Genomic DNA, 280,169 nt, shown 5'->3' with positions numbered 1-280,169 from the left:
AAAGATATTAAAGGCATTCAAATTGACAAAGAAGAAATTAAACTCTCCCTCTTCACAGATGACATGATACTCTACATAGAAAACCCAAAAGACACCACCCAAAGATTGGTAGAACTCATACAGCAATTTGGCAGTGTGGTAGGATACAAAATTAATGCCCAGAAGTCAGTGTCATTCCTATAAACTAACAATGAGAGTGAAGAAAGAGAAATTAAGGAGTCAGGCCCATTTACAATTGCACCCAAAAGCATAAGATACCTAGGAATAAACCTAACCAAAGATGTAAAGTATCTATACCCTAAAGCTACAGAAAACTTCTGAAAGAAATTGAGGAAGACACAAAGAGATGGAAAAATATTCCATGCTCATGGATTGGCAGAATAAATATTGTGAAAATGTCAATGTTACCCAGAGCAATTTACACGTTTAATGCAATCCCTATCAAAAAATCATGGACTTTCTTTGGAGAGATAGCAAATTATTTTAAGATTTGTGTGGAATCAGGAAAGACCCCGAATATCCAGGGGAATTTTAAGAAAATAAAACCATGCTGGGGGCATCACAATGCCAGATTTCAGGTTGTACTACAAAGCTGCGGTCATCAAGACAGTGTGGTACTGTAACAAAAACAGACACATAGATCAATGGAACAGAATAGAGAATCCAGAAGTGGACCTTCAGGTTTATGATCAACTAATATTCGATAAAGGAGGAAACAATATCCACAGGAAGAAAGACAGTCTCTTCAGTAAATGGTGCTGGGAAAATTGGACATCCACATGCAGAAGAATGAAACTAGACCACTCTCTTGCACCATACTCAAAGATAAACTCAAAAATGGATGGAAGATCTAAATGTGAGACAAGATTCCATCTAAATCCTAGAGGAGAACACAGGCAACACAGTTTTTTAACTCGGCCATAGGAACTTCTGATAAGATCCATCCATGAAGGCAAAAGAAACAAAAGCAAAAATGAACTATTGGGACTTCAAGAAGATAAGAAGCTTTTGCACGCAAAGGATACAGTCAACAAAACTAAAAGACAACCTACAGAATGGGAGAAAATATTTGCAAATGACGTATAGATAAAGGGCTAGTTACCAAGATCTATAATGAGCTTATTAAACTCAACACCAAAGAAACAAACAGTCCAGTCATGAAATGGGCAAAAGATATGAACAGAAATCTCACAGAGGAAGACATAGACATGGCCAACATGCACATGAGAAAATGCTCTGCATCACTTGCCATCAGGGAAATGCAAATCAAAACCACAATGAGATACCACCACACACCAGTGAGAATGGGGAAAATTAACAAGACAGGAAGCCACAAATGTTGGAGAGGATGCGGAGAAAAGGGAAACCTCTTGTACTGTTGGTGGGAATGTGAACTGGTGCAGCCACTCTGGAAAACTGTGTGGAGGCTCCTCAAAGAGTTAAAAATAGACCTGTACTATGACCCAGCAATTGCACTGCTGGGCATTTATCCCAAAGATGCAGATGCAATGAATCCCTGGGACACCTGCACCCCGATGTTTATAGCAGCAATGTCCACAATAGCCAAACTGTGGAAGGAGCCTCGGTGTCCATCGAAAGATGAATGGATAAAGACGATGTGGTTTATGTATACAATGGAATATTAGTCATAAGTAATGACAAATACCATTTGCTTCAATATGGATGGAACTGGAGGGTATTATGCTGAGTGAAATAAGTCAATCGGAGAAGGACAAAAATTATATGGTCTCCTTCATTTAGGGAATAGAAATAATAGTGAAAGGGAATAGAAGGGAAGGGAGAAGAACTGGGTAGGAAATATCAGAAAGGGAGACAGAACATAAAGACTCCTAACTCTGGCAAACGAACTAGGGGTGGTGGAAGGGGAGGTTGGTGGGGGGTGAATGTGTGATGGGCATTGAGGCAGTCACTTGATGGGATGAGCACTGGGTGTTATTCTATATGTTGGCAAATTGAACATCAATAAAAAATAAATTTATTATTTAAAAAAATCTTCCCATGTGTTGGCATCCACTTCACGGACTCAGATCGAGTGACTTTTCTCTCCCTAGAGACTTGATTATTACCTTCTGTAGCTTCCCGTTAGAAGTTTCACCACTTCTTCAGTAAATGAAGAATCCTACCCACTCACATGGGTATATACCAGGAATCCTACACAGGATGCCAGTAGATGCCCATCCTTACATGTGCACCAGAAGACATATCAGTGGAATTACCATGGCTCCCCTTTTGCAGATGTGAACCCAAGGCATGGATTTAGGCTAGGAAGGCTTTTCAGAGGGCCATGACTACAGAACAGAAATGAGGAGCACATCAGGAAGGACACCTGGGCTCATACGGATCCCCTAGAAGAAATGTTTTTCTCACTCATCCTCTACTTAAGCACACACCTGGAGCTCTGGACTCATGCCTTGAGACTTCCCTCCGTCATTACTGGGAACAGCAATGGTCACAGAAGCACGTAACTTCTGCCCTCTGGCTGCAGGTCTTTGGAGCAGATGTGGTCATGTGACCCAGGGTAGCCTAAACTCATTGGCTGTGCTAGGGCATTTGAAATTGTGAGTTCTGCAACCTAGAGGCTCTTATTTTTGGAACATTTTCTAAGTTTTGGGAATGACGCCAAGTAACTAATTGTCCATCTCCTCCTTACAGCACCTTATATTGATCATTCTTGTCCCCATCTTATAGGTGATCAACAAGGCCAGGAAGGTTAAAGGTCAAGATGTATACAGTGAGGAAGTAGCAGGGATGAGGTTCAGTTATTTGTATGTTATACTAGAGACTGTGGTCTTAACTGCCACATGGTGCTGCCTTTCTTAGTGGACCCCACATCTCCATAGGCCACCCAGTACTCACACGTCAAAATTCAAGTCTTTTCTCAATAACATGCAGTTCCCCAAATGCATCATGCTGGTGGTCGCCTCTGAGCTCCTCGTGTGTTCTTCCCCCTGCTTTTGTGTCCTCCCTGGCTTTGCGACCCCAGAGTGGTCTGTCCTTACTCCATATCATGGACCTCAGTTTCCTTCTTTGCAGAATGGGAAATATGCTGATTGTCATGCTTACCTCACAAGGTCCATGTTAGGCACAAGTGATTACTGTGAGAGCAGTTTGTAGACTTTCAAGTCTTGTAGCACATCAGAAAGTACAATATGAAAGTGGACAACTGAGTACCCATACAGGAAAGATAGAGAGGGATATTGTGTGGGGCGGTACTAATCTATAGTGTAGCTTCAGAACAAAGCTATACAGAGCAAGAGATGCCTGCATTGCTCACAGTTTGAGTGTCTGACTCAGGGTGTGATCCTGGAGTCCAGGTATTGCCCACATCAGGCAATTGTTATCTTCTGTTCCATTTACTCTATTACTCTATTGTATTTAGTCTCTAATCTGTTGTTACAAAATCATCCAGTATGGGAGATATTTAAAAATGGAATATATACAATTTACAAATAGCTATGGTTGTAAGAAGAGCAGAGGGGATAGGCTTCTACATATCCATTATAAATGTCAGAGGGTGAAAGGTAAAGCATAGAGAATATGATCAATAAAATGGTAATAGTGCTCTATGGGGACACATGATATCTAGGTTTTGGGTGAGTGCAGTTTCAATAAGCATAAGTGACAATCATAGGTGGTACACCTGAAACTAATGCAACCTTGTGGTTCATCTTGACCTGAATTAAAATCAGTAAAATGTGGTCACTAGTGTGGATCCTTTGGATCAGCAACTCCCTTTGACTCAGGTTATGTTCCCAGATCCTGAGTTACATACTATTATGCATATGTCAAAACAATCCCTAAAGGAGATCAGTCCTTACTATGGTCAACGTCAATATTGATAAAATCTTTACGCCATTTTGTTCTTTGTGATAAATGTTCCACACTGATGTAGGTGTGAATAATTGTGGAGATTGTATGTCAAGGGATACGGGGAAAGGAGAATTTTTATATTATGTGCTGCATTATGACATCAACCTAACTCCAATGTCAGTAACATGATCTATTTTTAAAAACATAGTAGGAGTTTTATTTGCTAATATTAACATGGACTAATATGTCCAAATGTTAGCTTCACAATGCCTACCATTAAGTTTGACCAACATAGAGATCTGAATGCTATTTTACTCTTTTGGGTATAAACTAATGCCTGACTATGTAAATTAAGATTTTCAAACATCAAATATAAAGGATATGGCTTAGTATATTTGACTTTGGAATGGAACCCTGAGAAAAATTGAATGGTTCTTTTTTTGTAGAGAGAGCAAAAGAGAAAGTGTAAGGAGAAGAGGGGCAGAGGGAAAGGAAGAGAGAATACTAAGCTGGCTCCACGCTGAATACAAGTGAATCTGATGACCTTGAGATCATGACCAGAGCTGAAATCCAGGTAGTAGAAACAGCTGACAGAAACACGCAGGTGCCCCTACAACATTATTTCTTGAGTCAATTTAAAGAATGAATTTTCATGTTACAGTCCATTGACTCCTTTGATAGGTGACTTTTTATGTTTCTGAAAAGTTAAAATATTTTCGCTCAATTTTCAGTCCAGGTGTACTCAGCTGGTTTCATAATTAGTTTTTGTTTTGAGATTTTGATTGAATATCCTGGGAAATGGATGACCATAGAAAGACGTGTTGACATCTTTATGTTAGAAGACCATCCAAAGGGATCCCTGGGTGGCGCAGTGGTTTGGCGCCTGCCTTTGGCCCAGGGCGCGATCCTGGAGTCCCGGGATCGAATCCCACATCGGGCTCCCGGTGCATGGAGCCTGCTTCTCCCTCTGCCTGTGTCTCTGCCTCTCTCTCTCTCTCTCTCTGTGTGACTATCATAAATAAATAAAAATTTTTAAAAAAATTAAAAAAAAGAAGACCATCCAAAATGAGTGATAAGATTATTAGAGTTCAAAATTTGATCCCATTAATGGTCATTTGCTTTGTAGAGAAACCTGAGCCAGAGTGTGGTGCAGAAAGGCGTTCGAGAAGCCATATTCATAAAGTACTCAACTGAAAATCTAAACTGATAAACATGGAATGGAAAACAACCTGCAGAGCCCCACCCTTAATATTTGAAAAGGTCTGTCATAAAATCTAGCAATCAGATTTTGGGCAAATAGGGCACAAGGAGTTGAAATCTGAATTTCACAGAGATATCTGCATGATCTGCAGCACCACTCTCAACACTCAAGAAAAAAAGAAAGGACTTCACATCCATTGATGAACAAAAGGATAAAAACTTAGTCTATTTTACAATGAAATATCCCACGTAGAGGAAGGAAATCACAATAACAGTGATGACATGCATGGGCCTAGAGGCCCTTATGTTAAGAGAAATAGGCAGGCAGTGTAAGACAAATACTGCATGATGATACTTATGTGTGGAACGGAGAAAAATCAATACACAGCATCAGAGAATAGAATAGGAGAAGGAGGGACAAAGCAGGAAATGTTGCAGGTAGGGTACACAGTTTCTATGATACAATTCAATCTGTTCTGGAATTCTTTGTGCAGCCAAGGGCCTGTGATAAGCAACACTGCATTATATGTTTGAAAATCATGAAGAGATTATATAATATCAAATTTATTTACTGTCAGAGAACAAGAGAATAGCTAGCAGACACTTTGTGGGGACATACCTTTATTTAGGTGAGACAATATAGAAAGACAGAACAGGACATTGTGTTGATGACTTGCCAAGAGTTACAAAACTTATGAGGAAGGGGGGAAGAGGACTGAGACACAATCTGAGTTGGATCCCAGTGGTGAGAGGTCTGTGAACACCTGTGAATTGCATACTGTTCCAGAGATCATGCTCTGCACCCCTGAACCAAGGGATACCTCATGTCTTTCTTAAATTCTCCTGCCCTGTGTTCCCTGTGCATGACATTTCATAACCTGGAGACTGCCTGTACACATCTTATGTAAACCATCCAATCCTGGTTTCAATCCCTGACCCAAAACACAAAGCAGTTGCCCCCAAGTAAAGCGATGGTATGGCAATGGGAACCCCAACTGTGGTCAACGCTCCCCAGGGTTCACACTGCCATCTGTCTCAAGTGGAGCCTTCCTGGGCACTGGACCAGCCTCAAATACAAGTGGACTGCTCCCAAGGTGATTCAAAACCCAGGATCTTCCAAGCATACTGTCCCATGAGTGCCCTGCCAAGAAGTTGCTTCCCTTAAACTGACCAACCATGATGTACAGTTAATGTGAATTCATGACATTCAAGCATGTTTTAGGCCTCAGGATGAATGTGTATTCAGACATATCACCACATATGTCCAATACTATTTTTTTTTCTTAAGAAGTCTCTATGCCCAACATAGACTAGGGCACATGACTCTAGATCAAGAGTCGCATTCTCCATCAATAAGCCATCTGGGTACCAGCTGCTCTGCTTCCAATTAGTACTTTTGTGCCATGTCCTGAAGTCAGACCATGTTATGACACTGATTGGTCAGGCATTGATCACGTCTGTATCTCAGCTGTACAAGTGAATAGCAGTGGGGCATGGATACCAAGCTAATCATAAACTGGCCACGGTTTCTGATCTTTCATTGTCCCAGGGGTAGGTCACAGGATTTCAGCATTACTATCGCTCACTGTAGAGACAAAGCCATCATGAAAGAAATGTCTCAAGTATGAACAGATTGAGGTCACATGCTGAGGAACTGAACACTGACAGACTTCAATAAGATTAGCCAATGGTGCCACTAAACCCTTAAAATATACAAACCGACCACAACCATGGCTTGAACTGACCACTATCATAACTTTAAGCTGACCATACTTTGAATTAACCAGATCTAAGACTTAGGACTCCTCAGGCTTTTTGTCTGTTCCTATTAGTGACTATGACAAGATCCCTCCCACTAAGGCTCAAGAGCATCCCTGGTAATGTAACCACTTAGGTGACCTCATAGTGGTAGAAAATGTTGGGACTTCCCTAGGCACAGGTCATTCCTGACACACAGAGAAGCTAAAGCTCCTTTATACAATAACCAATGATCCAATGCCTGAGTAATTACAGCAGCATAATTCAATAATAAGAGTATGAGATTTCAGACTCCAAGCTTGGATTCATATCAGAGCTCCTGAATTCAGAGTTCATGAGCCTCTTCACTGTGCCTCTATTTCTCCACCTGAGGAGGATGGAGAGTCAATGAGCATTAAATGAATAAATGTATGAATAGTGATCAGGGAGTTTAAGTAGAAGCAAAATATCGCGTCTGAGATCTCACATTTCACAAGTTCTAGAGCTTGATTGAAACCTAGGAATATAGGGGACTGCATGGTCCCAGGAGCATCTCAGAAGTGGCTATGGTAGGGGCCCAACCCAGAAGGGGCTGTGCCCCCAGCAACGTGATTCCAACAGCACAGGCCTGGGAGCACAGGGCGCTGGGGACACAGCCCAAGATCTGGTGCTCACCCTGGGACAGGCATAGGCTGGGAGGGCACAAGACAGCAAGGACACTCCTGAGGATGGGTGGCCCCAAGCTGAGCATACCAGCAGCCAAGCACCTGGAGTATCCAGGCCCCTGAAGACAGAGAATCCATAATTACTGTGGGAGCTGAATCCAGGGCTCCAGAGGTGGCCACCACCACTGTTGTTGTTCCTCCTGGGGCCTCACAGGATAAACAACCCCCAAAGAGAATCACAGTGGCCTCACAGGATAAACAGCTTAAACATCTTTCACTGAGCCCTGCACCAGGCACGGGGCTGAGCAGCTCCTCCAAGTCCTAACACCAGAAATTCAGCACAACAGGCCCCTCATACAGAAGATGTGCTAGACAGACAGGGGAAAAACAAATTATTAACCAAGCAGCACTGGAAAGTTCCAGAGGAAGTCAAGGGATTTACAGTATACAGAATCACAGGATACTTCCCCTTGTTCTTTGATTTCTGTTTGCTTCCCTCATTTCTTCTTTTTTCTTTTCCTCTCTTTCTTTCCTATTTTTTCCTTTTTTCCTTTATTATTTTTCTTTTCTTCTTTCTCTTCTCTCTTTTTCCTCTTTTCCCATTACAACTTGTTTTGGCCACTCTGCATTGACCAAATTGAGTAAAAGAAAAACTCACAGAGGGAGGGGCAAGATGGTGGAGGAGTAGGGTCCCCAAATCACCTGTCCCCACCAAATTACCTAGATAACCTTCAAATCATCTTCAAAATCTATGAATTCGGCCTGAGATTTAAAGAGAGAACAGCTGGAATGCTACAGTGAGAAGAGTTCACGCTTCTATCAAGGTAGGAAGATGGGGGGAAAAGAAATAAAGAAACAAAAGGCATACAAGGGGGAGGGGCCCCACGAGGAACCGGGCTAAAGCCAGGGCGAGTGATCCCAGGACAGGAAAGCTCCGTCATGGAGAAGCAGGAGCTTCACCAATCTTCCTGGGCAGAAAGGCCTTGCAGGGAGTTAGAGCAGGATCCCAGGAGGGTGGGGATGCTCTCAGGCTCCCTGGGACACTAACAGACACCTGCATGCCCAGGAGAGCATGCCGAGCTCCCTAAACAGCTGCAGAGTGCAAGGCTGGACCAGGAACAGCTGGGAGGGGCTCAGGCAGCGGCTTTGCATGGAGGGGGCTGCGAGGCCCCGGAAGCAGCTCGGAGGCGGCTCCTGCAGAGGAAGAGGCTCGGTACGGAGGGGGCTACGCGGCTCTAGGAGCAGCTCGGAGGGGCTCCTGCAGTAGCTCCACGGAGGGGGCTGCCGGCCGGAACGCGAATCCAACAGCACAGGCCTGGGAGCCCAGGGTGCAGGGGACACAGCCCAGGATCCAGCCTCCCCCTGAGGCAGAGGGCTGGGAGGGCACAGGACAGCAAGTACGCTCTTGCCCTGAGCTAAGCAGAGCAGTGGTCCCACCCCCAGAACATCCAGGCCCCTCGGATGGAGATCTCTGTAGTTACTGCGGGGGCTGAAGCCAGGGCTCTAAAGCTGGCCTGCCACTGCGGTTGTTCCTCCTGGGGCCTCAAGGGGTAAACCCCCACTGAGCCCTGCACCAGGCAGGGGGCACAGCATCTCCCCCAAGTGATAACACCTGAAAATCAGCACAACAGGCCCCTCCCCCAGAAGACCAGCAAGACGGACAAGTTGCAAGGGAAGACAAGGGACTTAAAGTATACAGAATCAGAAGATACATCCGGGTGTTTTTTTGTTTGTTTGTTTGTTTGTTTGTTTGTTTTTGCTTTTAGATTTCTGTTTGCTTCCCCCACCGTTTTGACATTTCTTTCTTTTTCTCTCTCTTTTTCTTCTCTTTTTGCTTTTTTTCTTCCTTTTTTCTTTTTTCTTTTTCTCTTTCTTTCCTTCTTTCTCTCATTTCTTTTTCTCCTTTTCCCAATACAACTTGTTTTTGATGACTCTGCACTAAGAGAATGACTAGAAGGAAAACCTCACCTCAAAAGAAAGAATCAGAAACAGTCCCCTCTCCCACAGAGTTACAAAATCTGGATTACAATTCAATGTCAGAAAGCCAATTCAGAAGCACTACTATAAAGCTACTGGTAGCTGTAGAAAAAAGCATAAAGGACTCAAGAGACTTCATGACTGCAGAATTTAGATCTAATCAGGCAGAAATTAAAAATCAATTGAATGAGATACAATCCAAACTAGAAGTCCTAAAGACGAGGGTTAAGAGGTGGAAGAATGAGTGAGTGACATAGAAGACAAGTAGATGGCAAAGGGGGAAACTGAGGAAAAAAGAGACAAACAATTAAAAGACCATGAGGATAGATTAAGGGGAATAAACGACAGCCTGAGACAGAAATACCTACGTTTAATAGGGGATCCTGAGGGCGCTGAAAGGGACAAAGGGCCAGAATAATTATTTGAACAAATCATAGCTGAAAACTATCCTAATCTGGGAAGGGAAACAGGTATTCAGATCCAGGAAATAGAGAGATCCCCCCCTAAAATCAATAAAAGCCATTCAACACCTCGACATTTAATAGTGAAGCTTGTAAATTCCAAAGATAAAGAGAAGATCCTTAAAGCAGCAAGAGACAAGGAATCCCTGACTTTTATGGGGAGGAGTATGAGGGTAACAGCAGACCTCTCCACAGAGACCTGGCAGGTCAGAAAGGGATGGCAGGATATATTAAGGGTCCTAAATGAGAAAAAAATGCAACCAAGATACTTTATCCAGCAAGGTTCTCATTCAAAATGGAAGGAGAGATAAAGAGCTTCCAAGACAGGCAGGAACTGAAAGAATATGTGACCTCAAAACCAGCTCTGCAAGAAATTTTAAGGGGGACTCTTAATATTCCCCTTTAAGAAGTTCAGTGGAACAATCCACAAAAACAAGGACTGAAGAGATATCATGATGACACTAAAGTCATATCTTTCAATAGTAACTCTGAACATGAACGGGCTTAATGACCCCATCAAAAGGCGCAGGGTTTCAGACTGGACAAAAAAGCAGGACCCATCTATTTGCTGTCTACAAGAGACTGATTTGAGACAGAAGGACACCTCCAGCCTGAAAATAAAAGGTTGGAGAAAAATTTACCACTCAAAGGGACCTCAAAAGAAAGAGGGGTAGCCATCCTTATATCACATAAACTAAAATTTACCCCAAAGACTGTAGTGAGAGATGAAGAGGGACACTATATCACACTTAAAGGATCTATCCAAAAAGAGGACTTCACAATCCTCAATATATATGCCCCAAATGTGGGAGCTCACAAATATTTAAATCAATTAATAACCAAAGTGAAGAAGTACTTAGATGATAATAAACTTATACTTGGTGACTTCAATATAGCTCTTTCTATACTAGAGAGGTCTTCTAAGCAAAACATATCCAAAGAAACGAGAGCTTTAAATGATACACTAGACCAGATGGATTTCACAGATATCTACAGAACTTTACCTCCAAACTCAACTGAATACACATTCTTCTCAAGTGTACATGGAACTTTTTCCAGAATAGACAACATACTGGGCCACAATTCAGGTCTGAACTGATGCCAAAAGATTGGGAACATCCCCTGCATATTCTTAGACCATAATGCCTTGAAATTAGAACTGAATCACAAGAAGTTTGGAAGGACCTCAAACAGGTGGAGGTTAAGGACCATCCTGCTAAAAGATGAAAGCATCAACCAGGAAATTAAGGAAGAATTAAAAAGATTCATGGAAACTAATGAGAATGAAGATACAACCGTTCAAAATCTTTGGGATGCAGCAAAAGCAGTCCTAAGGGGGAAATACATTGCAATACAAGCATCCATTCAAAAACTGGAAAGAACTCAAATACAAAAGCATACCTTACACATAAAGGAGCTAGAGACAAAACAGCAAAAAGATACTCCACCCAGCAGAAGAAGAGAGTTAATAAAGATTCGAGCAGAACTCAATGAAATCAAGACCAGAAGAACTGTGGAACAGATCACCAAAACCAGGAGTTGGTTCTTTGAAAGAATTAATACGATAGATAAACCATTAGCCAGCCTTATTAAAAAGAAGAAAGAGAAGACTCAAATTTATAAAATAATGAATGAGAAAGGAGAGATCACTACCAACACCAAGGAAATACAAACGATTTTAAAAACATATTATTAACAGCTATATGCCAATAAATTAGGCAATCTAGAAGAAATGGACACATTCATTGAAAGCCACAAACTACCAAAACTGGAACAAGAAGAAATAGAAAACCTGAACAGGCCAATAACCAGGGAGGATATTGAAGCAGTCATCAAAAACCTCCCAAGACACAAAAGTCCAGGGCCAGATGGCTTCCCAGGGGTATTCTATCAAACGTTTAAAGAAGAAACCATACCTATTCTACTAAAGCTGTTTGGTAAGATAGAAAGAGATGGAGTACTTCCAAATTCGTTCTATGAGGCCAGCATCACCTTAATTCTGAAACCAGACAAAGACCCCACCATAAAGGAGAATTAGAGACCAATATCCCTGATGAACCTGGATGCAGAGATTCTCAACAAGATACTAGCCAATAGGATCCAACAATACATTAAAAAAATTATTCACTATGACCAAGTAGGTTTTATCCCCAGGACACAAGGCTGGTTCAGCACTTGTAAAATAATCAATGTGATTCATCATATCAGCAAGAGAAAATCCAAGAACCATATGATCCTCTCGTTAGATGCAGAGAAAGTATTTGACAAAATACAGCATCCATTCCTGATCAAAACTCTTCAGAGTGTAGGGATAGAGGGAACTTTCCTCAACATCTTAAAAGCCATCTACCAAAAGCCCACAGCAAATATCATTCTCAATGGGGAAGCACTGGGAGCCTTTCCCCTAAGATCAGGAACAAGACAGGGATGTTCACTCTCACCACTGCTATTCAACATAGTACTGGAAGTCCTAGCCTCAGCAATCAGACAACAAAAATACATTAAAGGCATTCAACTTGGCAAAGAAGTCAAACTTTCCCTCTTTGCCGATGACATGATACTCTACATAGAAAACCCAAAACCCTCCACCCCAAGATTGTTAGAACTCATACAGCAATTTGGTCATTTGGCAGGATACAAAAATCAATGCCCAGAAATCAATGGCATTTCTATACACTAACAATGAGACTGAAATAACAGAATTAAGGAGTCAATCCCATTTACAATTGCACCCAAAAGCATAAGGTACCTAGGAATCAACCTAATCAAAGAGATAAAAGATCTATACCCTAAAAACTATAGAACACTTCTGAATGAAATTGAAGAAGACAAAAAGAGATTCAAAAATATTCCATGCTCATGGATTGGCAGAATTAATATTGTGAAAATGTCAATGTTGCCCAGGGCAATTTACATGTTTAATGCAATTCCTATCAAAATTCCATGGACTTTTTTAGAGAGTTAGAACAAATTATTTTAACATTTGTGTGGTATCAGAAAAGACCCCGAATAGCCAGGGGAATTTTAAAAATGAAAACCATAGCTGAGGGCATCACAATGCCAGATTTCAGGTTGTACTACAAAGCTGTGGTCATCAAGACAGTGTGGTACTGGCACAAAAACAGACACATAGATCAATGGAACAGAATAAAGAACCCAGAAGTGGGCCCTGAACTTATGGTCAACTAATATTCGATAGAGGAAAGACTATCCACTGGAAGAAAGACAGTCTCCTCAATAAATGGTGCTGGTAAAATTGGACATCCACATGCTGAAGAATGAAACTAGACCACTCTCTTGCACCATACTCAAAGATAAACTCAAAATGGATGAAAGATCTAAATGTGAGACAAGATTCTATCAAAATCCTAGAGGAGAACACTGTCAACACCCTTTTTGAATTCAGCCACAGTAACTTCTTGCAAGATACTAAGGCAAAAGAAACAAAAGAAAAATGAACTATTGGGACTTCAAGAAGATAAGAAGTTTTTGCACAGCAAAGGATACAGTCAACAAAACTAAAAGACAACCTACAGAATGGGAGATGATATTTACAAATGACGTATCAGATAAAGGTCTAGTTTCCAATATCTATAAAGAACTTATTAAACTCAACAGCAAAGAAACAAACAATCCAATCATGAAATGGGCAAAAGACATGAACAGAAATCTCATAGACGAACACGTAGACATGGCCAACGTGCACATGAGAAAATTTTCTGCATCACTTGCCATCAGGGAAATACAAATCCAAACCACAATGAGATACCACCTCACACCGGTGAGAATGGGGCAAATTAACAAGTCAGGAAACCACAAATGTTGGAGAGGATGCGGAGAAAAGGGAACCCTCTTACACTATTGGTGGAATGTGAACTGGTGCAGCCACTCTGGAAAACTGTGTAGAGGTTCCTCAAAGAGTTAAAAATAGACCTGCCCTACGACCCAGCAATTGCACCATTGGGGATTTATCTCAAAGATTCAGATGCAATGGAATGCCGGGACACCTGCCCCCTGATGTTTATAGCAGTAATGTCCACAATAGCCAAACTGTGGAAGGAGCCTCGGTGTCCATCAAAAGATGAATGGATACAGAAGATGTGGTTTATGTATACAATGGAATATTACTCAGCCATTAGAAATGACAAATACCCACCATTTGCTTCAACATGGATGAAACTGGAAGGTATTTTGCTGAGTGAAGTAAGTCAATCGGAGAAGGACAAACATTGTATGTTCTCCTGTTTTGGGGGAATATAAATAATATTGAAAGGGAATATAAGGGAAGGGAGAAGAAATGTGTGGGAAATATCAGAAAGGTAGACAGAACATAAAGACTCCTAACTCTGGGAAATGAACTAGGGGTGATGGAATGGTAGGAGGGTGGGGTGGTGGTGAATGGGTGGCAGGCACTGACTGGGGCACTTGATGGGATGAGCACTGAGTATTACTTTGTATGTTGGTAAATTGAACACCAATAAAAAATAAATTTATTATTAAAAAACTCACAAAAAGAAAGTATCAGAAACAGTCCTCTCTCCCTCAGAGTTACAAAATTTGAATTACAATTCAATGTCAAAAAGCCAAATCAGAAGGATGATTATAAAGCTACCCGTGACGCTACAAAAAAGCATAAAGGACTCAAAAGACTTCAGGACTGCAGAATTTACATCTAATCAGGCAGAAATTAAAAATCAATTGAATGAGATGCAATCCAAACTAGAAGTCCTAATAATGAGGGTTAATGAGGTGGAAGAACAAGTGAGTGACATAGAAGACTAGTTGATTGCAAAGAAATAAACAGAGGGAAAAAAAGACAAACAAATAAAAGATCATGAGGCTAGATTAAGAGAAATAAATGACAGTGAGGAAGAAAAAAATCTAATTGCGGATCCTCAGGGTGCTGAAAGGGACGGATTTCCAGAATATGTATTTGAACAAATCTGTGCCAGGGAATAGGAATATAGGGAAACTGTTTATACTACATGTTCAATTATTCTGAGGTATTCTAAATAATAAATTGTGTTCACAAGAAAGTAATGAGCTTCATTTTTGCTAAGATTTAAAAACAAACTAATACCCAAGTAGTGGCTGCAAATTATCTACTATGGAATTAGATCAAATTTGACTTAGAAATTAAATTTTACTATTGTGGTTCAAACTAATGTCTCATCAGAAAATTAAAATCTACACACATGAAACAAAAATAATATGCCTTTAGTATGTTGTCCTTAGGTATGTCATACTGAGTAAACTATAATAATGATTCATTATATTATGTTTATGATAGGAAAAGAGAGCAGGAAGAGAGGAAGGGCAGAGGGAAAAAGTACATCTTGAGCATCCATAGCCAATGTGGAGCTCAACATGGTACTAGATTTCAGGACCCAGAAATCATGACCTAAGTAAAAATCAAGAGTTAGACACTTAACTGACAAAGCCACCCAAGTGCCGCTAGAATAATTATCTTCAGTCAAATCAGTGAATGAATCTCTATGGTATCTTCAATTGAATCATGTGTATTGTGTGTCCTTTGTTATCTTCAAGATACAGGGTTTGATGACCCACATCCCAAAGGAGATAACAGATCTATTTGAACTTCAGGAATGTTGTTGTCCCCAAAAGTGGAGTTTCACTTACAATCTGTCCAATATCCTGGAGGGTTTTAAGTAGCTAATCTGTGAACAGAGCATGGTGCATGCCAAGTGTTTATTTTTTACCTTTTGGACTTTGTCACCATATTTCAAACATCTCTGGTAAATATTCTATTCTACATAAGTGGTCTGGAAAATTTGGGACTGAACAGATCACTTCTCTGTCTCATCCACACTAGTAGTCTAAATAGCAAAAATGGTGGTTGACCTTCTTATCCTTCATCTCTTGCTCTCCCTCCCTTTTCTTCCACCATGCTCTCCAATTCCAACTCATCTATCTTATTAATGCCTTATCTTTTCAGGCCCTCTCCCCTGTATCATGGGAGGAAGGTGTCATCTCTCAGTTCCCTAGTGTAAAAATTCTTGTCCACCCTTCCTTCAGGGCATCCTCTATCATAGTTTGAGCTCTTTTAACTGGTAGAAGTTTGTTGCCAAGGTAGAACAATCAAGGAATGTTGCAGTGACAAATCATGCCCCGACTAGGACAATCATGAGAGGAGTAATTGGTTGCCTCTCTGGGATGCTTGCTCAAGATACTGTTCTGAATTTCTATAAATAGGAAACTCTAGAGTATCTATTGGTATGCTTGGTGGGTTACTTCACACTAGAGTCCAAGTTTATCTGTCATCAGTCCACTGCCAATTTATATCTTCCATTCACACTCCCCGAATTTGGTCATTTTCTCACTTGTGAGGGAGTGACGCATTCAGAGAAAACTGGAGATCTCACGCTTTGCTGCTGCACATGTTCTAGTCATCTTCATATTCACCTGAAGTATAAGATCTTCTTGACCATTCACATCTTGAGAGAACATCTCTGTAGAAGCTGCTCTAGATAGAAGGCAAAGTACCAGGACTATGACCACAATGAAAGCAAGCAAACAAACAATGAACAAGTTATGATTCAAGAAATTGTACCTCAAACTGAAGGAACCGCATTTGGCAAGCCCAGACCAAAACATTAATTCCTGGAAGTCATGAGATTCAACCTAAAAGCCAGACAAGTTCTTCCAAACAGCACCTCACATCCTGTTCTGCCCTTTGATTTTATTGGTCCCAGCACAGAAGGTGTTAACAATGATAGACGTGACACTACACCCACCCATTGAGAAATCTAGGGCAATGTGACAGTCGCTCACTGTTCATGACAATATGATTTGATGGATCCATATTCCATGTTGGACATACATTGTATCATCAGGAACATGTGACCAATTACCAAAATTGGAGGTCACTGTTATACCGGCTTCCTGATGTGCAATCTCCACTGAAGGGAACATTTTTCTAATCTTTGGCATAAAGTGTAATTCCTCCAAGTACTGTGCCTGAACAAATTAAAGCGGTCCTATTTGGGAACTCACATATAAGTTAGAAATTCCAGCCTTGGTGATTCATTTCATTGGATGAAATCCACTTTTCCCTGAGGGTTTCCTACGAGCTTCATTAATGAATGGCCATATCCAAAAATCAGAAAGACAGGGAGCCATGGCACCTGTTTGGCTATGTTATGACCTAACAATGACTATAATTACTATAAAAAGCATAATAAGAAGAAAAGGGGTTAAAGGGGTCATTCTGGGTGAAGGGCAACAAGGGTTCTGTGGAAAGTAAAAATAATTATTTTTACTGACAGAAAATGGAGAAAGATTTCAATGAGAATCTTGGTCCATTATCTTGGGTGGAAGCTGCCCACTATCTATTATCATTTAACTATTTTATAACTTTTGTATCACCTACGTTTTCCTAAGACTGACTGCTTCCCAAAGACCTCTGAGGAGCCTGTCTGAGAGCCTTCTTATTTGTCAAATTCTGAATTTTTTAGAAAATGTAATTAAATGTTGTATTTCCTAGAATTTAATTGCGTTTTTTAAATAGGCATAAGTTCCCTTTCAGTGATGTGTCAGGGTAGTTTTTCATATTTGTCTCTTCCTTCAGAAACATCTCCTGTTGAAAGGCAGGAATAGGCTACTAGGACTATTTGCAGAACATTTGCCTTAACTTAGTGGTGAAAAACATGGGTAATATCCTAAGAGTTCTTTAAGATTATAACATCTACATGTAGTAAAGTAGTGCCGTCTAATCTGGGTGCTGAAATTACTAAACTTATGTATCTTCCACCTCCTAATTTACAGTGAAAGAACCAGTATGTGGCAGCCCAGGTGGCTCAGCAGTTGAGCGCCGCCTTCATCCCAGGACATAATCCTGGAGACCTGGGATCGACTCTCGCATTGGGCTCCATGAATGGAGCCTGCGTCTTTCACTGCCTGTGTCTCTGCCTCTCTCTCTTTCACTCTTCGACTCTCATAAATAAAAAAAAAATAAATCTTAAAAAAAAAAATACGTACCGAAGGGAATTTAATGAATAGCTATTCTTGCTAGTGTCTATTTGCACCAAGATAACTCTCAGTTATCTGAAAGTTTTGCCTATTTTAATGGGCCAATGAAAATAATTTCCCCTCCTAAATAATATCATGAATAATGAATTATTTAGCAAAATTGTAATTTCTTTTGAATGCCTATATTTCTTTCTGTGATGTTTGGGAGCAAATATGTGGATTCTTTTTACTTTTTTTTCTTATTCTCTGTACAAAACTGTTGATCATCCACTTATTATATATGAGAATTACAGGAACATCTGGGTGGTTCAATAGCTCAGTGGTTGATCATCTCCCCTTGGCTCAGTTCATGATCACAGGATCCTACATCAGGCTCCCTACAGAGACCCAGCCTCTGCTTTTGCCTATGTTTATGTCTCTGTCTCTCTCATGGATAAATAAACAAAGCCTTTAGAAAATGAAAAGAACTGAATTACAAGGGAGCCTTAGATTATTTAAGCTTTGATTAGGCGGGGAAAGTCAAAGGACAATTTGGTGAACTCCTATGGATGATTGTCCAGGAATACCAATGTACTCTTCTGGAGAGAGGGAAATGTATTAACCCTCTGATCTATAGGCACACTGAGAAAGGAGACCAAATACTCAGTACAGCACAGGAAGTACCTTTGAAGAATTGACAACTTTTCAGCATCCGGGCGAGGTCCTACCTACCAGGAGGAAGAAAAAAAAATTTTTTTGTTTTTTTGAGGTCTTGAACAAATCAGTATCTTTATTCATTTGGAGCTTTTCCTGGCAGTACAAGGATGGTACTACCACAAGTGGAAGGTATATGAAGACTTATTTAAAGGCTTTTATTTTATTTATTTTTATTTATTTGTGATAGTCACAGAGAGAGAGAGAGAATGAGGCAGAGACACAGGCAGAGGGAGAAGCAGGCTCCATGCACCGGGAGCCCGACGTGGGATTCGATCCCGGGTCTCCAGGATCGCGCCCTGGGCCAAAGGCAGGCGCCAAACTGCTGCGCCACCCAGGGATCCTAAAGGCTTTTAATTACAGGTTTGATCCTTACTTTCCACCTCATGTTATTGGGAAGTTTAGGTAATGGTTTTGTTGGCTCCTCTAATCATTCCTAGGTTGTGCTTTGAGCTCTGATTCTTTTACCTATGTCCAGGTGATTTGTATCCTGGGAATGTCATGTACACAACCAAATCCTTGTAAAGGTATGTGTTCCATACAACAGAGGAGCCAAAATCCTATCCAGAGCAGATGCATATGTTATGAATAGAACCATGGGACCTCAAGTCATGTCCTTGTGGTGTACATTCAATACTACAATTAAATTTGCAAAGTCTCTCCCAAGTAATTCTGCAGGGCTGGAATCACACAGAAGCATAGAATAGTGGTTTCATTTAAGGGGTCACGGGTTATGGTGATCCTTCGGTGGGGATTCAAGGAAAATCTGTGTGCCAATCTACTCCAAAGATAAGCAGGAGCAACACAGGTAGCATTAAGAAACAACTAGGAGCACCAGGGTTCACCAATAATTGATGAGAATGACTTTGTATATTTTTAGATAATTCATCTTAAATCCATAAGCCAACAGAAAGATCTGAGTGCTTCCTCTTTCGTTGCAACACCTTTATTCCTTTGAACTGGAGGAATTTTCTACATCTTGTTCTTTTGCCAGGAAAACATATCTTTTCTTCAGTGTTGATTTTGTTTACAATGTTTACATATGTCCTGGGTGCTTCCATTAAGTTGTGGTACACCAAGGTATGTCAACTGTTTGTCCTCCCACTGCTCCTCTTGTCTCCTCTTTGTATGAAAGCCCCTTGCAAATGTTCTATGAGTGTGTTTTTGTCCACGTAAGGGCTTCATTTCTGTTTTCATGTATATTTATGAGTAAGGTCTGCAGTTTTCAGTTTAGCTCAGTTGACTACAGGAGATGAAAGAATTACTATTTCAAAAGCAACTCCCTTTCCTCAGGAATGAAAGGGAAAGTCATTTCCTCGTATACCTAGAACTTTTATGCCTGGTGATTTAGTTAGTTTGCTTTGTAATTATTTCATTTTGCATGACTGTATTATGATACTGCCTTTCTGTAAGGAGTGCATTTTCAGGATATCTCCACGTGTAAGTAAAAAGGTGGTTTTATAGTTTAATGGTGGAGTTTATAACCAATTCTTACCCCTTCCTCTATATCTTTTTCTTCCTTCATATGAGATCCTAATTTTGTTTTAGGAAAGCAATGTGGTTACCTAAAATACCGACCAACACATGAGTACATTTACTAAGTGCCATGTTAGTTTAGTTTTTAGATGATGTAAATAGTGAATACTTTGTTTGGGTTTGCCCTCTGCTTAAACATGTCCCAATATGAGTGGGCAGTTCTATTCCTTTTTTTAAAGATTTTATTTATTTTTTCATCAGAGACACAGAGGGGGGAGAGAGAGAGAAAGAGAGAGAGAGAGAGAGAAAGAGAGAGGCAGAGATACAGGCAGAGGGAGTAGCAGGCTCCATGCAGGGTGCCCAACATGGGATTTGATCCCAGGTCTTTAGAATCAGGTCCTGGGCTGAAGGCGGCGCTAAATTGCTGTGCCACCGGGACTGCCTAGTACTTCTATTCCTAATTTTGTGTGACTCCAATACAGGCCTGGATCACAGAACCTGAGTTGACGTATGAGACAGTGTTGGATTTTTTTTTTTTTGGATGTTTAATTTACTGATACAACCAGGCCTCCAGGATGGGTCCTGTGCAAAGGAATGGGACTTAGTACCCTGCCACAGTAGGGTATACAGAAGGAGGGGAAGTCTGTAGAGACTGGAATTGGGGAAACAAGGAAGGAGCAGGAAAGGGTCCCACTCAGAGCAAGGGCAGCCAATGCCCACTGCCTAGCAGACCTTATTCTCAGCTGCTCACACAGATACTGAGACCCGCAGTCTCAGTGTGCAGAACCTTTTTTGCTTAGATTTCATCCAATATGCTACCCGATATACAGCCCAAATAATCACTTTCCTAGTTAATTTATAATCAGTGCTCATCAAAGTTTGTCAGTTGAAAGGAAGCCAACTGCAGGCAGAGCTGCCATGTGACAGACGGTTTGAAATGTCATGGATTCTGAGTCAGGCTGGGAGATGGGCAGACCACTCATGGGTCACTGAGAATGGTCAGCTGGTCCCTGTGAGAGCTGTAAGGGAGACAGCTGGTAGTGAGAAACCTGGGGAGTCTGGCCACATTTGGGCTTCTCTGGCCATTCTAACAGGCTTTACCTGGGGAAGTGCATTGTTGTTGGGGTCAGCATGGGACGTGGGAGCCTGAGTTAGATTTGCCCTTCATTTTTGCTCAGGGACCTCCCCCAGGGTATTGAATTTGTCCCGCAGTGAACCTAGTGCAGGAAGATTTGAGGGAGAGACTGACAGAGCTCAAGGCTCAGGGGTAGTTGGTGTGAACTCAGGTGCCTTAGAAACATCTGAGGTGTTAAGAATAACTTTAAAACCGATACACCTCCATTCTTCCTCTGGACCCACCACTCATCAGTTTGTTAACTCTTGGTAAGTCACCAACATCATGCTCTTAATGAATGTGTTGTTCCAGCATTCTCTATTGTGTCACCTAATAGAAGGATTTTCCCACACAGTATCTGCTATAGCTCCACTTCTTCTTCAATTTAGGCACCACACCTTTGGAAATATTTTTTTATTTTTTTATTTTTTTTAAATTTTTTATTTATCTATGATAGTCATACAGAGAGAGAGAGAGAGAGAGAGGCAGAGACACAGGCAGAGGGAGAAGCAGGCTCCATGCACTGGGAGCCCGATGTGGGATTCGATCCCGGGTCTCCAGGATCGCGCCCTGGGCCAAAGGCAGGCGCCAAACCGCTGCGCCACCCAGGGATCCCACCTTTGGAAATATTATCCCAATGACTTTCAGAAATAGTGTGAGCCCTTGTTTAATCAAGGGCTGAACATATTTAATATCCTATCACCAAATGTTTCTTTCCCTAAGGGATTATTTGACTTTCTCCTTCTTTGTCTTTGGCTATTTGAGATTCCAGGTGTATGTGACATCATGCAGTATTTGTCATAAAACTCCTGGTTTATTACACTTTACATAAAGGCTTCCAGGGCTACCCATTTGTCAACGTTAAGATTTTCTTCTGGGACAGAATAATATCTCATGGATAGACTCCATTTTCTTTTTTTCTTTTTTATTAGAATGTAAGTAAAAAATTTTAATCGAAGATACCTTTCTGCAAGATAAAATAGGAAAAATTCAACGTAGAGTTAATGTAGAGCTTTAAAGTGTTGTTAGATTATTACTAAAGAAATGTTAATTTTCCTTTAATCAATAATTGTATGGCACTTTAACATTTAACAATTGAGCATTTTAGCTTTTGTTTGGCAATTATTATTATTTATTTTATAAACGGGGATCCCTGGGTGGCTCAGCGGTTTGGCACCTGCCTTTGGCCCAGGGCAGGATCCTGGAGACCCGGGATCAAATCCCACCTCGGGCTCCCTGCATGGAGCCTGCTTCCCCTCTGCCTGTGTCTCTGCCTCTCTCTCTCTCTCTCTCTCTCTCTCTTTCACTCTCTGTGTGTGTGTGACTATCATGAATAAATAAAATCTTAAAAAAATATTTTGTATTGGTGTTCAATTTGCCAACCTATACAATAACTCCCAGTGTTCATCCCATCAAGTGACTCCCTCAGGGCCTGCAAAAAAGTCATGCCACCACCCACCGACCTCCCTTTCCAACACCCCTAATTCAATTCCCAGAGTTAGGAGTCTCTCATGTTCTGACTCCCTTTCTGATATTTCCCACTCATTTTTCTCCTTTCCCCTTTAATTCCTTTCACATTTTTATATTTCCTAAAGGAGTGAGACCATTTAATATTTGTCCTTCTCTGATTGACTTATTTCACTCAGCATAATAGCCAACAGTTCCATCTAAGTGGAAGGAAATGGTGGGTATTTGTCGTTTCTAATGGCTAAGTAATAGTCCATTGTACACATCTACCACAGCTTCTTAATCCATTCATGTTTCAATAGACAACAAGGCTCCTTCCACAGTTTGGCTATTTTGGACATTGCGACTATAAACTTTGGGGTGCAGGTGTCCCAGTGTTTCACTGTATCTGTAAGTTTGGGATAAATTCCCAGCAGTGTAATTGCTGGGTCTTAGGGCAGATCTATTTTTAAATCTTTGAGGAACCTCCACAGTTTTCCAGAGTGGCTGCACCAGTTCACATTATGACCAACAGAGCAAGAAGGTTTCACTTTCTCCACATCCTCTCCAACATTTGTTGTTTCCTGCCTTGATAATTTTCCTCATTCTCCCTGGTGTGAAGTGATATCTCATTGTGGTTTTGATTTGTATTTCCCTGATGGCAAGGGATGTGGGGCATTTTCTCATGTGCTTTTTGGCCATGTCTATGTCTTCCTCTGTGAGATTTCTGTTCATGTGTTTTGCACATTTCATACCTAGATTGTTTATTTCTTTGCTGTTGAGTTTAATAGTACTTTATAGATCTTGGATACTACACCTTTATGTGATACGTCATTTGCAAATATCTTCTCCCATTCTATAGGTAGTCTTTAGTTTGTTTACTGTTTCTTTTGCTGTGCAAAAGCTTCTTATCTTGACGAAGTCCCAATAGTTCATTTTTGCTTTTGTTTTCTTGCCTTCATGGATGTATCTTGCAAGAAGTTACTGTGGCCAAGTTCAAAAAGGGTGTTGCCTGTGTTTTCCTCTAGGATTTTGATGGAATCTTGTCACACATTTAGATCTTTCATCCATTTTGAGTTTATCTTCGTGTATGGTGCAAGAGAGTGGTCTAGTTTCATTCTTCTGCATGTGGATGTTCAATTTTCCCAGCACCATTTTTTCAAGAGATTGTCTTTTTTCCAGTGGATTGTCTTTCCTGGTTGTCAAATATTAGTTGACCATAAAGTTGAGAGTTCACTTCTGGGTTCTCTATTCTGTTCCATTGATCTATGTGTCTGTTTTTGTGCCAGTACCACACTGTCTTGATGACCACAGCTTTGTAGTACAACCTAAAATCTGGCATTGTGATGCCCCCAGCTATGGTTTTCTTTTCTAAAATTCCCCTGGCTATTCGGGGTCTTTTCTGATTCCACACAAATCTTAAAATAATTAGGTCCAGCTATCTGAAGAAAGTCCCTGGTATTTTGATAGGGATTGCATTAAACGTGTAAATTGCCCTGGGTAACATTGACATTTTCACAATAATCACAATAATCATTCTTCCAATCCATGAGCATGGAATATTTTTCCATCTCTTTCTTTCTTCCTCAATTTCTTTCAGAAGTGTTTTCTGTAGTTTTTAGGGTATAGATCCTTTACCTCTTTGCTGAGGTTTATTCCTAGGTATCTTAGGCTTTGGGATGCAGTTGTAAATGGGACTGACTCTAATTTCTCTTTCTTTAGACTCCTTGTTAGTGTATAGAAATACCAATGACTTCTGGGCATTGAATTTGTATCCTGCCACACCAATGAATTACTGTGTGAGTTCTAGCAATCTTGGGTTGGAGGCTTTTGGGTTTTCTATGTAGAGTATCATGTCATCTGTGAAAAGGGAGATTTTGACTTCTTTGCCAATTTGAATGCCTTTTATTTATTTTTGTTACCTGATTCTTGAGGCTAGGATTTCTAATACTATGTTGTATACCAGTGGTGAGAGTGAACATCCCTGTCTTGTTCCTGATCTTAGGAGAAAGGCTCCCAGTTCTTCCCCATTGAGAATTATATTGGTTGTGGGCTTTTCATAGATGGCTTTTAAGATGTTGAAGAATGTTCCCTCTATCCCTACACTCTGAAGTGTTTTGATCAGGAATGGATGCTGTATTTTTTTTTCAAATGGTTTCTCTGCATCTATTGAGAGGATCATATAGTTCATGTTTTTTCTATTACTGATATGATGAATCACATTGATTTTTTTTATGAGTGTTGAACAATTCTTCAATCCTGGACAAAATCTCACTTGGTCATGGTGAATAATCTTTTTTTAAGATTTTATTTATTTATGATAGACATAGAGAGAGGCAAAGACACAGGCAGAGGGAGAGGGAGAAGCAGGCTCCATGCCGGGAGTCCAACGTGAGACTCGATCCTGGGACTCCAGGATCGTGCCCTGGGCCAAAGGCAGGCACCAAACCACTGAGCCACCCAGGGATCCCTGTGAATAATCTTTTTAATTTGTTGTTGTATCCTATTGTCTAGTAGTCTGTGGAGAACTTTTACATCCATGTTCATCAGGGATATGGTGTATATTCCTTTTTGGTGGGGTCTTTGTCTGGTTTTGGAATTAAGGTAATGCTGGCCTCATTGAACAAGTTTGGAAGTACTCCATCTCTTTCTATCTTCTGAAAAGATTTCATAGAATAGGTATGGTTTCTTCTTTGAACGTTTGATAGAATTCCCCAGGGAAGCCATCTGGCCCTGGACTTTTGTGTCTTGGGAGTTTTTTGATGACTGCTTCAATTGCCTCCCTGGTTATTGGCCATGTTCTGGTTTTCGATTTCTTCCAAGTCCAGGTTTGGTAGTTTGTGGTTCTCCAGAAATGTGTCGATTTCTTCTAGATTGCCTAAATTATTGGCGTGCAATTGCTCATAATATGTTTTTAAAATTGTTTGTATTTCCTTGGTGTTGGTAGTGATATCTCCTTTGTCATTCATGATTTTATTAATTTCAGTTTTTCTCTCATTTTTTTTTAATTTTTTTATTTATTTATGATAGTCACAGAGAGAGAGAGAGAGAGAGAGGCAGAGACATAGGCAGAGGGAGAAGCAGGCTCCATGCACTGGGAGCCCCATGTGGGATTCGATCCGGGGTCTCCAGGATCGCACCCTGGGCCAAAGGCAGGCGCCAAACCACTGCGCCACCCAGGGATCCCTCTCTCTTCATTTCAATAAGGCTGGCTATTGGTTTATCTTATTAATTCTTTCAAAGAACCAACTCCTGGTTTTGTTGATCTGTTCCACAGTTCTTCTGTTCTCTATTTCATTGAGTTCTACTCGAATTTTTATTAACTCTCTTCTTCTGCTGAGTGTAGGATCTATTTGATGTTTATTTCTCCACCTCTTTTAGGTTCAAAGTTAGCTTTTGTATTTGAGTTCTTTCCAGTTTTTGAATGGATGCTTGTATTGTGATGTATTTCCCCCTCAGGACTGCTTTTGCTGTATCCCACAGATTTTGAATGGTTGTATCTTCATTCTCCTTAGTTTCCATAAATCTATTTAATACTTCCTTAATTTCCTGATTGACCCTTTCATCTTTTAGCAGGATGGTCCTTAACCTCCACGTGTTTGAAATCCTTCCAAACTTCTTGTTGTGATTTAGTTCTAATTTCAAAGCATTATGGTCTGAGAATATGCAGGAGACCATCCCAATCTTTTGCTATCAGTTCAGACCTGATTTTTGACTCAGCATGTGGTCTATTCCTGAAGTAGTTCAATGTGCACTTGAGAAGAATGTCTATTCAGTTGCATTTGGATGTAAAGTTCTGTTGATATCTGTGAAATCTATCTGGTCCTTTGTATCATTTAAAGCTTTTGTTTCTTTGGAGATGTTGTGCTTAAAAGACCTATCAGTTGTAGAAACACTACATCAAAATCGCCAAGGATTAGTGTATTATTATCTAAGTAAATATTAAATTTGGTTATTAATTATTTGTTATACTTAGGAGCTCCCACATTCGTGGTATATATATTAATGACTGTTAAGTCCTCTTGCTGGATAGATTTTTAAGTATGTTTTAGGATCCCTCTTCATCTCTCACTACAGGCTTTGAGTTTAACATTAGTTTATCTAATCTACCTCTCTCTCTCTCTCTCTGTGTGTGACTATCATAAATAAATAAAAATTAAAAAAATAAAGCTCTCGTTTCTTTGGAGATGTTGTGCTTAGAAGACCTATCTAGTGTAGAAATGCTAGATTGAAGTCACCAAGTATAAGTGTATTATTATCTAAGTATTTCTTCACTTTGGTTATTAATTGATTTAAATATTTGGGAGCTCCCACATTCGGGGCATATATATTGAGGACTGTTAAATCCTCTTGTTGGATAGATCCTTTAAGTATGAGATAGTGTCCCTCTTCATCCCTCACTACAGTCTTCGGGGTAAATTTTAGTTGATCTGATATAAGGATGGCTACCCCTGCTTTCATTTGCAGACCATTTGAAGGGTACATGGTTCTCCAACATTTTATTTTCAGGCTGTAGGTGTCCTTGTGTTGAAAACGATTCTTGTATATAGCAAATAGATGGGTCCTGCTTTTTATCCAATCTGAACCTCTGTGCCTTTCAATGGGTCATTAAGCCCATTCACATTCAGAGTTACTATTGAAATATATGAGTTTAGTGTCATCATGATACCTATTAAGTCCCTGTTTTTGTGGATTGTTTCCTTGGACTTCCTCTTTCTTGTACAGGGTCCCCTTTAATATTTCTTGCAGAGCCGTTTTGGTGGTCGTATATTCTTTCAGTTTCTGCCTATATTGGAAGATATTTATCTCTCCTTCTGTTCTGAATGAGAGCCTTGCTAGATAAAGTATTTGTGGTTGCATGTTTAGGACCCTGAATATATCCTGCCAGCCCTTTCTGGCCTGTCAGGTCTCTGTGGAGAGGTATGGTGCTAATCTAATATTTCTCCCCATAAATTTAGAGACTTCTTGTCTCTTGCTGCTTTAAGGATCCTCTTTACCTTTGGAATTTGCAAGCTTCACTATTAAATGTCAAGTTGTTGAGTGGGTTTTATTGATTTTAAGGTGGGAGGAATCTCTCTATTTCCTGGATCTGAATGCCTGTTTCCCTTCCCAGATGAGGAAAGCTTTTAGGTATGATTTGTTGAAATACATATTCTGGACCTCTGTCCCTTTTGGTGTCCTCAGGAACCCCAATTAAATGTAGACTTTTCTTCCTCACGCTGTCATTTATTTCCCTTAATCTATCCTCATGATCTTTTAATTGTTCTTCTCTTTTTCCTTTGGTTTCCCTCTTTGCCATCAACTTGCCTTCTATGTCACTCACTCCTTCTTTTACTACATTAACCCTCTTCATTAGGATCTCCAGCTTGGATTGTATCTCATTTAATTGATTTTTAATATTTCCTGATTCAATCTAAATTCTGCAGTCATGAAGTCTCTTGAGTCCTTTACGTTTTTTTTCTAGATCCAGCAGTAGCTTTATAATAGTGTTTCTGCATTGGCTTTCTGACATTGAATTGTAATCCAAATTTTGTGACTCTGTGGGAGAGAGGACAATTTCTGATTCTTTCTTTTAAGGTGAGTTTTTCCTTCTAGTCATTTTGCTCAGTGCAGAGTGGCCAAAAACAAATTGTTTTGGGAAAATCGGAAAAGATAGAAGAGAAAGAAGAAAAGGAAAAGGAAAAAGGAAAAAAGACAAGTAAAGAAAAAAGGGGGAAGCAAACAGAAAAAAAAACAAGGGGGAATATCCTCTAATTCTGTATACTGTAAATCCCTCACCTTCCCCTGGAACTTTCCAGTGCTGCTTGGTCAATAATTTGTTTTTCCTCTATCCCTCTAGCTGGTCTTCTGGGGGAGGGCCCTGCTCTGCTGATTCTCAGGTGTCAGCACTTGGGGGAGCTGCTCATTCCCCTGTCTGGTGCTCAGCCAGTGAAAGTTGTTAAACCTGAGGCCACTGTGAAGCTCAGTGGGGGTTGTTTATCTTGTGAGGCCCCAGGAGGAACAACAACAGTGGTAGCGACCAGCTCTCCAGCCCTGGTGTCAGCTACTGCAGTAACTACTGGAGCTCTCAATCTGCAGGGACCTGGATGCTCTGGGGGTGGGGGCTGTTTATCTGTACAGCATGGGGCTGCCCCCCCCAGCAGGAGTGTCCTTTCTGTCCTCTGCCCTCTTGGCTTCTGCCTGTCCCAAGGGGAGTACCGCATCTTGGGTTGTGACCCCAGCATCCTGTGCTCCCAGGCTTGTGCTGTTGGCATCACGCTTCCCACCATGCAGCTCCCCAGCATGGAGCCTCTGCCAGAGCTGGCTCCAAGCTGCTCCTGGGTCCAGCCAGACACATGCTGCGGCCCTATAAGGAGCTCGGCCGTGGGGTGTGGTACACTCTACCTGGGACACAGGTGCTCTGCTAGTGTCCCAGGTAGCATGAGGGCATCCCCTCCCCTCCTGGGATCCTGCTCCAACTCCCTGTGAGTGCCTTTCCATCTGGAAAGATGGGTGATGGTCCTGCTTCTCCTGGATGGGGCTTTCCTGTCCTGGGGGCACTCGTCCCAGTCTTATCCTGGCTCCTCACGGGGCCCTCCCCCTTGGATGCGTTTTGTTTCTTTATTTCTTTTTTCCCCATCTTCCTACCTTGATAGAAGCATGAGATCTTCTCACTGTACCATTCCAGCTATTCTCTCTTCAAATCCCAAGGTGAATCTGTAGGTTTTCAGGATGATTTGAAAGTTATCTATGTGATTTGGTGGGGACAGGTGACTTGTGGACCCTATTTTTCCACCATCTTGTCCCACCCTCCGTGTCTAGGCTCCATTTTCTTTATCCATTTTATTTGGATAGACCTTAGTTTGTTTCTATAATCTTGACTTTTGTGATTAGTGCAGAAGAACATGCACAGATATCTGTCTGAAGTTCAGATTTCAAACTTTGAAATGTGTTTACCAAAAGTTATATTGATGTATATTGAAGTTCATTTTTTTTTTATTTTTTGAGGTAATCCCATATTGTTTGTCTTAGTGACTGCATCATTTTAAATTCTCTCCTGGGTCTTTTAAGTATAGAGCAATTCCATAATCTATGTAAAGCCGTAGTGAATCAAATTCCCTGAATCAGGTGGCTCTGCTAGGCAAACAATTAGGAATTGGATCAAAATTTTGAGCTCTGGAAAGTTACCAGTCATTCTTTTTGGGTTCTGTCAGTAAGATATCAACATATAATTGTATTTCAGTGCATTTCAAAATCTCTATATTCAAGAGCCTCCAAAAGAAACACATAGCATGGGCTATAAATCTGTGTACTTGCTCGAATGACCTAGACCATTTTATCTGGAGAAAGTACAAAGACATCATATAAATGGCCCAATTGAAGTTAGTATGGAAAATCATTCATGGATATAAATATCACTATTCTATTCTAGGGACACCTGGTTGACTGTGTCATGTAAGTGTTCAACTCTTTATTTTGCCCTAGGTCATATTCTAATGTTCATGAGAGTAGCTTTGGGTGTAGCTCTGTGTTACGTATGGAATCTCTTAAGATCTCTTCCCCTTCTCTCCTTCTCCAGTTCTCACTCACTCTCTCTCTCTCTGTCACTCAGAAAAAAAAGAAGCATTATTTTATTATAGGCAGTGTCTCTTTCTTAGGAGAAAAGTAGTACATCATACTCTTTTTGTTTTACATGTAAATAATTCAAATTACCTGGTGAGAGATTTTTCTATAACCAGAATAGTCAACTTGTTATCAAAGCTTAAATAAGGGGCAGCCTGGGAGGCTCAGCAGTTTAGCACCTCCTTCAACCAGGGCCTGATCCTGGGGACCCTGGATCAAATCCCACATAAGGCTCTCTGCATGGAGCCTGATTCTCCTCTGCCTGTATCTCTGCTTCTCTCTGTGTGTGTCTCCATGAATAAATAAATAAAATGTTTAAGAAAAGTTTAACTAGTCACTTTCTTTTTTTTAATAATAAATTTAGGGATCCCTGGGTGGTGCAGCAGTTTAGTGCCTGCCTTTGGCCCAGGGCACGATCCTGGAGACCCGGGATCGATCCCACGTCAGACTCCCAGTGCATGGAGCCTGCTTCTCCCTCTGCCTGTATCTCTGCCTCTCTCTCTCTCTCTCTCTCTCGCTCTGACTATCATAAATAAATAATAATAATAATAATTAATAATAATGACTGATTGATTGATTGATTGATTGATTTTGGTGTTCAATTTGTCCACATACAGAATAACACCCAGTGTTCATCCCATCAAGTGCCCCACTCAGTGCATGTCACCCAGTCACCCCCACCCCAGGCCTCCCTCCTCTTCCAACATCCCTAGTTCATTTCCCAGAGTTAGGAGTCTTCCATGTTCTGTCTCCCTTTCTGATATTTCCTACCCATTTTTCTCCTTTCCCCTCTATTCCCTTTCATTATTATTTCTATTCCCCAAATGAATGAGAACATACACTGTTTGTCCTTCTCTGATTGACTTATTTCACTCAGCATAATACCCTCCAGTTCCATCCACATTGAAGCAAATGGTGGGTATTTGTCATTTCTAATAGCTGAATAATATTACATTGTATACATAAACCACATCTTCTTTATCCATTCATCTTTCAATGGACACCGAGGCTCCTACCAGAGTTTGGCTATAGTGGACATTGTTGTTATAAACATCGGGGTGCAGGTGTCCCGGCGTTTCACTGCATTTGTATCTTATGGGTAAATCACCAGCAGTGAAATTGCTGGGTCGTAGGGCAGATCTATTTTGAACTCTTTGAGGAACCTCCACAGTTTTCCAGAGTGGCTGCACCATTTCACATTCCCACCAATTGTATGAGAGGGTTCCCCTTTCTCCACATCCTCTCCAAAATTTGTAGTTTCCTGCCTTGTATTTTCCCCATTCTCACTGGTGTGAGGTGGTATCTCATTATGGTTTTGATTTGTATTTCCCTGATGGCAAGTGATGCAGCACATTTTCTCATGTGCATGTTGGCCATGTCTATATCTTCCTCTGTGAGATTTCTGTTCATGTCTTTTGCCCATTTCATGATTGGATTGTTTGTTTCTTTGCTGTAGAGTTTAATAAGTTCTTTATAGATCTTGGAAACTAACCCTTTATCTGATATGTCATTTGCAAATATCTTCTCCCATTCTGTAGGTTGTCTTTGAGTTTTGTTGACTGTATCCTTTGCTGTGCAAAAACTTCTTATCTTGATGAAGTCCCAATACTTCATTTTTGCTTTTGTTTCTCTTGCCTTCATGGATGTATTTTGCAAGAAGTTAGTGTGGCCGAGTTCAAAAAGGGTGTTACCTTTGATGTCCTCTAGGATTTTGATGGAATCTTGTCTCACATTAAGATCTTTCATCCATTTAGAGTTTATCTTTGTGTATGGTGTAAGAGAATGGTCCAGTTTCATTCTTCTGCATGTGAATGTCTAATTTTCCCTAAACCACTTATTGAACTGTCTTTTTTCCAGTGGATAGTCTTTCCTGGTTTATTTTTAGTTGCCCATAAAGTTGAGGGTCCACTTCTGGATCCTCTATTCTGTTCCATTGATCTACGTGTTTGTTTTTGTGCCAGTACCACACTGTCCTGATGAGCACAGCTTTGTAGTATAACCTGAAATCTGGCATGGTGATGCCTCCAGCTATGGTTTTCTTTTTTAATATTCCCCCAGGTCTTCAGGGTCTTTTTTGATTCCACACAAATTTAAGATGATTTGCTCTAACTCTCTGAAGAAAGTTCATGGAATTTTGTAGGGATTTTATTACATGTGTAAATTTCCCTATTGTGACATTTTCACAATACTAATTCTTCAATCCATGAGCATGGAATATTTCCTATCTCTTTGTGTCTTCCTCAATTTCTTTTAGAAATTTTCCATAGTTTCTATTTTTTATTTTTAAAAAATTTTAAAAATTATTTATTTATTTATTTATTTATTTATTTATTTATTTATGATAGAGAGAGAGAGAGAGAGAGAGAGGCAGAGACACAGTAGGAAAAAGAAGCAGGCTCCATGTCAGGAGCCCGATGTGGGACTCGATCCCGGGTCTCCAGTATTGTGCCCTGGGCCAAAGGCAGGCACTAAACCACTGAGCCACCCAGGGATCCCCTATTTCATAGTTTTTAGAGTACATGTCCTTTACATCTTTGGTTTGATTTATTTATAGGTGTCTTATGTTTTTGGGTGCAATTGAAAATGGGATTGACTCCTTTATTTCTCTTTCTTCAGTCTCATTGTTATTGTATAGATATGTCACTGATTTCTGGGCATTTATTTTGTATCCTTCCACACTGCTGAAATGCGGTATGAGTTCTAGCAATCTTATGGTGGAGTCTTTTTGGTTTTTGATGTACTGTATCATGTCATCTGCGAAGGGAGAGAGTCTGAATTCTTCTTTGCCAATTTTAATACTTTTTATTTCTTATTGTTGTCTGATTGCTGAGGCTAGGACGTCTATTTCTATGTTGAATACCAGTGGTAGTAGTGGACATCCTTGTCTTGTTCCTGATCTTAGGGGGAAGGCTCCTAGTGTTTCTCCATTGAGAATGATATTTGCTGTGGGCTTTTGGAATATGGCTTTTAAGATGCTGAGGAATGTTCCCTCTATCCCTACACTCTGAAGAGTTTTGATCAGGAATGGATGCTGTATTTTGTCAAATGCTTTCTCTGCATCTATTGAGGATCATATGATTCTTGTTTTTTCTCTTGCCGACATGATCAATCATATATTCCTGATATATGATGGTATTCTATTCCTTGGATTTCTGGGGTGGACTTGGTAGACAGTATAGTACACTTAATTGTTGCATAACTTGATGAAATTTGACGTATATGCCTGTAGTATAATGGGGATTCTTTTTTGCCTCTCCCTTTAGTTACTTACATACTGATTCAAAGCCTATTGGTCTCTTAAGTGATCAATCTGCTCATTTCATGCCAGTGAGGTGTCTGTTCCTGGGCCCCTACTAAGGCAAAAACCAAGTGTAGGAAGATGTGCTTGTAACATGAGCCCAAATGACCTGTAGAGAGAAGAGGGGCTAGAAACCCTCTCAAGGCACACCTGCGTGTGTCTTTGTAATACAATTGACAATGTAAATAGAGCACGTTCCTTATTTCTGGGCAATACTGAAATGGAGGACCTCGTGATTATATAGCCAACATGTCGGAGACTGGGGTGGCATCCCCACAACACATCTGGTGCTGGTTATAAGGACCATCTTTGGGGGCATTTGCCCTTCTCTTCTGGGGTCTCATTCTAACACAGTGTTCAGCATCAGAATATACTGGAGTATGCCAAGATGGGGAGAAACAACAGAATACTTCATGTCAGAAATTGGGGATGCTCGAGGACTGGTTCACTGACACATGTGGATTAGGAGAAGTAGGGATGAGACTATCGGTAGAAGATACCTTTGATTTCTGTGTGGTCTGAATGTCTTAAATGGTACTGTCAAGAGGCGGTGTCTCAGTCATTTGCATACATCCAAAGTTAAAATGAAAACTAGAGTAAAAGAATTTGTAAATGATGAGTCTAACTCATAGATAGGTGGGATAAGGGAAAGATGTAAGAAAGATTGAATAATAAGGAAATAATAAGTATGCAATCTGTTGCTCCTGATTATCACTAGTAGCTAAAATGACCCAGAGTGCTTAGATCTCAAGGTCAGATGAAGCTCAGACTTCCCTCATTCTCAAACCTTCCCCTCAAGGAAATAATGAACTTGGACAACAGGGATCAACTCTCAGACCCTTGGGCTGCAAAAGGAATTCCAGTTTGGGGGATGACCAAATTAAGAAATCACTGAAAGTAGGAGGTAGGGTGTGATGAAGATGTTGCATTTTAAACATGAGAATCATCAGGTCCCTGGAAACATTTATTAAAATGGATGTGAGAGTAAGTCATTTGGGGGCTGTGTCCTTAGCTTGGAAGGCTACAGAGTGGAAGGGAATGTTTGGGTCTATATATTACACACATCTCATTGCAGAACAATCATAGGTGGCTGTACAAGATCCATACACAGGTTACTCCTAAGTAAGCCATCCAGATTGGAGACAGGACAAAAGGTACTGTTGGTTTTGTGTACTCTGAGGAGATGGGTGCTGCTCTCAGGGCACCAGAGCAGAAAAATTGATCTATTTTCCCTTCCCTCTGGGAAAGGTGGAAGCTGGAAGGGCTCAAAGCAGTGAAAGTTCTCCTGCTGCTAGGCACCTTTCAGTTTGAAAAATCATAGCCTCCACACTGGACACCAGAATATCTAAACCAGTATGCACTTGGAACCTACAGTTCAGTACACATGCAGTGCACCTGGCTTGAGGGTTGGAAATGTGGCCACAGCTATTTTTTGCTCTTCTACTCACATCTGGGAGAGTACAAAGGTGTCACAGAACAAACACCTAGGAACAAAGGTGTCACAGAACAAACACCTCTATGTGGAACCTGCCACCTGGGAAAAGACTGGACATCTCCCCCCAGGCACGGACACATGAGAATCACTGCAACAGACCCCACCCTAAATAGACAGCTGGAAGAACAGGGGAACTGCAAGATTAGTGAGCAGCACTGGAAAACTCCAGGGCTGAGAGAAAATAGTATAGAGACCTCAAAAATTTCTGCTTACAATTCAATTACCTGTCAGATTAAATCTTTCTAATATTGTTTATCTTTTACAACCTTAACTATAATATAATAACAAATATTTGTTTTAATATTTTCCTTTTTGTGTTTCATATTTCTACAAGTACCTCTCTTAGTTTTATTCTTCAGTTTCTAATTCATTTCAATGTACCTAATTGATTTTTGTAGATATATGAGTAATGGGTTTGGGTGGGTTACCTTGTTTCATTTCATAATTGTGGAAGTTAGTAACTTCTACCATACATATTAAAATACACTCAGAGCCATGTGGAGCCCCGTGTTTGTTATTCTTCTGGTTTATCTTCTCTCTTCCTTTCGATTCCACCCTTCTTTTTTATCTTGGTTCTGCCTTTGTAGTTGCTGTTGTGTCTCTATGTACGTTTTGCTGATTAATATGTTTGCATTTAGCACCTACTGTAATACAGAACGACATACACTAAAAATGGAAAATATGGGAATACCAGCAGTCCTCTTGGCTTTTCTGAAGAGCCACCATTAGGTTTAACATTGTATACCTGAATTTTACCTCTAACATGTTACTGAAATAGATATTCATTAGGTTGTGGCAGAGAATTTTACTTCTGGTTCTTTCTGGTTTGGTCTATTATTTTTCTCTTCCTTTAGTGTAGTGCAGAATGGCTATATGAGTGATAAGGTCAAAAATATCAACCAGGACCTAAATAAAATACACCCAGATAATTCCAAAGTGTCTAGGACTGGAAAATAATGGAAAAAGAGAAACAAAACCAAATAAAACAGAAAGACCACAAAAGGGAAAAACAAATTTCAAGGATAGTATAAATTAAAAAAAAAAAGTGGGGAGGCTGTTCTATATTATAGCAGGTGCTAAATCCAAATTTAACACCTACTATAATACAGAAGAACATACACTGAAAATGGAAAAGATCAACCTCTAGGCCCACTCTGTGAGATTATTTTCTCTCCCACGCACCACAGACTCCCCACCCTTCCTTTTTTAATTTATACTAGTCTTGAAATTTGTTTTTCCCTTTTGTGGTTTTTCCATTTTCTTTGGTTTTGTTTCTCTTTTTCCATTATTTTCCAGTCCTAAATATCCTTGGAATTATCTGTGTATATTTTACTTAGGTCCTGGTTGATATTTTTGACTCTGCTCACTCCTATAGCCATTCTGCACTACACAAAAGGAGGAGAAGAATTGACAAAAACAGAAGGAACCAGAAGTAAAACTCTGTGCCACAAACCTAAGGAATATGTATTTCAGTAATATGTCACTGGTAAAATTCAGAGATACTATGTTAAATCTAATGGTGGCTCTAGTAAAAAGCAGAGGACTCATGGTATTCCCATACTGCATAATTGGGAAAATCAGGCTGAAATTAAAAGTACATCTATGACTTACAGTTTAAACTGGATGCTACCACTTAGGCATAAAGAGGTAGCAGGGCCACTGAGTGATGTGGAAGACAACTTCGTGGAAACAAAGGAAGCTGGAAGAAAGAGAAAGAAAATTCAGAATTAACAATGGCATATATCAGGATCTAAGTCATATTTGGAGAAGGAATAATATTCATCTTAGTAAGATTCCAGAAGTTTTAGAGCGAGAGATAGAGAAGAACATAAACCATATTGGAACAAACCATAGCTGAAAACTTTTCTGAACAGGTATTCATATCTAAGAGACAAAGAAGAATCCCCCCAAATTACACAAATGTGATCAACACCTGACATATAATATTGGAGCTTGAAATTTCAAAGATCAATAGAAAGCTCTAAAAAAAGGTGGAGGGATCCCTGGGTGGCACAGCGGTTTGGCGCCTGCCTTTGGCCCAGGGTGTGATCCTGGAGACCCGGGATAGAATCCCATATTGGGCTCCCAGTGCATGGAGCCTGCTTCTCCCTCTGCCTATGTCTCTGCCTCTCTCTCTCTCTCTATCATTAAAAAAAAATTAAAAAATAATAAATAAATAAATAAATAAGGAGACAAGTGATTATAAACTTCTATGGATAGAAATGTTGATTAAAAGCACACCTAATCAAAGAGATCTGGCTTCCCAGAAAAGGCCAGTGAGTTATATTTGGGTAGTAAATGAGAAAAACATGCAACCAGGAATCCTTTATCTCACAAGTCCGGAATTGGGCAGAAGACATGAACAGACGTTTCAGTGAACAAGACTTACTGTTAGCTGACAAACAAATGACAAAATTCTCCACAACCATTGCCATTAAGTAGATACAAATATAAACCACAAGGACATACCAGCTCTCACCCCTGAGAATGGTATCATTCACAAGACAGGAAACCATGCTGGCGAGGATGCAGAGAAAGGGGACCGCTTTTGCACTTCTGGTGGGAATGTAGGCAGGTGCAATATCATATATATATCTTCTATCCTATTTCAGTAACATGTTAGAGGTAAAATTCAGAGACGCAATGTTAAATCTAATGGTGGCTCTTCAAAAAAGGAAAGAGGACTGCTGGTATTCCCATCTTTTCCACTTTCAGTGTATGTCATTCTGTATTATAATAGGTGCTAAATGCAAAGTTATATTAATCAGCAAAATGTACATAGAGACACAACAGCAACCACAAAGGCAGAACCAATATATATGCCACACACACATATGGGGCTGAGATTGTGCATCGCTGAATGTAGGAGCTTCACTCCTAAAATGGAGAAAGCAGTGCCTTGTCCTTTCACCCAACACACCCTGTATGATCCAGCCTTCATTGTTTCTCAATAGATAGATAGATAGATAGATAGATAGATAGATAGATAGATGATATAGATATAGATATAGATACAGATATAGATATAGATTAGATATAGATATAGATATAGAAGATATAGATATAGATGATATATAGATATATAGATATATAAATAGATAGATAGATGATAGATTAGATAGATAGATAGATAGATAGATAGATAGATGATAGATAGATGATAGATAGATATAGATATAGGTATAGGTATAGGTATATAGATATAGATGATATAGATATAGATATAGAAATAGATATAGATAGATATATATCTATCTAGATATAGATAGATATATAGATAGATATAGATATAGATGATAGATATAGATGATATATATAGATGATATAGATATAGATATAGATATAGATGATATAGATATAGATATAGATATAGATAGATATAGATATGCCATACACACACTAACATCTTATTATTACTCAGGCCTCAGAAACTATGTATACCTGTCATATGCTTGACATTAAAGATGAGGAGAGTATTCTGCTGAGTGAAATAAGTCAATCAGAAAAAAGACAATCATTGTGGGGAGCCTGGCCTAGGACTCAATCCCCAGACATACAATCATGCCCTGTGGTGAGAAAATTCCTCAACTGCTGAGCCACCCAGATGTCCCAAAAAAGACAGAACATAAGTACTCTTTTATTCAGTTATGTCAGATTAGGGATTGGTGAAAATGACAGATAGAAATGGAAGGTACATCTGATATATTTATCCAGCTCAGACAGACAAAGAAATGGAATATGTAAATAAAGTAGTTAAACAACATGAAGCCTGAATTAGAAGGTTGAAAGATTTAACTTTGCTCCAAAAAGAAAACATGGAGAATGAAACAATTAAAGCATATCAAGACAGAAGAGTGGAATATTTCCTTTTTTTCACAACCATGTATGTTTTCTCAGGATTATGGGACATTTTTTGGATGAACATTTTGAAAAATTATACTAGGAAAAGCCTAGTGAATAAGAAAACACGATCAAGGCATTTAAATATGTAGTAAGCCAGATATACATGGAGTCATAGGCCGTCTTCTGTCTTTAGAATTTCAATACCCTATAATAGTTTGTCTGCATAAAGGGAAGAATTCTAATTCTCACTTCCAAGAACAACTGGTTGCCTGGACTCAGACAAATCACTTGCCTTCTCTGGACGTTATTTTCTACATCTCTCACTGGGAATAATAACACCACCTATCACTTGGTATGGTGAAGCCCAAAGAGATTCAATATATGAAGTCCCCTAGCAATTCCACCATAATGATGGGCCATGTGAATTGACATGAGATCTTCTGGGATACTGGTCACCAGCACTTTACTCTGTGCCAGGAGGAAGTAGGTCCTCAGATTGCTGAAGGCAACAAATCCATTCCTATTGGGGTCTGGGTCCAGGGAGCTGAAGCGTCTACCAGAAATCCAGCCCTATCTGGGCCAGCTATGGGGTGTTTATCCATTCCACTTCCTGAATAGGTGAAAATGGTGCCATGACCCTGTCATAGCCTCTGTACTGAGCCTCAAGGAGGTGGGCTAGTTACTGCTCCTCCTCCTCTCCAGGGAGACTAAAAAGGAAGTAGGGAAATTTGAGTAGGAGTGGAAGTACCTCAAGTGTGAGGACTGTTATTCAATGGAAGGAATCTACAGAGGGGAGATTGAGCTCAGGATAGCATCAGTATACCTTGGTTTGTGTTTGTGAACATGTCACTCCAACTCTCTGAGCAGTGGTTCCAGGACCAGGGGCTCTCTATTGTACTGGTGCCCATGAAATGGTTGAGAAGCAATGAAGGCTGGATCATACAGTGTGTTGGATGAATAGGCAAGGCACTGCTTTCTCCATTTTAGGAGTGAAGCTCCTACATTCAGCGATGCACAATCTCAGCCTCAAAGAGGTCATTGACATGTCCAAATTCTCACAGGATGTATCTTGCTGGATCCATGTGTGGCCTTAGCTATTCATGCTGCTCTGCACTGAAACAACCAGCAGGGCTGGGCTTCTGGGAAGACCAGGCAGGAGTCTCCTAGGCCTGAGGTGCAGCTTGGGAGGGGTGAGGATGAGCAATAGTTATAGGCCTTTACCCTGCCTTGTTTTCTTATTAAATCCTAAGAACACCAAGTGAGTGCTATTATCCCCCATTTAACAGCAGAGGGACCCTGGGCTCAGAAAGGTGACTCTCACTTACCAAGAATACAGTGGAGAAGGGAAATTCATATCCTCATCTCCAGCGGGCACTTTCCCACAGCCCCACATAAGTTTTTGGAAGCATGTAATGAGGGTACAATACAGAGACATACAGTGAGTTTTTGGCCTCAAGAGATCAGCGGGCCTTCCTCCATCTGGAGATGATAAGAGGTTAAAATGCCCACATCTCTTGGCCTGGGGAGTCCTTACAAGACTCAAAGCTCCAGAGGGAAAAGCCTCATGCCACCCACCCAACCAAGAACACTCTTGTTGACAGAAGCCTTCCGTGCCTTCATTCAGGTGGAGCACATTGGCTTCAGGATACCACAGGAGTTCCAGAGGCAGGTTTGTGTTGCACAGCCTTTCTTACATCTGCTCTACAAGGCAGCACATACAACACCTGTCTTTTTCCAGGGGCCTACCAGGTGGGCTCCTGCAATCCAAAGAGGGACCTAGAGCTTTAGAAGTCCATGTGGTCTTGGAGGGTCCTCTCCTCCCTTCCTGGAGGAGAGTGTGTCTCTCACTGGTGTCTCACAGTGGTGAGAGTGGACATCTATGTCTTGTTCCTGATCTTAGGGAAAGGCTCCCAGTGTTCCCCCATTGAGAATGATATTTACTGTGGGCTTTTTGGAGATGGCGTTTAAGATGCTGAGGAATGTTCCCTCTATCCCTACACTCTGAAGAGTTTTGATCAGGGATTGTGATACTGTATTTTGTCAAATGTTTTCTCTGCATCTATTGAAATGATCATACGGTTCTTTTTTTTTTTTCTCTTGTTGTTATGATCTATCACATTGTTTGCTTTATAGTGTTGAACCAGCCTTGCATCCCGGGGATAAATCCCACTTGGTCATTGTGAATAATCTTCTTAATGTTCTGTTGGATCCTATTGGCTAGTATCTTGTTGAGTATATTTGCATCTGTGTTCAGCAGATAGATTGGTATATAATTTTTTTTTTGTTGGGGTCTTTGTCTGGTTTTGGAATTAAGGTGACACTGGCCTCATAAAACGAGTTTGGAAGTACTCCATTTCTTTCTATCTTCTGAAAAGATTTAGTAGAATAGGTATTGTTTCTTTAAACATTTGATAGAATTCCCCTGGAAAGCCATCTGACTTGGACTTTTGTATCTTGGAAGGTTTTTGATGATTCCTTCGATATCCACCCTGCTTATTGTTGTGTTCAGATTTTCTATTTCTTCCTGTTCCTGTTTTGGTGTTTTTGGTTTTCCAGAAATGGGTCCATTTCTTCTAGATTTCCTACTTTTTTTTGGTGTATACCTGCTTATAATATGTTTTTAAGATCATTTGTTTTTCCTTGATTGTTATCTCTCATTTGCCATTTGTGATTTAATAATTAAAATCTTTTGTTTTTAATAAGGGTGGCTAATGGTGTATCAATCTTATTAATTCTTTCAAAGAACCAACTCCTGGTTTTGTTGATATGTTCAACAGTACTTCTGGTCTTTATTTCATAGAGTTATGCTTGAAAATTTATTAACTCTCTCTTTCTGCTGGGAGTAGGTTTTATTTGCTATTCTTTCTCCAGCTCCCTTAGTTGCAATTTTATCTTTGTGTGTCTGAGTTTCTTCCAATTTTTTGAGGGATACTTGTATTGCAGGGTATTTCCATCTCAGGACTGCTTTTGCTGTACTCCAAAGATTTTGAATGATTGTATTTTCATTCTCACCATAATTCTCATTCATTTTCATTCTCATTTCATTCTAATTTGTTTTTATGAATATTTTAATTCTTCTTGAATTCCCTGGTTGACCCTTTCATCTTTTTGCAGGATAGTCTTTAACCTCCAGATTTCTGAATTTCTTCCAAAATTTTTTTTTGTGATTTTTCAGACATTGTCTGAAAATAGACAGGGACCATCCTAAACTTTTGGTATTGTTTAAGACCTGATTTGTGACCCAGTATGTGTTTTATTCTGGGGAAAGTTCCATGTGCAATTGACAATATATGTATTCAGTTGCATTTGGATGTAAACTTCTGCAAATATCTGAGAAATCCATGTGGTCTAGTGTATCATTTAAAACTGTTGTTTCATGGAGTTTTACTCAGCCATTGGAAACGGCAAATACCCAACATTGGCTTTGACAGGGATGGATTTGGAGGGTATTATGCTGAGTGAAATAAATTAATCGAAGAAGGACAAACATTATATGAACATTATATGGTCTCATTAATTTGGAGAACATAAGAAATAGTGAAAGGGAATAAAGGAAAAGGAGATAAAATAAGTTAAAATATCAGTGAGGGTGACATAACATGAGTGATACCTAACTCTGAGAAATGAAAAGGGGTTAATGGAAGGGGAGGTGGGCTGGGGGTTTGGGTGACTGGATGATGGGCACTGAGGGGGCACTTGGCGTGATGGGCACTGGGTGCTATACTATGTGTTGGCAAATTGAACTCAAAGAAAAAATAAAAGAAATAAAAATCTTGATTCTTGGAAACTGTGTACTTAGAATATCTGTCATTTGCAGTAAGCATCATGTTGATGTCTCCCAGTATTAGTGTATTATTATCAAAGTATGTCTTTGGTTGCTAATTGATTTATATACTTTGCAGCTCCCACATTAGGAGCATAAATATTCATGATTAAGTCCTCTTGTTGGATAGACCCTTTCAGTATGATATAGTGTCCCTCTTCATCACTTACTATAGTCTTTAGGATAAAATTTAATTTATCTGATGTGAGGATTGCTACCCTTCTTTGTTATTAGGATCATTTTAGGGCAACCCTGGTGGCACAGCGGTTTCATGCCACCTGCAGTTCAGGGTGAGATCCTGGAGACCTGGAATCGATTCCCACATCAGACTCCCTGCATGGGTCCTGCTTCTCCCTCAGCCTGTGTCTCTGCCTCTCTCTCTCGCTCTGTATTTCTCATGAATAACTAAAAAAATTTAAAAAATCTAAAACAAACAAACAAACAAACAAAAAACCAGGACCATTTTAATGGTAAGTGGTTCTGCAACATTTTATTTTCAGGCTGTAGATGTCCCTGGGCCTCAAATGAGTCACTTTTAGACAGAAAATAGATGGGTCTTGCTTTTTTATCCAGTCTGAAGCCCTGAGCCTTTTGATGGGGTCATTAAGCCCATTCATGTTAAGCGTTACTTTTGAAAGATATGAATTTAGTGTCATCATAATATGTATTCAATCGCTGTTTTTGTAAATAGTTTCCTTGGCCTTCCTATGTCTTTTACAGAGTCCCCCTTAATATTTCTTACAGAGCTGGTTTGGTGTCGCATATTCTTTCAGTTTCTACCTATCTTGGAAGCTCTTGTTCTCTCCTTCTATTCTGAATAGAGCCTTGCTGTATAAGGTATTCTTGGCTGCATGTTCTTCTCATTAAGCACCCTGAATATATCCTGCCAGCAATTTCTGGCCTGCCAGGGCTCTATAGAGAGGACTGCTGTTACTATAATATTTCCCCCCATATAAGTTAGGGATCAATTGTCTACCCCTGCATTAAGAATTTTCTCTTTATTTTTGGAATTTGCAAGTTTCACTATGAAATGTAGAGGTGTTGAATAGTTATTTTTTATTTTTTTTTTATTTAGGGGAACCTCTCTATCTTCTGGATCTGAATGCCTGTTGCCCTCCCCAAATTAGGGAAATTCTCAGCTATGATTTGTTTAAGTATGCTTCCGGTTCTCTGTCCCCCTTGGTGCCCTCTAGAACCCTAAATAAACATAGATTTTTCCTTCTAAGGTTATTTACTTACCTCAACCTTTTGTCATGGTCTTTAAATTTTTCCTCTTTTGCCTCAGTTTTTTTTTTTGCCATCAACTTGTCTTCTATGTCACTCATTCTTCTTCTACATTTTTAACCCTCATTGATAGGATTGCATCTCATTCAATTGATTTTTAATTTTGGCCTGATTAGATCTAAATCCTGCAGTCATGAAGTCTCTTGACTCCTTTATGCTTTTTTCCAGAGCCACCAGTAATTTTATAATTGTGCTTTTGAATTGGCTTTCTGACATCGAATTGTGATCCAAATTCTGTAATTCTGTGCTAGAGATTACTGTTTCCAACTCACTTTTTGTGGTTAGTTGTTCTTTCTGCTCATTTTTCTCAGTGTAGAGTGGCTGTTTGAGCAGGGTGAATCAAGAATGTCAACCACGACTTAAGTAAATTACACCTCTAGGCGACTCTGACATTGTCAGAGCCCAGAAAATGAAAACAGTGATCAGAACAAAATAAAACAAAAAGAACAGTAAAGTGGAAAACTAATTTTAATACAAAGCACTGAAATAATACAAGGCCAAGGATCCCAAAGCATATGAAAGGAAAGTAAGAAGAAAAAGGAAGAGAAAAAAAGCAAAAGTAAAGAGGAAAATAGAGAAAAGAAAAAAAGGGAGAAAAAGGTAAAAGGGGGAGGGTGACAGGGAAAAGGTGGTGGTGAAGAATTTGTAGTGGAGGTAGAACCTAGTCCACCTAGGTTGTCCTAGATGGTGATCCTTTTGGTTCTGAGTGCTTTAAATTCCGTATGTAGGAAGATGCTCAGTCCCAAATTTATATAAACCAGAAACCCCAAACATTGACCATCATTTATCTCAAACATAAATGAGATAAGTGATGGGGGGCAGAATGAAAATGAAGAGAGAATATAATCCTACAGAATTATTCAGCATGGTATACCACTTGCTTGTGGGTGCATGGTGGTCATGTTTTAAAAAGTATTAACTTCCACCATTGTATAACAAAATGGAAAGGAAAGAAAAATCACAATGGTCTTCCCCATAAAATCTCATTTATCTCCCCAAATTAAATTGAGTGTGTTGAAGGAAATCTAGATTTGGATAATATATCTAGGACATGTGATTGTAGAAATATGAGAGTCAAAAAGGAAGAAACTTAAAAATGAAAAGGTGGCAAAATATTGTGGTTAAGGTGAGAAAGAGAAAAAATTGGAAAATTTGAGTCTGATATAAAAAAGAGTTGCATGGCAAAAAAGGGAAGAAAAAGGGGATACCCTCTTGTTCTATATACTGTAAATACCTCAACTTGCCCTGGAGTTTTCCAGCACTGCTTGATCCATAACTTGATCTTCCCCTGTCCTTCCAGCTGGTCTTCTGGAGGAGAGGCTGCTGCGCTGATTTGCAAGTGTGTGTACCTGGGGAAGATGGCTCACTGCCACCAGGTGCAGGGCTCAGTGGGATCTGTTTGTCCTGTGAGGCTTATGTTCGTTGGTGGCTCTGCCTCTTCCAGGAACAGGGTGACAGTAGGAAGGACAACAACACTGGTGGTGGCCAGCCCTCCAGGTCTGAAGTTAGCTCCCTGCAGTAACTACCACAGTCTCCCAGTCCACACTGGCCTGGATGCTCTGGGGGCCATGGGCCCTGATTGGCACAGCCTGGGGACATCCAGCAGCAGGAATGCCCTCACTGACCTGTTTCCTCTCGCCTCTGCCTATCCTGGGGCAAATGGGTGATCCTGGGCTGTGTCACACAGTGTCATGGGATCCAGGGCCTGAGCTGCTCAAATTGTGCTCTTGGGGCTGTGACTTCAAAGGCAGTATGGTGCAGACCCATCTATCCTGACCCCATGCCTGACTGACCAGCTTCTCCCTGTGGCCCCCAGGGTGCACACTCCAGCCCTTTACCAAGATCAGCCCGCAGTGTGCGTTTCACTCTCCCCTGGGCACACCTCCTCTGTTAGTGATTCTAGGGCCCTGGAGGCTCCACTGCCCCTCCTGCCATACTGACCAAGTTCACTGCTCAGTGCCATTGTGTCTGGGAAGAATCCAGAGTGGATTTATAAATTTCCATCTTCTCTGGGCTGAGCTTCATCTCCCTGAGGATTTACCACCAGGCTTTAGCACTGCTCTGGCTGTGTCTCTCCCCCTACTTGATTCCTTTTCTTCCTGCCTTCCTACCCTGTTAGAAGCAAAAAATCTTCTCTGTAGCATTCCAGCTGATCTCCCTTTAAATCTCAGGTGGTATTCCAGTATCAGTAATACTTTTAATTCTTGTTCCTGATCCTCCACATGTGAGACCTGCAGATGGGTGACCACATTGATCTCAGAATCCTTTCTACATCATTTTCATCATATTGAAAGGGATATTTCTCCATTGATGCTCCCCTCCTGCATCTCCTCTGTTCACAAACCCTTTTGATTATAGGTGCTTGAGAACGAATCTTCTCCCTTAGCCAGAGGGCTGTGGCAGGTACATCCCCAGGTGCAGCTATATGCCATGCCCAAGGGTGCTTTATGGGGACCCAGGCTGCATGTGATTGCTAAAATAAGTGATACCAAAGGTGAGGGCTCTAGGGTCCCGAGACAGGTCCCCGTGGATTCCATGGGTGACCAAGGAGTTCAGGGTCATGGGCTGAACCTTAAGAAATAGAGAGGCAAAAGGATGCCAAAGAGAGCAAGCAGGCCACATGAGGGTAGAGGGTGAACAATTCAAGGGTTTTAAGGTCAGACCAAGTGTATAATATCTTCAATCAAGACCATCCATGGTCATCTGTATTATGATACAGGCACGTGTCTGAGAGTGTGTAGGTTCTGTTGAGACTAACATAATAAACCAAATGTCCCCATACAGTGGGTCAAATGAGTTTTGGGGTTTTTCCAGTGCATAGAAGATTTACATTTGTACTACACTGTATCCTGTTGAGTATGAAGTAGGTTAATATCCTGATTTCTAGACATACCTATGTATAGCCTCTCAAGATCCTCCCTGGGCTGGGAATTCTAGAGGCCTGTGTGACCCTGCTCATGTAGTCAGTAGCTCTCCATATCATGTTACCACAGAGCTGGTTTCCTAAATCCCACATTGAGGACTGAAACTCTGGGATGAAGGGCCAGGTTCTCTACTCCTGTGTGATTTTTCCATACTAGCTACTGAGTGATAGGTCTGTTCTAAACATCAGGGTCATGGACTCATGTTGGGGTCTTTCTTCCACCTGTGAGGGTTATCTCCAATTCTTTCGATGCTGGGATCAAAGGCTGGAAGCCCTTAAGTGTAGGAAAAAGCCTCTGCATTTCTCTCATTTCACCTATAGACTGGGGACTTTGAACAAGATAGATTATTTCTAATGTCATAATCAACTCTTTACATGGCTAGAGTTGTCATAAGAAGGAAGTGGTGGGTTAAGCTCCTAGTCTCCCAGGACACTCAGGTGAGAGAATGGACAAGCTAGTTACAGATTGTGAAGAGTTGTTTTCATTCTCCAAGGAATCTTGCAAACCATGAATTTGCCTCTGCTTTGGGAAGAATTCCTTCATTAATTGATAGGTAAGAGACTGTGGTAACATACCCAGGACATGATATTGGAGAAAAACACTAATGTATAGGCCAACTCGAGGGATTTACAGTATACAGAATCAGAGGATAATCCCCCTTGTTCTTTTTTATTTCTGGTTGCTCCCCCCCCTTTTTTCTTCTCTCTCTTTTTTCCTTTTTTTCTTTTTATTCTTTTTTCTTTTTTTAAAATCTTTCTCTTATCTCTTTTTCTCCTTTTCCCAATACAACCTGTTTTTGACCACTCTGCACTGGTAAAATGACTAAAACTAAAACCTCACCTCAAAAGAAAGAATCAGAAACGGTCCTCTCTCTCACAGAGTTACAAAATTGGGATTACAATTCAATGTCACAAAACCAATTCAGAAGCTACTGGTGGCTCTAGAAAAAAGCATAAAAAGACTCAAGAGACTTCATGATGGCAGAATTTAGATCTAATTTGGCAGAAATTAAAAATCAATTAAATGAGATGTAATCCAAACTAGAGGTCCTAACGACAATGTTTAATGAGGTAGAAGAATGAGTGTGTGGAATAGAAGACAAGTTGATGGCAAAGAGGGAAATTGAGGAAAAAAGAGACAAACAATTAAAAGATCATGAGGATAGATTAAGGGAAATAAATGACAGCATGAGGAAGAAAAATCTATGCTTAATTGGGGTTCCAAAGGGCACTGAAATGGACAGAGGCCAGAATACAAATTTGAAAAAATCATAGCTGAAAACTTTCCTAATCTGAGTAGGGAAACAGGCATTCAGATCCAAGAAGTAGAGAGAACCCCCCTAAAATCAATAAAAACCTCTCAACACCTCGATATTTAATAGTGAAGCTTGGCAATTCCAAAGATAAAGAGAAGATCTTTAAAGCAGCAAGAAACAAGAAATCTCTAACTTTTATCGGGAGAAATATTAGATTAACAGCAGACCTCTCCACAGAGACCTGTCAGGCCAGAAAAGGCTGGCAGGATATATCCAGGGTCCTAAATGAGAAGAACATGCAGCCAAAAATACTTTATCCAGGAAGGCTCTCATTCAGAATAGGAGAGATAAAGAGCTTCCAAGATAGGCAGAAACTCAAAGAATATGAGACCTCCAAAATGACTCTGCAAGAAATATTAAAGGGGATACTGTAAGAGAAAGAAGAAGTCCAAGAAAACAATGTACAAAAACAGGGACTAAATAGGTATCATGATGACACTAAATTCATATCTTCCAATTGCAGGTCTGAAAGTGAATGGGCTTAATCACCCCATCAAGAGGTGCAGGGTTTCAGACTGGATAAAAAAGCAGGACCTATCCATTTGCTGTCTACAAGAGACTCATTTTAGACATAAGGATACCTACAGCCTGAAAATAAAAGGTTGCAGAACTATGGACCATGCAAATAGTCCTTAAAAGAAAGCAGGGATTGCCACCCTAAATATCAACTTAACTAAAGTTTATCCCAAAGTCTGTAATGAGAGATGAAGAGGGACACTATATCATACTTAAGGGATCTATCCAACAAGAGGACTTAACAATCCTCAATATATATGCCCCGAATGTGGGAGCTGCCAAATATATCAATCAATGAATAACCAAAGTTAAGACATACTTAGATAATAAAAAACTTATACTAGGTGACTTCAAAGTAGCGCTTTCTACACTCGATAGGTCTTCTAAGCACAACATCTCCAAACAAAGAAGAGCTTTAAATGATACACTGGACCAGATGGATTTCATAGATATTTACAGAACTATACATCCAACCTTAATGGAAAACACATTCTTCTCAAGCGTACCTGGAATTTGCTCCAGAATAGACCACATACTTGTCACAAATCAGGTCTTAACCAATACCAAAAGATTGGGATGATCCCTTACATATTTTTAGACCATAATGTCTTGAAATTAGAACTAAATCATAATAAGTTTGGAATGATTTCGAACACATTTAGAAAGGGTCAAACAGAAAATTAGGGAAGAATTAAAAAGATTTGTGGAAACTACTAAGAATGAAGGTACAACTATTCAAAATCTTTGGGATACAACGAAGGCAGTCATGATGGGGAAAAACTGCAATACAAGCATCCATCCAAAAACTGGAAAGAATTCAAATACAAAAGCTCAACTTGCACCTAAGGAGCTGGAGAAAAAACAGCAAAAATAACAAACACCCAGCAGAAGAAGAAAGTTAATAAAGATTCAAGCAGAACTCCATGAAATAGAGACAAGAAGAACTGTAGAACAGATCAATCAAAACAGGGTTTGTTTCTTTGATACAATTAATAAGATAGATAAACCATTAGCCAGCCTTATTAAAAAGAAGAGTGAAAAGACACAAATTAATAAAATCATGAATGAGAAAGGAGAGATCGCTACCAACACGAAGGAAATAAAAACGATTTTAACAACATTTTATGAGCAGCTATATGCCAATGAATTAGGACATCTAGAATAAATGGATGCATTTCTGGAAAACCAAAAAATACAAAACCTGGAACAGGATGAAATAGAAAACCTTAACAGGGCAATAACCAGGGAGGAAATTGAAGTAGTCATCAAAAATTCCCAAGATACAAAAGTCCAGGGACAGATGGCTTCCCTGGGGAATTCTATCAAATATTTAAAGAAGAAAACAAACGTTTTCTACTAAAGCTGTTCAGAAAGATAGAAAGAGATGGATACTTCCAAACTCATCCTATGAGGCCAGCATCACCTTAATTCCAAAACCAGACAAAGACCCCACCAAAAAGAGGAATTATAGACCAATATCCCTGGTGAACATCGATGCAAAAATTCTCAACATGATACTAGCCAATAGGATACTACACTACATTAAAAAAGATTATTCCATGACCAACAGGGATTTATCCTCGGGATGCAAGGCTGGTTTAACACTCATAAAACAGTCAATGTGATTGATCATATAAACAAGAGTAAAAGAAGAACCATATGATCCTCTCAAAAGATGCATAGAAAACATTTGACAAAATACAGCATCCATTCATGATTAAAACTCTTCAGAATGTAGGGAGAGAGGGAACATTCCTCAGCATCTTAAAAGCCACCTATGAGAAGCATACAGCAAATATCATTCTTAATGGGAAAACACTGGGAGACTTTCCTTTAAGATCAGGAACAAGACAGGGATGTCCACTCTCACCACTGCTATTCAACATAGTACCAGGATTCCTAGCCTCAGCAATCAGACAACAAAAAGAAATTAAAGGCATTCAAGTGGAAAATAAGGTGACACTATATATAGAAAACCAAAACCACTCCACCCCAGTATTGCTAGAAGTCACACAGCAATTCGGCAGTGTAGCAGGATACAAAATAAATGTCCAGATATCAGTGGAATTTCTATACACTAAGACTGAATAAAGGGAAATTAAGGAGTCAATCCAATTTACAATTGCACCCAAAAGCATAAGATACCAAGGAAGAAATGTAACCAAAGAGGTAAAGGATCTAGACCCTAAAAACTACAGAAAATTTTTGAAAGAAATTGAAGAAGACACAGAGATGGAAAAATGTCCCATGCTCATAGATTGGAAGAAATAATATTGAGAAAATGTCAATGTTACCCAGGGCAATTTACACGTTTAATGCAATCCCTATCAAAATACCATGGACTTTCTTCAGAAAGTTAGAACAAATAATTTTAAGATTTGTGTGGAATCAGAAAAGACCCCGAATAGCCAGGAAAATTTTAAAAAAGAAAACCATAGCTGGGGGCATCACAATGCCAGATTTCAGGTTGGACTATAAAGCTGTGGTCATCAAGACAGTGTGGTACTGGAATAAAAAAAGAGACACATAGATCAAGGGAACAGAATAGAGAATCCATAATTGGACCCTCAATTTTATGGTCAACTAATATTCAACAATGGAGGAAAGACTATCCATTGGAAAAAAGACAGTCTCTTCAATAAATGGTACTGGGAAAATTAGACATCCACATGCCGAAGAATGAAACTAAACCATTCTCTTACACCACACACAAAGAAACTCAAAATGGATGAAAGATATTAATGTGAGGCAAGATTCCATCAAAACCAGGCAGCCCTGGTGGTGCAGCGGTTTAGTGCCGCCTGCAGCCCAGGGTGTGATCCTGGAGACCCTGGATCGAGTCCTCATCAGGCTCTCTGTATGATGCCTGCTTCTTCCTCTGCCTGTGTCTCTATCTCTGTCTCTCTCTCTCTCCCTCTGTCTCTCCTTCTCTCTGAATAAGTAAATAAAATCTTTAAAAAAAAGATTCCCTCAATACCTAGAGGGAAACACAGGCAACACCTTTTTAGAATTGGCCATAGTAACTTCTTGCAAGATATATCCATGAAGGCAAGAGAAACAAATGCAAAAAAAAAATTATTGGGACTTTCTCAAGATAAAAAGCCTTTGCACAGCAAAGAAACAGTCAACAAAACTAAAAGACAACGTACAGAATGGTAGAAAATATTTGCAAATGACGTATCAGATAAAGGACAAGTATCCAAGATCTATAAAAACGTATTAAGCTCAGCAGCAAAGAGACAAACAATCCAATCATGAAATGGGCAAAAAACATGAACAGAAATATCACAGAAGACATAGTCATGGCCAACAAGCATGTGAGAAAATGCTCCTCATCACTGGCCTTCAGGAAAATACAAATCAAAACCACAATGAGATACCACCTCACACGAGTGAGGATGAGGAAAATTAAAAAGGCAGGAAACCACAAATGTTGAACAGGATGTGTAGAAATGGGAACCCTCTTGCACTTTTGGTGGAATGTGAACTAGTGCAGCCACTCTGGAAAACTGTGTGGAGCTTCTTCAAAGAGTTAAAAATACATCTGCCCTATGACCAGCAATTGGCAGGAGTTAGAAGGGGGGGTCGGTGGGGTGTTGGGGTGACTGGGTGATGGGCACTGAGGGGTGCACTTGATGCAATGAGCAGTGAGTGTTATTCTATATGTTGGCAAATTGAATACCTGTAAAAATAAATTAAAAAAAGAAAGATGAATGGATAAAGAAGATGTGGTATATGTATACAATGGAATATTACTCAGCCATTAGAAATGATGAATATCGACCCTTTGTTTCAACATGGATGGAACTGGAAGTTATTATGCTAAGTGAAATAAGTCAATTGGAGAAAGACATACATTATATGGTTGAATTAATTTGGGGATTATAAAAATATTGAAAGGCAATAAAATGGAAAGGAGAGAAAATGAGTGGAAAATATAAGTGAGGTTGACAAAACAAGAGAGATACCTAACTCTGGGAATTGAAGAAGGGTTAGTGGTAAGGGGAGGTGGGCTAGGGCTTGGGGTCACTGGGTGATGGGCACTAAGGAGGGCACTTGGTGGTATGAGCACTGGGTGTGATGCGATATTTTGGCAAATCGAACTTCAATTAAATATGTACAAAAAATAAACAATTTAAAAAAGAAAAAAAACAAACCTAATACATGGTTTATTCTATGGAATGCCAATTTCTCAGACACTGCTTTTGTGGTACGTATATGTGCATGAGGAATAAATAATGCACAATGACATTGATTCACACATTTTAACACAAGATTTGATTCTAGTGATTCTACTTTCCTGCACATTACTATTCATCTCATTTGATGTGCTGATCATGAGTCGGGAATTGGAAGGTTGTACAGGACAGTCATGTATGTTTTTGATAAAAGGTCCCAAGAAAAATTTCAGGAAGTAAGCAATAGCTTTCTTTTCTTTCTCTCTCTCTAGGCTCTTAAATCTGTCAATACTAAATTGTCTTAACATAAAATACTTGTATTTAAGCAAACCTCTTTCATGTTAGAGTAAGGATCTGGGATTTCAGACTGCAACATTTCAATCCAGCTCTGGAACTTGTGAAATTGTGAGATCTCAGAAAAGATATTAGCTTTTTCTTAAGCTTCCTGATCACTATCCATACATTTATTCATTCAATGCCCATCAAGCACATATTTGATGTTTTGTTGACTCTACCTCTTCCTCAGGTGAAGAAACAGAAGCAGGTAAATGAGGTTCAAGAATTCTGAATTAAGGATCTAAGATATGAATTGAAGCTTGTAGTTCCAAAGCTCATACTCTATTTAATTAAGTAAACTGCAGTGATTACTCAGGCATGGGATCATTGGTTACTGTGCAAAGGAGGTTTAGCGTCTGATTCTATATCAGAAACCACCTGTGCCAAGGGAAATCCCAATATTGTCTACCATTATGAGATCATCTCACTGGTTACATAGTACACGGAAGCTCATAGTGGTACAGATCCTGCCATAGTCACTAAAAGGAAAAGAACATAGAAACATGGTCAATCCAGAGTCATACTTCTGGCCAGTTTAAACCATGATTATGTTCAGCTTAAAGCTGTAACAGTGGCCAATTCAAAGTCATGGTTGTGGTATATTTGCAGATTCTGAGGGTTTGGTGTCACCATTAGATAACCTGATCAAAGTCTGTCAGTGCTGAGCTGTTCCTCAGCACATTACCTCAATCTGCTCAGAATCAAGGAGTTTCTTTCATGGTATTTGATAGCTTTTTATGTATGATGAGTGCTAGTAATGCTGAAATCCTGTGATCCTACCCCTGGGACAAGGAAAGATCAGACTCAAGGGCCAGTTTATGGTTAGCTTGGTATCCACTACCCACATTGATTTCTCTTGTACAGTTGAGATGCACAGCTGATCAAAGCCTGGTCTATCAGCATCATGGTGTCGTCTGACTTCAGGACATAGCACAGATATAATAAGAATTGGAAGCAGAGTTGAATGTCCAGCTGGCTCATTAGTGGAGAATGCGACTCTTGATCTAGTCATGTGTATAGTGTCCATGTATGACATGGAGCCTTCATAAGGAAAAAAAAATTATGAAACACATGTGGTAGTATGTCTGATAACAGCATCACCCTGAGGCCTAAAATATGCTTGAATGTCATGAATTCACAATATATGTTCATCATTGTCAGGCAGTTAAAGGGAAGCTACTTATTGAAAGAGCTGTCATGAGACAGTATTCTTGGAAGGTCCTGGGTTCTGAGTCAGCTTGGGAGCAGTACACTTGTAATTGAAGGTGGTCCACTGTTGCCAGGAAGACTCCATCTGAGGCACCTGGCTGTGTGAACCTTGGGGGAGGATAATCACCATTGGGTGACAGTCGCTATACTTGGGGGCAACTGCTTTGTGTTTTGGGTCAGGGATTGAAACCAGGAGGTGGATGATTGAGCTAGCATGCAAACTTTACTCTTTGCTCAGGCTGTCCTCCAAGTTGTGAAATGTCTTGCACAGGGATCAGGGCAGCATGATTTGAGAAAGAGTATGAGGCAGCCCAAGGTTCTGGAGTGCAGAGCATGAACTCTAGGAGTCTAGACAGGTCTCAGATATTCAGGGATTTATCTCCACAGGGAACTAACTCCAGTCCTCTCCTGAAACCCTTCCTCATGATTTTGTAACTCTTGGCAATTCATCAACATCATGCTTTCAGCTTGTAAAGACATTGTTCTGTATTTCTATATTGCCTCACCTAAAGAAAGGCATGTCTCCACACAGTGTCAGCTAGCGATTTTCTTGTTGTTCTTTGACAGTAAGTGCATTTGGCATCATGTAACTTATTCCTGATTTTCCAACGTATAATAAAGGGTTGTTTATCATAGGTCCTGGATGCAGATAGAATTTCAGAAAACACTGAGTTTGTGTCATTGAAGTTTGTACCATACCTGAACTCTGATAATGTTATCACTCATTTGGATTATCTCCTAACATAAAGACGTCAACATTTCTTTCTATAATCATCCATTTCCCAGTATGTACAATGAAAAACCCAAAACAAATCTATTTATTAAACCAACTTTGTACTCCTGGCTAAAAATTTGTGTGAAAATATTTCAGGTTACCAAAACAGAAAAATTCACCCATCAAAGGAGTCAATGGTAGGTACAATAAAAATTCATTAATTAAATTGACTCCAGAAATATTGTTCTCGTGGCTACTGGATGTTTCTGTCAGCTAAGATTCTGCCTCCTGGTTTCAGGTCTGTTAGTGACCTCAAGGCCCTCAGATTCATCAATTTTCAGCATGGAGCCTGCTTAGTATTCTCACATCCTTTCCATCTGTCACTCTCCTCCTTTCACTTTGTCTTTTCCTCTCTCTGAAAAAAAATCATTATTCAGTGAAAATATCAGGAAGGTGACAAAACTTGAGAGACACCTAACACTGGGAAATGAACAAGGGGTAGTGGAAAAAGAGGTGGGCGGGGGTTGGAGTGACTGGGTAACAAGCACTGAGGGGGGCACTTGACAGGATGAGCACTGTGTATTGTGCTATATGTTGGCAAATTGAACTCCAATAAAAAATTTTTTAATATTTTAAAAATCATTATTCAATTTTGTTCAGGGTACCATTCTAAAGACAAATATATTAAGCCATATATACAAAGCCATATTATGTTCCATGTGTGAAAATCTTAATTTAAATGGCCAGGCATTAGTTTATATCCATTTTTAAAATAGTAAAATGCACTGAGAAATCTAATATGGTCAAATTAAAAGGTTGCTGTTGAGAAGCTAACATCTGGATATATTAGTTCATCTTAAATATTAGCAAATAAAACTCCTATTATGATTTAATAAATAGACCTTATTACTGATATTAGAGTTAGGCTGATGTAACAATGCAACATATAATATAAAATTTTCCCTATCACCCTATCCTTTGGCACACAATTTCCACAAATACTCACACCCACATCAGTTTGGAATATTCATCACAAAGAACCACCCGGTGTAGACATATTATTATCATTGTCATCAAACACTGCTATTAAGGACTGTTCTATGTTATGCATTAGTGTGTGTTTTGATGTATGCATAATATTATGTATCCCAGGACCCTGGGACCATGACCTGAGCCAAACGGAGATGCTCAACCAAATGAACCACTAAGGTGCCCATGTTATTACTGTTTTACATTTGGGTCAAGATGACCCCAGTTTACATTAATTTAAGTGTACCACACATGTTTGACACTTAAATTTATTGAAACTGCTCTTACCCCAAGCATATATATCATGTGTCCCCATAGAGCACTATTACCATTCCATTCATCATATTCCTTATGCTGTACCTTTCACCCTGTGACTCAATGAATATGTGGAAGCCTCTCCCCTCCACTCCTTTTCACAACTATGGCTATTTGTAAATGATATGCATTCAGTATTAAATCTTTCCCATACTGGATGATTTTAATAACAACAGATTCACGAATAAATACAATAGAGTAAAAGACTCAAAGGAAGGAACAGAAGATAAAAATTGACTAACATTGTAAAGGCCCACCAAAGCTGTTTGAAATCAAGTGCAAAACTGACCAAAAGAGATGACAGCATATGTGGATCTACAGAAGTAGAAATGGTTTTGGAAGACATTAGAAACATTCAACTAGGTTTCACAAAAATCTCTATGAGCAAAGGAAACCTATCTTTGGATTCGATGTGCACAACAGTTCTATTTTACATTGATTATTTCATGTTACTTAAGTTGCCATTACCTTTTATAAAGTTTTTGTTTATTTGAGATGAGAGAGAGAGACAGAGTGAAAGCAAGAGAGAGTATATGCTAGGTGAGGTAGAGAAAAGGTAGAAGCACAAACCTGCTGAGCTGAGTTCCCAAAGAGGAGAGGGATCACAGGTCCATGGACCTTGGCCTGAGCTGAAGGTTTTTCCTCATCCACCAATGACGATGGCCTAGCAGTGCTTCCATTATGCTTATTACCCAGTCATTACCATTCAGTCTTCTCCTGGATCCATATAAAGAGTGATCTCACAAATACCTGAGCACCACCAACAATGAACTGATAGTTATTCTGTGCCCTCCTAGATGTTGCCAATGCTGTGGTGCTGGATATTTTCATAAAATCTAAGTGAATGATTCTCCATCCACTTGTATTATAAGCCTGCCCCATTTGCCAGAATAAGAAAGGCTCCTCTCTTAGTTCTTCTCTTTATGAAGTGAATAAACCTATGATAAGGAACAATATAGTTTTCAGAGTAAGGACCATTTTGGTGGGTTGTTGGAAGGGGAGCATATTAACTGTGCAGTAAGGGACATTTGCTCAGAAGCACTTTCTCCCCCCCTTGAATTCTGTATTTGGAATTGCTGCTTCAGTTACCTTGAGACATCTATCCCCCAGGAAAAGCTCATGCTTTCTCCATGGGTGCAATCTGTCTGCCTTTGGGGGCCTTTGGCACTACTACTGTTGCTCATTTCATGTCAATACTTCCCAGAGGAACCAATGACAAAGTACTCACATGAACTGACACCCATTTATCCGACTTTTGTAACTGCAGGTCATGTCCAAAATCATCCAAACTGATATGTATTCTGGAATCAGTCTGTTGCTTGGGAAAATAGTAAGGCAGATGATGCATCCTTGCTATACTGAGTCTGGACAGACACCCAGATTCCATCTTGCTGAAGCCTCAGAGTGTGTGAGATAGGGAGCATTCCCTTTTGAGAAAATAGGTCCATGGTTCTACACTCCTAGGAAACCAATGTATTCTCTTTCAGTGGAGTGGGTATGAGTGCAAAGGTTTGGGGAAGGTGACTTGTTGACTCTATGCTGTGTGTAAGAGTGTGATTGTGAGTGTGTATGTGTGTGTGAGAAAGAGAGAGAGAGAGAGAAGGAGATTGAGGCATAGAGAGAAAATAAACGCAGATAGAGACACAGAGAAATACAGGAAAGGGAGAATGATAAAGAAAGACAGAGGTACTGACACCACACGATAGCCTCAGTACACATTCTCAAAAAAACAAAACAAAACAAAAAACCTCATTAACAGCACATTTCAGAGTCCTGAGACCATGGGTGGCCCAACAGTGCAGATCCGTTTTCTCTGGCCCTCCATGAAAATGAGCAAAAGTCCCAAAATTTGTCCCTAATTTTCTTCAAGATCTAATTTATTATATGAGAGAAAGATATCAGAAGAGGTTGAGAAGGGCAGAAGGAGAGAGAAAAACACATCCTTTGCTGAGCAGGGAACCCAACACTAGGCTTGATTCCAGGTCACAGAAAGCCTGACCTTCGCTGACAGCAGACTGTTAAATGCCTGAGCAACTCAGGCACCGGTACCTGAGTTATTTTTGAGTGGCATGAAAATGTACTGATAGGTACTCTGTGTCCTTCTAGATGCACCCTATGAACTTTTGGTCATTACACTGTTCCAGATGATCAGAGTGGAAGTGAAAATTAATGTTTTCAAGGAGATCTTGAGTATCTTTTTTAAAATGATTTTTTAACTTTATTTATTCGTGTGTGTGTGTGTGTGAGAGAGAGAGAGAGAGAGAGAGAGAGATAGAGATAGAGAGAGAGAGGCAGAGAGAGAAGCAGGCTCCACACTGGGAGCCCGATACAGGACTCGATCCCAGGAATCCACAATCATGCCCTGGACCAAAGGCAGGAGGCAAACCGCTGAGCCACCCAGGGATCCCCAACTTTGAGTATCTTTAACTGATGAATGAATGTTGCTTTCTTGGTTGCTTTCCACACCACTTCCGATGGAAATCACATAGTGTTCATTTGAGGTAAAATACAAAATCTTCCTTTTGAGAAGTGTGCTGAGTGGTTGCCTCTAGCCAAGCATTACATTTTTTTAGAGGATTTTTACGGTTGGCGATACCAAAGCTGGAAATAAACTGCATGATGGGGCACTTTCCCTCAAAAACAGTTTCTCCTGCTTGCTTCAGATTTGTTGTAGTCACCATTTTGAATGGGCTGGAGAAACACATCCTTCAGGAAGCAACTTCCTCCAGTCATCCTGTGATTTTTTGGGGTACCAGAATCTCAAAAATGATGTTCCATCTGGCTTCCTCAAGTCATTGAGAGCTTTTTTTTTTTCATTGAGAGCTTTAAAATGAATGCAGACCGACAGGATAATGGGAGCTGAGCCAAATGTCCTCTTTTCTGTACCTGCAAGTGTCATAAGAAACTAGTGATAGTGGTACATATTCTGGAACCAGGCTCTTCCTATCTAAAGTCAGGAGAAGCAACCTGAATCTGGGTTCTCACTGGAATTAGAATCAAAGCTGTAGAGGAAAAATTGAGTAGGAAAAGTCACAGAGAGTGACAAAATAAGAGACTCCTGTCATAGGAAACAAACAGAGGGTACTGAAGGGGAGGTTGGTGGTAGGATACGGTGTCTATGTGAAAGGCACTGAGGTTGGCACTTGATGGGATATGCACTGAGTGTTATACTATATGTTGGCAAATCAAACACCAATGAAAAATATACAAAAATTAACCACCAGAAAACAGGTCTTCGAGGCGAAGAGCCATGGTCATGCTTTCACAAGCAAACACACAGAATTCAGGTAAGGAGTTTGTGTCCATGGAGATAGGAGGAAGTGGACAGACATAGACTCTAGTGCTCAGTGAGTTCAGCTAAGGGATGGAGGCTGATTCCAGAGGTAACGTGCTCTGCGCAGCTCCATTTTATGGTCCACAGGACATCAATTTGAGGTTTTCCCTGATTATCTTAGGTTCCTCAGTCCCAAACTGTATCTGTGTATTCATAATAAAGGTCACAGGAGGACTGACCCCTGGTGGTCACTGCGAAGTCATCAGCATAACCTCTCTCATTCCTTTTCCCCAAAGTATTTAGCCCTGAGAAGCCCCTGTTCTAAAACCCCTGGGTAGGGATCAAGCTCCAGGTTGGAAAGGATCCTGATCATCTTGTCTGGGGTCTTGGTCCCCAAACTCATCTACATACACACCCAGGCTCTAGCTTGCATCAGAAAGGAAAGAATGAGCTCCTGGAATGTGAGGTGTCCCCCCTCTGCCTCATTCAACTGACTATGAAACAACACATGTGTCTGTGGTCCTAGTCTCCTCTTCTGCCTACAAGAGGCCTCTGCTGGGATTCCTGTAGGACCTGAATGTGGACCTTCCTGTCTGAGCATTGCCAGGACCTCATGTAGTGCCTGCCTCATGGATAGGAGCACAGAGACCAACAGAAGTGTCAGGCCAACAGTCATGTCAGACCAGCAAATTCCACTGCAAGAATACCCAGGGCATGGAGGTCACAGCTTCCTCCTTTTTGGATCCTAGATCTGAGCTATCCAAGAAGGAAGCTGATACCCAGACATGCCTGCATATGTTGAAGTTACATAAAGTCAGTGAAGTTCCATTCTTCATCATACAACCACATTTCTGGTGCCCAGTAGAGTATTTTTAGAAAACAGATTTTTTCCATTTTCACGAATGGCTCTCCTGGGCAGCTGCTCTCTGTCTGACACAGTGGCTCTCATGGACGCCCTCTAACCCGGTATGTGGGCATCATCCATCACAGGTGGATCTCAGGTGGATCCATGTCAAAATGAGAGCTATGGTGATCTTGTGGAAATGGGGAAATGCCAGGTGAAGGGTGCCCTTTCTCTCAAGAAAAGTTTGCATCTGTGGCCAATGTCTTATTGAAGAGCTCTAACTCCCATAGCCCACAGAAGGTCTGAGGATCTCGAGGAAGAACAAATGTTCAGATGGCTTCCTGAAGAGGCCTTAGCTGGAGTAGCAGGAATATGGGGCTCCACTCTCTAATCACATCATCCTCATGCTTGTGTCTCTAAAGATTGGGCAGTGGAGAATACTGAGGGTGCATTTACTGAAGATGAAGAATCCTTAGGTATGGTACCAGAGTGAGGCGTGAATCAAAGGATAGGGTCCCTGGGAGCAGTGGGATTATATCTGTTATTTGTAGAATGAGGGTGGGCAGGGTGATATCAAGAAGATGAAGTGTAGGAATACAATTGTTTCTCCCTTTGTTCTTTTATTACAATTAATTATGAGAGAGAGACAAAGAGAGTGAGAGAGACAGAAAGTGCTGAGGGATAGGGAGAGGGATATTCACAATCCACACTGAACAGGGAGCCTGACACAGGCCTACACTTAGGATCTTGTGATAAGGGTTCCCTGGGTGGCGTAGCGGTTTGGCACCTGCCTTTGGCCCAGGGCACGATCCTGGAGATCCGGGATCGAATCCCACATCGGGCTCCCTGCATGGAGCCTGCTTCTCCCTCTGCCTATGTCTCTGCCTCTCTCTCTCTCACTGTGTGCCTATCATAAATAAATTTAAAAAAAATTTAAAAAAAAAAGGATCTTGTGATAATGATTCAAGCTGCAGTCAGATAGTCAGAAGATGTTCTTCTTTGGTCTATTCTATCATAAATATTTGGGGTACTTGGATTAATAGTAATAAACATTCAGACCTGGGATTGTGTTATGCAGTTGGTCATTTTTCTTTTTCATTATTATATATCATTCCTGAAGACCAGTTCCTGCTCCCTTTGCCACTGGGAAACACTAACATCCTTCCTTATATTTGGATAGAATCTCTTGATAAGAGAGCAGGAGAGGTTCTGTTTCAGGTTATTGCCTTTGCTCATGGATGGAGCCAATCTCATGAAATATAGGTCTGCCACGCACATCTGAACTTGCACAAAGAGTGCATATGTTGAAGTCAGGTGCTGGCACAGCCAGGGACCCACTTTCTCTGCACCTATATATCACACAGTACTAGTACTGGGCTACCCTTGTTCTCTCCGGGCGTGTAAGGGTGCTCTAGGATGGGCATCACAGAAATGGACCCTTGCAACACGTGCTTCTTGTTCCAGCAGAAGTGAGGCTGGAGGGATGGCCAGAAGCACAGTTCCCTCCTCCTCTTCTTGCATAATCTTCAGGTCTGGGAAAAGAATAAAACCTGTACTTCCCTGCCTGTGAGAGAGGCTCAAGTGCAGCCACCCTAGGCCTTGGCTGAATGCAGGGAATCTAGAGGAACAGTGTGAAAGCTGCAGGGCTGGTGGCACACACTTGTGCTAAAGGTCCTGTAGAGCTAGTCTCATGGTCTGACCAGGCCCAGGACACAGACCCTAAACAGGGTGGCCAGCGTGTTCCTGTCTTATGTCACTACTATAACTACAGAGTACAGGGTCTGCTCCCCATACCAGGGTCTGGGCCCAGCCTCAGACTTTCCCGCATGCTTACCTGGAGCCAATGGCCTAACCCTTCTTGGGACCAGACAAATTCTGGCTCGTGGTGATAATGATGATGCCTCACTGGCTTTATTAAACCTATCACTCCAGATTTAGACTAAAGGAAATTGGGCAAGATTCCTTACCTCTAGCATCACATTCATCTCCTCCATGAGCTATGATATATATGGGATGTTCTAAAGATTCATTGTGTCCCAGATTTAGGAGTCTCTCATGGTTTGTGTCACTCTCTAATTTTTCCCACTCAATTCCACTCCTTTCCCTCATAATCCCATTCACTATTTCTCATATTACAGGATAAGGGCATTTGATGGGAGGAACACTGGTTGGTACACTATATGTTGGCAAATTGAAATTACATAACACTGAATAAATAAACATTTAAAAAATAAATAAAGGTTAAGTTTGTGTCAAAAACCTAAGAGAACCCCAAGCACAAAGCACTCATGATAACTCAGGAGGATGTCACCCTCATAGGCACATGCAGCCCCATCCCCTAAGCCTGCAGGCCCATTGCAACTATTCCAGCACTGCCTGGTTTGGCTCTTTGATCAACTGATTAAGAAGGGTCACATAATAAGCTGATCATTCCCTGAGCATTCCCATGCCATAGAATATAATGGTTGGGCAATTTTGAGCAAGTAATGTTTGGGAAATAGGAGAGTGAAGCAGGAGTGAGCAGAAAGAGGGAGCAAACCATGGGAAGAGAAAGGCATAGGCAATTTTGCAGCTTCTTTATTCAAAACATTTTATTTTTATATTAATGAGAGATACAAACACAGAGAGAGAGAGAGAGAGAGAGAGGCAGAGACACAGGCAGAGGGGAAGCAGGCTCCATGCAGGGAGCCTGATGTGAGACTAGACCTGTGTCTTCCATATCAGGCCCCAGGCTGAAGGCGGCACTAAACCGCTGAGCCATCCTGGATGCCCATGGTCACTTCTTTGAAGGATGGAATGACAAGCCTTCTTTCCTGGTTGAAGATATGGAATCTGAGACTCTGGAGGCCATTCCTCACATAAAGTTGAAAGGATCATTGAATTCAGGGTTGTATACCTGAGGATACTAGAGCAGAAGGCAAAATTTAGTTCGGGGGGAGGGATATCAATCCTAGAAACTGTGACTAATATCCTCTCCCCTTAACTGTCCCCTCTTTTTTCCCCAGGCCACCCCAACCCCATTCCTATGCTGCTGCACAAGGAAGATGGTGACTGTGAAGACTCAGATCCTTAAATCAACATCATATGTAATTTATTTTCTCTCATGCGTTTTACACTATTTTGTTATTTATGTAGTTATTTATTATATTTTGAGAGAGAGAGAGAGACTCTGTTTGTGGGTGGAGGGACAGAAGGTGAGAGAGAATCCCATGAAGATTTCCTGCATATCCTGCTATTGAGCTCAAACCAGCACCCTGAGTTCAGGACCTGTGCCAAAATCTTTAATAAGACACCCAACCTACTGAGTCACCAGGCACCACTATACTCTCCCTTAATGATATGCTCCTTGGTAGTATCTTCATCGTGAAGCGTTTGTTCTCATCCAGCACTTGAAAACGTTGGATCTTCAAATGTATAATCTCTTTTCAGCTATGCTCAACTTCCCTAGCCTTCTCCAGGTAGGTGGTCCCAAGTATACTAGGAAAATTGAAAGTATAAATCATAGTCACTTCATTCAGAGAGATTTATGACCCAAAGCCAATCAAGGAACCAGCCCATTATCTTACAATCAGCCAAGGGAGAAGGAATTGTCTATAAAAGTTAGAGGGTAGGAGTTTTGGTGGCTGTACCCTGCACCTGTGCATGGTTTACACCAGAACCTTCAGTCCAACTGGTTCAAGCTTCTACCGAATAACACTTAGACCACTGTTGCCATAGGCTCAGGATTCTACATCATAACCATTGTCCCACTAGGACCTATGTATAACTGAGAGCTTTCCTAACACTTGTCCCAATTTCTTACCTAGGGCCCATCTATCAGAAAGAATCACCATTCACAATCGTATAGGGTACCTCACTTCTGGACAGCTCACTCTAGTCTCTCCATACAATAGCTTTCGTCAAGGCATAAATTAAGCCTTCCTTTTACCCCCTTGAGTGAGTTTGCAACCTTCTTTCTGATGCTGGGGCTCTGCTCAACACAAATAATACTGAATGACTCCCTGCTCTAACAAGAGCTGAGTAAATATTCTTTGCTTATTTTCATTTGATTAGCCATTGTTCATTGTACAGGCAATCACAAAGGATCCACAGGATTTCTTCAGAGCCTCCTGTTGCTTTGAGCAAGGGTAGTGCTCAGAGAGGCTCCCTATGTCTTTCTCCCAGCAGCTATGGAGTCCCTGATGACATGAAGAGGGAGCCCTGGATCTGAAATGTGTTCACTGAGGCAGTTCCTAGTCAGATTGTAATGAGTCTGGCACCTGGGACTTATTTTTGTTCCCATTTCTTTGGACTCTTTAGTGGAATAGACTATTACTATAGGTCTCTTTCTGTTGTGTTGCTTTGTTACCACTTTGTCCTGTGCTGTGTAAAACTGGTTTCTGTCATAAGAAGTATAATCTGAGCATAGAAGCAGGAATCCTGCCCTGTGAGTTTTCTCTGAGCCAGCCTCACAGAGCAATGAGTGTGAGGATCTCACAGGACTGGCACCCACCCTGAAGAAGAGCTTTGCTGAGGGTCCAGAATCCTATCAGTTGAGGTTGTCTATCTGAATTTTGTGTCCTGAGAGTATTCACTGTGAGGTTGTGACTGCTGGGGTGGACAACAGCATTGGCTATTTGTTCTTTGGTGTCCAGTTGGCATTTTGGGTAATGGCCTGAGGTACACAAATGTGATATTTCCATCAAATGTCACCAGCTATATTGAGATCATCTAAACCTGAACCCTCCCCTCTACCTGAAAAATTGTATGTTCCTCCAATGTCTGCTTCTCACGTCTTAATTCTTGATCCTCACCACATCACCAATGATGTTTTGTGTTTTCAAGACCAACTATAGATCACCGGAATGGAATGGAATCTCTCTAGAGAAATCTCTTAGAAAAGAAGTAAGATGAATGGGCAGCATGGTTGGTTAATACACTGAGGTCTCACAAATGATATCAGCATCAAAAGTTTTCATTAACCATTTGTTGGCCAAAGCTAAAGAACAATTTGACAAGGTGAGGCAACAATAAACTAGACCCACCTCTTTAATAAATGCTCCCTCTCCCCTTCTTCCTGTTGTTATTCTATCTCCACTTCTGTTCTTGATGTACGGGTCACTCTCCCCCCTGAATCTCCAAAATGGGGGACTGCAAAATGAAAACACAAACAGGCAGTTGCATGACCAAAGATAATATTGAACTCTGGCTTGAACTCATCAGCAAGCCGCCAAGAAAACCAACTGATTCTCTAGGCTTTCCTACTTAGAGGAAGTCAGAACAGTACTTGGGTTAGTAGCCCAGGGAGCTAACAAATAACCCTTGTCATAATTGGTTTCACAATATATTAAATAATGGCATACAAGATCCCTTATGCCAAAAAAATCCATTTTCAAATCACCCAGAAAGCACGACTGGCTTACTAGCTTGGTGATAGCAGGCAGCCTTTCCTCAAGGGAAGCTATTTCTGACTTTTTGCAGCATTTTCTGAGGAAAAATATTAGACTGTAGGGGTGAAATGTGGACAAAATTACTCCAAATCTGTCTAGATAGCCCTCTGCCTCTTCAGATCCCTCTAGGGATGGGCTTGGAACGAAGCTGCAACTGTGCCTGCACAGCAGCCCTCTGGGTAAGGGAGAGGATTCTTTCTCAGAATCCTTTAATCAAATGAGTTTGGGAACAACAGGAAGCAGGAGGGAACTATCAGTGGAGAAATATCACTTTCATTATGAAGGAACTGATGAAGCAAGGATCCTAGGATCAGAGTAGTTTCCAGTTCAGAATCCCACATGTGGAGGATCAGGAACAAGGTTTAAATGGATTACTACTGTTACTAAACATAAAGAATAAATTTAGAGTTTTCCCACACACATAGAGATGTGGATAAGGTGCATTGGATTGTGTTTAAATGGCCTTGTCCCAGAGACTGAATCCCCATTTGCTGAAACATAGTTGTTAAGTTTTCAGCAATTTTGCCCCCATGCCTTCTTTTACACCAACTGTTTGTTCCTATAAGAACTCCATGCTGTGGGGGGGGGGGGGGGAGGAGCAAGATGGCGGAAGAGTAGGGTCTCCAAATCACCTGTCTCCACCAAATTACCTAGAAAACCTTCCAATCATCCTGAAAATCTATGAATTCGGCCTGAGAATTAAAGAGAGACCAGCTGGAATGCTACAGTGAGAAGAGTTCGCGCTTCTATCAAGGTAGGAAGACGGGGAAAAAGAAGTAAAGAAACAAAGGCCTCCAAGGGGGAGGGGCCCAGGAGGAGCCGGGCTGAGGCCGGGGCGAGTGTCCCCAGGACAGGAGAGCCCCGTCCCGGAGACGCAGGAGCTGCACCGACCTTCCCGGGCGGAAAGGGGGTCCAGGGAGGTGGAGCAGGACCCAGGAGGGCGGGGATGCCCTCGGGCTCCCGGGGACAGTAACAGCAACTGCGCGCCCAGGAGAGTGCGCCGAGCTCCCTAAGGGCTGCAGCGCGCACGGCGGGACCCGGCGGGACCCGGAGCAGCTCGGAGGGGCTCGGGCGGCGGCTCCGCGGAGGGGGTTGCGCGGCCCGGGAGCGCGAATCCACCAGCGCAGGCTCCGGAGCACAGGGCGCCGGGACACAGCCCAGGATCCCGCCTCCCCCGGGACAGGCAGAGGCCGGGAGGGCCCAGGACAGCAAGGATGCTCCTGCCCCAGCTGAGCAGATCAGCGGCCCCGCCCCGGAGCCTCCAGGCCCTGCAGACGGAGAGCTCTGGAGTTCCTGCCGGAGCTGAACCCAGGTTTCCAGAGCTGGCCCCGCCACTGGGGCTGTTCCTCCTGCGGCCTCAAGGGGTAAACAACACCCACTGAGCCCTGCACCAGGCAGGGGCACAGCAGCTCCCCCAACTGCTAACACCTGAAAATCAGCACAACAGGCCCCTCCCCCAGAACACCAGCTAGACTGACAACTTCCAGGAGAAGCCAAGGGACTTAAAAGTACACAGAATCAGAAGATACTGCCCCGTGGTTCTTTTTTGTTTGTTTGTTTTTGTTTTGCTTTTTGATTTGTTTGCTTCCTCCACCCCCTTTTTTTCTCCTTTCTTTTTCTTTCTCTTTTTCTTCTTTTTTTTTCTTTTTTTTTCCGTTTTTTTTTCTTCCCTTTTTATTCTCTTTCTCTTTTCTTTCCTTCTTTCTCTCCTATCTTTTTCTCTTTTTCCCAATACAACTTGCTTTTGGCCATTCTGCACTGAGCAAAATGACTAGAAGGAAAACCTCACCTCAAAAGAAAGAATCAGAAACAGTCCTCTCTCCCACAGAGTTACAAAATCTGGATTACAATTCAATGTCAGAAAGCCAATTCAGAAGCACTATTATACAGCTACTGGTGGCTCTAGAAAAAAGTATAAAGGACTCAAGAGACTTCATGACTGCAGAATTTAGAGCTAATCAGGCAGAAATTAAAAATCAATTGAATGAGATGCAATCCAAACTAGAAGTCCTAACGACGAGGGTTAACGAGGTGGAAGAACGAGTGAGTGACATAGAAGACAAGTTGATAGCAAAGAGGGAAACTGAGGAAAAAAGAGACAAACAATTAAAAGACCATGAGGATAGATTAAGGGAAATAAACGACAGCCTGAGAAAGAAAAACCTACGTTTAATTGGGGTTCCCGAGGGTGCCGAAAGGGACAGAGGGCCAGAATATGTATTTGAACAAATTCTAGCTGAAAACTTTCCTAATCTGGGAAAGGAAACAGGCATTCAGAACCAGGAAATAGAGAGATCCCCCCCAAAATCAATAAAAACCGTTCAACACCTCGACATTTAATAGTGAAGCTTGCAAATTCCAAAGATAAAGAGATGATCCTTAAAGCAGCAAGAGACAAGAAATCCCTGACTTTTATGGGGAGGAGTATTAGGGTAACAGCAGACCTCTCCACAGAGACCTGGCAGGCCAGAAAGGGCTGGCAGGATATATTCAGGGTCCTAAATGAAAAGAACATGCAACCAAGAATACTTTATCCAGCAAGGCTCTCATTCAAAATGGAAGGAGAGATAAAGAGCTTCCAAGACAGGCAGCAACTAAAAGAATATGTGACCTCCAAAGCAGCTCTGCAAGAAATTTTAAGGGGGACTCTGAAAATTCCCCTTTAAGAAGAAGTTCAGTGGAACAGTCCACAAAAACAAGGACTGAATAGATAACATGATGACACTAAACTCATATCTCTCAATAGTAACTCTGAATGTGAACGGGCTTAATGACCCCATCAAAGGCGCAGGGTTTCAGACTGGATAAAAAAGCAGGACCCATCTATTTGCTGTCTACAAGAGACTCATTTTAGACAGAAGGACACCTACAGCCTGAAAATAAAAGGTTGGAGATCCATTTACCATTTGAATGGTCCTCAAAAGAAAGCAGGGGTAGCCATCCTTATATCAGATAAACTAAAATTTACCCCAAAGACTGTAGTGAGAGATGAAGAGGGACACTATCTCATACTTAAAGGATCTATTCAACAAGAGGACTTAACAATCCTCAATATATATGCCCCGAATGTGGGAGCTGCCAAATATATCAATCAATTATTAACCAAAGTGAAGAAATACTTAGATAATAATACACTTATACTTGGTGACTTCAATCTAGCTCTTTCTATACTCGATAGGTCTTCTAAGCACAACATCTCCAAAGAAACGAGAGCTTTAAATGATACACTGGACCAGATGGATTTCACAGATATCTACAGAACTTTACATCCAAACTCAACTGAATACACATTCTTCTCAAGCGCACATGGAACTTTCTCCAGAATAGACCACATATTGGGTCACAAATCGGGTCTGAACCGATACCAAAAGATTGGGATTGTCCCCTGCATATTCTCGGACCATAATGCCTTGAAATTAGAACTAAATCACAACAAGAAGTTTGGAAGGACCTCAAACACATGGAGGTTTAGGACCATCCTGCTAAAAGATAAAAGGGTCAACCAGGAAATTAAGGAAGAATTAAAAAGATTCATGGAAACTAATGAGAATGAACATACAACCGTTCAAAATCTTTGGGATGCAGCAAAAGCAGTCCTAAGGGGGAAATACATCGCAATACAAGCATCCATTCAAAAACTGGAAAGAACTCAAATACAAAAGCTAACCTTACACATAAAGGAGCTAGAGAAAAAACAGCAAATAGATCCTACACCCAAGAGAAGAAGGGAGTTAATAAAGATTCGAGCAGAACTCAACGAAATCGAGACAAGAAGAACTGTGGAACAGATCAACAGAACCAGGAGTTGGTTCTTTGAAAGAATTAATAAGATAGATAAACCATTAGCCAGCCTTATTAAAAAGAAGAGAGAGAAGACCCAAATTAATAAAATCATGAATGAGAAAGGAGAGATCACTACCAACACCAAGGAAATACAAACGATTTTAAAAACATATTATGAACAGCTATACGCCAATAAATTAGGCAATCTAGAAGAAATGGATGCATTCCTGGAAAGCCACAAACTACCAAAACTGGAACAGGAAGAAATAGAAAACCTGAACAGGCCAATAACCAGGGAGGAAATTGAAGCAGTCATCAAAAACCTCCCAAGACACAAGAGTCCAGGGCCAGATGGCTTCCCAGGGGAATTCTATCAAACGTTTAAAGAAGAAATCATACCTATTCTCCTAAAGCTGTTTGGAAAGATAGAAAGAGATGGAGTACTTCCAAATTCGTTCTATGAGGCCAGCATCACCTTAATTCCAAAACCAGACAAAGACCCCACCAAAAAGGAGAATTAGAGACCAATATCCCTGATGAACCTGGATGCAGAGATTCTCAACAAGATACTGGCCAATAGGATCCAACAGTACATTAAAAAAATTATTCACCATGACCAAGTAGGATTTATCCCTGGGACACAAGGCTGGTTCAACACCCGTAAAACAATCAATGTGATTCATCATATCAGCAAGAGAAAAACCAAGAACCATATGATCCTCTCATTGGATGCAGAGAAAGCATTTGACAAAATACAGCATCCATTCCTGATCAAAACTCTTCAGAGTGTAGGGATAGAGGGAACATTCCTCGACATCTTAAAAGCCATCTATGAAAAGCCCACAGCAAATATCATTCTCAATGGGGAAGCACTGGGAGCCTTTCCCCTAAGATCAGGAACAAGACAGGGATGTCCACTCTCACCACTGCTGTTCAACATAGTACTGGAAGTCCTAGCCTCAGCAATCAGACAACAAAAAGACATTAAAGGCATTCAAATTGGCAAAGAAGTAGTCAAACTCTCCCTCTTCGCCGATGACATGATACTCTACATAGAAAACCCAAAAGTCTCCACCCCAAGATTGCTAGAACTCATACAGCAATTCGGTAGCGTGGCAGGATACAAAATCAATGCCCAGAAGTCAGTGGCATTTCTATACACTAACAATGAGACTGAAGAAAGAGAAATTAAGGAGTCAATCCCATTTACAATTGCACCCAAAAGCATAAGATACCTAGGAATAAACCTAACCAAAGATGTGAAGGATCTATACCCTCAAAACTATAGAACACTTCTGAAAGAAATTGAGGAAGACACAAAGAGATGGAAAAATATTCCATGCTCATGGATTGGCAGAATTAATATTGTGAAAATGTCAATGTTACCCAGGGCAATATACACGTTTAATGCAATCCCTATCAAAATACCATGGACTTTCTTCAGAGAGTTAGAACAAATTATTTTAAGATTTGTGTGGAATCAGAAAAGACCCCGAATAGCCAGGGGAATTTTAAAAAAGAAAACCATATCTGGGGGCATCACAATGCCAGATTTCAGGTTGTACTACAAAGCTGTGGTCATCAAGACAGTGTGGTACTGGCACAAAAACAGACACATAGATCAGTGGAACAGAATAGAGAATCCAGAAGTGGACCCTGAACTTTATGGGCAACTAATATTCGATAAAGGAGGAAAGACTATCCATTGGAAGAAAGACAGTCTCTTCAATAAATGGTGCTGGGAAAATTGGACATCCACATGCAGAAGAATGAAACTAGACCACTCTCTTTCACCATACACAAAGATAAACTCAAAATGGATGAAAGATCTAAATGTGAGACAAGATTCCATCAAAATCCTAGAGAAGAACACAGGCAACACCCTTTTTGAACTCGGCCATAGTAACTTCTTGCAAGATACATCCACGAAGGCAAAAGAAACAAAAGCACAAATGAATTATTGGGACTTCATCAAGATAAGAAGCTTTTGCACAGCAAAGGATACAGTCAACAAAACTCAAAGACAACCTACAGAATGGGAGAAGATATTTGCAAATGACATATAAGATAAAGGGCTAGTTTCCAAGATCTATAAAGAACTTCTTAAACTCAACACCAAAGAAACAAACAATCCAATCATGAAATGGGCAAAAGACATGAACAGATATCTCACAGAGGAAGACATAGACATGGCCAACATGCACATGAGAAAATGCTCTGCATCACTTGCCATCAGGGAAATACAAATCAAAACCACAATGAGATACCACCTCACACCAGTGAGAATGGGGAAAATTAACAAGGCAGGAAACAACAAATGTTGGAGAGGATGTGGAGAAAAGGGAACCCTCATACACTGTTGGTGGGAATGTGAACTGGTGCAGCCACTCTGGAAAACTGTGTGGAGGTTCCTCAAAGAGTTAAAAATAGACCTGCCCTACGACCCACCAATTGCACTGCTGGGGATTTACCCCAAAGATACAGATGCAGTGAAACGCCGGGACACCTGCACCCCGATGTTTATAGCAGCAATGGCCACGATAGCCAAACTGTGGAAGGAGCCTCGGTGTCCAACGAAAGATGAATGGATAAAGAAGATGTGGTTTATGTATACAATGGAATATTACTCAGCTATTAGAAATGACAAATACCCACCATTTGCTTCAACGTGGATGGAACTGGAGGGTATTATGCTGAGTGAAGTAAGCCAGTCGGAGAAGGACAAACATTATATGTTCTCATTCATTTGGGGAATATAAATAATAGTGAAAGGGAATATAAGGGAAGGGGGAAGAAATGTGTGGGAAATATCAGAAAGGGAGACAGAACGTAAAGACTGCTAACTCTGGGAAATGAACTAGGGGTGTTGGAAGGGGAGGAGGGCGGGGGGTGGGAGTGAATGGGTGACGGGCACTGGGGGTTATTCTGTATGTTAGTAAATTGAGCACCAATAAAAAATAAAAAAAAATAAAAATAAAAATAAAATAAATAAATAAATAAATAAATAAATAAATAAATAAATAAAAATAAAAAAAATAAAAAAAAAGAACTCCATGCTGTGGAACTTAGAACTTTTAATGTACCCTATGTATGCATGTTCAAGTTGCTATCAATTACTGTTCATCTTTTGTTTTCCTATTCCTCTTGTGATAGTACAATATCTCCTGATCTGTTTTCATGTCCACTGCCGCCTTTGTTTCTTCATCATATTTCTGTGCCTAATCTGGTGAATTTTCAACCTGGATAGTGCGTGTCAAGTTTTAAAATTTGCATTTGGTCTTCTGACAGGAAGATGACCAGAGCTCTTTCTACGGTAATGAGTTTCCCATGTTTACAACCAAAATGCTAAGGCAACAAATGATTGGGTCTCTGTGGATACAAACCTGGACCATGATATTTCATGCTTGGGGAAAAACCAAAATTCAACCCGTAAATGAGACAATTGAGAGTAACTAGGATATTCATTCCTTAAGTTGATTCAAGAAAAGGTATTCCAGGGGCATCAAGTTAGTTTATTCAGGTATATGTCTGCCATCTGGATTAATCTCAGGTCATGACCTCAGGTCATCAGATTATCCTAGTTTGGGCTATATGCTGCGGGTGAAGCCTCCTTAATATTCTATTTCCTTTTTCCTCTACTTCTCTCCTCCTTACACTTACTCTTTTGCTCTCTTTAAAAGAAGAATAAGAATAAGTAAGAATAAGAATAAGTAAGAAGAAGAAGAAGAGGAAGAAGGAGAAGGAGAAGGAGAAGGAGAAGGAGAAGGAGAAGGAGAAGAAGAAGAAGAAGAAATCATTTTTCTTCTGGGCTGAAAATAACATAATGAAGACAAAAAATTCAAAGCCATGTTATTTATGTTTCATATGTGAAACTTGTAATTTAAGTAGCCAGTGACTAGTTTATAGCCTAAAGGGGAAAACTGCTTTTACCACTCAAAATCAGTCAGATTAAAAGGCAGGTGTTTTGAAGCTAATATTTGTACACTAGTCTGTGTAGAATATTAACAACAGAATATCTCTGATTATGTTTCAAAAACAGATGTTGATACTGAGATTAGGGTTAAAGTGATGTCATAATGCAGCATATAATTTATAAATTTCCATATCACCCTATCCCTTGGTACACAATCCCTATGATCATACATGCCTCCTCTAGTGTGGAAAGTTTATCACAAAGAACAAACCAGTGTGGAGACATTATTATCAATGAAGTTGCCCACACATATTAAGGCTGCTTTGTGTTATGAATTCGTGTGTGTTTTGACAAATGCAAAATATTATGTATCCAAGGACCCTGGGATCATGATATGAGCCCAAAGTAGACACCCAACCAAAGGAACCAGCCTGATTCCCACATTATTACTGTTTTTAAATTTAAGTTGAGATGGCACACAAGGATACATCAGTTTCAGGTGTATCAAATAGAGATTCAATACTTATATAGGTTAATATTGTGCTCACCATGGGTGTAGATATATGTGTCTCTACAATACCATTGATCATATTCCAATGCTGTATTTTTTATCTCTGTAACTTCTTTAGTGGATAACGGGGAGCCTGTCCTTCCCACTCTATTTCACTACTATTGCTATTGGTAAATGGTATACTTCCAGTATTTAAATCTCTCCAGGATGGAATATTTTCATCTATCTGAATAGCGGTACACTTGGGTGGCTCAGGGGTTGATCGTCTGCTTTTAGCTCACTCAGGTCATGGTCTCATGGACCTGTGATCAAGTCCCACATCAGGCTTCCCACAGTTTGCCTGCTTCACCTCTGCCTACATCTCAACCTCTCCCTGTGTGTCTCTCGTGAATAAATAAATAAAATCTATTTTTAAAAAACTGATTAGGGGGACCCCTGGGTGGCTCAATGGTTTAGTGCCTGCCTTTGATCCAAGGTGCAATTCTGGAGTCCCAGGATCTCGTCCTGCATTGGGCTCCCAGCATGGAGCCTGCTTATCCTTCTGTCTGTGTCTCTGCCTCTCTGTCTCTCTTTCTCTCTCTCTCATAAAAAAATGAAAAAATCTTTTTAAAAAGGCTGATTAACGAATAAATGCAAGAGACTAATAGAGTAGATAGAAAAAAAATAGAATAATTGATAGCACTGAATCAAACGTACAAAGATTATGGGTAAAATCAGGTGAAAAAACTTACAAAAGTCAAGAGAGTATGTGGATCTACAGAGACAGAAATGGTTTTTTCAGATGTCCAGAAGGTAGGAACTTTTAGTTGCATTTCACAACAAGCTACATGAACCATAGGAGCTCATTATTGGAATCAATGTGCATATCAGTTCTATTCATGCATTGACTATGTCAGGCTATTTGAGGTTGCCACTGACTTTTTTGAAGATTTTAATTATTTATCTGAGAGAGCATAAGAAAAGAGAAGGGCAGAGGGAAAGGGAGAAGCTCATTTAAAGCTGAGCAAGGCCCCAAATAGGGTATGGATCCCAGGACACTGGGACCTTGGCCTGAGCTGAAGGCTTTTCCTCATCCACCAAGAAGAATGGCCCTCAGACCCTTATGATGCTTATTAATCATTGACTACAATACAGTCTTGCCCTGTATCCATATAAATAGTGATTTCTCAGTAATTCTTGAGCACCACAGCCAATGAATTGACAGTTATTCTATGTCCTTCTAAATATCGCTAAGTGTGTAGTGAAGGAATTTTTCCACATGAAGTCAAAGAAGGAATCTCTCCAGTTTCTTCTATGGAATGCTTGCCTGTTCTCCTGAACTAGAAATGGGGATTTTTTGCTCTTTGGAGTAAATTCAGATATGACAAAGAACAGTGTATTTTTTTTAGTTAGAAGGACCATTTTCATGGGGTGATGGAAGGGGAGGTTATAAACCATGTAGACGGGGACCTGTTTCTCATGTATATTTTTTCCATCTTGAGTTAAGAATTTCAGGTTGCTCCTTAAGTAAACTGGAGAGGTCAATCCCCAAGGAATAGCTCATTCTTTTTCAAGGGTACAAACTGTGCTTCCTTTGGAGGTCTTTTGCCTTACTACTGTTGCTCATGTGCTGTTGAAGACTCACCAGGAGAACCAATGATAAAGTACACACATGACCTGTTCCTCATGGTATCCTCTTTTGTATAAGTGCACGTCATCTCAGAAAGCAGTGAAAGTAGTTTGTATTCTGGAATCAGTCTCTTGACAAAACCTCTAAATAATAAGGCAGGTGGGGCAACAATTGCTGTTCTCAGGACAGCCACCATGTTCCATATTCCCGGAACTTGGGAATGTATGAGATAGGCAGCTTTCCCAGGTCAGTAAATATGTCTATGATTCTACAATTCTTGGAAGCTACTATATTCACTATTTGGTGTGATTGTGAGTGCATGAAGCTTAGAGTTGAACGACTTGTTTAACACTGTGCAGTGCAATAGAGTTGTGTATGATGATGCATGTGTGACACAGAGACATGTAATTGAGAGACTGAGACACAGATATAGACACTGAAATCCAGAGAAACAGAGAAGGAGAGAGAAAAGAATAAGAGATTTCTCCAGGACCTATGTCCCACTGACACTGCACGACACCCTCTCTCATCATTCTCAAAAAATAAAAAATCCCATAACAGCATATTTTACAGCCCTAACATCATTAGTGGCCCAACAGTGGCAGTTCATTGCAAGCTTCATAACCAAAGCCATCTTGTTCAGTAGCCTTCTATCCATAGTGAACCACTATCTGAGAATTATTATTTTAGTTTAGTAAAATTCTCCTTCATGTGTGTGAGAGATATGGGTAGTTGGACAGATAAAGACAAACACGTTACTGATAAAGGAGACCCACGCTAGGTTGAGTTCAGATCCCAGACTGCCTGACCTGAATCAAAGGAAGACTCTTAACTGACTGACTCAGGCACCCCTACCAGAATTATTCTTGTGCACGATGACCAACATGCTGTTGGGTACCATGTGTCCTGCTAGAAGCACTCTATGATCCCTTCTGAATGAGAGTGTTCATCTAGAATTTCATAGAAGAAGATCAAATAAATATTGTCAAAGTGAGCTTGAGTATCTTTGACCAAGGATCAAATATCGCATTCTTGGTTGCTTTTCACAGAAATTCCGATGAAAATCAGACACTTTCCATATGAGATGAAATACATATCTTCCTGGAGGGAAAAGTGTTGAGTTGTCTCTTGACAAGTATTACCCTATTTGAGAGGATGCTTACCATTGGCAACACCGAATCTGATTATAAAGTGTGTGATGGGGTATTTTCCCTCAACAAGTGTTTCTCTTGCTTGGTTGAGAAATGTTGTAGTCACCATCTTGAGTTGACTGCAGAGACACATTCTTCAGGACAAACAAATTCATCCAGGTATCCTTTCACTTACTTTGGAGCATTATCTCAAACACTATGTTCCATCTGGCTTCCTAAAGTCATTCATAGTAGTAAAGATAACTTTTATTTTATATAATACCATCTATTGATTAAAAACAATGAGACTTACATTTGCCAATGTTTTACACTAGACGAATGTCCAAATATTGGATTCAAAATAAGTGCCATTAATGATGATCACATTTGAGTTGTAGGGTGCTAGTGGAAACAATCTCTTAATTCCCCTCCCTGGGGACAGTACATGATCTCATGTTCAGGATTCAGCTGAATGTTGTGTTCTTCCCTTATGGGTAGACAAATTCTCCTTCTAAATGTGTCCCAACTCATATTCTCTGTCTATTTCCATCCTTTTGTTTTTCTCTCCAGTAAATTAATTAATTAATAAATCCTAAGTAAAGATAACTGAACATGTTTTGAAAATGCCTATTGACTACTCTGGTTATAGAATAACATCTCACCAGAATATTGGATTTATTGTCATGTAAAAGAAAAAGAATGTGGCTTAGTACTTTTAAGAATTGGACAATAAGCAAACTAGAATAATGATTCTATTTTTATTTTTGCACAACACAGTGATAGAGATAGTGTGAGCACTGGAGAGGAGAGGAAAAGACTAAGGGATCCTTTACAGATGCCATACACAGCACAGAGCTACTCCCAAAGCTACGTCTCATGAGCATGAGAATATGATCTAGGGCAAAATCAAGAGTTGGACACTTACATGACTGAGTCAGTCAGGTGTCCCTAGTAGAGTTCAAATCCATAATTGAATTTCCATGGTAACTTCAAATAAGCCACTTATATGATGTCCCTTGTTTTCTCAGCAGATGAATGTTCTGACTCAATTGAGGAGACACACAGATTTACAACCCCTGCTATGTATTATTTTTGGAAGCTGTTGAACTTAGACCCTTCAAAATGTAATGAAATAGAATGAAATGTTAATATCTTACTTTCAGAAGACCATAAGGAGTGACTGATAACCTTTACAGAGTTCAAAAATTTGATCCATTCGTCATTGTTTGCCTAAAAGGATCAGAGGATCTGATTCACTTTGGCTTTAAATAGGACATGTAATTACTGTATACTTAAAAGACCCAAGAGAGAATGTAAAATGATGCAGTCGCTATGACCAATAATACGGAAATCCCTCAAAAATGTTTTTAAAACCTGTGATATGCAGCAGCATAATCACTTTCAGAAACAAATCTCAAAGATTGAAAGCTGAACTTCAGAGAGATATGTGTGCATATTCTGCACTAATCACAACAGAGGAGATCACAGGAACAAGATAGAGGAGGGGCAAGATGGCAGAAGAGTAGGGTTCCCAAATCACCTGTCCCCACCAAATTACATAGATAACCTTCAAATCATCCTGAAAATCTACAAATTCAGCCTGAGATTTAAAGAGAGACCAGCTGGAATGCTACAGTGAGAAGAGTTCGTGCTTCTATCAAGGTAGGAAGATGGGGGAAAAAGAATTAAAGAAACAAAAGGAATCCAAGGCGGAGGGGCCCTGGGAGTAGCTAGGCTAAGGCTGGGGTGAGTGCCCCCAGGACAGAAAAGCTCCATCCTGGAGAAGCAGGAGCTTCACCAATCTTCCCGGGCGGAAAGTTGCTTGCAGGGAGTTATAGCAGGACCCCAGGAGGTGGGGGGGGATGCCCTTAGGCTCCTGGGACACTAACACATCAACTGCGCACCAGGGAGAGTGTGCCGAGCTCCCTAAAGGGCTGAAGCATGTGCATGCATTGACCCCGGAGCAGCTCCGAGGAGCTCAGGCAGTGGCTCTGTGCAGGGGGGCTGGCTGTCCCAGGAGCAGCTAGGAGGCAGCTCTAGCACAGGAAAAGGCTCCTTGCAGAGGGGGCTGTGGGGTTGCGGAAGCAGCTCGGAGGGACTTGGGTGGCAGCTCCGCAGAGGGGGCTGCTTGGGAGCACAAATGCAACAGCACAAGCCCAGAAGCACTGGGCACCGGGACACAGCCCAGGATCTGGCCTCCCCCTGGGACAGGCAGAGGCCAGGAGGGCCCAGGACAGCAAGGACACTCCTGCCTTGAGCCAAGCAGATCACGGCCCCATCCCCAGAGCCTCCAGGCCCCTGCAGACTGAGAGCTCCATTGTTGCTGTAGTGAGAGATGAAAAGGGACACTATATCATACTTAAAGGATCTATCCAACAAGAGGACTTAACAATCCTCAATATATATACACCGAATGTAGGAGCTGCCAAATATATAAACCAATTAATAACCAAAGTGAAGAAATACTTAGATAATAATACACTTATACTTGGTGACTTCAATTTAGTGCTTTCTACACTTGATAGGTCTTGTAAACACAACATCTCCAAAGAAACAAGAGCTTTAAATAAAACACTGGACCAGATAGATTTCACAGATAACGACAGAACTTGACATGCAAACTCAACTGAATACAAATTCCTCTCAAGTGTGCATGGGACTTTCTCCAGAATAGACCACATAGTGGGTCACAAATCAGTTTTAAACCAATACCAAAAGATTGGGATCATTCCCTATATAATCTCAGATCATAATGCCTTGAAATTAGAAATAAATCACAACAAGACATTTGGAAGGACCTCAAACACATGGAGGCTAAGGACCATCCTGAAAAAAGATGGTAGGGTCAACCAGGAAATTAGGGAATAATTAAAAAGATTCATGGAAACTAATGAAAATGAAGATACAACTGTTCAAAATCTTTGGTATGCAGCAAAAGCAGTCCGAAGGGGGAAATACATCGCAATGCCAGCAACCATTCAAAAACCGGAAAGAACTCAAATACAAAAACTAACCTTACACATAAAGGAGCTAGAGAAAAAAAATCAAATAGATCCTACACCCAGCAGAAGAAGAGAGTTATGAAAAATTCGAGCAGAACTCAATGAAATCGAGACCAGAAGAACTGTGGAACAGATCAACAAACCAGGAGTTGGTTCTTTGAAACAATTAATAAGAGAGATAAATCATTTGCCAGCCTTATTAAAAAGAGGAGAGAGAAGACTCAAATTAATAAAATCATGAATGAGATAGGAAAGATCACTACCAACACCAAGGAAATACAAAGGATTTTAAAAACATATTATGAACAGCTATTCACCAATAAATTAGGCAATCTAGAAGAAATGGATGAATTGCTGGAAAGCCACAAACTACCAAAACTGGAACAGGAAGAAATAGAAAATCTGAACAGGCCAATAACCAGAGAGGAAATTGAAGCAGTCATCAAAAACCTCACAAAACACAAAAGTCCAGGGCCAGATGGCTTCCCAGGGGAATTCTATCAAACATTTAAAGAAGAAATACCTATCCTACTAAAGCTGTTTGGAATGATAAAAAGAGATGGAGTACTTCCAGATTCGTTCTATGAGGCCAGCATCACCTTATTTCCAAAACCAGACAAAGACCCCATCAAAAAGGAGAATTACAGACCAAAATCCCTGATGAACATGGATGCAAATATTCTCAACAAGATAATAGCCAATAGGATCCAAGAGTACATTAAGAAGATCATTCACCATGACCAAATAGGATTTATCCTGGGGACACAAGGCTGGTTCAACATTCATAAAACAATCAAAGTGATTCATCATATCAGCAAGAGACATGATGAGAAAAAACAAGAATCATATGATCCTCTCATTAGATACAGAGAAAAAGATTTGACAAAATACAGCATCCATTCCTGATCCAAACTCTTCAGACTGTAGGGATAGAGGGATCATTCCTCATCATCTTAAAACCCATCTATGTAAATCCTACAGCAAATATCATTCTCAATGGGGAAGCACTGGGATCCTTTCCCCTAGGATCAGGAACAAGACAGGGATGTCCACTCTCAGCACTGCTATTCAACATAGTATTGGAAATCCTCGCCTCAGCAATCAGACAACAAAAAGACATTAAAGGAATTCAAATTGGCAAAGAAGAAGTCAAACTCTCCCTCTTCACCGATGACATGATACTTTACACAGAAAACCTAAAAGCCTCCACCCCAAGATTGCTAGAACTCATACAGCAATTTGCTAGTGTTGCAGGATACAAAATCAATGCCCAGAAATCAATGGCATTTCTAGAAACTAACAATCAGACTGAAGAAAGAGTAATTAAGGAGTCAATCCCATTTACAATTGCACCCAAAAGCATAAGATACCTAGGAATAAACTGAACCAAAGAGGTATAGGATCTATACCGCAAAAACTATAGAATACTTCTGAAAGAAATTGAGGAAGACACAAAGAGATGGAAAAATATCCCATGCTCATGGATTGGCAGAATTAATATTGTGAAAACATCAATGTTACCTAGAGCAATTTACATGTTTAATGCAATACCTATCAAAATACCATGGACTTTCTTCAGAGAGTTAGAACAAATTATTTTAAGATTTGTGTGGCATCAGAAAAGATCCCGAATAGCCAGGGGAATTTGTTTATTTTATTTTATTTTATTTTATTTTATTTTATTTTATTTTATTTTATTTTATTTTATATTTTATTATTTTATTTTATTTATTTTATTTTATTATTTTATTTTATTTTATTATTTTATTTTATTTATTTTATATTATTATTTTATTTTATTTTATTTATTTTTTATTTATTTATGATAGTTACACACAGAGAGAGAGAGAGGCAGAGACAGAGGCAGAGGGAGAAGCAGGCTCCATGCACCAGGGGCCCAACGTGGGATTTGATCCTGGGTCTCCAGGATCGCGCCCTGGGCCAAAGGCAGGCACCAAACTGCTGTGCCACTCAGAGTTCCCACTTGGGGAATTTTATTTTATTTTATTATTTTTTTTAATTTATTTTTTATTGGTGTTCAATTTACTAACATACAGAATAACCCCAAGTGCCCGTCACCCATTCACTCCCACCCCCCGCCCTCCTCCCCTTCTACCACCCCTAGTTCATTTCCCAGAGTTAGCAGTCTTTACGTTCTGTCTCCCTTTCTGATATTTCCTGCTTGGGGAATTTTAAAAAAGAAAACCATATCTGGGGGCATTACATGCCAGATTTCAGGTTGTACTACAACCTGTGCTATAGTCATCAAGACAGTGTGGTACTGGCACAAAAACAGACACAGAGATCAATGGAACAGAATAGAGAACCCAGAAGTGGACCCTGAACTTTATGGTCAACAAATATTTGATAAAGCAGGAAAGACTATCCATTGGAAGAAAAACAGTCTCTTCAATAAATGGTTCTGGGAAAATTAGACAGCCACATGCAGAAGAATGAAACTAGACCACTCTCTTGCACCATACACAAAGATAAACTCAAAATGGATGAAAGATCTAAATGTGAGACAAGATCCCATCAAAATCCTAGAGGAGAACACAGGCAACATCCTTTTTGAACTTGGCCACAACAACTTCTTGCAAATTTCATCCATGAAGGCAAGAGAAACAAAAGCAAAAATGAACTATTGGGACTTCATCAAGATAAGAAGCTTTTGCACAGCAAAGGATGCCATCAACAAAACTAAAAGACAACCTACAGAATGGGAGAAGATATTTACTAATGATGTATCAGATAAAGGGCTAGTTTCCAAGATCTATAAGGAACTTATTAAACTCAACACCAAAGAAACAAACAACCCAATCATGAAATGGGAAAAAGACAAGAAGAGAAATCTCACAGAGGAAGACATAGACATGACCACCATGCACATGAGAAAATGCTCTGCATCACTTGCCATCAGGGAAATACAAATCAAAACCACAATGAGATAGCACCTCACACCAGTGAGAATGGGGAAAATTAACAAGGCAGGAAACCACAAATTTTGGAGAGGATGCGGAGAAAAGGGAACCCTCTTACACTGTTGGTGGGAATGTGAACTGGTGCAGCCACTCTGGAAAACTGTGTGGAGGTTCCTCAAAGAGTTAAAAATAGGCCTTCCCTACGACCCAGTAATTGCACTGTTGGGGATTTACCCCAAAGATACAGATGCAATGAAACGCTGGTACACCTGCACCCTGATGTTTATAGCAGCAATGTCCACAATTGCCAAACTGTGGAAGGAGCCTCAGTGTCCAAGAAAAGATGAATGAATACAGAAGATGTGGTCTGTGTATACAATGGAATATTACTCAGCCATTAGAAATGACAAATACCCAGCATTTGCTTCAACATGGATGGAACTGGAGGGTATTATGCTGAGTGAAGTGCATCAATCAGAGAAGGACAAACATTATATGCTCTCATTCATTTGGGGAATATAAATAATAGTGAAAGGGGAAATAAGGGAAGGGAGAAGAAATATGTGGGAAATATAAGAAAGGGAGACAAACATAAAGACTCCTAACGCTGGGAAATGAACTAGGGGTGGTGGAAGGGGGAAAGGCCAGGAGGGGGGGGAATGGGTGATGGGTTCTGAGGGGGGCATGTGACAGGATGAGCACTGGGTGTTATTCTGTATGTTGGTAAATTGAACACCAATAAATAGTAAATTTATTGGTAAAAAAACATAATAGGAATAAATTCATGTCAACATGGCTTTAAAATATAGTAAAAAGATATAGATTTAAAAAAGAAGAGGTGATAAACCAGAAACTAGTTTAGATAAGAATAAACAAAAAGAAGAAGACAATTTTATCTTGAAAGAAAAACATCCTAAAAGGAAAACCTTGAGTTGCTTTCCTATGTTCCCCCAGTGCTGGAAGTTCCAGTTCTGTTTGGTCAGGAAATGTGCTGGTCACCTCTTCTTCCAGGTGATCCTCTAGGAAATGCCTGCTGTACAGATTCTCAGATGTCTGTGCCTGGGTGCTGTTCCACCGACCTTGTCATGGAGTCAGGCTCACTATAAGCTGCTCTGTGAGCATTTTGTTCCCTGAAACCTTTCATACCCCTTCTTGGGGTGAGAGGAAAAAAGACAACGCTTCGATCTCCAGCCCGGGAGATGAATGAAGTGGTGATTGACAAATCTATAGATTCCAGTCATGCCTGCCTCCTCCAAGTCTCCCCTAGCAGATGTGGGGAAACACTGAAATGTACAATGTTTAGGTTTCCTCAGGAAGCATCTTTGCTTCTCTTGCTGTCACCCCCTTTTCCTGGATGAAAGGTAAGATTTTTTTCTGCGGTGGCTGGACCCTACGTGGAGAACGTTCAACCCCACATGTGAACGTTATGTTCACATAATCTGCCTTCCAGAGAAAAAAGGAGGATGTGTTCAAGTCCCTTGTATGGACCCAACATGGACCATGGTCTCCTGGCCAAGCCTGAAAGCATGGATGTTGGCGCCTCAAGCTGAACATTCTCCCAGGCTCAATGATCTAGCCCATTTCCCTGAACCAATACATGGGGACTCTGCTGGCTCAAGTGCTCGGGTACTTTCTGGACTCCAGGAATATTGAGACCCCACTCACTTCCTGTGATTCTGCGCCCTTTAACCTATGGCAGGACAGGGAAGTCTCTGGAAGAGCACATCTAAAGATCCAGATTTTGAACTTCAGGGCTCTTTCACTTTCAAGCAACTGGCTCACACATGCTACCTCCCACCCCGCCCATTATCCTCTGATAAATCCCTTCCATTTTGCTTTTCCATATCCACCCTGCTTAATTTTTCACTTTTCTATTTGTAGAGTCACCCATTCTTGCTTAGATTTCAGCTTGAATTCACTAGTGTTCAGAATGGCTTGATAGTTATATAGCTAAGTTTAGGGGACTACCTGACATGAGGACCTCTGCTCCACCAAACATCATTCTTTTGAAAATAATTTTTAAGGGCTTAATCCAAACTAATTCAGATGGTTATTCCATGAAACCTGTCTCTTTACAAGAAATTCAAGTTTCCTTTGCAAATAAATTCAGCTTTATTTAGTGTCATCCAAACTAGAAACTACGAAGCTGTCACTCTTTAAGTGAATGAAAATGAATCTTCAAATCAATCCGTACAAGGAATTGTTATTCTGTAATAAAAAGTGATTAAGCCTTGTGGAGCCTCTATGTCTCAGTTGGTTAACGTTGCTGACTCTTGATTTTTGCCACAGATCATGACCTAAGATTCTTGAGATGAACCCATGTGACAGACACTTGCTGTGCCTGGAGCTTGCTTAAGATTTTCTCTCCCTCCTGACAAAACATGAGAGATACCTATCTCTGGGAAGTGAACAAGAGGTAGGGGGAAGTAGTTGGACGAGGGATTGGGGTGACTGGATGATGGGCACTGAGGGGAGCACTTGGCAGGAAGACCACTGGGTATTATGCTGTATGTTGGCAAATTGAACTCCAACAAAAAAATAAATAATAAATGCTACTTTACAACATACTCAACTTGGATGTTAAAGGAAAAAAATATATACTTTCCTGGAAAAAATGTCTGTTTGAGTAGCTTTCTTATTATGTCCAATTCTGAATTTTTTTTGTTAGTTATGTTTGAACCTCCTAAATTTTCATTGCTCTTTTTACATAGACCTCATAAAGACCCTTTTAGAGATGTGTCAGGGTAGGTTTACACATTTATCTATTCCTTTAGAAACATCTCCAGTTGATGAGCAGGACAGCCATGCTAGGAATATTTGAGGAACATTGGCTTACCTTGGTGGTGAAAAATTTGGGTAATACCCTAAGTGTTTTAAGATGTGGCCATCTCTGAAGGTAGTAGAGTAGTCCCTTCTAGTCTGGGTGCTGAAATTCCTAGATTTATGGGTATTCCAGCCCATAATTTACAGTGAAAGATCCAGTATTGCCAAAGGGAATGGACTGGATTAACATCCTTGCTACTCTGTACTTGCACCAAGGGAACTCACAGGATTGAAAGTGTTTCCTACTTAAATGAATAGCTAAAAATATTTTCTGCTCTTTAAATAGGTTATATCTTAAATAATGAACTGTGTTCCAGCAAAATTTTACTTTCTTTTGAACTCTATATTACTTCTTGTGAAGATTGCAAGCAAATACATGGATACATTTCACATTCTACATTTTTCTTTTTTTGAATGTCATTACTTTGAATCATGAACCATTTTGCTTTCTCAGACTCACCTCTTTCATTTTGATGAATATACATAGCATTCATTAAGGTCTTTTGGATGGCTTGAAAGGTCCATTATTTTTTATTTCATTCTTGTTTTATTATTTTCCTCTTGAAAGAGGGAAAGAGTGTATGTCTTGATGGGGGTATGGGTAGATGTGGATGAAGGGAATGTCTTAGGATCCTTGCTGAGCATGGAGCCTGAGGAATGGTTTGATCTCAGGAGCCTGAGATCATGACCCAAGGAAAAATCAAAGGCCTGGCACTACCCCCATTATCTGTATATGTTGTTGATCATTAATTTACTGTAGAAAAGGGGACCTTGTAGGTAACTTTCCAGATCAGTCCAACGAGCTTTGCTATTCAAAATGGATCATCTGAATGTCCAAATCATGAATTTGTATAAGCAGGTAGCACCAGGTCATACCTGTAACTAAAAGAATTCTAAATTGCATAGGAATATGCCTTGCCTTTTTGGGAGTGTTAGAAAAAATTTCAAATGCATCTCTTCATTAAGCTCAGGTTCTTTTCAACTGTATACTGTTTCCTCACACCTGGCTATGGGACGGGTTGATTTTTAGAGGCAAGTGGCACTTCGGTGCTTCTGGTGAATTGTCATAGAAAATATGATATCTGGAGAAGGGAAGGAGTGGGAAGGAGGGGAAGGAGAAAGAGGACAATATGAATAGAAGTGGAGACAAAGAGCTAGAGGAAGGCGTGTGGGAGCATTTACTAAAGAGGTGCTTCTAGTTTATTCTTGCCTAGCATTGTCAAATTGTTCTTTAGCTTTCGCCAAATGGTTAATGAAAAAAATTTGATGCTGAATTCCTTTGTGAGGCCTCAGTGTATCAATCAAAGGTGCTGCCCATTCATCTTCCTTCTTTTCTAAGATATTTCTCTAGAGAATGAATTTGTTCAGTTCCATTGATCCAAAGTTGGCCTTGAAGACCCAAAACATCATTGGTGAGGTGGTGTGGATCAAGAATTAAAATTGTGAGAACCAGACATAGGAGAAACAGACATGATTTCAGGTAGAGGAGAAGGTTCAGGCTTATACTATCCCAATACAGCTGGTGACATTTGATGGAAATATCACATTTGTGTACCTCATGCCATGAGTACCCAAGAATGACAACTGGACACCATGGAAAAAACAGCCTATGATCTGTCCTCACCAGAAGTCACAACCTCCGAGTGAATACTCTCAGGATACAAAACTGAGACAGTCAGAGAAACTCAACTGATGGGATTGCTGATCCTCAGCAAAGTTCTTCTTCAGGGTGGACTCCAGTCCTGTGAGATCTTCACACTCACTGCTCTGTGAAGAAGGATCAGTGAAGACTCACAGGGCACTATTCCTGCTTCTGTGCTCAGATACTTCTACTTATGACACACAACAGTTTCACACAGCACAGCAAAGCACAAAATGGTAACCAAAAAAGACAGCATAAGGGTACCTAAAGGAATAGTCTGATTCCATAAGAATGCAAAAAAGTGGGAACCAAAACAAGATCCAGGTGCCATACTGAGTACAAACTGCCTTGGAACTACCTCAGAGAACACACTTCAGATCAAGGGCTCTCTCTTCATGGGAGGGCCACTCCCATGGACTCAATAGCTGCCAGGAGCAAGGCACAGTGGGCTTCTCTGAACGCTACCCTTTCTCAAAGTAACAGGAGGCTCTGAAGATGTCCTGTGGACTCCTTGTGATTGCCTGTACAATGAACAATGGCCAACCAAATGAAAATAATACCACTAAACCTAACTCTAACCCTAACACAACCCTAACTCAAACTCTAACTGTTATGGGAACACAAACCCTAACCCAATCCTACCCTTACCCGATCCTGAACCTGAAACGGAAACCGAACCCTAACCCTAAGTCTGAACCCTAAGCCCTAACCCTAACACTCACCCTAAATGCTAACCCTAACCCTAACTGTAAAGCTAACAATAAATCACAATCCTAACCCTAACCCTAAACCTAAACCTAAGCATAGTAGCAATTGGAACTTAGATGTGACATGCCATTGTTTTGGCTGTATGTTTATATTTCATTATATTATATTTCATTAAAATATAATTTCATTATATTTCAACAGTTGAAGTGTCCTTATCTTGACAATAGCCAAATCTTCAAGTTCCTATAAGACCCTGCTTTCAACATGAATAAATTCCTTAGAAACCTACATAATGTCTACCACCGTGTCCTCGACAACACTTAAAATATGGTATCAGCCACCTGTCACACTTGCAGGTGCAGCTCTTTCTTCCTCAAGGATCTTGTCACTGTTGTATAATAAAATCACCTTTTGCACACACAAAAAATTCTCAGGAATTATTTATTAGTCATTTGCTCCTTGACCCAAAACTTCAAATCATATCATTTATATCCCTCATCCCCAGGGAACAAAAGTAAAAGATTAAAAAAGAAAAGATTGCATGTAATTATTTGAGAGCAAAATTAAAGCGTAAAGAAGGGGAGAGGCAGAGTGAGAGGGAGAAGCAGACTGCCTGCTGAGGAAGGAGCTCCAAATAGGGCTCAAGATTCCAGGACCTGGGGATCATGACCTGAGCGAAGGGACAGGCAGACCCTTAACTGACTGAACCAGCCAGGGGCCCCCAAAGTAAAAGGGTTTTACAGACAAAGGAAAAAAAGGAATTCTACATACTTTATTTACTAAGAATTCAGATACAAAGATTGGTGTTGGTAGCAGAGAACTAATCTTGGCTGCACATACCTGGTTTCAAAGTCTATCACTAACCAAACTGTCTTACTATAGCAAGTTAGCAAGTTCCAGGTGTTTGGGCTGAGTCCCTGGAATATTTGCAGTTTGGCCCAGTTCAGACAATCATGGTTCTCCTACCTGTAAGGATGTATATGAGGCCGGTCTCCTGACTGGCCTCCTGTTCCATTTTAAAACAACTTGACATAAGTAATCATTTCACCAATGATAGTGTAATAAGTTGGAAAAGATAATATTAATAAGAAGACAAAAATAAAGCTTGGCCTCATGTCCATGTTATGTTACAGCTACCAAGGTCCCAGTAAAACTTCAAAGAGGAAAGTAAAAAGGATGGATATGCACTGATGCTATCACCTGTACCTTATAGTGTAAATATACATGATTTATAAGTGAAGCACTTGTTCCCACCAGCTCATGGCTGGATGATGGCAAGACCATATAGTGTCCAGCTGAATTACCCATCATTATCAGGAGCACTTGAGATTGTCTGAACCCACCTGTGTAATAAATATTAAATAGTTTTGTATCCCAAGAGATCGGGGGAAAACCTCAGGTCCAATTCAAAAGCTATGGGTGTGTTGGCAACTAAAACACACTCAGACTGGAGTTTCTGAGACAATTCAGTGCAGCTCCCTAAGATGACAGCTGAATTTTTGGATTAGAATACTTCCTGATTCCAGGGCTGAATGTGACCTCTTAGGCATACATGTTATCGGCATAAAGGACCTCAGGTTATAGAGAAGCATCAAGGAACAATTAGGCCTTGAGTGGCATTGAAAAGTCATTCTAGAAAGATGTATGTGACAAAATTACCCTATCAAACGACATATTGCTAAGAGTGGTGGTATTTCTGGAAGAATGCAAGCAGATCAAGTCTCTTCCTCAAGGACTGGTAGTAGAACAACCTGAGGACCTACCTCCATTGTAGAGCCTAATGTTCTAGACCTTGTATCTTTCTCATACTGAAGCAAAGCAACACACTTAGCTCTGAGGGAGTTGTCATATGGTAGGATGTCATCTCAAGTTTCGCTATTTGCTCTGTGGATGGTAGGACTAGTTGATGTACATAAGATAAATCTGTGCAATGGGTAAGGTAAAGAGCAGTATATATGGTAGTAAAGGAAGAACACGGTTCTCCCAAAAAGGGTAACATTTTGGTAATCAAAGATTCCTCAGCCCATTAAGGACCATACCACATGGTCAAACAACCTATAGATAAATGTAGCTAAAAAATTTCTCTGGGGCAGCCTGGGTGGCTCAGCAGTTTAGTGCTGCCTTTGGCTCAGGGTGTGATTCTGGAGACCTGGGATCAAGTCCCATGTTGGTTTCTCTGCATGGACCCTGCTTCTCCCTTTGCCTGAGACTCTGCCTCTCTCTCTCTGTCCCTCTCTCTGTCGCTGTCTCCCTGACTCTCATGAATAAATAAATAAAACCTTAAAAAATACTCTTGTGTAGGGACACTTGCGTGGGTCAGCAGTTGAGTGTCTGACTTCTGTGCAGGATGTGACCCCCTAGTCCTGGGATCAAGTTCAACATTATGCTTCCTGCATAGAGCTTGCTTCTCCCTCTACCTATGTCTCTGTCTCTCTGTGTGTCCTGTGTGTCTCTCAGAAATAAATAAATAAAATCTTTTAAAAATACTCTTTTGTGGTGTGGGGAAATCAATTTGAAACCCCATAAAGCTTCTGAAAAGATGAATGTGGGCCACATAATTGTCCACCATAATAATAGGCCTCCCTGAGGCTAGGATGTCAAAGTGGGTGCCTTTGTTCAGCCCCTGAAGGTGATTGCTTGCATAAGTGAGATGAATAGGCATAGTGGTACCCAAGACCTCTAAGGACAAAGGGATCTAATCCTTAGAACTGGACAGTACATATTGACTGAAAATGTGGAGAAATCCCTGAAATCCCTGAAATTGACTGAAAATGTGGAAAACCCTGAAATCCCTGAAATTGACTGAAAATGTGGAAAATCCCTGATTTATCTGGGGAAAGAGCACTCTGGATGAGGATGTGAAATGGTGCAGCCGCTGTGGAATACAGGATAGATATTGCTCAAGAATTTGAAACTAGAGTTACCATAGGATACTGCAATCCTGCTTCTAGGAATACATCTCAAAGAAATGAAACTGGGATCTCAGGGAAGTAGTGTCTGCACACACATGTTCCTTGGAGCATTATTATTCACAATTATCCACAACGTGGGAGGAAACTACGGGTGTCTCAACAGATGAATGGAGAAAACAATGTGGTATGTACACACAATGTGCCCATCCTGATGGTTATGAGTTTATATTTCATTGTGGTTTTGATTCGCCATTTCCACTAATGACTAGAGGTGTTAGGCTTCTTTTCATATGCTGTTGGCTGTTTGTATATCTTCTTTGGTTCTCCCTGCAGGGCTGTGGGTGCACCTCAGTCAGAGGTTTTGACTACCAATGAGCCAACCTGAAAGCATCTCATGGTGATTCTTACAACTCAGGGCCCAGATCCTTGGACTTTTGTTCTTCGAAGCAAAAGCCTGAGGACAGGAGAACTTACCCCAATGGGAAGGACCCAGTCAGGCACCTGCCTCAGGCTAATCATATAATTTTGATCCCAAGGTGTTTATGACATCCTTTGAAAAATGACATTATGAGTTGCCTGTGATTGGGACTCCATTGTTTGGGCATTCCTTGTTCTAGGCACCCAGTAACATCTCTTATTTTTTTATTAAAGATTTTATTTACTTATTCATGAGAGACGCACAGAGAGAAGCAGAGACACACAGGGAAGGCAGAGACACAGGCAAAGAGAGAGAAGCAGGCTCTGGGCAGGGAAAATGATGTGAGACTCAATCCCAGGACCCCAGGATCACACCTTGGGCTGAAGGCAGATGATCAAACCCTGAACCCCCAGGTGTCCCAACATCTGTTAATTGAATGATACACATGTGACACATAATTACCTTCTCTTCTTCCAGTTCTAGGGCCCTTTGTTAGCATTCTATTCTGCCACTTGAATTCTGGCTTTCATGATGTGACTACAGAAGTTTCACCATGGCTGGTGGAAGTGAACCAAATTGCAAAGTCTGGGCCATCCCTCCTCCTGGCATTGACGTCCTACAGTCTCAGAATCTGATTCTGAGGAGGAGGCTCACCTGAGGGGTGTCCTTCATCTCCAATCAACTGAACTCTGTGCAAACACTGTAAAAATTAGCCTAAGAGCCTCCTCCCCATGAGGTCATGTGACCACAGACCTTGGCTCTTTAGGCATCTTGAGCAGTGATGTCCCAAGACAAAACACACAGGGAACATTGTCTAATGTATGGAAGTGTTGAATCACTATGCTGTATACCCAGAACCACTACAACATTGTATGTTGACTATACTTCAGTTTAAAATAATAATTAGGAGGGTGGGGAAGATGGCAGAAGTATAGGGTCCCCAAGTCACCTGTCCCCAACAAATTACCTAGAAAAATTTCAAATGATTCTCAAAATCTACAAATTTGGCTTGAGATTTAAAGAGAGAAGAGCTGGAATGCTAAAGTGAGAAGAGTTCACGCTTCTATCCACATAGGAAGATGGAAAAAAAGATAGAAACAAAAGGCATCCAAGAAGGAGGGGCTCCAGGAGGAGCTGAGCTAAGGTCAGATGGCGAGTGCCCCCAGGACAGGAAAGCCCCCTCTCGGAGAAGCAGGAGCTTCACCAATCTTCCTGGATGGTAATGTGCTGGCAGGGAGCTTGGGCAGGATCCCAAGAGGGGTGGGGATGACCTCAGGCTCTCAAGGACAATAACAAAGGAGGGGCGCCCCAGGTGACCAGGCCACACCCCGCAGCTGAGCTCCCTCAGGGGTGCAGCACGTGCCTGTCTGGACCCAGGAGCAGGTCAGAGGCGGCTCCAGCAAAGGATCCACGGGGAGGGAGCTGGTGGCTGGGAATGCGATTCTAGTAGCACAGGCCCATGAGCACTGAGAGCCAGGGACACAGCCCAATATCCCGCACCTCCCCCAGGACAGGCAGAAGCCAGGAGGGCACAGGACAACAAGGACACTCCTGCCTCCCAGTGGCTCTGAGCTGTGCAGATCAGTGGCCCCTGCCCCCAGAGCATCCAGGACCCTGCAGACTGAGAGTTCCAGTACTTACTATAGGAGCTTAATCCAGGGCTGGAGAGCTGGCTGCTGCCACTGTTGTTGTTCCTCCTGGGGCCTCACACAATAAAAAACCCCAGTGGGCTTCACAGAGGCCTTACAGGATAAACAGGTTAAAGAACTTTCATGAGCCATGCACGAAGCAGGGGCTAAGCAGTTCCCTCAAGTGCTCACACCTGAGAATCAGCACAGAAGGCCCCTCCACAGAAGACTGGCTAGAAGGACAGGGGAAAAGCAGGTTATTGACCAAGCAGCATGGGAAAGTTCCAAGAGGAGTTGAGGGATTTACAGTATACAGAATCAGAGAATATCCTTGTTTTTCTGTTTTATAGTTTTCTGTTTGCTTCCCCCCTCTTTTTTTCTCCCTTCTTCTCTTATTATTTTTCCTTCTTCTTTTTTCTTTTTCTTTTCTTCTTTCTCTTCTCTCTTTTTCTCCTTTTCCCAACACAATTTGTTTTTGTCAAATGCACTGAGCAAAATGACTAGAAGTAAAACATCGCCTCAAAAGAAAGAATCAGGGGAGTCCTGGTGGCACAGTGGTTTAGCGCCACCTACAGCCCAGGCATGATCCTGGAGACCCTGGATAGAGTCTCACATTGGGCTCTCTCCATGGAGCCTGCTTCTCCCTCTGCCTGTGTCGCTGCCTCACTCTCTCTCTCTCTCTCTGTCTCTATGAATAAATAAATAAAGTCTATAAAAAAGAGAGAATCAGAAACAATCCTCTCACCCACAGAGTTACAAAATTGGGATTACAATTCAATGTCAGAAATTCAATTTAGACGCACAATTATAAAGCTACTGGTGGCTCTAGAAAAAAAAGCATAAAGGACTCAAGAGACTTCATGACTGCAGAATATAGATCTAATCATGCAGAAATTAAAAATCAATTAAATGAGATGCAATCCAAACTAGAGGTTCCAATGGTGAGGGTTAACGAGGTAGAAGAACGAGTGAGTTACATAAGGATAAATTGATGGCTAAGAGGGAAACAAGAAAAAGGAGACAAACAATTAAAAGATCATGAGCATAGATTAAGGGAATTAAATGACAGCTTCTGAAAGAAAAGCCTACATTTAATTGGTGGTCCCAAGGGCGCTGAAAGGTCCAGAGGTCCAGAATATGTATTTGAACAAATAATAGCTGAAAACTGTCATAATTAGGGATGGAAAACAGGAATTCAGATCCCAGAAAGAGAGAGATCTCCCCTAAAATCAAAACCCCTAAACACCTCGACATTTAATAGTGAAGTTTGCAAATTCCAAAGATAAAGAGAAGATCCTTAAAGCAGCAAGAGACAAGAAATCTCTAATTTCTATGGGGAGAAATATTAGAGTAATAGCAGACTTTCCCAGATACCAGACCAGCCAGAAAGTTCTGGCATGATACATCAGGGACTTAAATGAGAAGAACATCCAACAAAGCTCTCCTTCAGAATAGAAGGAGAGATAAAGAGCTTCCAAGATAGGCAGAAACTGAAAAAATATGTGACCACCAAACAAGCTCTGCAAGGAATTTTAAGGGGGACTCTGTAAGAGAATGAGGAAGACAAATAGAACAATGCACAAAACAGGGACTGAAGAGGTATCATGATGACAATAAACTCATATCTTTCAATAGTAACTCTGAACATGAATGGCCTAAATGACCCCTCAAAAGGCAGAGAGTTTCAGATTGTATAAAAAACCAGGACCCATCTATTTCCTGTCTCCAAGAGACTCATTTTAGACAGAAGGACACCTACAGCATGAAAACAAAAGTTTGGAGAAACATGTAGCATTCAAATGGTCCTCAAAATAAAGCAGGGTAGCCATCCTTAGATCAGATAAACTAAAGTTTATCCCGAAGACTGTACTGAGAGATTAAGAGGGACACTATATCACACTTAAAGGATTCATCCGAGAAGAGAACTTACCAATCATCAATATATATGCCCCGAATCTGAGAACTGCCAAGTATATCAATCAATTGATAACCAAAGTTAAGACATACTTAGATAATAAACACTTCTACTTCGGGACTCAATGAAGTGCTTTCTACAATTGATAGGTCTTCTAAGCACAACATCTCCAAAGAAACAAGACCTTTAAATGACACACTGGACCAGATGGATTTCACAGATATTTACAGAACTTTACATCCCAACGCAACTGAATACACATTCTTCTCAAGTTCACATAGATCTCCAGAATGGACCAAATACTGTGTCACAAATCAGGTCTTAACTGATACCAAAAGATTGGGATTGTCCCCTGCGTATTTTCATATGAAAATGCTTTGAAATTAGAATTAAATCACAACAAGAATATTGGAAGTATTTCAAACACGTGGAAGTTAAGGACCATCCTGATAAAACATGAAAGGGTCAACAGGAAATTAGAGAAGAATTAATAAGATTCATGGAAACTAATGAGAATGAAAATGCAACCATTAAAATCTTTGGGATAGAGCAAAAGCAGTCCTGAGGGGGAAATACATGGCAATACAAGTATCCGTCCAATAACTGGAAAGAACTCAAATACAAAAGCTAACCTTGCACCTAAAGGAGCTGGAGAGAAAAAAAAGCAACTAGATCCTACACCCAGCAGAAGAAGAGAGTCAATAAAGATTCGAGCAAAACTCCATGAAATAGAGACCAGAAGAACTGTGGAACAGATCAACAAAACGAAGAGTTGGTTCTTTGAAAGAATTAATGAGAGATAAACAATTATCCACCCTTATTGAAAAAAAGAGAGAAAAGACTAAAATTAATAAAATCATGAATGAGAAAGGAGAGAGCACTACCAATACCCAAGAAATACAAACAATTTTTAAAACATATTATGAGCAGCTTTACGTGCATAAATTAGGCAATCTAAAGAAATGGATGCATTTCTGGAAAACCAAAAACTACCAAAACTGGACCTGCAGGAAATAGAAAGCCTGAACAGGCCAATAACGAAGTAAGAATTTGAGGCACTCATCAAAAACCTCCCAAGACACAAAAGTCCAGGGCCAGATGGCTTCTCTCAGGATTCTATCAAACAATTAAAGAAGAAACGTATTACTTGGCCATTAGAAATGACAAATACCTACCACTTGCATCGACATGGGTGGAACTGGAGGGTATAATGCTGAGTGAAATAAGTCAATTGGAGAAGGACAAACATTATATGGAGTCACTCATTGGGGAATATAAACAATAGTGAAAGGGAATAGAGGGGAAGGGAGAAGAAATGGGTAGGAAATATCAGAAAGGGAGACAGAACATGGAAGACTCCTAACTCTGGGAAATGAACTAGGGGTGGTAGAAGGGGAGGAGGGTGGGGGCTGGGGGTGACTGGGTGATGGGAACTAAGGGGGGCACTTGACAGGATGAGCACTGGGTGTTATTCTGTATGTTGGCAAATTGAAAACAAATAAAAAATAAATTTATTATTAAAAAGAAGAAGAAGAAGAAGAAGAGGAAGAAGAAGAAGAAGAAGAAGAAGAAGAAGAAGAAGAAGAAGAAGAAGAAGAAGAAGAAGAAGAAGAAGAAACCATACCTATTCTACTAAAGCTCTTTGGAAATATAGAAAGAAATAGAATACTTCCAAACTCATTCTATGAGGCCAGTATCATCTTAATTCCAAAAGCAGACAAAGACCCCACCAAAAAGGAGAATTATAGACCAATATCCTTGATGAACATGGATGCAAAAAATTCTCAACAAGATACTAGCCAATAGGATACAACAATACATTAGGAAGAGTATTCACCATAACCAAGTGTGACTTCTCCCTGAGATGCAAGGCTGATTCAGCACTCGTAAAAAAAATCAATGTGATTCATCACATCAGCAAGAGAAAAAACAAGAACCATAGGATCCTCTCATGGAGGATGCAGAGGAAGCCTTTGACAAAATACAGCAAGATTCCTGATCAAATCTCTTCAGAGTGTAGGAAACATTCCTCAACATCTTAAAAGTCCAGAGCAAAATTCATTCTCAATGGGAAACACTGGCAGCCTTTCTCCTAAGATCAGGAACAAGACAGGGATTTTCACCACTTTCACCACTGCTATTCAACATAGTACTAGAAGTTTAGCTTTAACAATTAGACAACAAAAAGAAATAAAAGGCATTCAAATTGGCAAAGAAGAAGTCAAACTCTCCTTCTTCATCAATGACATGATACTGTACATAGAAAATGCAACTGACTCCACCCCAAGATTGCTAGAACTCACACAGCAATTTGGCAGTGTGGCAGGAGACAAATTCAATGCCCAGAAGTGAGGGGCATTTCTATACACTAACAGTGAGACTGAAGAAAGACAAATTAAGGAGTCAATCCCATTTACAATTGCTCCCAAAAGAATAAGATACCTAGGAATAAACCTCACCAAAGAGGTAAAGGATCTAAAAACTACAGAACACTTCCGAAAGAAATTGAGGAAGACAAAAACGGATGGAGAAATATTCCATGCTCATGGATTTGAAGAATTAATATTGTGAAGATATCAGTCCTACCCAGGGCAATTTACAAGTTTACAGCAATCCCTATAAAAATACTACGGACTTTCTTCAGAGTTTAAACAAAATACTTTAAGATATGTGTAGAATCAGAAAAGACCCGAGTAGCCAGGGGAATTTTATTTATTTATTTTTAACAATACATTTATTTTTATTGGTGTTCAATTTGCCAACATACAGCATGAAACCCAGTGCTCAAGCGGTCAAGTGCCCCCTCAGTGCCCATCACCCAGTCACCCCCATCCCCCCCTTCCACCACCCCTAGTTCACTTCCCAGAGTTAGGAGTTTTTATGTTCTGTCTCCCTTTCTGATATTTCTTACCAGTTTCTTCATCCTTCCCTTCTATTCCCTTTCTTTTTTTTTCCTTCTATTCCCTTTCACTATTATTTATATTCCCCAATGAATGAGAACATATAATGTTTGTCCTTTGATTGATTCATTTCACTCAGCATAATACCCTCCAGTTCCATCCACGTTGAAGCAAATGCTGGGTATTTGTCATTTCTAATGCCTGAGTAATATTCCATTGTATACAGAAACCACATCTTTATCCATTCATCTTTCGATGGACATTGAGGCTCCTTCCACAGTTTGCCTATTGTGGACATTGCTGCTATAAACATTGGGGTGCAGGTGTCCCAGTGTTTCATTGCATCTGTATCTCTGGGGTAAATCCCTAAGAGTGCAATTGCTGGGTCATTAGGCAGGTCTATTTTTAACACTTGAGAAACCTCCTCACAGTTCTCCAGAGTGGCTGCACTAATTCACATTCTCACCAACAGTGTAAGAGGGTTCCCTTTTCTCCCCATCTTCTCCAACATTTTTTGTTTCATGCCTTGTTAATTTTCCCCATTCTCACTGGTGTGAGATGGTATCTCATTGTGGTTTTGATTGTATTTCCCTGATAGCAAGTGATGCAGAGAATTTTCTCATGTGCGTGTTGGCCATGTCTATGTCTTCCTCTGTGAGATTTCTGTTCATGTCTTTTGCCCATTTCATGATTGGATTGTTTGTTTCTATGGTGTTGAGTTTATTAAGTTCTTTATAGATCTTGGAAACTAGCCCCTTATCTGATATGTCATTTGCAAATATCTTCTCCCATTCTGTAGGTTTTCTTTTAGTTTTGTTGACTGTATCCTTTGCGGACCATACAACCCTGAATGCACCCGATCTCGTCAGATCTTGGGAGCTAACCAAGGTAGGGTCTGGTTAGTATTTGAATGGCAGCCAGCATAATTTTAAAAAGAAAACCATAGCTGGGAGCATCACAATGCCAGATTTCAGGTTGTACTACAAAGCTGTGGTCATCAAGACAGTGTGATACTGGCACAAAAACAGACATATAGATCAATGGAACAGAATAGAGAATCCAGAAATGGCCCCTCAAATTTATGGTCAACTAATATTCACCAAAGGAGTAAAGACTATCCACTGGGAAAAAAACACAATACCTTCCATCAATGATGCTGGGAAAAATAGACATCCACATGCGGAAGAATGAAACTACACTACTCTCTTGCACCATACACAAAGATAAACTCAAAATGGATGAAAGATCTAAATGTGAGACAAGATTCCATCAAAATCCTAGAGGAGAACACAGGCAACACCCTTTTGGAATTTGGCCAGTAACTTTTTGCAAGATACATCCATGAAGTCAAGAGAAACAAAAACAAAAATGAACTATTGGGACTTCATCGAGGTAAGAAACTTTTGCACAGCAAGCTATACAGTCGAAAACACTAAAAGACAACCTACAGAATGGGAGAAGATATTTGCAGATGACGTGTCAGATAAAGGGCTATATCCAAGATCTATAAAGAACTTATTAAACTCAAGAATAAAGAAACAAACATGAACAGAAATCTCACAGAGAAAGACATAGACATGGCCAGCAAGCACATGAGCAAATGTTCCACATCACTGGCCATCAGGGAAATACAAATCAATACAAAACAATGAGGTACTATCTCACACCAGTGAGAATGGGGAAAATTTGCAAAGCAAGAAACCATATATTATTTTGGAGAGGATGTGGAGAAAGGGGAACCCTCTTGAACTCTTGGCGGGAATGTGAACTTGTGCAGCCACTCTAGAAATCTGTGTTTAGGTTCCTCAAAGAGTTAAAAATAAATCTGCCATATGACCCAGCAATTGCACTGCTGTGGATTTACCCCAAAGACACAGATGCAATGAAAGGCCCAGACACCTGCACCCCAATGTTTATCGAAGCAATGTCCACAATAGCCAAACTGCGGAAAGAGCCTCAGTGTCCATCAAAAGATGAGTGGATCAAGAAGATGTGGTATATGTATACAGTGGAATATTACTCAGCCATTAGAAAGGACAAATATCCACCTTTTGCTTTGACGTGGATGGATCTGAAGGGTATTATGCTGAGTGAAATAAGTCAGTTGGAGAAGGACAAACATTATATGGTCTCATTCATTGGGGGAATATAAAAATAATGAAAGGGAGTAAAGGGAAATGGAGAAAAATTAGTGGGAAATATCAGAATGAGAGACAGAACATGAAAGACTCCTAACTCTGGGAAATGAACTAAGTGTTGTGGAAGGGGAGGTGGATGGGGGTTGGGGTGACTGGGTGATGTGCACTGAGTTAGGCACTTGATGGGATGATCCCTGGATGTTATATTATATGTTGGCAAAATGAACACCAAAAACATATATTCATATAAAAAAAAGAAACAGGGGATCCCTGGGTGGCGCAGCAGTTTGGCGCCTGCCTTTGGCCCAGGGCGCGATCCTGGAGACCAGGGATCGAGTCCCACATCAGGCTTCTGGTGCATAGAGCCTGCTTCTCCCTCTGCCTGTGTCTCTGCCTCTCTCTCCCTCTCTCTCTGTATGACTATCATAAATAAATAACTAAAAAAAATTTTTTTAAAAAGAAACAAACAATCCAGTCATGAATTTGGCAAAAGACATGAAGTGAAATCTCACAGAGGAAGACATAGACATGGCCAGAAAGCACATGAGAAAATGCTCTGCATCATTAGCCATCAGGCTAATACAAATCAAAACCACAATGAGATACCACCTCACATCAGGGAGAATGGGGAAAATTAACAAGGCAGGAAACCACAAATATTGGAGAGTATGTGGAGAAAGGGGAACTCTCTTGCACTCATGGTGGGAATGTCAACTGGTGCAGCCATTCTGGAAAACTGTGTGGGGGTTCTTCAAAGAGTTAAAGATAGATCTGCCCTATGAACCAGCAACTGTTTTGTTTCTCAAGTAGTTGTTTACTATATTTTGGAGATATAGAGAGATTCTGTGGAGGGAGGAGCAGGAGGTGAGAGAGAATCCACGAAGATTTCCTGCAAATCCTGCTATTGAGCTCAAACCAGTTCCCTGAGTTCAGGAGCTGAGCCAAAATCTTGAATAAGACACTTAACATACCGAGCAACCAGGGACCACTATCCTCACCGTTAATGATATGCTCCTTTGAAGGATTCTCACCTTGCAGCATTTGCCCTCATTCAGGCACTTGACAACTTGGGATTTTTAAGTGTATAATCTCTTTCTTCAGCCCTGCCCAATATTTCTTCATCCTTCTCTTGGTAGGTAGTCCCGTCTACATGGTAAATTTAAAGTATAGATCATAGCCATGTAGTTCATTCAGGGAGATTTCTGACCCACAGCCAATCCTTGAACCAGCCCATTGTCTTGCAGTCAGTCCAGGGAGAAGGCCTGGTCTGTATAAGATAGAGGGTAGGATATTTGGCAACTGTATGTAGCACCTGGTGCTTGGTTTACACCAGAACCATCGGTCCAACTGGTTCAAGCTTCTACTGAATGACCCTTATAAACTCTAGCTACAGGCTCAGGATTCTACCCCATAATTACTGTCCCACCTACACCTCTCTATAACTGAGAGCTTTCCTAACACTTGTCTCACTTTCCTAATTCGGACCCACCAATCAGAAGGATCACCATTCAGAATCACATAGGTTGCCTCACTTCCGGACAGCTCACTATAGCCTCTCCATACAATAGCTTCTCCTCAAGGCATAATTAAAGCTTTCCATTTACCCCTTAGCATGAGTTTGTACCCTTCTGTCTGATGCTGGGGCTCTGCACAACAAAAATAATAGTGGCTGACTCCCTTTCCCTAAGAAGAACTGATGAATATTCTTTGCTATTTTTATTTGGTTGGCCGTTGTTCATTTTACATGCAATCACAAGGGGTCCACAGGACATCTTCAGAGTTTCCTGTTGCATTGAACAAGGGTAGTGGTCAGAGAGGTCCCTGTGCCTTGTTCCTGGCAGCTATGGAGTCCATAGGAGGGAGCCCTCCCATGAAGAGGGAGCCCTGGATCTAAAATGTGTTCTCTGAGGCAGTTTCTAGACACTTTGTACTGAGTCAGGCACCTAGGTCTTGTTTTTCTTCCCATTTCTTTGGACTGTTATGGAATCAGCCCATTCCTTTAGGTCCCCTTATGCTGTCTTTTTTGGTTCCCATTTTGTGCTGTGCTGTGCTGTGTAAAACTGGTGTGTGTCATAAGAATAAGTATCTGAGCATAGAAACAGGAATAGTGCCCTGTGACTCTTCTCTTAGCCAGTCTCACAGAACAGTGAGTGTGAGGATCTCACAGGACTGACATCCACCCTGAAGAACTGAGCTGACCTCACCAATCCCATTAGTTGAGTTTCTCCGACTATCTCAGTTTTTTGTCCTGAGAGTATTCACTCTGAGTTTTTGCCTGCTGTGGTGGACACATCATTGGCTGTTTGTTCAATGGTGTCCAGCTGTCATTTTTGGGACTCACAGTATGAGGTACACAAATGTGATATTTCCATCAAATGTCACCAGCTATATTGGGATAATAGAAACCTGAACCCTATCCTCTACCTGAAAAAGTGTAGGTTTCACCTATGTCTGCTTATCACGATTTTATTCCTGATCCCACCACTTCATCAATGATGTTTTGGTTCTTCAAGGCCAACTGTGGATTAATGGAACTGAACAAATTCATTCCTAGAGGAATCTCTTAGAAAAGAAGGAAGATGAATGGCCAGCACTGTTGGTTGATACACTGAATCAAAAAGGAATTCAACTTTGAAAGTTGTTTCATTAACCATTTGCTTGGCCAAAGCTAAAGAACAATTTGACAATGCTAAGCAAGAATAAACTAGAGGCACCTCTTTAGAAAATTCTCCCCTCGCCTTTCTCCAGCTGTTTGTCTGTCTCTACTTCTATTATTATTTTCCTGTGTCTCTTCCTACTGAACATCCTTCCCACTCCTCCCCAACTCGCGATACCTCATTTTCCCCGAAAATTCACCTGAAGCACCAAAGTGCCATTTGACTCTAAAATTGACCCCACACATAGCCAGGTGTGAGGAAACAGTATACAGCTGAAATTTGAATCTGAGCCTAATGAAGAGATGTACTTAAATTTTTTCCTAACCCCTCCAAAAAGCCAAGAGATATCCCTATGCCATTTAGAATTCTTTAAGATGAAGGTATGATCTGGTGTTACGTGACCAATATCAGCTTATACACACTCGTGGTTTGGATATTCAGGTGATCCATTTTGAATGGCAAAGCTTATTGGACTGTTCTGGAAAGTTACCTACAAGATCCCTTATTCTACAGTAAACTAGTGGTCATAGATGTATACAGAGAATGAGGGGAGTGGCTAGATTTTTGATTTTGCCTTGTGTCATGATCTCAGACTCCTGAGTTCAAGCCCCTCCTCATGCTCCATGCTGAGCAAGGATCTGGCTAAAGATTCCCTTCCTCCTCCTCTATCCACACCCCTATCCAGACTTACACTCCTTCCCTCTATCAAGAAGAAAATAATAAAACAAGAATGAAATAAAACATAATTGAGCTAAAAAAATAATTGTGCTTTCAAGGCATTAAAAAGACCTCAATAGATGCTATGTGTATTCATCAAAATAAAAGAGGTGAGTCTGAAAAGGCAATATGGTTCATGATTCAAAGTATATAACATATTCAAAAAAAGAAAGCTATAGAATGTGAAATATATCCATGTATTTGCTCTGAATCTTCACAAGAAGTAATATAGAGTTCAAAAGAAATTATAATTTTGCTAGAACACAGTTAATAGTTCATCTTATAAATAAGATATAACCTATTTAAGGATGGGAAAATGTGTTCAGTTTTCCATTAAATAGAAGAAACTTTCAGAATCCTGTGAATTCCCTTGTTGCAAGTAGACACTAGTAAGGATGGTTATCCAGTCCATTTCCTTTGGTAATACTTGTTCTTTCACTGTAAATTCAGAGCTGGAATATTCATAAATGTAGGAAATTCAGCACCCAGACTAGAGGGCACTACTTTACTACATGCAGAGATGGTAACATCTTAAAGAACCCAGGATATTACCCAAGTTTTTCACCACCAAGGTAAGGTAAATGCTCCTCAAATTTTCATAGCAGCCTTGTCCTGCTCTTCAAATGTATCTGAAGGAAGAGACAAATGTGAAAAACTTCCCTGACACATCACTGAAAGTGGTCTTATGAGGTCTATGTAAGAAGAGCAATGAAACTCTAGGAGGTTCAAACTTTTAATTAACTTTTAAAAAATTCAGAAGTGGACAAAATAAGAAAGCTACTGAAACAGGCACCTCAACCATCTTCTGGAAGTAGTCAATCATTGGAAAAAGGCATTGACCCAAGACTTTCAGCACAGGCAAATGATGATAGATATTGGGCAGCTTCCACCCAAGATAATGGGACAAGATTGTCATCTAATTCATTTCAATTTTCTCTTAGCTCAGTTAAAATAATTCTTCTCTCTTTCCTCAGACCTTTTGTGGCCCTTCATCCAGAATGACCCATTGCCCCCATTTTCTTCTTATTATACTTGCTATACTAATAATAATCATTGCCAGATGAGAACATAGCTAAACAGGGTCCATGACTCCCTGTTTTTCTGACTGCTGGATATGGCATTCATCACTGAACCTCATGGTAAATCCCTCTGGGAAATGTGTATTTCATCCAATGAAATGAATCACCAAGGCTGGAATTTCCAACTTATGTGTGTATTTCCAAATAAGGCCACTTTTGTTTGTTCAGGCACAAGACATGGAGGAATTACTATTTATGCGAATATTAGAAAACTGTTCCCATAGGAGGAAATTGCACCAATCAGGAAGCCAGAAAAGGAGCGATCTCTAATTATGGCAAATGCTACTGGTAATACAATGTATATCCCAGATGGAATACGGATCAGCTGAATCCATATTGGGATTCAATAGAGATGGGATTAATAGAGAATGACGATCACATTGCCCTAGATATCCTGTTGGCTGGGTTTGGAGGAATCAGTGTTATTGTTAACAACTTCTGTACTTGGACCAATAAAGTCGTGTAGGCCAAACAAGCTGTGAGGTACATTAAGGAAGGATCTGTCTAGCTTTCAGGTTAATTCTTATGGCTTCCAGGATTTTTTCTCTTGATCTGGTTTGGGCAAATGTCATTCCTCATTTTGAAGCACTTTTTTATGTACTCTTAACTTGTTTATTGTTCGTTAGTTTGCTTTCATCGTAGACATAGCCATGGTCTATTGCATTCTATCTGGAGCCTTAACGGCTTCTATCCAGATGATCTAGCATGACATGAATAGTCAAGAAGATCTTCCAATTCAGCTGAATATGAAGATGACTAGACCATATGCAGCAGCACATGTGGGTCTCTGTTTTCTCTGAGTGAGTCAGCCTCTCCCAAGTGAGACAAGGACCAAAATGGGAACTGCAAATAGAAAATACACACAGGCATTGCTGAACAAAGGTAAATTTGAACACTGGCATGAACTCATCAGTAACACGTCAAGGAAACCAACCAATTCACTAGGCTTTCCTACTTACAGGAAGTCAGAACAGTATCTTGTGTAAGCAGCCCAGGGAGATAACCAATAGCCCTTGTCATAATTGATCACATTATTTGTCTGTGAGATAGTCCCTGATTATTCTCCCTTGGCAACAATCCACCAGCAGAAGATCCCAAACCATGACAATGGAAGCCCTGCCATCAGATTCCCAACCCTGTTCCCTGCATACCACGCATGACTGTTCAGTTGCATTCAATGGTCCAAACCCAGCTCAGAATTCAGGGGGACACCAGTAGGTTAGGTGAGGTGATCAGCACCAGGTATACTATAGAAACAGAGATGCCAGGCGCAAAGCATCAGGTTGGGACCGTGTCCTCCAGAGTGATAATCATCCATGAGAGACACACAGAGAGAAGCAGATGGAGAAGCATGCTCCATGCAAGGTGTTCAAAGTGGGACTCGATCATGGCTCCTAAGATTGTGCCCTGAGATGAAGGAAAATACTCTACTGCTGAGCCACTCAGGTGTCCCTAGAATGGTAATCATCCAAATGTAGAATGGAATAGAGGCACAGAGGTAAATTAGGGTTAAGTAAGAAATAGAAAAAAGGAATGCTCAATGACAGATGTAAGTGTCATGCATATGGCTGGGGTCTGTGTCCTAATCCTCAGGATTTGTAAGACAGACTTTTGTGTACATTGGGCCAGTAACAGACACAGGATGCCCTTGGGAAAGAGATAATGGAGTCACAGCTGATGAGTGAACTTGGATCACTGCTCCTAGGATTGTGTCTCTGAACCTGGAGTACTACTCTGTCCTCGCCACTGCATTCCTCCAGGGACCAGGATCTGTTTCCCAGGAGGAGAGGAGAAGATCTATATCTCAGGATGATTTTCTGTCTCTGATTTTATAAGTGAGGCCAACAAGCAGCCTCTGAACCACCCTGTCCCTCCAAGAAACAGTCACTGTCCCCAAGACATTATGTTGGGCATATTGACTGCCTCCATGCTCAACCCTCGCTCCACGAACTCATTCCTGTCACATTATTCCTGCCCTTTTCTCTTCTCTGAGTTGGCCTTCACCTTGGTGTTTCTCTATAATATCAAAAAAGCAGAGAGGAGTGGTCATGGGTATGTTGACACACTCCCTTAGCAAACAATCAATCAGTTAATAAATCTTGCCAAATCCGGGACACCTTCATGGTTTGAATGCTGCTTGGAGAATGAATACAACTCTGCACAACCTGTCACTAGCCTGTGCCTTCTCTTTCCTCCATGTCTTGGAAGACAAGGAGCTTCACCCAACCCTTCCTGCCCATGGCACCTTTGGCCACAGAGAGAGATGAATATATTAGCAGTAATATATCTCGTTCAAAATCCCCCAGTCTGCAGGTGAAGGTAGGGAAAAGTCAAACCTTGTCTCCTGCCCCTGGGAAGGGTACCAGCCCTTGATGTCCTTTTGGTCCTCTGTTTCTTTTTCCTCTTAATGTGTAGTCCACAGCTCTGCACTCCTTGGTCAGCGATGGAATCCATGGGGCATCTGTCTCTAGATCCCTAGAACCCTCAATCTTTGTATCACTCATTTTAAAAATCACATGCTGCCTAGCTTTCCAGAAATCACCACTGGGGGAAACCACGATGTAGATATTAAGGATCTCCAGTAACAAGAAATATGATTCTGAGGAAAATAATTGGTGTTTTCAATGAGGCAGAATATCTCTCTCTCTCCATGGGGGAAATATCAACATCTGTAGTGCAATCCAGTTCAATTTAAAGAGTATGTGTTGCATACAGGAGTCATATTGCAAAAGGATCCTCAAATCATGATTGAGAAAATTAATTGATATTATTGTTAATTCAACTAAAACAACTACCCTGAATTGTTTCCTTGTAATGGTCTCCACAATAAGCCAAGAATCCAATTCAAATTGTAGGCCTTCCAGGATGTGAATGGCTATCCTGCTATCACGTACTGAATGTCTGAGTCTTACGCCATGCCACCTTCCATCTGCCCTCCTAGGTGGGAACCCAAATACCTACCATAACAGTAATACCATGGACAAGACCTTGTGCTTCTCTTCATCTGTTTCTTGTCCCATCAGAGACCACAACTGGCTTGGTGATAGCAAGCTGCCTTTCCTTAAGGGAAGCCTTTTTCTGACTTTTGGCTGCACTTTCTAAAGGAAAATATTAGACCATGGTGGGTGAAATCTGGACGGAGATTGCTCCAACTCTGTCTAAATAGCCTTTCTCCTCTTCGGTTCACTCCAGAGATGGGCATGGAATGTAGCTGCAACTGGAGCTGCATGTAAAAGCCCTCTGAAAAAGGGAGAGGATTCTTTCTCAAGATCCTTTAGTCAAAAGGTTTGGGAACAAGAGGAGGGAAAGGACTGAAGTATCAGTGGGGAAATATCCCTTTCATCCTGAAGGAACTGATGAAGCAATTATCCTGGGATCAGTGTAGTTTCCAGTGTGCAGAGTCCCACATGTGGAGGATCAGGAACAAGGCTTAAAAGTATTACTGATACCAAATATAAGGTGGAAGTTTAGAGTATCCCCCACAGAACATAGAGATGTGGACAAGATGCATTGGATAGTGTGTAAATGGTTTCGTGCCAAAGACTGACTCCCCATCTGCTGGCACATAGAAGTGAAATTGTCAACATCCTTGTGGATTTGGGCTAGCAAAACCCATATTTTGGAGATAACCAAGTATATACTATACAAATGATTCAATGGAAGATACCATGGAGATTCATTCACTGAGTTGATTGAGGATTAAATATTCTAGCGGCACCTGGGTGGCTTTGTCACTTAACTGTCAATGGCCTGGGTTCCAGCAACATAATATCACAATGGTCACTTTCCCTCTGGTCTCATTTTAATGGGGGCACCACGATGAGGTGGAAATGCTCAAAGATGCAGACATGGTCATCTTCTGTAGTAAAACTGGCCGATTGTTTCCTGTTATATTTAGAAGAGACATAGTTGCCTCATTCTGGCCTCTGAGGGCTGCTGCCTTCACAATGGATCCCAGCAATCCTGACCTGTAGCATAAGTATCCCTGTGTAACCCTGAGGTGCTTAGTGACTGGCTCCTGACCAATGCGATATGGCCAAACAATGGCATGTCACGTCTAAGTTCCAATTGGAATTATGCTTATGGTTAGGTTTAGGGTTAGGGTTCGGGTTAGGATTACGATTTAGGGTTAGGATTAGGATTAGGCTTTGGGATAGGGTTAGGGTTTAGGATGAGGGTTATTGTTAGTGTATAGGGTTTAGGGTTATGATAAGGGTTAAGGTTTAGGGTTAAATTTAGGGTTGGGATTAGGTTTCAGGTTCAGTTTCCGGCTCTGGTTTGGGATGGTTTAGGGTCAGGTTAGGGTTCGTGTTTGTTTTAGGGTTAGAGTTGTGGTCAGGTTTCTGTTTCGGGTTCCAGTTAGGTCTTACGGTTTGGGTAATGGCTCATGTTCAGTTTAGGGTTAGTGTTCGGTTTCATGTTAGGGTTAGGTTTTGGGTTCTGGTTAGTGTTAGCATTCATCTTATGTTTGGGGTTAAGTTTCGGTTTCGGGTTCAGGATTGGGTTTGCGTTAGGACTCAGGTTAGGGTTAGCATTAGGTTTAGGGATGTTAGGGTTTGGGCTTGGGTTAAGGTCAGGATTAAGCTTCAGGTTATGGAATAGGGTCTGTTTAAGAATAGGGTTCGAGTTAAGATTAAGGACCCCATCTGCTGCTGTATATGACTCATTCGTCTCTTCACAGGAAGCCCCTAAAATGATGCCGTCCCAATGGAAATCAAGAGACCTATGAGATCCAGGGCTCTGAGAGTCGCTCCCCAGTAACAACCACAGGAGTCTCACAATGTGCTCTGTGGAGGCATCAAGGTTCTCCTTCTGGATCCAAAGACTTATCCGAGTTTTACTTGATATTTTAAAATCATTTTTAAGGGAATTTATGAAATTCTAAGAGAGAGAGACAGGATAAACAGGTTGAGCTGCAGAGTGAGCAGGAGAAGCAGGCTCCCAACTGAGCAGGGCTCAAAGCCACGAGCCTGGGATCATGACCTGACCTGAAGGTATAGGTCTTACTGACTGATCCACCCAGTGCCCTTAATATCATTGTCCACCCTAACGGTCCAAATGTGGGTGGATCCAGTATTCCCATGAGGCAGACATGAAGATGTCACATCTAAATAACTGGACATGCATGCCTATGATGGGTAGAGTGATTGACTCCCTGACACTCGATTAGACTTGAGACTGAGTCATGTTATCTATTTAGTGACTTCAATAATCTTAGTGACTGGAAATCTGTCTAATCATAGGTGCTTAAACTATATTCTTGGATGAAGGATTCCCAACCTTCATCCCAACCCCAGCATTTTCACTATATTGAATGCACCTTGAGCTGTTCTGCCTTCCCCCAGTCCTCTCCTCTGGGCAGATAAAGGACAAGAAACAGGACAAGTTAGATGGAGTCCCAGAAGTCCTTTGCAAACAGGAAAACTGCCTGCTTTCCACAGGCTCCTGAGGGTTGATGTGGGAGCTTTCATGCTGGGCAGAGACAACTGCTACACATTAATATGCCCAGCATCCCTTTTTACAGGGCCAGACACCACATAAGTATACACCATGTTTTCTCCTAGGATTTCCCACAGTACCCCCATGAGGTTCATCCTCTTAGCACAGCACTTTTCAGAGGAGGAAAAGGAAGCTCAGAGAGATGCAGTGACAGTCCCAAAATATACTGGTAGTAGAGATGACCCTCAGCCCCTGTGCTGTGTATGGTGTGGTGACTCACCAATGGATCTGCTGGCCTAGGACACACTGTGGTGAATACCTGGTAGATACAGGAAATTTTTCTGTTGATTGTGAGGTTTCCATACTGGAAGGATGGCACCAGGGACTGTATAAAAGTATTCATTCTGCCTTCCTTGAGCATCAGTGTGGTCCAGGCCTCAACAAGCTAAGATCTAATGATTTCTTTTCACTTCTTACAACGAGGGGCATTGTAGTTAACTTCCAAATCATGAAAAAGTGGGAAGATCAGGGTCTGTCGCTCAGGAAGGGCATGTTACTCTTTATGCACTCTACACAAGCACACACACATGCATACACACACAAACACACACACAATGAGGAGTAAAGAAGTGTGAGTTGCCTCACCTGAGATCACAGTGTGTTCTGCTCTGCAGTGGGCTGCCCCAAGTTGCCTTTTGCTACCTGTTGAGGTCTCCAGACACAACCAGCAGCATTGGAGATAAAGGATGAGCTGACGTCAACAGTAAGATGAACATTTCTCTGTCAGGACTCTCCTGAGCCCAGAGATCCTGAATGTAGGACAACAGCAACAAAACATCATGTTCTCTTGACCATCTCCAGTTATGTGAGCTGGGAAGCGGGAATTTCTAGAATGCAGTGTCCTGGTTACCAGAGTTCCAAAACAGTTGTCGGCCTATCACCAAGGAAGTGAAGTCACTTCTTCAAGATTCCAACCTCTGGGCCCCTTCCTTCAGTCAGCCCTATCCATGACCCCTTCTGGTCAGATGACTGCTTACCATTGTCATCGCCTTCACTGACATCATGAGCCAAAAATGCCATAGCCACAACTCTCTCTCCTAGTTTTTGGAGATGGAGCTGAATTTGGAACTTTATTTTTCTACTTGCTTTCCTGGTTCTGTGTCCTGTCTAACCCACGGTGTCTCTCACATATTCCCCACTTTCCCAACCTGCATGGTGGGAGAATCAGGCTATAGTCTACTTCTTAGAGAAATCATCAGGGGTCTATTGATATTTATTTCGCATATGAGCTGGCATCCTGTGTATCTGAGGTGCAGATTTAAGGATAGAAAATTGAAAAGAAGCACTGGGATGTGGCCTGGAGTGCCACTAGAATGTGCCCTGGGTTCCAACAATGTAATATCACAATGGTCACTTTCCCTCTGGCCTCATTTCAATGGGGTCACCACGATGGGATTGTATAGCTGCCCATAATACGTTTTTAAAATTGTTTTTATTTCCTTGATGTTGGTGGCGATCTCTCCTTTCTCATTCATGATTTTATTAATTTGAGTCTTCTCTCACTTTTTTTAATAAGGCTTACTAATGGTTTATCTATCTTATTAATTCTTTGAAAGAACCAACTCCTAGTTTTGATGACTTGTTCCACAGTTCTTCTGTTCTCTATTTCATTGAGATATGCTCGAATATTTATTACCTTTCTTCTGCTGCTGGGTGTAAGATATATTTGCTGTTTTTTCTCCAGCTCCTTTAGGTGTAAGTTTTGCTTTTGTATTTGAGTTCTTTCCAGTTTTTGGATGGATGCTTTTATTGCAATGTATTTCCCCCTCAGGACTGATTTTGCTGAATCCCAAAGAATTTGAATGGTTGTATCTTCATTCTCATTAGCTTCATGAATCTCTTAAATTCATCTCTAATTTCCTGGTTGACCCTTTCATCTTTTAGCAGGATGGTCCTTAACCTCCAAGTGAGTGAAAACCGTACAACTTCTTGTGATTTAGTTCTAATTTCAAAGCATGTGGTATGAAAATATGTAGGGGACCATCCCAATCTTTTGGTACCAGTTAAGACCTGATTTGTGGCCCAGTATGTGGTCTTTGCTGTAGAAAGTTCCGTGTACACTTGAGTAGAATGTGTATTCAGTTGCATTTGGATGTAAAGTTCTGTAAATATCTGTGAAATCCATCTGGTCCAGTGTATCATTTAAAGCTCTGGTTTCATTGGAGAAGTTGTACTTAGAAGATCTGTCAATTGTAGAAAGCGCCACATTCAAGTCACCAAGTATAAGTGTATTATTATAATAGTATTTCTTTTTTTTTAAGATTTTATTTATTTATTCATGATAGTCACAGAGAGAGAGAGAGAGGCAGAGACACAGGCAGAGGGAGAAGCAGGCTCCATGCACTGGGAGACTGACGTGGGATTCAATCCTGGGTCTCCAGGATCGTGCCCTGGGCCAAAGGCAGGCGCCAAACCGCTGCACCACCCAGGGATACCTATAATAGTATATCTTATCTTTGGTTAATAATTGATGACATACTTGGCAGCTCCCACATTCAGGGCATAAATATTGATGGTTGCTAAGTCCTCTTGTTGGATCGGTCCTTTATATATGATATAGTGTCCCTCTTCATCTCTCACTATAGTCTTCGGGATAAACTTTAGATTAACTGGTATAAAGAAGGCTATCTCTGCTTTCTTCTGAGGACAATTTGTTTTTTTTTTTTTTTTAAATTTATTTATGGTAGTCACACAGAATGAGAGAGAGAGGCAGAGACATAGGCAGAGGGAGAAGCAGGCTCCATGCACCAGGAGCCCGACGTGGGATTCGATCCTGGGTCTCCAGAATCGTGCCCTGGGCCAAAGGCAGGCGCCAAACCACTGCGCCACCCAGGGATCCGGACAATTTGAATGGTACATGTTTCTCCAACATTTATTTTCAGGATGTAGGTGTCCTTATGTCGGAAATGAGTCTCTTGTAGACAGAAAATAGATGTGTCTTGCTTTTTTATCTAGGCTGAAACTCTGTGCCTTTTGATGGGGTCATTAAGCCCATTCACGTTCAGAGTTACTATTGAAAGATATGAATTTATTGTCATCATGGACCAATCCAATCCCTGTTTCTGTGGATTTTTTCCTTGCACTTCTTCTATTACAGAATCCCCCTTAGTATTTCTTGCAGAACTGGTTTGGTGGTCACATATTATTTCAGTTTTTGCCTCTCTTGGAAGCTTTTTATCTCTCCTTCTATTTTTAATGAGAGCCTTGCTGGATAAAGTATTTTTGGCTGCATATTCTTTTCATGAGGATCCTGAATATATCCTGCCACCCCCTCTGGCCTGCCAGGTCTCTGGGGAGATGTCTGCTGTTAATCTAATAATTCTCCCCAGTAAATTTTGGGATTTCTTGTCTCTTGCTGCTTCAAGGATATTCTCCTTATCTTTGGAACTTGCCAGCTTCACTATGAAATGTCAAGATTTTGAGTGGTTTTTATTGATTTTAGGGTGGGGTCTCTATTTTCTGGATCTGAATGCCTGTTTCCCTTCCCAGATTAGGAAAGTTTTCAGTTATGATTTGTTCAAATACATATTCTCATCCTCTGACCCTTTTGGCATCCTTGGGAACCCCAATTAAACAGAGATTTTTCTTTCTGAGGCTGTCATTTTTTTTTCCCTTAAAGGATCCTCATGATCTTTCAATTGATTTCTCTTTGCCATCAACTTGTCTTTTATGTCACTCACTTGTTCTTCTACTTCATTAACTTTTGTCGTTAGGACCTCTAGTTTAGATTGTATTTCATTTAATTGATTTTTAATTTGTGCCTTATTAGATCTAAATTTGCAGTCATGAAGTCTCCTGATTCTTTCATGCTTTTGTCTAGAGCCACCATAGCTTTATAATAGTGCTTCTGAATTGGCTTTCTGACATTGAAGTATAATCCAAATTTTGTAACTCTGTAAGTGAGAGGACTGTTTCTGATTCTTTCCTTTGAGATGAGTTTTTCCATCTAGTCATTTTGCACCATGCAGAGTGGCCAAAAACAAGTTGTATTGGGAAAAGGAGAAAAAGAGAGAAGAACAAAAGAAAGACAATAAAAAGATTAAAAAAAAGGAAAGGAAAAAAAGATAATAGAAGAAAAGAAGAAAAAAAGGGGGGGGGGAAGCAAACAAAACAAAAAACAAGGCATGGTATCCCATGATTCTATATACTGTAAAACTTCAAAATCTCCTAGAACTTTCCAGTGCTGCTTGGTCAATAACTTTCTTTTCCCCTACCCATGTAGCTGGTCTTCTGGGGGATGGTCCTGCTGTGATGATTCTCAGGTGTGAATACTGGGGGGAGCTGTGCCCCCTGCCTGGTGTACTTCTCAGTAAAAGTTTTTTATCCTGTTTATCCTGTGAGGTCACTGTGAGACTAAGTGGGAGTCATTTATCCGTGAGGCCCCAGGAGGAACAACAACAGTGCAGCGGCCAGTTCTCCAGCCCTTGAGTCAGTTCCTGCAGTAAATACTACAGATCTTATTCTGCAGGAGCCTGGATGCTCCGGGGGTGGGGTCGCCGATCTGAACACCTCAGGGCCACCCAGTGGCAGGAGCGTCCTTGCTGTCCTGTGCCTCCCGGTCTCTGCCTGTCCACCAGGAGTGATGGATCCTGGGCTGTGTCCCCCGGGACCCTGGGCTCTGGGGCCTCCACTGCTGGAATCAAGCTCCAGGTGCTGTACAGCCCCCTCCATGTGGAGTCGCCTGAGAGTTGCTCCCATGCCCAGCAGCCCGCATGCTGCAGCATTTTAGGGAGCCTGGCCATGGTGTGTGATGTACTTTCCCCCAGGGCGCATGTCCTCCATTAGTTCCCCTGGGAGCCTGAGGGCATCCCCGCCCCTCCTGTGATCCTGTTACAGATCCCTGTGAGTGTTTTTCCTTCCAGAAGATTAGTGAAGCTCCTGCTTCTCTGGGATGGGGCTTTCTTGTCCTGGGAGAAATTGACTTGTGGCCTTAGCCCAGCTTCTCACTGGGCCCCTTCCCCTTGGATGCCTTTTATTTCTTAATTTTTTTTCCTGTCTTCCTACCTTAATAGAAGTGTGAACTCTTCTCAATGTGGCATTCCAGCTGTTCTCTCCTTAAATCTCAGGCCGAATTCATAGATTCTCAGGATGGTTTGAAGGTTATCTAGGTAATTTGGTGGGGACAGGTGACTTGGGGACCCTACTCTTCCGCCTTCTTGCCCCCTCCCTCCAATATGTATTATTGGATGAAGGAATCCCAACCAACACTTTCTATATACTTAGTGGAGCTTGAGCAGCTTAGTGGAGCTTGAGCAGCTCTGCCTTTCCACAAAGACCTCTCCTCTGGGCATATAAAGCAAAAAAGCAGCACTGGTTAGATGGAATCCCAGAAGTCCTTTCCAAACAGGAAAACAGCCTGCTTTCCACGTGCTTCTCTAAACCCACAGTGCCATGGGCTCATGAGAATTGATGTGGAGAGCTTCTTCACTGGGGAGAGAATTGCTACACATGAAGATGCCCAGCAGCCCTTTCTAGCTAGGCACAGATATGTCTATGCAATGTTTTCTCCAAGGATTTCCCACAGCAGCCCCATGGGTTTCATCCTCTCCACAGCACTTTAAAGAGGAGCAAAAGGAAGCTCAGAGATGTGAAGTGACAGACCCAAAATATACCATTAGTAGAGGTGAACCTCAAACCCAGTGCTGTGTATAGGGTGGTCACTCACCTGTGGAACTGCTTGTGCGGGACCTATTGGGCTCTGGTGAACACCTCGTAGAAACAGGAAATGATTGTGTTCTTTGAAAGGGGTCTCCCCTGGAAGCATGGCAACAGGGACTGCATAAAATTATCCATTCTGCCTTCCTTGAGCATCCGCATGTTCCAGGCCTCACCCAGAGACAGAGTTGATGATTCCTTTTCACACCAGAGGCACAGGAGGGGCACTGTAGTCAGCTTCCAAACCACAAAACACTGAGACTATCAGGGTCTGGCGTTCAGAAAAAAGACAACCATCCCTTCGGGAAGTTGTACAGGACAAAGGACTTCAGTGCCAACACAGGAAAAGGTTCTAGGCTTCCAAGTAACATTGGTTTGAGGGGATACATGGAAAAAAAGTGGTAACTTCAACACATTCTGTTATCTGAGTAACAGCATTTCTCTCAACTAAGAGCTTTTACAAAGACCAATATACCATGGAGTCATCTGTAAACATCCCTACTACAGATAGAATACAGAGGGTTAGAACCTCAAATGCTGCTGAAGATCACATATGTTGGGACTGAGAAGAGACCAAAGCATGGGACACATGGCATTTCCCCTAAGCTGAAGTAGCTTGGTCTGTTCCTGACATAGAGAGAAAGGGTCAGGGGAGAACCACCTTCTTTGCAGGCCCCAGGAGAGTCAACTGTTTCTAGGCTGGGTGTTTGGCTTGACCTGATCAAATGGGTCCTGACCTTGACTATGAATGTGACCTGTTTTCAGCCCAGATCCACAACTGATTTAGTTGGTGAGCTGATTCACTTGTGTTTGTCAGTGTGAGATGAAGTAATCTATCCCTTGGAGCAAATCATTGAAGATTTCTTGTGTGGATTCCTACAAAAAAGACAGAGCCAGCTACTTGGGTCAGGAGTTATCAGAGGCCTTCCACTGAATCTGAAGTTCCAGGATATGGTGGATATAGCAATATAACACTCAGGGGGGACACATCAGCTCTTCCTTGCAGCACTGCAGAAATGAAAGAGAATGGCATTGGTAAAGTGCCAAGGACCTTGCAAGGCTGAGTCACTTTGGCAGACTGCCCATTGATGGAGTACTATACAGATCTATAAGGGCATAACTCATGACCTGCAGAGCCTACAAAGATCTGATGTGTTCTGACAGACAACAAAGACAACAAAAGATAGAAAATATATTGAATGGCTTAATCTTACCAGTCCTTTAGTGTTAAATCACTCTCATTAGTGTGATGTTTTGTTAAGGCTGAAGATGTTCTACAAGGACTGTAGAGCTGTGTTCTACACGGGATATCTGGGACGCATAGGTGAAATAATAAAAATAGTAGTAAAACACAAAGATATGGTCTTTGTGTCTTTACACATATGGTCTTTACAATCACTCTACCCATCGGGGACACCCATGTCCCCAGTTTGTTCTATGTGACATTTTCATGGCCGCCTCATGGAATGAGTGGAACACACATATTTGTACCATAAGGATGGACGAAAAGATCTAGTAAGGGCAATTGGGGAGATGGAGCTTAATTGAGATCATTATTTCTCTGCTTGGTTTCCCAGTTCTGTGTCCTATCTAACCCACGGTGTCTCTCACATAGTCCCCAGTTTGCCAATCTGCATGGTGGGAGAAGGCTAGAATGTACTTCCTAGGGACACCATCAAGAGTCTATGAATAATATTTATAATGCATGTGAGTTGGTATCCTGTGTATCTGAGGAGCAAATTTAAGGATGGAAGTTTGAGGGATTCCTGGGTGGCACAGCAGTCTGGCGCCTGCCTTTGGCCCAGGGCGCGATCTTGGAGACCCGGGATCAAATCCCACTTCGGGCTCTCAGTGCATGGAGCCTGCTTCTCCCTCTGCCTATGTCTCTGCCTCTCTCTCTCTCTCTCTCTCTCTCTGTGTGTGTGTGACTATCATAAATAAAAATTAAAAAAAAGGATGGAAGTTTGAGAAGAAGGGGTGGATGTGGCATGGAGTATCACTTGATGGTGGCCTGGGTTCCAACAACTTATTATCACAATGGTCACTTTTCCTCTGGCGTCAATTCAATGGGGGCATCAAGATTAGGTGGAAATGCTCCAAGATGCAAGCATGGTCATCTTCTGTAGTATACAGTCCAGTTGTTTTTCTGTTACATTTAGGATGAGACCCAATTGCCTCGTTTTGGCTTCCGAGGGCATCAGCCTTCACAATGGCTCTCAGCAATCCTGACCTGTGGCATAAGTATCCCTGTGTAACCCCGAGGTACTTAGTGACTGGCTCCTGAACAATAAAATACAGCCAACACAATGGCTTGTCACTTCTAAGTTCCAATTGCTACTATGCTTAGGTTTAGGGTTAGGGTTAGTGTTAGGATTGTGATTTATGGTTAGCTTTATAGTTAGGGTTAGGGTTTAGGGTGAGTGTTAGGGTTAGGGCTTAGGGTTAGGGTTTAGGGTTAAGACTTAGGGTTAGGGTTAGGGTTCAGTTTCTGGTTCGGGTTCAGGATCGAGTAAGGTTAGGATCGGGTTAGGATTTGTGTTCCCATAACAGTTAAAGTTCAGGTTAGGGTTGTGTTAGGGTTAGAGTTAGGTATAGTGTTAGGGTTGTGTTCTGGGTGTGGATTAAAGTTAGGGTTAGGTTTCAGGTTAGGGAATAGGATATGTTTAGTGTTAGGGTCCGTGTTCAGATTAGGGAACCCATCTACTGCTATCTTTGACTCATTTGTCTTTTCATAGGAAGCCCCCAGAAATGGAAATCAAGAGACCTATGAGATCCAGGGCTCTGGGAGTTGCTCCCCAGCAACAACCCCTGTAGTCTCCCAATGCGTTCTGTGGAGGCATCAAGGTTTTCCTTCTGGATCCAAAACCAATCCAAGTTTTACTTGATTTATTTGTGTTACTGCACCTCTCTAAGCTTTCTTTTCCTCCTCTGAATGTCACTGACCTCTCTAATCTTTCTTTTCCTCCTCTCATTGTCACTGTACCTCTCTAAACTTTCTTTTCCTCCTCTGAAAAGTTTTGTGCTAAGAGGATGAACCTCATGGGGCCACTGTGGGAAATTCTGGGAGAAAACCTGGGACAATCTTATCTGGAGCCTGGCTCTGTAGAAAGGGCTGCTGGACATATTCATCTGCAGAAGTTATCCTGTCCCAGGGAAGAAACTCTCCACATCAACCCTCATGTGCCTGAGGCACTCTGGGTTTACAGAAGCACATGGAAATCAGGCCATTTTCCTCTTTGCAAAGGTGTTCTTGGATTCCATCTAGCTGGTCCTGCTACTTGTCTTTTATGTGCCCAGAGTAGAGGTCCCTGGGGGAAGGCAGAGAAGCTCTGGTCCACTCAGTATATGAAAAGGGCTGGTTGGGATTCCGTCATCCAAGAAAATTAAGCACCTAGGATTTCAGTTACATTTCTAGTCACTAAGGTCTAATAAATAATGGAATAAAGTAGATACAGTGTCTCAGTCTCAAGACTAATCAGAGTGTCAGACAATCACTCTACCCATCAGGGGCACCCATGTCCCCAGTTTGTTCTATGCGGACATTTTCATGGCCGCCTCATGGAATGAGTGGAACACGCATATTTGTACCATCAGGATGGACGAAAAGATCTAGTAAGGGCATTCTGTGGCTCAGTCAGTGAGGCCTCTGCCTTCAGGTCAAGTCATGATCCCAGAGTCCTGAGTTTAAGCGCTACACTGGGCTCCCTGCTCAGTGGGGAGCCTGCATCTCCCACTTCCATTGCAGCTCACACAACTTATTCTCTCTCTTTCTCCAATAAATTAGTAAATTTCCTTGACAATTTTTGGAAAATATTAAGTAAAACTTAGACTTGTCTTTGGATCCAGAAGGGGAACCTTGATGTTTCCATAGAGCACATTGGGAGACTACGGTAGTTGTTGCCAGGGAGCAACTCTCAGAGACCTGGATGCTATTGATTTCTTTTTTTTTAATTTTTTAAAAATTTTTATTTATTTATGATAGTCACAGAGAGAGAGAGAGGCAGAGACACAGGCAGAGGGAGAAGCATGCTCCATGCACCAGGAGCCCGACGTGGGACTCGATCCTGGGTCTCCAGGATCGCACCCTGGGCCAAAGGCAGGCTAAACCGCTGCACCACCAGGGTTCCCTGATTTCTTGATTTCCATTGGGAGGGCTTCAGTTTGGGGCTTCCTGTGACAAGCCAAATGAGCCAAATGAGCAGCATATGGGGTCCCTAACCCAAACCCAAACACTCACCCTCAACAAACCCTATTCTCTAACATGAAACTTAACCTTAACCTCAACCCAAACCCAAACCCTAACCCTACACCTAAATCTAACACTACACCTAACCTGATCCCTATTGGAACACAAACCCTAACCAGAACACGAACCATAACCTTACCCTTTCAGGTCCCAAACCCGAATCCAATCCCTATCCCGAACCCTAACTCTCACCCTAACCCTAACCCCAACCCAAACCTTAACCCTAAACCCTAACCATAAACCCTAATCCCTAACCCTACACACACCCTAAACACTAACACTAATGCTAAACCTAAACCTAAACCGTAATCCTAACCCTAACCCTAAACCTAAAACAAACACTAACCTCATCCCTAAACCTAATGCTAACCCTAACCTTAACAGTTACAGGAACAACCCATCCCAGCTGGTCCCATAACACAACACAAAACCAATCTGTAACCCAAACCCGAAACCTAACCCTAAAATGAACCCTAACCCCCACCGGAATGCGAAACCTAACCCGACCTTAACCTGTCCAGGTTAAGGTCCTGTTCGTCCAGAACACGAACAGAAACCCAAACCCTAACCCTAAACCTATCCCTAAAAAATAACCCTAAACCCTATCTTGAAACCATAAACCCTACCCTTAATACTCAACCTAAACCCTAACCCTCACTCTACCCCTAACACTAAACTGTAATCCAAACCCTAAACCTAACCCTAGCCAAAACTCTAACACTAACCCTAAGCAGAGTTCCAATTGGAATTTAGATGTGACATGCCATTCTGTTGGCTGTATCGTACTGGTCAAGAGTCATTCGCTAAGCACCCCGGTGTTACCCAGGGATTCTTATGCCACAGGTCAGGAATGCTGGGAGCCCTTGTGAAGCCTACAGTCCTCAGAGGCCAGAACAAGGCAACTGGGTATCATTCTAAATACAACAGGAAACAATTGGACAGTTTGACTACAGAAGATGACCATGTCTGCATCTTGGAGCATTTCCACACCATCGTGGTGACCCCATTGAAAGGAAGCCAGTGGGAAAGTGACCATTGTGATATTATGTTGCTAGAACAAAGGCCACATTCAAGTGGTACTCTGTGCCACATCCAACCCCTTCTTGTCAAAATTCCATCCTTAAATTTGCGCCTCAGATACATAGGACACCAGCTCACATGCATTATAAATGTCATCCATAGACAGGGATGATGTCCCTAGGAAGTAGAATCTAGTTGATTCTCCCTCCACGCAGGTTGGCAAACTGGGGACTATATGAGAGACACAGTGGGTTAGTTAGGACACAGAACTGAGAAACCAAGCAGAGAAATAATAGTCTCAATACAGCTCTATGTCCTAAAAGGTAGAACTTACTTGCATTTTCAGATTTGGGACTATGGCATTTTTGCCTCAGGATGTACAGTTAAGGAAATGACATGGTGTAAGCAGTCATCTACCAAGAAGGGACCCTGGATAGGTCTGACTGAAGGAAGGTGTCCAGGGGCTGGAATCTTGTAAAAGTGACTTCACTTCCTAGGTGAGAGGCCCACAACTGATTTATAACTGTGGTAACCAGGAAGCTGCATTCTAGAACTTCCCACTTTCCAGCTCACTTAACTGGAGATGGTCAAGAGAACAAGATGTTCTGTTGATGTTGTCCTACTTTCAGGCACTCTGGGCACAGCAGAGTCCAGACAGAGAGATGTTCATGTCAGTGTCGATGGCAGCTTGGCCCTCTTCTTCGAAGGTTCTGGTTATGTGTCAGGAGACCTCAACTGGTACCACAAGGCACCTTGGGGCAGCCCACTGGAGAGCCGACCATACGGTGATCTCAGCTGAGCCGGCTCACACTTCTTTACCTAGCATGTGTGTTTATCTGTGTGTGTATGTGTGAGAGTGTGTGTGTGTGTGCACGCACATGTGTGTGTTTGCCTGTGAATGTGTAGAGGGGGTAGAGGGGAGGAACACACCCTTCCTGGATAGAAACCTTCTGCAAGGTTTGGAAGCCTGACACATCTTTGGGATTCAGACCCCAGGTCATAGCATGCAAGTAGAGAAGTTGAGTGCTGAGTACCAAGCTCAACTATGAATATGTTAGTCTTGAGGAAGAGTCTCTTTCACTTAGTTCTTCCATGCCACATGTCTCTTCAGGTGCCCTTGTGGTCTGAACTAGATAACATGATTACTAGTGTGGGTGTCCCCTTGGTGTGATATTGAGGGAGGACACTTATGTCTCTTGGCCCTGTATATATGGGACACTGCATTTACAGAGCTGCACCCAGGAGATCGCGGAGGAGATGGTCTGTGGCTTCAATTATTCTAACTCCCTTGATAATTCTTGGGTGCAAGAGGAAAACAAGGATCAGTGCTGTTCTGAGGTGAGAATGGAATGAGGGTTCTCCACACAAATACGGCCCCCACACAAACATGGAGACCTGAGGCCTTCCCATAGTGTTTTCACATGAGTGCCCCACAGGCCCAACCTCAAAGAGGTCTGAACCTCCACTCCTAACTTCCAGCTATGTATGAGGTGGGAAGACACTCTTCACATATGTTGGCATTGTCCAGAATATATTTTATGTTTTTTAAGGAGTGGGGATTGTTTGTTTCACTCAGAGCAATGAGTATCTTTGTATTTTACAAACATTTTTTAAAATTTCACCCACGCTTCCCAGATATCCTCTGTAGAACACAGCTACACTGTCCCTGCAGAACGTCTCCAAGACCTTACAAATTATCACAATAAAGAGGGTGAATTAACACAAAAGTAGGGGTGGGAGGAAGCCATTCTGTATGTTTATCTAGCAGGTGTCATTTGTCAACAAACATCAGATAATTGTAGGTCCAACAGGACATGAGCTATGTCCTTATAGACCTTCATAGCACTCCATCAATGGGGACGTCTGCCACAGTGATTCAGCCTTTCAAGACCCTTGGCACTTGACCTGATACCATTGTCTTGCTATTTCTGCAGTGCTGCAAGGAACATTTTACGTGTCCCAACATAAAATGCTAGATCTGCCATACCTGGAACCCCACATTAGGTGGAAGGCCTCTGATGCCTCCTGACCCAACTAGCTGGCTCTGTCTTTTTTGTAGGAATCCACACAGGAAATCTGGGATGAGTTGCTCTAAGGGTTCAAATAGTCCATCTAACCCTGACAAGCACAGGTGCATCGGGACACAAGTAATATCAATTGCCAGTCTGGGCTGAGAACGGGTCACTTTCATGGTCAAAGTCAGGACATTGAGGTGATCACGGCAAGCCAAAACCCAGACTAGAAACAATTGACTCCCCTGGGGCCTGCAGAAGAAGGTGGTCCTTCCCTGACCCTTCCTCCCTATGTCAGGAACAATCCAAGCTACATCAGCTTAAGGGAAATGCCATGCAGCCCATGCTTTGGTCTCTTCTCAGGCCTTACATATGTGATCTTCAGCAACATTTGAAGTTCTAACCCTCTGTGTTCTATCTGCTGTGGGGATGTTTATGGATGACTCCATGACGTACTGGTCTTCATCAAACTCTTAGTTGAGAGAAATGCTGTTGTTGCTGCTAAAGAATGTGTTGAAGCTATCAATGGTTTACCATGTTTCTCTTAAAACCAATGTTACTTGGAAGCCTAGAACCTTTTTCTGTGTCGGCACTGAAGTCCTTTGTCCTGTACAACCTCACGAGGGGATGGGTGTCTCTGGTTTGAAAGCCAGACCCTGAACATCCCATTGGTTCATTGTTTGAAGATGACTACAGTGCCCCTCCCTGTTTCTCTGGTGTGAAAAGGAATCATCAACCATGTCCCTGGGTGAGGCCGGGACCATGCTGATGCTCAAGGAAGACAGAATGGATTCTTTTGTACAGTCCCTGGTGCCATCCCTCCAGGATAGAAGCCTCTCAAAGAACCCAATCATTTCCTGTCTCTATGAGGTGTTCATCACAGCCCAACATGGCCTGAGCCAGCAGTTCCACAGGTGAGTGACCACCCCATACAGAGCACAGGGGTTGAGACTCGCCTCTACTACCGGTATGCTTGGGGAATGTCACTGCACCTCTCTGAACTTTCTTTTCCTCCTTTGAAAATTGCTGTGCTAAGAGGATGAACCTCATGGAGGTACTGTAGGAAATCCTGGGAGAAAACATGGCATAGACTTATCTGGTGGCTGGCCCTGTAGAAAGGGCTGCTAGGCATATTCCTGTGTAGCAGTTGTCTCTCACCAGTGAAGAAGCTTCCACATCAACCCTCATGGGCCATTGGTGCTCTAGGCTTACAGAACACGTGGAAATCAGGCTATTTTCCTGTTTGCAAAGGACTTCTTAGAGTCCATCTAACTGTTCCCGCTACTTGTCCTTTATGTGCCCACAGTAGAGTTCACTGGGGGAAGGCAGAGCAGCTCAAGGTCCACTCAGTATACTTAAAGTGCCGGTTGGGATTTCTTCAACCCAGAATATAGATTAATCATATAGGATTGCAGACACATTTTTAGTCACTAATGTCTTTGAAGGAATACAGTAGATACAGTGTCTCAGTCTGAAAGCTAATCAGAGTGACAGTCAATCACTCTACCCATTGTAGGCATGCCATGTCCATAGTTGGTTTCATGTGACATCTTCATGTCCACCTCATGGGATGAATGGATCCACCCACATTAGAACCATTACGTGGACAATAAGATCAAATAAGGACATTGGGTGGCTCAGGTAGTGAGGCCTCTGCCTTTAGGTCAGGTCCTGATGCCAGGGTCCTGACTTTGAGCCCTTCATTGGGCTCCCAGCTCAGTGGGGAGCCTGCTTCTCCTGCTCCCTCTGCAGCTCACCTGCTTATTCTCTCTCTCTTCAAGAAATTATTAAATTTCCTGAAAACTTCTTGTAAAATACCAAATAAAACTTGGATTGGTCTTTGGATCCAGAAGGGGAACCTTGAGGCCTTGACAGAGCACGTGTTTCAGACACTATAGGGTTTGTAGCTGGGGAGCGAATCTCAGAGCCCAGGATCTCATAGATATCTTGATTACCATTGGGAGGGCCTCATTTTGTGGCTTCCTGGGAAGAGAAAAATGAGCCCAAGGGAGCAGCAGAAAGGGTACCTAACCTGAACCCAAACATTAAACCTAAACAGACCCTATTCCCTAACCCTAAACAGAACTGGGTCCCGAAGGATAACACGAACCCTATCCCTACCCTGAATACGAATCCTAACTCGACCCTGAGCTTCTGAACCTGAACACGAACCCAAACCAGAACCCTAATTCTTACCATAAACCCTAAACTTAACCCTAACCCTAACCCTAATGTAAACCCTAAACTGTGATCCTGAAACCAAACCCAAACTCTAACCCTTAGCATAGATAAAGTTGGAACTTAGATGTGATGTGCCATTGTGTTGGCTGTATTGTATTGGTTAGGAGCCAGGAACTAAGCACCTTGCAGTTATACAGGGATCCTTATGCCACAGGTCAGGATCGCTGGGAGCTATTGTGAAGGCTGCAGTCCTCGGAGTCCAGAACATGCAACTGGGTCTCATTCTAAGTATAACAGGAAACATTTGGACAGTTTGACTACAGAAGATGACCATGTCTGCATTTTGGAGCATTTTGAATGCATTGTGGTGCCCCATTGAAATGAGACCAGAGGGAAAGTGACCATTGTGATATTCCCTTGCTGGAACTCAGGCCACCTTCAATTGGTAATCCATGGCACATCCCACCCCTTCTTCTTAATCTTACTTATTTAAATTTGCACTTGGTTCACAGAATACCATATCACATGCAATAAATATCATCCATAGACCCCTGATGATGTCCCTAGGAAGTAGATTGTAACATGATTCTTCCACCTGCAGGTTGTGAAACTGGGACTATGTGAGAGACACTGTGGGTTAGATAGGACACATACTGGGAAAGGAAACAAAGAAATAAAGGTCTGAATTAAACTCTATCTCCTCAAAAGTAGGACCTTACTTGCATTTCAGTGTTGTGGCTATGTAATTTTTGGCTCAGGATGTTTAGTTAAGGAGGTGACATGGGGTAAAAGGTCACCTTCCAAAAAGATACTTGGAAATCTTTGACTGAAGTAAGGTGCCCAAGGACGGGAATATTGAAAAAGTAATTTCACTTCCTTGGTGACAAGCCCATAACTGATTGAGAGCTCTGGTAATGAGGAAGGGGCGTTCTAGAACTTCACTCTATCCAGCTGACCTAAGTGGACACAGTCAAGAGAACAAGATGCTCTGTTGCTGCTGTCCTACTTTCAGGCACTATGGGCTCAGGAGAGTCCAGACGGAGATATTTTCATTTTGTTGTTGATGTCAGCTCAGACCTCTCCTCTGAAGCTTCTGATTATGAGTCGGGAGAAATCAATGGGTACCACAAGGAAATTTGGGGCAGCCAACTGGATAAGAGACCACACAGTAATCTCAGCTTAGTGGGTTTGCACGTCTTTACCCTCATTGTGTGTGTCTTTGTGTGTGACTGTGTGTCTGTGAGTGTGTGTGTGTGTGTGTGTGTGTGTGTGTGTAGAGGGGACAGAGGAGAGGAACATGTCCTTCCTAGGCAGAAACAAGCTGCCAGGTGTTGGGAGCCTGACACATTTTTGGTGTTCAGACCCCAGATCATAGCAGGCAAGAAGAGAAGGTGAGTGATGAGGACCAAACTCAATATCGAATATGTTAGTCATGAACTCAAGAGTCTCTTTCATCTGGTTTCCTCCATGCCAGATGTCTCTTCAGTTGCCCCTGTGATCTGAACTGGAGAACATGATTTCTAATGGCCATGTCCCCTTGGGGTGATGTCAAGGGAGGATCCTAATGTCTCTTGGTCCTGTATTGTGGGGCACTGTATTTATAGAGCTGCACCCAAGAGATCTTAGAGATGGTCTGTGGCTTCAACTATTCTACTCCCTAGACAATCATCGGGTGCACCAGGAAACAAAAACAGTGCTGATCTAAGGTGAGAATGCGATGAGGGTTCTCCACACAAATATGGCCCCCACACAAACATGGCAATAAACCTGGGACACTCCTGTAGTGTTTCCACATGAGTGGCCAACAGGCTCAACTGCAAAGAGATCTGAAGCTCCACTCCTAACCTCCAGCTAGGTATGAGGTGGGAAGACACTCTTTATGTATGTTGGAATTGTGCAGAATATATTTCATGTTACTGTGGAGAGGTGGTGATTTGTTTGTTTCACTCAGAGCAATGCGTTTTACTTTGCATTTTACTACCAGTTTTATTATTTCACCTACATGTCCCAGATATCCTGTATAGAACACAGCTCCACTGTCCTTGAAGAATGTCTCCAAGCCCTCACAAATCATCCCACAAAAGAGGGTGATTTATCACAAAAGGAGGTGTGGATGATGCCATTATGTATGTTTGTCTATAGTGTGTCATCTGTCAGAACACATCATGGTCATGAACTGTGTCCTTATATATCATTGTAGTACTCCATCATTGGGGTGTCTACCACAGTGATTCAGCCATTCAAGGCCCTTGGCTCTTTACTTGATGCCATTCTCTTTCCATTTATGAAGTGCTGCTAGAAACATTTTATGTGTCCCCACAGAATGCTTTAGTTGCTAGATCTGCATTGCCTGGAAGATTAGGTTCAAGACCTCTGATGCCTCCTGACCTAAGTAGCTGGCTCTCTCTTTTTGTAGAGATTGACACTCTCCCCATGACAAGCACAGGTGCATCAGGCGACCAAATACATCAATTGCCGGTCTGGGCTGAGAACCCGTCACTTTCATGGTCAAAGTCAGGACCCTGAGGTGATTAGGGCAAGCCAAAAACAGAGACTAAAAACAATTGGCTCCCCTGGGACCTGCAGAAGAAGGTGTTTCTCCCCAGGCCCTTCCCCCTATGTCAGGAACACCAAATTACATCAGTTTAGGGGAAAAACCATGCAGCCTATGCTTTGGTCTCTTATCAGGCTCAACATATGTGATCTTGAGCAGCATTTGAGGTTCTAACACTCTGTGTTCTTCTGCAGTGGGGTTGTTTATAGATGTCTCTATGGTACACCTGTCTTTGCCAGAGTTCTGAGTTGAGAGAAATGCTGTTGTTGTTCAGCGAACAGAATGTGTTAAAGTTACCAATGGTTTACCATGTCTCCCCTCAAACCAATGGTACTTTGAAGCCTAGAACCTTTTTCTTTGTAGGCACTGAAGTCCTTTGTCCTGTAAAACTTCCCGAGGTGATGGCTGTTTTTGGTCTGAGCGCCAGACCCTGAATTTCCCATTGGTTCATTGTTTGGAAGCTGACTACAGTGTCCCTTCTGTGTCTCTGGTTTGAAAAGGAACCATCAACCCTGTCCCTGGGTGAGGCCAGGAACATGCTGATGCTCGAGGAAGGCAGAATGGATATATTTGTACAGTTCCTGCTGCTATCCTTCCATGATAGAAGCCTCTCAATCAACCCAATCATTTCCTGTCTCTACCAGGTGGTCACCACAGCCCAACAGGTCCTGGGACAGCAGTTACACAGGTGAGTGACCAACCCATACACAGCACAGGGCCTGAGGCTCCTCTCTACCACCGTGTGTTTGGGGAGAGTCACCGCACCTCTCTGAGTTTCCTTTTCCTCCTCTGAATAGTGCTGTGCTAAGAGGATGAACCTCATGGGGTTGCTGTGGGAAATCCTTTGAGAAAACATGGCATAGATTTATCTGGTGTCTGGCCCTGTAGAAAGGGCTGCTGTGCATCTTCATGTGTAGCAGTATTCTCTCCCAAGCGAATAAATTCTCCACATCAACATTCATGACCTTGTGGCGCTCTTGGTTTACACAAGCACATGGAAAGCCGGCGGTTTTCCTGCTTACCAAGTACTTTTGGGATTCAATCTAACTGGTCCTTTATTTGTCCTTTATGTACCCAGAGTAGAGGTCACTGGGGGAAGCCAGTGCAGCTTATGGTACACTCAGTATAAGGAAAGTGATGGTTGGGATTCCTTCATCCCAGAAAATAGATTAAGCGCCTAGGATTGCAGACACATTTCTAGTCACTAAGATCATTGATGGAATACAGTAGATATATTGTTTTGGTCTCAAGTGTAATCAGACTGTCAGATGGTCATCAATCTCCCCAGCATAGGCACGCATGTACATACTTGGTTAGAAGTGATATCTTCATGGCTGCCTCATGGGATTAATGTATCCACCCACATTCTGACCATTGGGATGGGCAATAAGATCAAGTAAGTGCACTGAGTTGCTCAGTCAGTGAGGCCTCTGCCTTCAGGTCAGGTCATGATCCAAGGGTCCTCGCTATGCGCCGTACAATGGCCTTGATGCTCAGGGAGGGGGGGGTCTGCTCTGCTGCTCCCTTCTAGGCTCATTCTGCTTATTCTCACTCTCCCTCTCTAAGAAATTAATAAAATTCCTTAATTTTTTTTTGTAAAATATCAAGTAAACTTGGATTGGTTTCCATATCCAGATAGAGAACTTTGATGCCTCCACAGAGCACATTGGGTGACTACAGGGGTTGTGGCTGGGAAGCGACTCAGAGCCCAGGATCTCATTGGTTTCTTGATTTCCACTGGAAGGGCCTCATTTTGGGCGCTTCCTTCTAAGAGACAAATGAGTCAACTGGAGCAGTAGAGGGGGTCCCTAACCCAAACCCAAACCCTAAACAAACCCTATTCCTTAACTGGAAACAGCCCTAACCATAACCGGAACCCTAAAACTAACTGGACACGAAACCTAACCTGACTCTAACTTGTCCCGAACTTCACCAGAAGCTGAACATGGATCCTCACCTTAACACTAACCCTAAACCATAACATGAAACCATAACCCTAAACCCTAAAACCTAATCTATCGCTCAAACTAAAACATAACCCTAACCATATTCAAAAGGCTAACCCTAAAAGGTAATCGTAACCCTAACCTTAACCTGAAGCCCAACCCTAACACTAACCCTAAGAATACCTCCAACTGGAACTTAGATGTGACATGTATTGTGTGGGCTGTATCATATTGGTCAGGAGCCAGTCACTAAGCACCTCAGGGTTACACAGGAGTACTTATGCCACAGGTCAGGACCACTGGCAGCCATTATGAAGGCTGTGGCCCTCAGAGGCCAGAATGAGACAATTGAGTCTCACTCTAAATAGAACAGAATACAATTGGACAGTTTCACTACAGAAAATGACCATGTCTGCATCTTGAGCATTTTCACCCCATCGTGGTGACCCCAATGAAATGAGGACAGAGGGAAAATGACTATTGTGATACTACATTGCTAGAACAAAGATCACTTTCAAATCATTCTCCATGCACATCCCACCCCTTCTTGTCAATATTTCATCCTTAAATTTGTGCCTCATATACACAGGATACCAGCTCACATGCATTATAAATTATTATTTATAGACCCCTGATGGTGTCCCTAGAAGTACATTCTAGCCTGATTCTCCCACTGTGCAGTTTGGCAAACGGGGGACTTTGTGAGAGGCACCATGGGTTAGATCGGACACACAACTTGGAATGCAAGCAGAGAAATAAAGGTCTGAATTCAGCTTCATCTCCTCAAAGTCAGGACCTTACTTGCATTTTCAGAGAGTTGTGTCTATGGCAGTTTTGGCCCCTGATGTACAGTTAAGCAGATGGCATAGGGTAAGCAGTAGTCTGCCAAGAAGGGGCTCTGGGTAGGTCTGACTGAAGGAAGGGGTCCAGGGGCAGGGACCTTGAAAAAAGTGACTTCACTTCCTTGGTGACAGGCCCACAACTCATTCAGAACTCTGGTAACCAGGGAGCTGCATTCTGGAACTTCTTGCTTTCCAGCTCACTTAACTGGAGACAGTCAATAGAACAAGATGTTCTGTTGCTGTTGTCCTACTTTCAGGTGCTCTGGGCTCAGGAGAATCCAGATGGAGAGATGTTCACATCGCTGTCGACATCAGCTCGGCCCTCTCTCCAGTGCTCCTGGTTATTTGTCAAGAGACCTCAACAGGTACCACAAGGCAACTTGGGCCCACCCACTGGAGAGCAGAACACACTGTGATCTCAGTGGAGCAGGCTCGCACTTCTTTACCCCACATTGTGTCTGTGTATGTGTGAGTGTGTGTGTGTGTGTGTGTGTGTGTGTGTGTGTGTGTGTGTGTGTGTATGGGACAGAGGAGAGGAATATGCCCCTCCTGGGCAGAAACCAATTGCCAGGTGTTGGAAGCCTGACACATCTTTGGTGTTCAGACCCAAAGACATAGCAGACAAAATGAGATGTTGAGTGCTGAGGACCAAGCTCAATTTTGAATGTTTGTCATGAGCCCAAGTGTCTTTTTCATCTGGCTTCCTCCTTGCCACATATCTCTTCAGCTACCTTTGTGATCTGAACTCGAGAACACAATTTCTAATGGTGGTGTCCATTGGGGTGATGTCTAGGGAGGACCCTAACGTCTCTTGGCCCTGTATTTACAGGAAACTGCATTTGAAGAGCTGTGCCCAGGAGATCTTGGAGGAGATGGTCTGTGGCTTCAAATATTCTAACTCCCTAGACAATGATCGGGTGCACCAGGCAAACAAGGATCAGTGCTATTCTGAAGTGAGAATGGGAAGAGGATTCTCCACACAAATATGGCCCTCACAGAAATATGGTGAGAAACCTTGGGCCCTCCTGTCATGTTTCCACATGACTGTCCCTCATGCCCAACCACAAAGAGATCTGAACCTCCAGCTATGCTACGAATGAGGTGAAAGGCACTCTTCACCTACGTTGGAATGGTGCAGAATATAATTCATTTTTTTGAGGAGTCACAGTGTTTTGTTTGTTTCACTCAGAGCAATGAGTATCTTTGCATTTTACTACTATTTTGATTATTTCCCATATCCTTCTCAGATATCCTGTATAGAACACAGCTCCACTATCTTTGCAGAGCATCTCCCAACCCTTAGATATAATCACACTAAAAAGCGTGATTTACTACAAAAAGAAGGATGGGATGAAGCCATTCTATATGTTTATCTATAAGGTGTCTGTCAGATCACATCAGATCATTGTAGGCCCAACATGTCAAGAGCTGTGTCCTTATAGATATTCATATTACTTTATCAGTAAGGTAAACTGTTTATATTACTCATTCAGCTATTCCAACTTATTCTAAGTAATAAAGTATATTCATTAAAAGTAATGAGATCAATTTTTGATGTTTAACAACAAACTAATACTCAAACGCTAGCTTCATAATATCTACCATGGAATGAGATCAAACTTGAGTTGAAAATTTTATTTTCTACTCTGGTTATAAACTAAAATCTCACCAAAAATTTAAAGTGTACACTTGAAACAAAAATAACATGCCTTTATATGTTTGCCTCAGTACACCACACTGAGTAAACTAGAATAATCATACCTATTATTTTTTAATGCAGAAAGAGAAAGTACAAGGATAGGAGGGGCAGAGGGAAAAAGAAAACATCTTCAGCAGGCTATATAGCCAACATAGAGCCCAAAATGAGGCTCAATTTTAGGACCTGGAGATCATGACCTGAGTCAAGAAATAGACACTTACCTGACAAAGCCACCCAGGTATCGCTAGAATAATGAATTTGAATCAACTTAGTGATTGAATCTCCATGGTATCTTCCATTGAATCATTTGCATAGTATATACTTGGTTATTTCCAAAATATGGGTTTTGCTGGCCCACATCGACAAGGATACTGAACATTTCACAACTCTGTACCAGCAGATGGGGAGTCCGTTTCTGGGATGAGACCATTTACACACAATCCAATGTACCTTGTCCACATTCCTGCATTCCATGGGGGAGACAGTTTCTTTTGCTGTGCAGAAGCTTTTTATCTTGATTAAGTCTCAATAATTCATTTTTGCTTTTGTTTCTCTTGCCTTCATGGATGAATCTTGCAAGAAGTTACTGTGGCCAAGTTAAAAAAGGGTGTTGCCTGTGTTCTCCTCTAGGATTTTGATGGAATCTTGTCTCACATTTAGATCTTTCATCCATTTTGAGTTTATCTTTGTGTATGGTGAAAGAGAGTGGTCTAGTTTCATTCTTCTGCATGTGGAGGTTCCTTAAAGAGTTACAAATAGACCTGCCCTATGACCCAGCAGTTGCACTGTTGGGGATTTACACCAAAGATACAGATGCAATGAAACACCAGGACACCTGCACCCCGATGTTTAGAGCAGCAATGTCCACAATAGCCAAACTGTGGAAGGAGCCTTGATGTCCACCAAAAAGTGAATGGATAAAAAAAGATGTGGGTAATGTATACAATGGAATATTACTGAGCCATTAGAAATGACAAATACCCACCATTTACTTCATTTTGGATGGAACTGTAGGGTATAATGCTGAGTGAAATAAGTCAATCGGAGAAGGACAAACATTATATGTTCTCATTCATTTGGGGAATATAAATAATAGTGAAAGGGAATATAAGGGGGGGAGAAGAAATGTGTGGGAAATATCAGAAAGGGAGACAGAACATAAAGACTCCTAACACTGGGAAATGAACTAAGGGTGGTGGAAGGGGAGGAGGGCAGGGAGGTTGGGGTGACCGGTTGGCGGGCACTGAGGGGGGGCACTTGATGGGATGAGCACTGGGTGTTATTCTGTATGTTGTCAAATTGAACACCAATAAAAAATAAATTTATTATTATTATTAAAAAAAACTTCATAAACTATCCACTTTTATGCATGTAACAACATGTTTGTAATATTGGTGCCCAAATAAATGACAGGACATCTGGAGCAAGTTGCTTTTCCTGAAGGACGTGTGTCTTCAGACCATTCAGGATGGTGATTACAACAAATCTGAGCTGAGCAGGAGAAAATGTTGCTGAGGGAAAGTACCCCATCATGCTGTTTATTTCCCACTTTGCTGTTGCCAAAGGTAAACATCCTCTCAAATAAGGTAATCCTTGGCTACAGGCAACCACTCAGCACTCTTCCCACCAAGAAGATTATGTATTTCATCAAAATGAACAAATTCCATTACAATAGAATTTGTGTGTAAAGCAACCCAGAAAGCGACATTCATTCCTTGGTTGAAGACACTTAAGCGCACCCTGACAACATTAATTTTCACTTCCACTCTGATCATCTGGAAGAGTGTAATGACCAAAGTACCATAGGGTGCATCTAGAAGGACACAGAATACCCGTCAGTACATTTTCATACCACTCAAGAATAACTCAGGTAGGGGTGCTTGAGTTGCTCAGGCATTTAAGAGTCTGTCTTCAGTTCAGGTCAGGCTGTCTGTGACCTGAAATCAAGCCTAGGGTGTGGCTCCATACTCAGGAAATGGTGTGTTTCTCTCTCCCTCTGTACCTCTCAACCTCTTCTGATCTCTTTCTATCAAATACATAAATTAGACCTTGAGGAAAATTAGAGAGTGATTTGGAGCTACTACTCATTATAAATGGAGGCCTAGAGAATATTGGGGCAATTGGTTATGACACATGGACTGATATGCACTGTTGGGCCACCCATCCATGATCTCAGGATTCTAAAATGTGCTGTGTAATGAGGTTTTTATTTTGTTTTGTTATGTTTTGTTTATTTTGGAATATTTACTCATCGTATGGTGTCAGTGGGACATATCTACTAGAGAATCTACCTCACTCTTTCCCTCTACATCTCCCATTCCTTGTATTTCTCTGTGTCCCTATCTGGCTATATTTTCTCTCTCTGTCTCAATCTCCTCTCTCTCTCTCTCTCTCTCGCTCTCACACTCTCTCTCTCTCACACACACACAACACACACACACACACTCACATGCTCTCACACACTGCATAGAGTCAACAGGTCACCTTCCCAAGCCTGTTGCACTCACACCTACTCCACGCACAGAGAATACATTGGCTTTCTAGGAGTGTAGAAACATAGACCTATTTTCTCACCTGGAAAATCTGCCTATCTCACACAGTCCCAAGCTTCAAGACCATGGAAACTGGGTGTCTACCCAGATTGAGTACAGCAAGGCTGCCCCATCTGACTTACTATTTAGATATTTTCCCAAGAAAGAGACTGGTTCCAGAAAACAGAACAGTTTGGATGGTTTCTGAGATGACCTGCAGTTACACAAAAGAGGATAAGATAGGCATCACTTCATGTGTGTACTTTGTCATTGATTCCCCTGGTAAGTAGTGAACACCAAATGAGCAACAATAGTGTCAAAGGCCCCCAAAGGAAGCACAGATTTCACCCATGGAGAAAGCATGAGCCTTTCCTGAGGATAGATATCTCAAGTTGACTGAAGCAGCGATTCCAAATACAGAATTCCAGGTGGAGAAAGTGCTTCTGAGCAAATGTCCCCCACTGAACACTTAACATCCTCCTCTTCCAACACCCCACCAAAATGGTCTTTACTCCAAAAAATACACTGTTTCTTATCACATGTGTATTCACTTTGTAAAGAGGAAAACCAAGAGAGCAGCATTTCTCATTCAGGCGAAATGGGGCAGACTTATCATACAAGTGTTAGGAGAGTCATTCTACGAGTTTTGGTGGACAAAATGCAGCACCACAGCCATGTCAACATCTAGGAGGGGACAGAATGACTATCAGTGCATTGGTGGTGGTGCCCAGGTATTACTGAGATCAGTGTTTATATGTATCCAAGGGAAGACTGGATGATAATAACTGGGTAATAAGCATAAAGGGAGCTACTGCTAGGTCATTGGTGGATGAGGAAAAACTTTCACCTCAGGCCAAGGTCCATGAGCCTGGGATCACTCTCCTCTTTGGGAAAGCTGCTCAACGGGGTTGTGCTTCTACCTTTCCCTCTACTCTCCCTTAGCATATGCTCTCTCTTGCTGTCTCTCTGTCTCTCTCTCTCCAAAAAATAAAAACTTCAAGAAAGGCAATGGCAACTTTAAGTAACATGAAATAATCAATGTAAAATAGAACTGATGTGCACATTGAATACAAATATAGGTTCCCTTCACTTATAGAGCTTGTTGTGAAGCCCAGCTGAATGTTCCTGCCTTCTTGACGTCTTCCAAAACCATTTCTGCCTCTGTAGATCCACATACACTGTCATCTCTTTTGGATGATTTTGCCCTTGATTTCAACAATTTTTGGGTGGGCTTTTTCCATGTTAGGCAGTTGTTGTCATCTGTTCTATTGAGTCTATTACTCTATTGTATTTATGCCAAATCTGTTGTAATAAAAATCATCCACTATGGGAGAGATTAAATACTGAATGTTTATCATTTACAAGTAGCCATAGTTGTGAAAAAGAGTGGAGGGGTCAGGCTTCCACATATTCATTAATAGAGTCACAAGTGAAATGTACAGCATAGGGAATATGACCAATGGAATGCTAATAGTACTCTTAGTATATTTTTCTTTAGTATGGCACTCTGAGCAAAATTTAATAATAATCTTTTTTTTTTCAGAGAGAGCAAAATAGAAAGTGTAAGGAGCAGAGGAGCAGATGGAATGGAAGAGAGAATACTAAGCAGGCTTCATGCTGAATATGGGTGAATTTGATGACTTGAGGTCATGACCAGAGCTGAAAACCAGGAGGCAGAAACTTAGTGGACAGAAACACCCAGTAGCCCCTAGAATATTTCTTGAGTCAATTTAATGAATTAATTTTTATTGTACCTTCTATTGACTCCTTTGATGGGTGAATTTTTCTGTTTCTGTTTCTGTTTCTGTAATCTTGAAATATTTTCACCCACTTTTCAGGCTAGTTGTACCCAATCGATTTCATAAATAGTTTTTGTTTGTGTTTTTAATTGTACATCCTGGGAAATGGAGAAGCATAGAGAGAGCTGTTGACATCTTTATGCTAGAAGACAGTCAACATGATTGATAACATAATCAGAGTTCAAACTTTTGATCCCATTACACATCATTGCTTTGCAGAGCCACCTGATTCAGTGAGCTGTACAAAGGCCTTGGAATTGCAGTATTCTTAAAGTAGCCAACCAAGAATATAAACTGATAAAGTCATGATAAAAAACAACATTGAGTGGTCCCCCAATAATTAAAAAGATCTGTCATATATCTAGCCATCTAGTTTTGGCAAATAGGTCACAAAGTGTTGAAATCTGAATTACACAGAGTATCTGCACATGTTCTGGAGCACCATTTACAACACCGAAGAAAAAAAGAAATGACTTCATGACCACTGATGAACAAAAGGTTAAAAAAAATTAGTCTATCTGTAGAATGAAATATTTTTCCATGTTAAGAGGAAGGAAATCTCAACAATTGTGATGACATGCATGGCTATGGAGGCCATTATGTTAAGAGAAATAATTAGGCAGTGCAAGACAAATACTGCATGATGGCACCTATATGGGGAATCTAGAATATTCAATACACAGCATCAGAGAATAAAATAGGAGTGAGAAGGAGGGACAAAGTGGAAAATGTTGCAGGTAGGGTTGAAATTTCAATAATACAAATTCAGTATGTTCTGAAATTCTGCATGAAACCAAGGGCATGTAATAAGCAACACTGTATCATACGCTTGAAAATCATGAAGAGATGAGATGATATCAAATGCACTTACTGTCAAGAAAGGACAAACAAATTGCTAGCAGACACCATGTGGGGACATACCTTTCTTTAGGTAAGGTAATATAGAATACAGAACAACACAGTCATTGAGAGCTGAAAGTGTGGTGTTGATGACTTGCCAAGAGTTAGAATATGATGAGGAAGGGGTCCAGGACTGGACTGGAGTTGGTTCCCTGTGGAGAGAGGACCTGAATACCTGAGACCTTCCAAGGGTCACGGATATTATGCTCTGCACCCCTGAACCAAGGGCTGCCTCAATCTCTTTCTCAAATCATCTTGCCCTTTGTTCCCTGTGCAAGATATTTTATAACCTGGAGGGCTGCCTGACCCAAGAGTAAGGTTCACATTGTAACTCAGCCATCCACCTCCTGATTTCAATCCCTGACCCAAAACACAAAGCTGTTGCCCCCAAGTCAAGATCTGGAATGGCAATGGTAGCCCAACTGTGGTCATCCTCCTTAGTGTTCACACTGCCATCTGTCTCACAAGGAGCCATCCTGGGCACCAGTGGACAACCCTAAATGAGAAGTGGACTGCTCCCAAGCTGACTCAGAACCCAGGACCTTCCAAGCATAATGTCTGATGAGAACTCTTCAAAGAAGTAGCTTTCCTTCTAGTGACCGACCATGATGAACAGTTATTGTGAATTCGTGACATTCAAGAATGTTTTAGGCCTCAAGGTGATGCTGTCATCACACATACTACCACATGTTTCTCATAATTGTTTTCCTTATGGAGGCTCCACGTCAATCATAGAAACTAGACACATGACTCTAGACCAAGAGTCACACTCACCAACAATGAGCCAGCTGGCCAATCGCCACTCTGCTACAAAATTCTGAATATTTTTATGATATGTCCTGAAGTCATACCATGCCATGACACTGATTTGTCAGGCATTGATCAGCTCTGTATCTCAGCTGTAAAAGAGAAATCAATGAGGGTGGTGGATACCAAGCTAACCATAAACTGGACCTTGAGTCTGATATTTCATTGCCCTAGGGGTAGAGTCACAGGATTTCAGCTTTACTAGCACTCCCCATACATAAAATGCAATCAAATACCATGAAAGAAACTCCTTGATTCTGAGCAGATCGAGGTTACGTGCTGAAGAACAGCTCAGCACTGACAGGCTTCGACCAGGTTATCTAATGGTGCGACCAAACGCTCAGAACCTTCAAACTGACCACAACCATGGATTTGAATTGACCACTATTGTAGATTTAAGCTAAACATAGTCATGCTCTGAACTCACAAGAGCTATGGCCCAAAAGTGATCAGTCTTCTTTGTCCTTTTCCTCTTAGTGACTATGGAAGGATCTGTACCACCATGGCTCAAGAGCTCCCCTGTGCTATGTAACAACTGAGATGACATCATAATTATAGACAGTGTTGGGATTTCCCTTGGAAAAGGTGGTTCCTGACATAGACTCAGACGCGATAGCTCCTTTGCAAAATAACCAACGATCCCATGCCTGACTAATCACTGCAGTTTATTTCAGTAACTGGAGTCTGAGATTTGGGGCTACAAGCCTCAATTCATATCCTGGCTTCTTAATACAGAGTTCATGAATCTCATTACTGTGCCTCTGGTTCTCCAGTCAAGGAGTAAGAGTCAACAAAACCTCACATATGTGTTTGTTGAGCATTGAATGAATAAATGTACGGATAGTGATCAGAAAGCTTAAGTAGAAGCTAAATATCCTATCTGAGATCTCACATTTCAGAACATCCATAGCTGTGTTGAAACCTGGATGTTTGAGTTCCCAGACCATTACTCTCTAACACGAAGGAGGTATGCCTAAATACAAGTATTTTACCTTAACACAAATTAGTTTTGACAGAATTAAGCATGTTGAAAAAAAAAAGCTATTGATTTCTCCCCAAATATACTCTTGGGACCCTTGAACAAAAGTATACATGACTCTCCTGTACAGCCTTCCACTCCCTGAGTCATGATCAGCACATCAAATGAGATGAATAGTAGTGCACAGGAAAGTAGAGTCACTAGAATCAAATCTGTTAAAACGTGTGAAAAAATTTTCATTGTGCATTATTTATTCCTCACACACATATACATGCCTGAAAACAGTGCCAGAGAACTTGGTATGTCATAGAAAAAAAACATGCATTAGTTTTGAAAAGAGCTCTGGAGTGCAGTTCAGGAGAACTGAGAAACAGGTAATATGAAACCACTCGAATGAATTCTAATTCTGTTCTCAATCGACATTTGTAGGTTCAAATGCTTGCCATTATCCACTTCTGTAAAAAAAATTACTTTGTCTACTCGTGTGTACATCAGCATTTTTTTGTATGACTAATAAGTCTTACATGGTTATCTCTCAGTCATTAAATCAATTAATTAACTAATTATCCATGTTTGAATGCAAGTATAAAGACTGGCTATTTGTTGCAAAAATGATAAAAATGTCATATGTTCACAAGCTTGTACCTTACATGGGGAGGAATGGGATGACGGTTAGCATAAAATTGATATCTCAATAAAGTGTAATTAGGGAAAATGCCCAAAATGTAAAAGGAAATGTGTGTTGGGACATTAATTGAAAAATAGACACTGATTCCTTTTTTTAACATTAAGTCAACCTTTATTCTTGGAGAGGGGCACACACAATTTTCAAGATGAGGAAGAATAGCTAAGAGATGTTTCATAAACCATTTTACCTAACTCAAAAGACACTTGGCCCCAGTTCCCAAGCACTCATGGAGTAAGACAGGAGGCCTACAGAGTTTCAGAAAGTTTATGTTGGGACATTGAGAACCTCAGATTCTTTTTTTTCTGCTTTTGATTTTTTAATTGGGAAAGGATAGTTTTATTTATTTATTTTTATTTTTTTATAAATTTATTTTTTACTGGTGTTCAATTTTCCAAGATATAGAATAACATGCAGTGCTCATCCCATCAAGTGCCTCCCTCAGTGCCCATCACCCAGTCACCCCACCCCCTGCCCACCTCCTTTTCTACCACCTCTAATTCTTTGCCCAGTTAGGAGTCTCTCATGTTCTGTCTCTCTATCTGATATTTGCCACTCATTTATTATCCTTTCCCTTTCATTCCCTTTCAATACTTTTTATGTTCCCCAACTGAATGAGACCATATAATGTTTGTCCTTCTCTGCTGGACTTCTTTCACTCAGCATAATAATCTCCAGTTCCATCCAAGTTGAAGTAAATGGTGGGTATTTGTCGTTTCTAATGGCTGAGCAATATTCCATTGTATACATATACCACATTTTCTTTATCCATTCATCTTTCAATGGACACCAAGCTTCCTTCCACAGTTTGCCTATTGTGGACATTGATGCTATAAATATTGGGGTGCAGGTGTCCCAGCATTTCAATGCATCTGTATCTTTGTTGTAAATCCCAAGCAGTGCAATTGCTGGGTCGTAGGGCAGATCTATTTTTAACTCTTTGAGGAATCTCTACACAGTTTTCCAGAGTGGCTGCACCATTTCACATTCACATCAACAGTGCAGGAGGCTTCCCCTTTCTCCACATCCTCTTCAACATTTGTGGTTTCCTGCTTTGTTAATTTACCCCATTCTCACTGGTGTGAGATGGTACCTCATTGTGGTTTTGATTTGTATTTCCCTGATGGCAAGTGATGCGGAGCATTTCCTCAAGTGCTTGTTGGCCATTTCTATGTCTTCCTCTGTGAGGTTTCTGTTCATGTCTTTTGCCCTTTTCATGATTGGATTGTTTGTTTCTTTGCTGTTGAGTTTAATAAGTTGTTTATAGATCTTGGAAACTAGCCCTTTATCTGATATGTCATTTGCAAATACCTTCTCCCATTCTGTAGGTTGTCTTTGAGTTTTTTTGACGGTATCTTTGGCTTTCCAAAGGCTTATTATCTGGATGAAGTCCCAATAGTTCATTTTTGCTTTTGTTTCTCTTGCGTTAATGGATGAATCTTGCAAGAAGTTACTGTGGCCAAGTTCAAAAAGGGTGTTCACCTGTGTTCTCCTCTAGGATTTTGATAGAATCTTAATCTCCCATTAAGATCTTTAATCTCCCCCCCCAAAAAAAAGATCTTTCATCCCCTTTGAGTTTATCTTTTGTATGGCGCAAGAGAGTGGTCTAGTTTCATTCTTCTACATGTGGATGTCCAATTTTGCCAGCACCATTGCTTGAAGAGACTGTCTCTTTTCCAGTGGATAATCTTTCCTCCTTTATCAAATATTAGTTGACCCTAAAGTTGAGAGTTCACTTCTGGATTCTCTATTCTGTCCCATTGATATATGTGTCTGTTTCTGTGCCAATGCCACACTGTCTTGATGACCACAGTTTTGTAGTACAACCTGAAATCGGGCATTGTGAGGACCCAGCTATGGTTTTCTTTTTATAAATTCCCTGGCTATTTGGGGTTTTTATGATTCCACACAAATCTTATAATTTTTTCCAACTCTCTGAAGAAAGTCCATGGTATTTTGATAGGGATTGCATTAAAAGTGTAAATTGCCCTGGATAACATTGAAATTTTCACATTAATTCTTCTAATCCATGAGCATGAAATATTTTTCCATCTCTGTGTCTTCCTCAATTTCTTTCAGAAGTGTTCCATAGTTTTAGGGCGTAGATCCTTTACCTCTTTGGTTAGGTTTCTTCCTAGGTATCTTATGTTTTCGGGTGCAATTGTAAATGAGATTGGCCCCTTAATTTCTCTTTTTTCAGTCTAATTGTACGTGTATAGAAATGCTACTGACTTCCGGGCATTGATTTTGTATCCTGCCACACTGCCTAATTGCTCTATGAGTTCTAGCAACCTTGGGGTGGAGTCCTTTGATTTTCTCTCTAGAGTATCATGCTATCTGGGAAGAGGGAGAGTTTGACTTCTTCTTTGCCAATTTGAATGCCCTTTATTTCTTTTTGTTGCCTTATTGCTGAGGCTAGGACTTCTAGTACTGTTTTCAATATCAGGGTTGAGAGTGGGCATCCATGTCCTCTCCTGATCCTAGGGGAAAGGCTCCCAGTGCTTCCCCATTGAGAATAATATTTGCTGTGGGCTTTTTGTAGATGGCTTTTAAGATGTTGAGGAATGTTCTCTGTATCCCTATACTCTGAAGAGTTTTGATCAGGAATGGATGCTGTATTTTGTCAAATGCTTTCTCTGCATCTAATGAGAGGATCATATGGTCCTTTTTTTTCTCTTGCTGATATGACGACACATTGATTGTTTTACGAGTGTTGAACCAGCCTTGTGTCCCGGGGATAAATCCTAATTGGTCATGGTGAATAATTTTCTTAATGTGTTGTTGGATCCTATTGGCTAGTATCTTGTTGAGAATTTTTGCATCCATGTTCATCAGGGATATTGGTCTGTAATTCTTCTTTTTGGTGGGGTCTTTGGTTTTGGAATTAAGGTGATGCTGGCCTCATAGAACGAGTTTGGAAGTACTCCATCTCTTTTTATCTTTCCAAACAGCTTTACTAGAATAGGTATGGTTTCTTCTCTAAACATTTAATAGAATTCCCCAGGGAAGCCATATAGCCCTGGACATTCGTGTCTTGGGCGGTATTTGATGACTACTTCAATTTCCTCACTGGTTATTGGCCTGTTCAGGTTTTCTATTTCTTCCTGTTCCAGTTTCGGTAGTTTCTGGCTTTTCAGAAATGCGTCCATTTCTTCTAGATTGCCTAATTTATTGGTGTATAGCAGTTCATAATATGTTTTTAAAATCATTTTTATTTCCTTGGTGTTGGTAGTGATCTCTCCTTTCTCATTCATGATTTTATTAATTTGAGTCTTATCTCTCTTCTTTTTAATAAAGCTGGCTAAAGGTTTATCTATCTTATTAATTCTTTCAAAGAACCAAACCCTGGGTTTGTTGATCTGTTCCACAGTTCTGGTCTCGATTTTGTCAAGTTCTGCTCGAATCTTTATTAACTCTCTTCTTCTGCTTGGTGTAGGATCTATTTGCTGTTTGTTCTCTAGCTTCTTTAGGTGTAAGGTTAGTTTTGTATTTGAGTTCTTTCCAGTTTTTTGATGGATGCTTGTATTGAGATATATTTCCTCCTCAGGACTGCTTTTGCTGTATTCCAAAGATTTTGATTGGTTGTGTCTTCATTCTCATTAGTTTCCATGAATCTTTTTAATTCTTCCTTTTTTCCCTGGTTGATCCTTTCATCTATTAGCAAGATGGTCCTTAACCTCCACGTGTTTGCTTAGAAGACCTATCTAGTATAGAAAGTGCTAGGTTGAAATCACCAGGTATAAGTGTATTATTACCTAAGTATGTTTTAGTTTTGGTTATTAATTGATTGATATATTTGTCAGCTCCCACCTTCGGTGCATATATATTTTGATTGTCAAGTCTTCTTCTTGAATAGATCCTTTAAGCATGATATAGTGTCCCTCTTCATCTCTCACTACAGGTGTTGGGAGAAATTTTAGTTTATCTGATATAAGGATGGCTAACCTGGGTTTCTTTTGAGGTTTGAGGACTATTTGAATGGTAAATGGTTCTCCAACCTTTTTTTTTCAAGCTGTAGGTGTCCTTATGTCTTAAATGTGTCTCCTGTAAACAGCAAATATGTGGGTCCTGCTTTTTTGGCAGTCTGACACCCTGCGCCTTTTGATGGGGTCATTAAGCCCATTCATGTTCAGAGTTAATATTGAAAGATATGAATTTAGTGTCATCATGATAACTATTCAATCCCTGTTTTTGTTGATTGTTCCATTGGAGTTCTTAAAGAAGAATTTTAAGAGTCCCCCTTCATGACTCTTCTTGGGGTGAAAGTTAGAAAGACTACACTTCAGTCTTCAGCCCTGGAGATGAGGGAAGTTGTGTTTGACAAATCTGCAGAGTACAATGGTGTCTGGATACTCCAATTCTCCCCTAGCAGACATTGGGGGGCATTGAAATGTGGAATGTTTAGGTTTCCTCAGGAAGTCTTAGACACCCTTGCTCTCAAGTTCTCTTCCTATAGGAAGTGGAGGTTTCTCCTTTTCTGTGGTTGCTGGTCCCCGGCAAGGAGAACATTCAATCTGTTCAATGGTCACCCAATCTGCCTTTCCCATAGGAAGGTGGAAGCTGTGTTCCAGTCCCTTGTATGGACTCAACATGGACCCCAGTTTCCTGGTCTGGCTGAGATCGTGGCTGATGGCACCTCAATCTTAATATTCTCCCAGGATCGCTAATTTAATCCATTTCCCTGAACCAATATGTGGGCACTCTACTGGCTCAGGCACATGGGTAATTTCTGCATTCCAGGAATATTGAGACTTCTCTCACCTCTGTTCCTGCAACCTTTCACTAATGAACCCCTTTTAGGCAGAGAAGTCTCTGGAGGAGCAGATTTCTAAAGGTCCAGTTTTTGAACTTCAGGGCTCTTTCACTTTCCTGCAGCTGGCTTATAGATACTCCCACCTCACACCACCCATGATCCTCTGATAAATCCATTCCATTATACTACTCCACACACCACTGTGCAAATATTTTTCACTTTTACATTTGTAGAGTCAGCCATTCTGGCTTATAATTCAGCTTGAATTCACTGGTATTCAGGATGGCTTGATAGTTATGTAGCTAAAATTAGGGGACGAGCTGACATAAGGACCTCTACTGCATGAACTTCAATCCATCTGAAATTTGTTTTTTAATCAGCCTAATCCAAACAGAATCATAGTTAGTCTATGAAACCAGTCTTTTCCCAAGAAGTTCAAGTTTCTTTTCAGTAAAATTCAGCTTTATTTAGGTTTACTGAAGCTAGAGACAACTAGGCTGTCCATCTTTATATGAATGAAAAAAAACTTCCATTCAATCCATTCAAGGAAATATTATTCTGTAATGAAAAGCAATTGAGCTCTTGGGGAGCCTGGTTTTCTTAGATGGTTAAGCGTCTGACTATTAATTTTGCTAGATTTTGCCTCAGATTCTTGAGATCAAGCCACATGATAGCCACATGGTCTGTCTGGAACCTGCTTAAGATTCCCCCCAATAAAATATCCTCTCTCCCTCTTCCTCTGCCATTTCTCCCTACACTTGCACTCTTTCTCTCTAAATAAATATTAGCAATAGAAATAACTGATTTATCAAACCACAAAAAAGTCATGGATGAACATTAACTGAATAATTAAAAGTGAAAAAATTAAGGAAATCCCAAACATTGACACGTTTTATGTCTCTAATTTGCCAAAAGGAGAGCCATACAGATGACAAATCTCAATGATTAAGAAGATTTCTATGCAAAGTGCAAAAGCATGAATAGTTGAATCCTGGGAATTAAAGACAGTCTCCAGAGCCAACATGGAGCCAAACATGAAGCTCAATTTCAGGACCTGGAGATCACCACCTGAGTAAAAATCACAAGCTAGACACTTAAACAACAAATCTGATGAAGTGCTGCTAGAATAATTAATCTTGAATCAACTCAGTGAATGAATTTCCATGGTATCTTCAAATGAATCATTTGTATAGTACATATTTTGTTATCTCCAAGATACAGGTTTCACTGGCCCACATCCCCAAGGAGATAGCAGACTGATTTGACCTGTTAGGAATATTGTCCCATGTACTTGAATAAGACACTGAAAAATACATTGAAATACAATGGACTGTTGTCACCTTGCTGTCAAAACCATACAACACCACAAAAATAAAACCATACAACAATGAGTGATACTTTTCTCAAAGTTCAAATATTTGATGCCATTACTCATCATTTACCTTGCAGAGCCACCTGTGTGAGAGTATGTTTTAGAAAGGTCTTGGAGTTGACACAGATTTAACCTACCCAACACATAATGTAACTGCTGACTTTAGTACGAAAACCAAAAGGGAATCTTCAAAGGCCTATAAAAAGCACTACCATTTGATCCAGTAATCCCAATTTTGGGAAATATATCCCAAAGTCTCTGGGATATATCTCTGACATACAGACTTCAGAGAGATATCTATGTTCAAAAGCATTGTTCAAAAATAGCACCTGGTCCCAACAACTTTCAAACCATCCTGAAAACCTACAAATTTGACCTGATATTTAAAGAAAGAACAGCTGGAAGGCTACAGAGAGAAGGGTTTTCGCTTCTAACAAGGTAGGAAGGCAGAAAAATAAAATAAAACATAAAAGAATCAAGTGGGGGAGGGGCAACACAAGAAGCCACGCTAAAGTCTGTGGAGAAAGCCTCCAAGACAGGAAAGCCCATCCTGGGAGATGCAGGAATGTTAAAAAATCTATACCATATTTTTCCCAGATGGAAAAGTGCTCAGCAGGGAACTCCAGCAGAACCGCAGGAGGGGCAGTGTAGCCCTCAGTTTTCCCAAGCCACTAACAGAGGAGTTGCATCTGGGGGAAATCGCACCACATACCAATGGCCAATTTTGGTATAGGGTTGGAGGGGGCATCCGGCAGGGCCTTGGGAGAAGCCGATCATTCAGGTGGAGGCTCAGGATGGATGGGTCTGGTACAGATGCAGTGAAATGCTGGATCACCTGCACCCCAATGTTTATAGCAGCAATGTCCACTATATCCAAACTGTGGAAGGAGCCTCATTGTCCATCGATAGATGAATGGATAAAGAATATGTGAGATATATATAAGGAATATTAATCAGCCATTAGAAAGAATGAATACCCACCATTTACTTTGTGGTAGATGGAACTGGAAGGTATTATGCTGAGCGAATTTTGTCAATGAGAGAAGGATAATTATAATATGGCTCACTCATACAGGGGATATAAAAAATAATGAAAGGTATCAAGGGGAATAATAGAAAAAGAGTGGGAGGGATCCCTGTGTGGTGCAGTGGTTTGGCGCCTGCCTTTGGCCCAGAGCATGATCCTGGAGACCTGGGATTGAATCCCACATTGGGCTCCTGGTGCATGGAGCCTGCTTCTCCCTCTGCCTGTGTCTCTGCCTCTCTCTCTCTCTCTCTCTGTGTGTGTGACTATCATAAATAAATTTAATTTTTTTTTAAAAAAGAAAAGGAGTGGGAATAATCTGAGAGTGTGACAAGGCATGACAGGCTTCTAAGTCTGGGAAACTAACAAAGGGGAGTGGAAGGAGAGGTAGGCAGATGGTTGGGGAGACTGGGTGACGTGCACTGAGGGGGGACCTTGACAGAATGAGCACTGGGTGTTATATGTTGGCAAATTGAACTAAAATAAAAAAAATACCAAAAAAAGTATTATTGATACCAAAACCATTGTAGAAAGTTAGGGTCTACCCAGCAGAAAGTAGAGACATGGAAAGGTGCATTGCATAGTGGTTAAATACCCTTATACTAGAGACTGACTCCCCATCAGCTGATTGAGCACTTCTGTATGATTTGCCACCATTTGCGAACCTGATTTTCTCATAAGTCTGAAAAATACAGCCTGTGTCTTTGTTGTAATGTAATCAACAAAAATGTCCCATGGCGACCATAAAGGCTGATTCATCCTTGAGTTTTATTATCTCAAGGAGTGCTTATGACACAGTAAGAACTTGGATATATGACAAAAGGAAATCTCACTTGAGATGTAATTGGTAAGCCATAGGAGAAAACATGTGGCCAAGAAGCCTTTATCCAGCAAGGCTGCAATTGGGCAGAAGATATGAACAGAGATTTCAGTGAAGAAGACTTACTGTTGGCTCACAAGCACATGACTAAATGCTGCACAACCATTGCCATCAGGTTCACATACATCTAAACCACAATGACATACCAGCTCTCACCCCTGAGAATGGTATCATTCACAAGACAGGAAACAACTAATGCTGGCGAGGATGTGGAGAAAGGGGACCACTTTTGCACTTTTGGTGGGAATACAAGCAGGTGCAACACTCTGGAAAACAGTGGAGTTTCATCAGGAAGATAAAAATAGAGCTAGTCTATGACCCAGAAATTGCACTACTGGGTATTTATCCCAAAGATACAGATGTGGTGAAACAACTGGACACCTGCCTCCCAATGTTTATTTTATTTTCTTTTTATTTTCTTTTATTTCTCTTTACCGGCAGCACTAGGATTTATTAAATGGTCTTATTAAAGGCGCTGAGGTTTGCTCATGGTGCTCTTGATGTACAAAGCCTGGACGTTCTGCCAATTCTTCTTGAGCATGGACACCAGGAATTTGACAGTTAAGTGAATATGTTACACGAGCTCATCGTCTGCCATCTCTATGTGGCCAACAGCCACTGCTAGACATAGCATATTCTTCATCTGGAATTTGATGGTGGACTTCACTTCATCCACTTTGGCCACCATGTTCTCATTGTGGGTCAGGAAGGAAGGGAATTTGCCAGCTTTATTCAGGCCTGGACCCAGGATTTGTGAGATTTGCTTGATCAGAGATTTGAAGCCTAAAAGGCATCATACTTGTTGGCCAACTTCTTAGCTAGGTTTTTATTCTTGTTGAATTTATTCAGTGACTCAATGTCCATGTGGGGAATATCCACTGCCTTGGCCTCATCACAGTGCTGCTAGTCCCCCAAAACACACAGGGAGAACTTGGGGCAGGGAGGGACTAAAGCCTGATGGTGTCCGTGAAGCATTTGTCCTTCTGAGGGTCATAGTTCCTCCATATCATCTGCAGCTCCAGTCACCAGAAACTTCCAGCGCTGTGCTGGTTCCTGTGCAGGGCCTCCCACATAGCCTTATACAGGGTGTTACGGGAGACTTTGCTGCTCATGGTAGCTCATGCCCAGTAACCGGAAAAGAGAACCCAATGTTTGTTTTATAGCACAAATGTGTACAACAGCCAAACCATGGAAGGAACCATCATGTCCTTCAACAGATGAAGGAATAAATAAGATGTGGTCCTGTAACACAGAGTGACAACTGATTATTTCTTGTGCGTGGAAACAAAGTATACATATCATTTGCTCGATATGAAAGGATCTGGAGAGTATTCTGCTGAGTGAAATAAGTAAATCAGAAAAAAGGCGATCATTGTGGGGATCCTGGATCAGGATTCAATCTCCAGGCTTGAAATCATGTCTTGTGCTAGGTTATCACTCAACTGCTGAGCCACCCAGTTGTCCCAAGAAAGACAGAATATAAGAACTTCTTTATTCAGTTACATCAGATTAGGGATAGGTGAAAATGACAGACAAAAACGCACGGTACACCTGATATATTTACACAGTTCAGATAGAAAAAGAAATGGAATATGTAGGGCAGACTGGGTAGCTCAGCTGTTTAGCGCCTCCTTCAGCCCAGGCTGTGATCCTGGAGACCAGGATTGAGTCCCCTGTCGAGCTCCCTGCATGGATCCTGCTTCCCCCTCTGCCTGTGTTTTTGCCTGTCTCTCCCTCTGTGTCTCTCATGAATAAATCAATCAAGTGTTTTTTAAAAAGTAATGGAATATGTAAATAAAGTAGGGAAATAATGTGAAGCCTTAACTAGAAAGTCAAATGATCTAAATTTGCTCCAAGAAGAAAATATGGAGAAAAGAAAAGAGAAAGAATTTGAAGACAGAACAGTGGAGCATTTCCCTGATCAAAATCATGTCTGTTTTCTCAGGATTATAGACATTTTTTGGACGAACATTTTGGAAACCTATATGAGGAAAAGCCTAGTGAAAAAGAAACACAACTGAGGCATTTAAATATATAGTAATCCAGATATATATGGAGTCCTAAGCCATCTTCTGTCTTTAGAACTTCAATGCCACATAATAGTTGGTCCGCATAAAGGGAAGGATTTTGATTCTCACCTCCACCAGCAACTGGATGTGTGGATTCAGACAAATCACTTGCATTATCTGGACCTTATTTTCCAGATCTATCATTGGGAATAATAACACCACTTTTCACTTGGTATGTCCAAATGTTAGCTTCACAACACCTTCCTTTTAATCTGACCAAATTTGAGTGGTAAAAGCAGTTTTATTATTTTGGGTATTAACTCATGACTGACAATTTAAGTTATGAATTTCACAACTGAAAAATAATATGGCTTAGGGTGATGTTTTTCAGTATGGTATCCTGATTATAGTAGAAGAATGATTTTTTTTTTGTTATGATAGCAAAAGAAAAAGTGTAAGGAGAGGCGTAGAGGAAAATGGAAAGAGAATATTAAGGAGGCTCCACCCTCAACATGTAGCCCAACCTACCAACGTGTTTTTTACTCATTGTATTTTGTTTCTCCAAGCATAAAGTCGTTTGGTCGAGGTTTGTATCCACATAGATCCACTTCCTGCCCACAGCATGGAGTTCTTACAGGAACAAACAGTCAGTGTAGAAGAAGGTACTGGGGCAAAATGACTGAAAATTTCAAGTATGTGACTGAGTTTGAGCTTTATGGGTGGAAGGTGAAAGTCCAATCACCCATGGCAGAGTTAAAGAAACCGAGGGTCTGAGAGGGTCAGGAGGCTACTGGATGTCAGAGAACACATGAGCAGTAAGAATGAAAATGAATTTTCCACCAAAAAACATTACTTGGAATCTGTTGTTCCAATGAAGAGGTGGATATTCCTGTTGGATCTTGGGAATAGGGGACCTCCCTGGGGAAATGGGGGTTTAAGAGCCTCCCAGTGTCCCCTTGGGGGCACAATGGAGACACTACACTTAGAGGGTGGCAGGCACACAGGCCCCAAAGACTAAACCCTCACCCTGGAGCCACTGGGCACAGGAGGCACAAAGAAGGGAGAGACACACTCTCCATCGGGCAGGGAGGAGAGGAACCTTAAAGACCACATGGGCTGCTAAGTCTCTACATCCCTGTGTGGATGGCTGGAGCTGACCTGGTAGCCTGTGGGAGAAAGCCTGGTGAGTCTCTATGTGCTGCCTTGTGGAGTGGGTGGAAGAAAGGTCGTGCAGGTTCAACCTGCCCCTGGAACTCTTGTGCCATCCTGAAGCCAATGTACTCCTCCTGAAGAAAGGCATGGAAGGATTTTGTCAACCAGAGGTGGTTTGGTTGGGTGGGTGGCATGAGGCTTGCCCCTCTGGAGCTTTGAGTCTTGTAAGGACTTCCAGGGCCTAGAGATGCTGGCATTTTGACCTCTTATCTTCTCCAGATTGAGGAAGGCCTATTGATCTCCTGAAGCCTAAGGACTCACTGTATGTCCCTGTATTGTACTCTCTCACTTCATTCTTCCAAAAACTTACTTGATGCTGTGGGCAAGGGCCTCCTGGGGCAGGGAGTATGAACTTCCCTTCTCCAATGTATTGTTGGTAAGTGAGAGTCACCTTTCTGAGCCCAGGGTCCCTCCGCTGCTAAATGGGGACAATAGCACTCATTGAAGTTCTTAGGATTTAATGAGAAAACAAGGCCCTGGGTAATGGCCTATAAATATTGCTTTCCCCACCCCTCCCAAGTGCCTCCTCAGGCTTAGGAGACCCCTATCTGGTGTAACCAGAAGGCCAGCCCTGCTGGTTGTTTTGGGGCAGAGCAACGAGAATAGCTATGGTCACATGTGGATCCAGCAAGATTCATCCTGTGAGAAATTGGACATATCCCTGGCCTCCCTGAGGCTGAACTTGTGCATCTATAAAAGTAGGAGCTTCACTGCCAAAATGGAGAAAGCAGTGCTTGGTCTATTCATCCAGCGCAACCTGTATGATACAGCTTTCATTGTCTTCTCAACAATTTCAGGGGCACCAGTGCTATAGAAAGGCCCTGATCCAAGAACCACTGCTCAGAGAGGTGGAGTGACGTGTCCGCAGGCACAAAGTGAGGAATAGTGATGCTATCCTGAGCTTCACTCTCCTCTCTGTGTAGCTCCCTTCCATTGGATAACAGTTCTCACACTGAAGGTACTTCCACTCCCACTCAAATTTCCCTACTTCCTTTCTAGGCCCTTGGGAAAGATGATCCCTGGAGGTGAGGTTACTGGCCCATCTTCTAAAGCTCAACACAGAGGCTGTGATAGAGTCATGGCTTCATTTGCACCTACTTGAGAAGTGTAATGGAGAAAAACCCTAGAGCCAGCCCAGGTAGGTATGGAATTCTGGGAGATGCTCCAGCTCCCTGGGTCCAGAGCCCAACAGAAATGGATTTGGTGCCTTCAGCAATCTGAGCACCTACTTCCTCCTGGCACAGAGCAATGCACTGGTGTCACGTAGCAGGGGGAGAAAGCATGTCATTTAACATAACCCGTTATTATGGTGGACTTGCTACAAGGGCTTCCTATGTGGATCTCCTTTATGTCTCACCCATATACCACATCTTCTTTTTTTTAATTTATTTTTATTTATTTTTTATTATTTTCCTTAAAATAATAAATTTATTTTTTATTGGTGTTCAACTTGCCAACATACAGAATAACACCCAGTGCTCATCCCATCAAGTGCCACCCTCAGTGCCCATCACCTATTCACTCCCAACCCCACCCTCCTCCCCTTCCAACACCCCTAGTTTGGTTCCCAGAGTTAGGAAGCTTTATGTTCTGTCTCAATTTTTGATATTTCCTACCCATTTCTTCTCCCTTCCCTTCTATGCCCTTTCACCATTATTTACATTCCCCAAATGAATGAGAACATATGTTTGTCCTTCTCTGATTGACTTATTTCACTCAGCATAATACCCTCCAGTTTAATCCACGTCGAAGCGAATGGTGGGTATTTGTCATTTCTAATGGCTGAGTAATATTCCAATGTATACATAAACCACATCTTCTTTATCCATTCATCTTTCGATGGACACCAAGGCTCCTTCCACAGTTTGGCTATTGTGGACATTGCTGCCAGAAACATTGGGGTGCAGGTGTCCCGGAGTTTCATTGTATCTGTATCTTTGGGTAAATCCCCAACAGTGCAATTCCTGGGTCATAGGGCAGGTCTATTTTTAACTCTTTGAGGAATCTCCACGCAGTTTTCCAGAGTGGCTGCACCATTTCACATTCCCACCAACAGTGTAAGAGGGTGCCCTTTTCTCCGCATCCTCTCCAACATTTGTAGTTTCCTGCTTTGTTAATTTTCCCCAATCTCACTGCTGTGAGGTGGTACTCATTGTGGTTTTGATTTGTATTTCCATGATGGCAAGTGATGCGGAGCATTTTCTCATGTGCACGTTGGCCATGTCTATGTCTTCCTCTGTGAGATTTCTGTTCATATCTTTGCCTATTTCATAATTGGATTCTTTGTTTCTTAGCTTTGAGTTTAATACTTTTTTTTTTTAGATCTTTGATTCTAGTCCTTTATCAGATACGGCATTTGAAAATATCTTCTCCCTTTCTGTATGATGTCTTTTAGTTTGTTGACTCTTGCTTTTGCTGTGCAAAGGCTTGTTATCTTGATGAAGTCCATATAGTTCATTTTTGCTTTTGTTTGTCTTGCCTTAACCGATGTATCTTGCAAGAAGTTATTGTGCCGAAGCTCAAAAAGGGTGTTGCCTGAGTTCTCATCTAGAATTTGATGGAATAGTGTCTCACATTTAGTTCTTTCATCCATTTTGAGTTTATATTTGTTTATGCTATAAGAGAAGGGTCCAGTTTCATTCCTCTGCATGTGGATGTCCAATTTCCCAGCACCATTTATTGAAGAGACTGTCTTTTGTCCAGTGGATAGTCTTTCCTCCTTTGTCAAATATTAGTTGACCATAAAGTTGAGGGTCCACTTCTGGATTCTCGATTCTGTTCCATTGATCTATGTGTCTGTTTTTGTGTCAGTACCATACTGTCCTGATGACCACAGCTTTGTAGTACACCCTGAAATCTGGCATTGTGACTCCCCCAGCTATCTTTTTTTTTTAATATTCCACTGGGTATTTGAGGGTTTTCTGTTTCCACAAAACACTTAAGAAAATTTATTCTGACTCTCTGAAGCATGTCCATGATATTTTGATAAGGATTGCATTAAATGTGTAAATTGCCCTGGGCAGCATTAACATTTTCACAATACTAATTCTTCCAATTCCTGAGCGTGAAATATTTTTCCATCTCTTTGTATGTTCCTCAATTTCTTTCCGAAGTGTTCTGTAGTTTTTAGGGTATAGATCCTTTACCTCTTTGGTTAGGATTATTCCTAGGTATCTTATGCTCTGTCCCTTTTGGCGCCCTCGGGAACCCCAATTAAATGTAGATTTCTCCTTCTGTGCCTGTTATTTATTTCCCTTAACCTATCCTCATGATGTTTTAATTGTTTTTCTCTTTTTTTCCTAAGTTTCCCTCCTTGCCATCAATTTGTCTTCTATGTCACTCACTCATTCTTCCACCTTGTTAACCCTTGTTGTTAGGACTTCTAGTTTGGATTGCATCTCATTTAATCGATTTTTAATTTCTGCCTGATTAGATCTAAATTCTGCAGTCATGAAGTCTCTTGAGTCCTTTATGCTTTTTTTATGATAGTCACACACACACACACACACACACACACACACACACACAGGCAGAGACGCAGGCAGAGGGAGAAGGAGGCTCCATGTACTGGTAGCCCGACGTAAGACTCGATCCTGGGTCTCCAGGATTGTGCCCTGGGCAAAAGGCAGGCGCCAAACTGCTGCATCACCCAGGGATCCCCCTCCTTTATGCTTTTTTCTAGAGCCACCAATAGCTTTATAATAGTGCTTCTGAATTGGCTTTCTGACATTGAATTGTAATCCAAATTTTGTAACTTTGTGGGAGAGAGACTATTTCTGATTCTTCCTTTTGAAGTGAGTTTTTCATTTTGCTCTGTGCATAGTGGCCAAAAACAAGTTTTTATGGAGAAAGGGGAAAAAGAGAGAAGGGAAAAAAAAGAGAAAAAAAGGTTAGGGTAGCATCAGAAATCAAAAAACAAGGGGGAGTATCTTCTGATTCTATATACTGTAAATCCCTTGGATTCCCCTGGAACTTTCCAGTGCTGTTTGGTCAATAACTTGCTTTTCCCATGTCCATCAAGCTGGTCTTCTGGGAGAGCTGTCTTCTGTGCTGATCTTAGATGTGAGCACCTGGGTGAGCTGCTCAGGCCCCTGCCTGGGGAATGGCTCAAGAGAGATGTTTATCCTGTTTATCCTGTGAGGCCAATGTGAGGCTCAGTGGCTGTTTTTTATCCTATGAGGCCCCAGGAGGAACAACGGTCATGGAGACCAGCTCTGCAGACCTGGAGTCAGCTACCACAGTAACTACCACAGCTCTCAGGCTGCAGGGGCCTAGATGCTCTGGGGCAGGGGCAACTGATCTGCACACCTCAGGGGCCCTCCAGTGGCAGGAGCATTCTGGCTGTCCTGGGCCCTCCTGGCCTCAAGGAAAACCTTGAGTTGCTTTGCTATGTTCCCCCAATGCTGGAGGTTCCAGTTCTGTTTGGTCAAGAAATGTGCTGGTCACCTGTTCTTCCAGGTGATCCTCCCAGGAAGGGCCTTCTGCACAGATTTTCATGGGTCTGTGCCTGGGTGGTGTTGTGCCGACCTTGTCAGGGTCCAGGCTCACTGTAAGCTCTTTGCTCTGTGAGCGATTTGTTCCCTGAAACTTTTCATACTCATTTTCCGGGTGAGAGGAAAATAGACCACACCTTAATCTCCAGCCTTGGAGATGAGTGAAGTGATAATTGACAAATCTGCAGACTCCAGTGCAGACTCTACAATTCTCCCCTAGCAGACATGGAGGGACACTGAAATATGCAATGTTTATGTTTCCCCAGGGAGAGTCTTTGCCACTCTTGCTCTTACCCCCTCTTCCTGGAGGAAAGGGAAGTTTGTCCCTTTCTGTGGTGGCTGGTCCCCCACAAAGAGAACATTCAACCTGTCCAATGGTCACATAATCTACCTCCCAGAGGAAGGGAGAGGATGTGTTCCAATCCCTTGTATGGACCCACCATGGTCTCCTGGCCAAGCCTACGACAGTGGGTGATTGCACCTCAAGTTGAATATTCTCTCATACGTGCTGATCTAAACCCACTTCCCTGAACCAATACATGGGAACTCTGCTGGCTCAGGTGCTTGGGTACTTTCTGGCTTCCAGGAATATTGAGATCCTACTCACTTACCTGTGGTTCTGGGCCCTTTCACCTATGGGAGGGTAGGGAAGTCTCTTGAGGAGCACATTTCTAAAGGTCCAGATTTTGAACATCGGGGCTCTTTTACTTTCAAGCAACTAGCTTACACATGCTACCTCCATGCTGCCCATTATCCTCTGATAAATCCCTTCGTTTTGTTTTTTTATATCCACCAGGCAAAAATTTTTCACTTTTCTATTTGTAGAGTCAGTCAATCTTGCTTAGATTGCAGCTTGAATTCACTGGTGTTCAGGATGGCTTTATAGTTATGTAGCTAAATTTAGGGGCCTAGCTGACATGAGGACCTCTGCTCAACCATCTTCTATCCATCTGATAAAAAATTTTAAGGGCTTCACCTAAACGGATTCAGATGGTTAGTTCAAGAAATATGTCCTTTCCCAAGAAATTCAAGTTTCTTTTGCAAATAAATTCACCTTTATTTAGTATCATTCAACTAGAGACCATGAAGCTGTCCCTTTTTAAGTGAATGAAAAAGATTCTTCAGATCAATCCATACAAGGAATTGTTATTCTGTAAGAAAAAGCGATTGAGCATTGGGAGGCCTCTGTGTCTCAGTTGGTTAAGCTTGTGACTCTGGATTTTTGCCACAGATCATGACCTCAGGTTCTTGAGATAAAGCCACATGACAGCCACTTGCTATGCCTGGAGCCTGCTTAAGATTCTCTCTCCCTGGGATCCCTGGGTGGTGCAGCGGTTTGGCGCCTGACTTTGGCCCAGGGCATGATCCTGGAGACCCGGGATCGAATCCCACATTGGGCTCCTGGTGCATGGAGCCTGCTTCTCCCTCTGCCTCTGTCTCTGCCTCTCTCTCTCACTGTGTGCCTATCATAAATAAAAAAAAAGAAAAAAAAGATTCTCTCTCCCTCTTGAAAAAGACATAAGAGACACCTTTCTCTGGTAAATGAACTAAGGGAACTGGAAATGGAGTTGGGTGAGGGATTGGGATGATTAGGTGATAGGCACTAGAGGGGCACGTGATGGGATAGCTCTGGGTGTGATGCTATATGTTGGTAAATTGAACTCCAACAATAACAACAAATAAATAAATGCTACTTTATGAGATACTCAACTTGGATAATAAAGAACCAAAATAGCAATTTTCCTGAAGAAAAAAAGAGATGCCTGTTTGAGTAGCTTTTTATTATGTCCAATTCTGAATTTTTTTAAAGTTAAAGTTTGAACCTCTTGGAGTTCCATTGTTCTTTTTACATAGACCTTATAAGGTCCCTTTTAGCGATGTATCAGGGAAGTTTTTCACATTTCTCTCTTACTTCAGAAACATCTCCAGTTGAAGATCAGGACAAGGCTGCGAGGAACATTTAAGGAACATTTGAGGAACATTTGCCTTACCTTAGTGGTGAAAAACTTCAATAATATCCTAGCTGTTCTTTAAGATGTTTCCATCTCTGCATGTAGTATAGTAGTGTCTTCCAGTCTGGGTGCTGAAATTCCTAGATTTATGGATATTCCAGCTCCTAATTTACAGTGAAAGAACGAGTATTACTGAAGGGAATGGACTGGGAAACCATCTTTGCTTCTGTGTACTTGCACCAAGGGAACTCACAGGATTCTGAAAGTTTTTCCTATTTAAATGGACAGCTGAAAATATTTTCCTCTCTTTAAATAGGTTATATCTTAATGAACTGTGTCCCAGGGATCCCTGGGTGGTGCAGTGGTTTAGCGCCTGCCTTTGGCCCAGGGCGCAATCCTGGAGACCCGGAATCGAATCCCACATCAGGCTCCCGGTGCATGGAGTCTGCTTCTCCCTCTGCCTGTGTCTCTGCTTCTCTCTCTCTCTCTCTCACTGTGTGCCTATCATAAATAAATAAAATTTTTTAAAAAATGAACTGTGTTCCAGCAAAATTGTAATTTCTTTGAACTCTATATTACTTCCTGTGAAGACTGATCGAAAATACATGGATACATTTCACATTCTACAGCTTTATTGTTTTGAATATGTCATATACTTTGAGTCATGAACCATATTGATTTCTCAGACTCACCTTCATTTTGATGAATACACATAGCATTCATTGAGATCTTTTGGATGGCTTGAAAGCTGAATTAATTTTATTTCATTCTTGTTTTATTATTTTCTTCTTGAAAGAGGGAAAGAGTGTGTCTAGATAGGGGTATAGATAGATGAGGAAGAAGGGAATCTCTTAGCAGGATCCTTGCTCAGCATGGAACCTGAGGATGGCTTGATCTCAGGAGACTGAGATCATGACCCAAGAGAAAATCAAGGGTCTGGCCACTCCCCTGTTCTCTGTATATGTCATTGACAATTAATTTACCATAGAAAAGAAGATCTTGTAGGTAACTTTCCAGGTCAGTCCAAACAGCTTTGTTATTCAAAATGGGTCATCTGAATATCCAAACCATGAGTGTGTGTATAAGCTGATAATGGATAGGTAACACCAGGTCATACCTGCATCTAAAGAATTCTATTAGCATAGAAATATGCCTTGGCTTTTTTGGAGGGTTAGAAAAAAATTCAAGTGCATGTTTTCATTAAGCTCAGTTCAATATTTCAACCATATACTGTTTCCTCACACCTGGCTATGGGAGGGTTAAATTTTTAGAATCAAGTGGCAGTTTCCTGCTTATGGTGAATTGTGGAAAATGAGGTATCTGGAGAAGGGGAGGAGTGGGAAGGAGGTGCATGAGGAAGCGACACAGGACAACAACAATAAGTGGAGACAAACAACTAGAGGAAGGCGAGTAGGATCATTTACTAAAGAGGTGCTTCTACTTTATTCTTGCCTAGCATTGTCAAATTTTTCTTTAGCTTGGCCAAACAAATGGTTAATGAAACTAATTTGATACTGAATTCCTTTGTGAGGCCTCAGTGTATCAACCAATGGTGCTGCCCATTCATTTTCCTTCTTTTCTAAGAGATTTCCCTAGGGAATGAATTTGTTCAGTTCCATTGATCCAGAGGTGGCCTTGAAGACCCAAAACATTGGTGAAGTGGTGTGGATCAAGAATTAAAATCGTGAGAAGCAGACATAGGAGAAACAAACACGATTTCAGGTAGAGGAGAGGGTTCATGTTTAGATGATCCCAAGACAGCTGGTGACAATATGGAAATATCACATTTGTGTACCTCATGCCATGAGACCCCCAAAATTACAAATAATCACCGCAGAACAACAGCCAATGATGTGTCCATCACAGCAGGCACAACCTCAGAGTGAATACCCTCAGGACACAAAACTGACATAGTCAGAGAAACTCAACTGATGGGATTGCTGAGCCTCAGCAAAGTTCTTCTTCAGGGTGAACCCCAGTCCTATGAGATCTTCACACTCACTTCTCTGTGATGCTGACACAGTGAAGACTCATAGGGCACTATTCATGCTTCTATGGTCAGATACTTCTTTTTATGACACACACCAGTTTTACACTGCACAACACAGCACAAAATGGTAACCAAAAGACAGAATAAGGGGACCTAAAAATAGTCTGATTCCATAATAGTCCCAAGATGTGGGAACAAAAACAAGATCCAGGTGCCATACTGAGTACAAACTGCTTAGGAACTGCCTCAGAGAACTCATTTCAGATTGAGGGCTCCCTCTTCATGGGAGGGCTCCTCCCATGGACTTGATAGCTGCCAAGAGCAAGGCACAGGGGGCCTCTGTGAACACTACTCTTGCTCAAAGCAACAGGAGGATCTGAAGATGTTCTGTGGACCCCTTGTGATTGCGTGTACAGTGAACAATGGCCAACTAAATGAAAGTAATTAAAGATTATTGACTCAGATCATGTTAGAGCAAGGGAGTCAGCCACTATTATTTGTGTTGAGCAGAGCCCCAGCATCAGACTGCAGGGTGCAAACTCACTCTAGTGTTTAAATGGAAGGCTTCAGTTATGCCTTGATGAGAAGTTATTGTATGGGGAGTCTATAGAGAGCTGTCCAGAAGTGAGGCACCCTATGTGATTGTGAATGAATCGGTGGTCCTAGATAGGAAATTGAGACAAGTGTTAGGAAAGCTCTGTTTTCCATAGGTTTTGGTGGGACAATGGTTATGGTTAGAATCCTGAGCCTGTGCTAGAGTGGTATAAGGTTATTCGGTAGAATATTGAACCAGTTCGACCAAAGATTTTGGTGTAAAAAAAGCACCAGGGTACAGCTGCAAAACATCTTACACTCTATCTGATATAGACTAGGCCTTCTCCCTTGAATAACTACAAGATAATGGGCTGGTTCCCTGATTGGCTGTGGGTCAGAAATCTCTCTGAATGAACTATCTGGCTGTGATCTATACTTTAAATTTTCCAAGTACACTGGGGACCACCTACTAGGAGAAGGCTAGGGAAGTTATGGGGCATGGCAGAAGATATTATACATTGAAAGATCCCAACTTGTCAAGTGCTGGATGACAGCAACTGCTGCAAGATGAGGATCCTCCATAGGAGCATTTCATTAAGAGAGAGGATGGTGGTGCCTGGTGACTTAGTAGGTTCAGTATCTTATTGAAGGGTTGGCTCTTGTACTGAATTCAGGGTGCTGGTTTGAGCTCGATAGCAGGATTTGCAGGCAATATTCATGGGATTCTCTCTCACTTTCTGCCTCTCCTACCCAAAGACTCTCTCTCTTCTCTCTCTCTCTCTCTCTACCTCACAATGAAGTAAATAACTACTTACAAAACAAAAGAGAGTGAAATGAATGACAGGAAATAAATTACTATGTTGATTTAAGAATCTGAGTCTCCACAGTCACCAAAATAATATTCCTTGTGCAGCAGCATACAAACGGTGATGGATGGTCTGAGGAAAGAATAGGAGACAGTTAAGCACACAGGAGGATGAGTCACAGATCCTAGGATCTATGTCCTCAACCCAGGAACTCAATTTTGCCTTCTGTTCTAGTCTTCTCAACTACACACCCCTAGAAACAACATCTTTTCAAATCTATGACGGGAATGGCCTTGAGTCTCTGCACTTTCCCCGGTCTCAGATTCCATATCCCGAACAAGGAAACAAGGTCTGACATCTGATTCTTCAAAGAAACCACCAAATTTTCTATGACTTTCTTGTCCCATGTTTTGCTCCCTCTTTCTGCTCACTCCTGCTTCACTCCCTCTTCTTTCTCTTAACCATTAATTGCTCATTTCACTTCTCGATCACCTACAACACCCATTATAGTCTATGGCATGGGAATGCTCAGATTGATCATTTTTTTATGTGACCCTCCTTAGTCAGTAGATAAAAGATCCAATCCGGGAAACTCTGGATTAGTTGCAATGGGCTGCGGGTCTATGGGCAGCGGTTGTGTGGCATGTGCAATGGGCCATGTGGGTGGCATCCCACTGGGCTATATTGACTGCTTTGTGCTTGGGGTGCTCTTAGGTACTTGAAACAAACATTTATATATTTTTAAAAGCTTATTTATTTAGTTTTATGTAAATTCAATTTGCCAATATATTGTAACACCCAGTGCTCTTCCCATCAAATGCCCTCCTCCTGGCATTTAGGAAATAGAGAAAGGAATTATGAGGAAAAGGAGTGGAATTAAGTGGGAAAAATTAGAGAGTGACACAAACTATGAGAGACTCCTATATCTGGAACACACTGAATCTTCAGAACAACCCATACATATTGTAGTCCACAGAGGAGATGAATGTGATGGTAGAGATAAAGTATCTTCCCAATATCCTTTAGTCTAAATATGGGATTTGGGTTTTTCTAAAGCAGATGAGGCTGCATCAATACCAGATCAAGCCAGAATTTGCCCTGCTTCTGGAAGACTGGGCCATGGGTTCCAGGCAGGCATGAGGGAAAGTCTGAGGCTGGTCCAAGATCCTGGTAAGGGGAGCAGGCCCGGTACTGTGTGGTTATAGTAGTGAAATCAGACAGGAACAGAAACCCTGTTTGCCCTGTCTAGAGCTTGTCCTGGGCTTGGTCAGACCACGAGACTTACTCTGCAGGGCCTTGATCACATGTATGTGCCACCAGACCAGCAGCTTTCAAACATTCCTCTAGATTCCGTCCACCCAGTGATGGCCTAAGGTAGCTGAAGTTGAACCTCTCTCACAGGCAGGGAAGTACAGATTTTATTTTTTTTATTTTTTTTTCAGATTTTATTTTTGTCTCAGGACTGAGGATTGTGCAAGGAGGGATGGAGGGAACTGTGCTACTGACCATCCCTCCCACCTCAATTCTGCTGGAACCAGAGGCATGTGCTGCGAGGGATGTCTTCTATGCTGCCCATCTCTAGAGCACACTTACACCCCCAGCCAAAACTGAGGGTAGCCAAGCATTGCTGTGGTGTGACATATTGGTGCAATGAGAGTGGGTCCCAGGCTCTACCAGCACTTGGCAGCAACAGAATCATCCTTTGTACAACATCAGATCTCCACAGCAGTGTGTATCTCAAGAGATTGGCTCCATCGAAGACCAAAGGCCTCTCCTGCTCTATTCCTAAGATATTCTAACCAAACATAAGGTAGGACTTTAACGCTTCCCAGTGACAATGGGAATAGGAGCTGGTCCTCAGAAATGATTAATAATAATAAAAATATGACCAACTGCATAAACCCCAACATCTAATAGAGCATAGCACACAGTGAGATCACATTTGATATGGGCTGGATAAATGCATCTGCATGTACCCTTGGTTGCTTTACTGTTTTCATCCTGAACTCTTCACTTTTCTTCTTCTAGGTCATTTTTTCTCTAACCTGGTTTTTCTGCACCTTCTCTTGAATGTGTATAGGGGACTTCTTCATTCTTGAAATGAATAGAAGAATGAGGCATTTCAGAAACCACCAGAGAAGGATAACCCTCATTTGGAGAGATCTGAGCAGAGCCTGACTTTAGGGGACACCCCATGTGGAGGGGTGGTTACATGTGCCCTTCTGACTCCCAGACCTCCACCCTGCCTACCATTCATGGCAGAGCAGCGACATTCAGTGATCCAAACCCGGAGGTCAGGGAGGTCAGGAGTCAGGGTGATGCCAGTAGATGAGGTGAGGTGAGCAGGGTCAGATACAATATAGAAAATGGAGACACGATGCACCAGCAGCAGTTTGGGACCATGTTCTCAAGAATGATAATCATTTATGAAAGATGCAGAGAGAGAGGGAGGCAGAGATACAGGCAGAGGGAGAATCAGGTGCAAGGAGCCCGATGGGGGACTCTATCCCAAGTCCTACGATCAACCCCTGAGAGGAAAGCACTCAACCACTGAGCCACTCAGGCATTCCCAGAATGATAATTATCTAACTGTAAGACAAGGTAAAGTCACAGAGGGAATTTCTTGTTAATCAAGAAATAGAGGATAGAGGTGCTAGAAGCCAGATGTATGTGTCATGCATATAGCTGATGTCCATGTCCTACTCAGAATTTGTAAGACAGGCTTTTGTGTACATTGGAGCAATGACAAAGACAGGAAGGCCTTGGCGGAGAGAGAATGGAGTCACAGGTGATGAGAGAAATTGTGTCACTGTTCCTGGGGTTGTGTCCCTGAACCTGGAGCACCACTCTGCCCTCAGCACGCATTCCTCCAGGGACCTGGATCCCTTCTCCGGGGATGGGGAGGATAAGATCCATATCTCTGGACCCTTTCACTCTCAAATTTAATAACTGAAGTCATCAAGAAGCTGCTGAGCATCCCTGTCCCTCTGAGAGGAAGTCACTCTCCTCGTGCCATTGTTTTGGGCACATTGATGGCCTCCCTGTGCCCCACCCCCCACCCTGGGCAACTGATTCCTCTATCTTGATTCCTGCCTGTTTCTCTTCTATGAATTTGCCAACACCTTTGTGTTTCCAATATCAGAAGAGCAGAGAGGAGTGGTCATGGGTATGTTGTTGACACACCCCCTTACCAAACAATCGATCAATGAATGAATCCTGAAAAATCTAGGGTACCTTCATGGTTTGCAGGGCTCCTTGGAGAAGGAAAACAACTCTGCACAACCTATCACCAGCCTGTGCCCTCTCTGAACTCAGAATATTGGGAGACAAAGGATTTTCCCAAACCCCTTCCACCTTATGGCACCTTTGGCCACTTAGAGAGGTGAACACGACATTAGAAGTAATCTATTTTGCTCAAAGTCCCCCAGTCTATAAGTGAAGTGAATGAAATGCACAGCCTTTTCTCTTATCCCTTGTCGAAGTCTACCAAACTTTAACTCCAGCCTTAGTAGGATTGGAGAAACTCCTAGCAGACCATAGGGAAGGTTTAAGAGTGGGATAATGTCCCTGATGTTGGAAACAGACCTATTACTCACTAGTTAGATTAGCAGAATCACATGGGAGCAGAGAATCTGGCTCTGGGCTGAAGAGCCTCTGGGCCTCTGTGTGGTTGATCCTAGGAAACAAGCTCTGTGGGAAGATGAGGGGGAGAGCTGTGGCTACATAAACAGGGTCAGTCAGGCCTTTAAAATTCCCAGCCCAGGGAGCATCCCAAGAGCCTACACTCGGGTCTGCCCAGAAAACAAGTTGTAAAACTACTGCATCCTTAACAGGCTACAGTGTACTGCAAATGTAACTCTTCTATCCACTGGAAACAAATGAAAAACTCATTTGACACCCTTTATCGGGACATTGGTTTATTATGTCAGTCTCAACAGAAACCACCCTCCCTCAGACCTGCACCTCTATCATTGCATAGACCCCCATGGCTGGCCTTGAGTGAGAATGCTGTCTTCTTGACCTTAGAACCTTGAAATTGGTCACCCTCTATCCTCAGGTGGCCTGTTTCCTCTCTTCAGCATCTTTTGATCTCCTGTGTCTGTTTCATCTTAAAGTTCAGCCCATGACTGAACTCCTTGGTCTCCCATGGAATCCATGGGGAAGCTATCTCTGGATCCCAAGAACCCTTGTTCTTGGTATCACTCATTTTAGCAATCACATGCAGCCTAGGTCCCCATAAAGCACCCCAGGGCATGGCATGTAGCTGCACCTGGGGTTGCATCTGCCACAGCCCTCTGGCTAAGGGAGAGGATTCTTTCTCAGGAAAATTTAGTCACAAGGGTTTGGGAACAAGAGGAGGGGTAGGAGGGGAGACTCAGTGGAGAAATATCCCTTTCAATACGAAGGAAATGAGCTAGAAAGGATTCTGGGATCAATGTGCAGTCTGCAGAGAGTCTCACATGTGGAGGATCAGGAACAAGAATTAAAAGTGTTACTGAAAAAATAAATAAATAAAAGTGTTACTGATACTGGAATTCCACTGAGTTTTAAAGAGAGATCAGCTGGAATGCTACAGAGAGATATTTTGCTTCTAACAAGGTAGGGAGGCAGAAAAAAAGCAATCAAGTGGGGGAGGGGCACTGTGAGAAGCAGTGTGAAAGCCTGGTGGGAAATCCTCAGGGACATGAAGCACAGCCCCAGAGAAGCGATAATTTTATAAATCCACCCTGGATTCTTCCCAGACAAAATGGCACTGAGCAGTGAACTCAGGCAGTATGGCAGGAGGAGCAATGGAGCCTCAAGGGCCCCAGAGTTCACTAATAGAGGAGGTGTGCCCAGGGGAGAGTGCAATGCACACAGCAGGCTGATCTCGGTATCGGGCTGGAGCATGCACCCAGTGGGGCCTCGGGGAGAAGCTGGTCATTCAGGCATGGGGTCAGGACAGATGGGCCTCCGCCCTGCTGCTTCCCTGAGCTGCAGCCCCAAGAGCATGACTCGAGTAGCTCAGGCCCTGGATCCCAGGGCACCAGGGGACACAGCCCAGGATACTTCACTTCCCCTGGGATAGGCTGAGGCGAGGGGAAACAGAAAAGCGAGGACACTCCTGCTGCCAGGGGCACCCAGGCTGTGCAGATCAGAGCCCATTGACCCCCAGAGCATCCAGGCCAAGGCAGACTGGGAGACTGTGGTAGTTACTGCTGGGAGCTGACTCCAGACCTGGAGAGCTGGCCGCCGCCAGTATTGTTGTCCCTCCTGGTCTCACCCTGTGCCTGGGAGATGCGGGACCACCAGGGGACAGAGGCCTCAAAGGAAAAACAGCTCCCACTGAGCCTTGCACCTGGTGGCGGTGGGCCATCTTCCCCAAGTACACACACCTGCGAATCAGCACAGTAGCCCTTCCTCCAGAAGACCAGGTGGAAGCACAGGGGAAGAGCAAGTTATGGAACAAGAAGTGCTGGAAAGCTCCAGGGCAAGTCGAGGGATTTACAGTATAAAGAACTAGATGATACCTTTTTCTACCCTTTTTTGCCATGCAGTTCTTTTTTATATCATACTAAAACTTTCCATTTTGTTCTCTTTTTGCACCTTAACTACAATATTTTACCACCTCTTCATTTTTGTTTCTTCCTTTTTGACTCTCATATTTCTTTCTTTTTTACTTTTTTTTATTTATTTATTCATGAGAGACACACACAGAAAGAGGCTGAGACACAAGTAGAGGGAGACTCTCATATTTCTACAATCACATGTCCTAGATATTTATCCACTTCTAGATTCCCTTCAACATACTCAGTTTAATTTTGGAAGTTATGTGGCATTTTTTTGGGGGGGAGGAGGAGTTAAGATTTTTGTTTCCTCTGCTTCATTTTGTCATACAATAGTAGAAGTTAAAAATTTCTTTTTTTTCAGCCCATATGTATTTTTATTATTTATTTATTTATTTTTAATGTATTTTTATTGGAGTTCGATAACATATAGCATAACACCCAGTGCTCATCCCGTCAAGTGCTCCCTTTCTAAAACATGACCAGCATGCACCCACACCAAGTGGTATACTGTGCTGGTTCATTCTGTAAGATTATATTCTCTCTTCATTTTCATTCTGCACCCCCTCACTTATCTTGTTTATGTTTTGGTGGTCAATGTTGGGGTTTTCTTCAAGTATTGCTGGATTATATAAATTTGGGACTGAGCATCTTCTAACATACTGAACTTAATGCACTCAGAACCTAAAGGATCACCATCTAGGACAACTTAGATTCTCCCTCCACTACAAATTCTTCACCACCTCCATTCCCTGTCATCCCCTTTTTCTTTTCTTCTCCTTTTTTTTCTTTATTTCTCTTTATTTTGCTTTTTTCTCTTCCTTTCCCTTGTTACTTTCTTTTCATCTTCTTTGGGATCCTTGGCCTTGTATTATTTTACTACTTTGTTTTAAAATTAGTTTTTCGCTTTACTGGTATTTTTGTTTTATTTTGTTCTAATCACTGTTTTTACTTTCTGGTCTCAGACCATGTCAGAGTCACCTAGAGGTGAAATTTACTTAAGTCGTGGTTGATATTCTTGACTCACCCTACTCAAACAACCACTCTACACTGAGGAAATGACTAGAAAGTACAACACACCAAAAAGGAAGGAGTTAGAAATTTTATCTCTAGCACAGAATTACAGAATTTGGATTACAATTAGATGTCAGAAAGCCAAATTAGAAGCATAATTATAAAGTTACTTGTGGGGGATCCTGGGTGGTGCAGCGGTTTGGTGCCTGCCTTTGGCCCAGGGCGTGATCCTGGAGACCCGGGATCGAATCCCACATCAGGCTCCCCATGCATGGAGCCTGCTTCTCCCTCTGCCTGTGTCTCTGCCTCTCTCTCTCTCTCTGTGACTATCATAAATAAATAAATAAATAAATAAATAAATAAATAAATAAATAAAAATTTAAAAAAATAAAGTTACTTGTGGCTAGGGGAAAAAAAGCATAAAGGATTCAATAAACCATGACAGCAGAACTTAGATCTATTCAGGCCAAAATTAAAAATCAATTAAAGGAGATGCAATGCTATCAGTGAGGGTTAAAACATAGAGGAACGAAGAGTGACATAGGACACAAGTTGATGGCAAGGAAGGAAGAAGAGGCAAAAAGGGGGAAAGAATTATAGTCCATGTGGTATGGTTAAGGGAAATAAATAAACTTGGAAGGAAAAATCTATGTTTATGTTATTTATTAATTGATTTTATTATAAATTTATTTTTTATTGGTATTCAATTTGCCAACATAAACAATAACACCCAGTGCTCCTCTCATCAAATGACCTCCTTAGTGCCCATCCATGAATAACCCTGACCCCCCAACCACTTCCCATTCTACCATCCTTAGTTCATTCCCAGAGTTAGGAGTCTCTCATGTTCTGTCTCCCTTTCTGATATTTCCCATTCATTTTTTCTCCTTTCCCCTTCATTCCCTTTCACTATTTTTATATTCCCCAAATGGAGACCATATAACGTTTGTCCTTCTCCAACTGACTTATTTCATTAAGCATAATACCCTCCAGTTCCAACCACGATGAAGCAAATGGTGGGTATTTTTCATTTCTAATGACTAAATAATATTCCATTGTATACAGAAACCATATATTCTTTATCCATTCATCTTTCGATGGACACCGAGGCTCCTTCCACAGTTTGGCTATTGTGGACATTGCTGCTATAAACATTGGGGTGCAAGTGTCCCGGCGTTTCATTGCATCTGTATCGTTGGGGTAAATCCCCAACAGTGCAATTGCTGGGTCATAGGGAAGATCTATATTTAACTCTTTGAGGAACCTCCACACAGTTTTCCAGAGTGGCTGCACCAGTTCACATTCCCACCAACAGTGCAGGAGGGTTCCCCTTTCTCCACATCCTCTCCAAATTTTGTTGTTTCCTGCCTTGCTCATTTTCCCCCATTCTCACTGGTGTGAGGTCCTATCTCATTGTGGTTTTGATTTGCATTTCCCTGAGGGCCAGTGATGCAGAGCATTTTCTCGTGTGCTTGTTGGCCACGTCTATGTCTTCATCTGTGATATTTCTGTTCATGTCTTTTGCCCATTTCATGATTGGATTGTTTCATTGCTGTTGAGATTAATAGGTTCTTTATAGATCTTGGAAACTAGCCCTTTATCTGATATATCATTTGCAAATATTTTCTCCCATTCTGTAGGTTGTCTTTTAGTTTTGTTGACTGTATCTTTTGCTGTGCAAAAGCTTCTTGTCTTGATGAAGTCCCAATAGTTCATTTTTGCTTTTGTTTCTCTTGCCTTCATGGATGAAATTTGCAAGAAGTTGCTGTGGCCAAGTTCAAAAAGGATGTTGCCTGTGTTATCCTCTAGGATTTTGATGGGATCTTGTCTCACATTTAGATCTTTCATCCATTTTGAGTTTATTTTGTGTGTGGTGCAAGCAAGTGGTCTTGTTTCATTCTTCTGCATGTGGATGTTCAATTTTCCCAGTAACATTGATTGAAGAGACTTTTTTCCAGTGGATAGTCTTTCCTCCTTTGTCGAATAAGAGTTCACCATAAAATAGAAGGTCCACTTCTGGATTCTCTATTCTGTTCCATTAATCTATGTGTCTGTTTTTTGTGCCAGTACCACACTGCCTTGATGACCACAGATTTGTAGTACACCCTGAAATCTGGCATTGTGATGCCCCAAGCTATGGTTTTCTTTTTAAAATTTCCCTGGCTATTCGGGGTCTTTTTGGATTCCACACATACCTTAAGATGATTAGTCCCAAATCGCTGAAGAAAGTCCATGGTATTTTGATAGGGATTGCATTAAAGGTTTAAATTGCCCTGGGTAACTGACATTTTCACAATATTAATTCTTCCAAACCATGAGCATGGAATATTTTTCCATATCTTTGTGTTTTCCTCAATTTCTTTCAGAAGTGTTCTATAGTTTTTAGGGTATAGATCTTTTACCTCTTTGGATAGGTTTATTCATAGGTGTCTCAGGCTTTTGGGTGCAATTGTAAATGGGATTGACTCCCTAATTTCTCTTTCTTCAGTCTCATTGTTAGTGAATAGAAATGCCACTGACTTCTGGGCATTGATTTTTTTTTATGCCACAGTGTCAAATTGCTGTATGATTTCTGAACAATCTTGAGGTGGAGTCTTTTGGGTTTTCTATGTAGAGTATCATGTCATCTGTGAAGAGGGAGAGTTTGATTTCTTCTTTGCCAATTTGAATGCCTTTATGTCTTTTTGTTGTCTGATTGCTGAGACTAGGACTTCTAGTACTACATTGAATAGCAGTGGTGAGTGTGGACATCCGTATCTTGTTCCTGATCTTAGGGGAAAGGCTCCCAGTGCTTCCCCATTGAGAATGATATTTGCTATGGGCTTTTCATAGATGGCTTTTAAGATTATGAAGAATGTTCTTTCAATCCTTACACTCTGAAGAGTTTTGATCAGGAATGGATGCTGTATTTTGTCAAATGCTGTATCTGCATCTACTGAGAGGATCATATGGTTCTTGATTTTTCTCTTGCTGACACGATGAATCACATTGTTTTTCAAGTGTTGAACCAGGCTTGCATTCCAGGGATAAAACACACTTGGTCATGGTGAATAATCTTCTTACTATACTGTTGTATCCTATTGGCTAGTATCTTGTTGAGATTTGGCATCCATATTCATCTGGGATATTGGTCTATACTTCTCCTATTTGGTGGGGTCTTTGTATGGTTTTGGAATTAAGGTGATTTTGGCTTCATAGAACAAGTTTGGAAGTATTCCATCTCTTTCTATCTTTCTCTATAACTTTAGTAGAATAGGTACATGTTCTTCTTTAAACGTTTGATAGAATTCCCCAGGGAAGCCATCTGGCCCTGCACTTTTGTGTCTTTGGGACATTTTTGATGACTCCTTCAATTTCCTCCATGGTTATTGGCCTGTTCAGGTTTTCTATTTATTCTAGTTCCAGTTTTGGTAGTTTTTGGCTTTCCAGAAAAGAGTCCCTTTCTTCTATATTGCCTAATTTATTGGCATATTGCTGCTCATAATATGTTTTTAAATCATTTGTATTTCCTTGGTGTTGCTAGTGATCTCTCCTTTCTCATTCATGATTTTATTAATTTGAGTCTTCTCTCTCCTTTTTAATAAGGCTGGCTAATGGTTTATCTATCTTATTAATTCTTTCAAAGAACCAACTCCTGGTTTTGTTGATCTGTTTCACAGTTGTTCTCTTCTCTAAATCATTGAGTTTTGCTCGAATCATTATTAACTCTCTTCTTCTTCTGGGTGTAGGATCTATTTGCTGTTTCTTCTCTACCTCCTTTACGTGTAAGGTTAGATTTGTATTTGAGTTATTTCCAGTTTTTGGATGGCTGATCATATTCCGATGTATTTCCCCCTCAGGACTGCTTTTTCTGCATCCCAAAGATTCTGAATGGTTGTATATTCAAACTCATTAGTTTCCATGAATCTTTTTAATTCTTCCTTAATTTCCTGGTTAACTCATTCATCTTTTAGCAGGATGGTCCTTAACCTCCACGTGTTTGAAACAATTCCAAATATCTTCTTGTGATTTGTTTATAATTTCAAGACATTATGGTCTTAGAAAGCACAGGGGATGATCCCAATCTTTTGGTGTTGGATAAGACCTGATTTGTGACCCAGTATGTGGTCTATTCTGGATAAATTTCCATGTGCACTTGAGAAGTATGTGTATTCAGTTGAGTTTGGATCTAAAGTTCTGTAGATATCTGTGAAATCCATCGGTCCAGTGTGTCATTTAATGCTCTTGTTTCTTTGGAGATTTTGTGCCTAGAAGACCTATTGAGTGTAGAATGCACTAGATGGAACTCACCAAGTATACGTGTATTATTATCTAAGTATGTCTTAACTTTGGGTATTAATTGATTGATATATTTGGCTGTTCCCACACTTGGGGCATATATATTGAGGATTGTTAAGTCCTCTTCTTGGATAGATCCTTTAAGTATGATATAGTGTCCTTCTTGACCTCTCACTACAGTCTTCGGGATAAACTTTAGTTTATCTGATCTAAGGATGGCTACCCCTGCTTTCTTTTGAGGACCATTTGAATGGTAAATGGTTCTCCAACCTTTTATTTTCAGGCTGTAGGTGTCCTTCTGTCTAAAGTGAGTCTCTTGTAGACAGCAAATAGATGGGTCCTGCTTTTTTATCCAGTCTGAAACCCTGTGCCTTTTGATGGGGTCATTGAGCCCATTCACATTCAGAGTTACTATTGAAAGATATGAATTTAGTGTCATCATGATACCTACTCAGTCCCTGTTTTTGTAGATTATTCCATTGGACTTTCTCTTATAGAGGAATTTTAAGAGTCCCTCTTAAATTTTCTTGCACAGCTGGGTTGGTGGTCACATATTCTTTCAGTTCCTGCCTGTCTTGGAAGCTCTTAATCTCTCATTCCATTCTGAATTAGAGCCTTCTTGGATATAGTATTCTTGGCTGCATGTTCTTTTCATTTAGGCCCCTGAATATATCCTGCCAGCCCTTTCTGGCCTGCCAGGTCTCTGTGGAGAGGTCTGCTGTTAATCTAATATTTCTCCCTATAAAAGTTAGAGATTTTTGTCTCTTGCTGCTTTAAGGATCATCTCTTTATCTTTCGATTTTGCAAGCTTCACTATTAAATGTTGAGGAGTTGAACTTTTTTATTGTTTTTTGGGGGGGTCTCTCTATTTCCTGGATCTGAATGTCTGTTTCACTTCCCAGATTAGGAAACTTCTTAGCTGTGATTTGTTCAAATACATATTCTGGACCTCTGTCCCTTTCAGTGCCCTCGGAAACCCCAATTAATTGTAGATTTTTGTCTTCCTCAGGTTGTCACTTATTTCCGTTAACCTATCCTCATGTTCTTTTAATTGTTTTTCTATTTTATCCTCAGTTTCCCACTTTGCCATCAATTTCTCTTCTATGTCACTCACTCTTTTTGTACCTCATTAACTGTCATCATTAGGATCTCGAGTTTGGTGCATCTCATTTAATCAATTTTTAATTTCTGCCTGATTAGCTCTAAATTCTGCAGTCATGAAGTCTCTTGAGTCCTTTTTGCTTTTTTCTAGAGCCACCAGTAGCTGTATAATAGTGCTTCTGAATTGGCTTTCTGACATTGAATTGTAATCCCAATTTTATAACTCTATGGGAGAGAAGACTATTTCTGATTCTTTATTTGAAGTGAGTTTTTCCTTCTAGTCATTTTGCTCAGTGCAGAGTGGCCAAAAACAAGTTGCATTGGGAAAAGGAGAAAAAGAGAGAAGAGAAAGATGAAAAGAAAAAGAAAAAAAAGGAAGGAAAAAAGAGAAGAGAATAAAAATTGGGGGGAAGCAAACAGAAATCCAAAAACAAAAAACAAGGGGGAGTATCCTCTGATTTTGTATACTGTAAATGCCTCGATTTCCCCTGGAATTTTCCAGTGCTGCTTGCTCAATAATTTATTTTTCCCCTGTGCCTCCAGCTTGTCTTCTGGGAGGCTGGCCACTGGCCAGCTGTGCTGATTTTCAGGTGTTAGCACTTGGGGGATCTGCTCAGACCCCTGCCTGTTGGAGGGTTCAGTGAAAGATGTTTAACTTGTTTATCCAGTGAGGCCAACTTTGAGGCTTAGTGGGGTTTGTTTATCTTGTGATGGCCCAGGAGGAACATTAACAGTGGTGGCGGCCATCTCTGGAGCCCTGGATTCACTCCCGCAGTAGCCTTGGAGCTCTCAGTCTGCAGAAGCTTGGATGCTCCTGGGGCAGGGGCCACTGATCTGCACAACTTGGGGATCTCCAGTGGCAGGAGTGTCCTTGCTCTCCTGTGCCCTCCTGGCTTCTGCCTGTCCTGGGGTTAGCACTGGATCTTGGGCTGTGTCCCTGGAACCCTGTGCTCCCAGGTCTGAGCTGTTGGAATCATGCTCTGGGCCTCACAGGTCCCTCTGCACAGAGCCTCCACCCAAGCCGCCTCTGAGCTCCTCCTGGTGCTGCGCAGCCCCCTCCATGCGGAGCCTTGGCAGGAGCCGGTCTGAGCTTCTCCTGGGTCGTACATTTCCCTCCGTGTGGAGCCACCCCCTAATCCACCTCCAAGGTGCTCCAGGGCTGCACAGCCCCCTCCTCGTGCAGTCTCTGCCGGAGCCACTTCCCAGCTGCTCCCAGTGCTGTGAAGCCCCCTCAGCCTGGAACTTCCACCAGAGCCACCTCTGAGCTTCTCCCAGGTCCAGTCGGATGCATGCTGCAGCCTTTTAGGGAGCTCAGGCACAGGGTGTGGCAAGCTCTTCCTTGAGCACAGGTGTTTGTTAGTGTCTCAGGGAGCCAAAGGTTATCACTGCCCCTCCTGGGATCTGGCTCCAACTCCCTGCCAGCGCCTTTCCACTGGGAAAGGTTGGAGAAACTCTTGCTTCTCTAGAACTGGGCTTTCCTGTCTTGGGGACACTCACCCCAGCCTTTGCCTGGCTCCTCGCGGGGCCCCTCCACCTTGGATGCCTTTTGTTTCTTTATTTCTTTTTTACCCCGTCTTCCTACCTTAATAGAAGCATGAACTCTTCTCACTGTAGCATTCTAGCTGCTCTCTCTCTTCAAATCTCATGCTGAATTCATAGGTTTTCAGGATGATTTGAAGATTATCTAGGTAATTTGGTGGGGACAGGTGACTTGGGGACCCAACTCTTCTGCCACCTTGCCCCGCCTCTCAAAAATGTTTCTTTTTTTTATAAATTTATTTTTTATTCATGTTAAATTTGCCAACATATAGAATAACACCCAGTGCTCACCCCTTCAAGTGCCCACCGCAGTGCCCATCACCCAGTCACCCCCACACCCTGTCCACCTCCTCTTCCACCACTCCTAGTTCATTTCCCAGACTCTCATTAGGGGTCTCTCATATTCTGCTCTCTTTCTGATATTTCCCACTCATTTTTCTCCTGTCCCCTTTATTCACTTTTAATATTTTTTATATTCCCCGTTATATTCCCCATATAATGTTTGTCCTTCTCCGTTGACTTATTTCATTCAGCATAATACCCTCCAGTTCCATCCACGTTGAAGCAAATGGTGGGTATATTGAAAGATGAATAGATAAAGATGTGGTATATATATACAATGGCATATTACTCAGCCATTAGAAATGACAGATACCCACCAAATATCTATGTTTAATTGGTGTTCCAGAGGGTGTCAAGAGGGACCTAAGACCAGAAGCATGCTTGAACAAATCATAGGTGAGAACCTCCCTAATTTGAGGAGGGAAACAGGCATTCAGTTCCAGGAGATAGGCAGGTTCCCCTAAAAAAAAGTTCAACACCATTATATTTCATAGAGAAACTTAGAAATTCCAAAAATAAGAAAATCATTAAAGCAGAAATAGACAAGACATCCTTAAATTATATGGGGGGAAATATTATAGCAACAGCAGACCTCTCTACAGAGCCCTGGCAGGCCAGAAAGGATGCTTAATGAGAATATCATGCAGCCAAGAATCCTTCATAAAACAAGGTTCACATTAAGAATAGAAGGCCAGATATAGAGCTTCCACGATAGGCAGAATCTGACAGAATATGAGAGCACCAAACCAGCTCTGCAAGAAATATTAAGGGGGACTATGTAAAAGAAAGAGGAAGTCCAAGGAAACAAGCCACAAAACAGGGACTGAATAGGTATCATGATGACACTAAATTCATATCTTTCAATAGTAACTCTGAACGTGAATGGGCTCAATGACCCCATCAAAAGGTGCAGGGTTTCAGACTGGACAAAAAAGGAAGATCCATCTATTTGCTGTCTACAAGAGACTCATTTGAGACCTAAGGATACCTACAGCCTGAAAAAAGTTTGCAGGACCACTTACCAATGGTCCTAATAATAAAGCAATGATAACAATCCTCACATCAGATAAATTAAATTTTATCCCCTAAAGACTGTAGTAATAGATGAAGAGGGACAGTATATCATACAGAAAGGGTCTATCCAACAAGAGGACCTAACAATCATGAATATATTACCCCTAATTTGGGAGCTGCCAAGTATATCAATCAATTAGCAAACAAATAGACACATACTTAGATAATCATACACTAATACTGGGAGACTTCAACACCTTGTTTACGGCCAATGACACATCTTCTAAGTACACGATCTCCAAGAAACAAGAGCTTTATTTTTTTATTGGAGTTCAATTTTCCAACACATAACACCCAGTGCTCATCCTGCCAAGTGTCCTCAGTGCCCATCACCTAGTCATCCCAACCCCCACCCACCTCCCCTTCCACTATCCCTTGTTCATTTCCCAGAGTTAGGTATCACTCAAGTTTTGTCACTTTCACTGATATTTTCACTCATTTTTTCTCCTTTTCCTTTATTGCCTTTCACTATTTTTTATATTCCCCAAATGAATGAGACCATATAATGTGTGTCCTTTCCAATTTACTTATGTCACTCAGCATAATATCCTCCAGGTCCACCCACATCATAGCCAATTTGTTGTTTCTAATGGCTGAGTAATATTCCATGAAACAAGAGATTTATTTATTTATTAAAAGATTTATTTATTTATTTATTTATTTATTTATTTATTTATTTATGATAGAGAGATAGAGGCAGAGACACAGGCAGAAGGAGAAGCAGGCTCCATGCTGGGAGCCTGATGTGGGACATGATCCCAAGACTCCAGGTTCGTGCCCTGGGCCAAAGGCAGGTGACAAACCACTGAGCCACCTAGGGATCCTGAAAACAAGAGATTTAAATGATACACTGGACCACATGGATTTCACTGGACCACATGGATCTCACACCAGAAGTGTACATCAAAACACAACCGAATACACATTATTCTCAAGTGCACATGGAACTTTACCCAGAATAGACCAAATACTGGGTCACAATCAGGTCTGAACTGATATCAAAAGATTAGGATACTTCCTTGCCTATTTTCATCTCATAATATCTTTAAACTTGAACTCAATCACAAGAAGAAATTTGGAAGTAATTTAAAAACTTGTAGGTTAAAGACCATCCTGCTAAAAGATGAAAGGGTAAACCAGGGAATTCAAGAAGAATTAAAATATTCATGGACAAATGAGAATGAAATGGGAATGAAAATGAATGAGAATTTCAATGAGAATGGAAATACAACCATTCAAAATCTTTGGAATACAGGAAAAGCTGTCCTGAGAGGGAAATACACTGCAATATAAGTATACCTCAAAAAATTGGAAGAAACTCAAATACACAACTAAAACTTAAACGTAAAGGAGCTGAAGAAAGAACAGCAAATAAAAACTAAACCCAGCAGAAAGAGAGAGTTAATAAAGTTTTGAGCATTACTCAGTGAAATAGAGACCAGAAGAACTGTCAAACATATCAATAAAACCAGGACTTGTTTCATTGAAAGAACTAATGAGATTGATAAACCATTAGCCACCATTATTAAATCCAAAAGAAAAAAGACTCTAATTATTAAAGCATAGATGGAAGAGGAGAGATCACAATCAAGGAAAAACAAATGATTTTTAAAACATATTATTAGCAGGTGTACACCAATAAAGTAGGAAATCTAGAAGAAATGGATACACTTCTGGAAAACCACAACCTAGCAAAACAGGAACAGGAAGAATTAGAAAACCTGAACAGGCCAATAACCAGGGAGGAAATTGAAGCAGTCATCACAAACCTTCCAAGATACAAAAGTCCAGGGACAGATGGCTTTCCAGGGGAATTCTTTCAAATGTTTAAAGAAGAAACAATACCTATTCTACTAAATCTCTTCAGAAATATAGAGATGGAGTACTTCCAAACTCGTTCTATGAGGCCAGCATCACCTTAAGTCCAAAAGCAAAGACGCCAACAAAAAAGAAGAATTATAGAACAATCTCCCTGTTGAACACAGCTGCAAAAATTCTCAACAAGAAACTAGTCAATAGGATGCAACAGTACATTAAGATTATTCACCATGACCAAGTGGAATTTATCGCAGGATGCAAGCTGGTTCAACACTCATAAAGCAATCAATGTGATAAATCATATCAACAAGAGAAGAAACAAGAACCATGTGATTCTCTCAATAGATGCAGAGAAAGCATTACACAGAATACAGCATCCATTCCTGATCAAAACTGTTCAGTGTAGGGATAGAGGGAACATTCCTCAGCATCTGTAAAGCCATCAAGGAAAGCCCTCAGGAAATATCACTTTCAACTGGGAAATACTGGGAGCCTTTCCCTAAGATCAGGAACACGACATGGGTGTCCACTCTCAGCACTGATATTCAACATAGTATTAGAAGTTCTAGCCTCAGCAATCAGGCAACAAAGAAATAAAAGGCATTCAGGTTGGCAAAGAAAAAGTCAAACTCTCCCTCTTTGCACAGAAATGATACACTATATAGAAGACCCAAAAGACTACACCCCAAGATTGCTAGAACTCATACAGCAATCCGTCAGTGTGGCAGGATACAAACTCAATGCCCAGAAGTCAGTGGAATTTCTATAAACAATGAGGCTGAAGAAAGAGAAATTAGGGAGTCGATCCCACTTACAATTGCAGCCAAAAGCATAAGACTACTGGGAATAAACCGAACCAAAGATGTAAAGGATCTATACCCTAAAACCTACAGAACACTTCTGAAAGATATTGAGGAAGACACAAAGAGATGGAAAATTATTCCATTCCCGTGGATTGGAAGAATTAATATTGGGAAAATGTCAATGCTACCCAGGGCAATTTACACATTTAATAAATCTCTATCAAACTACCATGGACATTCTTCAGATAGTTGGAAAATATTATCTTAGCATTTGTATGGAATTAGTAAAGTAATATTCCAAAGACAGGCAAATATTAAAAATGAAAACCAGAGCCAGGACAACAGAAAGCCAGATTTCAAGTTGTACTACCAACTGTGGTCAAAAAGACAGTGTAGTACTGGCATAAAATGACACATGATCAATGAAACAGAATAGAGAATCCAGAAATGGGCCCTCAACTGTTTGGTCAAGTAATATTCGACAAAGCAGGATAGACTATTCACTGGAAAAAAGACACTCTTCACTAAATGGTTCTGGGAACACTGGACAGCCAGGTGCAGAAGAAGGAAATTAGACCATTTTCTTACACCAAACACAAAGATAAACCTAAATTTAATGAAAATATCTAAATGTGAGACAAGAATCCATCAAAATCCTAGAGGAGAACACAGGCAACACTCTATTGAACTAGGCAACAGCAACTTCCTGCAAGATACATATATGAAGGGAAGGGAAACAAAAGCAAAACTGAACTATTGGGATTTACTCAAGATAAAAAGCTTCTTCACAGCAAAAGAAACAGTCAACAAAACTAAGACAACCTAAAGAATGGGAGAAGATATTTTCAAATGACATTTCAGACAAAGGGCTAGTATCCAATATCTATAAAGATCATATTAAACTCAACAGCCAAAAAACAAACAATCCAATCATGAAATGGGCAAAAGACATGAACAGAAATTTCACAAAGGAAGACATAGACATTGCCAACAAGCACATGAGAAAACGCTCTGCCTCACTGGCCATCAGAGAAATACAAATAAAAACCACAATGAGTTACCACTTCACACCAGTGAGAATGGGGAAATTAACAAAGTAGGAAACAACAAATGTTGGAGAGGATGTGGGGAAAGGGGAACCCTCTTGTACTTTTGGTGGGAATGAGAACTGGTAAAGCCACTCTGGAAAACTGTGTGGAGGTTCCTCAAAGAGTTAAAACTAGAACTGTCCTATGACACAGCATTTGCACTGCTGAATATTTACCCCAAAGATACAGATGCAGTGAAACGCTGAGACATCTGCACCCCAATGGTTATAGCAGCAATGTCCACAACAGCCAAACTGTGGATGGAGCCCTGGTGTCCATCGAAAGAAGAATGGATAAAGAAGATGTGGTAGATGTATACAATGAAATATTACTCAGCCATTAGTAACGACATATACCCAACATTTGCTTCGACGTGGATGGAAGTGGAGGGTCTTATGCTGAGGGAAATAAGTCAGTCAGACACTGACAAACATTGCAAGGTCTCATTAGCTTGCAGAATATAAAAAATAGTGAAAGAGAATAAAGGGGAAAAGAGAGAAAATGAGTGGGAAATATCAGAGAGGGAGACAGATCATGGAGACTCCTAACTCTGGGAAATGAACAAGGGGTGGTGGAATGGGAGGTGGGTGGGGGGAGGGGTGACTGTGTGTTGGGCATTGACAGGGGCACTTGATGGGTTGAGCACTGGGTGATATGCTATATGTTGGCAAATTGAACTCCAATAAAAAAGAGGCCATGCCATCAAAATAAGTAAATAAATAAATCAGAAAGAAACAGTTCACAGATGGCAATACAAATACAAAAATGCTATTTTCTGGGTTTTGTGATGCCATCAATATTTCAATGTTTTCTTAACTCTGCAGATTGCCAATTTTGAACCAACTTTTGTTTTTGATGTTTTTATTTTTTCATTAAAGCGTCTAAAAATTGGTGAAAATTCAGACCCTGCATAATGAGGATTCGCACTTGGCAGCCATGCATCATGTCTGCCATGCCCCGCCCCCAAGCCTCAGCCAAATACGTGGTCTTGCTCACTCCACATTTCAGGGTCCCCACAGTGCTCCACTCATTCATGCTTGATGAATGAGTAAAGCTTTTGTTATTATTGGCTGTTGTTATTATTATTATTAGCAACAAAAAGGAGAGGAAGAGTCTTTTGACATTCTACTGAGGAAGTTTGGATGAGGGTTGGTTTGAACTTTTTTTTATGATAGTCACACAGAATGAGATAGAGAGGCAGAGACACAGGCAGAGGGAGAAGCAGGCTCCATGCACCGGGAGCCCAATGTGGGACTCGATCCTGGGTCTCCAGGATCGTGCCCTGGGCCAAAGGCAGGCACCAAACTGCTGCACCACCCAGGGATCCCCTGGTTTGAACTTGTAGTATTAAAAGCCGCTGAGTTTGCATGCCTGTAGGATATACTCTGGAGCAGAAGCACTAAGGAACCTGACTAGGATTCATCCATGCTTATCTTGGATAAGCCTGATCCAGAAGACTCTAATGTGGGAGGCCAGGAGGGAGAAAGACCAAGCACCCAGGGGAGATGAGAATCTACAGAAGCCCCAGAGCCCAGTCTGAAACTGTGGCCTGAGAGTCAAGGAGACGCTGACTGACTCCTTCTTCCCCAAGTGGCCTCCTGACCCACCTGGATGCTGCAGCTGTCCCCTGTGGTCCCCAGCACCTGGCGTGAAGCACAGCATATGGAGGCAATTTATAAGAATTTGCTGATTGAATAACCCTCCCCTCACTTTAAGAAGTCAATTTTTTGGCTTGAGATGTCTGCGGCCTCCAAGAATCCTCTGCAGTAGAGACACTTATTTCAGGTCTAGGAAGGCCTGGAAACTGGATGCAAAAGGTAAGTTTAAATGTGTTTTTCTCGGGAAGGTGTCTAGAGAACTTACCATATTCTGCATATGGCTTAAGGCTCCAAAGAAATCTAAGAACATGGAGAAAATTAAGAAACATGTGCCACTGGAAAATAAACAACCATTTTATAGAGAGCAGTACTCCAGGACTGGAAGGGACTGTTGATATGGCCCAGTCGTGTTGAGCCAACAGACCCAAAGGAAATAACTGAAACAGTGCCTGGATAGTACAAACAAGAGGTCCCAGGACATCCTCTGTCCTCTACAATCCCTGAAATGGGGTGCAGAAAGTCTTCTGACAAGAACACCTGAGTAATTCACTGGTTGAGCATCTGCCTTCAGCTCAGGTCATGATCCTGGGAGTCCTGGGATCCAGTCCCACATTAGGGAGGGAAGCCTGTTTCTCTGTCTGTCTCTTTCTGTGTGTCTTGCATGAATAAATGAATAAAATTTCATAAAAAAGATGAAAGTCTCTGAGATAAGTGCAATTCATTTATTCCATAATAAGTGAGGCCTTACTCTGTGCCAAAATGTGTGCTAGATCCTGGAGACACATGGGGACAGGTTTCCCAGGAGAGTGGACAAAGGACAAACCATTCAGAGTGAGTCTGTCTTATTTATCTCTGTATTCTCTATCACATCCTAGAAACTCAATAATTAGGAACTGCCTTAGGCAATGGGTCAGGAGAGTTGTTAAGTATCTGGCATTTGGAATCTGGGGACCTCAATTCGAATCATAACTTCTCTACCTATAGGTGTAAGGTTAGCTTTTGTATTTGAGTTCTTTCCAGTGTTTGGGTGGCTGCTTGTTTTGTGATGTATTTCCCCCTCAGGACTGCTTTTGTTGTATCCCAAATATTTTGAACAGTTGTATCTTCATTTTCATTAGTTTCCATGAATCTTTTTAATTCTTCCTTAATTTCCTGGGTGACCATTTCATCTTTTAGCAAGATGGTCCTTAACCTCCACGTGTTTGAAGTCCTTCCAAACTTCTTCTTGTGACTTAGTTCTAATTTCAAGGCATTATGGTCTGAAAATATGCAGGGGACCATCCCAATCTTTGGTATAGGTTCAGAACTGATTTGTGACCCAGTATGTGGTCTATTCTGGAGAAAGTTCCATGTGCACTTGAGAAGAAGGTGTATTCAGTTGAGTTTGGATGTAAAGTTCTGTAGATAACTGAAGTCCATCTGGTCGAGTGTATCATTTAAAGCTCTTGTTTCTTTGGAGATGTTTTGCTTAGAAGACCTATTGGATGTACAAAGCACTAGATAGAAGTCACCAAGTATTAGTGTATTATTATCTAAATATGTCTTAATTTTGGTTATTAATTGATTGATATATTGGGCAGCTCCCACATTCGGGGCATATATATTGAGGATTGTTAAGTCCTCTTGTTGGATAGATCCTTTAAGTATGATATAGTGTCCCTCTTCATCTCTCACTACAGTCTTCAGAATAAACTTTAGTATATCTGATATAAGGATGGCTACCCCTGCTTTCTTTTGAGGACCATTCGAATGGTAAATGGTTCTCCAACCTTTTATTTTCAGGCTGTAGGTGTCCTTCTGTCTAAGATGTGTCTCTTTTAGACAGCAAATAGATGGGTCCTACTTTTTTATCCAGTCTGACACCATGCGCCTTTTAATGGGGTCATTAAGCCCAGTCACGTTCAGAGTTACTATTGAAAGATTTGAGTTTAGTGTCTTCATGATACCTATTAAGTCCATTTTTTTTTGTGGATTGTTCCATAGGACTTCTTAAAGAGGAATTTTAAGAGTCCCCCTTAAAATTCCTTGCAGAGCCGGTTTGGAGGTCACATATTCTTTCAGTTCCTGCCTATCTTGGAAGCTATTTAACTCTCCTTTTATCTAAATGAAAGCCTGGCTGGATAAAGTATTCTTGGCTGCATGTTCTTCTCATTTAGGACCCTGAATATATCCTGCCAGCCCTTTCTGGCCTGCCGGGTCTCTGTGGAGAGGTCTGCTGTTACCCTAATACATCTCTCCATAACATTCAGGGATTTCTTGTCTCTTGCTCCTTTAAAGACCTTCTCTTTATCTTTGGAATTTGCAAGCTTCACTATTAAATGTCGAGGTGTTGAGGGGTTTTTATTGATTTTGGGGGGGAGGGAATCTCTCTATTTCTTGAATCTGAATGCCTGTTTTCCTTCCCAAATTAGGAAAGTTTTCAGCTATGATTTGTTCAAATACATATTCTGGTTCTCTGGCCCTTTTGGCGCCCTCGGGAACCCCAATTAAACCTAGATGTTTCTCCCTCAGTCTGCCATTTATTTCCCTTAATCTATCCTCATGATCTTTTGTTTGTCTCTTTTTTCCTTCATTTCCCTTTTGCCATCAACTTGTCTTCTAGTTACTCACTCGTTCTTCTACCTCGTTAACCCTTGTCGTTAGGACCTCGAGTTTGGATTGCATCTCATTTAATTGGTTTTTAATTTCTGCCTGATTAAATCAAAATTCTGCAGGCATGAAGTCTCTTGGGTCCTTTATGCTTTTTTCTAGAGCCACCAGTAGCTTTGTAATAGTGCTTCTGAATTGGCATTCTGACATTGAATTGCAATCCAAATTTTGTAACTCTGTGGCAGAGAGGACTGTTTCTGATTTTTTCTTTTCAGGTGAGGTTTTCCTTCTAGTCATTTTGCTCAGTGCAGAGTGGCCAAAAACAAGTTGTATTGGGAAAAGGAGAAAAGGAGAGAAGAGAAAGAATAAAAGAAACAGGAAAAAGGAAAAATAAACAAAAAGAGGGGAAGAAGATAAGAAAAGAAAAGAAAAAAGGGGTGAGAAAACATCAAAAAACAAGAAACAAGGGGGAGTACCCTCTGATTCTCTATACTGTAAATCCCTCGACTTCCCCTGGAATTTTGCAGTGCAGATGGTCAGTAATTTGTTTCTCCCATATCCGTCTAGCTGGTCTTCTGGGGGAGGAGCCTGCTGTGCTGATTTTCAGATGTTAGCACTTTGGGGAGCTGCTCGGCCCCCTGCCTGCTGCAGGGCTCAGGGGAGGTTGTTTATACTGTTTATCCCGTAAGGCCACTGTAAGTCTCATTGGGGGTTATTTCCCCTGTGAGGCCCGAGGAGGAACAACCACAGTGGCGGCAGCCAGCTCTGGAGCCCTGGAGTCAGCTCCCGCAGTAGCTACAGAGCTCTCGGTGTGCAGGGGCATGGATGCTCAGGGGGTGGGGCCGCTGATCTGCTCAGCTCCAGGGCCGCTGGCGCCAGGAATGTCCTTGCTGTCCTGGGCCCTCCCGGCATCTGCCTGTCCTGGGGGAAGCGCCAGATCCTGGGCAGTGTCCCCGGCGCCCTGTGCTCCCGGGCCTATGCTGTTGGATTCGCGCTCCCAGCCGCGCAGCCCCCTCCGCTGGGAGCCGCCGCCCAAGCCCCTCCGAGCTGCTCCCGGGTCCAGCTTTGAGTGTGCTGAAGCTCTTTAGGGAGCTCGCCCCGGGTTGTGGGGCTCTCCCTGGGGCGCAGGTGTCTGTTAGTGTCCCTGGGAGCCTGAGGGCATCCCCGCCCCTCCTGGGATTCTGCTCCAACTCCCTGCCAGCACCTTTCCCACCGGGATGATTGGCGAAGCTCCTGCTTCTCTGGGAAGGTACTTTCCTGTCCTAGGGACACTCCTCCAGGCCTTATCCCAACTCCTCGTGGGCCCCTTCCCCTTGGATGCCTTTTGTTTCTTTATTTCTTTTCTCCCCATCTTCCTACCTTGATAGAAGAGGGAACACTTCTTGCTGCAGCATTCCAGCTGTTTTCTCTTTAAATCTCAGGCCAAATTCGTAGGTTTTCAGGATGATTTGAAGGTTATCTAGGTAATATGGTGGGGACAGGTGACTTGGGGAACCTACTCTTTCGTCATCTTGCCCCGCCTCCCAACAAAAGAAAGTTTTAAAGTAAACATCATAAGAAGTTAATTTGAACATAATTTTCACCTTTACCTGTGTATCCTTATGAATTTATATGTTCATACCTCTATGAATGTATCTATTCATATGTTTTAATATTCGTATTAGTTGAACCCGTTTGATCAAAGTCTGGTAAAAATATTTTCATATTTATTAACTCCTATTCTGTCAAAAGATATGGATTCTATTAGAGGTCTTAACAAAACAAAGATTAATAGAATGAACACATTTACAGTATTCTAAATATTTTAAATTATTTTATTCTATGACTATTTTACTAAAGGGATATTCACATCTGAGGACGAAGGGAATAAATCTGATCTATTATCTTCAGCAAATATAAATACGCCTTCCCTTCACTAAAGTATTTTATTCTCTATCAACAATAGAAGGTCATAAAAATCACAGTTTCCATGACCAAAGTACTTAAGAACACTTCATAATATTAATCATAATCAAAAAAAAATATTAATCATAATCAGTGATGAGTGACACGAGAGCGTCACACACTTTAAGAGAAAGTGTGACAGAGAAGAGTAGGAGGCAGGTAGTTCAGAGAACTGTCATTTTAGCCTGGTGATGTCTGCTCCCCTCTGTGGGTTACAGATTGGAGCAGAAACAACCCAGAGACAAAGATTAGACCGGAAGCTCAGTATTATTATGTAAGAATGAAGAGAGAAGGTAAAAGCTGCTGTCTGTGCATCTGCCCGCAGCGCCTCGGCCCTGCAGCTCCTCTCCTCCTTGGGGGTGTGCCCGGGCCAGGGCAGCCCCCACCCAGCGGAGAGCTGCAGCTTCCTGACCAGGAGGGGAGCCCCTCGCCCAACCTCTGCCAGCGACTTGCTTTCTCAAGCACTTGTATCAGGGCCACACATGAGGCTGCTGACCTGAGCCCTCACCTTGACCTTCAGACACCCTCTAGCCAGGCCTTTGCGTAGCTCTTAGCCAGAGCTGATTCCTCTTACCTGACACTGAGATAAAACTGGGCCACCTGGCTGGACACAGTCCAGCATAGGACTCCTCACCTTGGCTAAGTCTCCATCTGCAAGTTGTGAGACTGAGCCCCACCTTGGGCGCTGAGGGGAGACCGGGTAAGACTCCCTCATCCTCTCCCTCTGCCCCTCTGCCCTGGCCTCCCCCTCCTTCTCCAAAACTAAATAAATAAAAGATTGAAATTTATATGAACTTACTATAGAGGCAGAAATGGCTAAATCACTTCAACAAATTAATGGCGAACCTGAGTGAAAAGGAAAGGGCTGAGAGACAGTCCAAACCTAAAAGACTGAGAAATCAACAACATAAATACCATTTATTACTCAAGAAGTTGGGCTCTTGTTGGGGGTGGGACGAGTATGTGAGGCAAATGGAAAGCGTCTGATTTTGATATGTGATTTAATTATTTAACATAATGATGTTCAATTATGGGCTGGAGTTTCAGAGGCAAAAGTCAAAGGGACAATACTTCCAGGCCTACCATGTAGGCTAGCACTGAGGAGGAAGGAAACTGAGGAATGAAGCCTTCCGAAAAGGTGGTTCACAGGGCTCGGGGTTAACACAGCACAGCAGCTGAGGGACTCGGGCTTCTTCATCATAAAGCTATAGAATTGATTTGTACAGTTTCTAAGACTGTACAGAGTATTTTATATCACCCACAACAAGTACTATATGGTCGTCAACGCTTGCTGATTGTTGAGACCTTACCACCTACAAACATACTTGTGAAACAGCTCCGCTTGAGAAAGAAAGAAGTAAAAGAGTGTAAGACACAGGAGTGTATTTCATCCACATTTTATTAATTATCATAGGAAATAAAAACAAAAAACCTTAGAAGAGCTCTACTTAAATGACATTTTGACGAATACTTGTTCCATGTCCAATTCTAAAAATTATAAATTGCATTTTTAATTAGGTTCTGGAAAACACACTAAAAGGGCTCAATTGTCATTATCTCTTAAAATGCTAATGAAGCAATGAGGACTGATTATTGCATTATTTTGGGCTTGTTGGGATTCATCTTCTTTAGTAGCAAAACTACTAGATACAAACATGAATTCTTCAATTACAACTAATGGTTTTCTTTCTTAATTGTCCATGCTTAGCAGAGATACTCAGCAGGATTACCCATTATTACCACTGTGATTCAGTTTCATTCAGAGTCATTGTCAGGATGTGTTAGTCATAATATCAAGGTATCATGACATCATCATCATCATAAACATTACCACTAATTTAGCAGTAGGCAATCTGGAGTGCCAAGATTTAATACATGACTTTTTAAAACTAAAAAGAATCCTTGCCTACTGCTAAAGTTATTTACCTTTGGATATTTTTAAGGGTTTATCTTTTTAACAAAATGCTCAAGGTAACTTCATGTCTGGAAAAAAAGATATATTTGTACTTTGAAATTGTAAGTCAAGAGCTATAATTCTACTAACATATGCTACTAGCCATTACAATTACATAATTAGCCATCTTATTATAATTATATTATTGCTATTATTATTAAAAGTGTTTATATGGGCTAAGTACAGTCCTCAAACCTTCGTACATATGATTTAATCCTCACACAAGACTTATGACAAACGAATCATTGCTCATTCTCAGATAGGAACGGGAAAGTGAAATTGAGTGGGAAGAAACAAACCCTTATAAACTAAAAAACATAAGGTGAATCAGCAAACACATGGCATGTAGGTCCTCGCCCCATTCATGGGATGCCTCAGAGTAATCCTCAACATGATGGCACAATATTACCAAAGATGCTAATGGAATATCCCTTGCCTGCCTCTGTCCATATTACCAAAAATGTTTATATAATTTAAGATGAATTTACGGTTGCTGTTATCAGTAAACTTTTAATTCTTTATTCAAACTTACTTATCTGAAGTCTGTCCTCTATAAAATTATAATCAATTCTTTGTTTTCTTCCAATAGTTATATTTCATATTCATCAGCTTTTCCGGCTCAATAAGCGTCATATATGGATTATAATTTTATTACATGCTACTGAACTATATACTACTAGACTTCAGAATTCCCTTCCATCCAAGCAGAAGTTAATGCAATATAAAAGAGTAAATTGTAATAGAAGTAGCCACTATCTTCTTTCTGAAATGTCTTAAAAGAGATAACTTTAAGAACGAATTGGAATATAAGAATTAAATAATTTCCACACTCTGAAAAACTTCTGAATTCTCTTGAATTCTAAAAAGCTATTAAAGTATAATCAACCAAGGATTAAGAGACAGAATAATCCATATATAAAACAATATATATTAATTTTTCACACCCAAAATGTCATTCTTGAAAGAGATAACCAACTGAGAAATTAGGACTGAAATTCAGATCCAAATACTCAAGCTTTATCCAAAAAATAAAACAACAACAGCAACGATGACAACAACGAACATGAAAAAAAAAACTGCTAAAAAACAAAGAAATTAGGCATGAAAAAGGAATAACTGATTTAAAAAAAAATCATTACTGTACTTCTCAGGATGAGATGCTGAATGTCTTTTTCTTAATAGAAAGAGGAAGATAAGGTTCAAAAGCATGGTCTGACAGCAATTTAGCCTTCTAATTAAAAGCAGGGCGGCAATATGGAACCTAACTTGGCAGCATGGTGATTCAGTTTTATCAGTTCAGCAAGACTTAAGTCATGTTCTGTGATTAAAACTATAGCTCTCACATGTGCATTGTCAATAGGAAACTTTTTAATAAAGATAAAATATGGCCTGTGAGATTTAAATCTGGTGAGAATTTAAATTTAACTTTAATTAATAATGCTCTAGCTAGAAAAATATTGGTGTTAAATATACTGCATATAAAGCAATGCTGAGTTTATTTGAAAAGGCATGGATTTTTTAAACTAATCAACAGTAATGTAGTTTTCAGGGTGAAAAAAAATGTCAGGGTACTTGACGAAAAAGGTAATTTATCTCCATAAAGAATTTTTACATCCTGAAACTTCATATATCAATCATTTTATCAACAACCACATTTGTACTTAAGCATATTTTGAGTAATGTATTAATTTCCAAATAACATCTATCTATTGATAAAATATACTGTTTCCATAAATTAGTTTAATACTCCATAGGAACCCATTCAGTGTAGGTTAAAAAATAAACTAGTGATTAGTAAGTGAGAGAGGGTTGAGTGTCAAGTTCATCTTTAAATGGAAAAAAATACAAGTATGAGTAAAGTCTTTGGGATTAAGGTAAAAAAGACCAAAAAATGCCATTTTTAATACAGATTATAAATCTGATATGACCTGATATATCAGTAGATTTTTGTTTGGGGTGTTGATGTTGTGCCTTTCGTCTTTCGTTATTTCTGTATGGTTATCATGACACCTAAGTGTGACTCCATGTTTGGACTGAAGAGCGGCAGGTTTAAGTATCGTGATTAGCAGATGAAATTATGTAGAAGATGATGAAAAATATATCGTAGGGTATAAAATAGAAATATCACCTGCCAGCCTGCTCAACAGAAGTTCCTATAGGACATACTTCCTGAGGGGTTCAGGTGAACACCATCTACACCTACTTCTGCAAACCCACCCCTGGCCATGTCTCTCATGCGATATCACCACTCTATGACCCTGAGGCCTAGGCGGTAATTTCCTTTGTCCTAGTAATTAGTTCTCCATCCTTTTTTCTCTGCCAGAATCCTTATGATGAGACTCTTCCTAGTTTCCTGGCTCTAGAACTGAATCTCTCCTAGTTTAAGCCAAATCTTCACTCTCTTCCCCATGGATTAGATATCCTGTCTTTAAACATGTGCATTTCTGCAAATACAACTTTTTTTCCTCAGATCTCTGCAACTCCACATCATTCTATGTAGGCAATTCTGTTGAAGGCAGCTACCTTAATAACTTCCCCTTCCCCCATCTCTTATAGGTTAGACCTGAATTAAATTACTCACCACAGCTTAAATAAAATCATTAAAGATTATTTTATTTGACCTTCTGTTGAATGAGACTCCCAATAAAATAATCCTGTTTTTCACCTTCATGTTTTAAATATTTAAAAAAGACCATTTAACATATCTTGTCGAAAAATTTCAGTCAGAATCGCCCTCCTGATACTCACTGATAGATGACAATTCCTAAAAGACAAATTGCCTCAACTATTTGAGTTCTCTGTAGTATAGCTTATGATATACCAAAATATCAAATATCCCTGGATATTTAGGGCCAATTGTTCAGCTTCACAGTTGACTTTATCTGTTTTTCTTTTTTTTTAATATATTTTTTTATTTATTCATGAGAGACAGAGAGGGAGAGAGAGAGAGAGAGAGAGGCAGAGGGAGAAGCAGGCCCCATGCACGGAGCCCGATGTGGGACTCAATCCCGGTTCTCCAGGATCACACCCTGGACTGAAGGTGGCGCTAAACCGTTGAGCCAACCGGGCTGCCCGACTTTATCTGTTTTTCGACTGTGTTCTAAATTAGGTGGAAAGCACCCAAGGTTTGAGAGTTTCTTCTTTAAGCATGCCACTTGTCTTCCTTGACCTCATTTCTTTATGTTTATCCCTATTGGAGTCCTGTGTCAAGCTCCAGCTTCAACCAGAAATAATTTTCAGTCCTACTGTAAGCCAGGTGCAGAAGAAGATACAAAAAAATGACTTTAAAATATTCTTGCTAATACAGTTATTTGAGATAATTTCAGATAGTTATTCAATGGCCTCTCAAAAGACTTGTGGCGATGCTTTCAAAACAAGGCCTTTAAAATACAAAACTTCTTAAGTAGAAGGATCTACTTTTAAATTACATTTGCTTTTTACCCTTCTCTACCAAGTATAGTCCATTATTACATTGAAAATATACAGCTAAGGCCTAAACATAGTAATGGAGTCATACTTTATTTATATCATTCTATAGTCTAATAAAAACCAATATGACTTTCCAGATTTTAGGGATGAGAATATGATCCAAATCACGCCACTCAGATTTGGGGGATATGTGGGGGAACTATAGGAAACAGAATCTCTCTCTCTTTTTTTTTTTTTTTTTTTGCAGGTGGAACTACATAAGATGACAAAATATAACAAAAAATAAAGTGACAAAAATAAATATGACAAAATATAATTCCCCTGCATACCCCCCAAATCTAAGTGGCCTGATTTGGGCCATGTTCTCATCCCTAACCTACTGGCTGGGAACAGGGGCCAGGGAGACTCTATTTAGTCAGATGTAGGTCACATAAGTACTTCCAGGTTTTGGGTGACACCAACCTATGAAAATCTGTGGAGTGAGGCACATTTTTCTAAAAGAAAATCAGGGTGCTGAAGCCAGAAAACAGATGCTGCTTAAAAAAGAACATCCATCCAACACACACACATACTTGATATAAAATGTTATATACTCAAAAATTCATAAGTTTAAATTATAATTAATATATAGTATTTTTAATATTCAGATCAAAGAAAGACATTATGTCTATTTGTACATCAACTCTTATGCTTATGAAATGAAATCAATATAGTTATCATAGGAATTATTTTTTTTTATTTTATCTATTTTTTTGAGAGAGAGAAAGCAAAAGAGCAGGAGCAGAAGGAAAAGGAGGAGCAGGTTCCCTGCTGAGTGGGGAGCCCGATGGGGGCTCGATCCTGGGACCCTGAGATTGTGACCTGAGCCCAAGGCAGATGCTTAACTGAGCCACCCAGGGGCCCTACAGGAATTATTTAAACATCATTTTGATGACACTGACTGTATTGATTTCCTAGAGCTGCCATAACAAAGTACTACAAACTGGGCAGCTTAAGCAAACAGAAATTTATCCTCTCACGTTTCTGAAACTTGAAGTGTGCCATCAAGAAGAATGGGTCCTGGGACGTTCTTGCATACTCAGGAGGAGACTCTACTCCATGGCTCTCTTCCAGCTTCTGAGACTGTTGGAATCTTGGGTGTGCCTTGGTTTGTGGCAGCATAACGCTAATCCCTGCCATTGTGGCTGCATGGCCTTCTCCTTTATGTCCATCTGTCACCTTGTTCCTCATTATATAAACACACCAATCATACTGGATTACAGCTTACCCAAAATTCGTACGATCTCATCTTAATTTGAGTATATCTACAAAGACTCTATTTTCAAATAACGTCACAAATACAAGAGTGAGGGGCTAGGATTTCAACATATACCTTTTTTTGCGGACACAATTCAACCCATAATAGTAACTTTTACCTTATAAGAGAAAACAGTGATTAAAAATCTAGTAATTAGAGCCCATTTAATAGAAATAATTTAAATCCAGGACTGACACTTAGCTGACTATATATGTATTTTCTTTTTCTTTTTTTAAATTTTTAAAATTTATTTACGATAGTCAAAGAGAGAGAGAGAGAGAGAGAGAGGCAGAGACACAGGCAGAGGGAGAAGCAGGCTCCATGCACCAGGGAGCCTGACGTGGGATTCGATTCCGGGTCTCCAGGATCGCGCCCTGGGCCAAAGGCAGGCAGCAAACCGCTGCGCCACCCAGGGATCCCCTATATGTATTTTCTTAATTTTCATTTTTTGAGTTATATATATTCTCTATTTTATTTCCTAATGTTTTCAATTTAAAATGGGTAGGGAATAGAAGTTTGTCCATAGATGCAGTTCCGACCTCCATTTACTAAGAAAGAGTGCTCAAAATCTACACAAAATTTACAGTATAGTGTGTCAAAACTAAGTGGAAATCCATATGTTCTTTAGTTCCTTTTTTGATAGGAGTTCTTTTTTAAATTCCCATATAGTTAACTGTTATATTAGCTTCAAGTGTATAATATAGTGATTCAACACTTCCATACATTAGTCAGTGCTCATTGTAAGTGTGCTCTTAATCCCCTTAACCTATTTCACCCACCCCCTGCACTTCCCCTCTAGTAACCATTAGTTTGTTCTCTATAGTTAAGAGTCTGTTTGTCTCTCTTTTGATAGGAATTATTGATATTTTAGAATACAAGCTTCTGTGCATAGTTTAAGTGCTCTTGAAAAAAACATTTTTTAAATGTGTGAAATGACAATATTGTGTAAAACAGTAAGATGCTTTGACCCTAAATGACAGCCTGTTAGTTTTCCTACATCTCTCCCCTTGCTTCTTTATTAACTATCTCCTGAAAGCCCTCAGGGCTTTAGTTAATTGTTAATCTGCAAACATTACCTTTGGCTTTGGGTTAATTAATTTTTCCAAGTTAGAAGGGCTAATAAATAGTACAGCGCAGACTCAAACCTCGTACTATCTGATTCTCAAGAAAATTCCCACAAAATTCCCTAAAATAATGCTACCTCCTTTCTTGCATTAAAGTCTGAAATTTTAAACATGTTGTTGCCCATCTTGCACTACAATTTATTTTAACTTCTAAATGCTCTGTCCTTACCTGAAGAGACAACCGCCTCTACTGCAGTACAGCCATAATTAGCTTGTCTTTAGTATGATGGTTCAAAGTAGCAGGTAAGAATTGTGGGGGATATAGTATAGTGAGAGGCACAGGGCTAGGTGTTATTTTTTTTTAAAGATTTCATTTATTTATTAATGAGAGACACACACAGAGAGAGAGAGAGAGAGGCAGAGACACAGGCAGAGGGAGAAGCAGGCTCCACTCAGGGAGCCTGACGTGGGACTCGATCCTGGGTCTCCAGGATCAGGCTCTGGGCTGCAGGCAGCACTAAACCACTGCGCCACTGGGGCTGCCCAGGGCTAGGTGTTAAATGACATAAAACCTAGTTCCAGATGCACCACTTAATATAAATAGTTAACATTATAGGCTCTTTAATGTAACTCTGGGCAAGTCCCTTAACTGTCTGTCTGAGTAGCTCCAAAGTTAAGGAAGAGCAAGCCCTCCTCTTCCAATCATATGAAACTGAATCATATCAAACCTGTAAGAATATCGTGAAATACTGCAGATCTAATGCATACGAACTGATGATCAGCCGACGGTGTGGATGTTGATAAAATATTTCAAAAGAAATTTGGTAAATTAAGTTGCTAATAAAGTTTTCTCCAGATATTATTTTAAAATGTTACCTTTGCAAAGTCCTCCTGAAAATCAAAGTCATCCTTTGAATGACTACTGCTCTTTTTCAAATGATATAAATAAAAATTATTGGCAGAGTTAAGTGTTACATTTCAACCTTTATGATTAAAGATGTATTCACTAGCCTGCCATTCACAGGGCTTGCAGAACACTAAAAAGACAAAACTGGAAGTTTAGAAAGCATTCTCTGCAGACTTCTCATTTTAAAGTTCAGAAATTAGAAGCTAAATGCGTTTGATTCAATGATTTTATACAAAGTTACATAAGTGGAAATAATTCCATCCTTTTCCTAGTAGCAACAACAACTTCCCTAAGAAGTCTAACTTGAAGTTGCAATGAATGATTATGAAAATAGCCAGGTCCCCAGCATAAATGCTGATACAGGTCATGATTTGGAGAAGCCTCAGAATTTGGAATCAAATGAGATATATATGAATTCTAGTTCTTATTCCAAATAGCTGCATGATCATAGGCAAATTATTTGCATTCACTGAACATCAATTTTCCTTTTCGTTGTAATGGGAGCAATGAAAGGAATAAAAATGTGAGCAAAATAAAAGCAAGAAAGATGAGAGTTGGTATTGAGAACTGAATGAGATAAAAGCTAAATTCTCATGGTATGTAGTAAGCATTCAACCAATGACAGCTTATTTCTGGACTCTTAAAAATTATGCTTTAACAAAATGAGCTAAATGAATAGGCTGTTTTGCTTTTAAACCATTAGTAAATTAGCAGAAGCTGCATTATAGCTTGGTAAACATCGAGGTCAGTATCTAGGAAATCTGACTACTAATTTCAATTGCATTTATCAGTATTTGTGAGCAAATCAAAATCCAAATTATTCTGTTTGTTCATATGTTGCAATCAACAACAATCTCACTCCCCGTAAATAAAACTTTGAAAGATTTTGTGCGTGTGAAGGTCAAATGAAACAACATATGTGAAAATGCTAGGAAGATGCTCCTCCATAGAGAAGCCAAATTACTATCAACAAACAAAAGAGTAAATGTAAATTATAACAATAAAGTATAACCTCCTCAGCATTGTATCAAATAGTCAAATTCATCTGCTTGTATTTGAGGGAAGCAAAATCACACTGAAAATTCCATTCTTCTACTCTTTGAGGATTTTATTCAGTCCTTTAATTAGATATGTCAAATGTAGTAAGAAATATACCAAAATAACAGATAATTCAATGTATTTGCTGCATAGAGCATTTAGTTAAAAGAACAAAAAAGGTAGAGTAAGGAGTCATGTAACTTTTTTTTAAACTTAAGCTTGAAACAAACTTTGTTTGTTGGAAAGTTTGTGAAAAGTAGAAAGTAGAGTACTCCATGCCCTGAGTTGATGATGCAGTGGGTAGGGTACCGGGCTATGTATACAAACACTGCCCACGTGAGTTTGAGGAGTAGCTTGATTATAATATCCCTGATCTACCAACGTACCAAAAATTAATATGTAGGAAGAGAAATAATCCATCCTCAAGAGCTTTCCATGCTTGAAACCCCTTCCAGGGATCCCTGGGTGGCGCAGCAGTTTGGCGCCTGCCTTTGGCCCAGGGCGCGATCCCGGAGACCCGGGATCGAATCCCACATCGGGCTCCCAGTGCATGGAGCCTGCTTCTCTCTCTGTCTCTCTCTCTCTCTCTCTCTCTCTCTCTCTGTGACTATCATAAATAAATAAAAATTAAAAAAAAAAATATATATATAGAAACCCCTTCCATAAAGTAAAATAATAAATTCTTAAGATTAGAAAGACTTAGGCTATCATATAATCACAAATAATCAAGTGGTTCTGAAAGTGTACACAGCTTTACTAGATAAAATAGAAAAATCGCTGATCGTCTATTTCCAGATGCTTTGAAAGGGCTACACTCTGAAATACCTAAGGGGCAAGTAAATTATGCAAATAAATGGTGTGAGGATGTGGAGCAACAGGAATTCTCATTTACTGCTAGAGAGAATGCCAAATGGTACAGCCACTTTGGAAGATCCTTTGGCGGTTTCTTACATAAATAAACATACTCTTACCATATGTTTCAGCAATCACACTTCTCGGTATTTATCCAATTGCATCGAAAACTTATGTCCAAAAAAAAAAAAAAAAAAGAACCTGCACAAGATTGTTTATAGCAGCTTTATTCATAATTGCCAAGACTTAGGAAAAACCCAGAAGTCTTCCAGCAGGTGCCTGAGTAAATAAACTCTGGTACATCCAGATAAGGGAATATTATTCAATGCTAAAATGAATCGAATTATGAAGCCAGGGAAACACACCGGCCCAGGGCAGCGCCGTGGGAGCCCGTGCCTCTGCTGTGAAGCAGGCACAGCCCCAACCCCTGTCCCCGCCACTACCATCGCCACCCTCTAAGGACAGGAGAAAATTAGTAACCCCCCCCCCCCAGCCGTCAACAAGTGGGGATGCAACTCATGCACGGGAAGGTGCAGCCGCGTGTTGCTCGAAGGGAGAGAGAAGTTAGGGCTGTGTGTGCTCAAACCCTGGTCCTTTTCAGTTTGGAGAATGCGCAGAGGCGGGGAGCAGTGAGCAGCTCTGCTCACTGGGGAGCACAGGCTCGGAGGGGCCTGCTCAGCTCCTCCCCGCGGCAGAGGCCACGGCCAGAGGTCACGGCCAGGGGTCACGGCCAGGGCCTTAGGCCGGGCCTGCTGGTGGCGAGGGGTGTGCCACAGAGGGGAGCTGGCTGGGTGGGCCGGGGCCCCACAGAGGCGGGGCGGCCCAGCCCGGCCCGGGGCCGCCGTCTTTGCGGGTGCAGCCCCGGCCTCAGAGCCGCCACCCTGGGCCCAGGCCAGTGCGCACCTGCCTCTGGCGGAGCGGCCGGCCCAGCCCTGCGGTGGCCCCAGCACACCCGCGGGACACACCAGCGCTGCCGGGCGGACCTGCCGGGACCTCTCTGCATCCATTTAGCTGCAGCTTCGTTCTCACTAGGCCGCTGACTGCCCCACTGCCACGGGAGGCCCCGGGGCACAGCAGGATCAGGGAGACGCGGACAGAGCCCTGCTGCCCCGACCACGTCGCCTGGGGGCCTGGAGATCACAGCCCGCGGAGGACAACTTTCCAATAGAAGGTATTCCTTGTGCACACGGCACCTCAGCACCTGCAGATTGTCTAAACAGCTGATAGGAATTCCTGCTAGAAATGTCGATGACTTACCCATTATAAACCCAAATTAATCCATGGCCAGGGACCCCTGGGTGGCTCAGCGGTTGACTGTCTGCCTTCGGCCCAGGTCATGACCCCGGGGGTCCCGGGATCGAGTTCCGGGTCAGGCTTCCTGCAGGGAGCCTGCTTCTCCCTCTGCCTGTGTCTCTGCCTCTCTCTCTGTGTGTGACTCATGAATAAATAAAATCTCTGTTAAAAAGTCCATGACCTAAAACAAGGCAGGGTTAATGAAATGAAAAGGAAAACAGTGATTTTTTTGAAATTATATTTTATTCTTTTACAAAGATACTCATTTATTTGAGAGAGAGCGTATACTAAGCAGGGGGGTGTCAGGCAGAGGAGACAGTGGCTCCCAGCGGAGTGGGGAGCCTGACCTGGGGCTCCATCCCAGGACCTGGGATCATGATCTGAGCCAAGGTCAGACCCCTAACACACTGAGCCACCCAGGTGCCCCAAAAGTGATTTTTTTCAAAGTTACAGCCTATCTAAAGCTCATTAAATTGTGTAAAATCTTGATCATGCCACCACTGTATAGTTTCATCCGTGCATTTACCCTCTAAATTTGTCATAGTAAACAGTAAATTTTCATGTCATATTCAAGAAGATGCATGTCCTCATTAAAACTCTCTTTCAGTCAATTTCTGTTGTGTAAACTCATGATTAGCCACACTAATGAACAGAAGCAATGGCACAGAGGATCCTATGTGAGGAAATACAAAGGAGTCTATTTTTGGCATACCATATTTTTGGTATGATTTCCTTTATTATAAAGCAGATTTTATCACACCAAAACAGTTGTACTTGAATTTATTTGAAACTATTATATTTTCCTAAAACTCTTACTATTTTACTAGTAAAACAAACAAACAAACAAAAAACAAAAACAATGCTGATATATTGTAATTTATGAAAAGTAACTCAGAAGAGGAAAAACTCTTCAATGGTAAACCACAAGGTAGATAAGCTATATATGAACAATCAGTTGGGTCCTAGTCAGATAGAAGAAAGTTTATAGAGGCAAAGACGTGTGTGTCTACACATGTGTAAATGATGTATCTGCTCACGCATGTACACTTGTGCATATTTATGCATATATGTAGAAATGGTTTGGTGATGAGAAATTGCACCATTTGTCATGAAAAATTATTTTTCCATTAGTAATATTTTAATTCTGCATATTTTGTGGACCATTCTGTAGAAAAGCAAGATATAATTCACAATGTGGATGGTTAAAAGGGTATAAATTTCGGCACAAAAATATAATGCTAAAAAAATGTTATGCTAAGGCAAGATTTTCTTCATTTCTTTCAAAAAATATGCAAACAGTCCCCAAGAGACTGGAGAAAATCAACTGATAGTGATATGTGATATGGATGTCCACATACCATGAGAGTATATTAAAAATTATAAATACTTCTAAAAAGTCATAAAATGTTTCATGTCCAAAAGTTCAGATTTTGAAAATGGTACTTAGCAAGATTCTTTCATCACAAAAACACAAGAAACATTACAAATCAGCAAATCTCAAGCCTCTTCTGTCCAAGTGATGCCCACCATCTATCTTAGTTAGAGACAGATGAGAAGAGGACAATTTGTCTCACCCCTCAGGGAGTAACCCAGGGTCCACCAACGGGTTAATATGACTCAAAACCAAAACAAATGCATGTTTATCAGTCTAGTTTTTTGCGTTTTTCTTTTTTCTTTTGATACAAGAAAAAAAAAGACTTCCCCATATATGTTTATCAACTATGCATGTTCAATCAATCAGAACCCCGACCTGAAAATCAAAAAAAAAATCCTTTAAAATATAGAAACACAGCAACTAGATCTATTTCTAATGTTCACTCAAGCAAATACTCATTTTTAAAGCATAAACCTCAAAATACCAGCAGGTTGTCATTATTTCATTTTAATGCTATCGTAGGAGTGGCAGTGTCACACAGCAGTTAGGAAATGGGGCTCAGGGGTCGGGTTGCCTGGACCCAAATCCTGACTCTGCCACTTTGTGGGACTATGAACTTGAGCAGGAGCTTAAGCCTCTTAAGTGCCTCACTTTCCTCCTCTACTTGACAGGGTTACTGCAGAGATTCAAAGGACTCATATACTGAGTACTTAGAATAGCGACTGTAACTATTAGCTATTATTATGTAGGGAGCTTCTCTCTACCTAATAAATAGGATATTTTTGACAATTAGTAGGTTAAAATCATCTTTGAAAAATTAAAGTAAATCAATCTCACCAGGGTTTGGAAGCCTCCTATAACAATCTTTTTTTTTTCCTCTTTTTTTTTTCTTTTTTAAACAGGAGACAAATAGTAAGTCAACAAATTATCACACATAGATGCACACACACACACACGCACACACACACACACACCACAATCTTTATTGTAATTGGATGCATCCAGTATGGAAAATTTAAGTGTTAAGATCCATTTCATAGATAATTCTGGTTTTTCCAAGGTTTATGATTCCATCATAAAAATTAATTCCCCAAGAAAGTTTGCAAATGTATCTCAGTCTATATCTCATTATTTCTTTATTACCTGTCTTTTAGTACATTTGGCTTGGTTTATATATTGTTAGCAAGACCAAAAATACTTTTCAGAAGTATAAAATGAAGATTCCACAGACACTCTAGATATTACTAGTGAAATCAGGTGAAGTATAGCAGATAGAAACTAATATTAATGAGGGAACTGGATGTGAGCGACTCTTTGAGAGTGCACGCCAACATCAGTGTTGATGGGCGTCCCTAGCTAGGACCGCTCAGGTCAGTCTCATGCAAGGTTGGCTGTTGTAGCCGACCTTGCGCATGTGAAGTCAAAAATTGGGAGACACAGCAAAATCCCTGATTCCTTTAATAACTTACAAGTCATACTTAAAAACTTCTATTTTTAATTGGTCCCACTTCAGGAAGTCCTATCTTCTATAAGGTTTACCATAGTCAACATAAAGTAGAAAATTCTTCTGTACTAGACTCTAGGAGTCCCTGGTCCTAATGCTGCAGAATTTCACAAACAAGTGTGCGTAATTGTCCTTATCATTATGATTGCATTGTGCTGGATGTTTCTGTTCTCATGCACATCTTCCTTTCCCAAGCATCTTTCCTGCTTTCCCTTCTCAAGGGGAAACCGTGTATGGAGGTGAGAGAACTTTGGATTCTTCCACGACTTCTTCTTTGGGGTCTTACTAAGACCCTGACTGAGTCTAATTACCAGTCTGTGCTGTTTTAAATGAAAGCTTTTATTAACTGAAACACAGACTGCAAAGTCATTTGTTTTGAAATTTTGCACAAATAAGTCTATTTCCTAGTGAATGCGCTCGAGTGTATTTGAGAACTGGATGAAGTGATTCCTATCAGCTAATAAAAATGGGCAGGATGAAGCTCAGAAGCCCAGATCGGGCAATCTAAGATATGAATCTAAAAATGAAAGACGTCCTGACATTATCAAGGCATCTATTTCGCTTATTCCTGACTACACTATTCTAGTAATGAATTAATTGTTGTATGAATCTGTCCATGATCTAAGCTTTCCTATTTAGTATCGGAAGAATCTAACAAACAATAAATATCAACTTAAAGTATGGTGATTATAAACATGTAAAGATTTTTATTTAAAATAGATTCTTACCCTGATCTAAGGCCTTTCCTGGACTCCAAGTGTGGAAATAATCATCCTAAGGAGGAAAATAATGTGAATTGAGTGGATGTGAGTAACTCGATTGTAAAGATTCATATAAAATCTAGAATAAAATATGAAATACAGAAACTGAATACAAAACTCTACTTCCTGCAATGGCAAGCAGCAAATTATAAAAATAAATAAATAAATAAATAAATAAATAAATAAATAAATAAATAAATAATAAAAAAGGAACAAGAGAAAAACAATAGTTATCAAAAGGAAACACGTTGTTTACATGTCATAGAAATGCTTTTCAATAAATGTGTTCATTTTCATTGCAAGTCAGTTTACTATGATAATTCAATTATATTTCCTTGCCACGTCACATATATATTATAATGCAACACTTCAGTTGCAATTCAATGTGCAATAGAACATGCAGATAATTCCCCTAAGCTAATAAGCGACAAAATATGTCACCAGTGTCTGGTTACACGACTTCATTTTCCACTAGTATGACGCAGCAGCGAAATACCAAGGGGTCTGCACTAGCCCGTACAGTATAAATAGAATTTGCAAGTCAGTTACATGATAATTGAATATCTAAGGAGTTCATCAAGATGCAATTGGAAGCTTGAAAAAAATACACACCTAATTAAATCTTGCCTGAAGTTTAACTCTTTAATATGGAAAAGAATCATTACAATATACTTACTATATATACACTTAATAAATATGAGTATATGACACTACGGAGGGGCCATGTCAACTGAAAAGATTTTTTAGAAAGCAAAAACAAAAAACAAAACAAAACAAAAAAACCAAAAACATTTACCGACTATTGTATTTGCTGTTTTACCTGCCAGGCTCCACAGGGATGCTGCTCTGCTTCCCCCTTTCCCTCTGCCTCCTCCCCGCTCCTGGGCCCCTGCGCTCTCCCCTCTGTCTCTCTCAGTCCCCACCTCTCTCAAATAAATAAGTAGAGTCCTAAAAAAAATTATGTAGACCTCAGATCCTGGACTGAAGTTGGGAAAAAATACCTGCGCCTCTGAGCAAGGTGCCTGCGGTTAGGTGCAGAGTGTAGATGTGGTCTGGCCCGTGTGTGCACGAAGGGGCTGCCAAGGCCTCCCTGCTCCACAGAGGCACTGGCCCCCGTACTGCCCGGAACGACCCGGGCTGCAAGTGCCCCCCCAAAATACCCAGCAGTAGACAAGTCGAGCTCCCGGAAAGCCGGCCTCTCATCACTGGGGTCACTGTCAGGAGGCCAGGCCTCCACTTCCAGCCGAGCCTCTCATATAGCACAGCCGCCGGAGACCCAGCATCCGGTTCCCTGCACTCAGGCGTCAGCGGGAGGAGGAGGAGCAGCGCTGAGCTCCTGGCACCTTCAGCACTGACGCTCAGCCATGGCGAAGCAACATGGTTGGGGATTGTTTAGGATTTTATTATTCATTCAGGGGAGACCCAGAGAGAGAGGCAGAGACCCAGGCAGAGGGAGAAGCAGGCTCCCTGCAGGGAGCCCGATGCAGGACTCGATCTTAGGACCCGGGGTCACACCCTTATGCCCTGGGCCCAAGACAGGTGCTCGTCCGCTGAGCCCTCTGGGCGCCCCTGAAAGCAACATGTCTCATGCAACACACGGTGTTTGAAACACCAGCTTCCCACGCGGAGGGGGCTGCGTGGCCCCGGGAGCAGCTCGGGAGCAGCTTGGGCGGTGGCTCCAGCGGAGAAGGCTGCACAGCCAGGAGCGCGATTCCAGCAACGCAGGCCCGGGAGCACAGGGCGCCGGGGACACTGCCCAGGACCAACGCTCCCCCTGCGACAGGCAGAGGCCAGGAGGGCCCAGGACAGCAAGGACGCTCCTGCCGCTGGAGGCCTGGAGCTGAGCAGATCAGCGGCCCCGCCCCCAGAGCATCCAGGCCCCTGCACACCTAGAGCTCTGTAGTTACTGCGGGAGCTGACTCCAGGTTTCCAGAGCTGGTCACAGCCACTGTTGCTGTTCCTCCTGGGGCCTCACAGGGTAAACAACTCCCACTGAGCATCACAGTGGCCTCACGGGATAAACAGCTTAAACGTCTTTCACTGAGCCCTGCAGCAGGCAGGGGGCTGAACAGCTCCCCCAAGTGCTAACACCTGAAAATCAGCACAGCAGGCCCCTCCCACAAAAGACCAGCTAGATGGACAGGGGACAAACAAATTATTGACCAAGCAGCACTGCAGAGTTCCAGGGGAAGTCGAGGGATTTAAATTATACAGAATCAGAGGATACTCCCCCTTGTCTTTGTTTGTTTGTTTGTTTGTTTGTTTCTGTTTGCTCCCCCCATTTTCTTCGACATGGATGGAACTGGAGGGTATTATGCTGAGTGAAATAAGTCAATCAGAGAACAACAAACATTATATGGTCTCATTCATTTGGGGAATATAAAAATGGTGAAAGGGAATAAAGGGGAAAGGAGAAAAAATAATTGGGAAATATCTTAAAGGGAGACAGAACATGAGAGACTCCTAACTCTGGGAAACGAACTTGGGGTGGTGGAAGGGGAGGTGAGTAGGGGGTGGGGGTGACCGGGTGATGAGCACTGAGGTGGGCACTTGACGAGATGAGCACTGGGTGTTTTTCTGTATGTTGGCAAATTGAACACCAATAAAAAATAAATTTAGTAAAAAAAAATAGGAAATCTTGTCCATTTATTGGGATTTTTTACTTAGACAACGTTGTCATCTCTGAATACGCACAGTGCATTGGGGTTCTTTAAGGGAACAGAATTAATAGGATATATATTTCAACTCATGCAATAAATTTACTTCTGATAAAGGAAAATAAATTATTCTCAAAACAGTCCTAATGTTTCTATTTCATTTTATGCTAATGATAACTATTTGCTACATTTGTTCTTCATTTTTAAATTTTTTTTGTAGATTTTACATATTTATTCATGAAAGATACAGAGAGAGAGGCATAGACAGAGGCTCCCTGCACAGAGCAGGGCCAGAACAGAAGGCGGGTGATTAACCAGTGACCCACCCAGGTGCCTCACATTTGTTCTTTAACACCTCTTTCTCTGACCTAATTTGACATGGGCACCTAAATTATTCCTTTTTCTCTTTTCTTGCATATCAATGATACTTCTCCTCTCATGTCCTTGCTGTTCTTTCCCTGTTGACTATGGGCTCCTTCCATTCACCTCCTCGGCGTCCATGTCTTGCACCTCCTTCTATTATAATGAGGTACTATTGTATCAACCTCATTCATGTGTTGGTAAAATGTCAGTGAGGGGATGTATTCTATTACCTTATGATGTAATCTCAATCTTTCTGTGGGCCTGTGTCTCTAGTCTGTGACATTTGTAAATGTTTCTCTAGTAGTTTTTCTTCTCCTTTCAGGAAATCATAGGAAAGCTAGAGTATCCATTAGGAGGAGATAGGGCCTTATCCTAGAGCTCTAGGAAGGAGAATCTGTAAAAACTTTTTCTCTTAAGACTACAGATTTGTGTGGAGTCAGAAAGACCCTGAATAGCCAGGGGAATATTGAAAAAGAAAACCACAGCCGGGGACATCACAAAGCTGGATTTCAAGTTGTACTAGAAAGCTGTGGTCATCAAGACGGTGTGGTACTGGCACAAAAACAGACACATAGATCAATGGAACAGGATAGAGAATCCAGGAATGGGTCCTCAACTCTATGGTCAACTAATATTCAACAAAAAAGGAAAGAGTATGCACTGGAAAAAGGACAGTCTCTTCAATAAATGGTGCTGGGAAAATTGGACAGCCATGTGCCGAAGAATGAAACTAGACCATTTTCTTAAACCAGACACAAAGATACAGTCAAAATGGATGAAAGATCTTAATGTGAGACAAGATTCCATCAAAATCCTAGATCAGAACACACAAACCCTTTTTGAACTTGGCCACAGTAACTTCTTGCAAGGTACATCCATGAAGGCAAGGGAAACAAAAGCAAAAATAAACTCTTGGTATGTAATCAGGATAAAAAGCTTCTTCACAGCAAAAGGAACAGTCAACAAGACTACAGGACAACCTACAGAATGGGAGAAGATATTTGCAAATGACCTATCAGATAAAGGGCTAGTTTCCAAGATCTATAAAGAACTTATTAAACTCAACACCAAAGAAACAAACAATCCATTCATGAAATGGGCAAAACACATGAAGAGAAATCTCACAGAGGAAGACATAGACATGGCCAACAAGCACATGAGAAAATGCTCTGCATCACTTGCCATCAGGGAAATACAAATCAAAACCACAATGAGATCCCACCTCACACCAGTGAGAATGGGGAAAATTAACAAGACAGGAAACAACAGATGTTGGAGAAGATGTGGAGAAAGGGGAACCCTCCTGCACTGTTGGTGGGAATGTGAACTGGTGCAGCCACTCTGGAAAACTCTGTGGAGGTACCTCAAAGAGTTAAAAATAGATCTGCCCTAAGACCCAGCAATTGCACTGCTGGGGATTTACCCCAAAGATACAGATGCAGTGAAATGCCAGGACCCCTGCACCCAAATGTTTATAGCAGCAAAGTCCACAATAGCCAAACTGTGGAAGGAGGCTCGGTGTCTATTGACAGAAGATGGATCAAGAAGCTGTGGTCTATGTATACCCTGGAATATTCCTCAGCCATTAGAAATGACAAATGTCCACCATTTGCTTCGATGTGGATGGACCTGGAGGGTATTATACTGAGTGAAATAAGTCAATCGGAGAAGGACAAACATATGGTCTCACTCATACGGGGAATATAAGAAATAGTGAAAGGGAATAAAGGGGAAAGGAGAGAAAATGAGTGAAAATTACAGTGAGGGTGACACAATATGAGAGACTCCTAACTCTGATAAATGAAGAAGGGTTAGTGGAAGCGGAAGTGGGCTGGGCTGGGGGTGACTGGGTGATGGGCACTGAGGGGGGCACTTGGTGGGATGAGCACTGGGTGATATGCTGTATGTTGGCAAATGGAACTCCAATAAAGATAAATAAATAATAAATAATAAATAAATAAATAAATAAGACTATGTCTTTGTTAGAATACTCTGGATGTATAAGTAAAAAGAAAAAATTAAAAACAGACTTTGTTCCTACTAAGACAGCCTACCATAGGTGTTACACCATTCTTATGGTAGTCTTCACTCAGTCTCCAGGAATTTGTCTCAAATACTATTTTTTATTTTTTTGTGTCCATAACTATATTTAATTTTTTATTTTATTTATGATAGGCACACAGTGAGAGAGAGAGAGGGGCAGAGACACAGGCAGAGGGAGAAGCAGGCTCCATGCACCAGGAGCACGACGTGGGATTCGATCCCGGGTCTCCAGGATCGTGCCCTGGGCCAAAGGCAGGCGCTAAACTGCTGCGCCACCCAGGGATCCCATGTGTCCATAACTATGAAGTGTTCCTACCAGTTAATGGCTCTTACCTGGCTTCTTTCCAGGTAAGAAGATAAATTGTTATTTATTTAAATCAATAAATTTATTTTAAAATAATTTTGTTTACTAAATTTATTTTTAAGGAAATGTTTATGTTTGTTATCCGATTTTTTTGCATAACAATTATCTACTAAAACACTAAATCATTCAACGGTGATGCCTGGGTGGGTCAGTGGTTTAGCACCTGCCTTTGGCTCAGGGCCTGACCCCGGGGTCCTGGGATTGAGTCCCCCATTGGGCTCCCTGTAGGGAACCTACTTCTCCCTCTGCCTGTGTCTCTGCCTCTGTCTCTGTGTCTCTCATGAATCAATAAATAAAATATATTTTAAAAAGCATTCCACAGTTACAGGACTAATCTTGATGCACAGCTGTCATCATCATCTCATAGCCTTGTTTAAATCTTTAAAGCTCCTCACTGCCTACAGAAGAAAACAAGTTTAACCAATTCCCCACATCATTTTTTCAATCAGTTTTACATCTGTGACCCTCTGACTCAGCTGAGCCTCCTGTTTCAGGACTTTAATGTATTCACATCCTTGTCTTTTTCTTGGTAGGTCCATTCCTATCTTTGCTACTGTCACCAATTGCGTATTTTAGCTGTCCTTTGATGACCAACTTCATTCCAATTTTTTTCATAGAGTCTTTTCAAACCTCTCAAAAAAAAAGCAAAGAAACAAAAACAAAAGCTTTATTCTTTTTTTAAATGCCCAGGACATTTTATCCATAACTCTCTGATGCATGGGCCCTCTTCTACCAAATGTTAGGGTTATTTATCCCATGAATTCTTTCTTTTGCTCAGTTGTATGCCCCTCTACGTTAGGGATCAGTGTCTAATCCATTTCTATAATCTCTGAATCATCAAGTAAAGTTATTCACATAGAATATGTATAACTATGTTCTGAAAAGGTAAAAATATATTTGGTTTTGATTCTTTTTAGAGGATGTTTCCATTTATTTTCATTCTGCCTGCCATAGTTAATATAAACAATTATGAATGTGAATCTTGGTTAAGATATTGAAACCACGGCAAACTGAAACATTTCAATATTTCCCTCATTTGTCAGTAAACAGGTTTATGATTTTCAATTCATTTTTTACTTATATATTTAAAAACCACTCGGAATAAAATATCGCAACCTTCACATAGCATTTGTTTCCTGATTGCCTACCGAAGTGATTGGAAAGGCACAAAAATATACGCATACAAGGGCACGTGTAATGCAGAGCAGAACAAAAAAAGATGTATCAACAGGGCTTCTGTCGTTGAAAACGGGATGCATGCGTGCACTGACCCAGCCGATCAGAGGTAGGGGGACCTTAATCACAGAGTCGGAGCCAAGGTGAAGCGCACATATTTGCCTGACAGGACCTCGTGGGGTTCGGAATCAGTGGCACACACGCAAAAACACCAGTTCAGGTTTATCTCTGCATTTGCACCATGAGTTGAAAGCTTCTCCTGATCACGGCTTGTCCTACCCTTACCCTCTGAAGCCAACAAAGTGTGCTGCAAAAAGCACGGGTCATTAAAAAGTGTCATATCATTCTACTCTTCTCTCTTAATGTAGAAACATCTTGAATGGCATTTAATGGACTCGCAATCACGTTTGCTCAGTGCCGGTGATTTCTTTTCTTCTCTTGGTTTATCCCCCACCCCTTTTTGAAGAATTCGTGTATTACTTCAGAGAGAGGATGATATTAGATAGTATATTCAAAATCACTTTGGAAAAGAGTTGAAAATCTTGTCAAAATTGAAGAACAATTTAATGTATTAATTTCTTTCTACATCGCACTCAACTATGTAGTTTGGTCTCAACTCTCAAAATAAGCATAAACGAGTATCACCCTGTACTTACTTTCTGTCTTATTATGTGTTTGGAAGTTCATTTATTCTCACATTTTGTATCAATGTATGCAGGTGCTGTTGAAACATAAGCTTGTCCTTTTAAAAGTAGTGAATCCCAAGGTCCCACTCTCAACTTACTTCTTCTAAAATATTCTATTTCCATCAATAAATAATGTGACACAAGATGTACTGTTACCAAGATCTCTTATCTCAGTAATTTCAAATGCCATTTAACTTGGGTAAGTTATTGTTAGATGTTCTCTCTCTCTGACTACTGACCTCCTCCTACCAGCTTCTTCTATTAAGTAGCTGCCAACTTTCTCTTCTCTATTGCTAAAAGTGCTTTTCCTACTGCTTGCTCAGCTCAGTGACCAAAAAATATTCTGAAAGATGACCTGTGCCATCTCACTCCACTTCTCTGCCTCCCTACTTCTCTCTCTGTCTCTCTCTCTCTCACACACACAAACACACACACAAACATATGGTCTGTTTTCTCTACTCAAGAAATTATTTCTTGGATTTAATAAAGAGTTAATGTCAATCCAACCTTATGTCCCCTCCCACCCATCCCAATCCTATCCCATTGGAAGTCTGCAGTAATAAGTAGAATGTACTGAAAAAAGATATATCAACTCAAAAGCAGTAAGTGTACCCCTGCTAGAGAAAAATGAAAATATTCTCAAAACAGTTCAAATGTTTCTATTTATTCACACTAATTATTTAAATCTTTGTTAGTTTATAAAGAGATGATCTCAGTTAGGCAAAATATTCATCAATCAAATCATTTTATTCCCAAACCAAATTATTTCCAAACAAGTAACCAATGGAATTTATTTCTAAAATTTATTTCTAAGAAACAGAGCATGTAGCAGCATTAAGCAAATCTTCCTAGTTTCTTACATTTGCATAATGACTTTCTAGGATCTAATCCCCAAATATGTTAACATCAGTCTCGAATTCCCGTTCTGTTAGGTGATACTCCTACATCTATATCCTGACACTGTTGCACAGTGATGTTCAGAATTCATGATCAGGCTTTGCTAAAACTGCCTGTATCTCTAACCGCTACCCCAAAGTTCTTATCAATATTTTTCCCTACTTGAAACTGTCTCCCCACTGAGGACATCGCTTCCCCTAAAGTCTTCTCAAGTGAAGGCTATTTCCTCCATTGCACGATTCCCACAAATGCCTGGATGGCAGAAGGCAGGAGGTGGGGAGAGGTGGGTGGGGTTGGGGGCATAGTTGTTCCTCTGGGGGCTCAGGAATTGTCACAAGACCTGCTAATCATTGCTGTGACCAGGCTCTCTCCCTCCTCCTTTCTAAAATTTCATGTTTTTTATAATAATCTTGAAGAATTACCCATCTGTATTGCACTCACTATATTCCTCCCTACTTATAAGCCTCTTATTACTCCTTTGTGTTTCCTCTTATTCCTTGAAGACTTACACCACAATTCTTATCAAAATCCTTCTTGATAATTTTATTATCTACATTGATGACTTTTGCCCTGGTGTCTCACTCAGTGACTCCATATCCTTCTCTCCAATGGATTTGGCTCTCAGCATGCTTCAGCTACTCACATAATCATGCCTATGTTTGTAATTACTAATTTCCACTGCCTTAAGAACCTAGGTCACCAATCACCAGCTCCTATCTTTCCAGCTTACTTCTTCTAGTACTCTAATTCCAAAAATGCCACAGACCCACTTGGACTTTTGGTCCATCATTTCTACTGCATTTTCAATGTTCTTTATGACCTCATCCTTGTGCCTTCCTTTTCTTTTTTTTTTTAATTATTTATTTATTTATGATAGTCACACAGAGAGAGAGAGAGAGAGAGGCAGAGACACAGGCAGAGGGAGAAGCAGGCTCCATGCACCGGGAGCCCGACGCGGGATTCAATCCCAGGTCTCCAGGATCGCGCCCTGGGCCAAAGGCAGGCGCCAAACCACTGCGCCACTCAGGGATCCCTGTGCCTTCCTTTTCAATATTACTAGCTCAAATTCCATGAAAGGTTTAATTTCTTTCAGGCATGTACCCGTAACTCCATTATGCAATGCTCCCTTCAGAGCATTTGCTTGAATAATCACAATCCTAGTTTAAGACAAATTTCCTCCTCCTTGGGATCTGAACTCACAAAGTTTCATGCAGCTAAAGAAAAACACATACCATGTGAGTTCTGTGATCATTTGAGTCTCACCACAAGTAGGATTTTAATGGCACCAAATATATTTTTCCTATTCTGTTCATTCTTCTGCATCCCTGGAAAACTAGGCCAGACCTCTTCTCAAATTAATAATGCATCCTCATCCATCCTTACTGAGTCTATGACTTCTTATTCTTCTCCATTTCTCAGAGAAAAAAAACAAATAGAAAGAAATAAGAGATGTTCCATAAACTCCTGCCACCATATTTGCTCCCCCACTTTTAGGTTAGAAAGGGATTTGGGCATAAGATTGTCTTTTAAATTTTTGTTTTGAAAAAAAAATTTTTGTTTTGTTTAAAAAATACCCATATGCAGAATGGATACTTATCTCTTATTTATATAAATCCAGTATCTAAAACTTACAGGTCAAGATTCCAGTGTAAGGGCTAAATAAATGAAAGACTTCATAAATGAAGGATCAGTGAGCTAAAAATTAAAACATGAGAGGTAAATATTTATCAAAGAAAGAATGCATGTCACTCTTATTTGCATTCTATCTAATTATTTATCCATAATAGAAATATCCTTTAAACTCCTGTTGTGTCTATGAAAGTACTGAGTAAATATTTGCTGGATGAATAAATGAATGCATTGATAGGGAGGCAGGAGGAGGAGTCTCTAAAACATAGCACAAAATTCCAGGAAACTTTTATTTGATTTTTTTAATTTGAATTCAATTTGCTGGAGTGTCTGTGTGGGCTCAGGTCATGATCTTGGGACCCTGGGATTGAGCCCGACATCAGGGATTCCTGCTCAAGCAAGGAGCCTGCTTCTCACTCTCTGCCTCTTCCCTCTGCTCATTCTCTCTCTCTCTCTCTCTCAGTAAATAAATAAATAAAATCTTAAAAATAAACAAATTAAAATTGCAACATCTAGTATAACACCCAATGCTCATCACATCCCATGCCCTCCTTAATCTCCATCACCCAGTTACCCTACCCTCCCCACCCACTTTCCTTCAGCAACCCTCAGTTTGTTTCCCAGAGTAAAGAGTCTCTCATCATTTGACCAGGAAACCTTTAATAAAATAGTTAAATAATCCTTTTTTCTAAGAGAGCTATTCCAACACAAGATTATGAATTATTAGTAATTACTTCCCCAAATGAAGATGATTCTATCAGTGTTATCAATGGTACTACAGAATTTGCTGTATTAGATGAGATCTTTTTTCATTTAAAAATAGTTATAATAACCATTTTTCAGAATGATGTGCAAATATATTTTATCTTATAAGAAACTGGCCACTTATACAGTCAAAAATCTAAATATAATCTAATATACAAACATTGTGTCATTCATTTTTCTCTTATATAAATGGTATATTTTTAAAAAGTGCGTATATAAAATATGTGGTTAGAATAATTCTTAAAGAAAAAACTGTGTCTTAGAACTAGAAGACAATATAGGAGAACACCTAGATAATCTTGGGTATGGTGATGCCTTTTTGATATAACACAAGACACAACCCATGAAAGAAATAATTGATAAGCTGAGCTTCATTAAAATTAAAAGCTTTTGCTCAATGAAATTCAATGTCAAGGGAATTAGAAGACAAGGTATAGACCAGGAGAAAATATTTGCAAAAAATATATCTGATAAAAGATGGTATCCAAAATATGAAAGAACTCATAAAACTATACAATTAGAAAAATAACCCAGTTAAATAATGGGCCAAAGACCTTAAAATATATATGGATATAAAACAAGCATATGAAAAATAGTCCACATGATATGCCCATAGAAAAATGCATAAGATATCACAACATACCTAATAGAATTCCTAAAATCTGGAACACTGGCAACACTAATTGCTGGTGAGGATGTGAAGCAATGGGAACATCATTTTTTTTATCTATTCTTCTTCAGTAGGTAAATGGAAAAATAACTATGGTACATCCGACAAGGGAATTTTATTCAGTGCTAAGAGGAAATCAGCTTTCAAGCCATGAAAAGACATGGAGAGACCCTAAGTACATATTATGAAGTGAATGACGCCAGTTGAAAAGACTATAGACCACGTAATTATGACTAAATTATATTCTGGAAAAAGTAAAAATATGGAAATAGTAAAAATGTCAACGGTGGCAGAAGAAAGGATAAATGTACAGAGCACATGTTTAGGGCAGTGGAACTACTCTATATGATTTTAGAATGATGGATAAGTGTCATTATATGATTGTCTAAGCCCATGGAATGCACAACAGCAAGCACGAACCTCGAGGTTAATTCTGGACTCTGGGTGATTTTGATGTTCAATGTAGATTCATCGTTGGTAACAAATGCACTACCTAGTGAGTGATGCTGATAACGCAGGAGGCCACGTGTGTGTGGCAGTGGGCAACATGTGGAAAATCTCCATGATCCTCCCAGTCCTGCTGTGAAGCTTACATTACTCTAAAAAATAAAGTTTAAAAAAAGCATATATTTTTCAATTGCAGTTTAAGTCTGAAATGTTTTCATAATTTAAACCCAACACCGATCAACTTTTTTTCCATTAAAAGTTGAGATAAACAACAGTTCTTTAGTCAGAACACATTTTTATATTATAGACATGAGACCCAATCTCAGCAAATAAAAGGCACTTAGTTGAGATGATGATTCCAACCAGCCCCATCTGCCCCATTCATGGAATGAATTACTATGCTATTAAAATACATTTTTTCTATAGAAGACTTGTTTATTTCTTTAAACAGCAATTTTTAAAATTTGGGACTAGTTTCCAACCAGACATTAAGAATGAACATTCTCAATTTATCACCAGTTAACGTGAATGCATTACATTTAGAGAATATGTAATATCCTTATTATAGATGAGTTCTATGAAGATTGCTTCCAAAGGGAAAAACGTGTTGTAGATTCTTTATATTATCCTGTTACCAGTTTGATTCCTAGATTCAAAACGATGGATTATAAAATACATTACCACTTTTTAAAAAAAGTAACTAAGAAACTTAACTTTGATAAAATATTCAAAAGGAAATGCACTGTGCCCTTAAATCAGCATATATGTTTTGCCACTCTTGACAATGATGAACACATAGCACAGCTAAATAAAATATCATTTCCAGCAAATACCTGAATCATAGAACTCCCTATAGGATTTTCTTTCTCAGGGAGTAAAATTTAATAGTCAAAACTTTCCAAACAGAGCAAGGTGCTCTAAAAACAACTTTTTACAAATTTTACATGTACTACAGTTAGTTTTTTTATGCAGATTAATTAGTAGTATATTAAAGCTAACTGATACATGGATGACTACTGACAAACTATGATTTAAGGAATTGTGTCAGGGTAACCCCCCTAAGGAAGCAACTTGCTTTGGGTTTTTGTGAACAAGATCCAGGACTCTGGCAGAAAAAAAACCCACAAAGGCTGAAGGGGCTGCTGTTAATATTTCAAATGACCAGCATGTCTCCCAAAGGAGTGGAAGGATGGGAAGGGAAGAAAAATGACCAGGGTCCACAATCCCTTTGAATCACCTCTTTAAAACTGTTCCATTACATATCTGGTTTCAACGAGCTCTATGTCAGGTGAGGTGCAGAAAAACAGGAGAGAAATGGGGATGGGAGGAGAGCTAACAAAACTACCATAAAAGTAAAAGAGAAAGAAATACCATAGGATATCATCAAGGGGAGATGTCATCAAACATCAGCAGGCACGTCCGCCCACTGGATTCTGTTCAACAGCACACCTTTAAATACTAAGGTCACATGTTGGATGTGGGAGTGTAACAGGTCTCCTTCAAGGTAGGTCTCTGGGCCTGTCTTTATAGATGCATAAGCACATCCAAGGACACTGGATAATGAGATTTTCTTCTCTATTATCAGGCAATTTCAGTATCAAGTGATTTGCCTGTTTGATTATATTGATTTTGCATCTTAGCAGCAGGTAGAAAGAATCAATGTGAAAAGGTCAGCATGTCAAGGGAAGAACTGCAAATCTTAGACTAATCATTGTAGTAATGAAAAATACTCAAAGTCAGTGACACTGACAAACTAAAGCCAGTTGAGCTTTGTCTGCCCCATTTTTGTCCAGCCCAATGCATTTTAATTACTGACTTACCTTTGTACTACAATGCCAGCTGGAATCTTCTTAACAACTCTATGTATCTTGTTCTACTTCATAACTAACATTTTGTTTTTTAATCTTGTGTTTTGTAGGTGCACAAATTACATTAGTGTACACGTGCATTTGGAGAGTTCTTTTTATGAAATTATCACTATTTGTTCTTTTAGGTTTGACTCTATTGAATGCAAGGCTACATTCGTTAAAAGGTCCATAGTTTGGGGCAAAATATGAACCATCCTAGCTATAAATCCCCAAAAGCCCCTCTCATTATCCTGATGAAGAATGTGAATATGTATCAGTCAAGGTCCAAGCAGAGCAGATGGCATATTCAAAAGATTAACTGAAAGAAACGTAACTAAGGGGCTATTAAGGGAATAACCGAGGTCAAGTTAAATACCACGTTTCCAGCAAAAACAAGAAACCCCACCACCTACCCTTAGGCCCAAAGTACATGGAAAGGGCAAAGCAGGATGGCGGTCTAGCCAAACGGAAGCTAGACCCGTGTGAGAGCAGCCTTTGCACAGAATCTGAGGCCAAAGGGTGAGAATGCTTCCTTCCATGAAGAAAGGGAACAAATGCTTTAGCCTCTCAGCTGCCATGCTTGGACTCCCTTCCCCCAAAACCCAATAGGAAGCCAGGCAGCAAGGGAGTGTGGGTAACACAGGTTGAGGGATCTCCTCAGACATGGAGCAGAGAGGAAACATGCAGCGCATGACTTTGATACAGCAAATGCAAGTGATAAAAAGAGGGGAAAACGTCATGTTGAATTATTTTCAAGAGATTAAAAAATAATAGGTAAACTTTCATTTCCCTGGTAAGATGGACTACCTCATAGCAAACTATATAACATCCTCTCAAAACGAAGCAAAAAACTAAGGAAAAAACTAGAAATTATTCAAACAAGCAGACAATGAAAATCAACCATCTATTTAAAGGCAATGAAAAATTCTCAAGTAAGTGTGTGCTTGAAAGGTGATTATGGCAGGAGAAGAGATGCTCACAGGGGAGGACTTGGTGCCACACGCCACTCTTCATGACAAGCAAACATCCATTTCTAAGATGAGCGGGAATAGCTGAGAAGCTGAGCAGGATGGCTACTAAGGGATGGAGACCATAAATGGAGTTTCTCCACATTTCTGAAGACTGGTAGGTGCAACCCAGACGCCAAGGATGCTAAGCCCGCCATGCCTGAGTAACAAGATCTCCCTGCAAGTGAGACTTGGGCAAGGGAGCACTGCTGCCTCCTCCAGGAGCCCAGCGACCCCGAGGCCACACAGGCTGGAGGGCTGGGGTCCTGCAGCAGTGGGCAGCTCCAGCACCAGGATGGCACATAGGGCTTGCCACTGAGTAGGGCCCCTTACAAATTCCCAAGAATTTCATGTAGGACTTCTGAAAACAAGTAACCACGGGAGTAAGGGAGAAGCAGAAATACACCGGGTCTTAAAAGCACTAAAACTCAGCCTTGATCGAGCTTGACCTGACTTGTATTAAGGTGATACATCCATATGCTGACTACAGGCTGAAGATAATGTATCATTTGGAGCTCTGAGAGTTTTTCATATTAATTAAGACTCCGACTTCATAAGATGTTAACAGACACGGCAAGAGATACAGCTAAAAGCAAAAAACAGCAGTAGAAGTAGACTCAGTGCTGATTCAGACATTGGAATTATCAGACACAAATGCCAAAATAACGACAACTAAGGTGCTCAGGAAAGAGCTGGTAATATATTAAATTTCACCAGAGAACTAGAGGCTATGAAAATGGTCTAATGTAAACTCTAGACATAAAAAATACAGTAATGAAATTATGAACTCAAAGGTCCTATTAAACATAATATTGGCAAATGTCAGCCTATGGTCCAAATGCAGAATACTTGATAATGGATTTTGTATTGGAACAGGTCATAGCCGCGTGGTTACATAATGTGTCTGACTCTCTGTGTATTAGGATGCCCAGTTTTCTAACCTGTGTGTCCTACAAAGCATAAGATATTTCCTATCTAGTCTTTTACAAAAAAAAAAAAAAAGTCACTCATCCATGTTTTAGGTAAAGAAGAATGGAGGATTGGAATAAAGTTCAGGAGAAAATATCCAGACTAGAGCACCAGAAGAGTTTTTACAAGTGAACAAAGAGAAGGAAGAAAAAGATAAAATGTGTGTATATGGAATAAAGTCTAATTTATGTGATTGCAAACGACGAAACACAGAAGAGAAAAGGTGATGCTAACATAATACATGAAGAAATAATGGCTGAGATTTTCTAAAAATGATAAAATGCATCATCTATAGATTCAAGAATGATAGATCCCAGGCAGTTAAACACAAACAAGCAAACTAGCATAAGACATCTGAATCTGAGCATATTAAAATATAAGTTAAAAAGAAATTAGAAACTGAAAAGCAGCCAGGGGTGGGAGCATTAAGAGAAGTTTAGCCTTCATGGAGTAACAATAAAATCAACAGTTAACTATTATCATCTTAAGTGATGAAAGCCAGAAGAGAATGGAATAAGCTTTAAATTCCAGAAAGAACATGACTGCCAAACAGAACTCTATATCTGTATCTTTTGGACTGAAGAATAGAAATAAATATCTCGAACCAAAATAAAACGGAGTGAATTCATCAGCAGCACACTCTCATTTGAAAGAATTACTAAAATTACTTTTTCCAGGACAAAAATACAATAACAGAGAGAAACACTAAAATCATTAAGGTATAGAGTAATGGAAAGAAAAAATGTGTGGGCAAATGTAAGTAAATTATGACCCTAAAAGCAGAAACAATAGCTCATGGAGTATAAAATGCACATAAAATTAAAATACATGAACTACATAGAGCCTATGATCCAGAACTCCATCCCTAAAGGTCCGTGCATAAGGCATTTACACACACAGCCAAAAAGACAGGGATAATCAGGTTTATTAAAATAATAATTTTTTCTAATAATTGAAAACAAGGTAAATGCACCTTCAGAGAACTGCTTCTAATTACAGGTAAGATGTCCAGAACAGCAAGAGACCATCATTGCCCTTTAAGAGCGAGAAGGAGTCAAACTGTAAAAGCCTTTGTGTTTTTAAGCCCATTTTAGAGGCAAAGGTCTCAGGAAGGCTCAAGGTGTCAACTGACATGAAGACAGACGTTTCCCAGGGCAGAGGGGCTGGGACTGGGGAGAAGGGCTGGTCACTGTGAGCACCCTCCTCTGGGGATGGAGACGAGGGCAGGTTCACAGGAGTATTCAGAGGAGGGAGGGCAGGTCACAGGAGCACCCTCCCCTGGGGATGGAGAGGAGGACTGGGTCACGGGAGCACCCTCCCCCAGGGATGGAGAGGAGGGCCAGTCACATGAGTACCCTCCCACCCGCCAGGCCCTCCCGGGGCCCTGTGCTGTGTCCTGCCCCTGGAGCATCCTGGTGTGGAGGCGGCGGGCTGGCTAGTCCGGGGCGCCAGGCTGATGGACCCCCGGGGACCCTCCCCCGCAGAGCGTGAGGGGTCCAGGGCCACCCCGAAGCCTGGCTGTGTCCTGCTTCCCACAGGAAGGGAGACACAGGCCTAGGCGAGGCACTGTTGGGCCGGAGCCAGTAGCCGAAGCCTTCATGCAGAGCAGGGGGACCAGGAGGAGGTGGGAGCCCCCGACCCCCGGACATCACAGCACCCCCTCGCCTGCACCCTGAGCTGCCCACACTGTGCTCTCCGGGCGCTGGGCCTGGCTGCACCACCGGCCTGGCCACAGGGGGACCTGGCCCTGAGGTGCAGCGGCCTGGCTCCCAACTTTCTGGACGCTGCTGAGCAGGGACATATCTGGGTGTGAAGTGTCCTTTTTGCATCTATGTGATCACAGTTCATCGGACACATCGATGGGTGGAAGGAGCTGCTCAAAGGGGTCTTTTTTTTTAATTTTTATTTATTTATGATAGTCACAGAGAGAGAGAGAGAGGCAGAGACATAGGCAGAGGGAGAAGCAGGCTCCATGCACCGGGAGCCCGATGTGGGATTCGATCCTGGGTCTCCAGAATCACGCCCTGGGCCAAAGGCAGGCGCCAAACCGCTGCCCCACCCAGGGATCCTCAAAGGGGTCTTAAGGCCTGCAGGACAGGAGGTGTGTCCAGAGTGGGTTTAAAGGCTCGAGTCAGAGCATCTCCGTAATCCCCTATAAAGGCAGCAGGATTATGTCCTTGCTTTTCTTTTGGTTGCTGCGCTCTCAGATTGCAGAGAATGTCCATAACGAAAGTTTGTTCTTAAGTAAATTCATTCTAAGGAGACCCAGAAATCCCGTGCGACTCCCTTTGAAAGGCTGCGGTACGGGGCACGTGTTCGTGTGAGTGGCTCAACCTTCAGAGACTGTCCCCCGTGACCGAGTCCCCATCGTGCCTGCTTCTGCAGCATTCTCCTTGTTACAACCCCATCACTGAGCCCTTCTGAACACCAGGTGCCACCCTAGTTAAGTCTCAAATAGACAAATCGCTCATCTTGTATGTACTGGTAACTTTTGTCAAAGCCTTGTCGGGGTGGCTTTATGTCCTGTTTCACAAGTACATGAAGCTCCTTCTCTTTTTCCTTCCAACCTGGAAAGATCCACTTGGCATTCACTGCCCAGGAGGCAGAAATGCAGGTCTCTCTGTGCTGTCTACTTACTTGCACTTTTTTTAAATAATAAATTTATTTTTATTGGTGTTCAATTTGCCAACATATAGAATAACACCCAGTGCTCATCCCGTCAAGTGCCCCCCTCAGTGCCCGTCACCCATTCACCCCCACCCCCCGCCCTCCTCCCCTTCCACCACCCCTAGTTCGTTTCCCAGAGTTAGGAGTCTCTCATGTTCTGTCTCCCTTTCTGATATTTCCTACCCATTTCTTCTCCCTTCCCTTCTATTCCCTTTCACTATTATTTATATTCCCCAAATGAATGAGAACATAAAATGTTTGTCCTTCTCCGCTTGACTCATTTCACTTAGCATAATACCCTCCAGTTCCATCCACATCGAAGCAAATGGTGGGTATTTGTCATTTCTTATGGCTGAGTAATATTCGATTCTATACATAAACCACATCTTCTTTATCCATTCATCTTTCGATGGACACCAAGACTCCTTCCACAGTTTGGCTGTTGTGGACATTGCTGCTAGAAACATCCAACAGCGCAGGCCCCAGGAGCACTAGGCGACCGGGACACAGCCCAGGATCCGGCCTCCCCCCGGGACAGGCAGAGGCCGGGAGGGCCCAGGACAGCTAGGACCCTCCTGCCTGGAGCTGAGCAGATCAGCAGACCCACCCCCGAGCATCCAGGCCCCTGCAGCAGACAGAGAGCTCCGGAGTTACTGCGGGAGCTGAATCCAGGGCTCCAGACCTGGCCCTGCCACTGTGGTTGTTCCTCCTGGGGTCTCACGGGGTAAACAACCCCCACTGAGCCCTGCACCAGGCAGGGGCAGAGCAGCTCCCCCAAGTGCTAACACCTGAAAATCACAACAGGCCCCTCCCCCAGAAGACCAGCTAGACAGACAAGTTCCAGGGGAATTTAAGGGACTTAAAGTATACAGAATCAGAAGATACTCCCCCGTGTTTTTTTTTTTTATTTTTGATTTCTGTTTGCTTCCCCCACCCTTTTTCCCTTTCTTTCTTTTTCTTTCTCTTTTTCTTCTCTTTTTTTCTTCCTTATTTCTTTTTCTCTTTTCTTTCCTTCTTTCTCTCCTCTCTTTTTCTCCTTTTCCCAATACAACTTGTTTTTGGCCACTCTGCACTGAGCAAAATGACTAGAAGGAAAACCTCACTTCAGAAGAAAGAATCAGAAACAGTCCTCTCTCCCACAGAGTTACAAAATCTGGATTACAATTCGATGCCACAAAGCCAATTCAGAAGCACTATTACACAGCTACTGGTGGCCCTAGAATAAAGCATAAAGGACTCAAGAGACTTCATGACTGCAGAATTTAGAGCTAATCAGGCAGAAATTAAAAATCAATAGAATGAGATGCAATCCAAACTAGAAGTCCTCATGACGAGGGTTATCGAGGTGGAAGACTAGTGGGTGACATAGAAGACAAGTTGATGGCAAAGAGGGAAACTGAGGAAAAAAGAGACAAACAATTAAAAGACCATGAGGAAAGATTAAGGGAAATAAACGACAGCCTGAGGAAGAAAAACCTACGTTTAATTGGGGTTCCCGAGGGCGCTGAAAAGGACAGAGGGCCAGAATATGTATTTGAACAAATCCTAGCTGAAAACTTTCCTAATCTGGGAAGGGAAACAGGCATTCAGATGAAGGAAATAGAGAGATCCCCCCCTAAAATCAATAAAAACCTTTCAACACCTTGACGTCTAACAGTTAAGCTTGCAAATTCCAAAGATAAAGGGAAGATCTTTAAAGCAGCAAGAGACAAGAAATCCCTGACTTTTATGGGGAGGAGTATTAGGGTAACAGCAGACCTCTCCACAGAGACCTGGCAGGACAGAAAGGGCTGGCAGGATATATTCAGGGTCCTAAATGAGAAGACCATGTAACCAAGAATACTTTATCCAGCAAGGCTCTCATTCAAAATGGAAGGAGAGATAAAGAGCTTCCAAGACAGGCAGGAACTGAAAGAATATGTGACATCCAAACAGCTCTGCAAGAAATTTTAAGGGGGAACTCTTAAAATTACCCTTTAAGAAGAAGTTCAGTGGAACAATCCACAAAACAAGGACTGAATGGATATCATGATGACACTAAACTCCTATCTGTCAATAGTAACTCTGAATGTGAACGGGCTTAATGACCCCATCAAAAGGCGCAGGGTTTCAGACTGGATAAAAAAGCAGGACCCATCTATTTGCTGTCCACAAGAGACTCATTTTAGACAGAAGGACACCTACAGCCTGAAAATAAAAGGTTGGAGAACCATTTACCATTCAAATGGTCCTCAAAAAAAAAAAAAAAGTCCTCAAAAGAAAGCAGGGGTAGCGGTCCTTATATCAGATAAACTGAACTTTACCCCAAAGACTGTAGTGAGAGATGAAGAGGGACACTATATCATACTTAAACGATCTATCCAAGAAGAGGACTTAACAATTATCAATATATATGACCTGAATGTGGGAGATGACAAATATATCAATGAATTAATAACCAAAATTAAGACATATTTAGATGATAATACACTTATACTTGGTGACTTCGATTTAAGGCTTTCTGCACTGGATAGGTCTTCTAAGCACAACATCTGCAAAGAAACAAGAGCTTTAAATGATACACTGGACCAGATGGACTTCAGGTATCTACAGAACTTTACATCCAAACTCAACTGAATACACATTCTTCTCAAGTGCACATGGAACTTTCTCCAGAATAGACCACATACTGGGTCACAAATCGGGTCTGAACCGATACCAAAAGATTTGGATCTTCCCCTGCATATTCTCAGACCATAATGCCTTGAAATTAGAACTAAATCACAAGAAGAAGTTTGGAAGGACCTCAAACACGTGGAGGTTAAGGACCATCCTGCTAAAAGATGAAAGGGTCAACCAGGAAATGAAGGAAGAATTAAAAAGATTCATGGAAACTAATGAGAATGAAGGTACAACCATTCAAAATCGATGGGATGCAGCAAAAGCAGTCCTAAGGGGGAAATACATCGCAATACAAGCATCCATTCAAAAACTGGAAAGAACTCAAGTAAAAAAGCTAACCTTACACCTAAAGGAGCTAGAGAAAAAACAGCAAAAGTGAATATTTGAATTTTGGATTTCATGATGAAGAATCACCTTAGCTTAAATATAATAGAAGATTCACACCAGAACAGATGGACAGATTTGAATACATAAATATGTATTAAACCTATTTTGTATCAAAACATGCATATTTTAATATACACTGGTGTAAAAGACTGAACATATTTAAATCAAAATATTTTAGTAGATATTTTAATTGTTTATATATGATATAAACAATTAAATTTATATATATATATATAAACAATATCCCTATCCATTTCTATATTTTACATATTAACTACAATGGCCATGGCTTACCTATATAATAAATTTTTTTTTTTAAATTTGAGTCCTTTTTGAAAGTGTTGCTGATGGCTAAGAATGAGGTCAGGCTACAGTATTTGATAACTAAGCCAAATTAAAATTTCATTTCATATTTTAAGTAGCATATACACAAAAAACAAATTCAATAAAAAATGAATCAATAAAAGTAATATTAATTTTCATTTTTTAAATGAACATAATGCGTTTTAAGACAGATTTTATCCTCCATATTAAAATTTTTAAAATATATAAAGCTAAGTGTAACATTATCAAATCTACTATATCATATTCCATTAGTTCATGTCCTTTTCTTCACTTGATGCATTGGATGGGAAACACTCAGAAAAAATATCACTCTAAGTATTCATAATTTCTATATTTAACCAAGCTTATTTATGCATGCATATATATATATATATACATATGTATGTATGTGTCTGTTTCAAGATGTTTTAGAGGGAGCGCAGGTTTCCTCCCTTTCCTGTCAGAGAAGCACACACCTAACAAAAAGGAAGGAGGATGAGGGACTCATTTATGGACAGTTCTGCATTATACATAAAAATAACTTATATTAAGTTTTTGGCATGTGAGTCCAGAATAATAATGCTGGATTGTTATATAATCAAAAATGTTAACTTTATGGATGAGCGAGTTGTGATGCCAAGGCCCATATATGCATATATTCTTAAAAAGAGTATAACTACAAAATTTATATTTAGAAATATAAAACTTATAATAGAGAACTTACAAAATCTACACTTCCTAAGTTTAATATATTAAAATTTCCTTTTATTGGCATTGTTGTCTTTTTTTTTTATGATAGTCCCACAGAGAGAGAGAGAGAGAGAGAGAGGCAGAGACATAGGCAGAGGGAGAAGCAGGCTCCATGCACTGGGAGCCCGACGTGGGATTCGATCCCGGGTCTCCAGGATCGCGCCCTGGGCCAAAGGCAGGCGCTAAACCGCTGCGCCACCCAGGGATCCCTTGGCATTGTTGTCTAACTGAACTTTCCAATGTGCAAGTGTTATAGAATAACAAAGTTTAATCGATATTATCTAAAATTCATGTGCAGCTTTTACTGATATTTTGGCAAATATAGCACTGGATAACATCAGGAAAGTAGTAAAGTTTTATGCTTTTGTTCCCAAAAATTAGCAAAAGAGTAAAAACAATCTATAAAAGTTGAATCCGTTGAATATTTTCATCACTCAACACCTACTCACATGGAAATGTGACTGTAGAATAAGGAGAGAATATTTAAAAATTGCTACCTCTAAATTAGTTAGGTATAAAATGAATTACTATTGCTCATTGCATTCATATAAGTGTCCCCAAATATAGGTACCTCAGAAAAGTTTTGAGGCCTGTGATACAACATAATGGAATACTTCTAATTTTTAAATGCAGATTTACCGTTAAATGTGAAAACAATATATAACATGATTTGTACTCTGTTGACAATTTACTATTGTTTAAAGTGTTTAATTTTGGGGCGCCTGGGTGGTGTAGCCAGTTCAGCATCCAGCTCTTGGTCTTGGCTCAGGTAGTGATCTCATGGTCCTGAGATCCGCCCCCGTCACTTCATGTTCAGGTAGGGGTGTGCTTGAAATTCTCTCTCGCTCTCCCTCTGGCCCTCCTGCTCATGCTCGCTCTCTCTCTACAACAAAAAAAATAAGTCTTAGGAAAAATGTTTACTTCTATGAACACACGGAGTTGATGGATGCCTCCCTCCGTGACAGCTTGCCAGCCCGGTTCTGCCGAACATGAAGACGTGGTTGGCCCATCGATACATGCACTTCCACATCGCATAATTCTTTGTTTACTTGAAATTTCTACACTGCTGACTTTACAGTGGTATTTTCCATTATTAAATGGTAGTTTGGGAACCCATACCGCAAATGAGTGCGCACTGTTTGCAAGGTTGCGATTCTGAATGTTTAGAGTACATGCACGCACACTTCTAGTCAGAGTTGGTCGTAGAACAAGGGTTCTGAAACTTCAGTTTGCATGACAATCTCATGGGGGCCTTGAAAATTCCTGGGCCCTACTACCTCAGTTTCTGAACTCCCTGGAGTGTGTTTAAGATTTGCTCTTCTAGGGGATTCCTGGGTGGCTCAGCGGTTTGGCACCTGCCTTTGGCCCAGGGCGCCATCCTGGAGTCCTGGGATCGAGTCCGGGTCAGGCTCCCGGCATGGAGCATGCTTATCCCTCTGACTGTGTCTCTGACTCTCTCCCTCTCTCTCTCTCTGCCTATAAAAAGTCTAAAAAAAAAAAGATTTGCTCATCTAACAATATTCCACCTGATGCTGGTGCTGTTAGTTTTGTGGTCCACATTTTGAGAACCAGTGATTTACAGGGAAAAATATTGGACAGTAGCTGGAGGGTCACAAAGTCTGTTTGATCCATATTGTTTGTTGCTTCAGGAGAATTTTTAAAAATTCACATTTAAAAATTACTTATTCTGATAGGACATTGAAAAAATATGGTTGCTCTTTTTTGCTTATTGATAGATAAATTCGGAAGTGGGATGACAACTAGACCAGCGTTTTGCACACTGGAAAATGATTTTCTTTTCATATAGTCATTCCCTTGGCAAGTATTTATTCATCAGAATACCATTAAAATTGTCGTTGGAGTCTCTGGTGGATTAAAACAGCCTGACTTAATTTCACACGCATGCATGCACACATTTTATATAGGAAAACAAATACTTTGACGTGCCTAGGTTGGAGAAAAAGTTGTGAAATATTGCCTGTGTGCCTGGCTTTTGAATTGCTGTGAATTTCTGGTCAGTTTTCAATGACATGACTCACATAGTATCTTGGTAAACATTAAGTGGCTAAGACAAATGACCTCTCTCCAGTGAAGCTCCTGAAAGATGATGAAGATTACAACTTCTCATGATTGAAACTGGTTGAAAATTATTGCCTTCCACTGAGGGAAAATCCCAACCTATTCTTTTTGATCTGTGCACATTCTATGAAAAAAAAATGGCAAGAACAGGGATGAATTTTTTTTCCTTCAGTGTGTACCAAATTTAGAAATCGGACATTTTCAAATTTTAAAAATTTCTAAATCTGTAGTACCTTTTGAAATATTAATGGGTATTAAGTCTTGAAACAAGATAGTTTCAATGTATGTATTGTTAGCTCTTGCAGATTAAGTGATAGACTTGACGGCCTTTGCACTTTTCCTCTAGGCTTTATTATATGATATTGAGAAAAATTAAAATCAGTACCTAAGAATTAAACATTATACATTTATAGAAGTATATTTGAGGCAACAAGTGCCTATTAAAATATTACCTTATGTTCTGTTCACAACTAGAAAGTCGTAACAGTGTTGGAGTCAATCTTTCACTTTATGGATTTGTAAACTCTAAATAGAATTAGGCATAAGGTATTAAATGATGCTGAGCAAAGCAGTAGGGAAAAGTCAATTAAATGAAGTGGGGAAATCATCCAAGTTACAAGGTAGACTTGCTCCATAGCTATCTTCTCTCATTTATTATAATGAGGCCAAGTGGATGATATCAAACAGCTAAAAGAATATATGCAACAACATGAAATGTTCTAATAACAGTAAATATAATTTTTGAATACTTTTGAATACTTTGATAACCTTCGAGACCGATTTTTAACTTTAAAATGGAAATTAAAGTTTGTGAGACATAAAACAAAATTTTAACGTGGCATGTATGTAAAAAAGCTATAAAATGAATATCGACTCGGATTTAACTTTCATGCTTTTCAAATAACATAGGAATAGAAAAATAACAGCAAACAAAAATTAAATTGAGAGACCAGGTCATTAATATCTACACTTCTTGCCACCTCTTCTCTCCACCAAATATCTTGGTTTCTTGCTTTAGGGAAATTTAAATCCAAAGTCTACAAGCCATCAAAGCTATAAGGCCAGGTATACAAAGGTAGCATGCCCTGGGGTCTTGACTTTTTTTATGTTAATAGATCTTATTTTGAAGTAGATAATAGATTGTTTTTAAATTTAGCTATCTAACGATTTGGATGATTTTTGGGTAAGTGTAACTACTTATCTCACAGTTTTAAACAGGGATAAGAATTTTAAACCTGGCTATATTGAGAGAGCATGGACTCCTGAGAGTGACCCCGTAAAACATCTGTTAGGAATCCTCTTGTAGGGTCAATGGCAGGTCTTATCTCGAAGCTAAGGAAAAACAAAACAAAACAGAATTCAAATTCTTGATTTTGTTAACATCAGGTTAACATTCTGTTAACATCCCAACTAACATAAAATAATTCCTTGAGTAGAAATAGAATAGAATTGACTTCCCTTTTCTCAAATCAGGCAGCCCTAGCAGTGAATTAAAACCATGGTAGTCAGACTGTCCTTAAACACACAACTGTTAATATGCCGTGAAAGACATTGCATCCTGTGTCATTTCCAATGCTCTGTAACAAATTACCTGGAACTTAGTGGTATAAAACAATACAGATGTATTAGTTGCATCTCTAGAAGAAAAAGTCTGAAATGGTTTTGTAAGGTTAAAATCAAGGACTGTGTTTTATCCGGATGCTGTAGGGAAGATTCTGTCCCTTGCCTTTTCCTGGTTCCGGAGGCTGCCCTCCGTCCTTGGTGTGTGCACCTGCCCCCCTGTCCTCAGCCGTGTAGCCACATCCTCCTTCACTCTGACCTTCCTGCTTCCCTCTTACACTGGTTCTTCTGATCATATTGGGTTTCCTGGAAAATCCGGGACAATCTTCCCATCTCAGAATCCTTAACTGAATCACTTCTGCAGAAGCCTGTTTGCATGGCAATATGATATGTTCCAAGGGTTACAATGTGGGCATCTTTCAGGGGCCAATATTTCTCTTACCCGAGACAGGAGCACAGTTTTTATGTAATAATAATGTGTAGTTTCTGTGGAGTGTCAAATGGTGTTCCCCCTGAAGGTATGCCCACGTCATATTTCTGGAAACAGGACACGTCTGTCACCTTATTTGGAAGAAAGGATCTTTGCAGATGTTAGGTCAAAGATCTTGAGAAGAAGCTCCTTAAACCCTCCCCTGTCCTTGAAATGTGCCTGCAAACTACTATTCTCATGCCGGCAGCCCTTTTGGGGATGCAGTCTGATGAGAGTGAGGTGTTCTTGAGACAATTAAGATGTTGTTGAGAGCAAATAACTAAACCAAGTTAAGTCCTCTGTATAAACTTTTTTTAAATATGCACAGAGCCTGATGTGGGGCTCGATCTCACAACCCTGAGATCATGACCTGACGTGAAATCAGGAGTCTAATGCTTCACGGACTGAGCCACCCAGGAACCCCTAAACTGTTAAGTCCCAGTGCGTGGGTGGGTGTGAGAATCTCCTTGTCTTGGGGCCACTTAGGATAAGCCTCATATTCCCTTGTTTATTAAAACAGCCACCTGCCAATCTGGAATCCTCTGTTGCTTTCTCTGGGATCTCCAAGCCCCCTGTGTGTGGGGGCCACATTCAGATTTCACCTGGGGAGCCCTCAAGGTTGCAAACCAACAATACAGCCCGTCACAGGAAAATGACATAGTCTCTAAATGTGAAAATGTCTGAAAGGCATATTTCGAGTTCTAGAAATTTTTCAAACAAAGATTAAAAATAACTTTAATAATCATAGTATTCATATGTACATTTGAATATACATTTATACATTTATAATCTGTACATTTATAATCTTAAAGATTTTCATATTTTTAAGAAAGATCTTATTTATTTATTCATGAGAGACCCAGACAGACAGGCAGAGACACAGGCAGAGGGAGAAGCAGGCTCCATGTAGGGAGCCCAATGTGGGACTCGATCCCGTTACCCTGGGGTCATGCCCTGAGCCAAAGGCAGATGCTGAACCCCTGAGCCACCCAGGTGCCCAGATTTTAGTATGTTAAGACACATCTTTAAAGACTGTGTAGAGGTGTCGCCTGGCTGGCACAGCTGGTTAAGCATCCAAGTCTTGGTTTTAGCTCAAGTCCTGATCTCAGGGTCTTGGGATCAAGCCTCACATTGGGCTCTGTACTAAGTGTAGAGTCTGCTTGAGATTCTCTGTCTCCTGCTCATTCTCTCTCTAAAATAGATAAATCTTTAAAAAACTGTATAGAAATATCATACCTAGAGATATACCCAAGAGGGGTTTCTTGTTTGTGATAATTGAAAGATAAATACGTATCTCTGCTATGAACTCTTGTTTCAGGAGTTGAGTAAAATTTTACAGAATTGAAAAATGATGAATTAAGCAAAACAAACCTATAAATCCCTTTCCTTCATACTGGTGGACTAAAAATGGTTTGTATGAAAAAGAAAAGATTGTATATAACATTGTTACTCTGGGTACCAAATATAAACTTGTAAATAAATTCACAATATGAGTCTTTAAGAGGATAGTTGATAGAGTGAGTCATTCATTATTGGTGCCATTATTTACATTTTTCATTTCCTACAAGTTTTCTTGGCGAGATGCTAGATAGAAAAATATATTTCATTTTTTTATTGGTGTTCAATTTACAAAAATACAGAATAACCCCCAGTGCCCATCACCCAATCACTCCCACCCCCCGCCCTCCTCCCCTTCTACCACCCTTAGTTCGTTTCCCAGAGTTAGCAGTCTTTACCTTATGTCTCCCTTTCTGATATTTCCCACACATTTCTTCTCCCTTCCCTTATATTCCCTTTCACTATTATTTATATTCCCCACATGAATGAGAACATATAATGTTTGTCCTTCTCCGACTGACTTACTTCACTCAGCATAATACCCTCCAGTTCCATCCACGTTGAAGCAAATGGTGGGTATTTCTCATTTCTAATAGCTGAGTAATATTCCATTGTATACATAAACCACATCTTCTTTATCCATTCATCTTTCGTTGGACACCGAGGCTCCTTCCACAGTTTGGCTATCGTGGCCATTGCTGCTAGAAACATCGGGGTGCAGGTGTCCCGGGGTTTCATTGCATTGGTATCTTTGGGGTAAACCCCCAACAGTGCAATTGCTGGGTCATAGAGCAGATCTATTTTTAACTCTTTGAGGAGCCTCCACACAGTTTTCCAGAGTGGCTGCACCAGTTCACATTCCCATCAACAGTGTAAGAGGGTTCCCTTTTCTCCGCATCCTCTCCAACATTTGTTGTTTCCTGCCTTGTTAATTTTCCCCATTCTCACTGGTGTGAGGTGGGATCTCATGGTGGTTTTGATTTGTATTTCCCTGATGGCAAGTGATGCAGAGCATTTTCTCATGTGCATGTTGGCCATGTCTATGTCTTCCTCTGTGAGATTTCTGTTCATGTCTTTTGCCCATTTCATGATTGGATTGTTTGTTTCTTTGGTGTTGAGTTTAAGAAGTTCTTTATAGATCTTGGAAACTAGCCCTTTATCTGATATGTCATTTGCAAATATCTTCTCCCATTCTGTAGGTTGTCTTTGAGTTTTGTTGACTGTATCCTTTGCTGTGCAAAAGCTTCTTATCTTGATGAAGTCCCAATAGTTCATTTTTGCTTTTGTTTCTTTTGCCTTCGTGGATGTATCTTGCAAGAAGTTATTGTGGCCGAGTTCAAAAAGGGTGTTGCCTGTGTTCTTCTCTAGGATTTCGATGGAATCTTGTCTCACATTTAGACCTTTCATCCATTTTGAGTTTATCTTTGTCTGTGGTGAAAGAGAGTGGTCTAGTTTCATTCTTCTGCATGTGGATGTCCAATTTTCCCAGCACCATTTATTGAAGAGACTGTCTTTCTTCCAATGGATAGTCTTTCCTCCTTTATCGAATATTAGTCGACCATAAAGCTCAGGGTCCACTTCTGGGTTCTCTATTCTGTTCCATTGAACTATGTGTCTGTTTTTGTGCCAGTACCACACTGTCTTGATGACCACAGCTTTGTAGTACAACCTGAAATCTGGCATTGTGATGCCCCCAGATATGGTTTTCTTTTTTAAAATTCCCCTGGCTATTCGGGGTCTTTTCTGATTCCACACAAATCATAAAATAATTTGTTCTAACTCTCTGAAGAAAGTCCGTGGAATTTTGATAGGGATTGCATTAAACGTGTAAATTGCCCCGGGTAACATTGACATTTTCACAATCTTAATTCTGCCAATCCATGAGCATGGAATATTTTTCCATCTCTTTGTGTCTTCCTCAATTTCTTTCAGAAGTGTTCTATGGTTTTAAGGGTATAGATCCTTTACCTCTTTGGTTAGGTTTATTCCTAGGTATCTTCTGCTTTTGGGTGCAATTGTAAATGGGATGGACTCCTTAATTTATCTTTCTTCAGTCTCATTGTTAGTGTATAGAAATGCCACTGACTTCTGGGCATTGATTTTGTATCCTGCCACACTGCCAAATTGTTGTACGAGTGCTAGCAATCTTGGGGTGGAGGCTTTTGGGTTTTCTATGAAGAATATCATGTCATTGGTGAGGAGGGAGAGTTTGACTTCTTGTTTGCCAATTTGAATGCCTTTAATGTCTTTTTGTTGTCTGATTGCTGAGGCTAGGACTTCCAGTACTATGTTGAATAGCAGTGGTGAGAGTGGACATCCCTGTCTGGTTCCTGATGTTAGGGGAAAGGCTCCCAGTGCTTCCCCATTGAGAATGATATTTGCTGTGGGCTTTTCGTAGATGTCTTTTAAGATGTTGAGGAATGTTCCCTCTATCCCTACACTCTGAAGAGATTTGATCAGGAATGGGTGCTCTATTTTGTCACATGCTTTCTCTGCGTCTATTGAGAGGATCCTATGGTTCTTGTTTTTTCACTTGCTGATATGATGAATCACATTGATTGTTTTATCAGTGTTGAACCAGCCTTGCATCCCAGGTATAAATCCTACTTGATCATGGTGAATAATCCTCTTAATGTACTGTTGTATCCTATTGGCTAGTATCTTGTTGAGAATTGTTGCATCCATGTTCATCAGGGATATTGGTCTATAATTCTCCTTTTTGGTGGGGTCTTTGTCTGGTTTTGGAATTAAGGTGATGCTGGCCTCATAAAACGAGTTTGGAAGTACTCTATCTCTATCTTTCCAAACAGCTTTAGTAGAATAGGTATGGTTTCTTCTTTAAACGTTTGATAGAATTCCCCAGGGAAGCCATCTGGCCCTGGACTTTTGTGTCTTGGGAGGTTTTTGATGACTGCTTCAATTTCCTCCCTGGTTATTGGCCTGTTCAGATTTGCTAGTTCGTCCTGTTCCAGTTCTGGTAGTTTATGGCTTTCCATGCAGGGATCCCAATGAGAGACTTGATCCTGGGTCTCCATGATCAGGCCCCATCCAAAGGCAGATGCTAAATTGCTGAGCCACCCAGGTTGCCCTATTCATTTGTTTCATTTATTTATTTATTTATTTATTTATTTATTTATTTATTTATTTATTTATTTTAGTCACAGAGAGAGGGAGAGAGGCAGAGACACAGGCAGAAGGAGAAGCAGGCTCCATGCACCAGGAGCCCGATGTGGGATTCGATCCCGTGTCTCCAGGATCGCGCCCTGGGCCAAAGGCAGGCGCCAAACTGCTGCGCCACCCAGGGATCCCTATTCATTTGTTTCTAATAGTGATTAAGAAAAAATCATTTTAAGATACATTGAGTACCACGTGCCAGTTCAAAGTTACTATGGTTTTTTTTTTTTTTTTTTTTTTACTTTTCCAACTGATGTAGATACTGAAAAGGAAACTGACAATATTCAGTTACCTGGCAAATAAAATACATATACATAAAATATACATAAAATATATATTACAAATAGTGACATTCATATATATCAAAGGAAAGGCTAATTATCTAAGTTTCTAAGAGTGAATTCCACATCATTAATTTGTCCAATGCAATAACATCTTGTGGAGGCCTGTAAATGCAGCAAAAAGAAGTTTATTAAGTAATCGTGTCATTTCTGCATCTAGAGAACAATATGGTATCGGTGATCTAATTATGATTAATATTATGTTTAAACTGGAATATTTAAATTAAGCTAGAACTTTCATGTTATAAGACAGGGGAACTACAAACAAACCTTAAAAGAATTTCCAAAACCCTGGTCCAGAAAGAGAAAAAAAGATCAGGCACCTGAGAGGTTCAAGGAATTGACTGAATCATCATGTGTACCTACATTCCACTTAAATGACAGGAGAGGCATCCCTGGATGGCATAGCAGTTTTGCGCCTGCCTTTGGCTCAGGGTTGCGATCCTGGAGACCCGGGATCGAATCCCACATCACGCTCCCGGTGCATGGAGCCTGCTTCTCCCTCTTCCTGTGTCTCTGCCTCTCTCTCTCTCTCTCTCTCTCTCTCTGTGACTATCATAAATTAAAAAAAAAGAAATGACAGGAGAGCAGAAAAGAAGCTCCATTATCAACACATGAAAAAATTTTAGAAAAGTCTGGAAGATTAGAAATCAGGGTTGAAATGATAGATAACCACTGCAGAAGAAATCTCAACCCATAACAGACACAAGAAAAATGTTACAAAGAAGAACCTACTTCCCAAGGAAACCCCAGAGAAACTTCACACTTGGAATGAACTGGTACACAAAACCCCACTGGACCCTCAGCCAATCACCAGGGAGGCCAGAACTGGGGCTGCTTAGCTTGCTGTCCCCAAGAGAAACACCCAGAACGGCTGTCTTTTACATAGTTGAGGATTTGTTCTGGGAGTTCCTTGTCTGGCTGCTGAGGATAAAGAGAAGCAAAGCATAGCCTGAATTTTTTGAACCTTGGTGGTAGGCAAGGGGAGGAAAGGACAAGGACAGTAAGCTCCACTAAGGAGTGAGATTCAATAAGGGAGAGAACACAGAACAAAGCCTTCTCTCCCTTGGCATTATCACCACACTCCACACTCCTGTGAAGGAGGAGGAGACAGAGGAGGGGGAAGAGGTAAGGTGAGTGGGAGAAGGGAGAGGGGAGGAAGAGGAACGTATAGTGTGTGTGTGTGTGTGTGTGTGTGTGTGTGTGTGTACATAAGCAGAATCCTTGTGAAAAGTTGTAAAAATATGAATCAGACTGTTAACAGTTATCATTTGGAGGCTGGGAGAAAAAGTAGTCTGTATTCAATACAGTTTTAGGGTTTTTTGTTTTGGTTTTTACAATGAACAGAATTGTTGTAATTTTTAAAACAATATATATTAGAAAATTCCAGGAAGAGACAGAAATGATGATCATAGTCATCATTTCTGGGCAAGAAAGGCTTGATGCAAAAGTTCAAAGCACTGAAGCAAATCTAACCATCAGCTACAGTTAATTAACGGATGTTCCTCTAATAGTTAAACATCCTTGGAAGTGTTTTAATTCCAAACCTCCAGAAACTATAAAGTTATTTGTAATTAAGAAGGTAATTAACTTCTATACAATTGTTACTTTTTTGTGCAAAAAAAATACACAAAAAACAACACACTCAGCAAAAGAGACGTCTCTTTCTAAATTAACTCAAAGTGGTAATTTCCAGGGTTTGGAAACCACTTCCTAAGAGTTACCCAAAGCAACAAAGGACTCACCTAATGAAAATTTCAGAAGACAATCATAAATCTTAATACTTATCTGATCAATACCCAAGAAATTCAATTGAAATGTCTTTCCAGAATATTAATCATTAGATTCCTGATGGCCTTCATAGCAGCAAGAAAAGATAATAAGTTTTAATTTTAAAACATGGTAACAGGGATCCCTGGGTGGCGCAGCGGTTTGGCGCCTGCCTTTGGCCCAGGGCGCGATCCTGGAGACCCAGGATTGATTCCCACGTCGGGCTCCCGGTGCATGGAGCCTGCTTCTCCCTCTGCCTGTGTCTCTGCCTCTCTCTCTCTCTCTCTCTCTCTCACTGTGTGCCTATCATAAATAAATTAAAAAAAAATAAAAAAAAACACCTAAAAAAAAAAAAACATGGTAACATTAACTTAAACTGCAATCATAAGACAGACACAGCATGCCTATTTAGGGGCTCCGTAACAAAAGAAAATTTTAATGTACCAGTTAAAACCTGAACTTAGAGTAATAATAGCATTATAGCCACCAAGGTCCAACCACATGTTTTGTCTGTTTGCCAAGATATGGTAAGAAGAGAAATGTCATTACAGGTATTTCTCCACTCTATTTATTTAATAGAAATCTCTAGGTACCTTTCTAAATATAATTCCTACCACTGCCCAAAATCTCCCCCTTCATTCACTACCACAATAGTTTTCAGAAATATCCCTAAACTTCTCTAGTTTAATCACATAATAACTCTTCACTATATTGTTCTCCTTCAAAATTTCCCATTGTCAGAACCTGCCAGATTCCTAATCCTGGAGCTCTTTTGAGCTCTTGGGGCAATATTCCTCACGTGTAGACTCACCCCCAGGCCAAATTCTGTGCCCTTTGGCAAGAATTTAAAGGGGGTTGACCTGAGGATCCCTGGGTGGCTCCGCGGTTTGGCACCTGCCTTTGGCCCAGGGCATGATCCCAGGATCGAGTTCCGCATCGGGCTCCTGGCATGAAGCCTGCTTCTCCCTCTGCCTGTGTCTCTGCCTCTCTCTCTCTCTCTCTCTCTCTCTCTCTCCTTGCTCTCTTTCTTTCTCTGTGTCTAAAATAAATAAATAAATAAATAAATAAATAATAAATAAATAAATAAATCAATCAATCTTCAGAAAAAAATAAAGGGTATTGACCCAATCTCCTGGGAACTCAGCAACTCCCCATTGTCATTAGCATGGCTCTGCCCTGGTATTCCAGCTCTGGTGACTACTTTCGTATTCTGATCCTGACATTTACCTCTCTTATTCTAGCTATCAGTTTCTGGTCACCAGGTTTGTGGCTCATTCTCCCGAACATAGTTCCCTCCATTAGAGAAAGTCACCCTTTACATTTACATTTTAGGAGTTAACCCCTTCCTAAACTCTGCCTGGAGTCTGGGGTCCTGCTTATGGTTCCTGCTATGGGCTCCAGGTGATTCTGTTGAAAATGCTTGAGCTGGGGGCACTCAGGGTGGCTCAGTCAGTTGAACATCAGACTCTTGGTTTGCACTCAGGTTACAATCGCAGGGTCCTGAGATTAGGTTCTCCTGTCAAGCTCTGTGCTCAGCAGAGTCAGGCTGACCCCCTCCCCCATTCTGCTCCTCCCCCTGCTTAATCTCTCTCTCTCAAATAAATAAAGTCTTTTTAAAAAGTGCCTTAGCTGGGACGCCTGGGTGGTCAGTGGTTGAGCATTTGCCTTTGGCTCAGGGCATGATCCCGGAGTTCCAGGATCGAGCTCCACATCCGGCTCCCTGCATGGAGCCTGCTTCTCCCTCTGCCTGTGTCTCTGCCTCTCTCTCTGTGTCTCTCATGAATAAATATATAAAATCTTTAAGAAATAAAAAAAATAAAAATGCCTTAGCTGAAAGAAGGCTGACATGATCTTTCAAAAAGCAAATATTCTTTTTCTAAAAAAGTTATTTCTTTTAGAGGAAGAGAGAGAAAGCGAGCATGAGTGGGAGTCAGAAGGAGTAGAGGGCAGAAGGGAGGGCATCTTCAAGCAGACTCCCCGCTGAGCTAGCAGCACCATAGGAGGGGGGGCCAATCTCACGACCCTGAGACCATTACTTGAGCCAATACCAAGAGTCCCATGCTTTATGGAATGAGCCACCCAGGCACCCGAAAAGCAAATATTCTTCAACCAGTGGTTTTCATTGTGTTGGTAATCAGAATACAACATAGAACAAGTGGTTTTACGTTATCTGTCTCTTGCATTATATCATCCATCATTCTGAATTTTTTGTTTTTCAGTCTTTTTTTTAAAGATTTTATTTATTTATTCACGATAGACATTGAGAGGCAGAGACACAGGCAGAGGGAGAAGCAGGTTCCATGCAGGGAGCCTGACGTGAGACTCGATCCCGGGACTTCAGGATTGCACCCTGGGCCAAAGTCAGGTGCGCTAAACTGCTGAGCCACCCAGGGATCCCCTGTATTTCAGTCTTAATTCATTTTGCTTTATTTGTATATCATTTTCAGCTAATTACTTTTTACTGTAAGCTGTTTGGAGTATCAAAAAGCTGCAGTAGTCCAAATGTCCAACAAGAGAAGTTGCAATAAATTAAATGCTTAAAAAATGGTTTTAAAAAGTATCAAATGTAATTTTTTGGGGGGGCATACACTCGCATTATTTTATTTTGCTTTTCCAGTCTGAAGCTACTATCATGGGCATTTAGTTATACAAATCACACAAAACATAAAAGACCAAGACACCCAGAGTGAGATACATGGCAGAGATGAACTGGTAGGGGGGCTGGCAGGGGCAGGGCTGGGAGCCAGGGGCCTGCGGTTTCCCGATGGGGCTCCCGGTGGAGGGTGACGCCTAGCTTCATCCCACCCCGAGACCCGAGGAGTCTGGTCGGACAGGGAGCACCGATCACACCGGGAGGTTCTGGCTTAGGTGGCGAGGGAGCTCAGCACCACCAGATGGGGACAGAAGCATAGGCAGGCAGGAAGGAGGGGGCCAGCGAAAGCCTCCTGGGGAGGTAGGGGCAGGTTCTGGATTCAGGGGAACATCCTGCACCTCCCCCCAACTAGCAGACAAGGAGAGCACCGACTCCTGGAGATGCTGCTTCAAGATTCCCCCACAGGACCCCTTGAAAATCATTCACGGCTACCACGAGGCTTGCCTGGGTGCTTCCAGCAATAATGCTTCGTTTAAAAAAATACTGATTTGGTCATTTTCTGATTCCAGTCAGGCCTGGATGAAAGGAGAGAGAGCAGAGCCCCAGGCCAGAGCGGGCTGTGCGGAGGGTGAGCCTGCTTGGTGCACAGGAGCAAGCAGCAGGCACTTGCTGGCTGCACCCCCTCCTTCCCGCGGCCTTCGCCAGACACAGGGAAGGTGCACCAGGAGGGGTCCGATGGTACAGTTCCTGGGAAGTGGGGGACAGAGGCTCTCACACGGGGACGTACTGGACGCTGACAGCCACGGGAGGCGTGCAATCCACTGCCTCCACCAAGAATGCCAGCTGCTATTTTGACATCGAGTGGCGTGATCGGCGGATCACACTGCGTGTGTCCGTGCAAGTTTGTGACAGCCAAGAAGAACGGCAGCTGGCTGCCTTGGTGGAGAGAGCAGGGGATCGGAGCTTTTCCTCATGAAGCTCATCAACCGTCCCGTCATCGTGTTCCGTGGAGAGCATGGCTTCATTGGTTGCCGTCATGGGCACCCTGGATGCCAACCGCTCCAGCTACGATGTCCTCCAGCTGGAGTTCAATGATGGTGCCTACAACATCAAAGACTCCACAGGCAAGTGACTCATCGGTCGCCAGCAGCAGCGACACCCCCGTGGACTTCTTCAAATTCTGTGACTACAACAAAGTGGCCATCAAGGTTAGTGGGCGCTACCTGAAGGGGGGCCATGCAGGGGTCCTGAAGGCCTGCGCTGAGACATCGAGCCAGCCAGCTCTGAGAGTACTGGCCGCTGCCCAGCGCCCCAGCCCCGCCCTGCCCACACCCTTCTACTAATATCTGTCTTCTCCAGGCGGGCTCTGGCGTGGTGGTGAGCCCCTTGCCTTTCAAACTGGAAACCCAGCAAAACTGGTGCCCCTACCCGTTGCCCCAGGCCTGGCCCTCAGAGGGATCTCAGATCCTTCTGTCCTCTCTTCTCTGCTGTGGGTGAGGCTGGCACCCCTTTCTTCTGACCTCAGACGACTCTGAGCCTTATTTTCCCAAAATGGCCAAGAAGAGTGGGGGGCTGGGAGCCTGGCGGGTGTGTAACTGGAATCTCCTGCCCCCTCCGAGAGCCTCAAATGTAATTTTAGAGGAAAAAATATATATGTATGTCATGTATATCATTGTGCTATATATATACATATATATCTCAGTGTGTATAGATATATACCTATCAATGTGCTCCCAAAAGAAAAAGATATCAAACACGTTAACAGACCTTGCTTGTTTGCTTTATTGAAGTTCGATTTGCGGACATACAGTATAACACCCAGTGCTCATCCCATCAAGTGCCCTCCTCAGTGCCCATCACCCAGTTACCCCAGCCTCCTCCCCGTCTCCCCTTCCACAACACTTTGTTCATTTCCCAGGGTTAGGAGTCTCTCATGGTTTGTCCCCCTCTCTAAATTTTCCCACTCAGGTCCCCTCCTTTCTCTTATAATCCCTTTCATTATTTCTGATATTCCCCATATGAGTGAAACCATATAATGGTTGTCCTCCTCCGATTGACTTACTTCACTCAGCATAATACCCTCCAGTGTCATCCACATCAAAGCAAATGGTGGGTATTTGTCCTTTCTGATGGCGGAGTAATATTCCATTCTCTATATATACATCTTCTTTATCCATTCATCTGTCGAAGGACACCATGGCTCTTTCCACAGTTTGGCTATTGTGGACATTCCTGCTATAAACATTGGGGTACAGGTGTCCCAGCATTTCACTGCATCTGTATTTTTGGGATAAATACCCAGTAGTGCAATTGTTGGGTTATAGGGTAGCTCTATTTTTAACTTTTTGAGGAACCTCCACACTGTTTTCCAGAGTGGCTGTACCAGCTTGCATTCCCACCAACAGTGTAAGAGGATTCCCCTTTTAGGGATGTCTGGGTGGGTCAGTGGTTGAGCGTCTGCTTTTGGCTCAGGGCATGATCCCAAGGTCCTGGGATGAGTCTCATATCAGGCTCCCTGCATTGAGCCTATTTCTCCCTCTGCTTACGTCTCTGCCTCTTTCTGTATCTCCCATGAATAAATAAAATTAAAAAAAAAAGAGAGGATTCCCCTTTTTCCTCATCCGCTCCAACATTTGTTGTTTCTTGCCTTGTTGATTTTCACCATTCTCACTGGTGTGAGGTGGTATTTCATTGTGGTTTTGATTTGTATTTCCCTGATGGCAAATGATGCGGAGCATTTTCTCATGTGCTTTTTGGCCATGTGTATGTCTTCTTTGGTGAAATTTCTGTTCATGTCTTCTACCCATTTCATGATTGGACTTTTTGTTTCTTGGGTGTTGAGTTTACTAAGTTATTTATAGATCTTAGATACTAGTCCTTTATCTGATATGTCATTTGCAAATAGCAGAGCCTATTTCTAAGTAAAAGCAATTGTACATATTTTACCATGTTCTTCTGTTAGTCCATATGTTATAATTTTTCTAGAATTAACATGTGTTATTTTTGCAGTAAAAAAATAATAAATAATAAACAGACCTTGATAAATAAATAAACTTGATGCCGAGCAGTGGTACCACTTAGTGACTAAACAGCACAGGCTTTGGGTGGACTAGGGTTCAATGTCTCTTTCTATGATTAATTGGCTGTGTAACTGCAAACAGCTTCATCTCTCAAACCACCAGTTTCTTCATTTGCAAGATGGAGAAAATAACAGTGCTTATCTCATAGACTGATTTTAAGGAATAAGGTGCTTGGCACATGAGCATTTGTGAATGGTAGTCGCTATTATTATTACTAATTATTATTATTATTATTAGTAGTAGTAGTAGTAGTATTAGTATTATGTAAAGCTTGAAAGCCTGTGGTTAAAATATTCATTTTATTTTCAAATTTATTTCAACCCAACTGTCAAATAAAGTTGCTCTGACAATGCTGCTTTTGACTAAATTTCATTTGGCCAAATTGATCTCAGCCAAAATATAATTCAATTCCACCGACTGCCTCCCAGAGCTCTGAATTGCTTTGGATTTCTGTTGTCACGCACTGTTCACTTGTTAACATACTAATGCATCACTCTGGTTTGAACCTCTGATCCCAACCACTTGTCTGAACTATATCTAAAGTGACCAGCCATCTGCTTTGTCTGCAACTGAAGAGTTTCCCAGATCATGGGGCTTTCAGAGTTAAAACTAAAAAGAGTTCTGAGCAAAACAGAATTTTTGGTCACCCTAATTATACCCATCATGTTCTCCAAAACCACATTCTTAACTCTACTTATGATTTCCTACCAATAATATTTACTGGGTGCATCCCCCAATCTCTAGTCCCAGCTCAGGACTCTCAATAGGCAGAACCAGCCATAACCCAAATATGGCTTCAACAGCTTATCAAATAGACTCCCATAATCTGAACTCAGTTTGTCCTCTCATCTTCAAATATCCTTCAAAAGAACCTACATCTTATTTTTCAGTCCAATTGGTATACTTCGTCTCAAAAACACTGGACTCGTTCCTGCCTTAGTACAACTGCAAAGATGCCACCTGGCCTCTCTTACAATGCTTCATCATCATCATCTGAGGCACAGTTCATTTGTATCCTTCTCCATATCTAATCTACTAAATGCATGTAGGTTCCAGGAGTTTTTCTATATAAAATGTCTTAATTTTATTGGTTACTTATAATCCATTTCAGTGTTTTTTTGTCATTTAATTCATATGATCAGTGAGATTCTAATATGTGTTTATATCATTTTCCCAAAGATAATTTCCTCAAGGCAACAAACAAGAATTACCATGTGTTGCCCACAGTAGTAGCTGTACTCATACAGTTGCTCAACATTTGACAAATAATGAATAGTAAAAAAAGCATATTAAAATGCTTGTGTCTATAGAAGAAAAACACTTATTAATAAAAGTTTCATAAATAAATAAATAAATAAATAAATAAATAAATAAATAAATAAAAGTTTACTGATATTTTCCTTTACTTGACTTTGGTAGTAGGCTATTACAATAAGCCAGGTCACAGATAGTGATGACTTGGGAATATTATGACAGGGGAATAGTGGAGATGGGGAGAAGTAATCAGTATGATCTGAAGAGAAAGCAGATGCTATTTCCTGACAGAATGTACATGCAGTATGAGAGTAAAAGGTTTAAGGGTGAGTCCAGGGTACTACAGTTTTCCCTCAAGCATTCACAGATGTTACTCTATTTAATGATAATTCTTGGGATGCCTGGGTGGCTCAGCAGTGGTTGAGTGTCTGTCTTTAGCTTAGGGCATGATCCTGGAGTCCTGGGATTGACTCCTGCATTGGGCTCTCTGCATGGAGCCGGTTTCTCCCTCTGCCTATGTCTCTGCCTCTCTCTGTGTGTCTCTCATGAATAAGTAAGTAAAATCTTTAAAAAAGAGAGAAAGGAAAATTTCCTGTTGAAAAATAATAATAATTCTTCTTAAGGTTCAAAATAAAACACTAACTACAGATTTTTGCTTTGAATCTATATCTTCTCTGTATATTTCAACATATTTTCATGTGGTCCTTCACTCATGTGCCAAAGAATATTAATCAACTCATTTTTAAAAAAAGATTTTATTTATTTATTTGAGATGGAAAGAACAAGAGAGAACAAGCATGAGCTGGGGGTGAGCAGAGGGAGAAGGAGAAGCAGACTCCCTGTTGAGCAGAGAACTCATGTGTTGTTTGATCCCAGGACCTTGGGATCTTGACCTGAGTTGAAGGCAGAAGCTTAACCAAATGAGCCACCCGGATAACCCAAATTCAGCCATTTTTAAAATTAACTACTATTCTTCAACAAATCTACACAGAGTCATTTATAATTCCCAACCAAAAAATAAATCATTTTAGTAACAAACTACTTGCAAAGCTCTTCCTTTGGACTGATAATCTATTCAAATAAGTAAAGTACAGGAGAATGTTGATCTGTTTCTCTGAATGACACAAAAAAATCATGGTGGCTTACAGTTTTATTAGATTCATCATTTTGGTAGTAACATCTCATACAGAATTCAGATTTACAGGCAAATTTACACATACAAGAGCTTCTCTGAATATCCTAATTGTTAGGGTTTTTTTTTAACAAACTTAGGAAATGAAGATGAACAAGCCCAGAAAAATGTAGTAAGTAACCTGGCTGGAATGATTCAACAGGAAAATTGGAGATAGTGCCTTATGGTAGAGCTGCTACAGAGTATTCTCTTGAGGCGGGTGCTCTGCCAAAATCCTAATGCACCACGATGACCGTTTCTGAATTCATAAAGTATGGAAGGGCCACCATATAGTGTTATATCCAACTGTCATGAAGTTTGAATGATTACCTGTATGCATATAGTCTTTAAAAAATACTATCGTCAATGTCATTACCTCTTTCCATACTAGTAACCTACTCTTACCTTGCTAGAGTGTCTTAGCTGATTGGGAAGTTCCAACACAGGATCAGTACATAGTGATGGAATCAGCCCCTATGCCAGAATAAAAACTCAGGTCTAGAGAGGAATAAGGAGAGAGACTGGATGATGGGCTTTAGAACTAGACTAGGAACTGACACTACTCTGCTACTTTCTGCCTATGTAGATATCCTTCCTTATCCCATGGGCCTCAATTTCCTCATCCGTAAAGCAGAAAATATAAAACTTATTTATGCCTTGGATCGTACTGCTATTTTCCAATAAGTGGCTAAGAACACATAAAAGAAACAACAATACCTCACATCAATATAGCACTTGGCAATTTTCTAAAAATATCACGTACTTTATCAGATTTTCACCTTCTGAGAGATGGATGAAAATGTCAAGTGCATTTCCAAGTACACTGGGTGGAGAGACTCTGCCTTGGAATCAGACAGACCTGACTTGGGATTCTGGTATACAACTTATTAGCAATGTATCCTCAGGAAAGGTTATCTTAACTTCATTTATTACCTTATCTACAAAATAGGATCAATAGCACCTACCTAAAAGAGTAATTCTGGATTAAAAAATCCAAAAAAATCTGGGTCCATCTCCCAGAAGAACACCTCCAAGCTGTGCACATTTTACCGATGGGGGAATTGAGACTAAGCGATGATAAACAATTGTAAAGCTCACACTTACCAAATCCTAGAGCCAGTCTAGAACTAGAACCATGAGAAGAACTGGCATAGTGAACTCAGGAGTGAAATAGAATGAGTTCATCTATATAGCTTTCAATTTTCCTGGATAAAACATTTCTTAAAGGAGGCTAAAACAACCCAATGCATTTAAGGGCTAAAGGGAATTTGTCCTCATATATTTCTTTTATTTCTTCTGCTTAATTTTCAATGACTCACAAAATAATTTCCTTTCTTTGGCCAGACACCTATTATTTACTATGCTACCTCAATCTTATGAGCAGGAAAAAAACTTATATTCTGTTATGTACATCTGATATTAATATACTCATGAAATAGCCACTTATATGTCATATACAAAGTAAGAACACTTAATTAGGAGACAAGATTGTTCTTCTGGCTTTGGATTTCCCATGTGGGCCATTTCACCTTGGGTGAGTCTCATCATCTTTGAAACTCTTTCACTTAATCTGTAAAATAGTGTAGGTAGACTTTATAATCTCATCCCTTTCAGAAGTAGATTCAATCACAGGTGAAATAACATCTTTCCCAAGAGCTTTAATGAAGTTAAAGAGAAATGCATATACAGGATGATGTGATCATTGCTGCCCCTCTCAGACCTCACCCTATGAAAAGGACAGTTGGTATGGAATTAAGAAAAACACTTAAGTGGGGTATGACAGTGAAAAAGTGGAATACACAATCTTGGAAGATTGGGGGAGGGGACTTCTCTGAAATTACACAGGATAATGTAAGCCACCATTTGATAAGCTTTTACCAATGGAACTGCTTCTGTATTGTGGCAATAGCTAAGACCAAATAAACTCACAATGCCTTCCAGTCTAATTCTTTCTGATTCTATCACTATCACAAAACATTTACTCCTGGATATCTAGATGTATCTACTTTTCAAATTTCCTATCTCCTTCCAACATCCAGCATCACTCACAAATCTCCACTTTCTCTGACAACTTGCCCACTGTCCCTTTTCAAGTACCATACCCCACTAAGATTTCATGATCTCATGCATTTGAGGTTCAGTTCTGCTATTTCAAAACAGCAAATGTAACTATCTCTTGTTTTGTAAGGAAATATAGTCCCCACTGTGCACAAGTAAATATAACTCTAGAAAAGGCAATGGGTGATTTGGTATTTCAGCTGCACCTGTCTGTGACTTAACTTGATTTCTCTTTACTTGTTGGCAGAATGCTGTCCACATGTAGGTGCTGTAAAAAAAAACATATGACTATGAAATTGGCAAAGGCATAATTTAGTGTATTGAAACGGTAGAAGATAGTGTCAGATTATCCAGCCAAATTGACTAATGACTAATCAATAGAGTAGGAAATAATCTTCAAAATTCCTAAAGTTACAAACTGAAACTATAGCAGTATGGATGAGGAAAGTTTGAACTCCTACTCAATTATCAATAGAAGTAGGAGACAAGTTATACAGTGGAGAAAATAAAATATAATGAAGTAGGAAGTAAGAATTCCATATGTAATATCCTTTCACTTAATTCTTCCTTACAAAAATCCTAATTCAACCTCAACCTGTATATTAACATCAGTTCTACAGAGTTCAAAATATAAAGCTGAAAAATATCAGGAAAAAATTATTTCCACAGTAAAATTCACAAAATATATCATTAATACTCCCCTAACAATAGAAAAAATCTTTAAAATGAACACTGGATGTTATTCTGTATGTTGGCAAATTGAACACCAATAAAAAATAAGTTTATTAGTAAAAAATAAGAAAGACCTAACTGTAACAGAGCATTGCATTCCTATTTATTTACTCCCAACCCAGGAGGGGGGACTGTACCAAGTTGTGATCTAGCCCAGAGTGGTGTGTGTGTGTGTGTAGGAGGTGTGTACTATATCAGGCTCGACCAAGTGACTTGTATTGGCACATGAAATGTGCCTGGAAGCAAAGTGAATCATGTCCAAGAGAATGCTTCAAGAGTCGTCATGTTTGGGTGACTGTTCTTTCCCTTCTGCCAGAAAAATGCATGTCTCTTGTAAGTGTTGTTCCTTTACACATCAAGTGGAACCAAATGCTGGAAAGAGGCACAGCCTCCTGTACCCCACACTTGCATGGACAAGAGCTAAATCTTTGTTGCTATAAACCACTAAGACTTTAAGGTTATTTGTTTGAGCAGTCTTCTTGGCAAAAGTTGGCTGATACAATGACTTAAGCAAAATAATACTTTTTAAATTATTCCCTTGGTAAAAATAAAGCAACTTTTAATCAAGGATATTTATGTGAAGCAGAAAAATGACAGGTGTATTCAAAAGAGTGAACTGTGCAAAATAAGTTAATTTCATATTTATGGCACATTCATCAGGTCGTATTAAAAAGTGAAGTTTCAAACAAATGTAAATGTTTCTTTTCTTTCCTTTTAAAAAAGATTTATTTATTTATTTGTGAGAGAGAAAAAATGGAGGGGAAGAGGGAGAGCAAGAAGGAGAGAAGCAGATTCCCTGCTGAGTGTGGAATCCTACTCAGGGCTGGATCCCACAATCCATGAGATTATGACCTGAGGTGAAATCAGGAGTCAAATGCTTAACCAACTGAGCCATCCAGGTGCCACTAAAATGGTCTCTGGTGGTTTTAATAACAGCTAATAATCAGACACACAGCAAGGAAACAATTTAATAGGATTCCTAGGAATGGGACACTATATTAGGCAAAAAACTAAGTCCATAAATAAAAAGCAACAATCACAAATCACTAACATATATGCTATCTTTCTCTGAGGGGCTCAGGCAAAGACAGTAATCTTTAAAGTATCTTACAAAAAAAAAATCTGGGATCCCTGGGTGGTGCAGCGGTTTAGCGCCTGCCTTTGGCCCAGGGCGCGATCCTGGAGACCCAGGATCAAATCCCACGTCAGGCTTCCAGTGCATGGAGCCTGCTTCTCCCTCTGCCTGTGTCTCTGCCTCTCTCTCTCTCACTGTGTGCCTATCATAAATAAATAAGAATTAAAAAAAAATTTTTTTTAAAAATCTGACATGGAAAAAAGTCAACAGAAAAGACAAGAGAATAAAAAGAAAACTCTGTTACACAGAAAACATGTGATTTGATCCTAGGAAACAGGTACTCTTCACAGGAAAAAAAAAAGTATACCTCAACTATTTTACTTAGGTAAATTATCAATCTCGACAGGCCAAGAAACTTTAGAATAAGATTATGTCACAGAGAACACAGTGGCTATTTTATAGACAAGCGATTAGAGAGCATATTGTGTTCCCAGAGCATTTTTGCTCTATTTTACATCAGAAGTTTTTTTTTTAATTTTTTTTATTTTTATAATAAATGTATTTTTTATTGGTGTTCAATTTACCAACATACAGAATAACAGCCAGTGCTCATCCCGTCAGGTGCCCCCCTCAGTGCCCATCACACATTCACCAGCAACCCCCGCCCACCTCCCCTTCCACCACCCCTAGTTCGTTTCCCAGAGTTAGGAGTCTTTATGTTCTGTCTCACTTTCTGATATTTCCCACACGCCTCCACCCCAAGATTGCTAGAACTCATACAGCAATTTGGCAGCGTGACAGGATACAAAATCAATGCCCAGAAATCAATGACATTTCTATACACTAACAATGAGACTGAAGAAAGAGAAATTAAGGAGTCAATCCCATTTACAATTGCACCCAAAAGCATAAGATACCTAGGAAGAAACCTACCCAAAGAGGTAAAGGATCTATACCCTAAAAACTATAGAACACTTCTGAAAGAAATTGAGGAAGACACAAAGACATGGAAAAAAACCTCCCAAGACACAAGAGTCCAGGGCCAGATGGCTTCCCAGGGGAATTCTATCAAATGTTTAAAGAAGAAATCATACCTATTCTACTAAAGCTGTTTGGAAAGATAGAAAGAGATGGAGTACTTCCAAGTTCGTTCTATGAGGCCAGCATCACCTTAATTCCAAAACCAGAAAAGACCCCACCAAAAAGGAGAATTACAGACCAATATCCCTGATGAACATGGATGCAAAAATTCTCAACAAGATGCTAGCCAATAGGATCCAACAGCACATTAAGAAAATTATTCACCACGACCAAGTAGGATTTATCCCCGGGACGCAAGGCTGGTTCAACACTCGTAAAACAAACAATGTGATTCATCATATCAGCAAGAGAAAAACCAAGAACCATAGGATCCTCTCATTAGATGCAGAGAAAGCATTTGACAAAATACAGCATCCATTCCTGATCAAAACTCTTCAGAGTGTAGGGATAGAGGGAAATTTCCTCGACATCTTAAAAGCCATTTACGAAAAGCCCACAGCAAATATCATTCTCCATGGGGAGGCACTGGGAGCCTTTCCCCTAAGATCCGGAACCAGACAGGGATGTCCACTCTCACCACTGCTATTCAACATAGTATTGGAAGTCCTAGCCTCAGCAATCAGACAACAAAAAGACATTAAAGGCATTCAAATTGGCAAAGAAGAAGTCAAACTCTCCCTCTTTGCCGATGACATCATACTCTACACAGAAAACCCAAAAGCCTCCACCCCAAGATTGCTAGATCTCATACAGCAATTGGGTAGTGTGGCAGGATACAAAATCAATGCCCAGAAATCAATGGCATTTCTATACACTAACAATGAGACTGAAGAAAGAGAAATTAAGGAGTCAATCCCATTTACAATTGCACCCAAAAGCATCAGATACCTAGGAATAAACCTAACCAAAGAGGTAAAGGATCTATACCCTAAAAACTATAGAACGCTTCTGAAAGAAATTGAGGAAGACACAAAGAGATGGAAAAATATTCCATGCTCATGGATTGGCAGAATTAAGATTGTGAAAATGTCAATGTTACCCAGGGCAATTTACACGTTTAATGCAATCCCTATCAAAATACCATGGATTGTTTTCAGAGAGTTAAAACAAATTATTTTATGATTTGTGTGGAATCAGAAAAGGCCCTGAATAGCCAGGGGAATTTAAAAAAAAAACATATCTGGGGGCATCACAATGCCAGATTTCAGGTTGTACTACAAAGCTGTGGTCATCAAGACAGTGTGGTATCGGCACAAAAGCAGACACATAAAAAAAAAACCGGATACATAGTTCAATGGAACAGAATAGAGAACTCAGAAGTGGACCCTGAACTTTATGGCCAACTAATATTCGATAAATTAGGAAAGACTATCCATTGGAAGAAAGACAGTCTCTTCAATAAATGGTGCTGGGAAAATTGGACATCCACATGCAGAAGAATGAAACTAGACCACTCTCTTTCACAATACACAAAGATTTGAGACTTGCCAGACTCCACAATTGTGTGAGCCCATTTCCTGTTTTGAAATAAAGATTTTATTGATTGATTGATTGAGAGCATGCAGGAGAAGGGGCAGAGGTAGAAGATAACAAGTTTCTAGATAAAAGTTGTGGTTGTTTTTCCCTCCAATTTATAATGTTCTCTTAAGGATAATATTTTCTTCTTAAATTATAGCCATTTACAGATTTTCTTAAAATCCATTCATGTGCTTTGGAAAGAAATCTAAAATTTGCTGTCTGCAAAGAACTATTAATGCTATAAAATTTGTGTTCATTCTGGGAGGCCTGAGGCACCATTTTTTTAAGGAAAATGTTAGAAGGGAACTAACATTTAGGAGATTGGCTCAGAGATGTTTGAAAGATTAAGAGGAGTGATGACTATGGATGTAGTCTGCATGTTTGCACACAAACCAATCAAGAATAAGCTGACCCAATTATCTAGACATAACTGTGCCAGTCTCTTTGGGTGCAGAAGCCTGTGTTCTCCTAAGAGAGACAAAGCTAAAACATACTACACATTTATACCAATATTTTTGGGTTCACGAAACTTTTTGCTCAGACCCAAAAATAAAATAATAAAGCAAAAAGTATAAAAAAAGCGTTGAGCTGCTTGTTCAAGGCTGTGGAGTGACCAGAGCAAGGCTCCACTGGTTTGCTTAAATTTCCCACTGCTCTAGCCCTGCTCTGGTACGTGCCATGGAGAACCACCTGAGAACCATTCAGAAGTCACATTTTCTATTTCCTCATATTCTAGAACCCGTGGATTACATATGTGTTATCCATAAAAAGCATTTGATGGGTAAACAGAGAATTGCTGAAAAAGATATAGATATATACACAGACAAAAGAGTAAAATTGAAATTTCAATTTCAGAAAATGTAAAATTAAAAAATGAAACGTGCCTTAAAGACTACATGTCACAAAAATCACAGGAAAATGATTATAAGGCTACAGAAATTCACAAGAGAAAATGCCAACATGGCTGATCAAATCAAGACAGACTTTGTTGGGAAGCTGACTCTATAGGTCGGACATGGATGGGAAGAGGACAAGAAGGGAACTGTCTAGGGGTAGCAAGAGCATGAGCACAAGTGCTAGAGCAGAAATGACAAACTGAGAAATTAGGAAACTTGAGAATTTTCCACATCTTTGAGTCCTGACTTCTCTGTGCTTAATACCTTCTTCAACTCATTTCTATCTTCTTGCATTTTAGTATAAGGAGTCAGGAGGAAACAAGCTCCTTTAAAACTTTCCTGAGCAATCTACTCAGATAAATATCCGATTTTATTGTTCCAAGTTCAAACTTCCACAAAATACTGGAACACTCATTAAGACAAGTTTTTGCCATTTCATGACAAGGTTCTCCTTTTTTATGGTTTCCAATAACACGTTCCTTATTTCCATCTGAGATCTCACAGAAAAATCTTCAACGTCCATATTTCGAACAATCTGTTTCTGATTAGTTATGTATTCTCTAAGAAGATAGAGTCTATCTCTGAAGCTCTTGCTTTTATTTCTGAACTCTTACCAGAATCGCCTTCAACATCTATTATTTCTACCAATAGTTCCTTCACAGCAATGTGGGCTTTTCCCAGTGTGGCCCTCCAAACTTCTACATCCTTCCCCCTTACCCGGTTCTAAAGCTGCTTTGGCATTTTTAGGTATTTGTCACAGTAAGATCTACTTCTTGGTACCAAAATCAGAGGGGAAAATGAATGAAATGATCTTTTTAAAGATTTTTATTTAATGAAGAGAGAGCACATGAGCGAGAGAGAGCAGGGAAGGAGAGAAGGAGAGAAGGTATCTCAAGCAGACTCCCCGCCCAGTGAGGAGCCCCATGTGGGGGCTCCATCTCATGACCTGAGCTGAAATCAAGAATTGTATACTCAACCGACTGAGCTACTCATGTGCCCCTGAAATGATCTTTATTGAAAAAATATAAAATTGTATGAATAGGAAAAAGATCTGATTAGTAATCCCAGAAAACATATAGGTGTGGAAAAAAGAAAAAATAAAAGAAAAAATATGAAAGTAAGAGAATAGACTCTAGAATGACCAAGGTTAAGGAATTAAACTGGAAAAAAGAACTGAGAATTTTACCCAGGATGCAGTACAAAGAGGAAAAGTGAAAAGGTTGTTCGTATCGAGTGTTCTTTGAGAATCATTGTTTCATAAAATTTTAATGGATTCTAGTAAGAGATAATAGAGGAATATTGGAAAAAGTGGTCAAAGACATAATAGCTAAGAAATTCTAATATAAATAAAAATTGACACAGAGGATACAAAAATATGATTTATGAATCTAACAAAACTTAGGAAAGAAGAAAAAAGGAACCAGGAGAAATCTTTGATGAAATAAAAATACAAAATATGGTTTGTCAGTATAACTCGAAATACACTATAATGACAATAAATGTAATAGATTAAATCGCTTTAATAAATATCAGAAATTATCAGTGTGGATATAAAAAATCAGTTATATGCTGCTTACAGGGGACACATCTACACACACAACCTAAAACAGAAAATATAAAAAGAAAAAAAAGAAATAGACTAAGCATATATGAACCAAAAAAAAAAGCTAGTGCAACAATATCTGTCAAAGGCGAGTATGAAGTTGAAGCATTAATGCGAATAAAGCAAATAAGTTATAATTTATAATTCATGAAAAGGCTATAGAAATTATAAATTTGTATGTGCCTAATAATATAGACTTAAACCATAAAACACCAAAAGCCAGCAACTACGAAAACTCAGAATTACAAAATAAAAGTGAAAAGCTCACAGAGGGATCCCTGGGGGGCACAGTGGTTTTGCGCCTGCCTTTGGCCCAGGGCGCGATCCTGGAGACCCGGGATCGAGTCCCACATTGGGCTCCCGGTGCATGGAGCCTGCTTCTCCCTCTGCCTATGTCTCTGCCTCTCTCTCTCTCTCTCTCTCTCTGTGATTATCACAAATAAATAAAAATTTTAAAAAAAGCTCACAGAAGCATAATGGCAAAATTTAACACCTCTCTCAGAAACTGCATATTTGGAGAATATATAGAGAATTTGAGTAACACGTATGACATAATTGTGAGTTTCCATATCCCTGCACTCAAAAGAGAATACAACAGAGAATACACATTCTCCTAAAGCATGCATGCAACATTTTAAATATTTATAAAATTAACTGTACACTCTCAGTCACAAAGAGTCATAGTTATTCAAACCATATTATCTGATTACAGTGCAGTTTAATTAGAAATTAACTATTACAGCTAGTAATTAAAATCCTACAGGTTAGAAAATCTGAAAAAAAAAAAACCCAAAAGCTTAAATAATGACTAGGTTAAAAAAGACTTCACAAGGAAAATCATAAACTGTAATGGTTTTATCAACAAACTAAAATATGAAAAATAAATTTGTGAGGTATAGCTAAAGCAATACTTAGAAGTTATGAATAGTCTTAAATATATTTACTACAATTAGCTAGCATTTAATCCAAGAAGCTAGATGAAGAAATCAAAGGAGTAAGAAAGTTGAAGCAACAGAATTATAAAAACAAAACACAAATTAATAAGCCTGGGAAAAACATTTATGGAGATGATTTAAAAAATCAATTTCTTTGAAAGCTAATAAACTAGGTAAGCCTCTAGAAAGTTTGACTAGATGTGTACACACATAAATGTATCATCATATAATGTTGTACTACTGTTCAGCCACTTGGACTGAGTGAACCAGATCATCAATACAGAGGAATCACAGATAAAATTGCTGAATGCTAAGAATTTCTGTACTTTAGGGACCTCTGGGTGACTCAGCGATTGAGCACCTGCCTGCCTTTGGCTCAGGGTGTGATCCTGGTCTGGGGATCGAGTCCCGCATCTGGCTCCCTGTGAGGAGCCTGTTCCTCCCTCTGTCTGTGTCTCTGCCTCTCTATCGGTATCTTATGAATAAATACAAAATCTTAAAATTTCTGTCGTTTGTTTACTTATTCATTTAACAGTGTTCTGTATGTTTACATATACAATTCAATGTGTGCGTTTGTGTATGCATGGGTATGTGGTAGATATTTATATGATCAAGTTACCTACAACATGTTCTTCAGAAGTATGAAGCACATGGTGAAGTGTAAGCATTTTTAAATCTTCCAAGAATTTAAATTGATGTATGTGTGCTTGGAGTTTCTTTCTTTCCCCTTTCTCCTAATCCTAGTCTTTCCTTGCACAGAGATAATTATTATCCTGAGGATGGTGTTGCTTTGTTTTGTTTATTTATTTCCCAACTAGTTTTATACTTTTACATTTTGGAAAACCTCCCATTCTTATAAAGCAGTTTCTCTTTATCCACTTTAAGAAATTACAATTTTCCTTTGGCAGTTTGGTTTTTCTACTTGTTTCTTTTATTTGACAAAGGAATGACTTCATTCTTTAAAAGAGTAAGCCAACTAAATTAATACTGACATTGAGGCCCAAGACTATGAAGAAACCAATTTGCTCGTAGCACCAGTTATGCTATGGGTAAGTAAAACAAAACAAAACTGGAAAATAGTCACCATCCACTATAAATCTTCAGAGTATTTATTGGCCCATTCGACTAGCATAGAAAGAATTACAGAAAAATATAAAAGGCATTGTTCAGTGCTCTCTGAAAAAAAGCTGGTTTCTTGTACTGGTATATATTCCATTCACCAAATTCTTACATGTTCCTCGTATGAATAAAAACTGAGTGTTATTAGAGAGAGAGAGGGAGAGAGAGAGAGAGAGAGAGAGATTCATCATGGTAATTGATCCACCAATTTTGAGAAATAGTTTTCTTATACTGGTAGCCTGTGAGTAACTTTCTTTCTGGAATAAAGTAAGATAGTCATTCTAAGTACCTTTATTTTACTTTTAGACATGTTTAACCTTAACTGTATCACTAAGTGCATATTAACTAATGATTACACACATCTTACTCCCAGGTATGGTAAAGGCCAATGGGGAACACCTAATTGCCTGTCACTCATTCTAGATTATGCAGTTAGATCCTTTTACAGTTTATCAGAGTTCTCAGGATCTTTTCTTCAAAATTAAGAAATGAATTGCTGTTCTCAGAGATATTATGCTGGAGTATCCTGAGGGCAAAACTAACATTTATTAACTATTTCCCTATGTCAGAAATCTCTTCTATGAGTCACAATTGACAAATTAGTTGTTTCAGCTTTTCTATACCTCCTTGTATTTCTATCTCCTCTTCTTGTCAATTTCTTTCTTTCCTTTTTTTCCAATATCTTCCTTGGTTTAAAAACTCACAGATGCCTTACCCAGCTATGTGTTTTGCCCCTTTTATTCTGGATTGTTGATATTTAAATTTCATACAAACATGCAATTATTCCCAAATATATCACACCAATATCACGTTGTTTGTATAATGAATAAAAATAGTCTATCCAAGAACATGTGACTCAGCCTGTGAAGTCATATCTAAAACAATTACTCAAACCTATGTCTTATTGTCGCCCCCTAAAATTTCATGTGCTGTGTTCAACCTCATGTTTTAAAACTTGCAGTTTCTACCAGTCTCTATAAAATCTCTATACTCTTAGAAAATTGAACATATTAATTCGTACATTTTTTTGAGTAGACATTTAGCCAGGCTTTAAAAGTACTATAAAACTAACACAAGATACAGTTGTTTACCTCAGGAATTTGGATTTTCTGTATAACGTATGAACACATCAGCATAATTCCTGATGGTCAAAGCAGCATGTGAGCCACTGTCTAGTAGGGTTAGGTGCTCATATTTTATAAAGAAAAAATTAAATTGAGATCAGAAAGGCTTTGTGAAATTACTGGGATTGGAGAACCCAAATGGCTAGCCTACATAGTGTGTGGCAATGCAGAGTCCAAGAAGAGGTGAGAATTATAGTAGAAAAGTGAGTGTGCTGTGTTCAGGAACCAAGGATATGTCTGACCCAGCTAAACTAAAGGATCTGCACTGGGAAAGAGTGAAGACAATACTAATTACTAGAGCAGGCTGCATTGGGGAGGATTTTAAAGATGAGATTTTTTTTTTTGGACAAAAAAAGGAAAACACCAAAGATTTATTGAAATCCATTGATGGCTTCTAAGCAGGGAGTGGAATGTTAAACTATGACTTAAGAAATAAATTTAGAGGGATCCCTGGGTGGCGCAGCGGTTTGGCACCTGCCTTTGGCCCAGGGCGCGATCCTGGAGACCCGGGATCGAATCCCACATCGGGCTCCCTGCATGGAGCCTGCTTCTCCCTCTGCCTGTGTCTCTGCCTCTCTCTCTCTCTCTGTGTGTGACTATCATAAATAAATAAAATCTTTAAAAAAAAAAAGAAATAAATTTAGAGAAATGTTTATTAATGTTCCAAGGAACATTAATTAATGGGGTCACTTCGAAAGAGTCAAATAATGTCAACTAAATGTGGAATAAACTGGCACATTTGACTTCCAAGAGGAAAGCATGAACTTCCCAAACCTATTTGACAAGGGAACCCTTTCTGGGAAAGGGAAAACAATGCATGGATCATATATTCTATATGCACTGATACCACTCTCAGTCTATACACAGGCATGTGTAAGAAATGTACAGTTCTGTAGTACTAAATAGCTCACTTGATGTCTAGTTTGATTCTCTGGTCCTGGGAAATTGGTCTGTACTCCTGTTGCTGAGGCATGTCTTTCAGACCCAGTGGCTTTCTATTTCTTCCATACTATTCTGGGACTGATGGAGATACTTTTACTAACTGATCTGTTCCATGTTGAGGTATAAGAAACTCTGCGTGGATGTAGAGGGCCCCATCTCTCTTAGACATGTCAGCTCACTATTCTGTGAGGAATTTCTGCTTCCTTTTGGTTTCCATCCAGGAATGGTGCAGATATCCCATGTACCTGCCTAGTGGTTTTGGGCTTTTCCCATGAGATTGCCACGTAAATCTTCTACTCTATGTGACAAATCATTTTTGTTTCTTAGAAAGCTAAATCTGTAAAACTCATAAGCAGCAAAGAACTCCATTTTCCTCATATTCTCCTCTTGCTTCTATGTCCGAGGAGGTGATTTAGTTGCCTTGTAAGCAGATTAAGACAGGAAGAAGGATGAGGGAAGGAACACCTGAGGTAAAAAAATGAGTTAGTATTTCAAAGATTCTACCTACCATGCTTGGAATACTACTTAGGAAATGCTGGTGTGGAGAACTGAGGATGAAAAGCCAGTGAAGGAAAGGATATGTGTGGTACTGGTGCTGCAGTGAGTTTTATGATGTGTTGTCTCAAGAAATATTGCCTCCTCGTCTTGTAAACCACCACCTTTGGCGTGGTCCTTTGCACAGTCCTCTCCCACATTAACTCTTGAAAAGTCCCTCTTGCTTCTGGGAACTCTTCCTCCACCATATGAAAGGAGGAGAAGCTACCTTATTGAAGACATGGGGACCAATTGAGAGACAGCGCCAATAGACAGACACCTAGGTAAGCTCCAGAGGAGCTTGAGGCTAACTGCAAGTGCACTGGTGACCTCAGCTGAGACCAGAACTGCTCAGATGAGCCTCCACTGAAGTGTTATGTGAATCATAGCCAAAGGAAATGGTTGTCAAGCTTACTGAGTTATGGAATGATTATTATTCATATAAATACATACAACACAACACAATACAAAACTATGTAATATGATAGATATGGTAGGCATTGAAGATAGAGGAAATAATTTGTGGGAAGATTTCCTCAATATGAATATATGGGACCAATGAAAAACCTTTAAATGGAAATAGCTGGATCGTGGAAGGGGTTCATTTTTCACTCATGGGAAGAATAAAGAAAAAGGAAGTGTCAAGTATCATTATGGAGATTCCAGTCTTCAATGACTTAGTAAACTATAGACATGTAGGTGGATGGACCCATGCCAGATGGGGACTTGGTAGCATTCTGCAGTTGTGCCTTTTTGGAAATCACTCTCTCTCTCTCACTGGCTTGGATTCAACAGGTGGTTTTTCTGTCACTGATGAAATAAAAAACAAACATTTGTCTTATAACAGCATACTGTCAGACATGACACTAGACTCATCTTAATTCCTAATGATATGGATTACACTAAAGAAAAAATGAACACATGTTAAAAGTATGGAGGGATTGAGGATATGTGTCTCCAGGTTCTGAATCTAAACTCCGTTTAACAAAATTGGGTTTTGCCAGTGAGCTGCGATTAGCGAGGCTCCAATAATACTCACACTAGTCTCAGGGAAACTTCTCCTAGTTCCATTAACTGCTTTTTCAGAAATGTATTTTACATATATTATTTTATTTAATCTGTAGAACATTTCTAAGATTTAGACATTATTTTTATCCACATTTTAGGGATGAATGGACTGATATTATATTGTTATTAATAATAATAATAATATTATTATTATTATTACTAGTAGTCATAGTAGTATTAGTATTTTGCAAGGAGTCTTCAGGTGGGCAGTGTGTGGTGAAAACAGAAAGTATTTCTAATGTAAGGGGCTTTTAACTCCTACAGCAGCTTCCTTAAATTTTGATTTCATGAAGTGTTTTCCAGTGTGTCAAGTTCTTAATCAGTTATGCCTATGTCAGTTCGTGGGCAATCATAATGAAAGACACCGATCACAGCTTCACATACTCATGTGCAGAAAAAGCTAGAAGTCTCCACCTTTAAAACAGATGCTACCACAAGAACAGATTCACTATCCAAGTTAACTCTGTCCCCAGAATTTAGTTTCTGCTTTAGGATTCTGCATGATTTTATACTGGCTGATTTTTTGAAGATGCCTCTGTGACTGTCATTTAACATATTCTGTTAGGATTCATGGATTCATACTTGGCACAGGATGAGTCTTTAGGCTTAGGTAAGATGTTTTCAGTTGTTAGATTAGGTAGACTCAGTTGAAAGAGACCGGAGACTACTGTGAGTTCAGAAGACAATGGGAAAATATGAAGATGATTCATGCACACAGAGTCCATTTTGACTGATCTGAACAGGCCTACACGGGCCTCTGGGAAAAAGTGGAATGGACAAAAAGTTGTCCTGCTGTATTGGCCTCATGACTCTGCAGTAGCTAAATCAAATGACACTACCAAAGCTTCTCAGCCACAGCCAGGGGCTGTCTATTGATTTCCCCATTTGGGGTAGGTTTGCATGAGAACACTTGGCCTCTCTGAGGTCCCCCTCCTCAGGAAGGCAATAAAAGACCAGCCTGAGACCTACCAGAATTGGGAAGGGCAAGTTGTCATTACTACAGATATCCGCGAGAGGGAACTCCAAAGCGCTCTCTGGGTTCTGCAGAAGGCTCAGCTGTGCACTTGTTCCAGCAAATACCACCGCAGCACCAAAAGGCTAACCTTCTGAAAAGACTTCTTTTAGTGGTCTTCTGGCCTGAATCTAAGGAAGAAGGGAGGTTAGTGTATTTTCATTCACTTAGCCTTATTTTCACCATTGCCATTATACAGCATGTTCATTGTAGTGGCTAGAGGAGGGAAACGGAGTCATTTGTTGTGTACAACTCTCCACGTTCTGATGTTGGCTAACAGCATCGTTATGGTGTTGAAGAGTTCTTCCTCATATCCTTCAGACTGATCTGAGACTCGATCAGATTGAAGGTCAGTATTTCCTGTGCCATCAGTTACTGTCTTTGCAATGCAACAGGAGACACTGAACCTGTAGATGTTTGTTTTCTATTGGAGTGATCAGTGGGTTCAGGTGTCAGATCTGATTTTAAAGGCTAGAAGGATTTGGTATGCAAATCAAACTGAGTGTGGTAATCCTCTGCTTTCACAGCCAGTCTCCCCTCAGCCTGATTTCCTCTTTGACTTTCTGAGTGCTCAAGTTCTAACATCCAAAGGATCTGCCTCTCAGGACACAATCTGCCTGACCCTACTTCTCTGTTGCTCTGCTCTGGGCCATCTTCAAGGATGACTTTCTGCAGTCAGGGTCCAAGGGAAATAGTCATTACATGCTGGCTATGTGGTGGCTGTGTTCCCTTGTGATACCACACCAACCCACCCAGAGATGATGTTTTCGGTTAAATAGGTTGAACATTTACTGAAAAGAGCCTAAACCACAATGAAGTGTGGAAACACACTTCCTCACACACACACTCAAACATACATGTATATATAAACCTACACACAAGCACAAGGCTTGAAAGGGAACATAGAATAAGGAAAACAAGGTATCCTGAGGTTATGAATGCATTTATTGACCACCAGTTTCCAGAGATGATTTTTAGTTACTCAACATTCCCTACTGAAGCAAGAACTTTCCAAAGAAAAGTTGATCAGCAGTGAGAAGCTGAGTTCAAAGTTTCTACTGCTCAAAAGAATGTTTCCCTTTGAAGATACCTTAACATTGCTTAAATAACTGAATTCTTTAAGAGTCAACAGATGAGCCAAGGTGTCGAAGGATAAACAGATGAGCAACATTTCACCAAATAACCTTAAACACCTGGCCACTACTCTGCACAAGGCAATAAATGTTCCCAGGATGATTAATTAAAGGGGTCACTTCAAAAGGGTGGAATAATGTCAAATATATGTGGAAGAAAACTGGGGCATTTGACTTCCAAAAGGAAAGTAAGAATTTCCGAGACCTATTTAACAAGGGAAACCTTCCTGGGAAAGATAAAACAATGCATGGATCATATATTCTATATGCACTGATAGCAATCTCCATCTATACACTGGCATAAGTCAGAAATGTACCGTTCTGTAGTTTTAAATAGTTCACTTGATGCCTAGTTTGATTCTCTGTTCCAAGACTGGTAGTGATTTAGGTTTTCTTAATTGCCCCCATGAGTGTGTCTATGTTCTGGAGTCTTCTGGTGCCGGGGAGGCTGTAAATTGGTGAAGTGCCACTTATCTGGTTGCTCTGTGTCATTGGTGTATACTAATAGCTGCTGAAGTGTCCAAATTGCTCTCTGATCCTGGGAAGTTGGTGTGTACTCCTGTTGCTGAGGCATGTCTCTCACACCCAGTGGTTTTTTATTTCTTCCAACTATTCTGGGACTGATGGAGATACTTTTACTAACTGATGTGTTCCATGTTGAGGTATAAGAAACTGCATGGACATAGAGTGCCCCATCTTTCCTGGACATGTCAGCTTGCTATTCTGTCAGGAATTATTGCTTCCTTTAGGTTTCTATCCAGGGAAAGGTTCAGATATCCTATATTCCTACCCTGTGGTTTTGGCTTTTCCCATGAGATTGCCACCTAAATCTTCTACTCTATGCCACGAATCATTTTTGTTTCCTAGAAAGCCAACTCTGATAAACTCATAAGCAACATGGAGATCCCTTTTCCTCATATTCTCCTCTTGCTTCTATGTCCGAGGAGGTGATTTAGTTGCCTCTTAAGACAGCTTAAGACAGGAAGAAGGATGAGGGAAGGAATACCTGAGGTAAAAAAATGAGTTAGTATTTCAAAGATTCTTCCTACCCTACTTGGAATACCCCTTAGGAAATGCTGGTGTACAGAACTGAGAATGAGAAGCCAGTGAAGAAAAGGATATGTGCGGTAGTGGTGCTGCTGTGAGTTTTATGATGTGTGATCTCAAGAAATAATGCCTCCTCATCTTGTAAACCACCACCTTTGGCGTGGTCTTTTGCACAGTCCTCTCCCACATTAACTCTTGAAAAGTCCCTCTTGCTTCTGGGAACTCTTCCTCCACCATATGAAAGGAGGAGAACCTACGTTATTGAAGACATGGGGACCAATTGAGAGCCAGCGCCAATACACAAACACCTAGGTTAGCTCCAGATGAGCTGCAGGCTAACTGCAAGTGCACAAGTTCCCTCAGCTGAGACCAGAACTGCTCAGATGAACCTCCACTGATGTGTTATGTGAATCATAACCAAAGAAATGGTTGTCTAACCTACTAGGTTATGGAATGATTTTTATTATCCATATAAAAGTATACAACACAACACAGTACAATACAATTCAAAAACCATGTCATAGGATATGATAGGCATTGAAGAAAGAGGAGATAATTTGTGGGAAGATTTCCTCAATATGAATATATGGGACCAAGGGAAAAACTTTAAATGGAAATAGCTGGGTCTTGGAAAGGGTTCATTTCTCATTCATTGGAAAAAGAGATAAAGAGGAAGTGTCAAGGGTCATTATGGAGATTCCAGTCTTCAGTGACTTACTAAACTATAGACATGTGGGTGGATGGACCCATGTCAGATGGGGACTTGGTAGCATTCTGCAGTTGTGCTCTTTTGGAAATCACTATCACTCTCACAGGCTTGGATTCAACAGTTTGTTTTTCTGTCAGTGATGACACGAAAAACAAACATTTGTCTTACACCAGCACTGACTCATCTTAATTCCTGATGACATGGATTATCCAAAAGCTTCCCTCAACACAATGAGGTATATGTCGTAAAACTAAGACATGTCAAAAGTATGGAGGGATTGATGATGTGTGTCTCCAGGTTCTGAATCTAAACTCCGTTTTACAAAAAAATGGGGTGTTGCCAATGAGCTGTGATTAGCTAGGCTCCAATAATACTCGCACTAGTCTCAGGGGAACTTCTCCTAGTTCTATTCATTGCCATCTAGAAATGTGTTTTACATCCTTTATCTTATTGAATCTTGACAACATTTCTAAGATTTAGACATTATTTTTATCCACATTTTAGGCATGAATAAAGTGATACCGAGCTAGAGTAATTGGCAAAAGGTCGTATAGCTGATAAATGGGGCACTGGAGTTTGTACTCTGGAGAGGTAGTTTGACATCAAGTCAAGTCCTTTTCTCTCAATGATGCTGGTTTTTTTCGACTCATTTTAAAGAGCACTGGAATCCTGTGGTGCCTCAAGAGCCACTGATCAAGAAGAGGATGGAGCAGGAATAAAAGTCCCGTGCTCTGGTTTCAACCAGAGCACATTTATATATTATAAGTAGAAATAAATAATTATGCATTATATGTTTAACTACATATATCATATATATAGATGTGGGATCCATTTAAAAATGTGTTTAAAAAAATCCCAAACACTGTATCATACCATGCTATCTCCTAATACTGCCAGAAACATCTGGAAGTTTCTATGCTTTCTTGGGTCTCCAACAGTGTAAAACTTCCCTTGACCTGTTAGCCAGCCTTCAGAGAAGGAGCAGCTGGGAATCATTGCCCTGGGGATGCTCTGGGCTCCAGAACAGGGCTAAGTATCTGCCATGACCCCTGGCAACCTTGCTGTCTGTGTCTCCCTAAAGCCTATTAAACTATTCACAGTACCTGCAGCCTTCTCATTGTTATGACAACTCTTTGAATTCTCTCCCAAGAGAGAAGTGATGTCTTCTCCAAATATCCCGAGGCAATTTTCATACAAAAACTGTATAAGAGAAGCCTGTAATGCAAAAAGAACACAATGGGGTGCTCTTTTTCATATGGAAGAGTTAGAAGTCACATTTTGTTTATAGACCTTGGATCTAACCAAAAATGTGAAAGACTTCTATGAAAACTTCAGAGTTGATAAAAATATATAGAAACCCAAGTTCTCTAATAAAATAAGAAAGAATGATACTTTCTGTTGTACTTTGAGTACAGATTTTAAAATACTACTAGTCAGTGGGCTAAAGTCCTAATTTGTGGCATTTAATAACTAATATTGTGATACCAGTGGTTACATCTTTAAAACTAGGATAGCTTTCAAAGTAACCTACCTTCTTAAAGTTTACTTATTTTGTAAACTTTTGCTTCCAGAAAATATTGGGTTGTAACTTAGGATAATATCTGATTAAAATGTATAAAGCATAGACAAAATCCTATGAAATCCATTTCTTAAATAGGGAAGAATATTTTTTGGAATGTGGATATTCCTGTGGATTTTTTTTGATGTTTTCTTTTTCTTTCTCTTTTCTTTTCTTTTCTTTTTTTTTTTTTTTTGAGTAAAAACTCACAGGGCTGGGGAGAAAACATGTCTGTCTGTCTAACTGCAGTCCCTTCTCAGGTCTTGCTTTGCCTAATGCTGGCTCTCAGCATGAGCTTGGGGAAAAGCTGCCATCTTATTAGGCATGTGTGGCTTCACTAGGATGTTCTGGAATATCTCACTAGTTTCTGTCTGATGTAGCAGAGGCAAAAGAGTAGCCAAGTATTTTTCTAAATGAGCCACAACTTGCAGAGCAAAGGCAATGTGTTTGGAGCCATGGGTGCTCATAGTGCCCGAGACACCTAGGATGTGCCAGTAACGACAACAGGAGCTAGGTCTTGTTACCATTGTGTCATGAGGAAACCATGCCTTCGCCCAAGTTTACAAGCTCCCCCCCTCAAGGATCAGGCTGAGATTTGAACCTTGGCTTGTCAAACTCTAGAGCCCAGGTCTTTTCTACCATATTACATCACTCTTCTCTCTCTTTTGTTTAGTCAGTCTAGTATTGAATCTCCTGGATGGGAAAGAAGTGACTCAACTGCTCTGTGTTTCCCACTTTAACAACACCCCTTCCCATATTCCACCAGAGAAGGATGGCAAACTCTGCCATTCCAAGGAAGCCTATGAAGATGTGCACTTTTCAGAACTGATCCATCCAATTTACTACTACACATTTCAGATTCAAAGCATGGATTCTAAACCCCAGGGGACACATATGAGAGCTCTCCCTACCTTTTTTACGAAGTTCTCTTCCAATTCCAAGCTGCCAGAATTAGGTGGACAAAGAATGCTTGGGGCTATACACACTGATAAATCATAAGGTGTTATCTGGTTGGGTGAGGATTCTTGCTCAATGCTGTATAACACTCCAAAAAGGTACCGCAAGACAACAACATTCACATTTGGCAGCTGAGCTAGAAGCCTAAAGTCAGAAAGATGTACTTTTGAATAAGGCAAGTCATTGCACTTAGCTGCTGGAAGTATAGAGACAGAGAGCAGAGAACATCTTACTAGATCTAGTATACAACCTGCTGTAGCAGAGTTCCAGGCATGAATGTATACAAATATGTTTTACCGAATTCAATTTCTGAGCTAACCCACTCCGGTTGAATGTTGACAAACTGAAGGTTATACCATGGGCTGTTGATGCTCTGGCATCTCTCTTAGGCCACTGACTTTTGTCTACCATTTTCATATATTCAGAAGGTGTACAATGGCTAAGGAATCCACGTTAATAAGGTCAGACGAAGAGCAATAATAGCCATAAGGCATGCCTGTATTCTGAAACTGGCCTCCGTGGGTGTGAAGAATTGAAACTATTTGGCATTGAATGTTATTTTAGTGGTCAAAGTGGCAAGAAGGAAGCCAATATTTTCCTAATAGTATATTGGCTGTATTTCTGAGCCATGACCAGAGTAGAGTAATTATTGCATCATTACCTCTGGGCTGCATTTATTTTCTCCTCCTCAGTAACTTCGTCAATAACATCAAGCCATTTTTCATAGAGTTCCGATGAAAGTAAACTTCCTTCGATATTTTCAAGAAAATCCTTATGTGGATAGAAAAATAAATAAATACATGCAAACAGACACACTCACAGAGATGTAGAGACTCACACACACACAAATATATGTATATATGATAAAAGATATATATTGGAAATATCACAGAGAAAACACTTAGTTCAAAACTTCAGTTCAGTCCCTAATTTCTTCATAGATACCCAAACTGTGACCCACACGGAGTTCACCTCATACTCTCCATTGACTTGCATGTGCAAAAACAGGTTGTGGATTTTCTCCAACAAAAACGAAAGCATCAAAGCAGAGCGTACGCTTCAGTGGAAAGGAAGACAAAGCTCCCTTCTATCATATGGCACTTACTCTTTTGTGTGCTTTTTTGCAAACTACTACAAAAGCTACTCTCATCATTGCTTCATTCTTCCTTTCCTTAACTGTACAAAAGTAGAGAGTCTAATGGCAAACTCATGATGGTCCTGAGGATGTATTCATTTCTAGTGTAGACCAATTCTCCAGAGAGTTTGACATGATACTATTCAGGCCAAGGTTGCAGAGTCTGATTCTCCACAAAGATTAGTCAACTTTAGGTAGGGAAAGCTTCAGAAATGTCTAAGAACTCTATGCACACGTGGTCACCATCTTCCTAGTCTGTGCCTATAACATGGAAATGGAAAAGACCCTACTAAACCTTGCTAGAAACATCAATTGCAGGTGTGCACCTTCAAGAGGGCAACACTTATCATGCTATTCGAGTACCTAACGTATCATCATTCTTTCCCCTGTGTCTTGATGCCTATATATATATTTACTGGTGTGTTTTACTCTAGCCCAGTGTAGTAGTGGTCAGGGACTATTGCTATTTATCGTATAGTTGAACAGTAATGGGGGGCAAGGAAAGACCACTTGCGACAAGAAAGGACCAAATATGACCTTGGTTCTAAGAGTGCCATAATAACTGCCTTAATATAGTTTTGTTCAGAGCTGTTAGCAAGTGCCAAGGTAGATGGATTAAATTCTTTGTTCTAGTTTTCAGTTCTTTCTCCATTACCATTTTAGCAATAGAATGGGATATCTGTGATGTAGCTGTATAATTTCCAAATTAATCTAGTTCTTGAGTCGATCTACTGAATTTTCAGAATTCCAAACTACATTTGTCCGTTGCACCTACTCCTAAAGTTAGATTTATCAAAAGAGGCATGTAGCTAGAGCTGGTTACTGTGTCGTTACAACCTTGGATGGTGGGCTAGACATCACAAATATTAACAAAAGGATACCTAGGATCTGGTGAAAGGAGACACAAATGGCAAAATCCTTCCTCCATGACTTATAAAGTAAAAGGCATCAAGAAACAGGAGACAATGATGGTTAACAATGATTGGTCGCCTCACTGAGCCTTTTTATATTCCTCATAAAGTAAACATTTGCTTACTATTGTAAACTTCTAGATCTATTCTCAAATTTTTCATGTGATTTTTCTTTTGGAAACTGCCTTCATTAGGAGCATCGTGAGGAAGTCATCAGAGACAGGATGTTTTCTTTGGTAAACATTATGTATGTGTTAATGTGTATTTTGAAATTTCTTATTATTATAGTAGTCACATTAGTATTAGTCTTTTGCATGGAGTCCTCAGGTGAGAGGTGTTTGGTGAAAACAGAAACTATTTCTAATGTAAGGAGCTTTTACCTTCTACAGTAGCTTCCTTAAATTTTGATTTCATGAAGTGTTTTCCAGTTTGACAAGTTCTTAATCAGTTATGCCTATGTTTTTTCTTGGGCAATCATAATGAAAGACACCATCACAGCTTGAGTAACTCATGTGTGGATAAAGCTAGAACTTTCCCCACCTTTAAAACAGATGCTACCAGAAGAACAGATTCACTGTCCAAGTTCACTCTGTTCCCAGAATTTAGTTTCTTTTTTAGGATTCTGCATGATTTTATACTGGCTGATTTTCTGAAGATGCCTTCCATGAGTGGTCATTTTTGATTTGATAAGGAAAGCACATAATGTAGGAAAAAAAGAAGAGTATATGGCATTTCATATCCCAAGCCCAGAGCAAAAGCTTGCTTCCTTTTTGAAAGAGCTAGGCTATCGGATGGTATACAGTTTTAGAGCTCCAAGAAGTAAAGTCAGTTTAGATTCTTTAGTCAATGTCTCTCTATAGTTTTACCCAAAATCCACCTTACATACACTGAAACTTTGTAATCACTTATTTAAATCAGATTTTTTTCATTGACTTTACCCTTTTAAATCAAACTTCCGTGTTTCAAGGCCTTGTGGAATCCTCACCTGTCTCCTACTTTATCAGTCTTTTCTCATTATTCCCTTCCATAGATGCTCTTCCCCATATATGGAAATCTTTTTCTATACCCATTTCCCATTTGTTGATTCCTCTTTAAGTGATTGTATCCTCCATTCCTACTATCTCTATTTCCCTTCCTCTTTAAAAGAAAAGCTCAAATACTCTCTTATTCTCTGATTACATTCCCTTCATGAGTCTTTCAACGTCCTTTGCTCTATCTTCATGTCCTCTCCCTACAGTGTAGAAAGATATAAGCGCTGGAGTCAGATGGACCTAAGGTTCAGAAACCTACTATGCTTCTGATCTACTGTGTTACCTGGGGCACATGCGAACTGTACTGAAAATTTTCTAATCCATTTATAATGTGTGGAGGATGATAGTTCTAGCTACCCCCTAAAATTGCTGTGATGCAAGGACTGGGGTAGCAGCTAGCATGTAACTAACGTGGTTAATTTCTTCACCACTAGGATAACATTCCCAAATCTAGTGCAGCATTGCAGAGGTCCTGGGTACTCTGCAAATTTCCATACTGACAATTCAGTACACCGATTGGAGATAACACAGGCCAAATTCTGGCTGTCATTTAACATCCTCTTTTAGAATTAGCAGATTCATATATGCCTCCAGATGAGTCTTTATGCTTAGGTAAGATGTTTTCAGTTGTTAGATTAAGTAGACTCAGTTGAAAGAGACCTGAGACTACTGTGAGTTTAGGAAGACAACAGCAGAATGTGAAGATGATTCATGCACACAGAGTCCATTTTGACTGATCTGAACAGGCCTACATGGGTCTCTGTGGAAACAAGTGGAATGGACAAAACGTCGTTCAGTGTATTGGCCTCATGACTCTGCAGTAGGTAAATCAAATGACACTACCAAGTTTCTCACCCAAAGCCAGGTGCTGTCTAATGATTTCTCCATTTAAGTAGGTTTGCATGAGGACACTTGGCCTCTCCGAGGTCCCTCTCCTCAGGAAGGCAATAAAAGACCAAACTGAGACCTACCAGTATTGGGAACGGGAAGTTGTCCTTATGAAATATATCCGTGAGGGAAACTCCAAAGAGCTGTCCTGATTTTTCAGACGGTGCAGCTGTGCACTGGTTGTTCTGCCAAGTGCCAGCACAGTGGCCAAAGGACGAGTTTGTGAAAGCACTGCTTTCCTTGGTGTTCTGTACAGAATCTAAGGAAGAAGGGAGATTAGTGTGTTTTAATTCACGTAGACTTATTTTCACCATTGCCATTATACAGCATGTTCATTGTAGAGGCTAGAAGAGGGAAACTGAGTCATTTGTTGTGTAGAACTCTCCATGTTCTGATGTTGGCTAACAGCATCCTCATGGCATTGATGAGTTCTTGCCAATAACTTTCAGACTGACGGTTAAACCTAGGGACTTGATCAGACTCAAAGTGATTATTTCCTCTGCCATCAGTTACTGCCATTACACTGATCTGGAGGCACTGAAACTGTAGGTGTTTGTTTTCTACTGGTGTGATCAGTGGGTTCAGGTATCAGATCTGATTTTATTTTTTTATTTTTTTCTGATTTTAAGAGCTATAAGTTTTTGGTATGCAAATCAAGCTAGGTTGTTAATCCTGTGCTTTCACAACCAGGCTCCCCTCAGCCTCAGATTCTCTCCTTGGGTTTCTGAGTGCTCAAGTTTCTACCATCCAAAGGAATTGCCTCTCAGGACACAATCTGCCTGACCCCTACTTCTCTGGTTCCACTGCTCTGGGCCATCTTCAAGGATGACTTTCTGCAGTCAGGGTTCTTGGGAAGTAGTCATTACATGCTGGCTATGTGGTGTCTGTGTTCTCTTGTCAACCCCACCAACCCACCCAGAGATGATGTTTTTGGTTAAATATGTTTAACATTTACTGAAAAGAGCCTAAACCACAATGAAGTGTGGAAACACACTTCCTCACACACACACTCAAACATACATGTGTATATACACCTACATAAACGTACAAGGCTTGAAAGAAAACATAGAAAATGCAAAACAATAAGAGGTTAGGAGTGCATTGATAGACCACCAGTTTCCAGAGATGATTTTTAATTACTCAACATTCCCTATTGAAGGAAGAACTTTCCAAAGAAAAGGAGATCAGCAGCGAGAAGCTGAGTTCAAATTTCTACTGCTCAGCTGTGAATGTTTCCCTTTGAAGATATCTTAACATTTCTTAAATAACCGATTGCTTTAAGAGTCAACAGATGAGACAAGCTGTCGAAGGATAAAAAGATGAGGAACATTTCACCAAATAACCTTAAACACTGGGCAATTTGGCTTTTTTGGGATATAGTACGTGCATCAGCACCTCCACTCGTGTGGGGCCAGCACTGCACCAGAAGCATCCTGGTTCTGCCACTTAGGAAGCTCAGCATTTTATTTTATTTATTTTTTTAATTTTTATTTATTTATGATAGTTACAGAGAGAGAGACAGAGGCAGAGACACAGGCAGAGGGAGAAGCAGGCTCCATGCACCGGGAGCCCGATGTGGGATTCGATCCCGGGTCTCCAGGATCGCGCCCTGGGCCAAAGGCAGGCGCCAAACCGCTGCGCCACCCAGGGATCCCGAAACTCAGCATTTTAAAGCTTTGGTTTGCTCAACTGTAACATAAATGATGCTGCCTACACCAAGTTAAACTAAATATATAAGATACTACTCGGCACAAGGCAATAAATATTTCCAGGATCATTAATGAATGGGGTCGCTTCAAAAGGGTCGAATAATGTCAAATAAATCTGGGAAAAACTGGTGCATTTGACTTCCAAAAGGAAAATATGAATTTCCCAAGCCTATTTGACGAGAGAACCCTTTCTGGGAAAGGGAAAACAATGCATGGATCATATATTCTATATGCACTGATAGCAATCTCCGTCTATACACTGGCATAAGTCAGAAATGTACAGTTCTGTAGTTCTAAATAGCTCACTTGTTGTCCAGTTTGATTCTCTGTTCCGAGACTGGTAGAGATTTAGGTTTTCTTAATTGCCCCCATGAGTGTGTCTGTTCTGGAGTGTTCTGGTGCCAGACAGGTTGTAAAATGGTGAAGTGCCACTTATCTGATTGCTCTGTGTCATTGATGTATATAAATAGCCGCTGCGGGGTCCAGACTGCTCTCTGGTCCTGGGAAATTGACCTGTACTCCTATTGCTGAGGCATGTCTTTCACACCCAGTGACTTTCTTTTTCTTCCATACTCTTCTGGGACTGAAGGAGATACATGTTCCATGTTGAGGTATAAGAAACTCTGCATGGACATAGAGGGTCCCATTGTTCTTAGACATGTCAGCTCGCTGTTCTGTGAGGAATTTCTGCTTCCATTTGGTTTCCATGCAGGAAATGGTGCAGATATCCCATGTACCTACCTAGTGGTTTTGGGCTTTTTCCCCTTGGGATTGCCACCTAAATCTTCTACTCTATGCCATGAATCATTTCTGTTTCCTAGAAAGCTAAGTCTTTAAGACTCATAAGCATCAAAGAGCACCGTTTTCCTCATATTCTCCTCTTGCTTCTATTCCCTGAGGAGGTGAGTTGTCTCTTAAGGCAGCTTAAGACAGGAAGAAGGATGAGGGAAGGAATATCTCAGGTAAAAAAAAATGAGTTAGTATTTCAAAGATTCTTCCTACCCTACTTGGAATACTCCTTAGGAAATGCTGGTGTACAGAACTGAGGAGGAAAAGCCAGTGAAGGAAAGGATATGTGTGTAATGGTGTTGCTGTGAGTTTTATGATGTGTGGTCTTAAGAAATAAAGCCTCCTCATCTTGTAAACCACCACCTTTGGCGTGGTCCTTTGCACAGTCCTCTCCCACATTAACTCTTGAAAAGTCCCTCTTGCTTCTGGGAACTCTTCCTCCACCATATGAAAGGAGGAGAAGCTACCTTATTGAAGACATGGGGACCAATTGAGAGCCAGCACCAATACACAAATACCTAGGTTTGACATCAAGTCAAGTCCTTTTCTCTCAATGACGCTGGTTCTTTTCAACTCATTTTAAAGAGCACCAGAATCCTGTGGTGCCTCAAGAGCCATTGATCAAAAAGAGGATGGAGCAGGAATAAAACCCCCCTGCTCTGGTTTCAACCAGAGCACATTTATATATTATAAGTAGAAATTAATAATTATGCATTATATGCTTAACAACATATATAATATAGATGTGGGATCCATTTAAAATTGTGTTAAAAAAAATCCCCAAACACTGTATCATACCATGCTATTTCCTAATACTGCCAGAAATGTCTTGAAGTTTCTATGCTTTCTTGGGTCTCCAACAGTGTAAAACTTCCCTTGACCTGTTAGCCAGCCTTCAGAGAAGGAGCAGCTGGGAATCATTGCCCTGGGGATGCTCTGGGCTCCAGAACAGGGCTAAGTATCTGCCATGACCCCTGGCAACCTTGCTGTCTGTGTCTCCCTAAAGCCTATTAAACTATTCACAGTACCTGCAGCCTTCTCATTGTTATGACAACTCTTTGAATTCTCTCCCAAGAGAGAAGTGATGTCTTCTCCAAATATCCCGAGGCAATTTTCATACAAAAATTGTATAAGAGAAGCCTGTAATGCAAAAAGAACACAATGGGGTGCTCTTTTTCATATGGAAGAGTTAGAAGTCACATTTTGTTTATAGACCTTGGATCTAACCAAAAATGTGAAAGACTTCTATGAAAACTTCAGAGTTGATAAAAATATATAGAAACCCAAGTTCTCTAATAAAATAAGAAAGCATGATACTTTCTGTTGTACTTTGAGTACAGATTTTAAAATACTACTAGTCAGTGGGCTAAAGTCCTAATTTGTGACATTTAATAACTAATATTGTGATACCAGTGGTTACATCTTTAAAACTAGGATAGCTTTCAAAGTAACCTACCTTCTTAAAGTTTACTTATTTTGTAAACTTCTGCTTCCAGAAAATATTGGGTTGTAACTTAGTATCATAACTGATTAAAATGTATAAAGCATAGACAAAATCCTATGAAATCCATTTCTTATATAGGGAAGAATATTTTTTTGGAATGTGGATACTCCTGTGGATATTTTTTTTATGTTTTTCTTTTTCTATTCTTTTCTTTTTTTTTGAGTAAAAACTCACAGGGCTGGGGAGAAAACATGTCTGTCTGTCTAACTGCAGTCCCTTCTCAGGTCTTGCTTTGCCTAACGCTGGCTCTTGGCATGAGCTTGGGGAAAAGCTGCCATCTTATTAGGCATGTGTGGCTTCATTAGGATGTTCTGGAATATCTCACTAGTTTCTGTCTGATGTAGCAGAGGCAAAAGAGTAGCCAAGTATTTTTCTAAATGAGCCACAACTTGCAGAGCAAAGGCAATGTGTTTGGATCCATGGGTGCTCATAGTGCCCGAGACACCTAGGATGTGCCAGTAACAACCACAGGAGCTAGGTCTTGTTACCATTGTGTCATGAGGAAGCCATGCCTTCGCTCAAGTTTACAAGTTCCCCCCTCAAGGATCAGGCTGAGATTTGAACCTTGGCTTGTCAAACTCTAGAGCCAAGGTCTTTTCTACCATATTATATCACTCTTCTCTCTCTTTTGTTTAGTCAGTCTAGTATTGAATCTCTTGGATGGGAAAGAAGTGACTCAACTGCTCTGTGTTTCCCACTTTAACAACACCCCTTCCCATATTCCACCAGAGAAGGATGGCAAACTCTGCCATTCCAAGGAAGCCTATGAAGATGTGCACTTTTCAGAACTGATCCATCCAATTTACTACTACACATTTCAGATTCAAAGCATGGATTCTAAACCCCAGGGGACACATATGAGAGCTCTCCCTACCTTTTTTACGAAGTTCTCTTCCAATTCCAAGCTGCCAGAATTAGGTGGACAAAGAATGCTTGGGGCTATACACACTGATAAATCATAAGGTGTTATCTGGTTGGGTGAGGATTCTTGCTCAATGCTGTATAACACTCCAAAAAGGTACCGCAAGACAACAACATTCACATTTGGCAGCTGAGCTAGAAGCCTAAAGTCAGAAAGATGCACTTTTGAATAAGGCAAGCCATTGCACTTAGCAGCTGGAAGTATAGAGACAGAGAGCAGAGAACATCTTACTAGAACTAGTATACAACCTGCTGTAGCAGAGTTCCAGGCATGAATGTATACAAATATGTTTTACCGAATTCAATTTCTGAGCTAACCCACTCCAGTTGAATGTTTGACAAACTGAAGGCTATACTATGGGCTGTTGATGCTCTGGCATCTCTCTTAGGCCACTGACTTTTGTCTACCATTTTCATATATTCAGAAGGTGTACAATGGCTAAGGAGTCCACGTTAATAAGGTCAGGAGAAGAGCAATAATAGCCATAAGGCATGCCTGTATTCTGAAACTGGCCTCCGTGGGTGTGAAGAATTGAAACTATTTGGCATTGAATGTTATTTTAGTGGTCAAAGTGGCAAGAAGGAAGCCAATATTTTCCTAATAGTATATTGGCTGTATTTCTGAGCCATGACCAGAGTAGAGTAATTATTGCATCATTACCTCTGGGCTGCATTTATTTTCTCCTCCTCAGTCACTTCGTCAAGAACACCAAGCCATTTTTCATAGAGTTCCGATGAAAGTAAACTTCCTTCGATATTTTCAAGAAAATCCTTATGTGGTTAGAAAAATAAATAAATACATGCAAACAGACACACTCACACAGATGTAGAGACTCACACACACACACAAATATATGTATATATGATACAAAATATATATTGGAAATATCACAGAGAAAACACTTAGTTCAAAACTTCAGTTCAGTCCCTAATTTCTTCATAGATACCCAAACTGTGACCCACACGGAGTTCACCTCATACTCTCCATTGAATTGCACGTGCAAAAACAGGTTGTGGATTTTCTCCAACAAAAACGAAAGCATCAAAGCAGAGCCTACGCTTCAGTGGAAAGGAAGACAAAGCTCCCTTCTATCATATGGCACTTACTCTTTTGTGTGCTTTTTTGCAAACTACTACAAAAGCTACTCTCATCATTGCTTCATTCTTCCTTTCCTTAACTGTACAAAAGTAGATGGTCTAATGGCAAACTCCTGATGTTCCTGAGGATGTATTCATTTCTAGTGTAGACCAATTCTCCAGAGAGTTTGACATGATACTATTCAGGCCAAGGTTGCAGAGTCTGATTCTCCACAAAGATTAGTCAACTTTAGGTAGGGAAAGCTTCAGAAATGTCTAAGAACTCTATGCACACGTGGTCACCATCTTCCTAGTCTGTGCCTATAACACGGAAATAGAAAAGACCCTACTAAGTCTTGCTAGAAACATCAATTGTATGTGTGCACCTTCAAGAGGGAAACACTTATCATGGTATTCAAGTACCTAATGGATGATCATTCTTTTCCTTGTGTCTTGATGCCTATATATATATTTACTGGTGTGTTTTACTCTAGCTCAGTGTAGTAATGGTCAGAGACTATTGCTATCTTTCATATAGTTAAACAGTAATGGGGGACAAGCAAAGACCAAATGTGACAAGGAAGGACCACATATGACCTTGGTTCTAAGAGTGCCATAATAACTGCCTTAATATAGTTTTGTTCAGAGCTGTTAGCAAGTGCCAAGGTAGATGGATTAAATTCTTTGTTCTAGTTTTCAGTTCTTTCTCCATTACCATTTTAGCAATAGAATGGGATATCTGTGATGTAGCTGTATAATTTCCAAATTAATCTAGTTCTTGAGACGATCTATTGAATTTTCAGAATTCCAAACTACCTTTGTCCATTGCACCTACTCCTAAAGTTAGATTTATCAAAAGAGGCATGTAGCTAGAGCTGGTTACTGTGTCGTTATAACCTTGGATGGTGGGCTAGACATCACAAATATTAACAAAAGGATAACCTAGGATCTGGTGAAAGGAGACACAAATGGCAAAATCCTTCCTCCATGACTTATAAAGTAAAAGGCATCAAGAAACAGGAGACAATGATGGTTAACAATGATTGGTCGCCTCACTGAGCCTTTTTATATTCCTCATAAAGTAAACATTTGCTTACTATTGTAAACTTCTAGATCTATTCTGAAATTTTTCATGTGATTTTTCTTTTGGAAACTGCCTTCATTAGGAGCATGGTGAGGAAGTCATCAGAGACAGGATGTTTTCTTTGGTAAACATTATGTATGTGTCAATGTATATTTTGAAATTTCTTATTATTATAGTAGTCACATTAGTATTAGTCTTTTGCATGGAGTCCTCAGGTGGGAGGTGTGTGGTGAAAACAGAAAGTATTTCTAATGTAAGGAGCTTTTACCTTCTACAGTACCTTCCTTAAATTTTGATTTCATGAAGTGTTTTCCAGTTTGACAAGTTCTTAATCAGTTATGCCTATGTTGGTTCTTGGGCAATCATAATGAAAGACACCATCACAGCTTGAGTAACTCATGTGTGGATAAAGCTAGAATTTTCCCCACCTTTAAAACACATGCTACCAGAAGAACAGATTCACTGTCCAAGTTCACTCTGTTCCCAGAATTTAGTTTCTTTCTTAGGATTCTGCATGATTTTATACTGGCTGATTTTCTGAAGATGCCTTCCGTGAGTGGTCATTTTTGATTGATAAGGAAAGCACATAATGTAGGAAAAAAAGAAGAGTATATGGCATTTCATATCCCAAGCCCAGAGCAAAAGCTTGCTTCCTTTTTGAAAGAGCTAGGCTATCGGATGGTATACAGTTTTAGAGCTGCAAGAAGTAAAGTCAATTTAGATTCTTTAGTCAATGTCTCTCTATAGTTTTACCCAAAATCCACCTTACATACACTGAAACTTTGTAATCACTTATTTAAATCAGATTTTTTTCATTGACTTTACCCTTTTAAATCAAACTTCCATGTTTCAAGGCCTTGTGGAATCCTCACCTGTCTCCTACTTTATCAGTCTTTTCTCATTATTCCCTTCCATAGATGCTCTTCCCCATATATGGCAATCTTTTTCTATACTCATTTCCCATTTGTTGATTCCTCTTTAAGTGATTGTATCTTCCATTCCTACTATCTCTATTTCCCTTCCTCTTTAAAAGAAAAGCTCAAATACTCTCTTATTCTCTGATTACATTCCCTTCATGAGTCTTTCAACGTCCTTTGCTCTATCTTCATGTCCTCTCCCTACTGTGTAGAAAGATATAAGGGCTGTAGTCAGATGGACCAAAAGTTCAGAAACCTACTATGCTTCTGATCTATTGTGTAACCTGGGGCACATGCGAACTGTACTGAAAATTTTCTAATCCATTTATAATGTGTGGAGGATGATAGTTCTAGCTACCCCCTAAAATTGCTGTGATGCAAGGACTGGGGTAGCAGCTAGCATGTAACTAACGTGGTTAATTTCTTCACCACTAGGATAACATTCCCAAATCCAGTGCAGGGTTGCAGAGGTCCTGGGTACTCTGCAAATTTCCATACTGACAATTCAGTACACCGATTGGAGATAACACAGGCCAAACTCTGTGGCTGTCATTTAACATGCTCTTTTAGAATTAGCAGATTCATATATGCCTCAGGATGAGTCTTTATGCTTAGGTAAGATGTTTTCAGTTGTTAGATTAAGTAGACTCAGTTGAAAGAGACCTGAGACTACTGTGAGTTTAGGAAGACAACAGCAGAATGTGAAGATGATTCATGCACACAGAGTCCATTTTGACTGATCTGAACAGGCCTACATGGGTCTCTGTGGAAACAAGTGGAATGGACAAAACGTCGTTCAGTGTATTGGCCTCATGACTCTGCAGTAGGTAAATCAAATGACACTACCAAGTTTCTCACCCAAAGCCAGGTGCTGTCTAATGATTTCTCCATTTGGAGTAGGTTTGCATGAGGACACTTGGCCTCTCCGAGGTCCCTCTCCTCAGGAAGGCAATAAAAGACCAAACTGAGACCTACCAGTATTGGGAAGGGGAAGTTGTCCTTATGAAAGATATCCGTGAGGGAAACTCCAAAGAGCTGTCCTGATTTTTCAGACGGTGCAGCTGTGCACTGGTTGTTCTGCCAAGTGCCAGCACAGTGGCCAAAGGACGAGTTTGTGAAAGCACTGCTTTCCTTGGTGTTCTGGTCAGAATCTAAGGAAGAAGGGAGATTAGTGTGTTTTAATTCACGTAGACTTATTTTCACCATTGCCATTATACAGCATGTTCATTGTAGAGGCTAGAAGAGGGAAACTGAGTCATTTGTTGTGTAGAACTCTCCATGTTCTGATGTTGGCTAACAGCATCCTCATGACATTGATGAGTTCTTGCCAATAACTTTCAGACTGACGGTTAAACCTAGGGACTTGATCAGACTCAAAGTGATTATTTCCTCTGCCATCAGTTACTGCCATTACACTGATCTGGAGGCACTGAAACTGTAGGTGTTTGTTTTCTACTGGTGTGATCAGTGGGTTCAGGTATCAGATCTGATTTTATTTTTTTATTTTTTTCTGATTTTAAGAGCTATAAGTTTTTGGTATGCAAATCAAGCTGAGTTTGTTAATCCTGTGCTTTCACAGCGAGGCTCCCCTCAGCCTCAGATTCTCTCCTTGGGTTTCTGAGTGCTCAAGTTTCTACCATCCAAAGGAATTGCCTCTCAGGACACAATCTGCCTGACCCCTACTTCTCTGGTTCCACTGCTCTGGGCCATCTTCAAGGATGACTTTCTGCAGTCAGGGTTCTTGGGAAGTAGTCATTACATGCTGGCTATGTGGTGGTGTCTGTGTTCTCTTGTCAACCCCACCAACCCACCCAGAGATGATGTTTTTGGTTAAATATGTTTAACATTTACTGAAAAGAGCCTAAACCACAATGAAGTGTGGAAACACACTTCCTCACACACACACTCAAACATACATGTGTATATACACCTACATAAACGTACAAGGCTTGAAAGAAAACATAGAAAATGCAAAACAATAAGAGGTTAGGAGTGCATTGATAGACCACCAGTTTCCAGAGATGATTTTTAATTACTCAACATTCCCTATTGAAGGAAGAACTTTCCAAAGAAAAGGAGATCAGCAGTGAGAAGCTGAGTTCAAATTTCTACTGCTCAGCTGTGAATGTTTCCCTTTGAAGATATCTTAACATTGCTTAAATAACCGATTGCTTTAAGAGTCAACAGATGAGACAAGCTGTCGAAGGATAAAAAGATGAGGAACATTTCACCAAATAACCTTAAACACGGGGCAATTTGGCTTTTTTGGGATATAGTACGTCCATCAGCACCTCCACTCATGTGGGGCCAGCACTGCACCAGAAGCATCCTGGTTCTGCCACTTAGGAAGCTCAGCATTTTAAAGCTTTGGTTTGCTCAACTGTAACATAAATGATGCTTCCTACACCAAGTTAAACTAAATATATAAGATACTACTCGGCACAAGGCAATAAATATTCCCAGGATCATTAATGAATGGGGTCGCTTCAAAAGGGTCGAATAATGTCAAATAAATCTGGGAAAAACTGGTGCATTTGACTTCCAAAAGGAAAATATGAATTTCCCAAGCCTATTTGACGAGAGAACCCTTTCTGGGAAAGGGAAAACAATGCATGGATCATATATTCTATATGCACTGATAGCAATCTCCGTCTATACACTGGCATAAGTCAGAAATGTACAGTTCTGTAGTTCTAAATAGCTCACTTGTTGTCCAGTTTGGTTCTCTGTTCCGAGACTGGTAGAGATTTAGGTTTTCTTAATTGCCCCCATGAGTGTGTCTGTTCTGGAGTGTTCTGCTGCCAGACAGGTTGTAAAATGGTGAAGTGCACTTATCTGATTGCTCTGTGTCATTGATGTATATAAATAGCCGCTGCAGTGTCCAGACTGCTCTCTGGTCCTGGGAAATTGACCTGTACTCCTATTGCTGAGGCATGTCTTTCACACCCAGTGGCTTCCTTTTTCTTCCATACTCTTCTGGGACTGATGGAGATACATGTTCCATGTTGAGGTATAAGAAACTCTGCATGGACATAGAGGGCCCCATTGTTCTTAGACATGTCAGCTCACTGTTCTGTGAGGAATTTCTGCTTCCATTTGGTTTCCATGCAGGAAATGGTACAGATATCCCATGTACCTACCTAGTGGTTTTGGGCTTTTTCCCCTTGCGATTGCCACGTAAATCTTCTACTCTATGCCATGAATCATTTCTGTTTCCTAGAAAGCTAAGTCTTTAAGACTCATAAGCATCAAAGAGCACCGTTTTCCTCATATTCTCCTCTTGCTTCTATTCCCTGAGGAGGTGAGTTGTCTCTTAAGGCAGCTTAAGACAGGAAGAAGGATGAGGGAAGGAATATCTCAGGTAAAATAAATGAGTTAGTATTTCAAAGATTCTTCCTACCCTACTTGGAATACCCCTTAGGAAATGCTGGTGTACAGAACTGAGGAGGAAAAGCCAGTGAAGGAAAGGATATGCGTGTACTGGTGCTGCTGTGAGTTTTATGATGTGTGGTCTTAAGAAATAATGCCTCCTCATCTTGTAAACCACCACCTTTGGCGTGGTCCTTTGCACAGTCCTCTCCCACATTAACTCTTGAAAAGTCCCTCTTGCTTCTGGGAACTCTTCCTCCACCATATGAAAGGAGGAGAAGCTACCTTATGGAAGACATGGGGACCAATTGAGAGCCAGCGCCAATACACAAATACCTAGGTTTGACATCAAGTCAAGTCCTTTTCTCTCAATGACGCTGGTTCTTTTCTACTCATTTTAAAGAGCACCGGAATCCTGTGGTGCCTCAAGAGCCATTGATCAAAAAGAGGATGGAGCAGGAATAAAACCCCCCTGCTCTGGTTTCAACCAGAGCACATTTATATAATTAGAAATTAATAATTATGCATTATATGCTTAACAACATGTATAATATAGATGTGAGATCCATTTAAAATTGTGTTAAAAAAATCCCCAAACACTGTATCATACCATGCTATTTCCTAATACTGCCAGAAATGTCTTGAAGTTTCTATGTTTTCTTGGGTTTCCAACAGTGTGAAACCTCCCTGACCTGCTAGCCAGCCTTCAGAGAAGGAGCAGCTGGGAATCATTGCCCTGGGGATGCTCTGGGCTCCAGAACAGGGCTAAGTATCTGCCATGACCCCTGGCAACCTTGCTGTCTGTGTCTCCCTAAAGCCTATTAAACTATTCACAGTACCTGCAGCCTTCTCATTGTTATGACAACTCTTTGAATTCTCTCCCAAGAGAGAAGTGATGTCTTCTCCAAATATCTTGAGGCAATTTTCAATCAAAAACTGTATAAGAGAAGCCTGTAATGCAAAAAGAACACAATGGGGTGCTCTTTTTTATACGGAAGAGTTATAAGTCACATTTTGTTTATAGACCTTGGATCTAACCAAAAATGTGAAAGACTTCTATGAACAATTCAGAGTTGATAATAATATATAGAAACCCAAGTTCTCTAATAAAATAACTTAGTGTGATACTTTCTGTTGTACTTTGGGTACAGATTTTAAAATTCTACTAGTCAGTGGGCTAAAGTCCTAATTTGTCACCTAATTTCATACCTAACATTGTGATACCAATGGTTACATCTTTAAAACTAGAATAGTTTTCAAAGCAACCTACCTTCTTAACTTTACTTATTGTGTAAAATTTTACTTCCAGAAAATATTGGGTTGTAACTTAGGATAATATCTGATTAAAATGTGTAAAGCATAGACAAAATCCTATGAAATCCATTTCTTAAAGAGGGAAGAATGTTTTTTGGAAAGAGGATATTCCTGTGGATTTTTTTTTGATGTTTTGTTTTGTTTTTGAGTAAAAATCACAGGTCTGGAGAGAAAACATGTCGGTCTGTCTAACCGCATTCCCTTCTCATGTCTTGCTTTGCCTAATGCTGGCTCTCGGCATGAGCTTGGGGAAAAGCTGTCATCTTATTAGGCATCTGTGGCTTCATTAGGATGTTCTGGAATATCTAA

General features: G+C 40.8%; 1 protein-coding gene, 2 long non-coding RNA genes and 1 pseudogene across 4 annotated transcripts in view; all 4 read right to left on the bottom strand.

Annotated features, from left to right (window-relative positions):
- Positions 1-63,228: 63,228 nt before the first annotated feature.
- On the bottom strand, positions 63,229-197,412 carry LOC111091126. 2 transcript variants are annotated; one of them, XR_005373991.1, is made up of 5 exons: positions 197,337-197,412; positions 157,514-157,638; positions 110,509-110,672; positions 65,614-65,719; positions 63,229-64,066 (listed from the first exon to the last, which is right to left on the bottom strand). It is a non-coding gene; the product is annotated as an uncharacterized LOC111091126 (long non-coding RNA). The 2 variants fall into 2 exon arrangements; XR_005373990.1 differs by lacking the exons at positions 157,514-157,638; positions 197,337-197,412 and having other exon boundaries at positions 110,509-110,787.
- On the bottom strand, positions 148,275-148,920 carry LOC106560029 (annotated as a pseudogene).
- Positions 197,413-224,001: 26,589 nt separating the features above from the next.
- LOC119877266 lies at positions 224,002-227,785 on the bottom strand. The gene is made up of 2 exons (XR_005373770.1): positions 226,636-227,785; positions 224,002-224,204 (listed from the first exon to the last, which is right to left on the bottom strand). It is a non-coding gene; the product is annotated as an uncharacterized LOC119877266 (long non-coding RNA).
- Positions 227,786-253,094: 25,309 nt separating this feature from the next.
- LOC119864422 (rho GTPase-activating protein 20-like) overlaps positions 253,095-280,169 on the bottom strand; it is a 54,901-nt gene continuing 27,826 nt past the window's right edge. The window contains exons 11-22 of the mRNA XM_038565232.1: positions 279,386-279,497; positions 276,153-276,328; positions 272,761-272,870; positions 272,053-272,242; positions 270,703-270,814; positions 267,260-267,435; positions 263,873-263,982; positions 263,166-263,355; positions 261,800-261,911; positions 257,765-257,938; positions 255,702-256,537; positions 253,095-253,384 (exon numbers count right to left, since the gene is read on the bottom strand). Of these exons, the coding sequence (XP_038421160.1) occupies positions 257,793-257,938; positions 261,800-261,911; positions 263,166-263,355; positions 263,873-263,982; positions 267,260-267,435; positions 270,703-270,814; positions 272,053-272,242; positions 272,761-272,870; positions 276,153-276,328; positions 279,386-279,497 (1,434 nt within the window). The 3' untranslated portion in view covers positions 253,095-253,384; positions 255,702-256,537; positions 257,765-257,792. The remainder of the gene's footprint in view (positions 253,385-255,701; positions 256,538-257,764; positions 257,939-261,799; positions 261,912-263,165; positions 263,356-263,872; positions 263,983-267,259; positions 267,436-270,702; positions 270,815-272,052; positions 272,243-272,760; positions 272,871-276,152; positions 276,329-279,385; positions 279,498-280,169) is intronic.

This window comes from Canis lupus, chromosome 19, assembly GCF_011100685.1.
Source record: "Canis lupus familiaris isolate Mischka breed German Shepherd chromosome 19, alternate assembly UU_Cfam_GSD_1.0, whole genome shotgun sequence".
NCBI lineage: Eukaryota > Metazoa > Chordata > Mammalia > Carnivora > Canidae > Canis > Canis lupus.
The sequence above is the reverse complement of the archived record's forward strand: the minus strand, read 5'-3'. Positions and strand labels throughout refer to the sequence as shown.